The sequence below is a fragment of the Myotis daubentonii genome, chromosome 10 (genome assembly GCF_963259705.1).
Source record: "Myotis daubentonii chromosome 10, mMyoDau2.1, whole genome shotgun sequence".
NCBI lineage: Eukaryota > Metazoa > Chordata > Mammalia > Chiroptera > Vespertilionidae > Myotis > Myotis daubentonii.
Window position 1 is genome coordinate 42,164,049 of NC_081849.1, and position 288,358 is coordinate 42,452,406.

Here is a 288,358-nt window from a genome sequence, read left to right on the forward strand (position 1 = left end):
AGCAGAAGAGAGAGAGAGAGAGAGAGAGAGAGATGTGAGAAACATTTATCACTCCCATACACTCCTTAACAAGGGACTGAACCTGAAACCTGGGTTTGTGCCTTGACAGGGAACACATAAACCTGAAACCTTTAGGTGTATGGGATGAAGCTCCAACCAACTGGGCCACACCAACCAAGGTTATAAGTTTTATTTTGATTCCTCAAATTTTCTCCCAAAAGGAACAATATGGAGAGGGAAAGGAAAAAGAAAAAGTACCTTCATTGTGGAGAAACACTACCTAAACCAGATGATTGAGGTCAATATCAACAGTGATAAATCATATTGATAGTATGTGCATTTGATAGAATGTGATGATAATGGCACTTCATCTCTGTGGTTTTCCTCCCAAGAGTGTATATCCCCACTCAAACCACGGGGAAAGCACCAGATAAATTCCAATAGGGAGCATTTGAGAAAATACCTGACCTGTACTGTCAAAACTGTGAGAGGGTGCAGGCCAGGCTGAGGGACCCCCAAGTGCATGAATCTCGTGCCCCGGGCCTCTAGTACTACATAATTAATATTATTTGTTTAGTTAATAATAGTAGGTCAAAGGGATCTAAAATTATTCAAAAAATGTCTCCTTTAAAACAATGCTACATTTACTCCTTTGTAACAGTTCTGTCAAATAAAAATATAATGTAAATAATTTTCACAATTTTAAGTTTTCTGGAAATCACAATTTAAAAAGTAAAAAGAAATAGGGAGCCCTGGCCAGTAGCTCAGTTGGGTTGGATTGTCATCCTGTGCACCAAAAGGTGGCCAGTTTGATTCCTGGGCAGGAGATATATCTAGTTTGTGGGTTCAATCCCAGGTCAGGGTTGGTATGAGAGGCAGCCAATGAATCTTTCTCTTTAACATTGATGCTTCTCTCTCTAAAAAACAACAGCAATAATAAAACCATGTCCTCATGTGAAGATTAAAAACAAAAAAAAGAAAGAGCTGAAATTAATACTTTTTATTTTATGTAGCCCGATATATCCAAACTATTATCATTTTAACAAGTAATTGTATAAAATTATTAATAATGTATTACAATCGACTTTTGGTAGTGTGTTTATGTATAATACTAGAAATGACACAGGTGCTTGACAGAACTATAAGAACAACGCTGTGGACAACGCTACAAAGTGAAATCTCATCCCACCAAAACAAATCTGTGTTTAACAGGAAAAAGTATTTTACATTGCTTCAGCTTTTAAATAGAAATTAATTAGATTACATTAAATTCAAAATTTAGTTTCTCAGGCATCCTGGCTACATTTCAAGTGCTCAGCAGCTACCATGGCGAGTGGCTACTACATTGAACCACATAGCTCTACATGCTTTACTTGTTGCTTGTTTCCATTATCCACTGTATAACAAACTACTCTAAAAATTGCCTTTAAATAACAACAATTTATTATATCACAGAATACTTTGAGCTGCCCTTGTAGTCATTTTCTGGTTTCCTTTTATGTCTCTCATCCTGACTGTGGTAGAGAGTCACTGGGGCTGGAACATCCAAACAGCTTTATTATAAGTTGACTCCTTGGCTACGAGGGCTGGAAGGTTGGGCTGAGCTGGAATGCTGGGTTGACCAGGCCTCTCTCTTCTTCCCTGTAGTCTTAGGGCATCTCCTCTATACATGTCCCCTCCATGTGTTGTTTCTCCAGCAGGGTAGCCAGATTTGATGTGTGGTGGTTCAGGACTCCCAAAAGCTCAAAATTGGCAACTTCCAGGCTATCTTAGGATTCCATCTGAGACTTGCATATTGTCACTTCTGTGCTGTTAAATTTTGCTGTTGTTTAAAGTGAGTCAGAGCCAGGTCAGATTCAAGGTGGAAGAGGATGTACACAAGGGCCTAAGTCCCAGGAGGCACAGAGAACAGTGTTCTGGAGTGTTGGCTAAGTTTTCGACAAGTTTTCAATTCCCAAAGATTGTCACTGTTAACTCCCATAATTGTGTGCTGTTATTTCAAAGGAACAGAGAAACAGAGAGGTAAGACACATGCTCTAGCAAGGGTGCCTCAGGAAGTGGGGAACCTGAGCCTCAAACCCAGACAACTGCCCCGGTTCCTGAGCTCTGCCCTTTGTGGTAATTGTTTAAATGTTAAATTCGCTGATGTAAACAACTTTCAAGGAAGAGAGAGACAGAGAGACGGGTCTACCGAGCAATATTTTAAATCCCTGATGCTATGCTTATTACGCTTAAAGCTGTCAATAATCGAAACTTCTTACAGTCAGCATCATTTACATTTGCTGGGAAAAGATCTCTTTTTCTCCCTCTCAGTCTCGTTCCATCTGGCTCTTGCTCTTACTCCCTCTTTCTTTCTATGGGTAAGTTGTGATGGCTGGGTGGAAATTTCTGCCAGCTTTACACAACCTTTTCACTTAGAAGTCACCGTAAAACACATTTTTATCTAATCACCCACTATTCAGGGCTCTTTCTGCCGACCTTAAACTCTTCTCCTGCGTAATCACTGAGGATTCATCAGTGCCATTAGTAGTTCCGTGTAATAGGATATGTTTGCGTTCCATATTTTTTTCTAGGCGAAGAAATCAACTCTGACAAAGTAATGACCGCAACATAATTGTCATTAACAAAAAGGTTACAGTGTTCTCACCAGAACCATAGAGCTGGGAGTCATTCTTCTTTGTGACTCCACATCTTCCTTTGCTCTGAGCTCTTTAAACAAAATAAATAATCATGCCTTATTAAGCACCTGCTCAATGAAGTCGGAAAATCAGACGATGGCGACATTAAGTCCTGACCTTTGACTTCTTCTGTCAGATGTCAGAATGATTATTTCTACTGGGTCTTGGTTTGACATTGGGGAGCAATTGGCTAATCCTCAGATTCTCCAAACTTGCTCTCTGGTCTCTTGTTCTGTGTCTTAGATTTATTATGATTTATTCACCATGTGAGGTAACAGGATCTCCTTTCATCTTAAAGGGACAACGTCTATATGATTTTGAGTCCTAGTTCTCAAGGGAACTTGGGGAAAAAATGGAAAACTTAGAAATAGGCTGCTACCTCTTTTCCCTTTTGTCTTCTTTTTCTAATATAAAATTTGGACAAGTGTATAAGTGAAGAGAGAAGTGAAAGGCAAAGACACTGGACCTAATTAGTTGGAACTTCTCTTGTGATGGGAAAATAGTAGAATAACTCCACACCCAGTAGAAGAGCTATGGATTTGAATAGCTTTTCCCAACAGTCAGCCTAACATTTGGTTTGAAATGTAATCACTGGGCCTTTAGTATTTAAAGCATAGTTGGAGTTGGCATTGCCTTTATGTTACAAATATGATGAAGTCCAGAATTGTGAACAATATCAGCCCAGATTATACAAAGAATGAAGTTTGAGAAAAAGTATTTTAGCAGACTAGATGGGAGAAAGAAATCTTTTTTAACATTTTCTATTTCATACTGAAAAATAGAAAATGTTAAAAAAAGTGAAACATATTAATCAAACATCTATTATGTGTCAAGTATTGTGCTGGGCATGTCATACATACGTAGACAGGAAAGCTGAACAATAGAAGTAGCAGCCCAAGAAAAGGAGCCAGAACATAGGTAATAAAATAGAAAAAGGAGAACAGCACAAAAATAATAAATGAATGTAGCATTTACTAAAAAGATCCAGATCAGAATATAACATCTATTTCATAAAATCCAAAAACAGAGACCACAGAGCTCTATATCCAGTTATGAAAATTTAAGTGGAAACAGACAGCTTTTTCCTATTCCCCTGCAATCCACTAAGCTTTATTAATTTACTAAGCTCCCCAATTTTACTATTACAATCCACTCCTTACAATTCACTCATTCCTTCTTTGCTGAAGTTATCCACAGTGCTTCTCTTGTTTGTTTCTTGAGTGGATACTGGTTCACCATCACGATTTTAGAAATTTTGTGTTGTTGTTGATCCATGTGTCTTAATTTTGTTTTAGGAAATATGAGTTCTTTAAAGATTTGAGATAAAAGCTGCTAAATAAAGAGTCCAGGTTTAGTTCATAATAAAATCGATTGAGGGGAGGGAGGTAAACATAGAGGATAAGAATATTAAGATGGCTTTAATGCGGAGAGCGGGGCTTAATACCAGGGCATAGAATGAGAAATTAGCTAAAAAACGGGGTTTTAGAAGGAGAATGAAAGAAGTGTAATAGTGATGGTCAAAGAGGTAATGAAATCACTATTGTCTTTTTGTGTTGTCTGATATTGATTTTGTTTTATTTTCTTCCCTCCCCACCCACAAAGATTTAAGTCTGAATCTCAAATAAGAAATGTTTTAGTTGTATTCAGAGATTATAGGAGAAGTTGAAAAAAATAATTCAAAGTAAAAATTGAGAGTGGATGTCTATCCAGGCAGCCTAGTTGCTTGGACCATCATCCCATACACCTAAAGGTTGTAGATTCAATTCCTAGTCAGGGCATACACCTAGGTTGTGGGTTTGATTCCCAGTCAGAACACACATAGAAAGTAAACTGATCCATGTTTCTCTCTCACATCAATGTTCCCCCCCTCTCTGTCTCTTCTCTCCTTTCCTTTTCTCTAAAAATCAGTAAACATAAAACATATCCTCAGGTGAGGTTTTAAAAGAATTGAGAGTAGAATGGTTAAATTTCCAGGGGAAAAAAAAAGATGTGAAAATATTGAGTCTCATTCAAGGAATAAAGAAGAAAGAAATTTTTAAAAAGCTATTAAAAGTGTTTAAACCTAGGTGAATTTTTGCAATGGCCCCAGCAGAAGAACTGATTGCTTTAAACTTGACAAGGCTAACGAGTAGTAAGAAATTTACCAGAAATACTCAATATACAAATAGAATTGATCTAAGCTACACTTGTGAGACACACATCACCCACACATTTACCTTCCTTTTGTCTTACCCAAGACACACAACACACATTTACTTATATACATGTACTCACAGTGAGCATGTTATTATTACTACTATTATTATATCTCAAGCTAATAATGAAGACATTTGGAACTAGGTGATACTATTAAATAAGATGCCAGGGATTCCAAAGAAGAGTTGTATGGTAATAAGAGAAGGAGTAAAATTAGGAAGACATTTCAAAAGATATTGTAACAGAGAAATATGGGATGCATGCAGGGCTCCTGGCTGTTTTGTTCAGCTGCTCTCCAGAAGTAAACACTCCGTGGGAACTTAATAAATACTGGTTGACCACATAGTGACTTGTTCAAGGTCAGTGCTTCCACACCTTTTTCATGTCACAGCAGGCTTAGGAAATATATAGTAAATAAGGGTAAACAGATGTGGCTTCTTGCAGCTGGAGAGGATTGACGCCAAGGGTTCCAGCCTGCCCCAGGTTTTACAAAGGATGCGCAGTGGGGTTTCTGAGCGCCTGTACTTGCCGTAGCCCATAGCAGGGGACGCGCCAGTATAGTCTATGAAAACATCACTTGACTTATACTTTTCTTTAGGTCTGACATTAGCTTATTTTGACTTTTAAGTCTTCTGGACAGATAGTGCTGTGGGTGGGTGGGATAAAAATGTTCACTCTACATGGATTCCCACTTGGCATGACCTACACCATGGCACTAGATATGATGGGCTATTCAACTCCTGTTCACCCATCCACGGGGTATTCTTATATAATATATTCAATATACATTCTACTGTGGGTTTTTTTTTCTTTCACTCAATTAATTTTATGCAACCTCCAATCTAGTAGTAACTGACTACCTTATACTTTTAAATTTATCAATTTTGCTTCTTATCTCCATGAAATCTTCCCTTGGCTCAAATTTCTCTTCACTTAATTGTTTTCTCAAGTTTCAGAGTTCTATATTCTTTTGAATCTATTTGAAAAGAAAAAAAAATAGAAATCTAAAATCATATCTTCTTCATTATCTTTTGTGTTGTTGATTTTATTTTGCTTTTATTGAATTCATGTAGGCTCACATCTTCCTATGATTTGACATCAGAAAGAGTCCAGTAGGTCGATTTGCCTTGTTACTGACGTGTGGGTTATCTGGAGAAGTTTGGGAGAGGAGCTTATTATAGTATTTGGGGTTTGGACTGTGTGATTCCAGGAAGAGGTGGAGGAAGTGGATGCCTACTTTGGATTCAGTGTTATCAGGAAGCAGGGTAAGTTCAGTGACTGATTTCTTAGTCGTTTTTATCTAGAAGGTGAGAGGATTAAGGCCAAGCTAAAGTTGTCATTGATAAAGAAGTAGTTCTCTCCCATGTGAATCAGCAGAGAGGCTGTTCTTTTTGTGGCGTATCCTCATCTCTGTCTTGTTTCAGGCAGGGAGTAACTTGTCTGTCTTGTCCACCACAGTCACCAGGTGTCTAGGTCTGGGTATTGTTTATATTCTTCGAGAATTGTTTATGTTCAGTTGGGAACATTAGACCTAGCTACCAGGCCTCCAACTTTGTTAAAGCAAAATCTTTTTATTCATGTGTTTATTGTTCTCTATTTGCTTACACTCTCCCTGGAGATCTTTTTACTAGAGTGTATTGATTTATAACCAAGCAGAAGATGGGATAGATTCTGTCAGATAGTGGTGTGGTTCCCTTCCTGAAATCTTTGAATCTAAAAAAAAAAAACCCACAAAGAAAACACATCAAAAAACAAACAAACAAACAAACAGAGAGAAAGAGAAGGAAAATAGAGCTACTGTGAATATGCTTTGCAAATATCTCAGCCACCATCCTCAGAAAAGTCACAGCATGAAATTTTGCTCCTTTGAAGCCATCCTGTGGCATAAATGAGACTCACAGGTGTCTGCATTCTCCCTCACGTGGCCACACAATTCAAAGGATAGTTTCTCAAATATAGTATCTCATTTTTGGATAGATGATTCCACCTACTTTAACTTCCCCTTTGTGGTTTCCATTTTGTGTAAAAGATATTGCTAAGCTTTGTCAGAATTATTTCCAAAGTGCAATAATATATGAAAAATCCCAAATGTTTTTTCCCATGCTATTCCTTAAACTTATCCCATCTGTCTAGGTATAATAAAGACTGAAGTTTCTGGGAGGTCTTCTATTACTTTTACTTCTTTACTTTTCTTCTTTTATGTAGCTTTTTTTAAATTTTTATATCCTGTTAGTAATTTTGACGGGAACTGGCAGGGAAAGAAGCACAATTGGTTTGGGAGGTAATCATTTCACTCTCTTATCTGGAGAAATGTATGTGATTTATAAAAACTGAACGACAACAACAAAAATATATTTTCCACAAACAGCACTTAAATTTATATATGCAAATGATTGTAATCTCTGCAAAACGTCATCAACCCAAAATTTCAGATAAAACTCTTCCTCCCAAATGAGAGAGAAACAGACTATGTAGTAAATAGACTAAGAGGTGTTCTCAGTACACTTAGGTAAGGAAAGATCTGGTGTCCTGCAGCGTAGCCTGGCATTTCAAGCATAGATGTGTCTGAGAGATGACCACTTAGCCAGTTTACAAACTTGCTGACTTGTTTTTAGGAAGGATTTAGTCACCAGAAATTAATCCAATGTTGTACTTCCAACTGGCTTCCTCCTCTGACTCAGAAAATCCTCATCAGTGACTCTTGATCCCAATGATGGTGGAGTAAAGGAATGAAAGCTTTTTGATGTTGTGTTTAGAAAAATACAGCTTAGAAGTAAAACAGGAAGTCTGCACTTTCTGCATCCATCAGTGTCTGATAAAAGCAAAATAGCTTCATTTCTGCCATTGCTCACTGATTTAGATGAGATCAATAGAGATTAATTTCTTTATAACTGGTATGTTTTTCAATTGCTCTCAGAGATACAATCATGAACTTTCAAAAATAAGAAAGAATTTGGGAGTCCTCTAGTTCTATGACTAAAACTAATACAAAAAATTTGATCTGAGTTCAATTAATCTTATTAAGCACACTGTCCCCTCCCAAAGGTGAGCTACATTCTTAATTTATTTACTATTTCACTTATAAATAAGCACTGTGAATTTTCAAGGCAGGATATAAAAAAACAGTATTTCCCAAACATATGTGATCAATCAAACCCTTTTCAATGCCGTATCTGTTAAAATTTTCTAGAAGAATATTTCAAAGACCACAGTTTGGGAACATAGCTATTCCAACGTTTTCATTTTCATGAAAGAAACCTGGCAGACATAATCTAAGTGATATATCCATAATCTGTTAGTGTCAATTTCCAGTACCCATGTTTCATTGTCTAATGAATTTATAATCAAGTAAATAATCCCAATCTGCCAAAGCTGCTTTGTTTTGTTCTTTTCCTATGTGTCCATCTTGCCAAATACATATAGCTACTTTTAGGATAAATCAAATGATACAAGACTGGTAGGAATCAACATAAAATGGATATTTTTCTTTAAGTGTTTGATTATAGCCAACAAAATATAGTCAATCAGCTGAAGTTGGTCTACCATGTTCCTCTTCATTGCCACAACTACAAATTTAATCTGAATCTCATGTTTATGTGTCTATTGCATACTTAGAATAAAGCAGTGATTGAAACCTCTTTTATAAATAAGCAGCCTTGCTATTAGTCAAGTTTCACATTTTACTAATATACAAAATATATTAGTTTCTTGGAGGAGAGTATCAGTGGTAAAGCTATTTTGGGAGCACTTAGCTCAGTAAACAAAATGAGGGAAGGATTGTAACTGTTAAAGATTAAGTCAGGAGTAAAAATAATAGTCCTTTCATGTAAAGGCCTTTTGGAACTTTCCACAGGAGGGCTTTTAAACTATGTGGTAAACTAAATAGTAAGTATAGTTTTATCAAACTGGAGATAACTTAGAAAGTAAATATACCTAAAAATCTAAATTTGGCCATTTGTAAGAACTGTTATTTTTAAATATATTTTATTTTATTTTGCTTTATTGATTTTAGAGAGAGAGGAAGGAAAAGGGAGCAAGAGATAAAATCATAGATCAGCTGCCTCCTGCATGCCCCCTACTGGGGATCAATCCTGCAACCCAGGTATGTTCCCTGATGGAGAATCGAACCTGTGACCTATTGGTGCATGGGACTACAGTCAATCCACTGAGGCACACAGCTGGCAACAACTGTTATTTTAAACCAGGATATTTGAATTAATTTAATCATCTTATACAATAATTACATTGTTATCATGTTTCACAAGAAATATTTTCATGACTGCTTATTTTTTAAAATAATTTTTATTCTAGTGTAACAACCATTCTAGAAAAAAAGTTATCAAATTCTAACAGAGGGTTAGCTGTAGATGAAAGAAACGTATCTATTTTTCTTGTGATTCAGATGCATGGGTGTCTGGATCCTTAAGAAACGTTATAACATGTGGTATAAGAAATAGAACTTGCTTCTTCCATCTTTACCCAAATATGTTCCTTCTCTATACAGTGTGAAGATCTTTCTTTCTTTCTTTAAGTTTCTTACCTGGCCCACCTAAGTGCAACTTAAAAATGGCTCTAGCCTTAACATATACCCTTTCTCTGGAATCAGACTTTGGTTACTTAGCCCTATAAAGAATCCAACAGTGGCATATCACTATACACCTACCTGTTGTTGCCCTGAACACTAACAACAACAAATGCTAGTGAGAGTGTGGAGCAACAGGAACTCTCATTCATTGCTGGTGGGAATGGGAAATGGCATAGTCACTTTGGAAGATAATTTTTCAGTTTTTTACAAAACTGAATATACTTTTACCATATGATACAGTATGATACAGTAATTGTACAAATTGGCATTTACCAAAAGGAGTTGAAGAATTATGATCACACAAAACACCTGTATACAGTTCATATCAGCTGTATTCATAATTGCCAGAAATTGGGAACAACCAAGATGTTTTTTAGTAGGTGAATGGATACACAAGCTATGATACATGCGGACAATAGGATAATATTTAGTAATAAAAGTAAATTACCTATAAAGCCATGAAAAGACATGGGAAAATCTTAAGTGTATATTACTATGTGAAATAAGCCAACCCAAGAAGGCTACATATTGTATGATTCCAACTATATGACTTTATGGAAAAAGCAAAAAACTATGGGCACAATAAAAGGTCAGTGGTTGCCAGGTTTAGGGGGATAATGGAGAGGAGAGTAAAATAACTAGAGCACAGAGGGATATTTTAGGCCAACATATTTATAATATAACTAGAGGCCCAGTGCACAAAAATTTGTGCACTCAGGTGGGTCCCTTAGCCCAGCCTGTGCCCTCTCGCAGTCTGGGGCCCCTCAGGGGCCCCTTTCCTTGGCTGCTGGCACCAGGTGTCCTCCAGTGCCTGGAACCCAGGCCTTCACTCTTCGCCAGGAGGGGTCAGCGTGGTGGGCGAGGGGCTTAGCTCCTCATTTATCGCGCACGGGCCCCGGAGGTGTGGTGGAGGCCAGCGCTGCGGGCTTCCCTCTTTGCTCTTCACTCGCCACGCCGGCCTTCACTTGCTGCTCCTGCCCTGGGCCAGCCAGCTTCGTTCCGTTGCTTGGTGCCTACATATGCAAATTAACCGCCATCTTTCTTGGTGGTTAACTGCCATCTTTCTTGGTAGTTAATTTGCATATCGCCCTGATTAGCCAATGGGAAGCATAGCAAAGGTACGGTCAATTACCCTTTTTGTCTTTTATTAGATAGTATGATGCATATAAGTTATTATACATTTGTCCAAACACATAGAATGTACAACCCCCAACTGTGAACTATATGGTAAACTATGGACTTTGAGTGATGATGATGTGTCAATATAGGCTCATCCTTGGTGAAAAATGCACCATTCTATGAGTGATACTGATATGCATGTGTGGGGGCAGGACATATATGTGAAATTTCTATGTCACCCTTTACATTTTATTATAAACCTAAAACTGATCTTAAAAATTCTTCAGTTAAAAAAAGAGTCTGGCCCTAACTGGTTTGGCTCAGTGGATAGAGCGTCGGCCTGCGGACTGAAAGGTCCCAGGTTTGATTCCCATCAAGGGCATGTACCTTGGTTGCGGGCACAACCCCAGTAGGGGGTGTGCAGGAGGTAGCTGATTGATGTTTCTCTCTCATCGATGTTTCTAACTCTCTATCTCTCTCCCTTCCTCTCTGTAAAAAATAAATAAAATATATATTTTTTAAAAAAGAGTCTGTATAAGAAGTACCTATTGTTGTGAATTTCCAGCCTTCTATATGTAGTTATAAAAACAATTTGAAGTGCAAATTATTTTGGGATGTTTCACACAAATCCTTCAGGAATAGAGCAATATCAAATTCATCTTTGTGTCAAGAACAAAACAGTGCCATTCAAGTAATTATAGTTTTAATGAACAATAGGTGAAAACTAAAAGAAATAAACTGCTTTAATTTTCAAAATACGTTATGCTTCAAGATATAGGTGTGTGTAAACAGGATGGCCAACCATCTTAATTTGCCCCAAATGAAGGGGTTTTCTGGGAGGTAGGGCTTTCAGTGCTAACGCCAGGACAGGCTTAGGTGGACAGGGATGATTTGTCAACATATTTGTACATAGGAAATGGGAGACAGGAAAAGGAAGCTAGGGAAACCCCGATTCTAATTAGATCCCAAGGATCTAATGGCCTCCCATGTAACCTTTCTGTCCTTGGTCACTTTTTTTTTAAGGCTTTCCTTGCCCGGAGATTCTTGACTCAAACTTTTTCCTATCTCACTATTTATTTTGTTTCAGTTACCCTAGACCTCCTTCCAAGGCACAGCTATCAGGACAGCAGTACCCTAAGCAGCTCTGTCCTCAAATAATCCTTTTCTTCTTTCTGTTCATTGAAGTGCACCTAATTTATTCTATTTCTTCAGAGATTATACTCATACTACAATAAATTATGCTGCCATATATGCTAATTTCTACATACATATCTATTTGCTTGTTATTGCTTGAACAAATATATATTAGATACTGTGTCAAGGATAGTTCAAGACCTTTACCCCACAATAGAGAATATAAAAAGACACAGTAATAACCTTCAAGAAGATTATGTATGGACACTCTAACAAATAAATATATAGTTGATTCTAGTTTAGGACTGTAGTCACATTTTATAAAGTCACTGCAAACACTGAATTACAAACACTGCACCATTGCTTCTAGGGGAGACATATGGCTAAGTTCCTGCGAGTCTCTAGTCACATTTTCATCAACCAATTACCACATAACTTTGTTTTATGTTTCTGTTTAAAGACATCTTATTCAAATATACTGTTGATTCATTAACATTGTGCCCCAGGCCAACAGCATTACAACTCATGCCTGTAGAAAGCTTATCCACATGTCCACAAATGACTGCAAGTATACTGTAAGTATTGATTTTAGGGTTACAAATCAATTTCAGTGAGAAGGCAAGTTATCATATACAATCCTCAAGTAATAAAGATCAACTATAATTCAATGAATAGAGATATCTGGGGAGAAGAGAGCCCTCAAGGCTGATGGCCAGATACAGAGCATCAAGGTAGCACTGTTTAATCTTTGGCCCTAAAGATGCATGTTTGCTCAGTAGACACAGAAAAGGAGAAGACTAGATGGAGGGTACCAAGTATTTGGGCACACAGAAGGGAACCTGCATGTATTGCTCAAACATAAAGAAAGGGTAAGGGACTATGGGAATATGAGGTTGAAGGGTGGGAAGAAGCATACTCAGAAGGCTTTACTGAGACGTGAAAGGTTTGGAGATTGTGAATGATAGAGAAATATTGGTGATTCTTAGGGGAAGCAGTGGAGTTATCAGATTTCCCCTTCAGAGAAATTTCACTGGCACTTCTATGAAGGATGGATTGAAGAGGCATGAGGCAAGAGTCAGGGAACCCAGAGAGGAAGTGATAACAATTTGGCAGTCATTCAGCAGAGAAATGGAGGTGCCTATATTATGCCAAACATCATTGATAGAATGAGAAGTGTGGACATGAAAAGTGTTTAGGTTCTCTTTTGAGTTAATAAACAAGAGTTAACTAAAACAGATTAATGATAGCTGATGTCATTATCAAAATAAGGAGAGGAAAATTTTTGGATATTGCCATCTACTGAAATAAACAATATGAGGTCATCTGTTAAGATTTGGTTATTTTACTTTCAGATGACTAGCAAATCCAGAAAGTGATAGCTAATAGAGAGTTTATCATAAGAGTCTGGAGTTTAGAAGACTGTCAATACAAGATGCTTATTTAGGACTCTTTAGAATAGAAATGGAAGGCAGAGCTGAAGGCATGAAATATATTGTCTATGTCAAAAGTAGTTATAGCTAATGCTTACAATGCACATATTATGATATTGTTATCATCCCCAATTTACAGGTGGGGGACAGAAAGGATAAATTACTTTCTCCAAGCCCAATTGCTCTCATATAATAGAGCCTGGATTCCAACCAAAGGGACATGGCTTTAGATAACTTAGAATGTTCCCTGGAGTATGTCAAGATTTAAGAACTAGACAAGATAAAGAACCCACAAAAACACTCTTTACTCACCATAACTCCACTTCTCCCTATTTCTGTCTAAAATCCCAAATTCCCATCAATGTTCATATTACTTCCAAATCTGTCTAAGAATTTTAGTGCCACCTTTTGAGCCTTTTGTTTGCCCTTTTGTCAGGCCTTGCACTTGGCTTCTCATGCAGGTTTTATCCTTTGTTAATTTTCCAGCTGGAATTTCTACTACTGTTTGCCTTACGAGTTCAAACTTCCTTGTCCTCATCCACTTTCTCTGTTCACTAACCTTCACTTCTTCACCTCACTTCTTTTCATTCCTGATTTATCAAAATCTCCTAACACCTGTTAGATGTGGGTATGATGTGAGTGTGTGTGCTTGTGTGTGTAATATAGATAGATAGGTGATGGATATAGATAGATATAGATATAGATACAGATATAGATATAGATATATGGAGATATATAGATGTAGATAGATATAATAAATAACTAAACATGGGCTTGATACCTACTATTCAGTGCATGTGTTCATGTTTACCCAGGGTAGGAATGTATTAAGTCAAATGAGTGTGTAGTTGAACATTTGTGAGTGGTTAAACTATGGAGACATAGCTAGGAAGGATATTGTAGAGAGTTTTGCAGGCTAGAAGAAACTATGGAAATAAAAAGGGAGTTGATTTTAGGAAAAGCAAGCTATAAGCCACTATCGACCTCCTAGCTTACTAAGATATTCATAGAAAAACATTGAATTTTCCATGTACCTTTTTAAATATATTTTATTGATTTCAGAGAGGAAGGGAGAGGGATCCAGAGATAGAAACATCAATAATGAGAGAGAATCATTGACTGGCTCCCTCTTGCACAGCCCCCATTGGGGATTGAGTCCACAACCTGGGCATGGGCCCTGACCGGAAATGGAACTGTGACCTCCTGGGTGATAGGTTGAAGCTCAACCACTGAGCCATGCTGACCAGGCTGTAACTTTCATTTTTACTGTGCTCCATGGCTTGAAACTCAAATCACATTTTCCTCAAGAAGCTATATTTCAAATTGTGGCCTCTATCTTGGTAAAGCCCATGTAAGAATATTTCACTCAAAAATCGACTAAAATAAAAAGCAACATTCCAATGTAAAGATAGCAATCTAAGTACCCACTTAGGAAATCTGGACTATGGCCACCTTCACAGGAAGAAGCCCTCTTCTTGCAGTAATATCCATGGCGGGCTGTGTGTCCACGAAGGGGCAGATGTTCCTGTGGACCAGTAATTCAGTAGCTGTCCTTTCCTGTTGGTCTGTACAAACCCAATACTCTTTCTCCCTTCCCAACCTCAGCCTCAGAGGCTTGAGTTGATTATAGCCCAACAGTTTATCACACATTATTATCACTGGATGACCCAAATTCCCTACTTGTTTATGTTACCTCTATGTCTGGGCTAGCCCATTATATTTGCATGGCTAAGGAAAGAGTATAAGTGACTCACTCTCTCTGCTTCCTGAACTTCAAGGGGCCTCAAGCATATGCATGTGAACAGTCCAGGCCACACATCTGTATTCCATCCTCCACCGTAGACTACCCACCTTCTTGGACCAGCCACCTTCTTGGGCCTTCGGATGCCACACTGCACAGACTCTTTCCCTGACCAAACGTTAGTCAGGCCCTTCCATGGCCTCGTCTCAGCTAAGCTTTGGCCGTGGGCTTCAAAACTGTCCTTGTTGGGCTTGTGTCATGCAGTTCTGTAAGAATCCTGTCAAATTGGTTTAGCCAGAATCCCCAGCTTCAATATCTATCTGATCACCCTTAATATCTGATAAATTCTTCATTCCCCATCATCCCCTAAACGATATCTGATTACCCTAGCCTGATTTCAGCAAGAATTCTGTCAAGTTGGTCTAGCTAGAATCTGCTCTTCTTACTGATGTTTCCTTAGTAATTTTCCGTCTACTGAGTCCCACCATATATCTTAGCTATAAATCCTCACTTGTCCATGTTGAATTCAGAATTGAGCCAAGTTATTATTATTTTGAAAATTTCTATAGAGGCTGTCCTTAACTTCAGATATATATGCCTGAAAATTCACTGTTACTGATTCCTTACACATATTAGTATCTATATGTCCCCACCAGTAACACAAGATTTGAACACACTTTTACTTTCCTTTGGTCCCCCTCACCCCTCACACTGTTATATTGATTTTGAGAGAGATGAACTAGAACCTTACCCAATTTGCCATCTTGTCAAGAGATGCCACTAACCACTTCTCCATGTTAGTCACTCCTTTGGTGAGATAAAGTGGAAAATAAAGAAGAGTTATCTAAATATGTATGGTGTACAGTTCCTTCTTAGATTTCCTTTATAGATCTTTATCATATAGATCTCAAACAACTCTCTCCATACTTGAAAATAATTACTTTTATATTTGTGTTAATTAGATTATTTATGCACTTGATATGTAAAATGCTGCTATATAAATGCATTATGAATAGCTTTATTGACTATTAAGTGTCTGAAAGAGGGTTGTAGCTTCTTGCTTTTGGTTTTACATACTGGCAAAGAGAACAAATAGTTCCAACCTTTGCTAATGGTTAGGAATGTTCGTTTTTCTGGAGCAAAACCTTGAAGAGCTGATTTCTGCTTATCAAATTACACACATTATCCTTGGTTCAAATTAAATTAAAAATTCTCATGTGTAAGTATTTCACTTTTTAAAATATATAATGCATCTTAAATAATGCATGTTAATTGTTCTAACTCGGTGACAGAAATTAACTTTACTTTGGTATTTAATTGTTAAAATGTATAGATATAAAAAATAAAATAAAATAAATAAAATGTGTAGATGTAAACAACGCTTAATTAAACTATATTTTTGAAACAATAAACAGGGTGAAAAATGTATCAAGAAACTGTTATAACTTGTTTTGTTCTTATTTAGCACTGGACTTTAAAGGTATAGGTATACTGTATTTCCAAGAAGATTCCTTTTAAGACTTATGTATGTACACTTTAAATTGAATAGGGGAATATTGTAAGAAAAATTTTTTTTAAAATTAAAACATTGCCCTAACCGGTTTGGCTCTGAATAGAGCACTGGCCTGGGGACTGAAGGGTTCCAGGTTTGATTTTGGTCAAGGGCATGTACCTTGATTGAGGGCACATCCCAGTAGCGGGTGTGCAAGAGGCAGCGGATCCATGTTTCTCTCTCATTGATGCTTCTAATTATCTATCCCTCTCCCTTCCTCTCTGTAAAAAATCAATAAAATATATATTTTTAAAAACCACATTATTAACCAAAGCATATCTGTCAGAGAAATCTCTAGCCCTGACTGTGCTATGAATTTAAATCCTTAAAGTTTTCTTAAACGACCTTTACAAAGTCCTTGTGTTTAAACAAATCACCCATTACAAGTGATAGGAACCTTTCTACCAGTTTAAACCATGTATTTTATGGCATTGTGTCCACCTGAATCAAACAAAATACTCCAACAACACCAGTTTGTAACTGCTTTGTTTAAAACAGATGAACATTCAAAATAAAAATAGACCTTCATCAATTTACTAATTTGATTTAAAAAGAAGCACATGGGGTAGGAATTTTAGAAAATGCTTCTATTTGGTGGATTTTTTCTAAAAGTAATGAATCATAATAGTTTTGAGGAAAACTCTTTTGTTGTCTTACAACACTGGGTTAACTGTCATTTTTATTTGCTAGAGTTTAGACTGGACATTAATAATAAAAGACTTAGTCCTCAAGAAACAGCTTCTGGTGGAAGAAATACGGAAAAAAATCATAATTTTTAGGCTGTTTCATACTTTAGAGATATCTCATTGAGGTGCAAATAAATGAATGATAAAATACACCAGGATACACACTAATTAGGGTTCCATGTTGACCACCCAGGTCTGCTTATATGCAATGCATTCCCTACTGCATTGCTTCTGTCATCTGTACCAGTGATCAGAGCATGATTCCAGCTTTCATTTCTCTTGAGCACCAAACCCATGTGCCAGACTGCCTACCATACAGTCCTCAAATCATCTCAAACTCCCAGTATTCAATGCTGGAACAATGAGCTCCCCATTCTAACCTTTTATCCCTTTAAACTTTTTTTTTTTAACTGTCATCACTCAGTTGTAAAACATGAAAGTCAAGGGGTCATTTATCACTTCACATTTCTTTCTCATATGCAAATTTGATGAAAATCACATTATCATTTCCCTGCTTAAAAATACCAAAATGTCTCATCAACATGATTAAATCTCTATCTATTCTGAATCATAAATTTATGATGTAGAATCCTAATATTTAGACCCTGGCCTCCTTGTCCACTTTGTATAGTTTCCACACATGAATAAGGTATGGCAATTCTCATTCTTAACTTTGCCTGCGGACACTGACACTTAACACTACTTCCAAATATCCATAAAGACTAACTATAACACAAACTACCACAGGAGATTCTGATTTTTTATTTGTTTTTCAACAGTAAAAATGGTCTGTAGGAACAGGCTACAATTATAACACAATTCAATAATTAGAGATAATTACCCAAGAGTAATTTGTTTCAATATAGTAAAAACTTAGTGGGATATGGGCCATTAAACAATCTTTTTCCTAATTCCAAATGATAACTTCCCATCTGGTAAATTGGTTCATTTTCTTCTTACCCAAGTTTATGTACTTTAATGCTGTCTGAAGGTGCCCCCTTATACTCCTTCAAAATATATTTAAATAGACTAGCCTTTCACTAATGGGGCCCAATAAAACTGAGAATTTTCAAAAAAGCAAAATTTGGGGGCCAAGTTTTGGCTCACATAAACAAAAAACCCATAGTAAATTAGAGGAGTGAATTAAACTGATGGAGAAGCTGTCCTACAGAAAATAATAATTTGTGGGATCATTTAAAGGCATTTTATTAGATATACATATAATTCTCTTCCTACTTCAGGTTTCCTAAAGAGCTTGTATTGGTTTATAAGTTTGATATGTGAGCCAGAAAGAAATCTATATTTTAAATAGCAACCTGGAACAATGTTCAATCCAAGAAAGGCCAACTCAGCTGTTTAGAGCCTTTTGGCTATTAAGTACATCTCCTAAATGCTTTAGGCATTTCCATGACTATAAGGTGTTGCTTTGAAAACTAGGATCCCTGAGGCCAAACAAGGTTCTAGCTGTCATGTTTTAGAAATAATCAGGGTGCCCACGAAAGTCCATAATGTAAGAGTAACTGGACTAAAAGGCTGCATCTATGATGATGGCTGAATATCTAATATTTCTATTTGATAGTCTTTTCTCTCTTTTCCTTTTTTTCCCTTTCTCTTTTACTACCAAGTAATTTGTGTGTGTGTGTTTTATTTTTATTGAGATTTATATCATTAATATACTTTTTTATTTTGAAATAATTCAAGTACAAAGAATTATGTTGAGCCTAGCTGGTATGGCTCAGGGGTTGAGAGTTGACCTGTGAACCAGGAGGTCATGCTTCAATTCCCTGTCAGGGTACATGCCTGAGTCTCATGCTCCACCCCGAGTAGGTTGTGGTTCAGGAGGCAGCCAATCAATGATTCTCTCTCATCATTGATATTTCTATCTCTCTCTCCCTTCCTCTCTGAAATCAATGAAAATATATTAAAACAAACAAAATAAGTAGTTACTTGCAGTAATAATGTTCATCTCAGCCTGCCAAAGACTAAACTTAAACCACAGTAAAGCTTAATTACATAATTGTATTAATTGGGGAGAGCCACTTATTCTTTTACTTATTATTTTCATAAGGGAAATTATTTGTAAACTTACAGTGCAGAATATAGCTACTAATAATTGTCAGGAAATATTTCTTTGGTATTTGATTTTGTGCAATTTTATGGATAAAATTTGGGGTGTTTTCAGGGGTGTGAAAACAAAATTTGCACACAAACCCACATTCTGTTTTTCACCATAGAATACTAATGTTTGTGTTTTATTATAATACAACCAAAATATACATTTAACAAATTTTAATTATTTTAGATTACAAGACTATAATTCTCTCAAAATAGCAAAACTATAAATTCAAAATTGATTGCTAAGCACTTACAATACCAGAATTAAATTATACAATAAACTGATAGATTCTTACCCTTTTCCCCAAAAAAAGCATCTATTTAAAACTTACCATAAATATTTTATACAAAATATTTAAATGAGAGGTATAAGTCATGTACATGTTCCTGACTGTGTACTGTCAATGTGTAACATCTTGGAATTTTAGATATTTTTTAACCTCACATATAAGCTAATTTATTCAACTATTGTGGTCATCTGTTGGAAAAATATATCTTTCTATAAAAACATTAAATATCTCCCTTTTTTCTAAACTATCCATTCCCAATAAGGTGAATCAATCCCAACATACTGTCTTAGAGAAATGTAACATTCTCAATGAAAGCTATTTCAGTTTTTAATTTTATTTGTATTAATGATATCTGTGGAAAAAAATATATATATATATTTAAAGTATCAGTGTTAAATGAATGTTTTTGTTCAGTTTAATATTTAGTGGACATCTAGATATTAAATTGTCCTTAAAAACTTAATTTTGATAATGTTGAAAAGAAGACACTGCCCACTGTAAACTAATGTTTTTAGTTTAGACTGTACAATCCAGCAGGAACAAATCAATAGCATATGAAGAACCTATATATAGACCAAAGGCAAAATTCAAGAGTAAGATGATTTTACAGGCAGCATATTTTAAGTAAGCATTATTATTTAGTCAATAGATCGATGATATTTTGTGTCAATGATAGTTCCACTACTGGGGGGCTTTTGCATATTTCTAAATGTCTCTGTGACTGTTTTTTCTTCTCTTAAGTAATTTAGTTTGTTTTCAAAAATGTTTATTTAACAATGTGGATATAATGTTTAGAGCTCTTTGGGGAGGGGGTTCTACATAAATTACTCAACAATCCATTTTTTAAAAAAACAACTCTTTAAATTCTTAATAAACTTAATGTAAATGAATGCAGACAGGCAGGATTCCATATAGCAGCATAAACAGCCAGAATGAAATGCAGGTGAGAATAGGCAAATCAAAGACATATGTATTCAAAACAGGAGAGAAAAATATGAATCTAAGAATAAACAGATGTTTTAAGACCTCTCTCCCTGAAGAGCTGATTGCTAAGCAAATGTATTTGAAAGTATTAACTATAATTTTATTTTTCATTATTTCAAAAAGAATTTGGTAAAACCTTCAGTGGTAAAGAAGTATATATAATGTGTCTTGTCTTACATTTAATATATTCACCCTGTTCCTCAAATGTTCTAGGCAATCAAAAGGGTAAAAAATTAAATGTAGTTTAGATGTCCTCTATCTTTATAAATACACATAAGTCTTTGTCCATATGTTTTTATTATATGACATTTTATTTTACTAACAATATTTCAAGTGTATTTTAAGAGTTTATCATAAATTAATAGTTTTATATCCAAAGTAGCCAGAGTATTAGCTGTAAATCAAAATAGGTTTTCAAAATTTTGTCTGAATAACTATGATAAGAAAGAAGTAATTAAAAAATGGCTTAGACATTCATATTTGGATGAAAACCAAATTTATTTTCGCAAGTCAATCCTAACATTTGAGCTTCATGTAATTTTCTCAAAGTCATCCATAATTTGATCATTACTGTCTGACATACAAATACGTGGAAATCTTTAAAAAATGAAACATACTCCCACTTTATTTGCTTGGAGCTCACTATGAATTCCTGGAACATTTTAGCCTCGCAAATCAATAGTTACAAACACTCTTGTTCTGGTATTTAATTAGCACTCTGATCTACTACAACTATTCTTATGCATTAATTTTTAAGAGTGATTTGTTCTGGTTTGCTGTTTTTCAAACCGAAGTTTTAAATCCTTAAGTTTTTCTTATACAGAAACATCTATAAATATTTGAGTTTCATATCAAAAGGGGTACTTAATCTCATACATCAGAGTGACTACTTTGAAAGGTAAGAGATGCAAATAAAATGAATGTAAGATAGAATGCTTTGAACATAAAGCCAGTCACAGACATGATACTGAACATGGTAATAAGTTGCCCTCTAATCACACGGGTTCCCACAGGCTTCTCTTTCAAGACACATAGAATGCATGAGAAACTAGCAATGTCTGCTATTTAGTTTTCTGAAAGGCTGCCTTCCATTTGAGGAAGTGACTAATTTTTCATTTCACACTAAAAAGGGCTTGAAAAGGCAAAACAGAAGAAGGCTAAGGGTTTTGTGTTGAAGAAAGAAAGGTGAGTCCTGCGTAAATGGGCAGAAAACATACCATGCAGGTTCAGAGGTAAAGCCAAACTGGCAATATTTGAAAGTGCTAACAAAATACGAAGAATGTTTATGTTGTGAGTTTGTTTTCTTTACAGGCGGTAGGCTTATTTATTATTAAATTACTAAAACAATGCTACTTGAATAACAGCATATAATCTCAGAAATGCAAAAAGATTTGTCAAAAAAAAGATGTCAAAGAGTTAATTTAACCCTTTCCGTTGTCAAAAGTTTTGCATTTGTTCTGTTACTTAACAATATATCTTCCCGCTCCCCACCACTATTGTCTACCTAATTCTTTTGCTATGTATGTATATATTGTTCTTTTCTATTCACTCAAATAAAGTCCCACAATCCAATATTCAAGAGACTAAAGGCAGTAAATGAAAATAATTTATAGATTATGATGAATTTTTAGAAAAAGTACTGAAATCCCCTTGGTTGTAAATAAATTTGTGCTCATTCTTTCCATGATCCTTTAGAAAATTTACTTTTCCTCAGCCTTTTGCTAGCAGGCTTTTTTTAAATATAATCTAGAATTTTTTAGCAGATGTATTATAAATTGGCAGCTACTTATACTCTGGTGAATAAAACGACATTGCATTTCACCCACTTTATTTGTGACTGTTCTTCCTTTTTATGGGGCTATGAGTTTTCCCCAAAGCCAGAATTTATAGCTGTCTTTCCTTCTGTCTCTTAACAAATCCCATCTGCATGCCTTCCCATTAGGATGCAGTGCACATCATGATGTTCCCCTTACTTTATTTAAATGTTTTCTCATATCTTACTTAAATATTTATTAAGCATTCTGTCCCTGCAAAGCTCAGCATTTAATCTAAAAACACATAACTGAGCACCAATGTCGCTCTATGAACCGGTCTCTCCTGGTAAGTCATAAGGAATCCTGGAGGAACACTTATAACCTTCAGTAAATCAAGGCTTTCGTACACTAAATAATCCCTGTGGTCTGATAAAAATAATGCATCTCTCCAAACTCCTAAACCATGCACCAAGAGTGAGTGGCTCATTGGGAAAGTTCCTGTTGTTATATGCGTGGTCTGAATGTGTGTCTTCCCTCCACTTCTTACCAGAAAGTAGCCAGTTCTAGAGTGGAATGATAGATCTGTTCACACGCACAGAAAGCACAACAGCCTGGTAACCCCCATGCTTAATGGCCACGCAAGGGAAAAGAAGCACCTTAGTACTTTACCAAAGGTGCTGTTTGCTTAGCTCACTTATTTACATGACATCATAAATTCAAAAACTCAGAACACAAAACATTTACAAATGTGAAGTCCCTATTTTGAAGATAACTCTGATGCATTGCAGGTGCACGTTTAGTTCTTGGAAAACTGGTTCAGATGCCTTACTTGCCCTGCCTTTGCCATATCCACCACACATTGTCTTACTCGGATTGTTTTTCTCGTGCCTTAACAAAACACCACGGAAAACTCGTAGGAGTTAGCATCAAGGATGTACAAACAGGAGACAGTATTTTTGCGGGTCAAGGATTCTTTTCTTTAAATTAAATAGGAAACTACGTGGCCACCGCTCTCGGGAGCTCCTCTCCGTGATGTCTTCGATTCCGTTTCTTCTTCATTTCCTGCATGTGCTTCCACTTGGGGACGCCCTTGTTGCGCTGCCTCCGCTTCTCCCGGTGCCACATCTGTTCGCAGTACTGGTCGAGGCTGAAGTTCGGGCTGCTAAGGATTTGGATGTAGTCTTTGTATCTCAACCGTGACTCGGCCAGCAGATCCTTGACCTGCCCCTCCTCGTGCTCTGCCCTCTGGGTGTTTTCCATCTGTTCGTTCTCAATGACGTTCAAAGTCAGCTTCACTATGGTGTGGATAAACGTGTGCTCCTGCGCTTTGCAGGAATACATCCCAGAGTCCTTCTTCTGCAAACTGCGAATCAGTAGCCCGTATTCTGTTTTGATGATCCTTTCATCAGGTTTCAGCTGCAGAATGGGAAAAAAAAATGTAGGTAATAAATGAAAACCAGAGAGGCTATGAGCAAATGCAAACAGGCTACATCGTCTTACTTAGATGAACCTAAGATATGCTCCCTGTCTCTCTGTCATCAAGCATACTATCGTCAGCCATAGCCAAAGAGAGTGAAAACACTTCAAATGAGGTAATAGCCCCCCAAAATGCATGTTTGCATCTCACGATACCTAACTGAACCTTTGGGATAGGGTTAGTTTTCCTCCCAGTCTACGGAGAGGAATGAAAAGCTGTAAAAAGGAATGAAGTAAAACTGGAAACTATCAACTGACCACCTACACAGAGATTTCAGATGCCAATTGGTGTTCTAAGAATTGCAGAGCTAGAATGTGACATAGACAGTCATGTATAGAAAAATATGAGTAGCTTTAGTGCACGCTACCACCTTTAATGTAGACTAGAACAATGATTTCAAAAGGAATTTACTCTGTTTTCTAGATATCACCAAATAAATGATCTGACTAGCATATGGAAACTACTTGGTGACTTGTTAAAAGTCAGTGGAAAGGCGTGGATACAGCCTTTTGAATGTTAGAGCTAACCATTAAGCAGAGCCATATTCAGAAGGATAGCAACATTTAAAGCTGAATTTCCCTCTTTACTCTGGATTGAATTTTGATACTGTGTGTATATATGATACCTCAGACGATGTCATTTGTAGAAATATTTGCCATACCTCCATATACTACAACATGGTAATGTGATTTCGAGTGTGAGAACGCTCAAGGAACAAAAAGAAAGTCCCTGAAATGTGATGCTCTTTACCCTTTGAAGCGATACTACTGAAAGGCAATTCAAACCGTTTAGCTTGTCTGGCCCACAATCTGGTGTGAATAGCGAACCTATCTTCACTAAAACTAAAGGCATGTTTACTGACACAAGAGGCCTGTTTAATGTGGAGATTGTGAAGTGGCCGGCATTAAGCAGAATCACAACAACAACAAAGAAGTCTGGAAGACTTCCAGTTTACACATCTGCCCCTGTATTGTAGACTTTCAGATGATGGAAATCAAGGCGGCATAAAGACGGCTAAATTAAATTTATTCACAGTGGGTGGACTACGCTCTGCCTCTTTATGTGAAAAATATGTAGGAAAAATCCTTCAATTCTGGAAATATGAGAAAAGGAAAAGAAACATCTCTGGCTACCAGCCCAGCCAACTAACAAGTATATGGCCAACCACCCTCTGTGCCAGGGAAGTGCAGCTGGTGGGGTACCACACAAGGCCACAGGCAGGTCACCGAGCAGATCCCTGGTTAATGAGGCTGAATGGTCTCCAGCCCTGCCTTCGCTCTACACTGAAGCCACACCATTGGGGTTTTGGGTGTTTGTTTCCTTTACTTTGCCCATTTGGTGAGCTGGGTGTGTAACATTTTTCCTAAGGAATGTATTCAAAAGGACCGGACATTTTTTAGTGCTATTGTAACACAAACTAATCTTGAATTCACTTATATCTTCAGTAACCAGAGGAGTCTTGTCCCCTAAAATAAGTTGAATTGGTAGGGTTCTAAAAGGCCAGGCTGAAACAGAAACATCAATCTCAAATTTAACACACTGGAGATTATATATATGTGTATATATACATATATATATATATATATATATATATATATATATATATATATATATATAAATAATTTTACTGTAGAAATACTTTTTTTAAAATTTAAATACTCTTTAGAACACAAACACTGACTCCATAAGCCTAGGTTCTGGTCCCTATCTGTTAGGTGTCTGATGATAACTCATTTATCTTCCTTGCTTGGTCTCCCATTTATTAAGTTGGCGACATAGCATATGGTGGTGTGTGTTTTTTTTGTGTGTTTTTTTTTTGTGTGTGTGTGTGTGTGTGTATTTTTGGCGGGGGCTGGGAGGGTAAAGGTAAAGCTCTTTGAAGGTTAAAGTGTGAAGTATTATTAGCAACATTACATGTTGTTGGAGAAGTGACATTTTGAAACCTTTATTTCTGTAATTCTTTTAATAGAAAATGACCTGTGGTTATTAGCATGATAATCAAAGCAGGTAACTTTCTTTCCAGTTCATCTCTAGATTTCCTTTCATAGTTGGTATTCTTGCAAACGTTTAAACTGTTTAATGTGGTTTTAAAGATTGTCACAGCTGAGACTCACTACTTTTTATTGTTCTCTTTAATCTCCTGACAGGAAGAAATTACTACTTTGATTTCACACAAAATATGCAACACTTTGTCATTGCTTTTGCTGTTCTATTTTTGCATCCTGTTTACATTGCTGTGCTCTGAAGTCTAGTTCCCTTCCCTCCTTTCCATACTGTTTCCGCCCCCACAGGACTCAGAGTTTCATAGACACCTGGCATTTCATTACTCCATTGTGATCCTTCTTCACCTTTCCTTGCTTCCATGAAATGCTTAGTTTTACTTTGGCTTTTTACCTACAGATATAAAACTTATTTAATAAGCCTTAGCTGGTTTGGCTCAGTGGAGAGCATCAGCCTGCCGACTGAAGGGTCCCGGGTTCATTTCCAGTCAAGTTCATAGACCCGAGTTGTGGGCTCGATCCCCAGTAGGGGGCGGACAAGAAGCAGCCAATCAATGATTCTCTCTCATCATTGATGTTTCTATCTCTCTTTCCTTCTCCCTTCCTCTCTGAAATCCATAAAAATATATTAAAAGATAAATAAATAAACTAAATCTTAGGCTTCCTGGATTTATCTAATGTCTATTAGATTGTGTAAGTGATTTTTTCCTAAAATTTCAAAAATATGAAGTGGTATCTCTAACAAAATGTATTTTAAATGCCATATTTTCATAGGACTTTTGCAATCTAGAGATAGAAATCTGTGACCCAGAAATTAAGTGGTTGAATTAACATTTGCCTGCTTTGCATTCTCAGTCACTGTAATGCTTTCATTCCATGCTGGAACAGGATGCTTTATGCAGACTGTGTCTCGACAGTGAACTGTCAGCACAGTCAATTTAGAAGATTCAGCTCCTCTACAAAGAGATAATGTAATCTCTGGCCACTAATTTAAACTCATGGAATTTTCTCCGCTCTAAAGTGATAAGTAAAAACTGCTCAGCCTTACAAATCAAAACCATGCTTGAACTGGGGTTGACTATCCATTTGCCTAATGTGAACAGTGATAATATATTCAGCATTATTAAATGTAGATCTTCAATGAAGGGCAATTCATTTAAAATGAGAAGAGTCACATGGAAAGAGACAAAGGACATTTAGGTACTAAGCAGCAGGTAAAGGTCAGGGACTTTGTTCTCTGATAATAGCAGCCTAATGGTAATTCCTTTGCAGATAATTCACCTGTCATTTCTTTCATAGCTAAAGCATTGCACACGTCCTCAATGTGACTGGGGTTTCAGGAATATCTCCTTTTTTCAACATACAGAAGAAAGACATTTAAAAATAGTGCTGAGGCAACTGGCTCATAATTTAAAAGACAAAACCTGACTAACCTCTAGATTTATTTAATATCTTTGAGTAAATGTAAATATAAAATGTGAATTGTAATTTAAAAATAAAATCATAAAATAATTACAAAATATGTATTTTCCATTTCATCAAACAAGGAATTTTTAAGCATAAGTGAAAAATATATAGATATAAACCAATAGATTTATATAAATTATAAATATAAAGTATAAATCTTTTGCATGTTAGAAACAAAAACTTTCAGCAATAAAATAGTAAAAAGTTATTTCTAATATGCATAATATTAAAATGTTAATATCTAATATATATAAATGGCCGGATAAAATAATTTTTTAATAAATACATTGATGTAAACCAAGCAAATGTTAGGGCAATTTACCAGATACAACTGAAGCTAATAGCCAAGAAATGTGAGAAGGTAATTAATATCCAGTAATATTCAAAGAAATAGACATTAAAACAATATAATATTTTTTCATATCAAACTGGTAATGATTTCCTTAAATTATAATGTAAAATATCACCTCAGGAGTTCAGAAAAGGCACCCTTATGGTGATTTCAATGGAAAATTGGCAATATACACTTGTTTATCCCAAGCCACAAAGACAATAAAATCCTTTATCTTACTGATTTTTCTCTAAAGTATTTGTCTGAAGAAAATAGAAAAGTAGAGAAAGATTTATATATAGGAAAGTTGCTTACTCTTTTTTGAGAGAAAACATGAGCTATTTAAATAAAACATGGAACATTCATGATGACTGTGGCATCAGGACAGTGGGAGTAGGGACAGAAAAAAATGTGGTATTAAAATTGAATGACAAGGGAAACTGCTCCCAAAGTAATGGTTAGTGGGGAAAATGCCAGAATAGACATCAAAATACAGTATTTGTGCTTATCTATGCTTAGAGGCCTCATAGTTCTTTATATATCCCTATATTTTCAAAACCATTGCTATTACTTTTATAATTTAAAAAACACACAAAATAAAACAAAGACCTACAAAGGGAAAAACACAAATATTTGAAGATGCTTTATAAAATGTTTTTAAAATCCACAGAAAAAAACACTATTGTAACTAGCATTGTCTCTTCTATTCCTCAAGATCCCCAAAGTTCACAGAAGCTTGGGGACCTCCGATGAAGTTGCTCGTTATGGCACAAACATCATCCATTTCCAGCACAGCTCTACAAGGAAGTCAGCAGATAACTGACTCATGACCTTCCCAGCAGCACCCAACTGTGAAACAGCTCAGTGAGGAAATGTCCTCCCCTTGGCAGAGAAAAACCTGGTGACAGCCTCTGTGCCACAGGAGATCCTCGTCCCTCCCTCAGGCTGATTTTGAGGGGAGGAAAGATTCCAAACTGTGACCTCCCTGGTAAGGAGCAGAAGGTATCCTGCTGGGGAAAATGTTTCAAACCTAGTGTGGATCTGGCCCCTTTCCTCAGCTCAGGAAGCGGTATGGCAGAACCTGGACCAAGTGTGACTAGCTATTTACAAAGATAAATGAATATACCATTTGAAATATTACAGCTCAGATACTTTTAAGTAAAATTCAATAAATATACTATTTCTGCTCCATTGAAATTCATGGAGCATGGTACCACCATGACTGTATGATATACTGCTAAAAAGTAAATAAAGGAACACATAACATTTTCAGGAGGATGAAAGATGTGAATGCAAACATGCAGAGTCAAATGTAAGTCTATCACTGAAAAGAAATGATTAAACTTTATTAACTATAAAATTGAAAATAGTGATTTGGGACATTTAAAAATAAAATATTGCCATGTATCTAATAGGAAATCAGTATGTTAAAAAATTCAGATAACATTTTTCATATATACTAATATATGTTGTTAATCCTCACCTGAGAATATTTTTCCATTGATTTTTAGAGAGAGTGGAAGGGAGTTGGGAGAGACAGAGAGAGATAAACATCAATGTGAGAGAGACACATCAATTGGTTGCCTCCTGCATGTGTCCCAATTGAGTCTGCAATGGAGGTAAGTGCCCTTGACTGGAATCAAACCTGGGACTTTCAGTCTGCAGACTTACACCCTATCCACTGACCCAAACCAGCCAGGACTTCCAATATTTCTTGGATAAAAAGTAAATGTTTTATGTGTTGAAATAAAATAAACTTCTATGTCAGATAATATTTCAATATATATTGGTAAATTAGGATCATAAAAATAAACATTTAGTATGGATATGCCATAATTTTAGAATTTATAGATGTCAATAATAATGAAGAATCAAGTTTATATATATAATACCTTAATCAATAAAGAAAAAAAAAGAATCAAGTTTTACTGGGTCAATCTGACATAATAAGGATGAAGTTATTCCCTTGGTATTAACATGTTGTGTCATTATTTTGATATAACATTTTATTCTTAAAGATCGATGAAGAGAATGACACTAACTTTTTAATACAGGGTTGGGCAAAAGTAGGTTTACAGTTCTGAGTACACAAAACGAAGTTTATTCTTATATTATTATTTAGTCATTATTGTACTATTTTTTCCATACGAACAACTGTAAACCTACTTTTGCTCCACCCTGTATAATGGGGGAACATACCTTTGAACCAGTATCTTATGATAAAATTTGATTCTCTTACCCCAAGGTTTCTTAACTCAGCACTGAAATTGGGGCCAGATAATTCTTCATTGTGAGATTGTGCCTTGTGAGCTAATTAACACTGTCCCCAACCTCTGCTCTCTACCCACTAGCACCCTCCACCCCTCCCACCCAGGTTGTGACAACCAAAATGTTGCCAAATGTGAGCACTCTGAGAGCAAAGTCGCCTGCGGCTGACAACCACTGTTCCGTACTAATATTTAGTTGATTACATATACTATTTTAAATGTTTATAGACTTATCAAAGAGGCTGCTATTTCAGAGAACATTTGGTCACCTCCTTATATGACCGAGAAATGGAATCATCGAGAAGTTCCAACCTGCTCATAAATGCTCAGCAGTCAAGCTAAACACATAATCCGCGCTATTTCCTGTTTTACACATCCTCCCTGAGAGTATCTGCAATTTTATATGCGTACTTTACACTTGTGAGTAATCCTTTGCTTTGAAATTCACATTCTTATATGTATTTTCTCATTTTTATTTTCACAATAACTTTTGGATTTATTTTGTGATAAAATTCTGGCCCATTGGGGCTCAGTGATATGACCAAAGGAATTCTGAATCCTGCACTCATTCCATTATTCATTACAGTGTCTTAGTTTTAATATTGGGAATTTTAGAACTGTAGAGTGAGTGTCATCAGTTTTCTTTTAGGTACTGAAAGAATTCTGCCAGTTAACCTTTGTTTCATGACATTCAAAAAATATTAATACAAGATTTTTCAGACTACCCAACTTATCCCCTTAAGTTGACATCTTTAGACCTCATAAAATCTCATGATATGTTTCAATCACACATATGTGTTAGAATGACTGGACCAGAAAAAAGTCAAAAGATGAACAGAACATCCATATTACTTTTCCCTCTGTTGATTTAATTTTAATACAGGAGAGTGAAAATGTACATATGTCCAGATAAGTATCTATTCATAAGATATATATTTCTTCTGATATATATTTCATTTCTTTTTTATACATACTTGACATGTGTCATTTTATGATCTAAACTGAACACAATTTGAGCTAAAATTTAGTCCTTATGCTACAGTGAGGGGAAATATTGTGTTCTTGTTCTTGGTCAGGGAATTGTTCTAAAATACAGACATTCTATGAGAAATAAATTTTTTAAAAATACACAATTTCTTTTTAAACATTCAACCTTCTGTTAAATATATTATATTAATAAATTTTTTTTTATTAAATTGGGCTATTCTTATCTCAAAGGTGTTGTAACCTTTGGTGTTAATGGGTATAAGCTGTTATTTTCCTTTTTATCAAATAGCGACAAAAGCACCATACGGCACTAGAAGTTGAACATCTCTCACAAACAAAATCCGATTTAAGTTTTATACTATTTTCCTCAAGGTGAGCTTTTTTGATGGCAATGACTTACCTCCTCTCGGTGTTCCTCTCCAGCCCGCTGGATATACCACTTAATAGATGCTTGTTGGGATTTAGGTATACATTCTAGAAAAGTTGAATTAAATTCAATGCCAAAAATCACCTTTTCATCAGCAGTTTCATGAGTAATGCCTGGAAAGAAAACATGGAATAGGAGATTAACCTTGACCTGATTTTAAAAGCAATGGGAAAATAGACTAATTTAGAACAGATGCCATGGGGGAAGATTCATACACATTATTAAAGAGAAAGGAAATTCATGTTATAATATTATTACCTAAAAGTCAAATATTATCTAAGAGATTGATTTTTAAAGCTTTATCTCTTCCTTGCAATTTTCACTCTTTTATCAATACATAAACTATTTGCCATTGACATTTTAAAACAGTGGTTCTCAACCTTCTGGACCTTTAAATACATTCCCTCATGTTGTGACCCAACCATAAAATTATTTTTGTTGCTACTTCATAACTGTAATGTTGCTACTGTTATGAATCATAATGTAAATATCTGATATGCAGGATGGTCTTAGGTGACCCCTGTGAAAGGGTCGTTTGACCGCCAAAGGGGTTGCAAGCCACAGGTTGAGAACCGTTTTAAAATAAGAATTCACCAGGTCTAACTCTAAACATTGATTCTATTTCTCTGAGCTGAAATGGATGAACTATTAACATTTTTTAATGGTTTAACACCTTTAAATTTGTATAAAATATAACCAATTTTGTAGATAGTTCTGAAAGAGCAATTAACTTTACCTTTAAAGAGAAATTCTATCATAAATTGGTCCACAAAACTGACCACATAACATTAAGATATTTTGATGTTAGGAAAGTAAGAACAGTGGTCTATACTTGATGCAATTCTATAATGATAATAAGCTAGAGGCTCCCATGCGCAGAACCGGAACCTTATCTATACTACTTACCAAAATACAGGCTGGGGTAAAGGTCGGTTTCCAGTTGTGAGTACATGAGACAGAGTTTATTCTTGTTATTATGTACTAATTACTGTATTACCTTCCATACACACACCTGTATACCTACTTTGTCCCAGCCTGTATATTTTTTTATTCAAAGAAGGACACGTTAGCCCAGCATGCATTTACTATAAGATAGTTAATGGGATGCTCAAGGAGCAGTGTCTCAGACACCTTATTCCGTAAATCAACTGCACCATCTGAAATACATTCCATCCTGAGTAGCCAAAGGCTGTGTCCCATGTGTGATCTAAGATCTGTAGCTCAAATTTGATCAAATAAAAAAGGACAGCTGCTCAGCCTGGCCCAAACATGCACTTTTTCATCGTCTGTGCAGATGTCTCAATTCTGCAGATGGGCCTACTTAGCATTTTAGGCATAAACTAGAGTAAGGCTAAGGGACCTAAGTGAATCCTAAATCTATGCACAAAATTATCAGCAAATACCATGAATGTACATACGCCCATTGGTCAGGCTTCTTTTCAAGAAACCCCTTTTGAACTTACTCATGTTTTACCAGCCACGGTTAAGTGAAGTCTGCTGACACCATCATTATCTGTCTGTCTATAATCTAACCTTCAAAATGTGTGGATTCCATTTGGAATCTGTAATCTATCCACTATCTCTGCCAACTGAACAGATTATAACGATAATTTTCACAGATAATAAATTCCTAATGCACAGAAAGATCACCAGGGCCGATCTGGAAGAGAAAGACATGCATCATTTCCCACTAACAGATACCGTTTTCCTGAGCAAAGGGAGTTCATGAACAAAGCAGGGAGGATGCAGATTGATTATTAGTTGATTATTAGGTGATGGGCAAGAGCTCAAGAGGAACTCAGTTAGACTGATTCAACCAAAGAATTGTCTTTTAATAAAAGAAAAATTAGCAAAATCAACTAATAAAGTGAAATAGTGAGCAGACTGTATGAAATCCTTTTTCAAATCAGTAAAAACGGTAACCCTTGGACACAAAGTTGTTAATTTGACTGGAAATAATAATACAAGAAAAATAACTGGCTGCTTTTGACTCAAGCATTCGGGTGAACAGTGGTGCTATTTATTAATAGGAGAAATTCTGCTGAACAGGTAAGTTTTGGAGAAGTTAAGAATTCTTTCGCAGATCTAATTTCAGATGATTTTAGGCATCTAAGAGGGGTTCTTGAGTAGGCATAGGAACATACAAGTCGGGCATACAGAGAAAGTTCAGAACTAGATTGTGAATTTGTGAGTATGGTAGTATTGACATTGATGGTACTAGGGAGTGAATAGGCAGAGATTGAATATTCAGGTGCTGGGTTGAAAAAGAAAGCTAAGAACACTCAGATGGTGCCCTGACCAGTGTGGCTGAGTTGGTTGGGTGTCGCCCTGTGCACCATAAGGTTGCTGGTTTGATTCCCAGTCAGAGCACATACCAGGGTTGCAGGCTGCCTCAAATTACCAATGGTTTAAAACCAGCTCACAAATTTCCTAATCAACAATCAGTTCTCATGGGGCCATAAGAACCGGAATAGCACTGCATGAAGGTGTTTTAAGAAAGGAGTTAGAGATTAAATAAAAATGAAAACTAAAATTGACCATTGGATTGGCAAAGTAGAAATTGCTGGTGACCTTGAAAACAAATGGATTGGGTCACGTGCTGCTGCTGCTGCAGCTGAGAAAAGCCTGTGTGCAATGGGTTATAGCAAGAACGGGATCTGGTGAAGTGGAGACAATAATTGTAAGTGCCTTAGGCAACAATTGTGTTTTATAACTCTTCGTAATATGTATCATCATCTGACAGAGCATACGTATTATTTGTTTTTATGTTTATTGCCTATTACCTCCCCTAATACACACTTGAATATAAGTTCCGTGAATGCACAGATTTTCTTTTTGTGTTTTTATAATTAAATTTATTAGAGTGACATTGGTTAATAAAACTATATAGGTTTCAAGTGTACAATTCTATGATACATCATCTGAATATTGCATTAGTGTGCAGATTCTTTTCTTTTTGTTCACTGATATCTTCAATGACTCTAATATTTCCTGATAAACCTCATATGCACACATGGAAAACTGTACACTTAGCACCCAGTGATGGTTTTTAAAGAAAACACTAGATATGACTGTGAGTCATGTACAAATCAGAATGAGAACTCAAAATACAATCTAGGCCATAGCTTATTTTTCAGGAGAATGAAATTATGAATTATAAATAATTGTTTTATTTTTAAATTATAGAAACACTGCTGGATCATAAGTAATAGACTATAAAATTTGGGTTGTTTATTCAATTATAGGGTGGTTACTGACAATGTGATGAAGGGTAGGCAGTTCTTTTCTTCCTCCAGCTGTGTATGTGCACGTGCGTATGTGCGTGCATGCGCATGTGCACTTATATTTCCTATCTGATGGAAGAGCTGGATAGTGGAAAGTAACTAAAGCTCTAGAATATATAATTTTATAGATTTTTCTCTGTTTGCACAGTTATTCAACAAATCACTTCTCTATTCCCCACTCTGTACTTATCATATTCAGATATTCAACTTTCTATGAAATTTCCTCTAAACTATACAGCCTCTGGTGATCTCTCTTTTTGCTAAATTTCCTTATCATTAATTGTGCCTTATGTATCTCCCCAAAGAATTATAAGCTCTCTAAGGAGTTTCTTTGTCTCACAAAGTATAACTGAGGCAATTATTTGCACATGCAACTCACTAATAAGTATTTAGTGATTGAAGACCTGAATTAATAAGTGAATAGAAATAATGCACAAGCTACCTAATACTTCTTTCTAACAAGTGCCTAGCCTGCCCTGCTATCAGACTTTTCTGGCAGGGTTTCTGAGTTTTCTTTCAATGTCCATATGTTTTGGACTCTATCTTGTTTTATCTTTAATAGTAGTTCTCAAACTTTACAAAGATAGATAAGGCAGTAAAAAAAGAAAAAAAAATTGTATAGAAATGTTAAAGGACATATGAAACAATGATATAACAAAGGATTATTCACTTAGGCACATGGGCAGGGTGTTGATTTATAAAATCTCCCAATGCTTTCCCAGAATACAAGCATTTCGCAAAACGAGATCTTCCTGTATAATAGATGTTTTAAGTTATATAATGAAATGACACGCAAAGACTAGGCTTAAAGTTTTAAATGAGAGAAGAGCATATTAAACCTATACTTACTCTCTTCTATGTCCCAGCACTGGGTGATTGGGTCTCCATACTTAACATCTTGGCGTCTAGCTCGCCTATGGAGAAGGGATTTAACTGTTTAGAACTTCAAACAGGATAATTAAAATATAGAAAATTTACGGCTAACATTAATAACAGTGACAGAAGCAGAACTATGCTTATATTACTACCCAACTTAAATGTAAGTCAATATTCAAATTACTCTAACATTACATCAAATAGTAGTAGTAGTAGTAGTAGTAGTAGAGTCCTAATGGCATGAATCCTATTTGAGCAATAAGATGATCTGAATTTTACTAAACTACTACAGTGTTCTTTTTTTTTTTTAACATTTGACAACAAAATAGGCTGACTATAAATATAATCCAGGTTTTATATACATCAAATGGGAGTAATCACACCTACCCTTCCTTTTAAGGCAGCCATGGGAAAGTATTAAGGCACAAAGAACTTTAGTGGGTAGGAAAGTACACACACATACAAAACACCTTATCATATGATGATTCAGTCTTACATAGATTTGATTAAGCAACAAGGTAAATACTGTCACTTTAAATAGAAGTACAAGCTTGATATGGTGTGAATGGCAAGATGTTATTTGTATCTGCTGATATGTACTTCATGTTTTCTGACAGTAGAGTTGACAATGATGATGATAGTAATAATAAATAATAGTTTCTTGCATTATTGTCATGTATTTTCTCTAAGAGAAAATAGTGACTATTATATGAAAAAAGAAAAAAATGCTAAAGTTAAACAAGTATTACATAATTACAATATATCTTTGCTTTGGCTATTTTATATTGCCACTTCAGAGATCACAGAAGTCACAGCAAACCTTTGGCGATATCTAGAGTGTTCCTTAAGGGCAATGTTAACCCTGTGCAAGAGTCATCTATCGTATACATTTTTGGCTCATGTGGACACTGTGCTGGTAAGGGAGAACATCACAGTGGCATGTCTGCCAGTGACAGTACAGTCTTGGGAAGTACTAGAAAACTTACGATAGTATAAGGTACAGAGGTCAAGAATGTTTTTAAATCTTGACTTCTTAAGCAACAGGGCCAATTCATCAAACTGAAGGTTTATTACCAGCTAATGAGAATTCTTACTTTTTAGCTTGTAGAAAAGAAAAGTATTCCCCAAATACTCACTGTGCTGAGTATATCCCCGAACAAAATCTATAATAAAATGTTGGTGACTTTTTACTTTCAATTTGTAATAATCCCCACTCACACTTAATTCAGAGATTCCAAGGATTATAAAATACCTCCTAATTTTAATCAGTATCTGCTATTATACTATATCTTAAATTTGTGATCTCTGAAATTTGCATTTTGACAAATCAGAATAAACTTGAAAAGAAAAAGTGCATAGTCAGTAGTGGTACTAACTAGCTCTCCTGTTATCTTATTTTGTTAATAAAACCTAAAGATTAAAAAAAATACCATATACAATTCACTGACTTTTTACCTAGTGGAAAATGTACTTTGACAATATTTTAGAAAATAGTGCTACTACTATATTCCACATTTACAAAATTATATCATGATATATTTAGCCAGCTTCAGTCATACTGATGGGCAGTCAGGTTCTTGCCTTTAATTTTGCTGTTGAAAACAATGCTAAAATGGACATCTCTGAACATATAACTTTTACCTGTGTGTGTAGCATAACTCCCTAGCTGGGAATTACTGACTCAAAATAGCATTGTTTTTAAGACACGTAAAGCAATGAACTACAAATGGGAGGGCCCATTTTGATGTTGAAGTACATCTGAGTGGCAGAAATTGGTCAATTAGAGTTATTACTATAAACATAAAATTATACCAAGTCACTGGATATGCTATGGATTGTATGCAACCCACACTTTTACAAACATATATATCTACACATGATATGCAAAACAATGAGTACATACACATTTAGAAATACGAAGGGAAAGAGGAAGGAAGGTAGAAGGAGTAAAGGAATAGAAAGAAAAAAACTTTTAATTATGTTTAACATCAGTAAAGGAAAAGAATATAAACAATTTATCAAATTTTTTTTTTAAATTCCACATTTCAGAATTTCACATTCTTTCTACATCAAGAATCAGTGCTATGCTAAACTATAAAAGAAAGAATTTTAATATTCCTACTGTTGACCATGTTTTCTATATAATATTTTCTCTTTAAACTATAAGGCAAGGTATTCATGTGAAATATTCATTGCACAGAAAGGAAGGCGCCATATTAACTCCATGTGCATCTTACCTTTTTGAAGTGGGTGTATATCGAGAGCATGAAGTTCCATCCCAGGCACAGTAGGGGTCTCTGGCGAGACAACAGTCTGCACAAGCTTTCCCATAAGTGTCACATCTGTGCAGTGAGAGCTGAACCAATCCATCTCGGGAACCAATGTACAATTGTTGCTGCAAAGCAGGCAAAACAAATGAATTAGCAGCATCTTTCAAACTAGTCTTAAGAACTTCCCTTTCTTGAATACCACATCACAGATCTAAATCTGTCTCCTAGGGTGACCTGCCCATAATAAACACTTGTACAGACACATAACAAAGAGTAAGATAAGTCAATCACTTCTACCCTTGACAGGATGGTGATTTGAAGACCTTAGTACTAAAACGGACAGCATTCTATTGGGCTAGAGTAACCTTGGCAGTAATTGAAGAAAGTTAAAAACCAACTGCTAGACTGAGGAATTAAGATGTCAAATTCCTTCTCAATAGTTGAAAATATCCTTTGGTAGAGTATATCAAGCACACATACTATAGGCGATGCTGATGGTCTTCACCTGACACAGTTACTAGTGGAAGAGATGACTGAAAAGAGATTTAGGAAACTTTCCTGTGGTTTTAACTAAGCATTCCATTTGCTAATGAAGTATATACTGGCCCCTGAAGGACAATGGGTTATAAGTGGGAGAAAAAGTATTCGGCATCGCTATGAAGAAAGTATTAAGGAGACTTGAGGGATACCTTATCACAAATGAAAGGCTGCAGGATACTGAAAAACCCAGCAAATACAGTTACCTTTTGAGAATAAATTCTGAAAATAATGCCTGGCTCCCTATATGTATTCATTTGAGTGTATGTGGTGGTGGTGAGGGATTGGGGAAGTGGGGGGAGGGTGGTACAAGTGAATGAGCCATAGTCTGTGCCTTCAAGAACTCATGGCCAACTCAGGGGACCATGTGAAACTCTATGTGAAGAAAAATAATCTGAGAAAACAGATATTGGCACAAATAACATACATGTACTCAACCTACAGAAATTTTTTACCTATTAAACTGTCAGTTGAGACTTCCTGGTAAGTAAATACAATATACATTTTTTAGTATTTGTTTTACTTCAATTCTCCATAGTGTTTGACCTAAAGAGTTGAAACCTTCTTTACTTTCTCTGGTTCTTCCTCTTTATTTCTGCCTGACTTCTGTTTCCTTCGATGATTCCTTTCTTTGTTTTAATTGTTGGGTCTCTCTGTTTTCTGTTTTCATTCCTTTACCCTTATTACACAAAGACTAGAGGTATCTTGAAAACAAAAATGTAGACACACTGACTTCCCTAAATCTACACCTTGGCAAGAGGCACCGTCTTTAGCCACCCAAGACACAAATCTGGGAGTTGTCTTTAATCATCTTTCTCTCTCCTTTGGTCTGTCACCTTATCTTTTCCATTCTCATGTAGAACTCGCTAATCTATTTCCTCTTCTCCCTCTTCACCACCACTGTCTGTCTCGGTTCTTATCATTTCTTTCTTGGATTACTTGTAAGTGTCCTAATATTTCCACTGGCTTCAGCCTTGTTTTCCAACAACCCCCACCTCTAACCCAAAGGTCAATCAATCCATCTTAAGCACTGCCATACCAGACTGGTCTTTCTTTCCCTCCCTCCCTCCCATCATTCCTCCCTCCCTCCCTCCCTTCTTTCCTTCCTTCCTTCCTTCCTTCCTTCCTTCCTTCCTTCCTTCCTTCCTTCCTTCCTAAAAGGAAAATCTTATCACCACACCCTCCTGCTTAAGGATTTCATTGTCCTTAGACAAAACTGTTAAACTTTTTAGAAGGACATACAAAAATGTACCTAATCTGCTTTGGTCTTATTTTCCCAGACTCATTTCTAGTCCCTTGTCCCTGGAGCACAGATATGTCCTTTGCTCTAATTGTACAGAAACTTATTAGAATATACTATGGTCTCTTGCTCTTTACACCTTTTCAAACATTCTCCTCTTCTACTTGGCATATGCCTCCCCACCCATCTCCCGTTATATTTATCTGGTTAACTCCAACATTCTTGGTGGCTCAGGTTACATATCTCTGCTTTTAGCTATCTTCCCCTGCTCCCCTCATCTCCTTTCAGACGAGTCCCCGCCCCCCCCCCCCCGCCCCCGTCTCTCTAGTACATGCTTCCATTATTCTCTGCATTGTCAGCAGATCCTTTGGTTCCCAGATCCACCATGAGTTTCCAAAGACCAAGGGCTATGTCATTCATGCATTTCTGTACTCTCCAAGGACAGCAGTAGGCCTTCAAGTAATAAATATTGAGTGGATGAACAAATTAATGGAAAATATTGAAGAAGAAACTTATTTAGATCTTTTTTAATCATCCCTCTACCAAACTAGGTATAGCCGTGTAAGACAATTTTAGCAAAACTTTAATGTAGAACATATTAATATGTGACTTTCTTAAACTTTAGGGGTACATATAGAAATAGCAATGCAAGTCTTAATCTCTTGAATCAATTGGGACTTGGCATATCATATCAATAATTAAATATTATTGTTATTATTATTATTAGCTACTATTTACTTTACACTTAAAATGTACCAGCTCTCACTCCAAAAGTGTGCATTTGACATCCTATTTATTAGGAGGTGGATATTATTTTTTTTTAATTTTGCTGTTGAGGAAATTGATTGTGGGAATCAGATATTAAATTATAGGTGGGAGGTTAACTGTTGGGTTATTTGCCACCAAAGTTCAGAGTCTAACTCCTAGACTTCCTGATTAAAAACCATTTTTAATGATTAGTGCTGGTGTTCTACATGAGTTACTTTATGGCCTTGACAGAAAGACATCCTCATGAGGCTAGAAAAGTGAGTTCAATTTTCAAGAGCCAAAGGAAGGGGAGAATATGTTATTCAATGAATGAAATTTGGTTTCATTTATCCTAAGGCAAGACTGAAACAATAGTCTTTAACCAATTATAAAATAAACACATAATCTAAAGCTTTTTCTATTATTTATAATTTAACTTTCAATTTCAATGAATTTTCTCTAAATATAAACTTTAATTCCATCATCCTGTTGCTTTGTGGTTAATTTTTACACAAAAAAATTAAGAAAATACCTGTTTCTTCCCTAACCAGTTTGGCTCAGTGGATAGAGCATTGGCCTGCAGACTCAAGGGTCCCAGGTTCGATTCCAGTCAAGGGCATGTACCTTGGTTGCAGGCACATCCCCAGTGGGGAGTATGCAGGAGGCAGCTGATCAGTGTTTCTCTCTCATCGATGTTTCTAACTCTCTATCCCTCTCCCTTCCTCTCTGTAAAAAATCAATAAAATATATTTTTTTAAAAAAGAAAATACCTGTTTCAAAGACAATTCCATGTTCAAGATGATTGATGAATGCTGAAAAAGAAATTAAATATTAATGATCATTAAGAATCTTTTATAGTAGCCAGTAAGTTGTTTTATCTTGTACCAAAGATCCATGAAGTAAACTTCAAGGCTCTGTTATATAGGGGAGGAAAGGATCTTAATGTTTGCTGCTTCCTCCCTATGGGTTGTAATTCTACCTTAAAAAACCTTTTCAAAACAGTTATTTTAAAGCATTTTATTAAAGAATAATCACCTAACTATATGAGAAACACTACATTGAAAATCATTCCCAGGTACCCAAATGGTTTCTCCTTCTTCTGCTTATCTTAACTGCTTCCATGTAATTCAAACTAGTGTTGACAAGAACATCTCCATAATTATTTATTACCTTTTTCTGCTCTTACTTAGATCAGTAGTTGAAAAACTTGTGTTCAAGTGCGGAGTTCTGAAGAGTTATAGTGCTCCTTGTGGATGACCACATTCTTTATGGAACTCTGCAAAATGCTGGTGCACATGATGCCTTGATATAAACTAGGGCCAGTTTTGTAGAAAAGATGGTTCTATGTATGCAGTACAAAATCAGACGCCTGAACACAAAAAGCTTCCAAAGTAAAAAGATGGAATGTTTTAAATGTTTTCATCTATCTATTTATCTAAATTCATTTATTTCTCACCAGTCAATATTTACTAATTGAAAAACAATAGCAAATGTAAAAAGTTTACAAAAGCATATGAATAAAAAAATTTAAAGCAAGAAAGTCCTAGCCAATAACTTCTTGCTTTACATTTTATAAAACAGATTCGTTATTTAATTTTTTGTGTGGTTATTTAATCTTAACAGTGGAATCCAAACAGTTTTCTTGACCACTGACAGAAACTTATTCTAATGTACCTATCTGTGTTTGGGGCTTTATTTTTGGCCTCTGGATTCACATTTATATTTAAGATAGATTTTGTTTTTGGTAGATGCCAGATAGCAGGTCTTTTTTCTTGTTAACTCCTTGACCATTATTATCTTCACAATGTAAACAGGATTCAGTAGAACCCAGCCCAGCATGTTATTTAACTTGAGCCCCTCACAGTGGAAGGCTCTACTCTCTTGTAGGGCAAAACATGTTTACACGGAAACAGTCCATTTCAATAAAATGTTTCAACAAAAATGTTATAAAAGGCTTAGCATATTTTCAAAAGCTCTTCTAAGAAATGCAATTTTATTTCTAATGTTATTTTCAGAAAATAATTATATATTGAATTTCATTAAGGATCTACAAAGAATGCCACAACTCAGATTTACTGTGAAAAGTCAAAGCTGGAGAGCTATTATTTTAGGTATACTAACTCTTTCGGTGGGCAAGGGGAATTTAACAAATGTGAAAACTAACTTGCATGCAACCTTTTTTTTGTTTGTTTTAAATGTCCTTACAGAAAAGCAAGGGCACGTGAAAATACTCTTCCAGTTCTCTCAAATCCAAAGAAGAAAATTTTGAAAAGTAAAATTGATAAAGTAGAAAAGCATCTGGATAGTAAAAGAGACATAGGCTCTCATCTACTGTGGCAATTTGTCTGGCCATAGGCTCAGAGAATGCAGTAATGAGGGGCAACCCAGGAGCCCCGAATTCAGTGGTATTCTACAGGGGAAGGTGAATCCTCTTCTTAACTGTTTTAAACATTTTTTGCCATAGCTTAAGGAAAAGGAAAATAAAGAAGTTTTTTGCAAGCAATTCTCCCGGAAAAGTGATGATGTTAAAACACCCTATATCAAAGCCCATTCAGTTTCATCTCTTTTCCCAAAACTCTGGGTGGAGTCTTACCTTGAATATCTGCAACTCCTCCAGTACTACCTCTTCCATATTCCACTTCTCCTTTGAAATGCTGACAACTTTTAGGACCGTTCCAATGTCTGAAAAAAAAATACATTACCCATAATCCTGCTATTTCTCCTTCAATGTTCAGTTGTAAGCATATTCCTAGCAACCTTCAGATAACACCCCAATTTTTCTTTAAAAACCTTTCAATAAATCAGATTAAATAAAGCATGCAAGAAATAAAGCTTAATATATATTATTCTCCCTTCCCAAAACATTATAGCTTTTATCTCATAAAACACATCTTTATAAAGAAAATATTAAAAAACATATGTTTAAAAGAGAAATTATTGATGTTATATACATGGAGGAAACTGTAGCTCACTTATCAAATGTATTTTATATACATAAACATTATTAGTGGGCTAGAAATTGAAGTTTTTGTTTAAAATTATTTTATTTAAATTTAAGACTATTAAAAGGTTAATATTATAAACCAAAATCAACATTTTGAAAAGATGCCTTAATTAGGAATCTTATGTTGCTGTTCTGTAAGGTGACACACCATTACAGAAAGACAACCTAAGGAACATTTTAGAAGAAAAGAATCCCATTCGTAAATTAACTTATACAAAATAGATGCTTTTAAAGTTCTAAGCACTGGGGTTAGAGTGTATTAACATTTATGGTAATAATCCTATTTGCACAAATTAGTCTAGATTATTTTCTCTGTTTTTAAATAACTCTGGAATCTTTCAAAATATAAAATGTCCAAATGTCATGATTAAAAATCTATCTTAGCATCCCTATAATGTAATCAGTAAAAGTTAGGTAGTACCACCTAGTGGCAGAGTGGCATTTATGACACTGAAATGTTCAAAACCTAGGCATGAGCTTGGGGTAGGCAGTAGAAATTAAGTGGCAAACTCCTCAGAATCAGTGACAACCTAATTATTTCAAGTTTTGATGTTTCAGTAACAATCTGTGTGGCACTGGGAACATCACTTTTTTTCCTTGGCCTTGCTATTACCACTGCAACACAATCAGGTTTGACTGGTTTCTGGAGAGCAATGGAGTCTGTTACACACAGGATTCCTAGTAAACCCAACTTCTGTAGAACCTATATATTTTTTAGGATAAAATTATTCTAAAGTTGTTCTGTACTTCTATGTCCTACTCCAATAAAAAGTTCATTGCTTGAAAACCCATTCATTTCTATCATTATGCAATGCTTGATCCTTTATATTACATAGTAAGATGCAGTGCTTTTCTATTAATGATATATACTGAGTGGCCAGATTATTCTGACTGGCCAGATTATTATGACCACCCCATCAGTACAATGAAATGAATTAGTTATGCAAATAATAATAAAACCTTGAGAGTATTTGCTTAGGAAGTTTTCAATATTCAGTATTTTTGGAAGTGTCAATGAAGTACTGATGGGGTGGTCATAATAATCTGGCCGGTCATAATAATCTGGTCGCTCAGTGTATGTTTATTTACTGCCATTAGAATTCATATGACACTATTAGATAACACTTTTTTTGGAAAAATAGTTTATTTATTTTTTTGTGAGAGGGCAACATTGAAGGGCTGCCTCCTACATGCCCCCTACTGGGGATGGAGCCTGCAACCCTGGGCATGTGTCCTTGACTGGGAATCAAACCAGCAACCTCCTGGTGCAGGGGACAATGCCCAACCAACTGAGACACACTGGCCAGGGTGATAGTATTTTTATTTCTGAGATGTGCTAAATCAGCAATAGTTCTCTTTCTGGGAAAAAAATATTTTTCTCATTTTATAATTACTGAGTTAGCAGAAAAAATAATAAATACATAAAATAGGTTCAATAATGAAAGTGATACATAATCCACAAAATTCAAGGATAAGAAAAAATATCTTCAAGAAGTTTCTACTTAAAGAACTTTACAAAGCAATGCTTAACTATTTTGAAAAGTCATCTTAACTCATCTTAAGTCACTGATTCTCAAAACTGGGTGAAAGGATCCTTTGGGGTAGGGCTTATCAAATATCTCAGTAGGGAAAAGCAAATGTGATGTTTGAAGATAAAGAAACACTGCTTTGTCCTGCTTGCTTAATTTTAGTCCATAGTCATTCAACAAATAGACACTGAGAACCTACTCTACAGCAGGCACATTGCAGTCCTAATATACAAATATATTTTAAAATCTCAAATAAATACTAAAGGAGGCTGGAAGACATTTGTGATTCTCAATTAAAAGCACATGTTATGCAATTTTTATTTATTTCATATGGAAGGGAGAGGGAGAAAGAGATAGAAACATCAATGATGAGAAAGAATCATTGATCAGCTGCCTCCTGCACACCCCTACTGGGGTCGAGACCGGAATCGAACCTGGGGCCCTTCATTTCGCAGGCCGATGCTCTATCCACTGAGCCAAACCAGCTAGGGTGTGTTATGCAATTTTAAGAAATACCAACTAATGAGTGACCACCTGGAAAGAGACGCATCTATCTTGATCTGCAGAATTCCCCAGCAAGGTAATCTCCAAACTCCCTAGGTCCTTAAAACCCAAGAGAAGAACGAATGAGAAAAGAGGTAGGGATGGGTGTGCAGAGGGGTAAGTGATAATCTTCCTGTAAATGAAGACTGAGGCATTTGAACACAAGAAAAATTACTGACTAGATATTAACTAATAAGCACTCATTTTGGTTTTGATCAATAAATAATTTTGAAGTTTTGTTTTGTTTGTGTAATAATGAAAAATGCCTTGGAAGGAAAGCATAATCTTGTTCTAGGGTACCTGTTCCAAGGAACATTACATCATACTGGCCATCTTCTGCCACCACATGATCCACCACAATCTGCGTCAGTCTGTAATCCACATTGATTCGCTTGAATGTTGGTCCTCCCGCCACTGGATATACTGACTTATACATCACAGGGTGCCGCTTGATGAAACTGATGACGTCATCCGGAAAATCTCGGGTGGATTTGATCAGTGGGTCATAGGTTTTGCTCGGACACTGAAAAAAAAATGAGGGAGTATTGCTCATGCACCTGAGAAATTTCTACTTTGTTCTAATACAAAGGCTTATCACTGAAAATATTAAAGGGATGGTGAATGGGATCAATGTAGAATCACTTGTACTTAGAAATAAATGCAGTTTACCTCAGATATATCTAAATCCAATCTTCTCTCGCAAAAATATTGTTATACCCATTTATCTGTATTTTCTAAAGTTTCCAAGGCAAGCTTTGTTCCTATAAAATTTTTTATTTCTTGTAAAAATACATGAAATTTAAGTCAAATAATTTTTATAAAAGTAATCAGCAAACATGGGACTATGAAAGCCATTATTTTCCATTTCTTTTTAATTAATTTAAGATTTCATTTTTAAATTCAAACCATAACTATAACGTGTGAAAACTCAACAGCTCTTCCCCAAAGGATCTGTGGAACTTTCTCACTTCTGTCTAAAATTGCCTGAGTGCCTTTTAGTGTCCACAAATTCAATAGTTAGCATATCCTGCCCCCTGGTGGAAACGTGAGACATTCCTACCAGCAGAAATTCAATGATTTGCTATCTTTATTCAAAGAACATGAATAATTACTTTATAATTACTTTTTAAGTACTATACATATCTCCACTCCTATTTTCTAAATTTATTTTATTATTTCAATATATTATGATTTAGTAAGTTACTGCAGAATAATTCTGTTACCACATTTAAATTCTTACTGAGCTAATGCATTCTTTTGGAATGGAAAACTTTGGCTACATGACACAGGCATAGAGAAGAAAATGAGTGACATTGAGGAAAGCTTTTAAGAATGTGCTGCTTTTTCCATATTTTAGTTTTTTGACATTGGGAATAATTTCCACTGAACTGAACCATTTATACTAGGCATTAATTAGAATCCTGTCGAAAGCCCAAAATATATCATACTTCTTAGTCAAAGCATCAACAGGGTCATCCTCAGGGAATGAAAGATACTGAGATAGTTTTACAGTCACAATATATGACCCGGGACTAATATTATACCAATGGCTCACTAAATTAGAAAACTATCACAAAGCTATACAAAAATAAATCCGTTAATGATTTTTAAAATTAATTTGAAAATATCTTTATCTTTCACACACACACAAAAACAAACAAAAAAACCTTGTATAGCTTGTCTTAATAAACTGATGTTTTCTTGATATCTATTCTGTACCAAAGAGATTAGAAATATCCTAGAATATTAGTCATTTGGTTATTACTCAGTCATTTGGTCTTAACTGTATGTTGGTCTAAAGATCTAAGTTTGTGTCTGCAGTCACTGCTTCTAGCACTTAGCCTTAAGCCAAATGCAATGTCAACTCTATAATGGAAGGAACCCCATATTAAATAGATTAAGCTGCAACTCAGAATGGATATGGAGCTCAAGTGATTCAAAGCTCTTGCCCAATTAGAGGCTGCCTGTTTGAGGCTCAGTTAAAGGCAATTTATACTGGGCTTATAGCTTACAATGCCTGCGGTACAATCTGGTTGGTCTATCATTAAAATCAAAGCAAAAGCAAAATTTTGCCTGCATATTTTTGAAACAGCCCTCCAACTTAAGAAAAAAAAAGCTCTCTGGACTTTGTAGCTGTAGCTATGCAGTAGCCAAAATTTCAAAAGAAATAATATGATGATATTGATGCCACAGTTTTTGGTATCCCATTTTCAAATAATTCAAGTTGTTAATATGAAAAAGTAGAGATGGATAAAGATATGAACATTTAGTGATGAAACAAATATGACATTTTTCCTCGTTGCTCACCACAGACAAAAAGGTTGTAGTGTAATAAAATCTAGAAAAAAGAAGAAAAGAAGGGAAACCTGGTTTCTATTGACCACTATAAAATGATCTTTGAAAATGCATGTTTTTTGTTTTTTTTTATGGCAGCTTTTCCTCATGGCATGCTGCCAGTGTTTGCATAAGATCATTTTCGTCCAGGTTGCTATGTGCGATCTCTTAGGTCCACGTCTCCGCTGTGCTTTTACAAATGAAAGTGATTTGGTAGAGTTGCTCCCTGAGGTTTAAGATAGTACCATTTGAACCAAAGACTGTTATTACAGTACATTAAAAACCAGAGGAATTTCTCCTTTGATATCATATAGCTGTGTAGCACACAGATCTAAAAATAGCTTGAGATGACAACCAAATGATGCAGGTAAAAGTGAAATAGGAAAGAGAAACTCCATACAGAAAAAAGAGAAAGTGTGGGGAAATGGTCCATCTAAAGAAAAATTAGCATATTGAGGAGCTGTATTAAAGGGTCGCGGCATTAGGAAGGTTGAGAACCACTGCTATAAACTTTTCCTATTGCAGCTTTACATTCCAGTTATTAAAAATCAAGTGGATTTTTCTCCGTGTGTATATACACTTTTAAATTTTACGCATTAACATGGTCCATCTGAATATACTGTAGAGGTCCATTTATTTCTGCCGCCAGCTTTCTATCATTGGCCTGACTTCCGCTAATTTAGCTCCTATGACTGTACGAAATAAATCAAGGAGCTTATCTGTGTAAAACGAAAAGAGCAATTTACCAAAGTTTAGAATGTCATTATCTTGCTGGAAATAATACCGGCAAAAGAGTAGAAGAGAAAAAGAGACCTGCCTAGACAAACCGTGAGATGAAAGGGTAAACCCAACAGCCACAGGCCATGGTTCAGGGCCTATCTCTCATGGCTGGCGGCCACAGCTGGCTAGGTGTGATCATGTTATGCTTGGCAGATCTGTGTGTTTGTAGAGGGCCTATAGTCGTGCAGTGGGAAGCAATGGATAAGAGGAGAAAAAATGGTTTTTATCCAATGAGGGAACTTTGCCCCTTGGCCAAGCACCAGACAGCTGTTACAAGTTTTCTCCCCCTAATGCTTCAGGCTATTCTCTGCAGGTTGCAGTTTCCTTTTAAACACGTCAGAGGAATGACTAACGTGAGGGAAGAATTGGCACAAGGAAAAAACTAAACCAGGCTTTCATTTCTTGCAAACTGGGAAAAATAAACTACAATGCAAAAAAAGAATCTGATTTTTATTTATAAAGTAAAAAAAAAAAATGCAGATTTAATAGAGACCATCCTATTTCCAGCTTATTCATCTAAGAGTCAGTTTTTAATAACTATGGACAGGAAAGACCCTATAGTCAATAGCATAGACGGAAAGGCCAGGGGTACAAATAAAGAGGGAAATTTCCTCTCTCTCTCTCTCTCTCTTTCTCTCTCTCAAATATATTTTTATTGATTTAAGAGAGGAAGGGAGAGGGAGAGAGAGAGATAGAAAAATCAATGATGAGAGAGGATCATTCATGGGCTGCCTCCTGCAACCCCCGTACTGGGGTTCAAGCCTGCAACCCAAGCATGTGCCCTTGACCAGAATCACTCCAGGGATCCTTCAGTCCACAGGCCGACGCTCTACTCACTGAGACAAACCAGCTAGGGCTCTCTCTCTCTCTTTTTTAAGGTTCCCTTTCCTTTAGAGGAATTGCGACACCAGAAAAAGGAAAACATTGTTGAACACAGTAAGTAGTCTGGAGACCCTCATTGCAAAACTGAATGTTGGCTCTATGGAAAAGAAAGTTAAAATTAATTGCCTCTCATCATTTCCAAGAAACACAGCCTATATACACAGCTAAGGGAAATGAAAGTGATGCTTTGTCTTATGTCCTCTTCAATGTGACCTTGTTAAGAACTTGGAATCAGGAGGCCCAGATTCTAGTCCTGCCTCTGATTCCCCTTCTAGAATCAAAAACCTAAGAGGATTAGAATTAAAGATATCTTCAGTAATTTAGAGAAGTGATGACAAAGTAAAAGTTTGTCATTAAGTGGAAGGCCATGCAGTGAACAAATGTTGAGAAGAAAATGAAACTGTGAATGTTTACATGATAGAGAGGCATCTAGGAGCCAGGGATGTATAAAATGAGACTTCCCTGCAGTTCTCCAAAGATTTTACATTAATTGGGAAAGTTTTACTTAAAACAAAGCTGCCGGGAGCCGGTCCATCCTCGCTGTTTCAAGGGACCTGGCATATATAGCATACTGTTCTTAATATGTTTGCTCACCTTCTTGGCGCTGTGTTTTAACCAAGGTCACCTCTCTGAGAAAGGTTGTTTCCCCACGTAGGAATTTTTCCCTGAAGTCAGGGAGGGGATGAAACTCCTTAACTAAGTGCCAGGCGGGTAGTTAATCACTACAAACAATCATGCTTAAGCTACATAATCTTTACTCCCTGGAATGGAGATAAGAAACGCCCTAACCTTTGTAATAGAGATTGATAGGATTGAATCAACTGGTATAAATACAGATGTAACCAGACAAAGAGACAGAACTCAGAACACAGAACTTAGGAGACAGGGCTTGGAAGACAGGGCCAAGAGAGACAGAGCCTAGGCACAGAACCTACATAGAACGTTCTCTAGAGACAGAAGAACTTCGCTGGAGAGAGCATGCCGGAGGATCCTGGACAGGGACTGGCCTCGGAGCCTGGAGGCGGAGCCTGGTGAGAGAGCATGGCAGGGGATCCTGGACTGAACCTGACTGCAGAGGTTGGCAAGAGAGCCTGACTAGAACCTGGTGACTGAACCTGGCTGGAGAACCTGGACAGAACCTGGCTGGAGAACCTAGCGAGGGAACATGGCTACAGAAACTCGCTGGAGATCCAAAGCAGAGCCTCTCTGGAGATCAAGACCAGAACTTGGCTGGAGATCCTGGCTAGGCTGCTGATCAACTGAACGCTGTCTCCGTGTCATTCCTTCTTCGCCGACTCCGTCCACACCTTTGGGGACCCCTGGACCCGCTGGGGCTGGACCCCGGCACAAAGCAAAGCAAAGCAAACTACAAAATGTTAGCTATATTCCGCAGGTGCATAACTGAAAAGATAGCATGAGACACTGTGAGAAAATTCTTCCATATTTTTCAGTCCCTGTTGGTAAAATTATCACAGTATACCACTCCACAAGTTGAAAGGAAGTTTAGGAAACTTTTTAAAAATTACATATTTTTTTTCTTTAGTCAGGGACACCTATATTTGCAAGTCAACCTTCAAACATCTCTTAGCTAGAATACAATCAAGAAAACCCTTATTTCATGGGGCCAGTCTACAACTCAGATCTAATTTAGGGGATTAATGAAGACTTAAAATTCTGAGAATCATCAGGTCTCTAAGAACATGTCATTGTGCAAAAGCCAAATATTTTAGGAGGGTCAGGAGAGAAAACAGAGCACCCACAGAGTTCTGGGACTTGTGGGTTCCATGGTCATGTCAACCCCAGCCATTTCCAGGGTAAGTTGGAATTCCTCAGCAATCATTCTAGTTGTAGTTAAGCACCATTACTGATATCCAGTCTGCTAGACAGAGTGAGTTATCGACATTAGATATCATTATTCTGTGACACAAGCCCTCCAGGACTTGCTTTGTTGAAGCAAAGGTCATAAAGTGGATTCAGTTAAGGCAACGATGAATCAACATGTTAAAGTAAAAAAGAATGCCTTTCTAGAACAGGTGGGTATGCCAGCACCCAGAGTGGGTCCATAGTAGCAGATTTGGTATGATGAACTCTCCAGTGGACCTAGAGTAAAAAAACTTTGGATTTTTCAATGTCTTTTACAGTGTTAGAAAGTCTATGCCTGTGGTGGAAAATAGGACTATTATACATATCTACATCCACATCTTGAGTTTGGAAGATTTTATCTCATAGCAGAGGGACAATAGGGCCCTACTGTAAAGGGAGTAGAGTGTTTCTCCTTTAACTTTGATTTTCTCCAGAGAAAAACCCACGTGAAGAACTGTACTTCCTGTTTAGTGAAGATATGAAATGTTACACAGAGGGAGATAGTTCATTCTTTTAATTAGGTGGCAGCTGAAAAAAGTGACTTAAGATTGTTTTCGCAAGGGGTCAGTTAAATTAAATAGCTAATTGATTATGTAAATATGAATACAAAAAAAGTATTTTTAATTTTTCTAGATATCTGAATTCCTAAAATAGATTTGGAGAGGGGAAATGTTTATACAGGGGCTGTTTGATATTTAGCAATTCTTACTCAAGTTTTTTACAGGATGTTTTGGTATTGTATTCTTATTTTCCTACTAAAAAGACAAAGTTTTTCTGGGTTTAAGTTATTAGTAGGAATTACAATGTGTTACCATTCACCAATGTACACAAAGTAAAATCAATTAAATCAAATTGCAAAATTAAAAGATAGTATTTATAGCTATCTCACTTTGCTCCCTACCAACAATGGAGCCTCAGTTAGGAAATTCATATGTATTTGATCTTTAAAAATAAAAGTTTAAAAATTTAACAGTAAAAGTAATAACTATTTGGGGGGGGAATGGAATTTGTTATTTTTACAAAATTAGAGTTTTATACATTGTCAAAAACTGGCGCAATAATTCATAAGTAGTGAAACATATATTCCTTTAATATTTGAACTTCCAAAACAAGTACTTCCTACATTTTGGCTATTGTGAATGGTGTGGCAAGGAATAAGAGAGTGCTGATCTCTATTCAAGATTCTGATTTCAATTGTTTTGAATAAAAATACCCAGAAGTGGATGGCTGGATCATAAAATTTTATTCCTAAGTTTTTGAGGAATCTTCATACTGAATGCAGAAGCAGCCTAAATGTCCACTGATGTGTGACTAGATAAAAACACACACAATGTGATAGATTTATACATATTCAGCCATAAAAAGGAAGATCCTGCAATACATGACAGCAGAGATGAACTGGGACACTATGCTAAGTTCAATAAGTAAGTCACAGAATGACAAATATTGCATGATCCCACCCATATAAGTTACCTAAAGTAGTCAAACTCATGGAAGCAAAGAATAAAGTTGTGATTTTTTTCCTCCCCAGGATCAAAGAAGGGAATAAAATGGGAACTTATTAATCAATGGACATAAAATTTCAGTTATGCAAGATGAATAAGTTATAGAGATCTATTGTGCCTATAGATAACAATACTGTGTTGTGCACCTCAAAATCTGTTAAGATGGTAGGTCTCACATTAAATGTTTTTACCACAACCTCAAAATTTTAACTACTTTCTGCTCACCTTTTTGATAAGAGACTGGTTTAAGAACTGAAACTCACTTTTAAATAAACATTAAATACTTTGCATTTATGAATAAATCCTAAAAATTCCTTACCAAAACAGAATTAAATTACAGAGTATATCTTTTATAATAAATAAAATCTAAAAAAAAGAAATCTGCCTTTAAAAATCTTCCCCAAATAATGCATTATCTAGCATCATGTTATTTTTGTCATGATCTCAGTTTGATTTCCACATCTGACCTGTGTTATTCATTGTATGGCACATAATTCCGTATTTCATGTCACTTGGAGCTTCTCATTACAAAGACTCCCAGCACATTAATGCTTTACAAAGTCCATCAGAACAAAATATAGTTTGTTCAGACATGCTATTTGGACACCAGAGGGCAGAAGAATCCCTTGAAGTGAAGGAATTCTGTAAATATATCCTGTGCTTCAGTGTGTTTCCAGGCTATTTAATTAACACTGTAGGGTAATGTTATCATTGCAAGGCTAGGAGTTTAGGTTTGCCTTGTCACAGGAACTACATAGCTATGTCAGAAAAAAAAAAATAAAGTAGCTATGGCACCCTGAAAGTTGTAGTGTTTATTTGCTCGAGTGGTAATGTCAACAGAAGTCACTCCTGGGAGAACAAGCTACAACTCAACTTTGGCAGCAAAATGGATGCAGAGAATGTAAAAGCAAAGGTGGTTTGTAATAATCTTTTTAAAATTTTTAACTTGAGCAAAAAGTGGTTTTCAGGAAAGATTCTGACATTTCATAGAAAGCATATTATTCAGCAATATTTTTATTAAAGTGTGATATGTTCCCCTAATTACAAGTGCAATAAGGAATAAATAAAAGGAATGGCAAGGGCAAAAAATGGCTTCAAAAGTTCATGATTATTTGTGCAGAGAACAGACCATTTCTCCCTGGAGAAACAATGCATGGTTTTGTTTGGTTGTTTGCCTTTATCATTTTGAAGGTGGAATGGCATGGAGATAACAGCATTTGATTTGAAGTTCCATAGATCTAAGTTTAATCACAGTCTCATCGTTTCATAAACTATGAGACTTTGAGCTTCTTCTTAACCATAAAATATCTACATCATTTTGTTGTAAAGGTACTTATCACTGTGTCTGGATCATGTTTAAATATAGTTTTTGACTAAGTTTTTTGATCTGGAGATTTGTAGAAAATAAAAAAGATTCATAGTTTTACTGAAACAAAAATGATCTAGTGAGAACAGTTTATGTTTTGAGTTCTCAACCTGTGTCCCATCATGTGGTGCTTCTTTTCTCATCGGTGAAAATCCTCCTCACTGACGTGTACATTTCACTATGTGTGTGGGGGTCACATATTCATATTTCAGGGAAGTGGCTGTGTCCGGAGGAGGGGAGTAACATGGCATGTGAGGGGTCTTTATGCCTCCTGTGGCATTCATCGCTCTTTCAGGCAGGAGCAGGGAAGTGGTGACCATGACCCACCTCTGCAGCAACTCCAGCCCACACTATAACCAGAGCCTAATGTCATTGGGATGGTCATTTCAATTTCTTAATATCAAAAGAATCAACTGCTGTATATAAGTATGCAAATAATTGTCTTTAATTAATGTAAATGGTTTCAGTCTCAAATTCTTTTTCTTGTAACATCCAGATAATTAAAAATGCTTTTTCAAATGGCCTGAATGGTCATAGTCTTTTATTTAAAACAAATTCAGGTAGAAATAGCACTGAATGTGATAGTCTATGATACTTAACCCCAGAATCCTAGTATGATAAAACTTTCCCAGCCAGAGCTCTCTGAATTTTAATCCTCTTCCTTACTCCCCCCCCAATACATATAACATATTCATTATTTATTACTAGGGGCCCAGTGCACAAATTTGTGCACCTTGAAAGGAACTATGGGCAGCAAGGCTGCAGTAGGCACAGAGGTGGGTCTCAGCCCATCCTCCGTGACCCAGCCCGGCCCCTCCAGCCACAGTCCCCACAGTCCCCTGTCTGCTGGCAGCCCTGTTCCCACTGCTGCCAGTCCCATGCACTGATGGCACTGCCCCGCTCACACCCACTGAAGGTGTGGAGTGATTGGGGCCAGCGCCAGCAGCAGGTGTGAGCGGGACCCGGTGCTGTCAGCTGCCCCAATAGCCCCTCAGGAGCAGGGGGAGGTGGAGAAGCCATCAGGGGAAATCAGGGCCAACAGCTGCTGCTTGCACCTGCTGATGATATCAAGCAAACAGGACTGGCATCAGGCACTGGCCGCGGGTGCAAGTGGGGGTGGCACTGGCAGCAGGTGTGAGCGCCGTGCAGGACCTTGGCACACGGGAGCAAAGAATTTATAGTAACAAGCAGAGGCTCACCCCGATGGCAGCAACTGGCACCCCGCCTTAGTCTGGTGCCCCCGCTCACCTGCTCCACCATCCTGTCACAGCCGATGCCTGCCATGTTCTGTGAACGCCCCCTGGTGGCCAGTGCACATCATAGCGACCAGTTGTTTGGTTGTTCAGGTTGTTCTGCCTTTCGGTCTATTTGCATATTAGCATTTTATTATATAGGAGGATATATACAGGGTGTACCAAAAATGTATACACATTTTAACAGCTCAATTTTGAAAATAGAATGCATTTTAATAAACACTGCCTTTATAAGTATTCAAAGTATGCACATACATTTTTGGGGACACCCTATATGTGTGTTTATTCAGTAAAAGATCTTCCATGGAAAGGGAAAATAAATATATTTTAACATCAAAAGTTTCTCATCTAGTATCTTAGTACAGGACTAAGATGTCAGGCTCTGCCTCCTGAGTCTCTGGGTTTACAACCCTGCTGCACCACTCACTAGCTTTGTGACCTTGGGCAGGACACTGCACCTGTTTGTGTCTGAGACTCCTCATGTGTAAATTAGCATTAATGATAATAGCACTTACTTCATAGACTCATTATGAAAATTAAGATTTGTAAAACCTTTAGAAGAGTGCTAATGCCCTGTGTTACTGTTACATATAAAAATAAAACAAGCAAGTACAGCTTTGATATACAAAGAAAATAAAGGAAACCACGAATATAATAATAATATTATCTGCAAAAGAAAAGTTGTTTCTACAAAAGTTGTGATTACCTAATAATCAGTCCAGAAACATCCCTGCAACATATTTATATTGAAGGATTATGAAGGGGAAATAGACATGGTTGTAAAGTGTGTTTCCCAGATTTAATTAGGCTACATAACAGGAAGATGAAAAGAAAATTCAGAAAGCCTGGCTACCAGCTGTTTCCCCTTTAGGAATGAACATATGAAAAAGCAAAATTCTGTAGAATTAGACAGGGTAGGTCAACAATTTTTCTCAGAGATTTTGATGATGATTTTAGATCTCTTGGTAGGAATATTCATACTAAATCTTAAATGGAAAAAAAGGCATTTTTATTTATATCAGTTCAATATAATATTAAATATTCAATATATATTGAATTAAAACAATATAATATTGGTTCAATAACCAATCCTTAAATATTTAAATAACAAACTGTTTTAATCACATCAACAGTAAAACAGAAGCCATCCATTTATAATGCACATACTGATTTTAAACTGCAATGGTTTTTTAGACAGATGCATAAAGTCTAAAACACATTTCTTGTTTCATCTATGTTTTAAACACAATTTATAGTATTCGAATGGAATTTTGGACCCAGGATTCTCTAGGCCCTTTCCTATCTAACCTATGCATATTATTCCAAGGAGCGGCATTAAAAAAAATAATTAAATAAAAAAATAAAAAGAAAGAAAAGAAAAGAAAAAAAAGATCAATGCATAACAAAAAAGGAGATAATTTGAATAAATGTTTTTAATTGATGTAGTTGTTTAAATGGGGACTCTAGTTACATATCGTGCTTTAGCTGGGGAATAAATAATTATTTGGCATTTCCTACTAATTTAGAATATTTGTCATTCTAGATACTAAATCATTTTGATGATTCTGCAGACTCATTGAGTCTATGTAAGTACTGTACGTACTATGCAAGTACTATATAAGTACTACATTCTCAGCATAGTCTGCGCTTTAAGATAGAGTCCATTGTTTCCTATATTACTCAAAATTCTTACTCAGAAGAAAAATGTTAAATTCCAGTAAAGGCTGGAAATGTTAAAACCTCACGTAAATAAATAATACTTATTTTTTAAAAAACAACACAGTACTTATTGCTGTGGTGAAGGGTGTAGTTTATTACAACATATTTGAAAAGAGAATATGGGCTTAAGAAAGGTACTTCATTATTAAGTTGAATACATACAGTGCCAGGTCGGGGATAAGGAATTCTTCCATCATACTGCACCCAGCGGTGGTCTGCGCTTTCCTTATGAGCATATGGGCCATTAAACACCGCTCTGATGTCAGCCATGCTATACACACAAACAGCAGAGCCTTTGAAGATGGAGCTGAAAGAAAGCAACATGATTCAATCCACAGTTTCCTTCATTGGACACTCATTGAGCACAAATATGAGAGGTGCTGCAGACAAAATGTAGGTATGATCTCAAGGAATTTATAGCCTGAATAAAGTGTATTAACAGTCATATCATGGGTAATTGCTGTAATCTAAGCAGCACACAGATAGGTACTCAATACTGGGCTGTCTGGTAAGTTTTCATGGAGTAGGTGACACCTAAACCAACAATGCATAAATAAGAATTTCCTAGAAAAACTGGAGGATAGAAAGAAATATGTAGAAAAAAGTATTATGTTTATCTACATGCTCTTAAATTTTATTTGAGGTTATTTCAGCATAATGCCCTCTAAAGAATTTAAAATGAAAAGGTGCATTATTTACTTCTTTTTAAAAAAAGGAATAATCTAGACATGTAGTTAATAATGATGTGTCTGTTTTCTTAAGTTGAGTGAATGACCATAAATACTGGGTATTTAATGTTTAATTAATTTAAATATGTTGAAACTGGGTCAAATGGGAGATCCATTTTTAATTTTTTGAGGAAACTCCATACTGTTTTCCATGGTGGACACAGTGAGTAGGGGGAGTGAGGACATGTGCTGAGGGGGTGGGAGGAGCAGGAGCAAGCAGGAAGAGGTCAATGGGGGGAAAGGATTCATATGTAATACTTTAAACAATAAAGAATTTTTAAAAAATGTTGAAACAATCTTTTTTTCTCCTTCTTGTATTTAGTTTACATGTGAATCTTATCTGATCCTTAAAATTAAACTTAATTACACAGAGTTGGAGCACATGCAATTAAGAGGCAGAAAAGCTCCATGGAAATTTGACACAGTTTTGCCAACTAATGATGAAAACTGTTAACACGGCCATCAGATGTTCTGTTTTTGATTTATTTCTGGAAAATAAAGTACATTTTCTCTGAGTCTAAAACTTTCAATGATTGCTGTTCTAAAATACAACATCACCCTTTATGATCGAAGAGACATATCATCTCAGTGCTACAAAAATGAGCTAAGGATTCTCTGAGCAGGAAGAACTCACTCATTAATATTCTTGGAATGACATTAATGGGAAACATCGGGAGCTGACAGTAAACAGGCATCTGGGAGAAAACTAGTTGCTAAGAAGAGAGATGTTCCCATAAAAATCACATGACTAGCCTATGATATTTTAAAGGGATGATGCATCACGCTTAATGCCATTGCTACTGTTGCAGATTAATTACATCTTCTCATTGGACGAAGGCTGTGACATGCATCCCAATATGGCCACAGTCTTCAGGGTGGCATTAAAAATAAGATAATAAAGTGCACCAAGAACAAAGAGCTACCTTGTAAGTTTGCATTTAACTCTGGGTGGGCAGAACCTTGGTAGGAGGAAAAGAGAACTATCTTGGGGCTACACCACCCTGGCACATATCTATGCCTTGTGTGTGTAACACACAGCGACTTCAAAGGCAGTTCTGTGAATGAAGAGATGCCAAGAGCCTAAGGCTGAGATACTTAACTTGAGGAACTACAGGCACTTGCTCTTCTTGCACCTTGTAGTTCAGACATAAATTAGCAGGAAAATGGAGCAGAAAACAGCAGCTTCTTAGGATATCTTCTTTATTCTTACATTTAAATGTTTCACATGTTCTATCTTATAATGAACCAACAAGTATGTTTTCTGGTATATTCTGAACCAATAGTACATTTTAGTTTATACATAAGGTATAATGTATATGTAAATGAGAATAATGCCACAGAAATGAAATTATAATTTGCCTGCAAAATATCTTAATAATTTAATCAGAAGGAGGCAGTAAGACCATTTTTCTAATACCCATAGCAATACTGCCAATTTCTCCAATAATAATATCAATATACATTGATACAGATTGGTAGTGGAGCTGTGGAAAAAATGAAAAGTATTTCAAAGAATATACTGTAAACAGTAATATATGGTATAGTTTGAACATGGCCCAATGTAAGTTACTGAATTAAATACAATTAATACTCAATAAAATAAAGTAGTGTCCATATATTCTTTAAGAAAGCTTCATGGGTGCAAGGGAAACTTTTAAGGAAGTCACAAGATTCAATGACAAGTACCAGACAGTAGTATGCATAAAGAAGGAAATAATACAGGATGACAATTAGGAAATGACCTTTAGTTCTAGCCCCATTTTTACTACTAATTGGTTCCTCTTCTATGGCAAGTATACAAACTTCCGTTGCCTATATTAGTAGAGCAGTGATGATATGGTGATAATGGCAGCCAAACTCCCATCTTCCTAGGGTAATGGGGAGGTGCATATAAGATAGCATGTGATGACATTTTAAAGGTCAAGAGTGGCCCATCTCCTGTTTAGAGCTTAGCAACAAAACTGAGACATGTAGTTCTTTAGTATTACTACCTCTATGTCACACAACTTGAAATGTTTATTATGATTAGTATATGCATATGTCTTTGTATCCAGTCATTTTAGTCTGAGAATTTAGCTCACAGATATACCTGCTCACAGAGGAATTGGCATATGCACAAGTTTAGTCACTGAGGCATTATGCATACTAGCAAAGGACTGGAAACAATGGAACTATCTATGTACAGGGGACTGTTGAAATAAACTGTGACAAATGGCACAGAGGACACTCTACTGGGGTAAAAGAACAGAGAAACATTATATGTATTGACATTAAAATATTTATAGGAAACACAAGGTAAAAAGGAAAAGGAAAAAATGTGTATTTTTTCACACGAAAGGAAGGGACAAAACATATAACTGTACTTTTTTATTTATACGTAACAATTCTCTAGAAGAATTACAAGCATTTTTTAACTTACCTGGTTGTGGTAAAGACTCCATATACTACAGGGTTTCTTTCATCTCTTGTGGGGAGTAAGTATATGTCTTCTATTAATGGGAAAAAAATAATGATTCACTATATTTTTAGCTTTTGAGTTAACATGTTTGCTTTTTTCTTTAATAATACAATATTTATGAAACTCTAAACAGTATATAAAATGAAGGTAACAGTGAAAGTCAGTACATTACTACATGAGAAAGTAAGGATAAAAGACTGGTTTTCTTACTAGCTATGTGATGTGGAATCAGACATTTCACCTCTTAGGTGTTACTTCCATCACCTATAAATGGAATGATTTGCTTGATAATCTCCATCGCTATTTCCAATTAGGAGTATGTGATTTGACATAGAAATTAAAAACATAGGCTATTTTTATCCACCACTGTAAAAAGTGTTGTCCTGTAATTATGTCAACTTATTAGTGACTGATTTACCTATTTGGTAAATGTATGAAAATAGCCACACAAATTAATTGTGTGGTATTGCTTGTGTAATTACTTGTGCAACATTGATACTAAAGTATGTGTAAAAAATATTTTAAAATGTTATTTAAGATGTGAGCATGCTTATAGTCAACATTCGAGATCATCCATGAATACTGAATATATACTTTCATACTATAAAATACAATCCTAACAAAATCATCAGTGATGCCACCTTTTTTATATTGCCAACAAAGACAAATTCAAGAAGATAAAAGCTAATAATATTAAATTTATATAAAACTGAAAAAGCTCCTTCTTGTATTAGCGTTGAGAAGTGTAAAGAGGGAGAATGAAAGAAGCTGTCTAACGCTTCTCTGAGTATTATTATTATTATTTAATTTTTTAAAATGACCTTTATTATTGAAAGTATTACAGATGTTCCTCCCCCCACCCTTTTAAAACAAGTTATTATTTTTATTAACAAGTTGGAGGGACAGAGTTCAGCAAACCTCCTATGCTGTCCAGCAGGTGGCGTCCACAGAATAAGGAACCCAAGGTCCTTCTACCTAGTGGCTCCTTCCAAGTGAAAGACCACATGGATAGCGCATGGGCATCGTAGTCCCAGGGCGACACTGTCTCTTGCTGTAGTTTTGTTTCCCTCTGAACTTTGAGGAAGCATTTTTCATTACAGACCTAAAGCACGTCCGTGTTCTCTATATGTGCAAATTTGGTAAGAACCACTCCTTCAGGTTGTACTGGGCTATATAATCGGGCAGTTGGGGATAAAATAAAATAAATGCTGAATTAATTAGGCAATAAGACTTTTTTTTAAAGAAAAATGAAACATGTGACTTACGGAGCTCATCAAAATGAGTATCTGCCCCATCACTTCCAGGAATTGAGCAAATCAATCTGGCCTTAAGAAAAGTTGTCCACTTGTTTATCAAGCTGCGTTGTCCTCCTACATCATTCTGACAAAATAAATAAATAAATAAATAAATAAATAAATAAATAAATAAATAAATAAACAGAAGAAGAAGAAGAAGAAGAAGAAGAAGAAGAAGAAGAAGAAGAAGAAGAAGAAGAAGAAGAAGGAAATAAAGATACAGATTTACCATCATGAGTCTATCAACCAACTAAAAATGGTGGTGATGACAGGCAGTGTCTATTAATGTCATTGCTTATAAAGACAGAGAGCCTACATATTCCAGTCTTTGAACTTTCAAATGAGAGAAAAGAGAAGAGGTCAATGGGGGTGGGGGAAGGGTACATATGTAATACTTTCAACCATAAAAATTTAAAATAAATAAATAAATAAAAACTAAGAAAAAAGAAAAGACAGTTTTGTCCCCCAGCGTTAAATGCTTTTCTCATGGCTAAATGAATTCAATGTAAGCAGCACACCGCTACTGAATGAGTAGATAGATGCATGTAAGGCACAAGTAAATAAGGCAGGCTTGGAATCCACTCCCATCTCTGCCAATTCTTGCTCAATGACCTACTAAAAGCTGTTTTCTCATAGATAAAATTTAATTAATGCTTTGAGATAGGGTTATTTTGATAACTAAATGACAAATGTGTGAAGTGTTTACGTATGTTAAACTTGTATAAATGCTAGCACCGACTTGTATACGACTTGTATATTATATATATAATTTAGGTCAATATTTGCATCTTTAGAAATATGCTTCAGTATAGATTAAAAACAATCTTCTCCAAATTTACTGCCCTACTAATTAAACTCCAAGGCAACATAAACATATACATATTAAAGCAATCTTGATTTTCCATATTTTATTTTACTCTGGATTATTTCATTAAAATGCTTTTTAGACATTTAGTAAAATATAAGCATTTAAATCAATTAAATGGAATAAACAGGTGTATGTATGTTACATGCCATGAGTCAGCTCCAACTCCTGGTGGCCCTATGAGTGAGTGATGTCTACAACATCCTGTCCTTAGCAGCCCCGTCCAGCTCCTGTAGACTCGTGCCTATGGCTTCTTTTATGGAGTTAATCCATCTCCCATTTGGTCTTCCTCTTTTCCTGCTGCCTTCTACTTTCCCCAGTAATATTTTATTTTATTGTCTTTACTAAAGTACTCTGCTTCCTCATGGTGAGCCCAACATAGGGCAATGCCGTAGGACCCACTTGTTTATCTTTCTGGCATTTCAGGCTATCAGTAGAGCTCTCCTCCAACACCATATTTCAAATGAAGTTTGGTGTTTTTTTTCCTATTAGCTTTAAAATGGACCCTTGTCTGAAACCTTTGCCTATAGAAAACTATTTTCACTTTGAATTTTGTCCTGTCCACAGTGCAGGCTACACATCAGGATAATCAAATGCTGAGGCACACCCATTTCTTTGAGAGCATCCCATAGTTTCTCATGAGTCACACAGTCAAAGGCTTTACTGTAGTCTATAATGCACAGACCAATCTTCTTCTGAAATTCTTTGCAGCATTTCATATCTAAAAAATGCTTACAACTGGAGTACCCCTTCCTTTTCTGAATCCAGCTTGCATGGCTGGCATTTCTTGTTCCATATAAGGTAGAAGTTTTTGCTGCATCACCTTGAGGATCACTTTACTTGTGTAGGAAATTACAGTAATGGTCCTAAGAGTTACTAGACTCCTCGGCATCTCTTTTCTTCAAAATGGGGATATGTCTTGAATATTTCCAGTTCCTAGGCCATTGCTTTGTCTTCCACATTTCTGGACATTTTCTTGTTACGATTTTGACAAAGTGGCTTGAAATAATTGTTTTGGTATCCCCTATAATCCTGATGATTTACTTCTTCCCAATATTTTCAGGGCGGTTTTCACTTCTCTTTCTAGAATTATAGGTTCTTCCTCATAAAAATCTTCAGAGGTATGTGTCATCCTTTGTCTCTTCTGTAAGAATTTTCAGTGCACCTTCCACCTTCCCTTTATTTTCTCCTGGTCTGGCAATGCACTTTCTTGTGGGCATTTAGCACTCTCAGTTTAGGTTTGATTTTATTTTTCATTTCTTGAATCTTCTGATAGAGAGCTCTTATTTTTATTTTATTATTTTTTTGTTGTTTTCTTCTATCTCCTTGCATTGACTACTGTAATAGTTTCTTTATCTCTACATGATAGTAATTGAAAAACTGTGTTCAGAACTCTAAGACTGCTTATGTCACTTGTCACTCTTTTCTGGCTTTAATAAATTTTAGTGTTTATTCTGTCATCCAACCAAATACAATTAAACTATTGAGTGATCCACCACAAAAAGATATACTTACTATTTCTAATTTAATATGTCCTTATGAACACCAAATTAATATGATTTTTTTTGTTTGACTCAACTAGATCTGCTATGCTTATAATAAATAAAATGAGACTGTTTCACTGTTTAGATGCTAGTATATTAAGCACTGAATTATCATCTCCAAAAGTTACTTTTGGGGACACTATTTCCATTGATGTATTTACCTTTAAATATAAACTCTATAAAAAGGTTTACCCTTCATGTAATCTATGGTCTGTAAAGTTAATACAAGCTTCACTGTCAAATTTCTAGGCTGTACATTTAGGAGCTGCCTGCCCAATGTTTCTTTCATCTTTGAAAATTAAATTAAATTACAGAAAAGCATCTGAATAACTGCTTCAAACAGGAAAATTGAAACTCATATAAATAGCTGCTATTCTTGAAGAAAATGGGAGGAGGAGGGAGAGATCCCTTTTAGTATTAACGTGGGTAATATGAACATGCGATTTTTAAGATGATATAATGACAGTAACAAAGCAAATCTCAGAAACCTCTTAGGTTTGGGGGAAATCTAAGAAGGCAATTAAGATCCAGAGGACTGGAGACCCCATTTATCTTTATAGCTTTAGTACCTAACACCATGACACCCAGAGTTAATCACATTTTACATCCCTCTGAACAACAGAATCATTTAAAGCAATAGCTCTGTATAATTATTGCTTAACAATTACATTTTATTGAATTGTCCTTTAGGCTTATAACAAATAACTTAAAAAATGATAATTTTGAAATTTAAAGATGACCAAGTGAAATAAAGTATTTCATTCATGAACTAAAATTCACACTTAACAAACAAGATATCACACCTCACAGACTGCTCTATGTCTCACTGTTTTAAAATTTGAATGATTCCAAGTCATTAGGAACTTGCTTTTAGAACATGTGTGCAGCTGAGTTTATGTGTGTTGGAGGTTAACTATACAGATATGTGTACATATGCATAATAGAAACACGATGGTAAGCACAGCAGTTATTTAGATCTTGGACAAAAAAAAAAAAAAAAAAAAAAAAACACAAACCTTTTATGGCAGCTGTATTTTGACCTCGCTACTGTTTAGAATGGCTGACACATGATGGTAACAAAAAGAAAAATAGCATCTAGTTGGTTTTCTAATAATTTTTAATTCTCACCAGAAAATGTACTTTCTTATTCCTTTTACCCAACATCTACTCCAGATGTGCCACTAACACCCTGCTCTCCAGGTGTTTAATAAATATGCTTAATAATTAGTGAGTAAAAATACAAGATAAAATTGATGAAAGTCTTTAGGAAAGTGTAGAGAAAACTATAGATAAATGCCAAAGAATTTGAATCTCCTTTGAATCTTATTTTTAGTGGGAAATTGAGGACAGGCTTCATTGAAGAATTAGATGTAATACCGTCTTTAAAATGATAGGTAGGTTCAGACATGCAGAGATCAGTTCAGGCAATAGTCTAAGTGCTGGAAACTAGGGAGAAAGGACAATAGGTGGGATGATTCATAACATACATGGAGAACCAGGACAAGTTTAGTGTAGATGACGAATGGGATACATTGAAATAGTAAAGGACATGTTATAAAAGTAAATCGGGGTAAGATCAAGGAAGGCCTTCATACCAGGCAAAGCATCCATATGTTATTTAGTACACAATGAAGAATTACTAAAAGATTTGGTAATTAGCAGAGAAGTAAAATAAGGTGTTTTTTTTAAGAAAATAAATACAAAATATATTGTATATAATAACTTTCTCAAAATGTGTATAATTGCTCTTAAAATTATATTTTGTATAAGGTGTTTCTATTAATTATCATTGCTCAATAATAAAAATAATCTGTGTATCAGCTAGCTATTGGATGATGTTGTATGTCTGCAGATGTGAAGGCAGATTTATCTAGATATGATTGTTATTGTAAGTGCTAATATCCTCAGGGCATTTAATAAATATAAATCCAGATGTTAACATAAATGAGGAAATATTGATGCTTCCTCCTAACCTAATGTAATAACGAACCGTGTGTCAATGTATAGCAGTATTCCAGTGAGAAAATACATTATCTGGAATTATTCAAAAAGAAATGTATTTTTAAATGATTTTAAAAATACAAGGTAAGTTATCCCTTCATCTTTCACATGACCCTTGATTTATAACATTTTATTTTCACACACCAAGCCTTTATGTATATTTTTTTCAGCAGAGCCCTAGGTGTACTAAGCAGAACTCTAGTTACAACCTTTCTATTTTAATGTATTCTTCTTACATACTTAGATATTTATTAAATTTTCATTGCCTAATTGTATATTTTGAGAGAGTCAGCAATGAGTATCAAAAATAGTGTTGATTCAATTTATATATAAAGAAATATATAACTATCACAAATATAATTCCAGGAACTATGTTTGGCTTACTGCTTTACCACAGCACAGAGTGGTTCAAATTATTTTGCTAAATTAATAGATAGCTTGAATATTTGTTTGAGGACATTCCTTTAAAAGGTGTACATGTCACTACTTAATCATAAAAGGGAGCAGTCACATTCTTTCTTTTATTAGATAAAAGTGACAATGAAGGCCATTTTGTTCAATAAAAATGACAATAAAAGTCCATTTTCAAATACCGCCCCTCTTCTAACTGCAATTATCATCCATATTTAAGACAGACAGTGAAAAAATTCTAACTATTCTGCTAGCTCCAAATTTGTTGGACAGAAAAGGAATTTATACCATACTTGCATCGTTTTTAACCTGACAAATGGAAATTGTAATCCTTTAAACAAAAGAATCTTCAAATATCCTTGCCCTACCCATCAAGCCGCATTCCCTGGCCCCTCAGGAATAAAAGGATTTTAAAAAATCCAGGTCAAAGATGAAAGCCACCTGCTGTCAGCAAGGAAACAAGTATAGTTTCTGGGATAATAGCTCTCAGCAATGGATTATAAGCATTTAATGACTGGATAGTAATTCTTACAGACATCCAGAAGCCTGACCTGGATGGCAAAGTTCAATTCACAAGGAGTTGTATTTCTCCTGCAGGGAAGTGTCAGTGGCTGACTGTGTTGACCAGCTCTCAGTCCCTGGATTTGTTTGCAAATCCACACAATCCTCCTTGAGAACTTTAAGCCCACAAGAGGGCTGAAAGGGAGGCAACCGCTTTTGTATTAAAGTGTCACCTTCTTGCTTATTTGTGTGAAGTTCTAAAGAACACAACCTCTCACTAACACAATAGATTTATTATTGAGATGTCAGAATCAGCAGCTTTTAGTCACCCTTCACTCCTACATGTCTCCACTCTATTTATCACAGCTTCTTTGTGGTCTGATTGCCAAAGCCTTGACATCCTCTACACAAAGATGCAGATGAAAGTAACAAAGAAATTAAGTGTAAACAAGCCCGACCACATGGGTTCAGTCTGGGTGGTGAGTGCAGAGGGTCCTTGTTTTCTTATTCCCTATAGCTTCTGATATGCTTGCTATACATATATATATATATATTTAATTTTAAAGTGATTAATATAAAAGATAAGAAAAAAATTAAAATGAAACAAAACACAATCTACAATCTTTTAACAACTGTAAAATATAGTATTTCTGAGTCATTTGGGTGATGGCTGCCATGTTATGAAATACTATGATCTTGTAATCACAGTAACTGTTAAAGGGTAGAGCAGTCATGAGGCAGGTTGCTAGTGATTCCATTTTCCTTCCACTGTCCCAGCAAATGCATGTCCCTATAAATCTTACATAGCCATGTAGAGTAGCTACAAGCTGTCACACATGAACTCTTATTGAGTGTGTCTTTTGGCCTTAGGGTCACTATGCTGGGTTCATCTGCTAAACACGATTTTGTCTCTGTGCCCCATCCGCTTTGAGGATCTCTCAGCACTTTATAAATATTGTCATTTCCACCAGCATATTGGGAAACAGAAGCTTGTGGAAATGCAATGATGGACTATCAGCTCTAATGCTCTTAAATCCTGATGATTTTATAAATCAGTGAAATCTCCAAGATATTTGTGAACATGTATTTTATTAGAATATAGATGTGTATTCAGAAATTTGTAACCATTCTGATGAGTTATATTGAAGGATACCGGGCTTTTCTTATCAATAAACATTGGAGAATGACATACAGTAAGCACTTTTAAAAAATGGTTTGATGCTAGAGTCAGAGGTTATAAATTCTCCTTTGCTTAAAGTTTAGTTCTTTTGCCTAATGCTGCTCTTCTGCATCGTTGCGCAGGAATATCCTGGAACACTTTGAAAACCGTGCTCTTAGCATCTTTTGTGCACCTTCTCCCCAGTATAACACAACAATAATATTTAATATCAGAATATAACACATCAATAACATTTAATCTCAGAGATTTTAACTTCAATTAACTCTGCCCACCTTCTTTTGAAGTGTGACCTAAATACTAGAGTCATCTAAATCAATAAAATAGTGTTTGTTTTCATAACTGAAATAGTCACACTGAGGCAGACACACAATTGATCCTTTTAAAAATTCAACAAATAAGATTAGGGCGATTTAATACTCTTGTGTTTTCAATGTTATTATTTCACTACATCATTCATATGCTTATCTGATATGCCACTTATAATAACAGCTGTACCTGGCAGGTCTTAAATGGTCTTGTGTTGACATATGCCTTCAAATTGCCTAAAGACCCAGTTGCACCAGGAAATATTGGAGATGTGATCAAGCGACTGGCGTGTCAGAGCAATTGTCCAATTTACTTTTCTCTGTACTGCCTCAATCTTCATTGAGTTTTTTCTAGGGATATATCTTATAATCTTTGTAAACTTAATATGGATGGTCTACTAAATGGTATATGTAAATAAATAATAGCAATAATAATAACCTAAACACAGGATGGCCTATTTAGAAACTTGAAATTATGATCATGTGTGAGAGAAATCATAAGTAAAATCTGGAATGAAATCTCAAGAGCCTCATTAGAAGGGCATTCCATATACTACACTAAAATAGATGGTTATACTGAGAGGGAGAACTTAAATGAGGATATCTTAATATGTTTATTGAACTAATGAAAGATAGTGAATTACACCCACTGAATAAAATCACAGTCGAAAATGTTGCATTTCCCTTTTCAGCCTATGAGTCTTCTTTGCAATATGCTCTAATGGTATCATGTCACTGTTTCATTGAGATGCCAAAAAAAGTTCTGACCACTAAAATATAAAAGCAAAAATAAAAACATATATATAAATTCTTCTACTTTGTCTTCTAATAACCTTGAAATACCTTAATAGAAAAACACACACACAACTACACAAACTGAGACATCGCAGACAAAGGAGAGGAGAAGAAAAAGCACGCAAAAGACTTGTATGGCAGGTATTCAATGCAGTGGTTTTCAAAGCAATCAGCTCTGTGAAGGCTCTCAAAGCAAAAATACAGTTTTTCGCTTAAAAAAAGAACTCTAGTGTTTAGAGATGACTGTTTTTCATTTGTCATTAGAGAGATGAAATGGAGAACATGTTTTTCAAGCTACTTCCAAAACTTGTAAAAATTAGAAATGTAGGATTTGGATAATATACAATATTTTTTAAAAATCCCATTTCTAAGATTTAACAGATTAAAATGAGGTAAATCTAGACATAATAGGCAGTCTTTTTCAGGTAGGATGAGAGTTCATTAAATAATAAAAAGCTAGAGCCAGCCCCATAAACCCTCGCCTAGGAATTTCTGACAGGAAAACAGATGGTAGTGGAGCAAAAGCACATCTGTAACTCGTGGGCTCTAAATCTCTCATTTAGGTTGTAAGTGACATGCTGAAAGTAAGCAAAAAACCACAACCTGGCGGAGATCAATAAATACGGAAAGTGTCATCGGCCTAAAATCACAAATCTTCAAAGGTAGCAATTGTCCAAATAGGGCCATATATCAAAATAGACAATGGAAGGGGAATTGAGGCAAAGGGCTATTAATTAGCCCCCCACCCCCAGGCAAGTTATGTGAAAGGGCCATCCAAACTGAATTCCTGGCATGGACAAAGGAAATACTGCAGAACAAAAAAGAGAACTGGCATAACCTACCGCTGGAATCCGGTGTGGCTAGCATAAGTAAGCTTAATGGACAATGCTTCCAAAAATGAACAGAATCCAAAAATAATGCAAAACAGCCTTGAGGCGGAAAGTTGTAAGCAAACCTCACTGAAGTGACTGGAATTTCCACACATTAACTTACAGGGTGGTTCTTCAAGGGACACACACCCACAAATACACACACACACACACACACACACACACACACACACAGGGCAATGGACATCAGATAGACAGAAATAATAGTACCTAAAAGGACTAACTTGCAAAGTGAATAGAGAAATTTTTTTCAGCGGGTTTATTTCATGTTGTTTCACCTGTAGGTTCAGTCAGCATTTCTTACCTTACCAAGCAGATCTGTGTAATTTACCGCCTGTGAGAGCAGTCCAGGGTGTAAGGTGCCCCATTTAGTGCTTGAAAATATCGGCTGTTGTACAGAATTAACAAATCATAGAGCCTGGCAAGGACTTTAGAAATCATTCTAGGCTAAGTCCCATATCCTATATAATAAAAGCATAAAATACAAATTGACTGAACGGCCGAACAGCAGAACGACCATTGACCATCAGGACGACCATCCAGGACCACATTATGACACCCACTGGCGCCAGGCCAGCCAAGGCAGGTGCGGTGCGATGCAATAGGTTGGGGACCCTGCCTCCCTCTGTGAGAGAAGCCTGGGTTCGGGTGCCAGAGGGAAGCCAGGTGCTGGTAGCTGGGGGAAGGAAGGCCTACTCTTGCATGAATTTCATGCATCGGGCCTCTAGTTTTAAATATGAAACAACTGAGGACATAGTTTGACTGGATAGTATTGACACAACTGAAAGATAATTCATAAGTAAATGTGTTCTGCCATGTGCAATGATAAGCATATTGGATTTCAAAGAGATTCTGTGGATGATGAAAGTATTTGTTCTCCTGAGACTGTCATTGATCAACATACCCTATGAAATTATCTTCCAAGTCAATTTCTTTACTATTTAGTATCTCTCCCTGTCCATAGCTTTTGTCCAAAATTTGAAGTTCAAATTATTGATACAATTTCACCAGACATGTCTCCACATTCTTTTGACTATGTCCAGAAATAAGATCCAAATATTGCTAAAAATGAGGGCAAAGTAATGACAGTATATTCAGCCTTTAAAACTAATAATTAACTCTTCCAGTAACCTTTGTAACTAACCTGCCTCCAGCCTCCCAATACACATCTACTATCACTCTTCCTCTCCTTAAGCACAGTTAGTTGAACTGGCTCCAAAAATGTGCATGTATGACGTGTGTGTGTGTGTGTGTGTGTGTGTACATGATTTTTGACATTTAACTCGCTCTGGTATGGCCATGTACTTACATTATTTACAAGTCAGTCTCTTAGATTGTTAATTGCTTAAAAACAAACATCTAAGTCACCCTTCCTCAGTTTTCCAGTACCTTCCTCAATGTCTGTCAAATTCAAATTCATATGCTCTCACATAAGCCTTTCCTTTGTCTGGTAAAAGAGTAATGGGAGAGATGGGTGTCCTCATTTTCTAAGTTAAGAAACTGAGCTAGGAAGAAGTAGAGCAGAGATGTAAACCTAGATCTGATCTCAAGTTGAATATTCATATCACTTGGGCAAAAATTATCATCCTTACTGCCAAATATAACACCAATTTTAAATATATATCAACACTAATAAAAGAGAAAAATGGTAATTGGCGTATGAGCTACCCTTTTCATTGGCTAATCAGGGCTATATGCAAATTAACTGCCAACTAAGATTGGCAGTTAACTGCCAACAAGATGGCGGTTAATTTGCATATGTAGGCACAATGCAGGGAGGCAAAAGGGAAAGCAGGAAGAAGCCCCCTGCCACTGACAGTGATCGGAAACCCAGGGGGGAGCTAAGAGCTGGGGGGCAGGGCAAAGGCGGCCCTGGGGCCGCCTTTGCCCTGCCCCCCAGCCATGATCAGAGAATCAGGCGCCTTTTCCGCCCTGGCCAGTGATAGCAGGAAGTAGGGGTGGAGCCAGCGATGGGAGCTGGGCACGGTCGAAGCTGGCAGTCCCGGGAGCTAGGGGCCCCTTGCCTGGGCCTAAAGCGAAGCCCACGATCACGGGGCCGCTGCAGCTGCGGGTCCCTGCTGCCTGGGCCGGACGCCTCAGCCAGAGGCTTCCTGCAGGGGCAGGGGCGGAGCCCGCGCGATCGCAGCACCACCCGCTGCCACTGCAGGTCCCCGCTGCCTGGGCCGGATGCTTAAGCCAGAGGCGTCTGGCCTGGGCAAGGTGCCGATTCTGCGATTGGAGGGTGATGGGGGTCAACGCCTGAGGGCTCCCAGTATGTGAGACACTCCCCCCGCCCCACATCCAGTGCACGAATTTCGTGCACCGGGCCCCTAGTGTGTATATACATATTGATTTCAGAGAGGAAGGGAGGAAGGGAGAGGGAGAGGAAGAGAGAGACATCAATGATGAGAGAGAATTATTGATCGGTTGCCCCTCCTGCACACCCGCTACGGGGAAGCAAACCATGACCTCCTAGGTTCCTAGGTTGATGCTCAACCACTGAGCCACAATAGCTGGGCCTAACACCGATTTTCAATCATAGACTTCCCTGACTTCCTTTTGGTGTTGACATTACTGGCAACTGCTTTTTTCTTTAGAGTTTTTTCCTTCTTTTCTTTGACTTCTAACAATATTTGTGCCCAGTTCTCCAACTAGGTATCAAACTATTTTGTCTCAATTGTCTTTTCAGACATTTTCAGTTGTTATTTCTTAAATGTCATTGTCTTTCAGGTTTTGTCTTTTCTATTTAATCTTGCACTACACATTTTCTTGGGCAGTTTCAGACACTTTAATGACTTTAAGAACCACCGCTATACTGGTAATTTCCAAATTCATGAGTCTCTAGACCAAGCATGTCAAACTCACGGCCTGTGGGCCACATGCAGCCCACTACGAATATTTTTGCGGCCCAGCCAATATAACAGCATGTAAGAAGCGTTTTAATAAAAAATTCATAACTTAATTTTTACAATATCCTGTTATACATAATTTTTAATAACTAACTACAACATTCGCTAATGACTGATTATTATAATCGTGTTGCATTCATTTCCCTTACACGCCTTATGCTCAGGCACATGGTTCCTCTCCACTAATATTAGCAGTGAATATTTTAGCAGCCGATTGCCACGTCATTAGTCTTGGACTGACTTGTTTGGTGTGTGCAACAGGAAATATTTTGCTTTTGAAGGACAAGAAAAATAGGTTTATTTGTGTTATGTTTATTAATTTGTGCAGTTATTCAGTGTCTGGTAAGTTAATGTTCAAGACAGAATATTAATTTTTATTTAAAATGCTCTATTATTTTAAGTTAACAATTACTCATTTATTTCAGCCCTTTGTATTCAGCCTGTCTCTATCAAAATAATCCTATGTTTCTATGAAAATTGAAGCTTTTGTTTATTTGCGGCTCACATGAACTTAAACTTTGTTTACTTGGCCCGTGTTAGCCTTTGAGTTTGACATGCTTGGTCTAGAGCAGGGGTGGGCAAACTTTTTGACTTGAGGGCCACAATGGGTTCTTAAACTGGACCAGAGGGCCGGAACAAAAGCATGGATGGAGTGTTTGTGTGAACTAATATAAACTAGACACTACTGCTGGCTCTTATTTTTCAAGTGGACATTATGACAGCATATCCCAGAGCCACATCCAGTTCAACATGTCCAAATATGAAACCTATGCCCATAAAATTTTGGTGTCTCTTTCCCCAAATTTCAGAATGTATCTCTTTGCACATTTTCTTAATCTCTGCCTTATCTTCTGGAAACCACAAGTACTAAGAATATAGGAGACCTTGTCCATAGGGCAAGTACCAAAGTCTCTGGGAAAGGACTAAGGGAGAATTAAAGATCTAATGGGACAGGAACTTGTTGCAGACTTGCATATACTAGTACATGGTGGAGTCAATATCTGCAGTGTCAGTCAGTGTAATTTTTAAACAAGAAAGATAAGGCTTTTGGAGACTTTAGAAATTGCATGTATGTTTTAAAGGGAAAACAGTCACTATCATGATAATTTTCCACTTATTACAATCCAGTCACAGTGAATTTCTTTTAATTCCTTCAATGTTTTGGAAAACCCATTTCTGAGATTTCACATGTGCTTTATTTTCTGCCTAGAATATTCTTTTTTTAGTTTATTTTTATTGTTGAGGTTGTTACATATGTCTCCCATCCTCCCCCACCTTTGCTCCCCTCCACCCAGCTCCCATCCCACCCCTGGCCTTCTCAGCACTACTGTTTGTGTCCATTACACATTTATGCACATACATTTTTTGGTTAATCTCTTCTTGCCCCTCGCCCCCTTCCCTCTGAGATCTGTCAGTCTGTTGCATGCTTCCATGTCTCTGGACCTATTTGTTCATCAGTTTATTTTATTCTTTAGATTTCACATATGAGTGAGATCATGTGATACTTGTCTTTCTCTGACAGGCTTATTTCGCTTAGCATAATACTCTGCAGGTCCACCCATGCCGTCTCAAAGGGTAACAGATTCTTCTTTTTTACAGCTGCATAGTCACATAGTCCACCTGGAATATTCTTTTCCATATCTGCCATCATTGCCATATAATTTCCTAATCCTTTTCAACATTTGGTTCAAAAGCCACTTTTTCAGAGATACCTTCCACTCATTTTTCCTAACTGCACCCTGTGATTTATTTTATTATAGCATTTACCACACTTGCCAATTATATAGACATAATCTCTGTTTTCTTGTTTAATGCATATATTATCTACTAAGTTGTAAACTCAATGAGTACAAGTATAATGTCTTTTTTCAAAAAAAACTTCTATAAAACTATTGTCTAGCATAGTGTCATACACAGGTCAATTGTCAATAAATGTGTTAAGTAAATGAATGCGTTGGTAGTCTATACTCCTATTGTAGCCAGTAGCCACATGAGGCTATTAAAATTAAACAAGATTAAAATTCATTTCCTCAGTCGTACTAGTCATATGTCAACACGAACAGCCACATGCTACTGTGTTTTGGAGTACGGATGTAGAACATTCCCATCACCACAGAAAGTTCTACTGGACAGCACAAGCCTACAACAAACAATTAATAGAGCAGTGATAAATTAAGGACCTCTTAGACATCAATACCTAGATTCTATCTTAGAAATCTCTCTTGAACTTACCCATATATCTTCATTCCTACTATCTTTAGAAACCCACCTAACATGTCTCCCAGGCACAAATATTTCTCAACCCAGATGCATTCCTCAAATTATTGCTAAATATATACTACCTATCAAGTCACTTATCTGCTTAACACATTTACAACTTCTCATTGCCTACAGCATAGAGTTTAAACACCTTAACGTAGAAACAAATTTGCTTATCTTCCAACTAACCACCCCAAACTTAAATGGCATTGCTTCCATTTATACCCCTGAGTTCCACTTGCATGATTTCACTATTCTGGAAGCAAATTATACTCTGTGGCAATGATGCCTAAAATACCTGTTGCTTCCCCTTTAGGACACAATTTTTTAGCTTCACTGAATTGCACATAGATTTCTCAGCTCTAACCTCTACCATATTATATTGAGATTATCTTTTTATATCTGTTACCCTCACTGTACTATGAGGTTTTAAGGAAAAGGGATAGAAGCTTACTTACTTCCCAGTGCTTAGTGAACTGCATTTTGCATAGAACTTATATTTTATTGTTGTTGAAAAAATAAAATAATAAAATAGTGAATAAATGGGTTATGAAATTTAAAAACATTCCCCTTATTCTGTAAATGATTCTTTAGTCATTCCTGCATAATTTCAACTACTTTCGAAACCCCCTCCCCATCAATCACTATAGACTACTCCGTCTGAAAAGAAAATGTTTGACTAGTCAATAAACAACTTCTACTTTAGTTTAGGAGCTGAAAAAGTGGAGAGCTCTTAAACTGTCAATAGTTTTTCATTGGGCTGAAATTATCCATTAAAAATTAAAACAAACAACAATTACAGCAAGAACAAAAAACCTGAATATTTCCAAATAAGTATGTTCTATGGAAAAATCCTGGTGGGAAAATAATATAAAGAACTCCCAGGTTAGTGAAAAGCTCTGTACACTCAGTACAGTCTGCACAGTTATCTTAGTTCTCTCTAACATGATATCTTTGTTCTGAGATCTTTGCTTGTGTATATCAAACATAATTTTATTTCATAGCAAAGATGCATTCTGTTATTTATTATTTGTTGAAAAAAGAAAAGCAATCTTATACTATCAAATGGGGTAAAAAAACAATAAAGAGGAAGATATTCCAAATAATGTCAGAATAACAGTTCTTATATGAAAAACATGTAACAGCAACAATGATGATGCTGACTTTGTTCATAATTTAAATGGAATATCCCATGGCTGACAAAGTCTATATTATATTCTTATTAAATAATTTTATAAATAGCGCAACCAAATTTACTCTTAATATATTTTTCCACCTCGAAGGTTAGCTTACAGTATATTGACAGTAACAAAAACATTACTCAACATCATAAATTAATTTTTATCAACTAATTGGATTAAATCTATCAAGAAATAAGTATTGCGCTATTAAAATTAAACTTTTTGGCTTTTTGCAGGATGTGACATTTTAAAAAGATTTTTAATCTTGTCAGTGAAGTCTCCATTTAGAAATGCTCTCTTTTGGCCACACATTCATCTTAAGTTATTAAATAAAGTTGAAGCCAATGGCAGAGTGCATTACAATTGAGAAATTACAAAGAAAGCATCTAGAACGAAATATTGTAAACTTTGCGCAATAGATCGTATGTGAAGTGGGAAATTCAAAAGATGGTATTCAATTAAAACAGAGATTGAGTAGAGATACACTAATGTGAGAACCTCTATTATATCTTTTTTTTTGAAGAAAACTCATCCATCACATGTCCTTATTTGATCTCACAATTTGTTAGCTTTTTATCCAAAAACAATAGCATGACAAAATCTTGCTGTGTGGCCTCAGAGGTTTTGTGTTGGGAAGACTCAAGTATTAGAATTCTCTCTGCCTTTTCAGTTTTATAGGACTTTGTTCATAGTTTAAACAAAATATCCCATGGCTGACACTAAAAGTCTATACTATATTTTTAATAAAGAATTTTATATATAAATGGGGCAACTAAATTTCTTTTTAATCTATTTCTCTACCTCTAAGATTAACTTTCATTATATTGATAGTAGGAAAAACATTACTCAACATCCTAAATTAATGTCCATCAATTAATTGGATTAAATGTATCAAGAAATAAGTATTGCACTAGTTCATAGAACATACAGTTATTAAACGAGTTAATCAGAAAGTGACTCTTAAAATACATTTAATTGACTACAATTCTCATGACTTCTTTAACAGAGCTCACTTATACAAATGTTGTCAATCCACACCACAGCCTTTCAGGGTCAGGGTACTGCTGTTAAAAGGCATGCTTCAGCACACCAACACACTAGCAATGGCCATTCATCTCTAGTCAAGAGGCTTCAAGAGAAATTACTGTGAATTCTTAGACTCTGAAATAATAAGGATGTTTTTTAGAAAGCCTGTCCCCTGGGGGTAAAGGGATCAGTGGGAGACAGCAGTATGGACTAGGGCACTAGGTAAAGAATCACCTGTGCTCCCAGGTTGGCCTCACTCAGAAGTCATGTTTCCATTGGCACATTTAAGTGCAGTGGTGGTTTGTATTACTGTCCCTGGAAGTGTTCAAAAGCCTGAGGGCACAGCTTGAGACAAAAAGGTAATAGGCTCAGGTAGATGCAAGAAAACGAAAGGTTTGAAAGACCTAAGTAAGCTTCCCACTGAGAATATGTATTAGCTTAACAGCTCTTCCACTTAATAACTGAGTTAATACCGAAGGCCCATATCTATTTAAGAAAAGTGATTTTGCTCTGGCCTGGGGCAATTGGTTGGAGTTTTGTCCCATACACCAAGGGTTCTGGGTTTGATTCCCTGTCAGAGCATGTACCGTACTTAGGTAGGGGGATCAATCCCCAGTGGAAGTGAGGACAAGAGGAAACCGAAGGATGTTTCCCTCTCTTTTTCTCTTTTTTCCTCTCTCTCTAAAAATCAATATAAAGCATGTCCCTAGGTGAGGATTGAAAACAAGAAAGAAAAAAAGGAAAAGTTATTTTAGTAAAAATAAATCCAACTAAAAAAATAATACACTAAAGTCATAAGTAGATCCAGTAGCACTATTATTCCACAAAGCTTGTATTCACTCAAATGAGAGCATTTAAACATATATGTGTGTGTGTGTGTGTGTGTGTGTGTGTGTGTGTGTGTGTGTGTGTGTGTGTTTAATTGAAAGGGAAAGGGACAGAGAGATAGAAACATTGATGAGAGAGATACACTGATCAACTGCCCCTACCGGGGACTGAGCCCAAAACCTAGGCATGAGCCCTGCCAGGGAATCAAACCAGTGACCTCCTGGTTCATGGGTTGATGCTCAACCACTGCGCCATACTGGTTAGACCAAATGAGAGCTTTGATGCCACAAAATGGAAGTGTTTCATAGAGTCTCTGCATTTTCCTGTAATTTACATAAAACAGCAGTACTAAAAAAAACTAATTATGTTCTTCAAAATAATTATTGCATTTTGATTTGTTTGCTCTTTCTTCTCTTTATTTCATTTTCTTTCAGAAGCTAATCTAGATTAATGTTCTAATAAATTCATTATTATAATACTAGAACCACATTTTCAGCTTATTTGACCCAGGTAAAGATATATAATTTTAGATGTGTGATGAGATCTGTGTTTTGATAAAAATACACAATATGATTCTTTTAGTGTTTAACTTACTCTAGGGATTATTAAATTGCTTTCAATTTTTAAATGAGATTATTTAATGTATAAGAACATTTTAATCTCCACAAATTAGGACATGCAGTGACTTTACTGGAATATCAATAATTAGCAAAGTGATATAGCATAAGTGAAAGGAGTGAGGTGCCAAAGAGACTCACACCTGGGCAACAGCTCAGGCACTGGAAAAGGAAACTGTAACATTGGAAAGCTGAATCATTTTTTTTTCCTTTTCCTTTCAGATCTAAAAAATCATGCATGTAAGATAGTATGAATATATCTCACCAAGTATAAGTAGTGGACACTAACTTTTACTTCCCCATTACATGGGTAATTGTTCAGACACATACCCACATGCTTCAGTAAAATAAATATATCTTACCTTACAAACTCTTCCAACTCGAGAAAGAATTGTCTTATCCGAAGTACTGCCTTCTTGAGATGATTCACGAAAGAAGAAATATATCTTATCATCATCTGGATTATAGGTGTCTGGTATGGGGAAAGTCCCAATAAATTTGGCACCTGTTTGAAAGAAAAGAAGCTATAGATTAAAATACTGAAATAATTTAGCCACGACACTACTGGCATCTTTTGTATGTAAAACAATTAGCAGAATTTTTAAAAAATGAACCATGAGTGGAATGTGGGAAATGAGACAGAGAAAAAATAAAAATGATACCCATAGAAACATGTATTCGCATGAAGAGGTCCTGAACAAGTTATGGAGGAACTCTAGAGAGCAGGTGAGAACATGACTGGCTGATATTCACAATGTTTGCACCTCAACTAAATTACTTAACTTACCCTTTCACACCTGGAGATTCTATGACTTATATTCTTTTATATGATGGAGTCACTGCTTTTTAGATACTATATCTATTGTAAAAAGTTTAGGAAAATCTATAAACATACCCTAAATTGTGTTATATTAGGAAGTAATTTGCTGCATTTTGTGTAATTGCCAAAGGGGAAAAAAAGAAAAAAAACAACAACAAATAGTGCATGGATCAACTCCAGTATAGGCTTTGATGACATTTTCTCCAGGTTCATATCATGTCTTTGCCACCTACTGGAAAGGTGACCTTGGGCAAATTATTTATATTCTCCATCCCTCAAGTTACTCACACCTAATAGGAGGCTACCAATATCATCTACCTACTTGGATAACTGATACCATGAATTAATATATATACAAAGTACTTAGTATCTGACAGTGACTGACACATAAGTATTCAATAAATGTTTATTATTAAGATGATGATTCAATGATAATTATTGTTATTATGACCACAAACCAGAAAAATTGTGCACATACAAGCAATTATTAGTATAATATGTAGTGCCTAATAATGAAATAGTTCTAAAAGTGCTACGTGGAAAGATGTCCATAATACAGAGTAGGTAAAAAAAAAAAACAACAACAACAACAACAACAAACATTGGCAATACTTGAAACCCTTTGCTAGTTCAGAAATAATCCTTTTGACTAAGACAGTGGTTGAGAAATAAAGAAAGGACTTCAGCTAAATGGAAAATACTAGATACCTGGAAGGAAGCACAGAGCATTGTTCAGGGAATAGAAGAAGTAAACAAGAGAAGATAACCCTACACACACACACACACATATGTATATAATAAGAAATTAGGGGTAAGAAGGATCAACACTGCCTTCTCTAGAAATTTGCCCAGGGATCTAATTGTGGTGTACCCCATTCCCCCACAAATGCAGAGCAGTTCAACAGACAAAAGTTAATGTTTGATTCCAAGTGATGGGTAGTTCAGTCTTTATCACCCCAGATCTCTGGGTCAGCCTTGGTCGCCCATCCAACTGTTTCTCTGCTTAAATGAGAAGTGTTGAGAGGAAAAGGAGGGTGGGGAGGATGTGGGCACCAACTTTCTCCACTTTGTTTTTATTATTCCCTGTTCTGTTCCTGGAATTTAGAACTCCAATGGATTCCTATGCTCCTGATAATCTCACTTTCATGTGATCCTAGATTATATAAAAGTTTAATTTTAGAAAACTATGTTGGATGCTTTAAGTTTTCTTTTCTAATTAATCTTAAATTAGCAAGATCCATTAACAATTCCACTCAAGGTTTTATGACTTTTCCCCCTCCAGCCCGTCTTTTAAATTATTGATAAATTACAAACACTTGGTTTTGAATTCCTGAGTAAAGTAAAAGTTCTTTTGTTGTAACAAATGAACACTTCTCATTTTTTATTTAAATACATTATGTTTCTTTAAAAAAACAAAACTCTTTGTGGAAATAAATTTTCCTACAAATGCGGTATTAAGATTTCAGCAAATTCATGAAAGCAAAAAGTATTTTTAATCACTACTATGTTCAAACACTTAGAACAAGAAAACTGGTAGAATCAAAGAATGTAAAAATTAATAAAACTAACTCTTCACTTCAAACCAATTACAATCGAGATTAAGGAAATATTAACATACTAGAGGCCCGGTGCACAAAAATTTGTGCACTCGGGGGGGGGGGGGGCGGGAGAGGGGGTCCCTCAGCCCGGCCTGTGCCCTCTCACAGTCTGGGACCCCTCCGGAGATAACGACCTGCTGGCTTAGGCCTGCTTCGGGGTGGCAGAGGGCAGGCCCAATCCCTAGGTGCAGCCCCTGGTCGGGCTCAGAGCAGGGCCGATTGGGGAGTTGGGGCGCCGCCCCCTGTCATGCACAGAGCAGGGCAGATCTGGAGGTTGCGATGCCACACTCAGTCACGCTCAGGGTACAGCCGATTGGGGGGTTGGGGCACCGCCCTGTCACACTCAAGGCAGGGTCGATAGGGAAGTTGCGGCACCACCCCTGTCACGCACAGAGCAGGGCCAATCAGGGGGTTGGGGCGCTGCCCCCTGTCATGCACAGAGCAGGGCCCATCAGGGGGGTTGGGGCTCCGTATCCTGTCACACACAGAGCAGGGCGGATCAGGGGGTTGGGGCGCTGCCCTCTATCACCTACAGAGCAGGGCTGATCAGGGGGTTGGGGCACTGCCCCCTGTCATGCACAGAGCAGGGCCCATCAGTGGGGTTGGGGCTCCGTATCCTGTCACACACAGAGCAGGGTTGATCAGGGGGTTGGGGAGCTCACCCTGTCACACACAGAGCAGGGCTGATCAGGGGATTGAGGAGCTCCCTCCTGTCACTCACAGAGTAGGGCCAATAGGGGAGTTGGGGCACCGCCCCCTGTCACACACAGAGCAGGGCCCATCAGGGGGGTTGGGGCTCAGTACCCTGTCACACACAGAGCAGGGCTGATCAGGGGCTTGAGGAGCTCCCCACTGTCACTCACAGAGCAGGGCCCATCAGGGGGGTTGGGGCGCCGCCCTCTATCACCCTCAGAGCAGGGCCGATCAGGGGGTTGGGGTGCCGCCACTCTCATACTCAGGGCAGGGCCGATGGGGAGGTTATGGCTCTACCTCATCACACACAGAGAAGGGCCTGTGGCAGGGGGGGGAGGTTGGGGCCCCACCCTTTTTCACCCACAGAGCAGGGCCGATCAGGGGGTTGGGGCACTGCACCCTGTCACACACAGAGCAGGGCTGATCAGGGGGTTGGGGCACTGCACCCTGTCACACACAGAGCAGGGCCAATCAGGGGGTTGGGGCATTGCACCCTGTCACACACAGAGCAGGGCTGATCAGGGGGTTGGGGCGCTGCACCCTGTCACACACAGAGCCACAGGGCGATCAGGGGGTTTGGGTGCTGCCCCCTGTCACGCTGATCCCGGTGCCGGGAGACATATTACCCTTTTACTATATAGAATAGAGGCCTGATGCACGGGTGGGGGCTGGCTGGTTTGCCCTGAAGGGTGTCCTGGATCAGGGTGGGAGTCCCCACTGGGGTGCCTGGCCAGTCTGGCTGAGGGGCTGAGGTCCGTTTTCAGGCTGACGGGTAATTGAAGCTCCCAACCACTCCTTTTTTTCTTTTTCTTTTTTCTTTATTCTGGGCCAGCTTTAGCTCTGAGGCCTCGGCTGCTGAAAACAGGTTTCTGGCCTTCGTTTACCGTCTGTATTTGATACAATGTTGCGGTCTGGCTGGCTGAGTAAAGCAGGTTTCTGGGGGTTTTTTTAGCTTCTATATTTGCAACATAGTTGCCTAGAGTTGCAGCTGAGAGGCCAGCAAGTCAGGCGGGGAACGTTGGAGTCCTCCATTACTGAAGCAACAAGCCTCCCTGTTCGCATCAGCTGCCTGGCTGCCGGCCGCCAACTTGGCTGGCAGTTAATTTGCATATCTCCCTGATTAGCCAATGGGAAGGGTAGCAGTCGTACGCCAATTACCATGTTTCTCTTTTATTAGATAGGATGACCAAGATATATGGCTAAGAAAGCCCATCTTGATGTTTCCAATGACTTAAAAGGGGGTTGAGACAATATAGGTAGAGAAAAGACAACCAACTATGGGCTCCCATATACACAGACTGGACATTAATAATCATCTGTAGAATTTTTTTGAATTTTCAAATGTCTCAATTCAATGTCCGGGTCCTGAATGAAAATCTCGAGTTGCACTGGCATGTGTATTTTTAAAATTTAGTTATATACAAAGATAAATAAAACCTTATAGGTGATTCTTATAAGTATCTAAGATTAAGAGTCACGAATGTATATGTATGTGTGTATATATACATATACATATATATATATATAAAACAGATGGTCTTATTGTGTCTATTCAGTGACTTTTAGTTTTACTGGTTTTATTGAACTCTCTTTTGAATGTTGATTATTTTTCTTGTACTATAAGAAAATTATTTTGGAGTACTGTAAGAAAATTGAATGGTGGAAGTGTTTAAAGCCAAATGTTTACTAAATGAAGAAATCTAATTAGGGAAAAAGCGTATCAAATAGTACTCTATTCTGTGATTTAAACAATATGCATATTTATGAGTTAAAAGTACACACATGTTTCAAGAATAAGGAGTTTCTTTTTTGCAGATTCAATTGAGGTCCTGTCTTAGAACATTGATGTTAGTCTTTCTTGATAGAAACTTTCCTGACTTGCTGCCTAATTTAGGTAAAAATAGGTATCATGTAATCAGTATATGACATGCACTGTTGCTGAATTAACTAATATAAAATTATGCCAATAGACACCTGGGCTCTATTATACCACATTTTCCCCCTTTGGCATTTGAAACACATGTCCGAATAGGGGTGGAGTTCGTACTCATGCATTTTCACAAGTGAACTTTAGCATGACACCAAGAGTCACTGCCAAGTGAAGATGGAATAAATCCACAGGGCCTGCAGTACACATCGCTTTCATTTCTCCCTCTGAACCTCTCACCCAGATGAGCTCACCTACACAATGACAATGTATACTGACTTTCTTACTTTCTTTTACTTCTTGCAACACCTTTTTTCTAAAAAAAATGTTATTCTTTTGTGTGGAAGGAGAATTTATAGCCACAGAGTACTCCCAAAGAAGCTGCAAATAAAAAACTGCCTCCATATGTTAAAAATGAAAAATTAAAACAAAAGTTCTTCTTTACTTCATGGAAGGAAACAAAAACAGATGCAACTGAGGTGTCATCATTTGTTTTCATTTTCCATCCTTCAGTTTTTTCCTAAAATTCTCATAAAAACTCCCCTGTGTTTGAGTGACCACCCTGACTTGTATCTATATTCCTAGTTGTTGGTATGTTCTAAGGTAAAGTTGAGAGAGAGAGAAAAAAAATGTGGAATCATCTAAGTCTTCATCTAGAACTCCCCATAGTATTTCCATTTCACCTTTGTGATTTTTTATTCTCCTGTTAGGTATTTAATAGGCAGATTCGTTTCTCAAAGAAGGCATCAGGACCCATACTTAAGTCTTTGGGAACTGGATTAGAGAAATTCTGACAAGGATCCTTGGACTAGTAATGATACCATTATAAATAACCCACTTATGAATTTACTGGAAAGGAGCAAAGGGAAGGCCAAAGTTTATAGGCATGCCATTTGTGCAACTTTACCAGGAAGCTGCAAAGCCACTAGTCTGTTCCTGGAAGATCGCTGGGAGAAGAGACTGGATAGTAGATACACGCCAAGTAAGGTCTGGATGATATAGGGAGCAGATCAATGGCCAGAGTAGGTTTGGCCACTGCAAGCATGGAAAGATTTAAGATACATAAGCTCCTAAACCAAGTTCTCTCTCTTGAATGCTGGGCTCCTGGCTCTCTTGTTGTAGGGGCTGTGCCCCCTGTATTTGTCCACATGACTCAGGGCCATGTGGACCCCACACAACGGACTGATGGATTAGAACTAGCCTGATGCTGTGTAGAACCCAACTCTACATGGAACAGAAACTCTGGACTCTGGCTTTGCTTTTAGCTCTGCGGAATCCCCAGCTGCACCTCTTCCAGGACAAGTTTAAGGAAAATGGGACTTTGCAAACCAAGGGATTTAATTCCACGAAAATAAAGCTTTCTACCACACCTCATCCTCCCGGAGGGATCTCCAGAAATGCTTATTCCAGTGGTACCTGAAGAACCCCACTCCCACAAGCAACGGAGAAAGGCCATCCACACATTTCTCCACAAATAGTAAGTGCAGAGCTTAACTGCTATCACACTGGTTAATTCCAGGCAGGGCAAAGAACAAAATATGGCACACACATGCATCAAGGATTTTAAACTCCCTATAAGGTTCAGTAATAAAAATGGACTTATTACATATCCATTTAGTATCATATTTTTTAAAAGGTTAATTACTTAAAATCTGCATCTTAATAGCTAAAATACTCAATTGCAAATTTAATTTAATTCTTAAATTTCATTTCATCTTGACATAATATCAGTTTACCTTTACAAGAGTTTACATCATCCCAGACATGCAAAAAGTAGGATTTTAAATTGCAAATGAAAGTATGGAAGCAAAATTTAAGAGAAAATAATATCTTAAAGGGAAGTAGTACAATCTATAATAATAAAAGCGTAATATGCTAATTAGGCTGGATGTCCTTTCAGATGTCCATCCTTCCAGACAAAGCCACAGCAGGTGGGGCCGAGGCAAAGGCAGCAGAGGCTCCGGCCCTGGCGACAGTGGGCGGGGTTGCAGGCAGGGGCCGAGGCCAAGGCCCTTGCACGAATTTCGTGCACTGGGCCTCTAGTAATGTAATAATATATAAGAAGAAATACATTAGACATTGATCCTATTATTTGAAATATCAAATATCTGTCAGATCTTTCAACCTGGCAATAATTTTATTAGACCCAGGATTGAGTTTTACATCTAAATGCCAAATGAATAGTAAAGAAAATGTACACATATGTTGCATTATGCTACTGTGGGCTCTTGTACATCATTAATAAACAATATACTTTAGACCACAGCTGTTTAATAGAAATGTCCATGATGATGAAAATGTCTTATATCTGTGCTATCCAATAAGGTAGCCCCCTAGCCCATCTGATCATTGAGCACTTTATATATGACCAGTGTGACTAAGAAACCGAATTTTAAATTTATTTAATTTTAATTAATTTCACATGTGGCTAGTGTCTACCATATTGGTTAGTGTAGCTATAGAGTAATTAGGCTGTGTCATTAACTGTGTTAGGTCTAGTGCTAAGGAAAAAACTGAGCTTTTTGTAGCTCCATAACTGCTACCAAAATAGGAGTCAAGCTTCCAAAATCAGGAGACCTGATATGCCGCGCTTGTCAGAAGTTGGTATTGTAATGGAAGGATGGGTCTGGTACTTAGGAGACCTGGACATATCTATCCTTTCTTCACACTGAGTCTCAATTTGTGGAGCATGAGGTTGAATAAGATAATGTCTGAGATAACATTCATTCCCAATAATCAGCACAGCTCCTCGAACAATCACTGTGCTTTGTCCCCACCACTCCTGGCACTAGCTGATGAACCCACTGACCTGTCTTTGGACCCTAGGCTGACTACAACTGAAAAATGGCCACTTCTCAGAACTGAGGACAGAGACTCTCCCTAATCAAGCTGATCTTTTTAGCCTTAGCATGTCAGGTACTTCCTCATCATAAGAATTTCATAACGTTTGTGTAATTTCTCCCTTGCTCTGTCCTAGTTTCCATACCGAGAAGCTAACTGGGTCTCTTGAAGCACTCACTGTGCTCTTCTGATTCCAGCCTGCTTGTCCCTCAGCAAACCTCTGACTTAATGCTCACACTGACTAACTCCGGCTAGACCAAAATGATATAAAAAACAATAAAATAATGGCAACAAACCAGAGATAAGGTGATGGAGACCTATAGGAAGATGATGGCAATGGAAAAAACAAGGTCAATCGATATTTTGAAGGAAGTAAAGGTCCTTAGCAAAAGATTAGATAAAGGGTGAAGAAGAGGAAGGAATCAAAGATAATTTCAAGGTAACTGGGTGGGTGAAATTAAGAAAGTTAAGGCAGCTAAAAATCAGGAAACTGGAAGTGAAGGATAGGTTACAAAGGGAAAACATGACAATTTTAAAGTGAGACTCATAAAATTTTAGATTTTAGACACAATAGTCTCTTATATACCTATTTCTACATCTCCATCTATCTACCTATCTATATATATGAGGAAACTCAAAGGATCACTAAACAACTTGTAAAAGTTTCAAAGCACTTTTGTAGTATAATCAAGGCTAAGGCTTAGATATCTTTACTCTCATATTAAACAACCATTTCTTCTAATCTGAGATGAAAATATAAGATACCCAAATAAATGTGTTTAAGGGCACTCAGTTCTAAGAAAAGGCTGGAAATATAGTTTTAGGAAACACTAGAACACAAGAAACAATTTCACAGAATTCAGCACCCTGTGAATACTTTTATTATTCCAATTTTTCAGACAAAGAAAGATTTGACCATGGCCACACATAAGTGATGGTAAGTATTTAAACCTAGGCAACTAAATTACACATAAACAGAGCTATAATTTTTATCTAAACTGGGGCACATTTGAGAATTAAAGAACAGATTAAAACTGGAAACATCCAGGCAAATCAGGTCATATGGCACTCTTGTCACTAACCACTAAGCAATCTGCCATAAATGCTCTAGAACCATAAATGTTCTCCCTCAGTCTTAATCATTTGCCTACATTCAATCCACTGAGAACTTCTGCGGTATATATTTTCTCCTACCTTCAATTTCTTTCTTTCTGATGACTTCAATTGCAATTTTTTTACTTAAAATCTGCATCTTAATAGCTAAAATACTCAATTGCAAATTTAATTTAATTTATTCCTGTATATTCTCATGTCCACCTCCACTGCCACTACCTTTGTCCTATTTCATCCTTATTTTCTGCTTTTGTGCGATGGTCTCTTATCTTTCTCTGTCCTCATTCTCCTTTAGTCTTCCCCTCACGCTATTGTCAGTTACCTTCATCAAAAACAAAGATCTGATCCTCTAACTAACATCAGGGAATGGGGCAGCGGGGTCAAAAGAAACAACCTTCTAGTTAAAAATAAATGAGCTTTGGAGATGTAAAATATAGCATGGTGACTATAGTTAATAATATTGTACTACATATTTTAAAGTTGCTAAGAAAATACATCTTAAAGTTCCCATGACAAGAAAAAAAAAATTGTTAACTATGTCTGGTGATGGATGTTGCTACATTTACTGTGGTGATAAATTTACAATATATACAAATATAGAATCATTATGCTATATACTGCAACTAATATAATGTTACTTGTCAACTATCCCTCAAAAAGATAAAATATAAATTAAAAGATAGATAACTTCTCATCGGTTCCTGGATATTTACAGCTTTCTAGTTTCATATCCCACTCTCTTCTTATGCCTCAGGCATTTATCATGCATGAGGTTAGCAACCCTCCTGCATAATCTTTTCAGGCCCAGTGTACAGAATAGCCCATAGTATGCCATAGGCCCTCAAATGTTGTTTATTAAAAGAATGTTCAACCAACTCACTTGATCTTAGCCAAAAGGTCAAGAAGCGATAAAATGTTTAACCAACTCAAAGGCTTTCTACTTTTACCATGCTCTCCACATGGCCCGAAGAACAAATCTGCTAGGCAAATAATAGTTGAATAAATATTTTCTATATTTATTTTTCTAGCAGTATTCAGACTTCTTTATGGATTTGTCACAGTTAAGGAAAAGAATGGAATAATCTTTAAAATGGCAATATAATGATATTTGCCATCCCAAGACTGGAAAATACAATCTACATTTCACTTTAAAGCCTTAAGTATATCTTGTTACCAAGGAGATGACTAAATTTTCTTTTGGTAAAATCTATGGAGTTCCTCTCAATTAAGTATTTCCACAAAACATCACAAGGCTCAAGGAGACAGTCCTGCCTTGCATGAGTGTTAAGAAACCACTTAATTGGGGATATTCTAAATTTGTGTTACCTATTAATGGGTTCCATTTTGGTCAGTGAAATTGACATTGTTGTGTAAACAAATGGATCTGGAAGTTTTGACTAAAGAAATGTTTTTCCCTTTTGTTTATATTGTCATTCCTTAAATGACATGGACAGATAGAGAGATAGCCCCTAGGAAGTCTCTACCCTGGTCTCCTCCACTAAAACCCAATATTTATGGTGGGAATGAGAAATGCTGCTTGCCTGCTTAAATAGCAATGTTATGTTATTCTGCTATGCAGCGGAATAAAGTCCTACATTGATTAGAAAACATTAACGATAAATCCTGACTTGTTGCAAGGCAGTAGGAAAAAAAAATCCTTGCATTTTTCCTTGAATTAAATAAATATATTTAGTCTTTGTTTTGTTGTTGCTTTTTCTTTTCTTTTCTTTCTTTCTTTCTTTCTTTTTTTTTTTTTTTTTTGGAGGAGTTTGTTTGTCTTATTGAAAACTTGGAATACTGTATGACCCCCAAACAAAAAAGAAATCAAACTAATGTCAATATCAATATGCTTAAAATTTTGTAGGGAGATGTCTTATCCAAAACATAAATTATCTTTAAACAAAAGAAGTTAGCATTATAATCTAACCCCTTTCCAATTTGCTCATAGACAGAATTTGACTTAGTCATCAAAAGACTACAGGAAAAAGATTGCTATCTTGTAGCCTAGCTCTGCAGCTTACAAGTTGTAAGATCTTGACCAAATTATTCAACTTCTCTCTATCTCATCCTTAAAAATTTGTAATAATTAAATATACCTCATAGGTCATTAAGAATATTAAAAAATCAATTAGAACATAGAAATGTCAGGGACAGCAGCACATGCTCAATAAATGTCAGTTATTATTATTATTATATATATAACATGTATAACTTTGTGAGAATTTATTTCAAACTTATTTTAAAATGTTGAACTAAATTGCTTATCCCAAAACACATCTGAATGAATAATAATGACTTTCTTATCTTTCCAAAAGCAAGGCAAAACAATCAAAAGTGAGAAAATCACTAACCATTGAGCCAGTAGTGCTCTGAAATGTCAGTTCTGATGTAATGGTGGTCTTGAGTAGGCCCAAGGGACCTCGTGAATGCGGTATCTTTGCCAAGGAAATCAGAAGCTGTTCCAGAGTAGAGGTATTCATCTGGGTGGGAGAAAAGAATACTTAAGACTTCTAAGAGTTTACCAGCAGTACTATTTACAATATACTAAGTTCACAGCATGAAACCAAAGATGTTTATTGCTTAACATCAGAATATATTGAGGCTATAATTTATAAATTTCACATTCAGATTTTGAAAAATTTGCTTAAAGAAAAGATAACTCCATAAACGTTGGTAATCTGATGCTTTAAGAACTGTACATGTATTGGCTTCTCTTACAAATTAGCTCTTCCGTCCTTCTCACAAATAATTCAATGGTATATCATAATTAGGAGTTTCTCATTGTAACAACACAAAGAAATATTAAAAAGTAAATGCCATAATAAGGAATGGATTGCGTAATTAGTATTTACTTAACAGACACAACCTCATTGACCACAACTTTTCTTTGCCTAATCTCTGCTGAAAGGGAGCTTTCAGCACTGAAGTCATTCTTTGTAATTATAACATTTTACATTCCTTGTAGCTAGTCATGTCTCTAATAGTTCTGATAAACAGGAATTCCTGAAAGGGGAAAGAAGGGAATGATGTTGCTATTACTGCATACCAACTTCTTTGTCCTGTTATTTATGTAAAGAGAATATCCATGTTTTATGAGAGAGAGGAGAGGAGAGGAGAGTAGAGGAGAGGAGAGGGGAGGGGAGGGGAGGGGAGGGGAGGGGAGGGGAGGGGAAAGAGGAATGGGGCTAGCGAAGAAGAAAGAGGCTGAGAGGGGAAAGGTTGGTGGGAAGATAGAAGGAGGAAGAGGAAAAGGAGACAGGAAGGAGAGAAAAAGATGACAGGAAGGGGAAGAGAGTAAAGGGAGATGGGGTGGGGGGAGGTGTAAAGAAAAGGATTGGAGGGGAGAATAGAGGAGGGGCGTGGTCAAAGTTCCCCAATGATTATTATCACATTGTTGGGGTGGAGGAAGGTGGTAGAAAAAAATGCTATCCCTACAGTAGAATGTGTTGCCTTTTTGAGAGCTAAGCTACTGCAAGAAATCTTTATAGTCAACTACTTTGGGTTAACCTTAATAGAATTAAAAATGGCCAATCTCTACAGAAAATTTAGATTTTTTAAATGTCTAAATGAAAGAACAATAAAGACATTGTTTTATCACTGAAGACCAATTTTCCTCACATATATTCAAATTTTGCTTTTGTATAAGTGATTCAAATACCTTCTAAATCCTCTGATTACATCCATCTAAATGAGTTTTTACTAAGCTAATTGACACAACAGTCAACCTCAATTAAAAAAAAAGCACAAAATAGAGAAATCCAGTAAATAATGTAAATGTACAAAATGCACTGCTTCCATCTCTTAAAACATTCCCTTAAAATATGTGGTAAATGGAAACATTTCATTTGGGGAAAATTTTTTTAAAAACAAAAGTACAAAAAAACCAACATCAACAAAGTCATTGTGGAAAAAGTTTGGTAGGAGTAAAGGAAACAAATTATTACCTTCAAACAAAATTTTAACTATTTGAACATTTTTGTCAGAAAAAAAAAATTGTATGTTCCGACTCCAAAACTGAATCTGTAGATCCAGGCTTTAAAACTGTCTTCCTTGTATTTAAATTACTTAGAGATTCTTAAGAGGGGTCACCGATGCCTACCATCTATTGTTTTTTATTAAGGTTGTGTTAACCCTTCTTGACAGATTAGAATCACAAATCATCTATCTCATTTTTTTAGGATAATGACTGAACATTAGTCACGATTTTCAAAACACACAAAAACACAAGCTTTCACTTCAAAGGGAGTTCACCAGTTCTCACTAAGTGAAAATTAAAATGTCATGGTGCTTCACTCGCATAGACTATTCAAACATTTGATAGACAAGCTAAATAAAAAGAGAATAAAGTCACGAGCTAAACCAAGACAAAAGGAGTTCTTAAAATGGTTGAAATGTTGTGCCGACATTCCTCAGAGTAGTTTTCAGACCACACAGCACTGCGCTCTTTAAACAGAAGAGTCTTCTCATAAGAAAACTTAAGCTATATACAAAGCTAGAGAAGGCTGAACATGCTAGTAAAAATTAGTGAACATGTGAAATTTTTATTAGCACGTGAAATGGGAATAAAAGGTATCCTATTATCTGTACTCTATAATTTGATTAATTTATTTTATTAATTTATCCATTTATGTCTTATCATTAATCCTTCCACTTAAGTCTTAACATTTTCAACATATTATGTTTAAGGAATTGCTAAATTTATGGGTACACAGCTTAGCAAAGATAATCTGAGACATTTAAGTGTAAAATTTAAGAACAAGTGAGTGTGTGTGATTTGCATTAAAAAGAATTCAAGCAGAAGTTCATGTAAACATAACTGTGTAGACAGTAAGGATGGCTGAGACCTCACTTTATTGATAAGGATGCTAAATATAGAGAGATCTGGCACTAAAACACTATGGTCAGCGGAAGACTCCAAAATAATCTTTGACTCAATATAAAAATGTAGTTTAATCTACACATACCTTGTTAAAACACCTAAAGCAAGAACTGCCTGTCATTGATCTTACCTGTCATTACTGAAGCAAAAGGCTGTTGAGGATCAAAAGGACATTTCAGTCTGCCAGACTCCAAATTGTGTGTGTCTAGCTTGAACATAACTTCCTGTTATGAGAAATATTAACACAAGTGAGATTTCTTAAAATATCAGAATCAGCAAGAACCTAGGAGATAAGAACTAATATCCAACTCATTAATTCAACAAAAACTGATTGAGCATATACAGCATGTGCATCATGCTGTGCTCCTTAACTCTTTAACAAATGTTATTACTGGCAAGACTCCATCTCCCTGTTTTGGTCTCTGCTTGCCCAAAGTAATAATAATAATATGGAATTGATTTTTCTGTCAGAAGTACTAATATACTCATAAATTTATGTAGTCTGGACCACTATCATTATCAATATCACCATCAAACACACATATTTTTTAAGTCTAATAAGTAATTTGTTGAGCTTAGCAAGTCAATTTTCTCCACTATGAGATAAATTTACTATAATATTTACTTCCATAGCTATTATGGTCTATTTACCTAAGCATCTGCAACTATTCCAAATTACGTAAGCCTTGTTGTACTTTGTAATTTTAGTGACATAAAATGTTTTAAGGTAGGAAGTTCATTTTCATAGCTGTTGATGCATGTGGGCAAAAAATATCCTGTTACAGTATTTTCACTGTTATGAAAACACTGTACACATTAAAAGCCACATAGTTATTTTGGCTGAAACATCTATTTGTACAATAGTGGCCACAGACACTGAATGACATTGGCATATTTTAATATTCAGGAAAAAAAATAACATCTTAAGTTGGACTTTCCAAGAAAAATATGAATGTATAATGAATACGGTCCCATGAGCTTGAGTGGTTCATAACAATGACAACACTACCCTACAGCAAAAAGGCTGATGACTCAGCCTGCCTAGGCACTAGAGAAATCCGGCATTTCAGACATTCTCTCTAGATGGTGTAGCTACAGAGTTGTATCAGAGCACACATACATGTCATAAAAAAGGACCATTCAGTGCTACTTCTCTAGAAAGCAAGCAATGAAACAAAAGGGATAGAGGAACTGGATTATTTATTGTATTATCTGGCATGTCGGATGTTTTTCTTATGAACAAGACCAACAGTAGCTATTGCCTTTAAAAAAATAGCAATAGTAATTTAAATAGCATGATTAACAATTGTTATTCTACAGTTCCAAGTAAATGCATTTTAATACTAAATAGTAAGGTTCCTAACAGTCAGTAGGTACTAACCATGGGCCAGAAACTTTATGTACAGTGAGGCCTTGACTTACGAGTTTAATTCGTTCCGTGATGGAGCTCGTATCTCAAATTACTCGTATGTCAAATCAAAAAGTGAACGAGTGAGACATGTGATGCTGGGCTGATGTTGTGACATTCACTGTGACGTTTGATGCGCCAACTAGCGGTGGCGTATCTGAAGCTGGCTCATAACCTGAATTTTAGCTCGCAACTCAAAGCAAAATATCGGCTGAGAGACAGCTCATGTCTCAAAAAACTCGTTAGTCAGGACACTCGTAAGTCAAGGCCCCACTGTATGTTGTCTCAGTGAATCCATGCCATAAGCCTAATAATGAAGCTACTCTGAGAATTCCAACTTTACAAGAGAAATATTGAGGATAGAGGGATTAATTACCTTGTTCAGGATCACATAGCTAGTAAGAATTAAAGCAGTAGTTTGAACTCGCATTGTCTCCAAAGTTCATGCTTTTAACTAATGTAGTCTCAGAATTCAAACTCATGAACTTAAAATGTGTTGAAATCAATTTATAGTAGCCTCACAGTGACCATGTAACATGATCAAGCCCAAGTGTATTTAATTAGGACGGGTCAGCTAATGGCAAGCTATGAGAACGGAGACTAGGCATGAAAAAAAAGCCTAGCGCGAATACATTTAGGGCTGCTTTCCAACTGTGGATGAGGCTAAAGGTATGTCAGGAAAAACACACCTGTAGATAGTGGTTCTTAACTATATTTAAATATTGTTAAGGGAACATTATTCTTCACAGATCAAACAGAAGTGTTGACTCTAAAGCCTATAATAGGATATTGTAAAGGGGGAAAGTAAGCTGAATCCTGCTGTGGCAGAAGATCAGAGTGAAAAGCTAAAAAAAACTAAGAAAATATCTGAGAGAATGTCACAGTTGATGCAAAGTACTAAATACTCCCTTATAATTGTACAGACTTCTGTTTTCATAATGCAACATTTCATTAAATTCTCAAGATAAGCCCGTAAAATGGGTATTTGTGCAGGCTGAGGACAAGGCCTCCCTTATAATCTCCCGGAGAAAGGAGACAGTGGGGAAGCAAGTTTCCCTGGACCAGAGTCAAGGACACCAACATGAAGATGATGTAAAAAATAAAGGCTGATTAAATGGGCTGCCTCAGAAAAACTGACTACTTTACATGGCATTCTAACTTTTGAGACAGCTTCAACTTCATAAGATTTTTTTTCTCTATTTAATTCCTTAACCTAATTATTTTTGCAAAAAAGCATCTATTGAGGCTACACACTGAAATATTGTTGAAACAAAGCAAGAGTGATAGGAAATATTTAATCATCACAACTAGGCAAAGTTTTTATCAATACTCTTCTCATTTAAAGATGAGATTTGCATCAGGAGAAGGAAAATAGAATATACTTCCAATATAATTATTTAACAGCTATCAGGCACTCCAAGTTTTGAAGAATACATGTATATGTATATGTATATGTATATGTATATGTATATGTATATGTATATGTATATGTATGTATATGTATATGTGTATGTATATTATATATATAGCAGACATTAATACAATACTTTTGAAATCCTTGCTTTTGTACCTTTCTGTGCTTCTGTGGGCTATTATGGCTGAGTATTAAGTGGCTGGAATGAAGCAGGTGCTATGCCAAAGCCTATACTATAATTTTCTCATTTTGTCCTCAAAATTACTCTGTGAGGTAGTTAGTATTACTATCATTGTTTTGCTGAATAAACAGAAGCTTGGAAAGCTTATGCAGTGTGCACAAGACCATGGAGCTGGTAAGTGACTGCAGCCATAATTCAAACTCTGGCTCCTCGAGCTCCAATGATTAGTTGTTGACAGCAGCCCTGACTTCTGTCCTGAAATCCAGATCTAACTTCCCACTGGCATGACCTACTGACCATTTCTCAAATGCAGTACGTACAAAACTAACTCACCAGTCTCCCCACAAACTTGTTACTATTCTCACCTCAGTAAATAATACCACTCTCCAACTCACTGCCAAACGCAGAAATCTGGGATTCATTTGAGTGTTTTGACCCTTCTGTCCATTGCCCGAGCCGCACTGAACAGGAGTTCCCAGAAAGGGGATTTCCCATACTTCTCTTCTTCATCCCTGTTATATATTAGTTCCCTCTTCTCAGTCACCTCCAGAGCAACCTTGTCTATTTTGAAAATGGAAGAGCCTTGTAAATTCCCTCTGGAGGAAGAATGAATTCCTAGGACTAATAATTCATTCACAAAGTTAGCAATCTTCAAGCAGGGCTGACTACAATTACCTGTATTCTTGACCAGCAGCAAACTCACAGGGCTCCGTACGCCTGTGCACTCATAATTCTCTTATTCTCACAGAACTTGTAAATTTCACTGCCCCTGGGCTTCTTGACAGTCTGAAGCTAAATAATGAGCTCCATCTAAATTCCTTTTCAGCACTTGTGACTTTTAGGAGCTGAAGAACACTCTCTGCATCCCTCAGCAGGTTGTGAGCTTGGCCTTTAGCCTCGGGCCTCAAAACACATCCAAACTGTGGGGCTATCTCCTATAATCACACCCTGTGCTGTGAGCTACCATTACACACTACCCTTCATCAAAGCTGGCCAAGAGAGCATTACACAAGCAACACAGAATGATGGATTCAAGTTGCCACGTCTCCTAGTGGTTCAGAGATTTAACTATCAGGGTTGCTTTATTTTCAAACAGTTGAGTCTGGGCTGGTTAGACAAGTTGGTTAGAGAGGAAAGTTTATCCAGCCACAGTTGTGAATTTGATTTCTGCATGAATCAGTTAAATCATTATAAAGAAACCTGTTCCATAAACTCAGACTTTAATATCAATCATGAAGGCAATTCTGCAAGTATGCGTGGTTACTCAGAAGAAGTTTATACATAAACATAAGGATGACAGTGCAACCATCAACCTATACAAGGATACACTTTAGAGTACAGGTTCCAAAAGCACAGTTGTGCAAGCTTGGTCTAGAGCAGCCGTGGGCAAACTACGGCCCGCGGGCCGGATCCGGCCCGTTTGAAATGAATAAAACTAAAAAAAAAAAAAAGACCGTACCCTTTTATGTAATGATGTTTACTTTGAATTTATATTAGTTCACACAAACACTCCATCCATGCTTTTGTTCCGGCCCTCCAGTCCAGTTTAAGAACCCATTGTGGCCCTAGAGTCAAAAAGTTTGCCCACCCCTGGTCTAGAGACTAAGTGCTTTGGTTGAGGTCTTTGCTAGAGCATTTATTAGTTGGGTGATCTTGGCCATGTTATTTAATTCCATTGAGACTCAATGTTTCATAACTTATAATTAGAAGTGATAAATATACTAACTTCATTACGAGTGTTGTGAAATTCTAAGGAAACAATTCATGTAAAATGTGTGGTATAATCCATGACACACAAAAACCTTCTGATAGATTAGTTATTAATTACATTTCTGAAATCTGCATGTTTCTTATTTATTTAAATGCTCAGAGAGAGCTGCTATACATTACTCCTAATTAATATATACTTTATTTCCACTATGTCAATTTGGTCCAGCAGAAATAATGGGTTCAATGTGCTAATATGACTATCTATATACAGTTATTAGAAAACCATTACATTTTCTGTACTTAATGTCCGCCACTATAAACATAACAGGTCAAATTTGTTGGATGGGAAAAATGAAATTTCTTAAAAGATACAATTCCATTGCAAAGTCTTGTGGGAAATGGATTTTTACCAATAGCAACATAGAAAACAGATCTAGTTGTAAAAAAAAACCTCAAGAGAAAATGAAGACATACATAGAGCCCATAGAAAACATGCACTTTCAACATTTCACACTATTAATTTTGATCACCTCACTAAAAAAAACTTTTAATAAAACAATTTTTATTAGATAGATAAAGTATATAATCAAGATGGCAACCCATAAAGTGGTTGGGAACATGAGTTCTTATACCATACACAAATTATATGACTCCATGTTTCATAATAAAGTATTACAATAAATTGTTTTCAAGCAATTTCATTATATTACCTCCTTGTAGACTCCAAGATCAATATATCCACATATTGGATGGAATGCTCCAGTTCCGCACACATAAATGTGAGTTTTATTATAGGGTTGAAGGACTCGAATAAAATTTGCACATTCTGTCTATTGGGAATAAAAAAATAAAAGCATTAGCATACAATTCAAGTTTTTGAAAGATGATCATTCATGCCACCTGCTTTTCAAGTAGGTAAATCATCAAAAATAAGGGGAAATGAAAAAGATTTATGACAAACGTTTAGACACCTGACTTAGCAAGAAGGTAAAACAAATTAGAAACTGGCTTAAACGATTGACTTTGAAACTTTTTGAAATTTTAAAGGTTTGAAATTATCAGGGTTCCAGAATGCACATCTCTACAGTGATACTTAATGGGGTCTGTAGAATAAATATACATAGAATATTAATGAGGTATACATACTTTTTTTCAAGAATTACCTAGAGATCAAAACTCATCATGTTCTGATGTTCACCATATAGATTCTGCTGTTTGCAACGTAAACTGTCTCAGCTACACTGAACACAGATCTGTATTCCTATATATGTGTTCCATTTTTATTGGCTGGAATGCCCTACCATTTTATTTCCATTTATTTCCTTCATATATATATATATATATATATATATATATATATATATATATAGCCTATATAATAAAAGTCTAATATGCAAATCGACCAAACAGTGGAACAACTGATTGCTATGGCGCACACTGACTACCAGGGGGCAGACGCTCAATGCAGGAGCTGTCCCAGCCTGCAGGCCCCAGGCCAGCCAAGGTGGGTGCCAGTGGGGCCACCCGATCGCCCCGCCGGTTGCTCCGTAGAGGGAGGCAACCAGCGGTGGCGGCAGAACAGGGCTGGCAAGCAGGCGGTGCCATGCCGGCCAAGGCGGGTGCCTGCAGAGGCCCCACAATTGCCCCGCTGGTCACCCCACAGATCGGCCCTGATCGCCGGTCAGGCCTAGGGACCCTACTCGTGTGTAAATTTTGTGTACCGGGCCTCTAGTATAAATATATATATTACAGAGAGGAAGAGAGAAGGAGAAAGAGAGAGAGAGAAACATCAATGATGAGAGAGAACCACTGATCAGCTTCCTCCTGAATGACCCACAAAGGGAACCGAATCCACAACCCACATGTGCCCTGACTGGGAATCAAACCGGGACCTCCTGGTTCATAGGTCATAGCTCAACCACTGAGCCACACTGGCCAGACTATTTCCATTTATTTTCAATATTACAGAGCCTTCAAGAGTAAGACTAATTTCTGCTTATTCCAAGAATGTCTTCTATTTTTCCATGAATATTTTTATACAAAGTCCAAATTTTGAAGAAATTTTTACATTTCTAGCTATTTTGCATATGCTTAGACCCCAAAATATTTCTTTATATTTTTATTATCTTTATAACAATTATTTTCCATGCCCCTGTTACTTGTCAATACTCAATTTTTCAGTCATTTTTGTTATTATGTACAATTTTCAATTTATCTCCCAAAGTGACTTCTTATCATTACAAAATTACTGGAAACAATTTCTTCATTATGGCTTCATGATTCCTGGACCCAAAGAGAAAACACTGGGCTATAACATGCTTTTATTCTAGATTGACTCTATCCAAGAGATGGGCAAGAATTTACTAAGTGGGAAACCTATGGAAGCACAGAGGTTCATTATCCTTATCTGGATGGCCATGGGTTCTTTACCAGTCAGGCACTGGCTTATGGCACTGTTGTTTTGGGGGTTGGTAAGAAGAAATTAAAACACCCCCCCCCCACACACACACACAACTCACCAATGACCTCACTGGACTGGTAGGAAGATTTTTAGAATTAAATACATTTTTTAAAAGGCAAACAGCCGCTTATTAATAAAATTTTACATGGTTTAAATTAATAATATAATATTTAATAATTGCTTATTATTGCCCTATGTTAAATTTCAATATCCCGGTGGCTCTTTTGATTTTAGAGTGAATAGCTATGTCTGCAGGCTGTGATAGAGTTCCTAGTACCCATCCAGCTACCCTGGCAATTTTATGTCTCTAGAATTTGTAGATCCCAGTTAATAAAATCTGCACATTTTATCACAAAAGAATGTTACAGTGAACACACTGAGTCTTCTGTTATCTGCTTCCTTATAAACAACACAGTTGCTTAAGACTACATGAAAGGACAATAATAGTCCCTCAGCTACACAAGTAACGGGTGTTTGTTTCTTTATTGGGTAGGAAGAGTCAGCCTCTCTAATAGGAGGAGGATAACTGAATGTGGTTGCTTAGATTGCATACTGAAAAAAAAAAAATAAGAGAGAGAGAGAGAGAGAGAGAGAGAGAGAGAGAGAGAGAGAGAGATTACATCTAAGGATGTGCAAATAACACTATGGACATTTTCATTGTCTTGGATAATTTCATGTATTTAGTATATGTTCTCCTGTATTATTATATGTAGATTCCTAAAAACTGAACATTTTACATTCATTAAGACAATTTTCTGGCATATAGTCTTATTTAACAAAATCATGTCCTTTTTTCACCTTCGTGCCAAGGTGTCTGATGAGGAGAACTTATTTTCTATTTGCAAAAAGGCACCATAGGAAACCAGCTTCATGTTCCTTAGCATCATGTTAGGCAAGCTCAATTAAAAACCTAACTCAGAGAGCAAATATGCCATATGAATGGTTTGAACAAATAATGGGGACACAGTAATATGAGTAAATGTGTATGGATCATGAGATAAACTGAAATGTGGCTTCATTGTTAGGGTAAGAGGTTTTAATATAATATCTCTTTATTTTGTTCACTAATGCACACTGAAGGGACTGTTATCTCTTTGTCTTTACCCCTATAAAGAGATCCATGCAAGGGTGAGAGCTACACAAGGACTAGCACACAGGGAGGGCAAGAGTAGAATTATACGGCTGGAGTGAGGTAGGATTGACTCACTGCCAGTTATTCCATCTTTTTTTTTTCCCCCAAAAGCTCAATTTTACCAAATAATCCTACAGTTAAAAGGTAACTGTTATGGACTGAATATCTGTGTCCTCCAAAAATTCATAGGTTGAAACCCTAACTCCCCAGTGTGATGGTACAAGGACGTACCAGGAGATGGGGCCTTTGGGAGATAATCCATTTAAGATAATCCTCAATGACCTACTTTCATTGCCCTATCTTAAGTATCAATGTGCCAGTGGCCCTTTTGATTTTAGAGTGAATAGCTATGTCTGCTATTCATGAGAATAGGGTCCTCAGGATGGGATTAAGAAGAGACTGGGGCGCTTTCGTTCTCACTCTCTGCTTTGTGAAGATACAACAGGAAGATGGCCATCCGCAAGCAAGAAGAGACTTCACCCGGAGCCCAATCAGCCGGCACCTTCATCTTGACCTTCTCAGCCTCCAGAACTGGCAGAAATAAATGTCTGTTCTTTAAGCCGCCTAGTTTACAGTGTTTTGTTTTAGTAGCCTAAGATGAATAAAACATTACTTTTACAAGATTCTGAACTAAATATTTGTATAAATGAATAAAACAATTCCCTTTCTAGCTTATAAATTATGGAGTCAGAAAGATTAAGGACTCTGAGAGAGACAGCACTGTTTACAAAGGCAAATAAGGCCCAGAGTGAAGTTTTATACACATAAGAGATAAAATTTTAGCCCTGGCCAGTGTGGGTCAGTTGGTTGGGCATCTTTCCCTGCACCAGGAAGCTGCTGGTTACATCCTGGTCAAGGGCACATGTCCTGCATGCAGGCTCCACCCCCAGTAGGGGGCATGCAGGAGTCAGACTATTGATGTGCTCTCACATCCATGTTTCTCTCTCTCTCTCTCTCTCTCTCTCTCTCTCTCTCTCTCTCTCTCTCCCCCTCCCTCCCTCTAAAAATCAATAAACAATTCTTTTTTTAAAAAAAGAGAGATGGTTTTAGTGATTATAAAGGAAAAGCTCCAAATCACACCAAAAACACTTCACATCCTTTAACTTTTAAAAAATCTTTTTTTTTTTTTAATGCTTTCATGAGAGAGGAAAAGAGAGAAAGAGGACAAGAGAAACATCGATGTGAGAAATATCCATAGGTTTCCTCCTGAACACACCCCAATCAGGAATGGAAAATGAAGCCTGGGTATGTGCCCTGACCGGGAATCCAATCAGCATCCATCTGGTGCACAGAACTATCCCGACCAACTAAGTCCCATGGGCCAGGGCACATATTTTGACTTTTCCAGGAGTACTTTATTTAAATGCACTCAGCCCAGGAAATTAACCTATTATGCTAGTTTCTGACTTGGTAAACTATTAGCAAGGATTTATTTATGAGATGCCTCCCCTCTCTCAGACTGGGCTGATATGGAATAGGGCAATGTAAGGATGGGTCCTGTTTTACAGGACATAGTTTTACAGCTCTGCGCAAACGTTTTTGTACTGAAGTTGATTGAGGACGGTTCCCTAAGCAGCCTGGAGGCAATGAAAAGGAACTGGCTGCCAGAAGGCAAGAAACCTGGGAAACCGAGATCCTGAAAGATAAGGTTTTGTAATTCAAAATTGCCTGGGTGGACATTTCAGCCAAACCAGTGATGTGAGGCAAAAACTTTACAATGATTTCCCCTTTAATTTGTAACTTATTTTTCTGTTTCAAAGATTGTGTGTTTTTTTTTTTCTTTTTATGCACAGAGCTTCCAAAGTTTTGTTTAAATAGCACAAGCAATAATTAACTCGATTTAATTCACTTAGTGACTTGCAGCGTGGCTATTAATGGCAGCATAATTCTGTGAGGCATGAAGAAAGATAACTTTGAGAAGCAGCTTTTTCAACTTTCCCTGAAAGCTGGCTAACTTGTCAGCTATTGCCCACAATGGCAGGGATGCTGTATGTCACCAAACAATTCAATTCACTGAGTAATATACTCATCTTTGGGAATGTATTGAATTTCTCCTTCTTTCCCTCATTCCTTCTACCTACTCCCCTTTCTACCTCTTCCCCCCAGTGGAAGAGAGATGCAGAGAAAAAGAGAAAACAAGTTATCAACTTTTAAAAATTCTCTCGAGTAATATTTGTTTCAATATTTTACCTCTCACATATATCCACATGTTTATATAACTAATAATAAAACATTTTCTTAGGTGATTTCTAAAACAAATATAAAGCTGAGTTAGTAGTTGGAGAAAAGACAAATATGTTTTAGTTTATGTATTAACACTTGGAATTTTAGCCTCTGACTAGATAGCTGGAAAATGTAGGGTGTCCCAAAAAAGCACATACCCACACTTTGAATAATTATAAAGGCAGTGTTTATTAAAATACATTTCATTTTCAAAACTGAGCCAGCAGCTCTTAAAGTTTGTATACATATTTGGGGGGACACCCTGTATTAGTGAAACAGAAGTGCATGTAATTCTCTAGACTTAGATATAGTCCAATTAAATCCAATCCAACTTTATATGTAATTCTGATAAGTGACTTATAAATTGTTCATTTTAATTTATTTAGGTTATATAGGAGAAAACTCTCATGACTTAGGAATCTGGTCTGTTTCTGTTTTTAGTTTACTTTTCAGAATATTGTGGTCATCAAACCTTTTGTTGTTGTTGTTAATCCTCACCTAAGGATATTTTTCCATTGATTTATAGAGAGAGTGGAAGGGAGGAGAGACAGAGAGAGAAACATACATGTGAGAGAGACATATGGATTCATTGCCTCCCACATGGGCTCCTACCAGGGCCCAGGATCGAGCTTGTAACTGAGGTACGTGCCCTTGACAGGAATTGAACCCAGGACCCTTCCGTCTTCAGGCTGATGCTCTATCCACTGAGCCAAACTGGCTTGGACATCAAACATTTTTGATCATTCATCACATGCCTGTCACTGCTGCATGTTGGTTTTGTCTAGCAGACCTCGAGTAGAATCCAGTCTGCAGAGATATCTGTTTAGGACTTATAGCTTTGAAAATATTTTAACGCTTCAAAATAAATACATGAAAATCCAAATATCACATTTCTCTCTTAAAAATGGAAGATTTAACAGTGGAGACTTCTACACTGCTAAACCCAGTTGTGGTAGGAGGGCAAAGGTAAACATTTTAAAGAAAAAAAAAAAAGAGAGATGCTTACTTAAACATTTAAAAGACTATATCAAATAAAACAACTTGTAAAGAATATTTTTTACATGAGTAGATCAGTGTAATAATATATTTTTATTATAAATATAGTTATATATATCTGCAAATATTAAAAATCTGTAAATAATCAGTAAGGAAAAAAATGCTAAAATTAAAAAATGAACAAATTGTAGGGATATGCCATTCCAAAAAATAAAATATTTAGGTTTAATGGTAATAAAAAAATTCAAGCTGAAACAACAAAAATAGCTTTATGTTTTTTGGCAAATATTTAATGTGTTTATTTTATTCATTTACGTATCAGTATTAAATGTTAACTATATGTTGTATCCAATATTAACAGGGGTTTGGGAAATACACTCTCTCATGAGCATCACTGCTGGTTAAAGCACAAGAGGCAGAAACTTTCCGGAGGGCCATTTTGCAGAGTGTATAAAAAATTTTATATCCTTTCAGCAGTAATTCTACTCAATAGTCAAAGATGTTCACAATATTTTTATATGAGGTTTTTCCTGTGCAGCATCATTCACAATAATTAAAACTGGATTTATACCAAACTTCTAACAATAGGGGATTGATGAAATAATATATAGAGGAATGCGGTATAGCTATTAAAAGTAGTGTTATAAAAAGGAATTTAATGACATGGGAAAATGCTCGTGGCAGTCTGTGAAGTGGAAAAAAAAGTGTTTTAAGGGGCTATGTAAACAATGATTTCATTCTGAAATAGTAAATAGATAAGATAGAAGAATAAACATCAAAATGTCACCAGCTACCTCTGGGTAATGTTCATGGGGGAGGAACTATTTACAGATGATTTCTATATAATTTGCAAACTTCCTACAATGAACACTTTGTTTTACTTTTAGATGTTCTAAAAAAATTGTAATCACAGGACTGTAGAGAAGCAAGAGCCTTGAACTCTACGTCATGGCTCGATTGACAGGTTGTGTGTCTCCGCGGTGAACGGACTGAGGCCAGGCTGTCTGCACCCTGTGCATTCTTTGCCTGAGTGACCCGTTTACCCCACCCTTCATCATAAGGACTAAAGGCACTTCTTTAGTGACTATCTTTTGAAAAATATTCTAAGCAGAAACAAAGTATGACCAAACAGCTTCCTGTCATCCCTTTCCTTCCCTGGATTGATCTGGGAACTGTGTTCAAGAAAGTGAAATAGTTGTCTTTTGTTTCCTCATCTTCTACTCTGTCCCCACCCCAATTAGAGAACTCTCATTATGGTAAATAATTCACTGTTTTTCAGTTATATAGTACCTTTGTGTAAAGGTGTAGTCTTTCCAAACACTTGTTAATCCTAAACACACTCTGGGGAAGTAGGTAAAAATTACTAGAGAGAAGGGAAAAGAGAGGGCAATGCCAAAGGTAGTAAAAAATGTCAATAAAACCCCACACTTGTCTCAGTTTTCTGCTGGCAGACACCTCTGCAATGCTGAAGAATGAGGATCTATGTTATGGTGAAACTGAAGAGAGAAATGACTGGAGAGATAATACAGATTTCAGACCTCAGACATAAAGCGCAGACTTAATGCGTGGGATATAGTGTGGTGTAAAAACACAGACTGTGGGGGCCAGACTTCTGGATTCAATTCCTGGCTTCACTATTTACTAGATATGTGATACCGGGCAAGTCATTTAATTTTTCTGGCCTCAGTCTTCTCATCTAGAAAATGAGAAATAATAATAAAATCTAGCATACCATATAGTCATAAGGATTAAATGAGATTATAAATGTAAAGCATTAAAAACAACTCTCAGAACATGGTAAGTGCTATAAAAGTGTAAGCTATTCTTAGTAATTCTAATGTAATATTATTTTAAAGGGACAAATTGAAAAGGAAACAAAGGCTTGTATTATCCCTACATGATTCAACAGCAAACTTTATAGACTTCAGCAAAATGAGCAAAACTCCCCAAATCTCTAATCCTGGGTTGGCAGGAGGTGTGCTTAAAGGTTAGAGGTTATTACTAAGCCCCCGATACAACTGAAATGGAAGAGTGGTTTTCATATGCTGGGTCCTATGTGTTCTTGGATGCTACCTTCAGAAAAATTTATCACCATTTGCTTTAACTTAGTAATAGGGGCAACTGAGTTACTGTATAACTAGAATTGGTGAACATCCTGAAATGGGAACACGGTCACAATTAAAACCTTCACTGACTGTTTGACCTTGAGTGTTTATCCCTCATCTACTCCCCGGGAAAACTGACATTAGTTTATTGGAGTAAATTTCAAACACCCTTTCCCTATTTGCCTCCTTATCATACACTCAATACTGGTGAAACACAGAATGTTAAGGTGTTTGTACTGTTTATGCCAAGCTTTCACTGCAAATCAACAAAATAATTTGGAAACTCTCATAATCAAAGCATCTCCCCCCCCCCCCCCCCCCCACGAGGTCATAAAGCGTCGAATCTTTTGCAGACCTGGGCACTTGCTTGCAGTTGGGATGTTGAACAGGGTGGAGAGATAGAGACATGGGAGAAAGAGAAATATATTCTAGGACAGCTTTATCTCTTTCATATCTGATGAAATAAACACAAAAACTGTTCCCTATTGCATTTGATGCTAACACTCCCTGATGCATTTCTGCTAACATGTGTCTGAAAAGGTCACATTTAATACTGACTGAATACCTAGTCAGGCGTAATTAAACTTTGTTTAGTTTTGATAATTTTATTTTGCAGTACTGTGACAGTGTGTAATATCAGTTGAGTAATATCTGTATCCCTCACTATACTGAAAGCTCCATGAATGACAGCAGATCCTCTATCAGTTTCATACATCTATTTATGCACATATTCAGGCTCTTAATAAATATAAGTTGAATAAATGACTGTCCAAGTAAGTGAACAAATTTGTTGTCTCAGATTCTTAGTCTTCTAACCTTCCCCTCCATTCATTGGGCACCATGTGTCCTATTATATTACTTTTGTCACATTAATAAAGTGAGAGTTTTAAAATGTAATTATGCTTTCATAGAACACACACTATTTGTTATTAAATATTAAGACATTGCTCTGCTTAATACTCCTGTGTTATTGTGGTTACAGGCAACATTAGAGGATGTTGCAAAAGAAGCCTCAAGACGTCCATGTTTCTGACCAAAGTTAGAACCTCTTATCATCTTGAGTTACATTCAGGAAGTGATTTATTTGCCAAAAAAAAAGAGAGCAATTCTCCCTATCACCACAGTGCAAGAAGTCAGGGCAGAACACAGAGCATCTGGCCTGGATCAGAGCGCTCAGATGAGAAGAGGCAGCCAGAGCCACAGCGCTGCAGTCATCGCTGGAGATAAAACAGGCAACACAGTTTGGGGGAACATGCAGGACAACTTGGACAATGCAAAGGCAATCCAGAGAGGTCATCCCAAACATGCTTAGGTTAGTCACACTGATCTAAGGCTTTTCCCTGGTCCTTAAGGCAGCTAAGGCTAGAAGTTTATATTAGGACCCCACAATTTATCCTTAAAAGTTATTTTATATAATTGTGCCTTAGTAAATTTTAGAGTAAAATATTTCTAGTTTTCATTCCAGAATGTTGTCATTCATTTTCAACCAATCTTTCTTAATATCTCTATATGCCAAGTTTTGAAAGAATCCTGCTAGATTTTGTAAGTTTAATGTTAACCTAAATTAAATTATTAATTGCATGTCTGTAATGCTAAAGCTGAAGGCTTTGTGTACAGTCACAAAATGCATGCATGCAAATGAAAAATATATAATTCTAGAAATACAATCATTTCTGATGGTTTATTTTTGAATATTTTGATAGGGATCTGAGATTTTTTGTGTGAGAAAAATAACAATATTCAGAATTAACACTATAGAAAGTGTAGTAGTTCTAAATTTTTGAGGATAATATCATTCCTTTTGGCAAGGTAGAAATATTTTATACCAAAATCTTTACACAGAATAAGTTAGGGTAGCCTTAAAATAGGACACTAATATCATTAATTCATAAAACCCAATATAAATATTTGTTATCATATCAGTATCAGTTTAACAAAGATATTCTTTAAAATCTCATACTTACATTGGCATCTTTCCCAGCTAATTTACATAATTCCACCCGCTCCTTTGCAGCCGGCCAATAAATCTGAAAAACATTTTAAGTTTTGTTAGAATTGAATATCTAAGACACCCCACAATTCTAATTAGGGAAGTGAGCCTGTGAATTTAAATAATGAATACCAATCCAAGAACATATTGTTAGATATGATGTAAGAAGTTTGAAATTTAAATATTTTCCAAAGTCACCCTAAAAATTTCTCCAAATATATATATAGAGAGAGAGAGAGAGAGAGAGAGAGAGAACCATCACTCTTGTTTATTTTATTTTTACATGCACTTATTAATAGGTAAGTTATGTTGATAAAGCCATAAGTTCTTATTGCAGTGTCAACAGGATTTCAGATTAGCATTTGCTTAAGTAAGAGATTCTATTTTTTACCCCGTTTTTCTGTGTTTACTCAGAGCGGTGCATTATAAACATGTGCAATGAAGTGCGGGCACGAGCCCTTTGTCACAAGCATCCATTAGGACTCACTCCACATCAAAAACCAGTGTGAGTCTGTTGACAATACAGAGTGTGGCAAAGTCGATTTATAATTGTTTGTATGGAAAATAATAAAAAATTAATAGGTAATAATACAAGGAAAAAACTCTGTTTCGCATACTCACAACAATGAACCTACTTTTGCCCCACCCTACTTAACATGTATGGAGCTCAGATGCAACTGTCACTAAGTTAAGGATTTTATATGCATCATCTTATTTAAATATCACAATGACCCTATGAAACAGCTGTACTTGCTTTCCATTTTCAGGTCAGAAAACGAATTCATACAGCCACGAAATAACATGTCCAAGGCCACAAAACTAGTTCACCAGCAGAGCCAAAATATGACTCAAACTGTCTCCTGAACTTACAGGGGGAAGGGGTCCCAACCACTACATAATAAAAATCTGGGGGCAAGGCCTGCAGTGTGGCTCAGTTGGTTGGGATGTCTTCTGTGCACTGAAGGGTTGAGGGTTCAATTCCTGGTCAGGGCACATAAATATTATTGGGCAAATAAGAATAAGGGCAGCAAACTTCTTGCTTGGTAGCTTTTAATCATATTTTAACAGTCTTGAATGTATCAAAAGAGGTTTGTTTGTTTTTATTTTGTTTTATTTTAAAACAAACTGGAAATAATGTCAGGAAGTTCTTTTGCAAAATAATGTTTAAACAGACAGATAGAGTACTCCATTACCTTACAGAAAGAAAGGATCTGTGTTAAGCTATAGGCAAGAAGAAACAAGAAAAGCAAGCTCTGAATTGCTTTCAATGTTCCAAGAGTTCCTGACAAACCTTTATTATGTTTCTCACCAGTGTTAACAGAAAACATTTTAATAGATGAGGAAAAGGAAAATATCCCGAGGGAATGCCCTGAAAGAAACTTGTTAAACCTGGAATTAACAAATGATTTAGAAATCACTGATGTTTATATGATGTTATCTTCATAGTGAAATTTTAGGGTTTTATGTCTGAACAAGAAGGGCAGAGAATTATGCTCAAACTCTCTTAATAGCAATGAAATTATTGAGATTTTTAGATGAAGCAAGATTGTTCATTCAAAATACACCTTAACAACCTATAATCCAAAGGTGGACATAGGCAGGGTGGTTGAGCCAACAGTAGTCCAAATGACAAGCTAACTTTCAAATGGTTCACAATGAGGACCTAAAGAAGCTATTTATTCAGGAATGGCTTAAATGAGTGCAATTTTACTTTCACACAATTTTAAATAGTAGCCAGCAGCAAAACATGAATGCAAAGCAATAAGGATGGATTTTAACAATTCATTATTATGTAAAAAAACGTACTTCTTAAATTACAGTTTGTTCCCTAGAATAATGTGAAAAACAACTAAAATACACTTTTTAGGTGAGTATATATAGACACAAAATATATGTAAAGAGAAAAGAATGAGAATGATGAATGATTCAGATAGTTATACAAGATTGAAAAAAATTTTTTTTAAAAAAGGGGAGGGGCTGGTGCGGGCGGACCTAGCAGCCAGCGATTTCTCCCGCGGCGGCGGCGGCTGCTGCGCTCGCGGGGCGCGCTCTGACCCTTCCTCTCCGGGCAGGCTTGGGGGCACGCGCTGTCGGCGTCCTGGGACCTCGAACTCCAGGGCCTTGACTGGACAGGCCGCGGAGCTCCCACCCCTGCCCCGAGTGTGAGTCCGCCAAGACCGGGCCGCCGCCAAGCGCCGGTGCCCCAGCCTCAGAAGAACAGCCAAGCGGGGATGCTTTTTTAAGGAATTATTGAAGACAAAGTTTTTATTTTTGTTCTTAATGGCTTTACAAAATTTTAAACCGAATACAATTTGACATGACGGCAAAAAATGTTGGTTTGAGTTCCACAAATGCAGAATTAAGAGGATTTACAGATCAGAATCTCAGTCCGACAAAAGCAGATCCAAGCAACAGCAACCTCCTGAGCACCTCATCCTCTGCTGAGGAACAGCAGCTGTACGTGAAACCTCGCCCCACCAGCCGGAAGAGCCACCACAGCTGTGAACAGCACCCACCAGAGGAGCTGCTGCCAACTGAAGAGCAGCTGCTACCGCAACCGCCCGAAGAGCAACCACAGACCAAGGAGTCACTGCCACCAAGGGAGCAACCACTGAACAACTCAACGTCTAGATATGTCAGTGAGATCAAACATGGGTAGACAAAGAAACCCCCAAAGGAAAGAGAAGGAGGACTCTCCAGGAAAGCAGCTAAGTAATACAGAGGCATGCAACATGACAGATAAAGAATTCAGAATAAGGATCCTAGAGTGCATAAACCGGATGGAGGAAAAAATCGACAACCTCTGCAAGAAGCAAGAAGAAACAGATGAAAAAATCGATAACATATGGAAGAAGCTAGAAGAAACAGATGAAAAAATCGATAACATATGGAAGAAGCTAGAAGAAACAGATGAAAAAATCAACAACCTAAGTAAGACCCAAGAAGAAATGAAGAGTGATATAGCTACAATGAAAAACTCCATTGAAAGTATCAACAGTAGACTAGGAGAAGCGGAGGACCGAATTAGTGAATTAGAAGACAAGGAAGCAAAACACACCCAAAATGTACTGCAATTGGAGAAAAAAATTAAAAGACAGGAGGAGAGCCTAAGGGAGCTTTGGGACAACATGAAACGAAACAACATACGAATAATAGGAGTACCAGAACAACAGAAAGATGAACAAGGATTAGAAAACCTACTCGAAGAAATAATATCAGAAAACTTTCCTGAGGTGGGGAAGAAAAAAGTCACACAAGCCCAGAGAGTCCCAAACAAGGTGAACCCGAAAAGACCCACACCAAGACACATCATAATCACCATGGCAAATGTTCAGGACAAAGAGAGAATCTTACAGGCTGCAAGAGAGAGACGGAAAGTTACATACAAGGGATCTCCCATTAGATTGTCAAATGACTTCTCAACAGAAACACATCAGGCCAGAAAAGAATGGACTGAAATTTACAAAGTGATGCAAAGCAAAGGACTGAATCCAAGAATACTCTATCCAGCAAGGCTATCATTCAAACTTGAAGGGGAAATAAGAAGCTTCACAGACAAAAAAAGACTAAGGGAGTTTGTCACCACCAAGCCAGCAATGCAAGGAATGCTAAAGGGACTGGTATAAAAAGAAGAAATAAAAAGCTCAGAAAGAAAACAGCCACACACACACACAAAAAGAAATGGCTACAAACAAGTACCTTTCAATAATAACTTTAAACGTAAACGGACTAAATGCTCCAACCAAAAGACATTGAGTGGCTGAATGGATAAAAAAACATGACCCATACATCTGCTGTCTACAAGAAGCCCACCTCATTAGAAGGGACTCACACAGACTGAAAGTGAAAGGATGGAAAAATATCTTTCAGGCAAATGGAAAGGAAAAGAAAGCTGGGGTAGCAATACTTATATCGGACAAAATAGACCTCAAAGTGAAGGCCTTAACAAGAGATAAGGAAGGCCACTTCATAATACTAAAGGGATCAATACAACAAGAAGATATAACCCTGGTAAACATATATGCACCCAATGTAGGAGCACCCAAATTCATAAAAAAACTCCTGGAAGATATCAAAGGAGAGATCGACAACAATACAATCATAGTAGGGGACTTTAATACCCCATTGACAGCACTGGATAAGTCCTATAGACAAACAATCAGCAAAGATACAGCAATCCTAAATGACTCACTAGATCAGATGGACTTAATAGACATCTTCAGAACACTTCACCCCAAAGCCAGAGAATATACGTTCTTCTCAGGTGCTCATGGGACATATTCAAAAATAGACCACATATTGGGTCACAAGCAAAGTATCCCCAAATTCAAGAAGATTGAAATCATAAAAAGCGTCTTCGCAGACCACGATGGCATAATATTAGAAATAAACTACAATAAAAACAACCCAAAATACTCAAACACCTGGAAGCTGAATAGCATGCTATTAAATATTGATTGGGTTACCAATGAGATCAAAGAAGAAATTAAAAACATCCTGGAAACTAATGACAATGAAAACACAACAATCCAAAACCTATGGGACACATTGAAAGCAGTCCTGAGAGGGAAGTTTATAGCTCTACAGGCCTATCTCAAAAAACAAGAAAAAATGGTAGTAAATCATCTAACTCTACAACTCAAAGAATTAGAAAGAGAGCAACAAGAAAACCCCAGAGTGAGCAGAAGGAAGGAGATAATAAAGATTAGAGCAGAAATAAATGACATAGAGACCAAAAAAACAATACAGAAAATCAATGAAACCAAGAGCTGGTTCTTTGAAAGGATAAACAAGATTGATAAACCTCTAGCCAGACTCACCAAGAAGCAGAGAGAGAGGACCCAAATAAATAAAATCAGAAATGATAGAGGCGAAATAACAACAGACCCCACAGAAATACAAATGATTGTTAAAAAATACTATGGACAGCTTTACTCCAACAAACTAGACAACCTGGAGGAAATGGACAAATTCCTAGAAAAATACAGCATTCCAAAACTCAATCAGGAAGAATCTAAAAATCTCAACAGGCCAATAACTATGGAAGAAATTGAAGCAGTCATCAAAAAGCTTCCATCAAACAAAAGCCCAGGACCAGACGGCTTCACAGGGGAGTTTTACTAAACATTCAAGGAAGAAATAAAACCTATCCTCCTCAGACTACTACAAAAAATTCAAGAGGAAGGAATACTTCCAAGCTCATTCTATGAAGCCAGCATCACCCTAATACCAAAACTAGGTAAAGACAACACAATGAAAGAGAATTACAGGCCAATATCCCTCATGAACATAGATGCCAAAATCCTCAACAAAATCTTAGCAAATCGGATCCAGCAGTACATCAGAAAGATCATACACCATGACCAAGTAGGATTTATCCCAGGGATGCAAGGATGGTACAATATCCGCAAATCAATAAACGTGATACATCACATAAACAAATTGAAAGAAAAAAACCACATGGTCATATCAATTGATGCAGAAAAAGCATTTGACAAAATTCAACACCCATTTTTGATAAAAACTCTCAGCAAGGTGGGAGTAGAAGGATCATACCTCAACATAATAAAAGCCATATATGACAGGCCCACAGCCAACATCATACTCAACGGACAAAAACTAACACCATTTCCCCTAAGAACAGGAACAAGACAGGGATGCCCCCTCTCACCACTCCTGTTCAACATAGTACTGGAAGTGTTAGCCATTGCAATTCGTCAAGAAGAAGAAATAAAAGGCATCCAAATTGGAAAAGAGGAAGTAAAACTGTCCTTATTTGCAGACGACATGATATTATACATACAAAACCCTAGAGATTCCATCAAAAAGCTACTAGACTTAATACATGAATTTGGCAATGTAGCAGGATACAAAATTAACCCCAAGAAATCTGAGGCATTTCTATACACCAATAGTGAACTTTCAGAAAGAGAGATTATAAAAACAATCCCGTTTACCATTGCACCGAAAAAACTAAGCTACCTAGGAATAAACTTAACTAAAGAGGTAAAAGACCTCTACTCAGAAAACTACAGGATGTTGAAAAAAGACATAGAGGAAGACATAAACAGATGGGAGAACATACCGTGTTCATGGATTGGTAGAATCAACATCATTAAAATGTCCATACTACCCAAAGCAATCTATAAATTCAACGCACTTCCCATTAAAGTACCAACAGCATACTTCAGAGATCTAGAACGAACTTGCCAAAAATTCATCTGGAATGAAAAAAGACCCCAAATAGCTGCAGCAATCCTGAAAAAGAACAAAGTAGGTGGGATCTCAATACCAGATATCAAGTTGTATTACAAAGCCACTGTTCTCAAAACTGCCTGGTACTGGCACAAGAATAGGCATATAGATCAATGGAATAGAATAGAGAGCCCAGAAATCGGCCCGAACCAATATGCTCAATTAATATTTGACAAAGGAGGCAAGAACATACAATGGAGCCAAGATAGTCTCTTCAATAAATGGTGTTGGGAAAATTGGACAGATATATGCAAGAAAATGAAACTAGACCACCAACTTACACCATACACAAAAATAAACTCAAAATGGATAAAGGACTTAAATGTACGACAGGAAACCATAAAAATTCTCGAAGAATCCAAAGGCAAGAAAATCTCAGACATATGCCGAAGCAATTTCTTCACTGATACAGCTCCTAGGGCACTTGAAACTAAAGAAAAAATGAACAAATGGGACTACATCAAAATAAAAAGCTTCTGCACAGCAAAAGAAACCATCAACAAAACAACGAGAAAACCCACTGTGTGGGAAAACATATTTGCCAATGACATATCTGATAAGGGCCTAATCTTCAAAATTTATAGGGAACTCATACAACTTAACAAAAGGAAGATAAACAATCCAATCAAAAAATGGGCAAAGGTCCTAAATAGACACCTTTCAAAAGAGGACATTCAGAAAGCCAAGAGACATATGAAAACATGCTCAAAGTCACTAATCATCCGAGAGATGCAAATCAAAACAGCAATGAGGTACCATCTCACACCTGTCAGACTGGCTATCATCAACAAATCAACAAACGACAAGTGCTGGAGAGGATGTGGAGAAAAAGGAACACTTGTGCACTGCTGGTGGGAATGCAGACTGGTGCAGCCACTATGGAAAACAGTATGGAGTTTCCTTAAAAAACTGAAAATGGAACTCCCATTTGACCCTGTGATCCCACTTCTAGGAATATATCCCAAGAAACCAGAAACACCAATCAGAAAGGATATATGCACCCCTATGTTCATAGCAGCACAATTCACCATAGCTAAGATCTGGAAACAGCCTAAGTGCCCATCAGTAGATGAATGGATTAGAAAACTGTGGTACATCTACATGATGGAATACTATGCTGCTGTAAAAAGGAAGGAACTCTTACCATTTGCAACGTCATGGATGGAACTGGAGAGCATTATGCTAAGTGAAATAAGCCAGTCAATAAAGGAAAAATACCACATGATCTCGCTCATTCATGGACAATAGAGACCATTATAAACTTTTGAACAATAATAGATACAGAGGCAGAGCTGCCTCAAACAGATTGTCAAACTGCGGCGGGAAGGCCGGGGAGGGTTGGGGGGCAGGAGGTAGGGGGGTAAGAGATCAACTAAAGGACTTGTATGCATGCATATAAGCATAACCAATGGACATAAGACACAGGGTGATATGGGAGGCTAGGGGACTGTCTAGGGCGGGGGGATAAAATGGATACATATGTAATACCCTTTGTAATACTTTAAGCAATAAAAAAAAAAAAAAGAAAAAAAAAAAGGGAAAATTGGTGGTAAAAAATCAGTTATTTACCATCTCTTAGATTTTGCTCTGGATGACACATTTTCAGGTGTTTAATACATAATTAAAAACAACTAGGTAATGTAAGTTAGTAAATACATAAACCAAAGTAGTCCATGCAAAGGTCAAGGGACAATAGTCAGTCATCAACCTAGAATTATGAAGTCCTAAATAAATGAATAAATGAAAAGTAAAAATAAAACACTGCAACTGGCAGGAAATTTGAAAGTTTCCTCAAGTGTTTTTTTTCATTGTGCATGTTTTTTAAGCCACTAATTGGAAAAATATTGAACTGAGTGTTCTTTTTCTCTCTTTTAAAAATGGCACTTGGAATTTATTATATTTTTGCTTCATATTTGATATTATGAACTCAAGGTATCCTCTCACTTTTTTTTCTTGCTAATCTTTTAAAAATTTAATTGCGATGAAGCATACATAACAGAATTTGCCATCTTAGTCATTGTAAGCATAGAGTTCAGTATTAAGCATTTTCAGTTCGTGTAACCAATCTCCAGAATTCTTTCATTGTGCAAAACTGCAACTCTGTATTTATCAATTCTTTAGTATTATAGTGATTTTGCAAAAGACAGCTTTGTATCATTGGACTGAAGATAAATCATACAAAGAATGCATGTCCAGCATCTCTCAATTTTAATCTTTAGCTCATTTTTTTGACCTCTAGTCTAGATTAATATTTCTTTGAGTTCTTTAGATATGTTAGATCCTGTTTTTTTTTTATTTTATAAGATGTTCCAATTTAATCACTTTTCAGAAACAAATTTAGAACAAGTACTTATAGATTTAGTCAAACCTGAATATATTATTGATATTAATAGCATTGAAAGAAGTGTGGAACTCTTTCATATGAAGTAAATGAGACTTAAAGGATAGAAAGGTTATCCAGAAGTTATTTAAAGATTGACGAAGTGTGAAAATAATCTCTGTATCATTTTTGACACCCAAATGAAAGTTCCAAAGTTACCATAGAGTAGTTACTGATCATTCATCGTTTGTTCATTAGTCACATGCTTATGAAGGATATGTCGAGAAAGGTGTGGCATTGATGCGTTAAGATTTAAAAGGAAGACAGCTCTGTAAGTAGATGTAGGAACTGCATCCCCACAGGAGATAAAAGTGAGAAGAGAGCAGTGAGGACAGAGCCACTATGCTTGGGGAGCACCAAAAAACACTGAGTGTTAAATGAAAGCCTTGATCAGTCTTGGCATCTGAGCCAACATTTTTAATTACTTGCTCTTAATAGTTTCAACACTAATGTAATAGTTTAGTTCAATAGTTTAAACTCAAATTTTTTCTTAAGAACTTGACATTAAAATAGTGATTCTAGATTCTTTTTTTCTCTTTGCAAAGGAATAGAAATATCTAAAAGATATTTTAATAGTTTTGTAAATTTTCAGTTATTGATTATAAGTCAAGTAAATATAAATTGAATATGTCATCCTAGTTAATGAAGCAATAAAACTAAAATTACAAACTCCAGTGTGGCTCAGCTGGTTGGAGCATTATCCCATACACCAAAAGGTGGCAAGTTCACACCAGGTCAGGGCACATACCCAGGTTGTGAGTTTCTCTCTCTCTCTCTCTCTCTCTCTCTCTCTCTCTCTCTCTCTCTCTCTCTCTCATAAATTAAAAAAAAACACACACACACAAAAAACCCCAGATACACAGAAATGGGAATTTGTTGGACTCCAGAAACAAATTTTTTTTAAAAATCTTCTATTTCCTGTTTATGGAGCAGACTTTTTACCAAGATGTTACCTCATTTTTCATCATTTACCTTCAATCCATAAAGTCTAGCACCTGTTAAAAATATAAATTATCCTTGAAACATTATTATTATTATGCAGGAATTTTAAGATAGCACAAAGATAATTTTACTTCTTAAGGTAAAGATTAGTAGGGATTATATATTGGCTTATTTTGACACAATGTTGTCAAGAATTTAGAAATACAAATAAAATTACCTTAGTAACAACTACCTAGAAGATATCTGATTGTCTTCCAAACTCTAAACATTTACTTAAAAAGAAAAACCATTGTAGTTGTGCCAAAATTTAAAAGATATAATTTTAATTATGATTTATGTTGGAATTTTTTTTATTTGCCACCTAGTCATTAGAATAAAGGGTGTTTTGTGTGTTTTTTAAATATTCCTTTTGATTTATTTTTGACAAAAAAATTAAACAGAATTTTTCTTAATTCAATCTAAAAACAGAAGAAAATAAACCACACTCATATTTACATAAAGTTTGCAGAAATATGTTCAAGTAACATTTTTGTTTTCAATAATCTTGTAAAGTGATTATGTGACATACCTCTATCTCTATCTCTATCTCAAAGCATTCCACCACTTTTATGTTTTCCTAGTCAAAGTGTGTGTGTGTGTGTGTGTGTGTGTGTGTGTGTAGGGGAAAACACAATAGAGAAATAGACACAGAGATAGATCCCTAGGTGCCTAGAGGAAGAGATGGAGATGTTAACTCTGAATGGGTATAAGATAATATAGCTTCAAGTTGCAGCATCCCATATATAAAAGGCCAGCGATAATAACGACGGGAACGACCACTTGACCCATCGCTATGCGGTGCATTGACCACCTCTCAGTCCCTCCCTCTCCCCCCAGGGCCCACAGGCTCTGATGCAGCATGGCGAACAGGGAACCACGGGGAACCCGGTGGGTGGTGGTGGAGCCAGGCTGGGACTGGCAAGCAGGCTGAACGGCCGACCTCTTGGCCCCTCTCCCCCACCTGCAGGCTCTGATTGCAGCATGGTGAACAGGGAACCACGGGGAACCAGGGGGGTGGTGGTGGGGTGAAACTGGAGACTGGTGAGGTGGCAGAAGATAGCTCTGGTCACAGGCTAGGCCTAGGAACCCTACCCACGCACGATTTCGTGCACTGGGCCTCTAGTAATTAATATAAAAGTTCCAGAAGTACCTAATATCTTTAGATTGTTTCAATAGCCCAGTCAGTACACTTTGAGATTAGTTTATTCTCAGACAGAAACCACATCTCACACTTACTAGTAAAAATACAATGTTCACAACATCTATGAGTCTCTCTTGAACATTAAGTAAACAGTTTTGGGCAATGATTATCATTATTCTCATTACTTTCTGAATTTATCTGCAGTAAAATGACCTATACATTTTTTTGCCTTGTACAGCAATATCATGCCATATTAAAAGTTTCATGAAGCAGGACAAAACAAAGATGCATACCCCTCTCCCTAAAAGTTGATGAAGCCTTGCACAGTGGTAGTATTGAAAAGTCCATGCAGCTGTACCACGCCCTGGGAAATTACCCACAAATATTTTTCTTTCAGTTATCAAAGAAAGACATAGTAGGAGTAGAGATGTCACTTGCATAATTGCCATGTTTTAATCATCCTGAAACATTCCCACACAATTTAGGTGAGGAGCAATAGCTGGGACCTTGGAGCTTAGATAGCAAAAGTAAATCTGTAGAAAGCTTACTACTGCTCTCTCTGCCCACACGCAGGGCAGACATCAGAAATCAAGCAGAACTCCGTGGGTCCAGAAGAACCCAAGAATTCCATTCAATATAACTATCCAGAGTATAACCACTAATTTTACTACTACTAAGTAACTAAGGGGCTGCAAATTGGTTTTAATTTTAGTGCTAATCCTATAGAGCAAGTTGATATCAGAAAACTACTCTGGGAAATAGGTGTAAATAAATGTATAAGATTTCTCCACTTGGAAGTGATAATTTCTAGCATTAATATTTTAAAACAAGTATGTCTGTTAAGTCAGACCTCATATCCTATAATGTACTGACTTAACCTGTTGGTATGTGCATTTTCATAATATTTCTCAATATTATGATATTTTTGTGATATTTCACAATAATATTTCACATGAATTATTTCAAAAAATAATTTTTGCATTTACACTTGGTCGAATCAATTAAGAACTCTTTCTCTCTCTCTCTCTCTCTCTCTCTCTCTCTATATATATATATATATATATATATATATATATATATATATATATATATATATAGTGTTCTCTGCAGCAGCCCATATCGTACTAAAATTGGAACCATACACAGAAGATTAGCATTGCTTCTGAACAAAGATGACACACATATTCATGAAGCATTCCATATTTTTAAAAGAATTTAAGTAAAAATAAATATGTATATATTTTTTCTTTTAGAGTTATAGAAAATAGATTTACCAATATGAGGCAAATCACTGTAATAAAATTAAAAGTGTTTTCAGCCATTTTAAATATGTTTATTTGATTTAAAGTTTTATATTTTAAACAAGTTTTTGCAAAAGAGTTTTGATATTAATTTTCTAGTGGAAATATAGTGGGGGCTGCATGCTTTAAGATACAGTCTTTGATCTAGTTACCTTATATTGATTTTATTTGCTTATATTCATCCAGAATCCAAAATGGCTTCATTTCTGTTTGGTTTTTGAAGCTTTCTACTTCATTTTGAATACAAACAGGCAGGAGGGCTTCACAAGTAAAATGCTGCAATGTCCCTAACAATTATTGTTTCATTCATAATTTTTATAATTCATTAAACAGTTACCATTTGATAAGGTGAAAATGTTGGGCAATTTATTTTTAATTATTTAATTTTAGGCAAGTTACAAAAACATTCAAATAGTGATAAGGCCTCATAACAACATCCTAAGGAAATTCTAATTATATCTGGTCTTTGTTTCATCTTTGGAGAAGCGATTTAATTGACTCAAGTTCCCAAGTGCAAGGTCAGTCAAATTCTCTTTGGCGTAATTCAGAGATGCCAAAAAAACTGAATAGACTACAAAAGAGGAAGTTACAATTTGTTCATAAAACCTAATTAAACACACAAAAAAATCAGAGTCATAAAAAATGCAAAGGGCCATCTCTATCAAAGAACAGGATCCAAGTTGTTGAATGGTTGCAAAGAAGTGGGAAACATGTTGCTCTAAATACTAAATGGTTAAAGCATTTGAACAACCCAGGGAGCAATGATTACTCTAGGGTCCAAGTACAGAGAGGTAAGAGACCTGAGCTGAGACTGACTGCTGAAAAATAAGGTCAGGAAAACCAGAGGAAAAGCTTGCATAATTGAAACTGGCTGGCGTAGACATTCTTACAGATGGAAAGGTTAAATTCTCCAGGTTGGGGTCAAATCTGCCCATGTAGCTTTCTTCATGAAATCTTAGGTGAGAATAATCTTTTCCTTTCTTTCCTTAGGACTCGGCTCAACATTTCTTTTACATTTAGTTTTTCTCCCCCAACCATCTTGGAATTCTAATACACTTGTGTTTATCATATCTATTTGCCACTTTCTTTTTGCAATTCAATTTGGGATCTTTTCCTAGACATAAAGATCAATGAGCCCGGCCGGTGTGGCTCAGTGGTTGAGCGTCAACCTATGAGCCAGGAGGCAATGGTTCAATTCCTGGTCAGGACACATGCCCGGGTTGTGGGCTCGATCCCCAGTAGGGGGGTGTGCAGGAGGCAGCCGATCAATGATTCTTTCTTTTCATTGATGTTTCTATCTCTCTTTCCCTCTTCCTTCCTCTCTCAAATCAATAAAAATATATTTTTTAAAAAGATCAATGAAATGTAGTGGAATTCAAGTTCATGAGTTTGAGTCCCTACCATACTGCTCATTAGCAGCTCATGCTGCATTTTCAAATATTATCTCAGTGTTATCCTCAGGATGAGCTTGCTCTCTCTGGCATACATCTGAACTCCTCTGGATGGTCCCTTCCTGTAAGTGTCCATGTTTATATCACCTCTCCAGAAAGGCCTTCTCCGAAGACCAATCTAAAGTAGTTTCCCAAGATTATTATAGTTTTTAAAATAACACTTAACACTAAGTGGTATTTTCTTATTTGCTTCCTTTTCTCTTCTCCATCAACCTCTCTTCCCATTCCCTTCAAATTTAGAGGCACCATGAAAACAGAGGCCTAAATGGCTTTATTCTCCACTATCTTCCCAGCATCTAAAAGAATGCTAGGAACGTAGTAGGGAGTTCAATAAACATGTCTTGTAAGAAAGTCGGAGAAATGCTATTGTACCATACCAATTAAAATAAATTTTAAGGCATCCACAAATGGATTGGTAATTTTGAATTTGCGGTGCAATTTTATTTGTGGCTAGATTTCAAAATTCCGTAAGGAATACAGTTCACAGTCTCCATTACCACTAAAGGAAGATATGACTCATTGAAGTTCGGTGGTCACTGTTCTTGAGTGACAAGGGACGTTGCTTCTCCTTCCTACCGTCCTTAGCGCCGGGCACAGTATCACATGCATAATAAGTATTCATTCATTACTGCGGAGTGATCTGCACAGCTTCCCTTACAATGGAGACAGAGTTCTTGTCAGAGTCCTGGCAGACGCGTGAGCAGTCTGACAGCATCCTGACAGTCAGTTACAGTGACCAGATGGGACTGCACATCGGCACCCGCGCTGGGGAGCCCGCACATCCATGAACGAGGCGATTGTTTCACCTCTGTGATTTCAGGCAGCATGTGCTCCGCAGGCAGTAGGACGGATTAATCACCATGAAACTAAGCAGGGTGCCTTATACCAAAGTTAATTTATTGGGATGTCCGCATGGTTTCCAAGTGTTTACATTTTCTTAATGTCATGTGTTAATGAAGAATACAAAGAATGGCAATTTTCTTTTATCAATAACTTGATTTAAAATAAAATATTTATTCTGAATCTTTCCCCCTACATAATAGACTTACAGGGTAAGGCATTAGATGGGAATGTCACCATGAAGTGAGTTACTGATTTATAAAAGCATTTCCGCTTATACTCAATATAAAGAAAGCAAGTACAGGATCCTCGTGTATGAAAACCCTCTTGTCCTAGAGTTCCTTTAGGACCGGAAAATAACAAAGTCCTTTTCATGCTACACAGATATGGGTGTTTGAATAGTCCACTGAAATTTATTATATTTAAAATTATATACTAACTTAGTTTAGTTATTTTACTAATAAGAATGCCTTAAAATAAGCAAAGGTTGAGGAATTTCAAATAATCTGACTAATTTTTTATAATTACATACCTAGTTTTCACGTTAAATTAGAAGAAAAATAATAGAATAATTACATTTTGATTGCTAGGTAGAAGAAAAACACTTGTAAACGTAGAAATTACTTTTTTAAAAACATTCTGCTATATAAAAAAAGCCAGTCCTCTAAGTGCCCAAATTCATCTTTAAGTTTATCCAATGTTTCTTTTTAAATAATTCTGATTATTTTTTTGTTAAATAACCAACAGAGTGAAGTTCTTAAGCAAATGTGAAGAGCTAAATTTTAGCAAGGTGAAATTGTCTCGGGTTATTCCATAATAGTGGACTATATAAAGTACATATTGCTTTGGTACATTGTTTTCTAATTTTAAAACCATTAAGAAAACTTCCTTTCCACACACCCCTCACCCCTACACAAAATAAAATAAAATAAAATAAAATAAAATAAAATAAAATAAAATAAAATAAAATAAAATAAAATAAAAATATATATTTACTATTTTTTACATTAAAAATAAGTGTACATTACTTTAAATAGAAAAATTTTAAGTATTATACTGCTTTTGCCTTTAACACCACAAGTTTAGCTGGAATGTTTTCGTTGGGTGGGGCCCACTTAAAGATCTTTACATTTGCTTAGCTAACATAGCAATTCTTTGAATATTTTATGTGCAATATTCAATGTTGACAGTTGCAAACAAAAAAAAATTAAATTAACAAAATAAAAAGGAATAAAGATAACTAAGTATTATCTCAAAACGACAGTAAACTATTTAAAGATTAATTTTGAAGATTATTTAAAAATGGATCAATACATGTCCTACACTTTTTATCTAGACGCTTGGTTATAGCTCAGCTTTGCTGAAGACCCACAAAATAAAACTATTGAAAAGTATGGGAAACAAGATATAAAACAGCAAATGTTTGGATTGAAGTTATTAAAAGCCGAAGAGTAAACAATATAAATAAGAATATTGACATTCTCCCTTTGGTTACTCCTATGGCTCCACTGTGTACACTTCAGGAATGATATACAATGAGCTCACCCATTACATTTGGAGGTAGAGCAAACATTCTTTTGAGTGCTCATTTTATGGCTTTTATAGTATAGCAAGATTTTAAAAGAGATGTTTTAGCTGAGAAAAAAATTCAAAATGAGATGCAAGCTCAAGATACACAAATTTTCAAAGTAGGTGGCCAAGAATCACCCATGTTCAAACCATAAAATAGTTGGAAACTTGAGGAGGATATTTTATCTGAGACAGATGTATTATGTGTCCTACTATCCCTACGGGGAGAAGTAGGTGACAGGGAAGGGGCTTTGGTGGGAACTTAAGAAGCACTTGATGCTGCACATGTAGTTCCTGGGACATTGTGGACTAATGGTCTAAAGGATGAGAGACTGACAAGCTACAGTGAAAACAAAGAAAAGGCTCAATGGCTATAATGGTTATCAGCCTGAACTTCCAGAGTGCCCAGGAAAATGCATGTGACATGTCCTATGGAACAGATGGGAGCCATGCTCACTTAAAAATTGGATGGCATGAGATCACCTTAGGTCCTACTGAAGAGTATTGAGAAAAGCTTTTAGAAGTTAACACCTGGAAAAATTGCAATCTGCTGTAGGAGAACGAAGAGAACATACCAGTCAGAGGAGAAATGCAGTCACCCTTATCCAGAGAACAGCAAGGAATAGAACTCCAAGAAGTGTAAATTCCAAAAACTCACAAAGGTGCCTGTGAAAGAAGTTACCCTTAAACATCTGCCAAGGCCAGAAAGTTGAGAGGTCCCTGAGACAATGACAGTAGACACTCCTCAGAACCCTCTCCCCTTCCCTTGTCCTGATTTGACTCCAGAGGGATCATGCACTGTGGTTAACAAGCTTCGGGAAAAGGAGGAGCGTTCGGTAGAAGAAGAAGCCTCTGAACGTTCCCCTGAGCTGGGACCCTCCCTCACATGGCGTGCCCAAGGGGGGACAGGTAGAGGGAGAGGAGGTTCAATTTTAAATGAGGTTGGAATTTTTATTACATTAGACTGGACCTTTTAATTGATGAATAACAATTGCCTGTACTACTAAACAGTGACCTCAAAAGCCAAGGGCATGCCCTGGCCAGTGTGGCCCAGTTGGTTAAGCTTTGTCTTGTGCACTGAAAGGTCATTGATTTGATTTCCAGTCAGGGCACATACCCACGTGCAGGTTTAATACAAAATCAGGGTGTGTAGGGGAGGCAACTGATCAATGGTTTTCTCTCACATTGGTGTTTCTCTCTCTCTCTCTCTCTCTCTCTCTCTCTCTCTCTCTCTCTCTCTCTCTCTAATAAAAACATACTTATACATTTTTTCAAAAAGCCACAGGCCAGCTGAAGATATAGAACTGGCCCAGGAGAAGAATGGAAAGGGATTACAGGAAGTAAAGTTGTTTATTATTACTCTGAGTTCACATACCAGTTGTGATTAGATTAGTAGGTGAAATAAATAATAACTGCAGTCTCAGAGTTGGTTTATTTCTCATTGGTCTACTCATCTGCCTCTATAGCCCACTTGAAAAAGAGAGAAGAAAAGAGAAAGAAAACCAAGAAACAAATGTTTGAATGAAATAGATACAAAAGCAGTGCTTCATTTAATACATCATCCCCTTTGTGACCCGTTTGCTTACATCCTGGTTCAGCAACTCTTTCCACCCATGCATGAACTGGCTCCAAAGTGAGTAACATTTTCAGATGGAAAGATCCCAACAATTCATTAACTCAGAAGCTCAACTAAGTAACATAACCTAACAGAGAATGCTGGACTTTTTTTTCTTTTTTATTGTCAATTGTGACTTCATTAAAAAAAAGAGGGAGAGACTTTCAACTTGTATATATTACTCCTGAAGTTTACATAGAGAGGGCCTTGAATTTTATATGAATTATTGCTAGGACTACTTAAGTCTGGCTGAAGTGGAGAACGTCCACTTGTAGTCACAGGGACAGATGGCATGTAGTTTAAAAGCATTTGTTAAGAAATCATTGGTCCTTAAATCATATTGTACAAATGTCAAATACTTTCATTATTATGATGTCTGCCTTGAACAGGTTTCTAATGCATCACTTATAAGTGAATGACAAATGGACGTAAATGTCCATCTACCATTAAACTTTTTCAAGGACTATTAAAATGCTTTTTATATATACTCCCTCTGACCTTAGAGACAGGGTAGGATATTGAAGGCAACAGCAGGGAAATCTAGTTTCTTTAACTTAAACCAGCACATTTCAACTGTCATGTCTCAAGAATTTTTAAAATACACAATGCCTGACTGGTCAGGGGCACTGGCCTCTTTTCCCTTAGGTTGTCAAATAAAAAAATGACAACAGCCAACACAACAATAGCCATCCATGAGAAGAAATCAAAAGTATACCTATATTTTTTGTGAGATTGCCAAAAGCTACAGGATATCAGTACATTTGAAGAGATCTGCAGCACACAAATAACAGAGAACTTTTATTGAGCAAATAAACTTACATAAGCAAGAGAAGTATTTGTCAAGGTTAGCAGATTTTCCAATTTTTACCATGTAGGGTAGAGAAAAATAAATTATTTCAAAGATTTTTACTTGCACTGAATACTTTCCAAGATTGTCTCCTGAAAGAAAAATAAATTCTTACAGATAATTTCCTTATAGTACCAACGAATTTTGATAATTCTCTTCAAATAGACAATACACACTCTTCTTTTTGATTGGCTGAGAAAACTTTCATGTTTGCCTCAGGTAACCTACATTAATGAGAAAAAATTAGTCCCCTAAACAAATTATATTTTTCAGAAAGCTTGCTTTCTATTTCCTCTCACTAAGGATAGTGCTCAATGTGACTGCTTTCCTGAACATTTTTCCCACCTTGTAATCACCAACCCCTCTTTTGAGTTTAAGGGCTTGAATTGATGTGCTTCTAGTCAATAAGATGTGAGGGAGGGTTTTTCAAAAGATTCCTAAAAAAGAGATATAATAAGTGATGGTCTCTTATTCCTTGCATTTCCTTGTTTGCATGTGATCCATGAAACTGTTCCAGGCATCTTGATACCAACCTAAGGATAATGCCAACACCAAGAATGGCAACAGAAGAAAAAGAAAGAACTGGGTCCTTGATAACATCAAGCAGATGATATTTCCATCTCTATAAAGTATGAGTGAGGGAACAATGAAGAGTGGATAAAAATATAGGGTGCAAATGTGTTGGGAAGAGCCTTAGAAGGCAATAGAAATTTGGAGTTCATTCAAGTTCCTCAGAAATCAAGAACTGCCAGAAGTGTGTAATCCGGTAAGAAATATGATAAGAGTTTTATTTTTCAAAGAGATAACATTGATGGTCATTGTGAATAGATTAGATAAAGAGAAAATAGAGATTCTCTTGTATCAGATAAACCCAGCAAAATAATGGTATTATCACTTACTCTAGAGGAAAATATTGAAATGTTTGCTACCTTATCAGCTTGGCCTGTCAACTGAAGCTTTTGTTGGAATTGCATCAGAGCTCAGCCTCCCTTTGTCTAATGCGATTTCCTTAGCGACCCTCTCACATGTGTTGATTCCAAGAACACAACTTTAAAAATATCCTATAAGCTAGTCTTCATCTCATAGTTAGCTGCTGGGGGAACTCAACTTATAACAAAATAGTCAGGAGTGGTAAATACAGCTCCAGACCCATGTCTTTCCCTTGGAATGGGGTCGCTAATGGCTCCAGAGTGGTCTAATGTTGGGGAAGGTTATGTCAAATAAATGTCCATATTTGTCCCACCAAACCTTTCCTAGAGAGGAAACCACAGGGCATCCCTTAACTAAGAGAGGCCTTACAGAACAAATTTAGAAAAGCTGCTTAAATTGTAAGGTATCACATTTCAATAGGTACAGTCTTGTCTGAACAAAAACTTTAAGTAAACATATATCCTGAATTTTGATACTTCAATTGAAAATAATCTATCTATCTATCTATCTATCTATCTATCTATCTATCTATCTATCTATGTATAGGTATATGTATATACATACATATTAGTATTTTTATTGATTTCAGGAAGGGAGAGGGGAGAGAGAGAGAGAAACATCAATGATGAGAGAGAATCATTGGTTGCCTCCTCCAGGCTCCACACTGGGGATCAAGCTCACAACCCAGGCATGTGCCCTGACCTGGAATCAAACCGTGACCTCCTGGTTCATAGGTCGACGCTCAACCACTGAGCCATGCTGGCTGGGCCTAAATATAATATATATTAATTTCCCAGAGGATCATCCTGAAAAACCAACTGAAGGCTAGCTGACGAGAAGTCTTATAACCAAGAATTTACAGAAGAAGCCACACGGAGACTGGTAGAAAGGGCGAAGACTTGAAAAGGGCTGTTCCCAGCCCCATGGATGGATAGTGGCTAAGTTTCTGGAGCGATATTTCAGCTACGGAGGGATCCCCCTGAGAAGCATGGAGTCTCAACCCCAAGGCAGGCTTGCCAGCCCAGAGCACCAGAGCGGGGAAGAGGCAGCATTATTTGCAATAGCCAAGATTTGGAGAGGCCCAAGTGCCCATCAGTAGATGAGCAGATAAAAAAGCTGTGGTACATTTACACAATGGGATACTAGTCAGTTGCAAAGGGGAAGGAAATCTTACCTTTTGGACAGCATTGATGGAACAGGTGAGCATTATGCTAAGTGAAATAAGCCAGTCACAGAAAGATAAATACTATATGATTTCACTCAAATGTGGAATCTAATAAATAGAATGAATTAATAAACAAAATAGAAACATATTTATAGATAGAGAAGAAACTAACAGCTATCAGAGGCGAGAAGGTTGAAGGGCTGGGTGAAAAAGGTGAATGGTGTAATCAAAAAGAAAAGAAAAACCTCATAGACACAGACAACAGTGTGGTGATTTCCAGAGGAAAAGGGGGTGGGGAGAGGTAGAAAAAGGTATAAGGGGGATAAATGGTGAGGGAAGGAAACTTGACTTGGGGTAGCGAACACACAATACAATATACAGATGATGTATTATAGAATTGTACACCTGAAACCTATATAATTTTATTAACCAGTCACCCCCAAAATTCAATAAAAATGTAAAAATATTAAAAATTATGAATTTCCCAGTGGAAAATATTCCCAACTAGTCACTCCTAATTAAATTATGTGTCGTATATCGCTTCCACTCTAAGGAGTACAAAGAACATCTTTCAGCCCCACAGAGTCCCAACTTGTGTGGTTTCTTCTGCAGAGTAGTTTGGATTTTTGCCGAGCGGCACTGAGCCAATGCAAACCGTGTAGGTCTAAACACTGCTGAAGTACTACATCTTGACACTTACTTGCTGCTGTGGAGTACCTTTTAACACTGGAGTGATTTATATAAATGTTAAAGGTGGGTACCTACATAAACAATTCGTACGTTCCATGCATAACCCCTTTATGAATTATACATGTTATAGAAATATCAAAAAAATATCAGTTAGGCCAAAAATCTCTAGCACAGACCCTAATTTTATAATGTGTTCAAATAATCATTTATTTCAATAACATCATAAGGGAAGTCAATATTTCATAAATATTTATTTTATTAAATATTAGCATATTTCAAACATGGAATATGGCCAAAGAGCAATTTGCTTAAAATAGTCACAGAAGGAAATTGTGCTATCACAATTTATTTTAAGCAATGATCTAATACACTCAGTTCAGATAAATGGACTTTTTCTTCCAATCCCTAAAGGCAGAGAATAGCACAAGAATAAATTCCCTTAAAAGTATGAATTGCTTTATTGCTATTATACTGAGACATATTTGGAAAAATGCTGTTAGCTATTTACTATCTCTTAAAGCAATATAACAAAGTAGACTAAGATTTTTCTCTGGCCTCTTTTAAAAAAGATTCATCCTCTAAGATATTTACTGATGACTGAGACATAGCTAATACCATTTATAGGCTCTCCTAAAAGTATAAGTCCTTAAAAATGTCCTAAAGAAAAGAAAGCATACCCTTAAAAATAAATGGAATAGAGAATAATGGCAAGCTTTTTGAATTCCAGAACATAAGTAACTGCTCATTTCACTTTATTGTAAACAATATCCAGGCTATAGAATAATATATTTTTAAATAAGGTAACCTTATATGCTTACAAGTGTGTTTGTATTAAAACAAGTCCAAACTAACTACTGGCAATATTTTAGCTCTCACACTTTCTTCTAGAAATACAGATTACGTGAAATGCATGCATATACATTTGCATGCAAAGACTATTTCTTTATCAAATCTGAGCGTTCATAGGAAATAATTCCCTTTCCTTCAGTGAATCTCACTCAGAAATCTGTGGAAAAGTTAAAATTTAAAATGATTAAAAATAAAGCCATTATTTCTAATGCAGATTAATTAATCAATGTTAATACATATGGAGATAAATCTTTTCCCTGGGTAGACTAAAGCCCTGAATGCTAATAATATTCAAATAACTAAGCAACTAATATTTAATTATTAAAATCATCTCAAAATTATAGAGTTGAGTTAAAGTGGTCACTGTAGGTGCATTCTAATGAGGCCACAAAATCCTCACATACCTATCAACAACTTTTTTTGAATGGAAGGAAGTCTCTATTAACCTGAAACTTTGTGATGACTCCTAGTATTTTTCTTCTTCTTCTTAATTTATCTTTATTGTTGAAAGTATTACAGATGGCCCCTCACCCTCACCCCCCATTGACTCCCCTCAACCTCACTCTCACCCCCTCCCTAAGCCTAGTACTTCTTTTGGAATACTTCCAGAAAAGAAGAAAAATAACAAAGATCCTTCATAGATGCAGAATAGGCCATGTAGTATGTCTCCTCATCAGCCATTCCATCCCTTCTAGTCTTGGTATCTATCTTTGCTTGCATAGATATTGATATTTGCTAAAGTACTAGCTAATAATAATTACAAGGCCTAAGGTATGGTACCCTTTGCTTTGGGTATCACAGTACTAGTTGAAAAGTAGGATATAGCAGCAATTGCCTATTGTGTTTGTAATAAGTAGTATATATTTCCTTAAGATTGTTCTTAATGAGCCCATAGTTAAGACATCATTAATTTTCACTATCTGAGTGTGACTGGGCCATAGGAAGAACCTGTTCAAATATAAAATGGGAGTATGGGGAAAAAGTGTGGTGTTAAATTGCTATCACAGTCACACTATCAATTTAAAGTTTGCTTATTTACAAAAATTTCTATGGATATAAATGCTAATATTTGATGAATACCTCATTTGCTAGCTTTACAATCCAAAACTTTTCATTCATACTGTATAATGTAGTACTATACAGTTATTACATTTTCATGCATTCCATTCATATTTTCAAAGGTTATGGTATTATATTCATTCTTTTTAAAAAATATATTTTTATTTATTTCAGAGAGGAAGGGAGAGAGAGAGAAACATCAACGATGAGAGAGAATTATTGATCAACTGCCTCCTGCACACCCCCCACCAGGGATCAAGCCTACAACCCAGGCACATGCCCTGACTGGGAATCAAACCATGACCTACTGGTTCATAGGTTGATACTCAACCACTGAGCCAGGCTCATTCATTCTTAACAAAAACATATATATCTACTTAAAGCCATAAAAATCTAAAATGTATACAAAGACAGTATGTTCTTTTTGACATGTAAATGACCTACTGCACTTGACACCAGGACATTTGAAACAACGCAGAGAGGGAGAAAGAAATCGATGAAAATAAATGCATCCAGGCAAATATATATAAGTAAACTGACCTTCTTGAAATTTTTGTTTAAGTCAACCAGACTGAGCAAGAAGATGTGGTCCTTGGCTCCCAGCAGCAGCCTGCCCCTCTCCTCATCTAACAGAATTGTTTGGAAATCCAGTCCTTCTGATGAACCCAGAAAGGGAATGCAGCTATTTGAAAGCAGCAAGTCTGTGGGAAAGTGAAAGAAGAACAGAATGAAATAAAAAATTATTAGTAAGCACAATATTTATGTACCTCAATACAGATATTGTCCCACGTTGTAAATGTATGAACATAGCATGAAAACTTCAATTTAGATAAATGCAAAGAAGATACACTTTTTAGCAACATAATTATTTAGAAATAGGTATAATTATTGTATTTTTATTTTATTGATACATTTATCTTAACTTATGAAAAATGGATATTACATAAATATAAAATATGTTGATGCAAAAGAAATTAAATGTAAAATATTTCACAACCCTGTATTCACCTTCTTAAATTATAAATGAACTACTTAAGTCATAAAATAATGACAGTAATATTAGCACACTGATTTAATTAATCAATATATGCAAAGTAGGAAGATGGTGGTGTAGGTAAATGCCTATACTCGCGACCTCCAACAACCACATCACACTTACAACTAAAATACAGAATCCAGAACCGCTGGAAAGCTGGTTGAATGGAAATCCTACAACTAGAGAAGTAAAGAAGAAAGCACACTGAGACTGGTAGGAGATCAGGAGGCGCAAGACAGGCTGGTCCCGCACCCACATGGGCTGCTTTTTTAATCAGGAGGGAGATCGTCTCAGCAGAGGCTGCCTGGAGGAGCAAGGGGTCCCAACCCCACATCAGAACCCCAGCCCAGAGTCCCAGAGCTGGGAAAAGAAGTCCCTATGGGCAATAAGAATTACGGGCTATAAAAACCAGTGCAGATTGGGGCTCAGTGACATGGAGACTGCTGGAGACCCAGCTGTTCCTCTTAAAAGGCCAGCACCATGAACTGAACTTACAAGCTCCTGCTTCCTCTGAGCTCCAGCACCAGGGCAAGGCTTTGGAGGACACAGACATATAGAAGGAGGAACTGGATTGTCTGGCATTGGGGCAGGAACTCAGGGGCAGCTGTCTTCCAGATGGAGGTGCTCGCAGGGATCATTGTTCCTATGTTGGGACCTCCCCAGTCACAGGCTGACTGGCAGCCATTTCTGCTTGCTCCATCCTGGTGATTCCCTGACACCCAGCCTCATCCAATTTACAAACGCACCAAAGCTGTGTGCAGCAGCTTTTGCATATGAATGGCCTGTCCTTGCTCAGGCTAAAATCTCAAACAAGCTGCAGCTGGGTCAGGGAGACTATCAATAAAAGGCCCAAGAGCAGGCACCAGCAGCAGCCTGCTTTGCTTCACAGCCTGGCCTCACCTGAGCACTTCCAAACCTGAGTCAAAGAGGATGAATCTTCAGATCTCTCTGTAGCCCCTGCTTGGTGGCCCCCGGCAATGGCTGACTTTACACCTCCTGAAGACCCAATAGCCAGTATACCCAGTGGTTAGTGTCAGACCATACCAGATTAGACCTCTACACATCCATAAGCAACACTTTCAAAGGGGAAAACTCAGTGAACACCAAAGCCCACTGAAGCCAGCCCTGCTCCATAGGGGTATCTCCTGCATAGCAGCTCTCCCACTGTAGTCGCAGCTGGTTCTCATAGCCAATTGTCCTAGAGGTCAATTGCTCCCAGTAACACCAACAGTAATCAAGTCTCAACTACAACAAGACTGTGCTCACAGCCCATAAGGGGTGCACCTAGAGCTCCCAGCTCAGGTGATTGGGGAGGCTAAGCCACTGGGCCCTACAGAACACCTACTACACAAGGCCATTCTACCAACTCAAGGAGACATAACAGCTCTACCCAATACATAGAAATAGTAGCGTGGAGAATTCTGAGAATCAAATCAATGATTTTAAATATGTGGAAGCAAAAAACACCCAACCAGAAGAGCAAAAAGAAAAAAGAATCCAAAAGACATGAAGGTAAGGTAAAGAGCCTCTGGGACAACTTCAAGTGTACCAACAGTTACATTATGGAGGGTGCCAGAAGATAAGAGAGAGAAGATATTGAAAACCTATTTGAAGAAATAATGGCCGAAAACTTCCCCTACCTGGTGAAAGAAATAGACTTACAAGTTGAGGAAGCACAAAAAGTCCCAAACAAGAGGAACCCAAAGAGGACCACATCAAGGCACATCATAATTAAAATTCCAAGGACTAAACACAAAGAGAGAATCTTAAAAGCAGCAAGAGAAAAGCATTTAGTTACCTACAAAGGAGCACCCATATGACTGTCAGCTAATTTCTCAACAGAAACTATTCAGGTCAGAAGGGAGTGGCAAGAAATATTCAAAGTGATGAATAGCAAGGACCTACAACCAAGATTACTCTACTCAGCAAAGCTATCATTTAAAATTGAAGATCAGATAAAGAACTTCACAGACAAGAAAAAGCAAAAGGCATTCATCACCATCAAATCAGTATTATATGAAAGGTTGAAGGCTATTCTTTAAGAAAAGGAAGAAGAGAAAAGAAAAATATAAAAAAAATATCAATAACAAAATGGCAACAAATACGTACCTATCAACAATTGAATCTAAAAATCAAAATAAACAAATAAGAAATCTAATGAATAGTATAAACTGGTGAATAAAATATAATCAGAGGCATGGAATGGAACAGACTGATGATTCTCAGAGGAAGGGGGTGGGAGGGTGGGAAGAGATTAAACAATGATCTTACATACATATATGCATTACCTATGGACACAGATAATAGGGTGGCAAAGGCCTGGGGTGGGGCAGGAACCAGATAGAGGGGGAAATGGGGGGGGGGGCAGAGGGATATCTGTAATAATCTCAACAATAAAGATTAATAAAAAATTAAAAATATATATAGATGCAAAGTAAACTTCAAACTAAGTGTGGTTACTGATAGCATTCCTTCCCCTCCTACATTTAGATTGATGCCCACATTTGCAGGGTTACACTGTGCCTATTTTATATATTCAGGAAGACATAAACAAAGAAGCCAAATTAAAAAAAAAAAAAAGAATTCTGAAAGAGATATGATCCTGAACCAGTAATGGAAGCAGAACTGTAAAAGGGGAAGGAACTTGAAAGTCAATTCATGTGAATTCTTTGATTTTATAAATGAAAGTATTTCCTTCCAGCAAAGTTAATTGCATGCCCTAGAAAATTATGTGGTGGCAAAGCTGATTATATAATCTCAGTCTCCATTTATCTTCAACACTTGCCTATTGGTCCTAATCTTTATTTTATTTATAATTGTGATATGGACAGACTCTTACTTAAGTTTAGGTCTGAGTTTATAGGAACCCAAATCTTTTCAGATTTTACCCAAGTACTTACCACACTTCTCTCATTTTCTACAATTCTAGAGTATGAAATACCAATAAGGTAATAATATCTTTTATCACTTATTAAAGTCCATCATATGTTACTAGACTTCATAGCAAATCATTATTTTCAAGTAAAAGTAATTCATTATTAATTGATGAGAAAGATAAAAAGATAATGTCTCAGGGGCTCTGGCTGGGTACTCAATGGGTTAAAGAGTTGTCCCAATATGCCAAGGTTCTGGGTTCAATGTATGGTCAGGGCACATACAAGAATCAACCAATGAATGCATAAATAAATGAATCAACAACTTGATGGCTCTCTCTCTCTCTTATCAGTAAAGTTAAAAAAAATTTAAAAAGATAATGTCTCAGAAACAGGCATCTATACTTTTAGGATGTATCATAGCAGTTTCAAACTCTGTAAAATAGAAATGTAAGTCCCTTAAATTTAAAGCTGATACATTCCATCCATCAACTGTGGGCTTCATTATTATTTCATAGTTTTGAGAATTCCCTTCACTCTCTTTTCTAATTTACAATGATTAAATGTTATTTCCCTTAGTCACTAAGATAGATTTTTGTGTTAGTTTTGAGAAGCAGAAAAGCTATATGCTGAAGAAGATGTGATGCTATGTGAATTCTCAAGTGAGTGTAGCTTCACCAAGTATAAATATCTTATTAATATTTATTAATCATGATTTGTGTACATTGGATGAAGTTTGAACTCTATACTAATTATATTTCTATTTAGCTACATAGATCTTTAGTAGGTTTTTTAGAACAGAGATGCAATGGAATAATATATTTTAGCATCTCTAAATGCAGTAAACCTATTTTTGCAGGGCTAATATCCAAAAAACAGTCCATGCTTATTGTTAAGTAGAACTGAGGAGAGAAGCATGAAATTGAGAGAATAGTTAAGACACACATTACACACAAACCTTCCTTTAATCAGACAATTCTGTATCTTCCAAGGGATTTCCTTTTGTTTCACAAAGAATGGAATGGGCTAAATGGAAAGTATGTATGGGATTTCCAAGAGTATATACTATATATACTATCCCAATTAGTAGAGAAAAATAGATTATATGATATAAACCCTTATTACTTCAAGTGTCCATGGACAATAATCAACAATTTTGAACCATACATTGCAATGTTAATTACAAAATGAAACATGGTTAGCCTAATGAGTAAGAGTGGGAGCTTGAGGTCTAGACCAAGAACAGTCTTGAAAGACAGATAAAAGCCTTACAGGAAAGATGTAAAGAAAACCATATTCTAGGCAGAACAACACTAGAATGTACAAAGGCATATGTCAGCATATGTTGCAGTTACATCCTATATTTTTAATATTTTTCCTACTCTGGAGTGTGAGCTTTGGGGCAAAGACCATCTCATAAACTTACCTTTGAATCCCTAGCACCTAGCTCAGGGTCTGAGGCAAGTCAAGTACTTGATAAATATATGTGGAATTGAAGTAGCTGAGTGTGCTGGCACAGAGAATAAGTGGGCACAGTGAGATGTAAGGCTGGACATAAGGCAGCCTCCAGATAATCAGGGCCTCAGACGGCAGGCTGGGGAGTTGGTTATTATGTAGGTAATGGAAGCCACTAAAATATTTTATGCAGAAAAGTGACAAATACTCCAATTGAGTGTCAGAGAACAACTCTGGTGACAGCGTTCAGGATGGATGAGAATCAGGAAAGGTGGGGGCAGGGAAACTACCCAGAAGTTTCTGAAAGATGGTAAGTCCTGAATTATGGCAGTGCCAGTTGGAGGAGGGAGATGTTTAAGAATCTTGAAACTCATGTTCTGTTTCTACTTATACAATGAGGAAAAGAAATATAAAGTTGACGTCGTCTTTTGCTTTATTTTCTTTTACCATAACGAATTCTATTGGGTTCAGTTTCAAACAAATTTGACAAAGGAAAACAGCTGCAAAAATAGTGACTAACCTGATGTATTATCATTTCAACATGATTTAATGCTGCCTTGTGACAATGTTAGCATCAAAACGATTAAAGCCTGCTTCGCCAATCCTTTGTAGCCAAACTAAATAATTAGACTTAGGCATTACATATGAAAATTTCTCAGGCTGACGCACACATTTTGAAAAGACCTTGGGACAGGGATTGGAACAGGTTCCCTCTTCCCCAAGCAGCTTATCTTTCCTGCATTTCTGCCAAACTAAGCAAAGTCCTTTCTGTTTCCACGGGATCATCAACTAAAACCAAGAGGGAGAAAAAAAGGAAACAAAGGTTAAGTCCAGAGCCTGCATCTTAACACCTAGAGCTAATAGACTCCATGGATTTCAGGAATCAGAAATGGATGCTGGCTCTGCGAGCTGCAAACTCGTGAAAGTTAAACACCAGTAATTTGGCAATACATTTCTGAGCTTTATCTCTTTTCTTCTCCTAAACTGGCAACTGTCAGGCGTGTGGTTTTTAGGATTGTCCAGGGTTTATCATCCTTTTAAATAGGAACTCTATTGTTCCTCCCGCCTTGGGTGGTGGGGTGAACGTGTTGCTTCTCCCATGCCTTTCAGAGGAGGGCTGCTCTGCTCTTTTTTTTTTAATATATATTTTATTGATTATTTACAGAGAGGAAGGGAGAGGGATAGAAAGTTAGAAACATCAATGAGAGAGAACATCGATCAGCTGCCTCCTGCACACTCCCCACTGGGGATGTGCCTGCAACCAAGGTACATCACCTTGACCGGGAATCGAACCTGGGACCCTTGAGTCCGCAGGCTGAGGCTCTATCCACTGAGCCAAACCAGTTAGGGCTCTGCTCTTATTTAACCAGTGCCCCCTTTCCTTGGATGACAGCAGCAGTTAACTCCGCCATAAATGCTTTCTTTGTTCTATCCACCTAAACCTTTGACTCAATCCACCATAATCACTCCTTCTACTGTTCATTTAGCAATTCATTGTCCTATGACCTTGCTCTCAGTGTCTAAACTCATGCAATCATCCACACCCTCAAATTCCCACTCTGGGAAAACCTACAAACTGATTCTTTCTGAAATTAACAAAGCAAAGTTATGATCATTCATTTATTCTACTAGTTTAAATCTGGGAATTCATGTGCATAATGGCTTTTAATGGAATGATGACAGACAAGTTGTTCATGATCCATCATCAATAAACCATTCAGAGCAACAGAACGGTTCTGAGCATCTGAAACCCTACAAACAACATTTTCATATATTTGTATGTGTGTGTGCATTTTTCTGAAGAGTATGTTCAGAGTCTTTGTCAACAACTCCTGATATGCAGGGGTGGGGAATTTCAGGCCTGTGGGCCATATAAGGCCCTCAAAATTATTTGGTCGGGCCCTGCCAAGGCATTAAGGGTGAGTTAATTAAATGTGTGATCAAATATATCAGGCTAATTTTTAAGTTGAAATTTTGAATGACCTGACAATGTTATAACTATTCAAATGGCCCTTGGCAGAAAAAAAAAAAAAAAAGATTCCTCACCCCTGCTACAGAAAAAAAAAAAAAAAAGTCACAGGAAAAATTGCATATTTCCCACATATAGTTAATAATTTTATTTAGAATAATTTCTCATTTTTAGCACAAGAAAGTGAGTCACTACCCTCAGAAAGTTTGAGTTTTGAAGGCAAACGGCTGGCTCAGCTAAGATCACCAGGTACTCTGCACTTGCCACAAAGACTGATAAGTTCTACTTGCATTGATCTTACAGCCTAGTGTAAAGGAAATGCTCATACACAACAAAAATGAAAAGACACTGCTGACAAAGGAGAATAGTCCTGAAAATAGCAGACTGCTAAATATCTTTATTAGTAAAATGGAAAGAACTTCCTAACTGTATTTCCTTTAGCAAGTCCAATAATGCTACTTCACTTCTCTCAGCAATACCTGTGAGCAGAAAAAACAAATGATCACTAAACCCCTTTCAGCATTGGAGCTCTATGGCATTAGAACCTTATGTTTAACTCTGTTAAAACTGAGGATGTGTCTAGTCACAAACTGTCATTCACCTACCTATGGCCATTGCTTTGTTCCAGGGAGCAGATAGTCACTAACCTTTCCGAAAAACAGAAATTCAGTACAAAGTAGAGCTAAAGGAAGGTCTTGTCAATATCCTCTTTGACTCCCATGTTTCCAATTCAGTGAAGTCCAGAACAGTTAAGTAGGCTTCACAAAACCAATTTGCTCTTTCTTGGTGGTAGAGCGTGGTGACAATAAATCCCCTCACTCACAGCCGGATGCCGCCCATGTGAGGGGAAGGCTGAAGATCCCATAATCCCTGCTCCTACTTCAAATAAATGTTTGGGCTAAAAAAAAAAAAAAATTCTTTGTATCCCCCTTTCAGTGTCCCTCAATACAATTGTTCATGTGACCCGAAGCAACATTTGACCTGATGGTCTACATTCTTCCTCTTCACCGCAGAGAGGAAGGGAGTGGTGAGTCACATTGAACCTAATAAATTTAGGATTAAGCAACAAAGACTTCCTCAATGTTTGACTGTTAAATGAACACGATCTCATACCCTTGAAACCCTGCATTTATTGCCAGAAATCCTGAACTGGGTGGAGTTGACAGTTCTCTCATGAGAAGGTCATGTAGCTAAAAAATGGCTTCACATAGTCTTTAAGCACACACACACACACACACACAACAAAATAAAACAAAAACAACAAAAAAACACATAACAGGAAGCTTTTTTCATTATTTTCTTTTTTAAGAAGAAAATTGAGGTAATTAAAGACAGAACTTCATGGGGTAAGAAGAAAATCACCATTGAGGAAAGTCAATTTCCAGTCTACTAGGTCTAGGGAGAGAACGCTTCCTCAGCAGAGTTTACAACCCAAATTGAATCCAGATCCAAACCTAGTCACCTTTTGCTACCATCTCAGGATATTCAACACAAAATCTTGTCCCACCCACTCCTCTTTTCCCTCAAGGAAATAACTATTATATCAGTCGGGCGGTTCTGAGGTTTCTTAAATACAACCACATCTCCAGTGCGTTCTCTGCAAAGTTGTCTAAATAAAAAAATAAAGATATTTCTATTCCTTCCTTCACCATAAATCCAGGTTCCCTCCTTGATCTTTGAATTCTCAGGATTTTCATGCTGTCTGTTAGTATCCAAAGATTCCTTCTATGAAATTCCTTCTTCCCGTAGTTTCCAGAAATGCTTTGGCTACCAAAGCACTCCTCTACTGCTGGACACACGCACACACACACACACACAAAAGGTCTATTCTCCGTTTGGATCAGGAATTGAGTAAAGGAAGCAAACTGTTATTCCGAAAGGAAAATCAGGAATGCTGTGGCTCACTGAGTCCCTTTGGCTCTCTGTGAACTTGTATTTGCTTCTCCAACTTTTGGTTCAAGGCAAAGCATGAATTCTTTCTTGGATTCAGCCTTTGGAAAATTAATTCATTTTCTATTGGACCCACCACTTCCAATTGATTTTCTGAGGCTTGAGATCATATGAAAAGATTTTGGTTACCTCCACCTATCAGAAATACCAATTAACCTCTAGCTACATACATTTACCCTTCAGAGCTAACAACTAAAAAAATGATCAAGTATAGAAAGACAGAATATTAGTTAAACCTAAAATCTTTACAAAAGACTACTTCAAAACTGTGGGTGCATATCATTATTCCTTCTTGGTGAGAAGTCCAGCTATGTTTTCTTCCTGCAAATGCAAGTCCCAATCAGAAAATAAAATAAGATAAAATAAAGTTCTCATTTAATCTTCTGCAACGGAATGTTGGAAACCATTCAGTTTGTTAGGCCTTGGACAGATCATTATCTATGTCAATAATAAATCAGATGATACCACACAGGGAAGCATAAATTACAAACAAATAGAGCTTATTATATCATCAGAGCTCTGTTCTTGCCAGGACAGGATGTGGAGTAGGAGTGTGGCAATTTTACACTGTCACATTTCCATCTACATCCATGCTTTTAAATCACAGGTTTATTCGTATTTGGCTAGCTTTCAACAGTAGATGTTTTATATAATCCATCACATATGAGATTCATAATTTATGATGATGAGACCTTTTAAATTTTTACTTTGAATAAGAATTAGGCCTTTTAAATTCTTAAAAGCTTTACTATGATAATTTTTCTTATTGCACTATAAAAAAAGGTTAGCATTGTCCTAGTAGCTCAGTTGGTTAGACTAGCATTCAGCTACTCCAATGTTGCAGATTCAATCTCCGGTCAGGGCACATACAAGAACAACCAATGGATGCATAAATAAGTGCAACAACAAATCTCTCTCCCCCCCCGCCCTTACTCTCTCTCTATAAAATGAATTTAAATTTTTTTTTAAAGTTAGCATTATAAAAAATACCTAGTAAATTTCCAGAAGAACAATGTGCTAATAAAATAAACTTCCTCAGAAATAGCTGAGAGGATAATTCAGAGGAAGATTTATTGTACTTTGACAATTATTTTTGAACTCCATCCAAAGTATTGAAAATTTCTTTCTTTTCAGATTTTAAGATATGTTTAAAATCAAAACATCATGTCACAAATCAATGTGGATTTGTTTTTAAACAAGTGTGTGAATTTAACTTTTAAAAACTCAGAAAGTCATACTTTAATGTTCCATCTTTTATTGATAGTTGAGCCAGCTACAGATTTCTGGGTTGGACAGGGTTCATCCTCAGAGCTCTGAGGCATTTAGACACTATCTTCCAGTTTCTAAAGTCATGACTGAGAAGGCTGATGCTATACGTATCCCACGCCTTTGAATGTGTCTTCTATTTTTCTTGGGGTTATTTGAATCACCGCCTCACTGTGGCTATTATGGAATTTAGAGTAATTGGCCTGAATATGTCTCAGTTTTGTTTTTGTTGCTGGTTTTCATTTGTTTGTTTTCATTCATTATTCTGGGTACTCAGTGTGAAGCCTGATCTGAAATTTAATTTCCATAGATTCAGAAAAATTTCAGTTTGGCTATTCATTCAGAATAAACAGATGTCAATTATCTGTAGAACATTTCTCACGTTTTCTCCAGAAAGGAACCCCTGGTCAACTGCCCAAGGAGGGTAGTCCTGGTGTAAGTGTGCAGTGAATTTGCATCGGAACATGTACACAGACTTCCAAGAGGGAGATTGAAAATACATTATAAAACAATGTTCTCCTGAAATTCAGGCAATATTTATAGGGTATGAGAAATGACATAATGTTCCCATAAGCTGTTTCTCCGTCAGAAATCATTAGTTCTCTAATGATGACCTCAAAACAGACAAACCTAAAGCCCAATGCCAATTTGTACTTCTTAATCCCTCCTCCTTTTTCGCCCAGCCTCCCCACCTCCCTCCCATCTGGTCTCTTCTCTGTCTCTATGAGTTTGTTAATTTATTTTGTTTTTTACATTCTGCATGTATTTGTCTTTCTCTGACTTACTTTACTTACATAATACCCTCTAGGTCTATCCATGTTGTTGCAAATGGCAAGATAATCAAAGGCTTATTTATACCAATTAACCTCAAAAAAGATAACTCATCTATGGGGGTCCAGAAAATGGAGGTTCCGTCACGACCTAAACCTGCACCCATCAGGCCGGCCTTAGAGGGAGCAGCTGTGCAGCCCCCGGCTCAGCTGCAGGCGGTTGACCTGAGCCGGACGCAGGCCTCCAGCCAATCCCGCTCGTTTCCCGGGGTCTCCTCCGCCCCGCACGGGTCTCCCTCCCCCAGCATCCCGGGAACGGGGCTCCACGGCCTGCGGGCTCCGGCTCCCCCGTTCCTGGCCGCTTTCTCCGGAATAAAGGACATCGCACTTGTCACTAAACTGTTTTAGTTTTGTCCATTGGAAGCTTTGGCGACAAGATGGGCGGGAAGGCAGGTGCGGAGGATTCGGCCGGAGACGCAGGGGAGGACCGCTGCCCGCAGCTCGCCTCTCGGTAAGTTTCCCTCGGACTGAGCTCCGCTTGTGGTGCGTCCTGAGCTCTTGGAGTTTGTTGGTCCTAAAACTCTGTCTGTCCTAAGCCGGTGGAAGCCTGCGGTGTGAGAGCCCAGAGGTCTCATGGGGAGGCCCAGTGGGCCACACATGTGGGGTGTAGCCGCCCTCAGCCACAGGGTGCTGACGCGAACCAGGAGGATTTCTAGGAGGGAAAACAGTGGGTACCCCTCCATCTAAGAAAGCGAGAGAGCAGCCCCCAGGGGACTCCCTGAAACCTCCTGCTAACTCAGCATAAACTGCGGGGGGACGGGGAAGTAAATGAAGAAATCAGACTGCTGATCAGAGACACATCAGCACTGAAGTAGGCAGGCCTGGCTGTGGCGCAGTTGGTTAGAGCGCCCTCCAGCCACACCAAGGTTGTGGGTTCTCCCTGGTCAGGGAACAGACAAGAATCAGTCAACGAGGCATATCAGTGGAACAACAAATTGATAGTTCACGCTCTCTCACTCTCTCAAATAAATCAATAAAATTTAAAAAAGAAATTGAAATAGGCACAAGTCAGTCTGCTTTTTTTTTCTTTCCTTTTTTAAAATCCTCACCTGAGGATATTTTTCTATTGATTTTTAGAGAGAGTGGAAGAGAGAGGGAAGGACAGAAATATCGAAGTGTCTCACATCGATTGGTTGCCTCCTACATGCGCCCTGACCAGGGTCCAGCTAGGGAGGAGCCTGCAACCGAGGTACCTGCCCTTGACTGGTATCTTATGGGGACCCTTCGGTCTGCAGGCCGACGCTCTATCCACTGAGCAAAACTGGTTAGAGTGTGGCATTAATCTTTTTGCAGTTACTTTGCCCTTAAAAATACTGAAAGCCCTTATCCTATATAATGAAAGGCTAACATGCAAATCAACCAATCGATCCGTGGAACGACCGGTCGCTGTGACACACATTGACCACTAGGGGGCAGATGCTCGACACAGGAGCTGCCCCCTGGTGGTCAGTACGCTCCCACAGGAGGGAGCACTGCTCAGCCAGAAGCTAGGCTCATGGCTGGTGAGTGCTGCGGAGGTGGTGGGAGCCTCTCTCTCCTCTGCAGCAGTTGGGCATCCCCCGAGGGCACAGGCCACAGGCCCAGCTGAGGGTTCCTCCCCCTGCCCCCCCCAAGCGCACAAATTTCATGTGCTGGGCCTCTGGTAGATAAGAATAATGTCTAAATTACTGTTGTAATTTATGATCACTTCTTGCACATAAGTATAGTAAATTTTTAAGTAATGAATTTTCAAACTAGTGATTCTGGTTTGCATTATTTTATCTACCTTCTTTCTAAATCAGGATTTATCTTAGGCTTATTAATAATTTAGAGAGGTTAATGTGCCATTTGAAGATCCAATTGTGGCTCAAATGCTTTACAATCATAAGAGGTTCCTGATGTGATTTCCAAATGCTCATGTGTGGGTGGGGAGGGGAGGGGTTCTGAAACAATACAAGCAGTGCTTCTCAGCATTAAATAAGCATTCAGATCAGCTGGGATTCTTGTTAAAATAAGATTCTCATTTAGAAGTTTGGGAGGGGGTCTGAGATTCTGCATTTCTAACAAGCTCCCAGATTATGCTGATGCTACAGGTCCTTGAACCACAGCTGGAATACAAAAGCTAAAGAACACTGTGACCCATTGCACTCCTTCCTTCTTCACGTGAGAATTTCTCTCAAACCTTTAATGATGGCATGTAGTAATGTATGCAAGGTGACCAAGTTATTATTTTCCCCCCTTTACAATTCTACTTTGGTCAAGTCTGTACATCTCTCACTTAATTAACTTAAATGATAATGAACTTAATTGCTATAAGTGGTAAATGACCTGCTTAGTTGAAACCCATGATGTATGTAAACTTCTACCTGCCCCTATTTTCTTATATAAAGGAGGAAAGTACATTCATTTAATATGCATTAACCTGGAAGGAAGATGCAAAGATGACAACTTATGATTTATTATTGACTCTTAAGTAAATTTCCTGTTACTTGTGGCAGCAGAAATTCTACCCAGGATGTCTGAATATAATTATATTTTTAAAGACCTTAAGTTGTCTTCATGTCTTCAATTGATTCGATAATATATGTTGCTCTCTCTCTTTGAAGCTTGGCATAATATCCATTTTGTGCTTTATAACATCCAAGGAGCCTTCCCTATATTATTTAATGTCCAATGAGAAAACCTAGACTTGGTGCAAATAATTATTCTAATGCAGCATGGAAAAACCAGAGGAAGAGCTAAAACCTATCTCTGCCTTCTATCTCTAACCCCATTAGCCACTACCGCTATAATTTATGTTTTAAGATTTAGCATTACTTAGAAAAACAAGGTTCTTTTTAAAAACAACTCTACTTACATTTATGGAATATACCCACAGACAAGTTCACTCCTATTGCTTCTTCCATTTCACCATTCCATTGGGATTACTGAAATATTTATCTTATTTTTTCTACTGTGTCTAGCACACTGTGGCTTTAGACAAATAAACCTCTTTATGAGTAGCTTTCTTTCTAAGTAACAAGCACTTTAGTTCTAATGTATGCCTCTTTTGGATTAATAGAATTAAATCAACATGTTTAATGGACTCTTACAAAAATACAAAATGTATATTACTAGTTCTTAAAAAACAGAGACATTTATCAAATTTTCTGTTAAAAAAGACCCAATAACGTCCATTTTTAAAATGTCCATAAATTTATATTTTACACATGTATTGAAAGAACTTTACTGTTAAAAAAATCCCTATAATAAGACCGAAGGAATGAGAGCCAAATTTTAGGTAAGTGAAATCATAAAACAAGCAGTTGCATATACAACTTTTTATCTACTCAATAATTTGTAGAATAGTAAACCAACTACATGTAAGATCTGTTCAAAGAAAACATTTCTTAACCAAAAAAAAAAATGTTGACTGGGTGTAACCCCTCAAAATATTGCCTTTACTTAAGCTATGGCCCTTCTAAAGTCCCTTCCCCATTTATGTATAACCAAAGACACAACCAAAGTGTCTCATGACATGGGTCTCGTTGACCCTGCCAGAAGGACATCACTAACCCTGCCACAAGATCTCAGTGATTTTTGTGGATCTTCTTGATTCCAGGAACACATTTTGTAATGATATTTGTACGGCAAAATGGCAGCATCTGTTAACCTCATATTATTATGTAACTTCCACCACTTTGTGAACCTCCACAGATCAATAATGTTTAGAACAGAGCTCCACATACACTAAAATAGATTTTAATTATTATTAAAGTCTCATAGGTTTAAAAAAATTTCATAGGCTAACTTCCAAATCCATATCTTCAATTGACATCTCCCATAAATTCCGGAAGTTATATTCTCAGATGCCTTCTTGACATCTCACTTAGACATCTAATAGCCTTCTCAAGCAAATATGTCCACTCCATCTCCCCAACCCAACTTCTTTTAGCATCTTTTCCATCTCAATTAATAGTAACTCCATCCTTAAACCAAAAACAAACAAATGAAAACACCCATGGAGTCAGATTTTATATCTCTACCTCTTATTTCATATCCAGTCCATCAACACATGTTGTGGGCTCTATCTTTATCCTCCTCTTCTTCCTGGAACAGTAACTCCAAACTTGATTCCCTATTTCCCTGCTCTTTCCCTTTCAGTGTATTCACAACACAGAAACCAGACTGAATCTACAACAAGAGTCAGATCATGTTCCCTCTGTGCTCAAAATTCTCCAGTAAAATCCCATAACACAGATGAAAAATCAATGTTTTAATAATGGCAGCAGTGGAAGGACTAATCTTCTATTAACTCTCTAATTTTCAGCCTTTTTTCAAGCAGCCCACTGTGGTTTACCCATACTGTCTTCCTTAGGATCCTTGAACATACCAGATACCTTTTTACCTCAGGACCTTTGCATGTGCTGTTCCTTTCCCAATTATCTGTAGGACTTTAGACTGTTCTTTAAATATTTGCAAAAATATCGCTCTCTAGTGAGATCTTCCCTGACTGTTACACCTCACCACTCTTTAGCAAACATTCCTCATTCATTTTTTCTATACCATAGCAATTATCATCTCCTATCTTGCTAAGTAATGTACTTATGTATAGTCTGCCTTTCATATCTATAACGATAGAAGTGTAATATGCTAATCAGACCGGGAGACCTACCAGGCAAAGCCGGGGCTGCGAGGGAAGCCCTCTTCTGTTTACTGATATATCCTCTTGTTGACAGAACAAGGCCGGAAACATAGTGAACATTCAGAATCTATTGTTATGAACCGTTGACAGTTGAATATCAAAAGTGTACACAGTAAAATTATCCTTGAACTCTTAAACCTAAGGAGGACGCCCAACTGCACAGCCTCAGTTGAGAGAAAATATGTCTGGGTAAACAAGTGAGTCCATTCAAATATGGCACATCCACCAAAATTAACCATCAATGCCTTACTTTATAATTATGTATATATATGGGAATTCTTACCATAAGATTGATAATACTTCTTCACTAAGTACTTTAAGGGAACAATTTCATAGCAAGCCATCATCTTTTACCACTATTAAAAAAACACAACACCCAGACTACATGTCTGACCTCATGAATTATTTTATGATTCATTTTAACCAACTCTGAGGGCTACCAACCACTCAAAGACACTAATCAAGGTCAACAATGACCTTTTTAACTGTAGGAGCTTGTTAACAACTAGAAGACCACAAGGTAAAAATCCTGGAAAGTGCCTAAATAAATTCACAATCTGTGGGTGGTGCTTGACTGAGGGAAACTAACTCTAGTAGAAAATGCTTTGGGAGCAAAAGCAATTTTAATACATGTTGTAAACCCCAAGAGAAAACTATATAATATTTTTCAAATTTATTTACATAGGGGAAACTCTAGTCTGGAAACAACCATTAACATCTATCATGATAATATTTCACAAAAAAATAATAATTGACAACGTATTAAATGCTTACTATGCCAAACACTGTTTTAGGCGCTTTACATGGATCAACCTTCACAAACAACCTTATTAGAATTAAATTAATGCATTTAGATTTACTGTTAGATTTACACTGTTATGGATAAGAAAACTGCAGCACAGAAAATAAGTGTCCAAATCTACCACAGCTAGTAACAGCAGTTAATACCTAGCGGTTTGGCTGCAGCGCCTGCTTTCATCCCCTGCTATTCCAAATTGAGATCATTGAACTAACATTGGGTTAGTCAAATCAGACAAGTTAGATGAGTCAAATAGCCATGAATCTCTACTGAAGATATATCCTGCACTTCACAGCTAAAGAGTCATTTTTTTAAGTGAAGAAAGATATGTAGACATATCCACTCCTTTATCACAAAACTGCAACAAAGCCAAAAACCCTTCTATCAAATACATTAATGTTTAGTTATACAACAGCAGATAAAATTTTTAAAGGTGATTTCTAGTTGTTGTTGTTTTTTTCCTAGAAAATACATGTAAGTTTTGAGGAGCAAAAAATAATTATTACTAATGATAGTTATTGAAAAGAACATACTGCCAAAGGAGTAAGGATAAAACCTTGTATTTTTTTTATATCATGATATTTGTGTTCTCTCAAGGGCACACAAGGTGGCACGAGCATGAGCTTGAACTAGAAAGACGAAAACACATAAGTTAGTTCTGCCATTTAATGGCTTTTTGCTTTGGGGCAAGGCCTTAAGACTCTGAGCCTCAGGTTTCTTATCTACAAAATGGGTATAAAGAAGATGGTTTTCAGGGAGTCATAAAACTTCAACATGATATATCTTGGTAGGGCTCCTGAACCCAGTCACTCTCTTCTTCATATTCTTCATAGCACTTCCACTATTTTAAATAATATTCATTTGTTTGATTACCTGTTCACTGTCTGTCTCTCTATCTGAAAAAGAAATTAAAAGGACAGTGACTTTTCTCTGACATAGGACAGTGTGAGGTACAGTGATTGCTCAATACGTATTTGTAGACTGGGTGAATATATGGTAACTATTAAGTGGGTTAGTTTCCTTTCTGATGTTTTGTACGTGTGGGTTCAGTGTTTGCTAGCTGGTGCTTTGTAGATTTACTGTAATTCTTTGAGCTAGCAAGACTTTTGTGGGGAAAATATTGAAATGGAATTGATACCTGAATGCTTATTATGCCAGGTTCTAAAGAATGTAGTTAGAAAACAGATTATATAAACTTGGGATAGTGAACACACAATACAATATACAGATGATGTATTATAGAATTGTATACCTGAAACCTATGTAATTTTATTTACCAATTTTATCCCAATAAATTCAATAACAATAGAAAAACAGTCTTTCTCTCTCTCTCTCTCTCTCCCTCCCTCCCTCCCTCCCTCCCTCCATATATACATATATATAATATGTGTGTATGTATATATATATGTATATATGTATATGACAGATTTATATCTCTATTATAAGCCATTAAATGTAAGTCAATTCTAAAATTTAAAATAGTAAAATAAAGGCTAGAGAGAAGATGTAAAAAAAGGGAAAAGAAACATGAATGAATCTTTAAGAGATGAATCTTTATAAATTGATTAATTTTCATTTTATCTTCCTTTTAGAGTTTTTGTCCATTTTCTCTTTAGCTATGTTACTTATCTCATCTTCTGGGATTTTTCAAACAAATAACATTGAAGATACTAGTCATTCTATGTATAAATATCCTTAAGCCATATGAGTTCCTTCATGATGACTGTGAGATAGAAAATGTTTACACTGTCACAAGATTGAAGTAGGTTATCTCTCAAAAATTATTTTTACTTCATTTGTAGTATAAACTGTACAAGTCACTGTGAGAAGCCCACCTTATAGGAATATGTGTGTGTGTGTGTGTGTGTGTGTGTGTGTATATATATATATATATATATATATATATGAATGATAAAATATACATATCTTATAACACAAAATCCAGAAATATAGAACACCCTGACTCAGGGCTCCTGACTCATTACTCAAGAAACAGAATTAGCATGAGCAAATGTGCAAGAATTCAAAATATGCAACTGAATAGAAATCTCTTTATACAACAATAGAACCAAACAAGCTCCTGTGGATTTAGAGGTTCAAAGCTAAGTCTTTATCAAAAAACATTCTTTGGATAAAATGGTTATTATATTTCTGTTGGCCTTTAGGAAATTCCTCAAAATAATCTTCCAGATGTTTGAAATAGCTAATTCCAATGACACTGGCTGCATCTCTGAGCAGCACATAAGGAAGCATTAATTATGGAAAGCAAAGAAAACAAAGCTGATTTTGTGCCCATAAAAATTAGTTTTTAAACCCAACTTAATTTTTAATTTTGGATTATTTTTCTAACCTCACATTCTATTCTGCCTGTGCTTTAGTGCCCAAGTATGAACTTTTACACTCTGCTCAAACTGTTTAAGCAATGGGTGGTACTAGTTGATCTCAATTCATTAGTCAGAATCATAAGAGAAAGAGAGAAAATGCCAAGGGAGAGTTGTGATTATTATCATAAATGTAGAAAGTGCTATATAAGCAATCTTCTCACCATAACACTAAATTAACAATTTTTTATGTCATAAGATTGTATATTCAGGAATAATCTGGTTTTAAAAAGCAGCATGTCAGGATTTGAACTTCTTTCCTTCTAAACTCTCAGATATGGTACAGAAGAGGTGGATAAGGAAACTGTTGACTGCATAGTGCTGCAGGATGATTTCCAAAGAGGGGACCTACATTCTTTACAGTGGAAAGATTAGTAAGAGTGGTCAATAATTCTCCTAGCCAAGGTGACTACTCTATTATTAGTATACTAGTGGCCCGGTGCATGAATTTGTGCACATTGAAAGGAAATTGATTAGAAGAAATATTTTAATATTGTTATTTGCCCTTTCTCTATAATAGAAGTGTCAACCAAATTCATGACCAACAATGACAGATCGAAACACACATGGGCAATTGGCGCCAGTGAGAGCTTTATATATATAGATAAACTTGCTTAATTAGACCTGCTTTCTGATTTAGCTAAACTTTTTCCAGCCCAGTGAAGCACCCATCTTCTCTTTCAGGTAATTGTCAGCAACACAGCAGTAAATATTAACACAAAGCAGATTATTATTGTAGATCACCCAGGGAGAACAAAGGGTAAAATATTTAACTACAGCAGTGTTTGACTATATTCTGCACAGTGAGAAAACCTGGAGTCACTTTCAAGGTCCACCATTTCTTTTCAGTTGGGTCAAGTTTCTAAGCATTCTAAATCTCCATTTTCTGGCTAATGAAAAGAAAATAGGATCCCACTAAGTCTCCTATCTACCTATTCCAGGACTTCTGCAAGGATCATATGAGATGAGGCATGGGAAAACACTTCACAGACATTTGGTTAAAGTGTAAAATGTTTGCACCTGGGTATAAAGCAAGTTGTGTTCCTGGGCTGAAGAAACTCCAAGGAGGCTAGTCACTAGGGAGGGGAAGCCAGGCATTGCTACGTGACATCATTACTGGGCGCCCACAGCCACCGTTCCAGGCTGGGCTGGGCTGTGGGCCACGTTTTGCACTATGGGGTCTCGGCAGTGTTGGCTGCAATTTGGTGGGGTGTCACTCCGGGGTGGTGGCAGGGCCTGTGTCCCACGTGGGGGAAGCCAAGTATTACTTTGTAGGTGCCAGATCCATGGTACTATTTCTCTGTGAATGGCCAGTGGACTTCACAGCAGCTCCTGTGTTGAGCATCTGCCCCCTGGTGGTCAGTGTGCATCATAGTGACCGGTCACTTAGCATATTAGCCATATATATAATCTGGAAATTAATGGCTAATAGCAGCTACTGGAAGCCAGCTAGAATGTGCCTATGCCTGTGTATCACTATTGAGGTTAAGTTGGGAGGTGATTTCTATAATTCCTACCCTGCATTCAATCTTTGCTACTGTTTAGCAGCATTTGATATGTAGATAACTTACCTACATGTAGATCAAAACCTAAAAATTACAACATTCTGTAAGTATCTTAATATAATAAAAGAGAAACATGCAAATTGACCATACCGCCACTACACTCATAAGTCACGCCCACCAGCCACACCCACAGGGCAAGCAGAGCAACTATATGCAAATTAACCCAGGAGGCTTGGTTGTACTGGTGATGGAGGAAGCCAAGCTTCCTGCCTGCCCTGGCTGGCTGTGGCCTCCGCTCAAGGCAACGAAGTTTCAATTATAGAAGATAAGTCCCAGATACCTGCTTCCAACCAGCCTTCACTGGGAGCTTGGGTAGCTAGGGGCTGTGGCCAGCCTGGAAACAGCCATCAGCCACTCACCCAGGCTGGCCAGGCACCCCAGCAGGTCCCCCCTCCCTGAAGGGGGTGTGGCCAGCCTGAAAACAGCCCTCAGCCCCTCACCCAGGCTGACCAGGCACTCCAGCAAGGACCCCCACCCTGGTCCGGGACACCCTTCAGGGCAAACCAGCCAGCCCCCACCCATGCACCAGGCCTCTATCCTATATAATAAAAGGGTAATATGCAAATTGACCCTAACAGTAGAATGACTGGGAATGACTGGTCACTATGACACACACTGACCACCAGGGGGCAGACGCTCAATGCAGGAGCTGCCCCCTGGTGGTCAGTGCACTCCCAAATGGGGAGTTCAATTCAGCCACAAGCCAGACTGATGGCTGCCAGTACAGCAGTGGTGGTGGGAGCCTCTCCTGCCTCCTCAGCAGCGCTAAGGATGTCTGACTGCAGCTTAGTCCTGCACCCCGCTGGCAAGTGGACATCCCCCAGGGGTCCCAGGCTGCGAGAGGGCACAGGCCGGGCTGAGGGATCCCGCCTTCCCCCCGAGTGCACAAATTTTTGTGCACCGGGCCTCTAGTACTGACTATAAAAACCATAAAAAGACTAGTTATTAATGTCTAATCAATCCAACACTTATACCAGGCTCTCCTTATATATAAGCACTAGGTGCTGAGGGTTCTGAGAATCTGTAAGAGATATATAAAAAATTATTTTAAAGTCTTATAAGGTTGATTCCATGTTCAAAAACATTTATTAATATAAAAAAATACCCTCTAACTAGGGAAAAATTAATTAATGCTTTTCTATTTTTAATTATTTATTTTAAATGATCAGCTTGTTGCATTTGAGTAATCACTTGAATAAAAATTTGATTATGAACACAAGTTACATAATGACAATCAACTTATCTTTTTTTCATAAATTTATCAAAGGGCATAGAATCCTACAAATCTGTACATCTATTTTGGCCAAAAAGAGCATGTGGTCTTCTTCAACTCCATTCAGTTTTAACAATTGAAACTCATATAATCAGTTAGTTAAATATCAGCATGATGCTTCTTTCAATTTTAAAGTTCATTCTGGGAGGCAAGTGCCTCCAGGAAGAACTACTGATGTCTAGAGTCTGAGAAACAGGATTAAGCATCCAGGTCCTATGAAGTATGGATTTGATGCAGGAGCTGAACCATGAACTAATTTGAGACATTGGCAAATTTCTCAACTTCTCAGCACTTCTGTAACTTTAATATAGTAAAGGGAATGATAATAATCCCCACCTCATAGGATGGTAGTAAGAATGAAAATGATATAATTCACACGCAGTCCTTATACCAATACTTTGCTCCTAATGAATCCACAGTTACTGATTATTAACTACTAATAAGTTTTTCGCAAGCCTGATTTATTTTACATTATTCACCATGTCAATGCAACATTCTTGTGTTATTCACTAACATAGAATCAGATAACATTTCCTTTTTTCCCTTAATATCTTTGTTTTCAAACTTTCCATATAGTTTTAATATTTATTTTCTGTTCTTTTCTTAAAGTGATTTTAAGTACAGGCAAATAAACAAATCGGACATGTGCAATATGAAGGGTTGTAAAATGTCATATATACTTCAGTGATTGATATGTTTATCAGGATAGAGAACATTTCCATAATCTCAGAAAGTTTCCTCTCTTATCCATTTCCAATCAATCTTCCTTTGACCACAAAAAGGCTATGGTCTAATTTTTTAACCATAGATTAGTTTTATCTGTTCTAGAAATTCAGTAAGACTATAAAACTAAAAAAAAATAAATGGTATGTTGCCTTAACTCTTTAATTCATGATTTAAGTTCCAAACAAATATCATCATATAAAAATGTGTAATGTGTATAATATGCTAATTCCACTAACACTTATATTTGACTTCAAATTAGCTTTTATAATTGATATTTAATTTAAGCTAAAAATAAACTGCTTTGAAGATTAGAGGATATTAAAACCGCCAGTATAATCTTTTACCTGCCAACTTCAGAATAGAGAAGTCTGAGCCCCCTACATTCCTTTCATTAGTTAAGGTATTAAAGAAGCCAAGGGTATATCATAGAAAAGAGAACAAAAGAAAGAAATGTTTGAGCATAAAACTTGACACTCTCAGTCTTCTCTCTCACATATAAGTATATACATATACCTTTTACACATACATATACCTAAGATGATTAAATATAACTTAACATAAACTTTGCTTTTATATTAATTTAAATATTAAAAATAATTAGCTTAGCATATTTCATTTCTGAAATAGTTCTCTCATCCTTTTAAGCCTTTCATACTACCTTCAAATAAAATATGTATTTGATTGAGATGTTAAAGGTATATTAGTGTGTTAATTTTTTTGATGATATCTTACAGTTTTAAAAAAGAAAATATTGCCGAAACCGGTTTGGCTCAGTGGATAGAGCGTCAGCCTGCGGACTGAAAGGTCCCGGGTTCGATTTCAGTCAAGGGCATGTACCTGGGTTGCGGGCACATCCCCAGTAGGAGGTGTGCAGGAGGCAGCTGATCGATGTTTCTCTCTCATTGATGTTTCTAGCTCTCTATCTCTCTCCCTTCTCTGTAAAAAAATTAATAAAATAGATTTAAAAAAAATACCCTCTAGTGATACACTAATTGGTAGTGCTATACGAAATATATTTTTTTCCCTTTTTAGGGATTGATTTGTTTTAATACAAAACTGATTACAACTTGCAGACCAAAATTTCCTAATTATACTCATAAATAGTTTATCATTGTAATAAATGGAATGAAAATAGCATCTATACATACAGTTTAGGTATCTATTTTCCTCACAAAAATAATAAATAATTGGCCGTTGTGTTCTATACTATTTTTATTAACTGATATCAGTACAATAAACATGTCAGTGAAGTCAGCATGCATTTCTAAATAAAAAATTACAGTGATTAAAAAGAAAATCTGAAAACATTTACACATTTACCTTTGTAGGTTAGCTTGAGCCGTGGAATATTTTGCTTAGAAGTTCCAATGACCGGAAGAAACAGTGTGGTCATGCTTAGCATCATCAAGGCATGAAAAAAGTAAAAATAGTAGCTTTTGGACTTTGGTCTCTCATCTTTATTAGCATTCATGATGAAAACAATGTTCTCTTTGAAACAGTGGAAACAAGCTAAAAATAAGAAAAGAACTATTATTAATACAGCATTTTGCAGATTTTCCAAGACTTAGTCATAAATTTATGAGTGTATATAGATATAAAAACAACTGCTCCTTCTCTCTTGTTTTGCTCTTACAAATTTTTGCCAGGGAAATGAATCAGAAATTAATAATAAAATTCAGGTCTGGCTTTACTCAGTTGTGGAAATGAGTGTATAACTTAAAATCAACAATTTATGCTAATTAGCCTATCTTCTTCTAAAGTTATTTATGCAAATGTAGAAGGAGTCAATTCTTTCTGTAACTTGAATTCTTTAATCAGATAAAAACACTAGTAGAAGCCTACTCTTTTCCCATATCATTCCCAAAGGAAGACATCCCCCAAGCAAAAAGAAATAAAAGCTGTCATCTTGAAGGAGTTCTCCTCTTGCTTCTGACTTCAAAGGTATTTACAAAGTCTACCTAAAATAGGGAAAATTAGAGATGATCAGATCAGGGCCACCAGTACAATTTTAGGCCTGGGGCAATGTAATCTTAGTTGCACCATATAAAGTTCTACACAGGAGAGCACTCACATATTTTAAACTAATCCTAATACTAATAATTACAAATTACATTCATTGAGCATTTATATATACTAGTTTTTTTAAATTGCTTTACACAAATTAAATGACTTAATGCTAGTAAATTAATTAAAGAAGGAGGTCATTAGATTGGCGTGGCTTTAATGTCATGGTGGCAAGTAAACCTAAATCTAAGCCTATGAATGACTCAAAGTTATGAACTCAAAACACTAAAGACAACCAATGACAAACATCCAACTAAACTTTAAAAATACAGCCAATGAAGTAATTTACTTTCTGCCCAGCCATTTTGGCTCAGTAGTTGAGCATCCACCCTGAGCCAAGAGGCTACTAGTTCTATTCCTAGTCAGGGCACATGCCCGCGTTGTGGGCTCTATTCCCCAATAAGGGACATGCAGGAGGCAGCCAATCGATGTGCTTCTCTTTTATGGATGTTTCTATTTCTCTCTCCCTCTCCCTTCTTTTCTCTCTAAAATAAATAAATACATATTTTAAAATAATAATTTCCTTTCTTTGCTTCTGCATTTTCTCTATATGTCTTTTCCCTGACTCCTGCTGGTAGAGTGCGCCTAGCCATTTCCGGTTTGGAGCTCCTGAAATTAATTTTTGCTCAAATAAACATTTATATCTATATCTATATCTATATCTAGACCTATATCTATATCTAGATCTAGATCTATATCTAGATCTAGATATAGATATAGGTCTAGATATAGATATAGATATAGATATAGATATAAATATATAGATATAGATATATCTCTCTCTATATATAGATATACCTATATATCTATCTATATCTATATATATAATTAAACCATAGCTAAAGTTCAAGTATTTATTAAAGTGAGAATAAAGATAAGATTATTTTCTGAAAAGAGTGGTTGATTATATACAAATAGTTAAAGTACCATGGAGTAATTCCTAAAATTGGGATATTTATGGAATGTTAGGGACGACATCTCGAAAGAGTATCACATAGGTTTAAGCAAGACAAGGACAGTTTCATGGAGGGCAGATAAAGGTGAATGGAATACAAAAAGAGACAGTTGAAGAGAACAGAGAAACCTATTTAAGGGTTCATGAAAAGCCAGAAGCATGAGAGACAGTTAAATTGCTGAGGAGAAGGCAGAGACCGTAGCATAGTCCAGTGGGGCAGAAAAGAAAGGACACCAAAGAGGAACTTGAGCTAACTCTTCAATGTGTCTCATGCCTGTCCTGGTACCTAATATATTATGATGCAAACTATGCTGTTACTCCACACTGCCTTTGATATTACATCATATGAGCTGCTTCTATCCATATTCATCAGGTTTCTCTAATCCCATTTGTCTGTTCCTTTCACTTTTCCCTATACCCGCTTGTTAGCAGAACATAGGTATCTGATTGCAGCAGATCCACAGCCTTGGCATACAAACATGCATTCCTCCACCTAGGCATACCCTTTGAAAAAGAAGTGAAAGGCAAATTGAATGTAGAATTTAAGTAGGCATTAAATTTCTCATTAGGCTTAGTTTTTTCTGAGCCTCTGGACATGTGAAATACTACTTTTTTTCATGACATGCAACAAAGCATGTAATGTGAATGTATGTTTATGCAGAGGCAAAAGAGAGGAAATTTTCCATGTGTGCATTTTATTAGCAATAATGACTTCAGTACAGGACATTTCCTGGGAATTAATGGCCAGTTGGGGTTAATGGCCCTTGGCTATGTATTGAGATATCTACTCCTCCAACTGGTCATTAATCGCTATGACATGCCCTGTGCCTCCAACACTATAAGTTAAGAAGATTGATGTTTTGGTTTTCAATGAACAGTAGTCATACTGTTCCTTGTAACCCAACTCATTAATATTGTTAAATAAGTTAAATATCAAAGCACTGCTTCCCTTACTTCTATGACATTCCGATAAGTACCTACACGTGCTGAAACATATGCTAAGGGTGAGGGACAAAATAAAACACAAATCCTGAACCTGCTGGAACTTTTTATTTGACTTTAAATATTTTTTCTACTATAAAACCGTCAACTTTCTAAAATCTGCTGCTCCTAATTCTTTGTTTTTCATCTCAACAATCTTTTGAATTCAATTGTTAATCTTTTAACTGAAATAATTTATGGGTAAAATGTATTGCCAACAACCTCTCCACTAATCTATTAATATTGTGCTATCTTCCAGTTCATGTTTGTGTGTGTCTGTGTGTGTGTGTGCATTTTGTGTTTGCACACATATGTGTGCCCTGCATCTGGGAGGAATTATAGAGAGAAGTAGGTGCGATTTAACCTCAAGTGGGTGGATTTAGGGAATTGCATAGGTTATACTGCATGCTACTGTCTGTAACAAGCTCGACCTGGAGCCAATTAACTGCATGTAATCTATTCCAGATGTTCACTGGGACAAATAGCACTCTTGGGGATCTTCAGATGTGAAGCCAATAGGGAGTGTTCTGATTATGAGAGGTTTTTACACTGTTCCACTAAATCAGAGATCCAAATGCATAATCTAACACTCAAGAAGGCCTTGTACCATTTTATAAAAGAATGCCGAGTCCAGAACTTATTACATGGATGGTAACTCCTCAAAAATATTATTTGAGGAGTAAGGATATACAATTTCATATGTAAACTTCATTTATTTGCCTTATTTAGTTATATTCATTTGTTCCAAAAATCATTAAGGCAAGATAATGTATAATTATGGTGAAAAAGTAGATTCAATACATAGGACAAGAATTAAAATACATAATAAGTCTTCACACATGAAAACCTTAAACACTTAGATTTTGGATTCTTTCTCAGGGATATGTGTGTGTGTGTGTGTGTGTGTGTGTGTGTGTGTGTGTGTGTGTAGGTAGGTAGGGGAAGGGAGTAAAGCAATCCTTGTGTGTGTGGTTTTATTTTATTTTTTTAATTTATAAAGAGCTACTTGTTCTTCACATCTTTGTAGTGCACATAGGGTCACCTGAGAATACTTTTTAAACTCAGGAGACATGAGAAGCTATGACCACACCCCCCCAAAAGTAGAAACTCACTTTGGCCTACTTGTAGCTCATATTTTTTAGTTATTGCTTGATTAGATGGTTTTCCTATAGGGTACACAGATTGAATGATTAGAAGCATTGCTTCAAGGCAAAAATATGGACAAGAAACCAAATAGAAATTATAGAAGAAACTTATGAGCCAAAGAGACAGTATAGGTGGACAGAAAGAAGCTTTATGTTAGCAGAGAGATATTTTATATTCCAGTGATATCCAAGAAGGCAAGTGGTATGTATAAAGATCCACTGGAATAGAGATTGGAATGCTAACAGTTTCATATGCATTTATTTTAATTCATCCTCTCTAAATTTATTTGTGTGTTTTCTAATATACCATAGCATGCCACTACTTTATTACAATCAGGGGTATGCAATCACTACTGAAGTGTACAGCACTTTTACCGATGAATAGAATTTATAGGGCAGCAGCTTTTGGTTGAATAATTTTAACTGTCCATTAGTGGACTTTATTGTCTTCAGATCTCACAAGTTCCTCATCAATTGGTACATTCCCATAGAGTCTGGAAGACCATCTGATTTTTCAGATATCATGTAGAAGACACTTAAATTAATTAAATGTTAATCTACTTCCTAACATCCTTATGATAATAGTCAGTGATATTTCACCACCTATCAAACTAAGTATGAATTACTAAGTATTACATTTCAGTAATCAGTCGTCAGTAACTTGTCAGTAAAGATAAATCAAACTAGTTTACTTTTCTAAAATATGCTGAAAGTATATTGTTGTGTAAATACCTGCTCAACAAAACACCATTGTTACATGTTGCTTGGGTTTGTGTGCCTTCCAGCTTTGTACTTACTCTACTAAATCCGTCTCAACAGAAAATAACATAATAGTGAGATTTCAGAACATACCTGTGCAACCTGTTAGATTTAATATTGCAGATTGCAATTTTTCCTGAACATAGCAGTAACAACAAAATAACTCTTATGTTGTAAAAAGGTCCTAAAGAAACCAGAATCCCCAAGGTCCAAACGGCTCAAATAATTAGCACATTAACATAAAGATAATAAAATGCTACCATAAATGATCTTATTGCTAATCATCTTCCTTATCCTAAATATCTTTTCAACTTGCTACTCAAAGCAGAGCACTGAGAGTTACCAATTGGCAGGTCAGAGAAAGAAAAAACAACACAATTAAAGTTGGTCTCCCTTAAAATTTAATTAATCCACAACTCAAAGATTTAAGATTTTCCTTTTCACATTCTCACTCTAGAGAGCATTTTAATCCATGCACCTTTTCATGACTAAGATAATCTTACCCCTCACCCTTTGGTATTCTGATATGCTTTTTGAGAATTGTAGAATGTTTATAGATATTTTATGGAAATATTTGTATAAATTATAGGAAAATCATCAAATTTTAATGTCTGCCTTTGTGTGGACAACATAAATGTTTATCATTAAAACTGATTGTTTTGTTAAAACTTAATACCCTCCACCTCAAATATTCTGATATGTGCTGCCTACTCTTTAAAGGAATTTATTTTATAAGTAGAATAAAATGGATTAGAAATTACTTCAATTAAGGAGGCAAGACTAGTACATTCTCTTGAAATAATAAAACAGCTATGTATTTATTATTGAGATGTTCCTCTAATTTATTTTATACTTCATATCTACTAGGAATCTCGTTATTATCAAACTAAGTGATATTTCAATAAAGACTCCAAAATTTTAACTTTCCTGAAATACACATTTATTTTTAATTTAGACATTGACTTAAATGTTCAAAAAGGTTTTTCCAGATTCTGTAGTGCTTATCTAACATTTCTGCTAATGTGGGCAATAAATGGATTTAAAATCTTTGGGGGAAAAAATAAAATGACTCCTCAAAGTCAAAATGTACAAAATGGTCTATATGCAAACTAACTTAGTGGCCCCATGGTTTCTGTGTCAGCAGAAAGAACTATGCACTTGGACACCTGTCTTTCAAAGCAGCATAGATGTTTTATTTTTTTGGTTAGTGCTCACCTGATTATTGGAGAGAGTGGAAGGGAGGGGGAGAGACAAGAGAGAAAGAAACATCAATGTGAGAGAGACATATGGATTGGTTGCCTCCTGCCCAGGCCCTACAGGAATCAAACCCAGGACTCTTCAGTCCCCAGTCCAAAGTTATATTCCCTGACTCAAACCGGCTAGAGCTAGTCTTGGTTTTTTTTTAAAGGTAAAATATGTGCTAAACATAGTAACAGTAATTTGTTTCTTTCCTCAATATTTATTGAAACACCTCAGGGAAATAAGCATTTCTTATTAGGCAAGGCATTCCATCTGTATAGGAAGAAGAGTTTAAATAATTCACTATCTGGGATTAAAGTAGGTAGTGTATGAAAGGAACTTAGTTTCATATGTAGAATTTAGGAACTCAGTCTTCATATCAGATTTGAATTTCATCCAACTCAGCTACTAAACATTAAGTAAATAAAAATAGCAATGTAATGTTATTAAATGTAAATCTAATTAATGTTATTTTATATTTTTAACATATTGAATTCAACAACCAATGAATATGAGCAAGGCAGACTTTTTTCAACAAATAAAAAAATTGTCCAGCATTTTTTAGCAGTAATAGTTCTTTAATGATTGTTGTTTATATTTCTAGTGATAAGGACATATAGTAATGGTTTCCATTTTGATTCTATTCTAAAGCTCCACACCACACCCAGTACACAGTAAATAATCAAGGAGTATTAACCATTTTTAAAATTAATGTATTCAATTTGTTCTAGTTTTCTTTTAAAATTATTTTAAGTAAAAAGAGCAAGTTATGGTGTTGTGTTTTTTTAATCTCTGTTGTTGAAAGTATTGTATATGTCCTCTTTTTCCCCATTGACCTCTCCCAGCCTGCCCTTGCCCCCCACCCCAGGCCTTCACCCTTTTATTATCTGTGTCCATGGGCTATGCATATATGCATATAAGTTCATTGATTGAACTCTTTCCCATCCACCCTCCCCTGCCTTCCCTCTGAGGTTTGGCAGTCCGTTAAATACTCTACTTTTGTTCAACAGCTTATGTTCATTATATTCCACATATGAGTGAGATCATGTGATACTTATCTTTCTCTGACTGGCTTATTTTACTTAGCATAATGCTTTGGTTTTAAAGACACTTAATAATGACCTGAACATATGCCTACAGTTTATAAGTCCTGTAAAATAAAGAGATTCCAGGAGCACATTATGTAACCTCAAGAGTATGAACCCAAATGAAGAATATCATTACAGGATACCACCAAGACAAACAAATGAACATGCAAGCAGATAAACTCCATTTCTATGGCTTATGAGGAGATAGTCAGTGATAGTTTGAATACACTTATGAAGGATGGGACATAATTGTAACTGGAGTGCTTCCAATGCTATTCTTCTAATTTGAATCATGTAATTTTTCAAGAAAGGAAAGATAAGTAGATACCAAATAAAATAAATAATGTAAAATCTTAAAGTAAAAATATAATAAACATTGTTCAATATGTATAATACTTGACTTGAAGATTTTCACTTGTATTAAAAAGATTAACAGAATTAGGCTTCTTTTCTAGACAGGATACTAACCTTAAAGGAGGAAAAGTATGAATTTAAATAACCTTCTGGGCTATGCAAAATTGAAGGATTTGGTATATTCAGTAATATATTGAAAGTAAGCAATAGCTTATGTCTATAATTTAATATATTCTTTATATTAAATGTTATATATATATAAATGTTAAATGTTTTAAAAATTTTCAATTATAGTTCATATTCAATATTATTTTTATTGGTTTCAGGTGTACAGCTTAGTGGTTAGATAATCATATATTTTACAAAGCTTTCTCCCTGGTATTTCTTATACCAAACTGGCATCATACGTAGCTCCTATGCTGCACTTTACATTCCCATGATAATTTTGTAACTACCAAATGCCAACCCCTTCACCTTTTTCACCCAGTCCTCCAATCTCCCTCCACTGTATATACTTTTTAATTTTTATAAATCTATCCACCTATCCTATTTAATTCAGTGTAGTACTATTTTCCATTCCCACCCCTCACCTTTATGTCCATAGATAGAGCACCAGCCTTCTGACCTAAGGGTCCTGGGTTCGATTTTGATCAAAGCCAGTACCTTGGTTGCAGGCTCCTCACCACCTCGGGTCCTGGTTGGGGCTCATGCAGAAGGCAACCAATCAATGTGTTTCTCTCACATTGATGTTTCTCTCTGTCTTCCCCTCTATCTTCCTCTCTCTCTCAAAAAAAATCAATGGAAAAATATCCTCAGGTGAGGATTAAAAAAAAATAAATGGGCATAAAAATCTTTCATGAAATCTTTTAAAGTTCTTTTTCTTTCTCACTTTCTTTAAACAAATTATTATGACTAATTATGATGGCACTTAAGTTTACATAGCTTAATAAGTTGCTGACATCCTTTGAGATATGTATAGGATTATTTTAATTTTTATAAATATATTTATTGATTTTTAGAGAGAAAGGAAGGGAGATAAAGCATAGATGTTAGAGCAGAACATCCATTGGCTGCCTCCTGCTGGCTCCCTATTGGGGAGGGAGCCAAAAACCTGGGTATGTGCCCTGACAGGAAATCAAACAGACAACCTTTTGGTGCACAGTACAATGCCCAACTAACTGAGCCACACTGGCCTGAGCAATAGGATTATTTTAAATAGTTAATTAAAATAATTTTCCTGCATGAAAAATTATCATGTTTAAAGACAGTTATATTTATCCAAGATCTATTTTTACAAGTAATTTTACTTATATTAAAATTATCATTTTTTATAAAGTATATTTTGAAATTAATATGAGCTTATAAAACATGGTTGATCTAATTTCATTATTAACACCCTATAATTGTATATATAACATAACAAAACTTTGTTTAATGTATAGCAGGAACTCAAAAATAATTTTTAATTTATTGGCTATAATAACCCAGAAAACATAGAAGCAGTACCTCCTGACTGAAAGTAGGAAAAAATTAGATATTATGTTACTATTCAATTAGGTTTAGGTATGTTTAAAAGAAACAAAAGACTTTCAATTGCATTTTAAACCATTCCAGATCTGTAAACATGCCAAGTATTATTTATTGATAGATTTCAAGATTGCTGTATTTATAGCATTTGAGGTTGTCTCTCCCCCAGATTCAAAAGGCTATTGTACTTATTGGAACATCTTATATCTGCTTGGCCTGAGATGGTATATAAATAGCACATATTATACATATTACAAATTCCTTCCATATTCAATAATTACTCAAGTAACATTTGCAAAAGAATTTACTGTTTGTATAACATGACCTTCATTCTCAAAATGCATATTTCAAATTAATATTATTCAGAAACAAAACTCAAAAAAATGTGACCATTGTATAATAGCAAATAGCATTACTATAAAATGATTAAATGATTAAATATGATTAATACAAGTTTTAAACTATATATAGTTTAAATAGTATATAATATATATATATATATATATATATATATAGTATATATATTAGGAGCCCAGCCCACGATTTGAAATCACAGTGCCGCTCTGGCTTGAGACCTGAATCTCTCCATGCAGAGCTCCAGGGCGCCTGGCGGAGCCCCCAAATCCTCTGGCCTTCTCTGGCCACTTCAAGCCCCGCCCTCAGTCCCTGAGTCGCCTAGGGCTGGTCCCGCCTTCTCTGGGCACCTCCCCTCTTCCGGCCCCTCTCCATCTCTGGAGCAACGCAACAGCTCAGCCCCATCATGGCACTGGAGGAGAGCATGGAAGCCTCCCGCCTGCTGGCTGTGCTCCTTCCCCTGGCAGGTGGGCCGAGGGGCACTGAGAGTGCCAGCGGTGGGTGGCGAAGGACTGGTGAGGGGGGTGCTATGCGCTCTCACCCCTGCCCTCCCTGGCAGGGGATGGTCCGGCCTCCTCCCGGCGTCTCCCTGCTTCCCCCCCATCTCTGGAGCAACACCCCAGCTAATAAGCTAATGACCTGGTCATTACCATTAGGGTGTATCAACCATTAGCATATTAGCTCTTATTAGTATAGATATACCATAATAAAGCATAACTCTACAATATTTTCTTTCAGAAAAACTATTAGGTTCACGGAATATGCAATATGGAAGCACAGTATAAACCTTGTTAAAAAGTTAATTCATTAAAGCTGAATTAATCCCTTTTACCTACATTCTCTAAATACATACAAGGAACTCATGTTTTTATTTTAAATAGAACTTGCAATTAGTGCATGAGCAGTATGCCTATTTAAACAGATTGGGGTGCAAACATTTATTGTACAAAAATGTGTGAAATTGTACAGAAATTTCAACTTATCAGGCAGCCCATATTTCTAAATACCCTCTGGTCTTCCTTATGTAAATATGTCTTGCCTATGTTTCTTTCTTTCTTTCTTTCTTTTTTTCTTGCACGATTGTTCTGCTGAGGCCATATGCAATTTGCCCTTCCACCCTCATCATCATCCTTATCTAGTTCCCTATATATTAGTATCAGTTTCTTTTTCTTGAGATATAATTGATATATAACATTGTGTATATTTAATATCAGTTTCTGAACTGTGTTTAATCCCATCCTTACATTCTCAGCCATATCTGGAAAACTGGATTTAAATGTCCACCCCATATCTTTCTGCCTGGCTTAGATAAGCAGGGGATTCCTGAGTTGAGCACACAGCTCTCGGTGATGTTTCCCCATTTCTATTTTTTATGTACTTTTCTCTTCTACTGCATAACTTCTGAAGTTGACTCAGAAGTGAAACTAGCACTGTAGTCTAGATTAAAATATAGAACTCACCATAAATAATCTCTCAAAATCCTCAGTAACTGAACTCATTTATTTTTACTATGTGTTATATAGCAACTGGGATAAAATTCTTAATTCTCTCAGGGGCAACAGAGGCTAAGAAGAGCTCAGGCCCTGGCTTTGCTATGGTTTGCATTGTAATCCTTGTTTTGCTACTTATCAGCTTTACACTCTGAGAGAATTCACTTAATTCTCTAAATCCAGTTTACAAAATAGGATTATCAGTTCTTATGCGATGATTGTTGCCAGAATAACCCATGGAAAGCACTTAGTATCTTGTCTGGCACATAGCTGGCTCATGAAAAAAACTTATCTTAAAGGTCTTCCATTTTTGTATGGACTGTGATAGTAACTATTTTTTCCAAAGATATTAAGTGAATATGAAACTTAAAAGGAAATATGGGAACCCCATGTTCTCCTATCCAGCTTGCAAATGTGTGTGTATGATTTGGCATGAGAGTTCCCAACCTGCATTCCATAATGTAATTTTTTCAATGTGCAATTAGATAAGATTCCTATTACAATAATAATAATACATTATTTTCTCTGAACTTCCAATTCGTTGAGCCCATATGCACTGCCAAAATGAAATCCTAAACAAAAGAACACATTTAATTGCTTTAATGGATATGGAAATTGTTAGAAAATAAAAATGAAGGAAGAATGAAAAAGAAATGTTTTTATTTTAAATGATTCCATTTAGAGTTACAAAATATGTTTGAACAAAAGTCCATAAAGGATATCTTAGAACTGAGATTAATATTTATAAACAGTTTTGACAATAAGCCAACCTAAAGCTACTTCTGAAAGCTTATTTGGATATATGAGCCAAAAGAGTTTATATACATAAATAATTTTAGCTTTAATTATAATTGTATTTTTTCAGAGTATTCAAAATGAAAAACTATTATAGTACAGTTTAAAAAAACCTCTTCCAAATAATTTTTAGGCCTTTGCCTACATCTCATGATTTGCATTTGTACCTTCCAGAACAAATGTGATCTCCCTCTATGGACATAACATGTACTTCTTTTAAGCCACAGAAAGGCAAGGGCATCAACCACATTCACCATTGTATCCCCAAACACGAACAAGGTGACTAGCGCAGAGTAGGAGATGAGCATATATTTGTTAAATAAATGACAGAAGTAGCCATTCTCCTCTTCATTCCATTACCAGCTCACCTAATAGTGTATGGCAATGAAGTAGCTAAAATCTCTATATTTTATCCCTGTGTGTGTCATCATGAATCATGAAGACATAAACAACTTGTATTGCCTGAAGAGTACCAGAAACATATGGGAACTTTGGGATCAAAATGAAATGACTCATGGCCACTTCAAAGATTCATAATCCCCCCAAAATAGAAGAAATAACCGAGTGGGTCGACATTCCTCGTATCCCTAGGTATTTTTTTCCAAGACTTTTCTCTAACCTTACTTGAGAGTATTCCAGAAAACCCTCTCTGTAAAAAGGGGTCATGAAATACTGAAAAATTTGAAATTTGGAGTCAGGGGAACTTAGGTATGTATTTCAGTTTTAGCACTTTTTGAACAAGTATTTATTCAAAACTTGGGAAATAATGGCAACTTTATTGTTATTCAATTTGAAATAATATAGCAGTAAAACCCCTATAAGCACATGGTAAGTGTAAAATAAATATGGTCATTGTGATGATTATTCCTTATTACAAATTAGGATAGCCTCATTCCCCGTCCTCACCCCACCCCCTCACACACACACACACACACACACACACACACACACACACACACACACACGGTATAGTCTGCCAAAGAATCCTATTGGTACCTATGGTTTGGAAGTGAGCAAATGCTCATTAGCAATTCGGAAAATTCTGTTAAGTTTTTCCAGCCCTCCTAACTCCATGATCTCAGTAGAGAAAGTTTTATGATAAGAACATTATTTTTTAAAATGTATTTTTTTTGATTTCAGAGAGAAAGGGGGAGGAAGAGAGAAAGAGATCGAACCATCAATGATGAGAGAGAATCAATGACCAGATACCTCCTGCACACCCCACACTGGGGATCGAGCCCACAATTTCTTTTTTTTAATGTATTTTATTGATTTTTTACAGAGAAGAAGGGAGATGGAGAGGGATAGAGCGTTAGAAACATCGATGAGAGAGAAACATCGATCAGCTGCCTCCTGCACACCCCCTACTGGGGATGTGCCTGCAACCAAGCCTACAATTTCTTTTTATTAAATAGAGATATAACATATATACCAAAAGAAAGAGTAAGGGAATATCTGTTCTTTAACTACCAAGCAAGATTGTCAATGGTGTCAATGATGTCTCTGAATAATGTGAATGTCATATTATCTCTATAATTTGTTTTTCTCTACTCCATCTTCAAACCCATTAATGGAGCCCTGAGTTGCTATGACTGTATGCCTGGGTTACTGCCATTGTTATTCTGGACTCTTCCGGCTAAACACCAATTCTGGGAGTGCCTGGTGTTTCCGGATTTTTTTTTTTTTAAAGCATTTGCTTTCAAAATGCCATATCTGGTTTAAAATATAAACTTCCTGCTTGGCATGTTCCTTCTTTAAATAAATTACTTTCTCTGTTCCTCAATGTGCACTCCTTGTTCCAGTCAAGATGGTCAAGGACCACTTACCATCTAAGTCATGTTCATTTCCTTCTTCTTGTGCCAATGCCCTGCCTTCTCAGATCCAAGCTTATCCAAATAGCATCTGGATAAATTCCAGGTCAAAACATTCACTCTCTATCAGGATCACAACAGCACATTTTTCTCTACCACGTTGACTTACATTTAAGTTATCTTGTATATGGTCTGAATTGTGTGCCCTTCTTACCTCTCTAAAAATATTGAAAGATGCTTCAACACAGAAAATGTATAGTCTTTTAAATCCACCTCAAATGGCCCGTAGAAGCTGAATAGACTCAGAGTAAAAGCCTAATAAATGTTTATCAGATAGAAATAAACCAATTAGAAAGGGAAAATATAACAAAAATATCTGCTCTTCTGACTTCAACATTAAATGAATTTGAGGAATACAAGATTCTATAAATTTCCTAAAAGACATAAATGACATTATTTAATAGTCTGGAAATCACATGTAAATTTGTGATAAAAAACCTGACAAATAGAATGATTATTTTAAGGAATTTGAATGATAGTAGGTGATGCTTTATGAATAAAAGAAAACATTCAAGTGTGGATGCAGAAATATTACACTCTCAGTTATCTGGGTGTAGCTGAACCATTCTTTAATTCTCGTAGTATCCATTTGTATAAAATGGTTAGCAACAATGGGATGGTTTTATTTTAAAACAAACTCATAAATTTATTTAGCAAAAAACTTCCAATGAGTTTATGTGGTCTAAAAAAATCACATTTCAGACAAAATATCCAAAGTTATGGTTATGACCTTCATGCATATACACAAAACAACTACTGTAAATTTCTAAGGTCTGATTTGATTGAAACTTTACAATGAAATCATAATAAAAGACAAAAAATAACTTTTAACATTACAAATGCTGTTTTCCTTGAAAAAAGAAGTGTACTTTTAAAAATTTTTATCTTATGATGGGCATGGGTATATGGGTATGGCAGGAAATACTAACTGTCCCCCAATACCAATACCTATACTTTGTGTTAGGAATAAAAATGGATCAGCCTTGAATGTGAGCAAGACACATGGTAGGAACTATACCCCATCCTTTCTCACAGCTGGAGAAACAGAGTCAATGTATTTTCACTAGTTAATTCAAAGTGATGTGTATAGTGCACGTCATGCTTCTTTGAAGTAAGTTTCTTACCTCCATTCCCTCTCATTTCCTATTCAAACTAGGCTAGATGTGAGCAAGGTGCTTGTAAGCCAGCTGTTGGGACAGTGCAGCTGAGGGCAACACTTTGAGGACCGCACGGCAAAGAGACAAAGTATCTGAGGGCAGAACAGAGCCACTTACCAACCCTGAACCCTTGACTATGTCAGCCCTTCTGCACAGTACAGAAACAAGCCACTATCTTATTTGAGCAGTTATTTTGGGATCTTCACGTAACAGAAAACAACCAATGTTCATTTTATTAACTGTCTTACATTTGGTTTTATAGGTAAGTCTAAAACTTATAGATATAAAACCTTTGATAGGTTTCTAGCATCTATTATTTGTAATATATTTCATAATAAAATTATTTTTAAAACAGTACAAATGTAGAATGACATTAGGAAGCAAAGTTTTAATACTTATTGCATGTGATCAGAGGATAAGAATTAGCAGATTAGATTCTCTTTCATCTTTATAACATTCCAGCTCTCCTGGCCAAACATATTTTGGCAATACGATCAATAGCCTACTGTGTTTTTGTCTTACTTTCAGCATACAGATGCTATTCCTTCTCTATTTATCTTTGCTATGGAATTTCACAGGCATGTCCGATAACAGTAAATATAAAGCTAATGCTACTGCTGAAGTACTAGATAATAAACTGTTAAAAAGTGGGTCAAAAGTCTGCTAATGATAATCAACTGGGAATTGATTAAAAATTTAAAAAGAAGAGGCAAATATAAAAAAATGACTTCATTCCATGGCTGACAGAAAATGTATGTTTTATTAGCAAACATGATCAATGCATGGGGGAAAGGAGAGTATGGAATTGTTTTATGAATTAACCTGGAACAACATTACTAATGTTAAAAAAATAGATATTATCAGACTAGAATTTAACACTTAAATTTTTGTAATAACTCCATCACTTTAAACTTATTTAGTATAATCAGAATAGTCCTCACAGAGAGTGCCAAGTCAAATTTAGTTTCACCGCCTTAGAATTTTTCATTATTTTTAACAGCCATCATAACAGCAATCATTACATCTTTTTATAATGATGGAATGGTCTTTAATGGAAAATATTATATAACCAAACATCTGACTATCAGTCTGAAGAAAGCTGTATCATCATGGGTTCTCAACATTAATTTGAGGTCAGGTTCTGCCACCAGCAAGCTTTTGCTCCTCAGTTAATTTATATGACCTGCTGTAGTCTGAAAGTTTGTACCCCCCTCCAAAAATTCATATGTTGAAATCTTAACCCTCAAATGTGATGGAATTAGTAAATGGAGCCTGCTTAAATCAAGAGGTGGAACCCCCATGAGCGAGATTAGTGCCTTATAGAAAGAGGCACAAGCATCCTTAGCTGCTTCAGGTGAAACACAGTGAAAAGGTGCCACCTATGAACCAGGACAAGGGTCCTCACTGAACAGCAACCATGCTGGACCCTTGATCTTGGACTCCAGCCTCCATAACTGTGAGCAATAAATTGTACTTATTTATAAACTAACCAGTTGATAGAATTTTGTTATAGCAGCCTAAACAGAGTTAGACCTATTGGAACATTAAGATCTTTTCTAAATCTAAAATTCTAGTATGGCAGATCGAGTCATATTGAAGTGCCCCAATTTCCCAAAATAAAATAAAAACAAAACAAAACAAAACATACAGACATTCTGAAAGAAAATTTTATTGGTGACAAGCATTCTAACATTTATTTTAATCTTCAGAATATTATGTTCATCAGAGATGATTTGTAAGAAATGATAGCATTTTTAAAAATACACTTGTTAACATAAAGGGAAAAATATTCTATTTTACCACTCATTGCTCCTCTCTGATATAATAAGTTGGATCGTAAAAGAATTCAAATGCATTTTCATGAAATGGTTAAAAACCATAATATCCCAGTTGACATGAAAATTGAAAAGAGAAACACAAAGCAAGTTTTTGCAGAACCTAGCAAAGAGTTGTTTATTTTTGAAATTCAAATTATTACTCATATTCACTCAATTTTGAGATGAGTAATAAGGAACTATTTGGACTTGAATTCTTAGAAGAGTAACATATACTCTGAATATGAGAACTAATTACATTAAATAGTATTATATAATGGGCTAAGTAAGCTTATAACATCAATGGAAATGAACTAATTAATGTGTTTAAGATTACTAGTCTTGAATTTTTAGAGGGAGATATTTGATCATATGAGAGAAATCAGCTTAGTATGAAGTTTTCACTTTAATATGAGTTTCTGTAAAGCATATTGATTTAATAAATAACACTTCTGCATTTCCTTGTCCTAAAATATGGAAAAAATTTTAGTGCAGAGTGAAATGCACAGTATTAGAATAGATCATGTAAGTTAAATTCTGGTTTAAACTCTGCCAACAAATAGTGTGACTGTTAGCAAATTAACTCTATGAATCACAGTTTCCTCATTCTTAAATGAAAGGACTAGTGAAGATGCTCTTTAAGGTGTCTGACTGTTCAAATGTGTGCAGGATCACTGACATTAAAAAAAAAGTTAAGACATTCTTCATCTGTCACTTCAAACATCACCACACAATTTGGTTGAACCTATTACAGCTGAGTTTTTATTTCTTACTAGAGGCCCAGTGCACGGATTCATGTACCAGTGGGGTCCCTGGGCCGAACCTGCACCCTCTCGCAATCCAGGACCCCTCGAGGGATGTTGGAGAGCCGGTTTTGGTCAGATCCCTGCAGACCAGGCTGAGGGACCCCACTGGTGCACAAATTTGTGCACTGGGCCTCTACTATGCATATAAGATCTTTGGTTAATCTCTTCCTGCCCTTCCCCCTCCCCACTTCCCTCTGAGATTCATCAGTCTGTTCCATATTTCCATGCCTGTGGTTTTCCTCCTGCATTGAGCCTCTGCCCCCTGGTGGTCAGTGTGTGTCATAGCTACCAGCCAGTTGGCCGGTCACTTAGGCTTTTATATATTTAGATTTCTGGACAGAATCTATTACTTATTTTCTAGAATCAATAGTCTACAACTTGCAATACATGATTATCTATATATATACATAAAAGGCTAAGTGACCAGCTGACTTGCTGGTAGGTATGACGTGCATTAAACACCAGGGTACAGATGCTCAACGCAGGAGTTGCCCAGTGACAGCAACTCTCGCACTCCAGGACCCCCCAGGGGATATAAGAGTCAGTTTCGGCCCAATCCCCACAGGCCCCACAGGCCAGGCCAATGGACCCCACCTGCCGGAGGGCCCCCGCTCACGCCACAGATGCCCTTTGAGCCATGGCTCCGCCCCATGTGCGGCTGGCCAAGGAGGGACCATGGGAAGTTGGCTCCAGGGTGTGTCCGGCCCATCTCTCCCAGTCCCACCCCGCCAGCCACCTTCTAATTAATTTCCTTTCAATGTGCACGAATCTGTGCACTGGGACACTAGTCTATAATAATAAAAGTGTCATATGCTAATTAGACTGGACGTCCTTCCAGACAGCCTTCCAGATGAAGCTGGGGCTGCAAGGGAAGCCTGGGTCCCGGGTGCCAGAAGGAAGCCGATGCCGGCAGCCAGGGGAAGGAAGGCCTACTACTCTTGCATGAATTTCATGCATTGGGCCTCTAGTTATTAATAATGTTATTAACACTTTCTGATTACTGCAGAGTCCCTAATAAGAGCCAAATCTATTTCATCAAGTTTCAAAAAGGTTCCCTGAGGGAATGGCCTAATGCTGAAAGAATGAATGTATAATATGACTAGGAATGGAAATAAAAGGAGTTTAAAAATTCATATTTATAGCTAGGTTTTTTATTTTGTTACCCTAAAAAAATTAAAAAAATTAAAAATGGATTTAGAATTCTCCCCTTAAGAAAAAATCTGTGTTTTTCTTCTTTTTGGTAGAGAAAGAGACCTGAAATTTCTTAGCAAAGTCTGAGTGGTATCAAGAAAAACCAATTTCATAGCATTAAAAAAAATCTATGAGATTCTACACAATAAAATAAAGACCTTACCTACTACACTGACTAAAGACTACAGGTTCTTTATATTATTTCACAATATCCATATCTTAGTGTAAAAACCAAAGTAAATTTTACTACTGGCTAATTATTTTGTTAATAATAGATTTTAATTATCAACAAAAGTAGTATGCTTGCACTCTACACAGTTAAACCACAGATAAGCAAAATAAACAAACAAAAACTTTAAATTGCTATCCATGTCCACTCAGAAATCATCACTGTTAAAATCTTCATCTTTCCATATTTTTCTATGCATATATAAATATATTTTATTATGAATTTATAATACATATTATGCAACCTATTTGTAACTTAATTATTTCTATTTTGCCTGTCAATAACTGTGTTTTTTAAATTATCCAGTCCATATAAAAATTTTCAGGATTGTCCCCAAAGTGCTCTTGACAGCTGGTTTGTCCAACTCAGGATTTAATTGTGTGACACACTGTACCTAGTTGCGTCTCTATCATTTTTAATCTAGCAAAGTATCCCTCCTTTTCTTTTTCAGGCCATGAACTTGTTGGCAAGAGATAGGTTCAAGTTATCCTTTAAAAAATGCTTTCATCTCTTCATAACTTCAATGTTATCAAGAATTATAAGTTATTTGAAAACCATGTGTTACTAACTGCGGAGTATGCCTATTTCTCAAAGCTTCTGTTGAAATCCTGGGAAAATTAATCATGTTGTTTTCAGGGGTTCTGTGCTGATTTTAAAAAGATTGAGTGTCCTCTTGATCTCTCTCCACTGGGAGAAGGACATGATGCATGCTGCCCTGGCACAGGATCACGGCTCTTCATGAATGAGCATGAAGGTGTTCTAAGGACAGAGTCTCAGCTATTATTTAAATGGACCTTCTCTGTGGTCTCTGGAAAGCAAGCCCCTGCCCCCAGTGCATTCTTTCACCCATCAGACTGAAACCTAAATAAAGGTGTATTAATGTTGGGCTGAGTACTACCAGTTTACCTACATTCATGTTTACTTAGTATCTAATAATGTTTTCTAAAGAGGGAAGCTGAGCTCTGTTTTCTCAAGGTTTTTGCCAGGTCTCATAAATCTGGAAAAAGCAGTCAGTGTAACCCCTACTAATAACCAAAGTGGCCACACGCAGAATAAACAAGGACCGAGTTTATGAAGTCGGCACTGAGAGACCCTATTGGGGTAAATTTGGATTGTTCAGTATTAATTTATGATGTGTGCAATGCACTTTGCACTCAAAGAAAGAGAACAAACAGAATTTTAAAATATGCATTTAAACAAAGCCTTAATACACTAATGTACAATTTAAATTTTAACAGCTACCTCCCAAAAGTAATAAATAAGAGAAGAAAAAAAATATGGTTCTATAAATTATATGGACATTGGCAAAGCATTTTGGTTTGTTTGGGTGTGTAAGAATTTCTAAGCAACAATATATCAATATCACTAACAGAGATAATTTGGTGTTTCTCTCCCAATTTTTAAATTATTTAATTGTTTACTTAAATCTTGAGGAGTTATTTCTTTATCAAAATAACAGATTTTTAATAAAAAAAACCTAGTAAAATGTTGAGAAAATGCTTGGTTTTATCTACAACTTTAGTATCAGCTAGAGTTAATTCTATATGAATTTGATTGTTTTAAAAGTCAAAATTTATTTCTCTAGATATGAAATTACAACCTTACTTAAAACTCCATAATAAAAACTTTCGGAGGATATCATGCTTTATTGATTAAAGACACAGACTACATCAGGGAAATAAGGAATCTAGCTATCTAATGGTTGTCCTGTTTTTATTTAATCATTCTCCATGGTAATAAGGTATTTCCCCTAATTTGCATATATCATGGATCTCAGAAAGCAGGATGTAGACAAGGTTTAGAAAGAAGAATAAAGGGTTTTGATATTTGTTTGGTTTCTGAAATCTCAGAAAGAGGTTCTTCATAAGAAAGGAAAGTGGCCCCCGTTGGTGTGGCTCAGTGAATAGGGCATCGGCCTGAGGACTGAAAGGTCCCAGGTTTGATTCAGGTCGAGGGTTCATGCCTGGGTTGTGGGCTCCATCCCCAGTGTAGGATCAGTGGCAGCCGATCAGTGATTCTCTCTCATCATTGATGTTTCTCTTTCTCCCTCGCCCTTCCTCTCTGAGCTCAATAATTTATATATATATATAAATAAAAAGAAAGTGAAATGTCATTTTCAGTGCCTGAAAACCTGTCAATATTTTCTTTAACTTTATAGCTTCTTTTGCTTTCTCACTAGAAAGATTACCAGACAAGCAACATGATGTGGATGTAATAACCTTTTCTTTTCCTCTCTTTCCTTCCTTTTCCTCTCTTTCCTTCCTTTTCCTTCCTTTTCTTTTCTTTTCTTTTCTTTTTTTCTCTTCTCTTTTCTTTCTTCTTCTTTTCTTTACTTTTTGGCTGAATGATATTTTCTCAAAATAAATATAACCCATCTTATACATTTGTCCTGATTTTTTTTTTCTCTTGAGCTATATTATGAATTCTCAGGTAATGCCAAATGCTAAGACAGTGTCACCTTAATTAGAAAAAATAACATCAAAAGCCAGTCTAGCCCAGCCAGCATGGCTCAGTGGTTGAGCATGGACCTATGAACCAGGAGGTCACAGCTGAATTCCAGGTCAGAGCACATACCCAGGTTGCTGGCTCGGTCCCCAGTGGGGGATGTGCAGCAGGCAGCTGATTGATGATTCTCTCTCATCATTGATGTTTCTATCTCTCTCTCCCTTCCTCTTTGAAATCAGTGAAAATATATTTAAAATATATATTAATAAGAAGCAAGTCTACTTCAGATAATTTGCTAAACTTCTCCTCTTTTCAATAATAACTGTCACTCAGACCTTACCCATTAGGCAAAATTTACTTCCAAAAAGATCATCTTAAAAATGAATCATTCACAAGAATGATAATGAGCACCTACTGATACCTGTCATGATGCTACATGCAATTAGGTGTAAAACTGAGATGATACGGAGCACTCATATAGTCAGACTATAAAGTGATTAGCAGAGTGCCTAAAATATAAGCTTTAAAATAAAGGTTAATGATTTTATTACTAAAGTTATTTCAAGATTATTTAAAAATATAACATAAAATAGAATTCGTATGTAATATAATCCAGTTCTAAAATATATCCAAGTGCTGTCTAACAAAAATATGTGATACATATTATAACTTAAAAATAATTTTTGTAGCTACATATGAAAAGTAAAAAGTAATATATTTTAATTAATCCAGTATATTAAAATATCATCATTCTAACATCTAATCAATAGAAAAAGTATAAATCAAATACTTTTATTCCTAGTAAGTGTCCTAAAGCAGCTGTGCATTTTACACTTTCGGCATTCCCCAATTTGATTTCTAAATTTTCATTACAAATGCTTGTTCTGTATTCAGATTTAATAAAATCTATAAAAAAAGGGGAATTGAATGGACCATAGCTGTTTCAAACAAACTTAAGTTTCCTAATAACTGAACCTAGTATCACTTTTTATATTTACTTTAAAAGTGACTAAAGTAAATGAAATAAAAAGCGAATTGAAAGCTAACTTTAAAATTTAGGTAGGATGTCAAAATCTGCACCCTTCATTCTTGTCCCAGAGCTAGAAAACATATCTTGATGTGCGGTAGAGAGGAAGGGATTGCCAGGGTAGAGATACATATTTTTTGCCTTAGACTTCACATGAAAGAAAAATGAACAATTTATACGATCAGAATATCTGTATCTTTAGCAAGGTAGTCAAGCATTTACACACAGAATTTTTTCAAGAACTAACATTTTTAAGACAGTCTGGAGCCCAAAATTAAAGCTGCATTTTTTTCTTACCTGCCCTGTGCCCTTCACCATTACTTTGAAACACTAGATTCATGTAAAGCAGGTACTCATATCTCATAGGATATTATTGGGATTTACCATGGATTCCTACTTTAATGTCAATCATTGATTAACATTTCAAAGATGGAAGAAGCTGCCATTACAAATCAACCTGGCTTTGGCAGCCAGTGGACTTCTGTAAGGAGAAGAAGTAAGTTTTGGAGAGAAATTAGAGCAGCTGGAAAATATACAAAGTCCTAGCTTGGCTTTTATTAGTGTTTAGTTTGGTTTAATTTATTTGTTTATAAGGCAAGAAGGAAAAATATAATCCTTGAAACCTCATTAGGTGTGTTTCAGTGCTCTGCGTTGTTGACTATAAATGACAAAATCATGACAATCTATCTTCCAAATTTTTAACCTCTTCCTGGAATGGTCCATTTCAGTACAGAAATTATGAGATAGAGACTTCTACTCCTACTTTTTATCCCTTATCTTACTTCCCAGTATGGTATAATGCTTGGTATATAAGAGACATTCAATAAATTTATTATATAGAATGAAAAAAAGAATGAGTAAATGAATGAATTGAGTCAAATATAATTGTAAAGTCTTGACACAGATGTGATGGTCTGAATAACATATGAGAGGTGCCTTTAAAGTTTTATTGTTTTGGTAGGATATAGACAAAAATACAGTCCTTAAATAAAACAACAATATAAGCAGAATATATTGATAAATTTGTATTCTATTCCTGTTGTTGATTTTTCATACTAAAAGTATTTAAGAACTATGTGACAAATTAGGAAACTTGGTATTTCAAAGGCTGCCTTATTGAAAACTTGGGGTTTTGAAAATACAACTCATAAGAAAGAACTCTCATAAAAGGAACAGAAAATTATCAGGAGACAACCTTCTTACTGAGCAAGATAGTGGACTGTGTTTAATACCAAAAATAAGCAGAAACTATCTGGTAGGGAAAAGGATCTATACTGAGGAAAAATTATAATGTATTTGCAAAAATAACTTATTTTTGATGACACAAATACAAAACTTTGAGAGATTCAAAACATGTATACATTAAGAAAAGCTAGTTGGTATAACTATACAATTCAATGTATTTATATAGAACTATTCATATAATACTTAATAGTTTCATTACAGCCACATAAAATCACATTTCACATATCATATTTAAAATATTTTACTTAATTCTACATTTAAGAAAGTATGGTATTGGTAGAAATTAGATCTTTTAAAAAAACTAGCATGTTGGCAGTCATCATAGGTAAATGAAATGGAGTAGTATACAACAACCAACTTTCTCAGGTCTACAAATATGTGTTGATGGAGAAATACATCACAAAATTTCCAGATACTTCTGGTAACATGGTAGTGACTTTTGAAGCAGGCTACAAAAGGAAGTTGCAAATCTGTGTGGGTGCTCACAGGATTTGAAAAGTCATAGGAACAAGTCATGGAAAGAGCCTCAGGAATAGAATATCCAAACGAAGGCACTTTGGTGTAGTATTAGGATTAAATGAATAAACCAGGAAAATGCTACTTATTTGTCTAGGGAAGGGGCTCACAGTGCTGCAAATCACAATTTTAACATTATTCCCTCACGATTCTAGTCACAGGGCTAGAATTTGTGTCCATTTCTCTAATTACCCCTATCTTTATCTATAAATGTATCTCTATCTATAGGCCTGCTACTAGCTACCTAGACAGAAAGCAATCCAAAACCAACCATGAAAACTATAATGACACAATCAATTTAGAGGAAAAAATCTGGGAACACACACATGCATATGTCGATCTATATATGTATATGCATTAGGCACACACACTCGTTTCTGACATTTAGTTGGGATTTTGTGAAATGAAAAAAAAAACTATTTTTTTTCTTCTCATACCTTATTACTTGCATATTATTTTTTCTCCTAATGTTTCACCTACCTATACATTGCAGATCAAAATATAAGCTAATTTATTGCTTTCTGCTCTTGTAGTTGCATATGAAATAACCAGTCAGCTCTGTTCATATATCATAAGTGAAGTGCCCTTCCCCCAAGCTGCCTTCATAGGGCTAACTCCATGCTAAGTCTCCCTGTTGAGTTTTAGGAGTCTTTCAGCTGAGAGAATCCACAATGTCCCAGGCAAACCAGCCTGCCCAACTATTTGTGGGTTTCATTCCCTCAAACACCTATTGTCTAGTTAGTAAATGACAAATGTAAAAATTAAACAAATTGTCCCTGCTACTAAAGCCAGCTAATTTGTTACCACAACCAAATGTTATGATGACTTAATCTACGTAATGGTATGGGGCATTTATTGACATAGTTGATGGTAGGAAATTAAGAATAAAAATGAGCAGATGGGAAGAATGAATAACTCAAAATTTGAATTCAAAGTCATGAACATGGCAGTGGCAGGATCTAAGTACCAATATTAATAATCAGCATTAGCCCTACCTGAGCTATGTAAGAAGAGCTCTATGCTGTTATGTTTCCTGTTTTTCTTTTTACTTAAAAAATATATATAGCTTACTTTAGTTTTCTGTACTGAGCCTTTGCTTGGGGGCAGTCATAGCTCTTGTGATTTATCGTGCAGAAAACGTATATGATTTAGTTTAAAATAATCATACTTGATTTCTTCTAATAATCCACATAAGATCCACTGAGCTCCTTAGCTGAACATAAGTATACATTTCTGTATACTTATTTAAATAATGTTTATACAATTAACTGGATTACTGAAATACAAAAATGAGATAAAATGGAAAATTAGTTCAAATCATCAGGCTCAGAGCACCCCAAGGTTTATTTGCAGTTAGGATACACACATGAGAAGACAGAAAGTCTCCTCTCAGTACAATGTATTTCATGGGGACTTAAAAAGTAGCTCTTCCGAGGTGGAAAAGTATAGTTAGAAACTTTGGAAAATATTTAGTCCAACTCTTAAAATGTCATGTCAAAATTAAAAATATTCTAACAGACACTGATAATGTTTTCGTAAAAAATATAGAAGAGCCCCAGATGGTTTTTGCTCAGTGGATAGAGCCTCAGCCTGCGGACCGAGGGGTCCCAGGTTCCATTCCTGTCAAGGGTAAATACTTTGGCTGCAGGCTCCTCCCTGGCCCAAGCCCTGGTCCGAGTGCATGCATTAGACAACCAATTGATGTGCTTCTCTCACATCAATATTTCTCTCTGTCTTTCCCTCTTTCTCCCACTCTCTCTAAAAATCAACAGAAAAATATCCTCAGATGAGGCTTAAATAAAAAATATCCCAACCATCGTGGTTCAGTGGACCTATGAACCAGGAGGTCACGGTTCCATTTCTGATCAGGGCACATGCCCAGGTTGTAGGCTTGATCCCCAGTGTGGGGTGTGTAGGAGGCAGCCAATCAATAATTCTCCCTCATCATTGATGTTTCTATCTCTCTCTCCCTCTCCCATCCTCTCTGAAATCAATAAAAATACATATATATATATATATATATATATATATATATATATATATATATATATATATAGAACACTTGCCTTAAGCAAAGATAATGGGACCATGTACAGCCACCATGTATGCTAACATCGAATTTCTAAAGCCACAGAAAATTACCCTGTGATTCCTGAGAAATATCTGCTGTAACCAAGAAAAGGAGAAAATACGGAGATCAAAGACTAAGAAATGAGGTTTTAAAGCATCATTACAGTGTTTTTCATTCACTTTCACTGTGGCAGAGGCTTTTTGACTACTCAGTTTTAAGATTTAGGGGTTATGATTCACATTGGCATTCAATCAATAGCTTAAATTCGGGATTCCAAACCTGTGTGCCAGGACACCCTGGAATGCTAAGTGAATTCACAGGGCCTGCCGTGGGATATTTTAATATTTCAAGGTAAATACAACAGCATTCAGCATCTGTCAGACACTGAAATTCAGCAGTAGTTGCCAAACTATTAATCAGGGTTTTTCACAGTTTCAACATTAGAAAGTGCAACATTCCTTCTGAGGGCATCAGAGATGTGTGCAGCTGGGTTTTCAGCAGGTGATGAGATAAAAAGCCATTACGTGCTGAAAATCCAGGGGGAACAGGTAATAAAATTGGTGGCATTCAATCTGTCTCCAAGATCTGAAAAGGTGTTCAGTGCCCAGCAGGCACATACACACAGACACGGAGACACATGCACACACTCACACACACATTTTAATTTTACACTTTTCTTTCAATTTAGGTTATCAGGACATGAATATGTATTAAGTTGTTTGGCTGTAACTAATACGTTATCTCTCTGTAACTATGTAATAAACAGAGTTCTTGGTTTTCGTTTGTTTTTCTGCCTAAATGGTGCAAAGACAATAATACTGAGTTGCTAAAGGACTATGATCCAAAAAACTTTGGGAGCTGCCATTCTAAATGCTTTTCTAGAAAATTTGAAAATGTATCACTGCAAGTAAGATCACCCATCAAATCATATCTGAAGGAGAATTTGTCTACACAACATACTAATTAATTGACCACTTAATCTTCAAGCTTCATTTTGATACCACCTTTAGTCTTCCATATTTTCCAGCTTTTGCTAGATTTATAACCAGAAAATCATAGCCATTGAAGCTTTTCTATGTTGCTGTTTTCTGAGTCTAAGTTCACCAGGTGGGAGAAGCCTTGTGTAGCAATGTCCTTACTGTAGTACAATTAAGCCCCACTGGAAAGAGTCCAAAGCTGGCTTTCTTCACCCTGACTTCCCCCTGTGGTGTGGTGTTATTGTGTGTTTCCTGTGAATGTCTTTCATTGCACATGTGAGATAAACAAAATATTTCAAAACAATGTTTCTAAAGGTTTTAAAATAATTTAACCCAAATATAATATTTAAAATACACCTTAAACTTTCTTCAAATGCTAAGCAATATAAATATTTAAATAGCACTGTTGCCTGCAACAAAGCAATACACATGAACATCTATAGAATTAGAGAGGTCATCTGACATTACTGAGACTAAAAGCTATCTAGAGCCACATGAAAAGAAAATTGCCACAGAAATCCTATGTAAAAATTAAATAGAGAAAATAAAGTGTTGGTATTAATAAAGTTTGTTCATTTTCTCATTCCTTCTTTTGTTCCTGCATAATCTGTATTCTTTCCTTCATTCTTTACTTTGGAAATCTTCAATAAAACAATGCAAACTTCTCCACATTTACACATATATAAATAATTTCTGGAAATCCATTCCTATCTCAAATTAAGACAAAACGAACACACAAACAAAAACCAGTGTACTGTTCTTAACAAACAGCATTTATGTTCAAAATCAATTCCAGAAAGTATATAGTTCTTCACCAAACAAGCTAATAATTAGACAAGAATATATTTCTATATTGGTCAAAATGGCAGTCCATAATCAATGCATGTATATTACATGTGTGATGATCATTCAGGCATGTAGTTTTTAATTTAATTCCAGTTTACTTGAATACTAATCTTTCTGCATTCTGTACAACTTTTTTTTGCATTAACATTTCATAGTCAATTCATTATGTTGAATTGAAGGGTCATCTAAGCTTTTATATTAAACTTTCCCTAAAAGATGTTAAATAATTAACTTTTTTATTTTATTTCATATTATAAATTCACAAATTTTAGATTTCCTATAAAACAAATGAAAAGTTTTCTGAGCTTACTTTGATCAAAATAATGAATAAGTCCTTAGCACTAATTTTCAGAGAAAACTTCTTACATGTGTTACATACTCTAAGTAGCTTTCTTTCTAATTATAATAACTGTTCATTTTCATATGGTTGTGATGGCCTGATAGTAAAATACAGGGATATTTTATCATCACTGTACAATTTTCTGCTTCCCTTTGATTATTAACCATTTATTATCACTTTGATCTCTTCCTTGTTCTGTTTTATTTTACACCTACACTTATGTGTAGGAAAGTATTTGTTTATCCAAAGAGGGTGTTTTTTGATCTTATTTTTTGATTATTTCAACCACCAGTTGGACAAATTTTACTGAAATGTGCAAATAAATAATTACTGAATTCACCTCTTACTGATTATTAGGCTCAACCAAAGCTGCATGGGGAAGGATCATTGTTAGTCATGAGCAAGGGAAAGAGATATCAATATTTGCAACTAAATGTGATCTAATACGAACCAATTAAACAATTTTGCAGCCAAAAACATCCCTATTCTTGCCTAATAAGAAATAGTTTATAATATGAGGACAACATAACTCATGTAGAACTTGTAAAGACAAGTGGCAAAGATAGGAATGATGTGAGGCTGAGTAAGTGTGTGAAAGGTTAATCATATATTATAGTCAAAGAAAAGTGAGAGGCATTGATGAGGCTTGGAAAACAGTGAAACAACAGAATATTAATAGAGCGTACAATAGCTAGTAATAATCTTATATAATAAAAGGCTAATATACAAATCAACAGAAAGGTGGAATGACCGGTGGCTATGATGCACACTTACCACCAGGGGGCAGGTACTCAATGCAGGAGCTTCCCCCTGGTGGTCAGTGCGCTCCCCCTGTGGGAGCACAGTAGGTCTAAGGACACCTCAGGGGATGTCCGACTGCAGGGAGCGGGCCTAAGCTGACAGTCGGACATCCCCCGAGGGGTACCGGACTGCAAGAGGGCACATGCCGGGCTGAGGGACTCCCCCCTCCACCCAGTGCATGAATGTCATGCACCTGGCCTCTAGTTTAATAATAAAAGAACATTGCTAAGATTATGCACCAGTGACAGACCTTCAAATGTATACTGATAATCTCATTATCAAAATAATTAATATTGGTATATTTAGAAAAAAGTTGATCAATTGATTGTCATTCACATGGTAAATTTTGTTATTCTATAAAAATAAGACAGTAAAAAAATCATAGCATCAGTTTGCTCTGTTGCCTATGCAAACCAAAGTCAATTAGCTTCAGTAACTGGAACACTTGCACTTGTTCATATTGGGTAATTATCAGAAAGCTATGGCTGCTAATTCTGAGAGAGGTAAGTATTTTCATGAATTCCAACCTAGTAGCATCATTAGAAAGTATAAGTAGAACACACCAGGCAACGTAATGACTTTACACTGTATCTGTTTCAATGGAAAATATAAGTTCCATAGTAGAAACCTATTAATCACCATTTATAGTCCAAGATCCTTTTGAATTTATCACCTCTATTAAGTATATTGCATATGGTATGGCGACAGATTAGCCAAAAACTACTAGACTTGGCAAACTATCCTTCTGTCACCTCAGACCAGAGACCCTTCTCGACTTCCTCTTTTTCAGTACACAGTGCCCACTGCTTACTCCTGACTACCCGTTCTCCAGGCTGCTATCTCCCCAGTGCCTGCTGAACTGAGAAATGTTCAGATGTTACAGACATTAGAGACTTTCTAAGTTCCAAACTCTCTCTATGCCTCATTTTCTTAGCACTGTCTAGGATATACGTTTATCACAGCTAAGATATTAATAACTCATAGTGTTAGGTAAAGGGTCTCAAGTCTGGACCATTCTTACTGAATGCTGTTCCTATTAAATGTTAAAACATAGCACAGTCCTGTATCCATTTTGAGTTTATTTTTGTGTATGGTGTAAGTTGGTGGTCTAGTTTAATTTTTTGCATGTATCTGTCCAATTTTCCCAACACCATATATTGAAGAGACTGTCTTGACTCCATTGTATGTTCATGCCGCCTTTGCGAATATTAATTGAGCATAGTGGTTTGGGTTGATTTCTGGGTTTTCTGTTCTATTCCATTGGTCTATATGTCTGTTCTTCTGCCAGTACCAGGCTGTTTTGAGAACAGTGGCTTTGTAATACAGCTTGATATCTGGTATTGAGACCCCTCCTACTTTGTTCTTCTTTCTCAGGATCACTGCAGCTATTCGGGGTCTTCTTTTATTCCAGATTAATTTTTGGAAAGTTCGTTCTAGGTCTGTGAAATATGCTGTTGGTATTTTAATGGGGAGTGCATTGAATCTATAGATTGCTTTGGGTGGTATGGACATTTTAATGATGATTTTACCAACCCATGAACATGGTATGTTCTTCCATCTGTTTATGTCTTCCTCTATCTCTTTTTTTCAGTGTCCTGTAGTTTTCTGAGTAGAGGTCTTTTACCTCCTTAGTTAAGTTTATTCCTAGGTATCTTAATTTTTTTGGTGCCATGGTAAATGGGATTGCTTTTTTTTCTCTTTCTATAAGTTCACTATTGGTGTATAGATATGCCATAGATTTCTTGGTGTTAATTTTGTATCCTGCTACATTGCCAAATTCAGTTATTAAGTCTAATAATTTTTTGATGAAGTCTTTAGGGTTTTCTATGTACAGTATGATGTCATCTGTGAATAATGACAGTTTTACTTCTTCTTTTCCAATTTTTAATGCCTTTTATTTCTTCTTCTTGTCTGATTGCAATGGATAGTACTTCCAGTACTATGTCGAACAGGAGTGGTGAGAGTGGGCATCCCTATCTTGTTCCTGTTCTTAGGGGAAATAATTTTAGTTTTTGCCCCATTGAGTATTATGTAGGCTGTGGGTTTATCATATATGGCTTTTATTATATGAGGTATGAGAGTTTTTATCAAGAAAGAATGTTAAACATAAGACAGGAAACCATAAAAATATGAGAGGAATCCACAGACAGCAAAATCTCAGACACATGCCGAAGCAATTTCTTCACTGATACCACTCCTAGGGCAATGGAAACTAAAGATAAAATAAACAAATGGGACTACATCAAAATAAAAAGCTTTTGCAGAGCAAAAGAAACCATCAACAAAACAACAAAGCCCACTGCATGGGAGAACATATTTGCCAATGTTATCACCCATAAAGGTTTAATCTCCAACATTTACAGGGAACTCATACAACTTAACAAAAGGAAGATAAACAACCCAATCAAAAAATGGGCAACAGACATAAATAAATACTTTTCAAAGGAAGACAGAAGGCCAAGAGACATATGAAAACATGCTCAAAGTCACTAATTATCCGAGAGATGCAAATCAAAATGACAATGCTATACCATCTCACACCTGTCAGAATGCTGTCAACAAATCAACAAATGACAAGTGCTGGTGAGGATGTGGAGAAAAAGGAACCCTTGTGCACTGCTGGTGGGAATGCAGACTGGTGCAGCCACTGTGGAGAACAGTATGGAGTTTCCTCATAAAACTGAAAATGGAACTCCCATTTGACCGAGTGATCCCACTTCTAGGAATATATCCCAAGAAATTAGAAACACCAATCAGAAAGGATATATGCACCCCTGTGCTCATAGAGGCACAATTCACCATAGCTAAGATTTGGAAATAGCCTAAGTGCCCATCAGCAGATGAGTGGATTAAAAAACTGTGGTACATCTACACAATAGAATACTATGCTGCTATAAAAAAGAAGGAGTTCTTACCATTTGCAACAGCATGGATGGAACTGGAGAGCATTATGCCTAAGCGAAATAAGCCAGTCAGAGAAAGATAAATATCACATGATCTCACTCATTTATGGAATATAATGAACAACATAAGCTGATGAACAAAAACAGATCCAGAGACAGAGAAGCATTGATCAGACTGTCAAACCTCAGAGGGAAGGTAGGGGAGGGTGGGGGTAAGAGGGAGAGATCAACCAAAGGACTTATATGCAAGCATATAGTCCTAACCAATGGACATGGACAACAGGGGGGGGGGTGAGGGATGAGTGGTGGTTGGGGGGGATAATGGAGGGATAAGGACACATATTTAATACCTTAATCAATAAAGAAATTTTAAAAATAAAAAAATATATTAAAACAAACAAACAAAAAAAACCCATAGCACAGTATTTTGAAGATGAAGCTATAAACAGGACGAGCTTGACAGGAACCCAACCAAGAAAGTGTAGTCGACTGCAAAGAAAAATCAACATGTAATAGACTGAATAGTGTATATAAGCAATGGCTAAGCTTCCCTTGGAGGTGACAGAGCGTGGGATGTGAATCCTGTCTCCTTTACTTGCTGAAGTAAATAAAACTATCTTGCAACAACCACGTCTCCTTCCTGACTAGAGCAACCAATGGACCAACACCCCAAATGGAATAACAGTAGGGGGTGATAACATTTATCTTTTAATACACTCCTTAAATATTTTATTCTTAAAAAGATGGAATGAAACTAATAGATAAGTAATATAAGAACTAATAAAAGAGAGGGGTGTGGGCAGAGAAGTATATTCTTGGTAACCCAAGAAATCTAAGACAAATCCCACCATGTGTGGGGTCTGCTGGCTTCCTCTATGCCAAGGCTAACCAGACATTTACTTATTAACACTTCAGAAATGAGCATGTATGAACTACACTTGCCCAGTTTATTTGTGCTTTTTATTGCCAATGGAGTAATGGCTGGGATGGCAATGATTTGAAATACAGTAGTACAGATTGTTTCCTTGTTTATAGAGAACTAGAAGTGCAGTATAAAGTGCACTTTGTAAATGGACCAGAGAGAATCATAAAACTGAATAAGCCCATTGACGAGAATACAACTCAAGGTGATAACTTTAGGTTAGTGCTAAATAATAGGCAGCCATAAAAAATAATTAGGTTTAAACACATAATCTAGAGAAAAGAGTAAAATCTTTCTTTAAAAAAATAACATAACTCTGAAAGGAATTTTGTTCAAGTTCAGATTTACTTTAAAAATATACTTTACATTTTAAAATATGGCATAGCTTTTCTTTCTACTTATTAGGAATTGTGTCATGTTATTATTGGCACCTACTTTCTTGTTTTATCACATTGATTGTTTTCCAAAATTATACAACAGTATAAGTTCAAATGTTTTTACAAAATATTATTATTAAACTATTCAAATATACATAAAGCATAAGTATACAGCACACATCCATACACTTATACCTGGATTCTACAATTAACATTTTTTTCTATATGCATTTGCTTGTCACATATCTATCCATTTGTCAATGAAATGAAGATATCAGTACACTTCACCTCCAAACATTTTAGCATGATACATTTACATTTTCTCTTGCTATGTAAGATATGTTGCTAAAAAATAATAATAATTAGCACAATACATTTCATACTGTGCACTAAATCACTCAGGGGCTATTTAACTTGTCCATTAGAATTTAGTTCTTATGAGGCTCTGGTTTAGTTTTTAATCTCCCTGATGGGTCAATAAGTTATTTTCTTTTCCATGGGTACATATTAAACCCCTAATAACACTGAGTCAGAGTGAAACTTAATATGTTTGCAACAAGGTAACCTGCAAGTATACACAAATCTTCAGTTAGAGGCAAATCAGTGAGTAGCCCCTGCTGATGGTGTTCATGAAATACATTTTGTGAATGATTAATTTACATAATTAGTTGACTGTGAGACAGATTTATTGTTTGAAGAGGTATAATAAAACAATCACAGCCTATTTATCTTCTAGGTATCATATTTATAGAAATGAATGTTTTATCTTAGGTATTTCTGTATTTCTAATGCAGATTAGCTCTTCAAACAGAATGCAATTTATTAAAGAGCCTAATATTACAGGGTGATGTTTGCACCTACCATAGAACAAGTAAACAATCCTTGGTTGTTCGTTAGAAAAATAAACAACAATTTAATGCTGATATGTTGAAAATAGAAGTGAACAATATGACTCATTGCACTTATAAGTCCTTTTATTTTACCTGATATATAGTACTTTAAAATCCAAATTTAGCTGATTTTGATTTTTCTTCTGAAGAATCGGTAGCTTTTATCATCTATTTTTGATATATATTTTAGCTTCTTAGAAATGCTACATGTAAACAAAATAAAGTGTTAATATATTTATATCTCATGCTATAAGTATGTCTTAATATAATAAATCAGCCTCTAACATTTATTAGTTTGTAGAATGCTAGAGCTTGATTCTATCAACTTAAGCAAGAGTATAAAGTTCCAAAATTCTATCTTGAAAAAAACAACTCTCTCTTTCAGGCTTATGGTCTTGACAATACTCTAAGTCAATACTGAAAAATTTTAAGATGCTTACCAGCTTATAAGCATACTCTGTCCCTTATGTGTTGTTTACATTTCTTGGCAAAGCTATTACCTGTACGTCGTCCATATTTATTCAGTATGGAGGATACAAAAAAAGATAGCTAACAAAGGTGACGAAAATGACACATCTTTATAAAATGACCAACCTGTCAACCAAGAAAATCATTAGCATAACAGATAGTAACAAGAAAATATTTATATCATATAAATATCTTATTGACTACAAGCCATTCATGGAAATTTCAAGAAACCTATAACCAGAAGTAAGGGTTCTAACACATTTTGTTTGGAATGATGATGTCATTAACACTTGGCTCTACAATTCCCAACTGGAAGTGAGTTTGCATAATCGTTTACTCTTTATGAAGATAAACACAGGAAGTCATTGTGCACAGAGGCTGACTGGCTTCAGAAATAAATGGCACTTTGAAATATAGAAAGTGTCATGACCCTTAATACAAGTCTCCCTTTTAAGCAGATTTTTTAAAAATCTTGGTTTTGATTATATTTCTTCATTTTATAAGAACAAAAGATTCATCCTTATTTGCTTAGATGAATAAAGAATGTCCATACTGAAAGTCTGGCAGTATCTAAGTAATGCTAGAATCAAATAAGGTAACAATTTTGATGTTAAAATACTGATGTAGTATAAAATAATTCAAATGAAAGATTTCATTTTCAAAATATTAACAAAGAGAATTTTAATTAATTTCTCCAAGTGAGACTAAGTTCCTAAAAATATGCTTTCATATAAATAGGTTAATTTGGTAACCCTAAAACAGCTCTCCACCACACAATTTATGTGTCTGTTCTCCACTGTGTGACCCTTGCCCAAACCCTGTGCATATCTAAATGCTCACTCATATTCTCATGTCTGAGTTTTTTGCACTGTGCCCTAATATGATCTGCCTTTCATGTTTTCTTTTTTCTTTCCAATAATTTATTAGTAAATGAACAACATCAATTTACAGCTGTACATGTATCACTATTATTTAGTAAAAACAAAATAAAACAAAAAATCTCTGCTGGCCAGTGTAGTTCCTTTCCCCAACAGCTTTTCACTTTAATCACCCAGAAAACATTGATATTTGCAACATTACTCAGAAGTGTTCTTATTCCACTAAAAAACAAAAGCCCAGATTCCTAGGTCTCTTACAAATTCCTTTAACTTCTTCCACCCAATTCCCAGCAACTGTTTGCTCTGTTAATTACATCACTCCCTCACTGCAGCCACTGTTTTCCTTTTCCCCTCAGTGACTCTGGAAGCTTAGTCCATTAACTCCCTTTGGCTATCCCTTCTTTTTCTACTAACACTTGACCCTAAGATTAACTTATTTTGACAATGACTGCTCTTTCACCTGAAAATACTGTAACCAGTTTCAAGCATATGAATCAATTGAGGGAATAGTAATAATTATAATTCTCATACCCTGGACTCCAAATATTCTATTTCAGCAATCACAGAAGATTGTTCAGGAGCCTGGATTAACCATGAAAACACTTCAGACTGTAAGACTTAAGCCAACACTCTTGACTGGCCATTGATTTTAAAATTGGTTCCCACATCCATAGTACCAGACTCAAATTTTCTTCCAAGCTCTCATCCTTATCTGTCTGAATTCTCTAATTCCTAGACCATTTTAATATTTTCCTAGCTCCTTTTATAGTCTCTCTCACTTCAATTCTCCATTCATACACAAACCATATTAATACTTTGGAGGTTTTTATAAAATTCATTCACCAGAAAACATGGGGTGAGGGGTTTTTATTGTTTTATACACATTTCAAGTTTTCAAGGTCCTCCTAAATCTGATCTAAAACTTTATTTGGGATTTATCTCTCACTGTTTCTATAACTGTAGTAAAATGCTGTCTTATTCTCAGTCATCATAGTTTTTTAAAATGCATCCTTATTGTTGAAAGTATTACAGATGTCCGTCCCCCTTTTCCCCCATTGACCCCCTCCACCCCAAACCTGCATGCCATCTACCAGGCCTTCATCATATTTTTTAACTCCACTCTTGTTATGTATATGACACAAGTTACGGAATGTAAGTGATTTGATGTAGCTGCACAGTTAATTATTTTTAAATCAGAGCCTACGATGTAGGTGCTACATTCTCTCCCTCACACTATCCTGCAGATGGTAGGATTTCAGTAACCATTGTGGGATTGGAGGAAGAAAGCAAGAAAGAGAGGAAAGAATAGCATGAAAAAAGAAGAAAGAAAGAAAGAAAGAAAGAAAGAAAGAAAGAAAGAAAGAAAGAAAGAACTAACTAGTATTTAAGCCATAATTTACATTGTAATGATTTCAGAAATGTAATACCTATTTTATCTTTCCCCAAATATATATAATCTGTCAATAAAAATTAAATTAAATGTTATTTTATTTAGTTGCAAACAATAGTTTTAAAAATAATTGATGGCTCAATTCTCTGGACAACTGTGATAAAATTAATCTTTCAAGCTCAACAGAATGATGCCAAACTATCCTATATAATAAAGAGCTAATATGCTAATTAGACCAGAAGGCAGAATGACCTTCCAGAACGACCAGTGGGTGGGGCCGCAGGGCCACGAGGCAGCCACACTGCAAGGGCCGAGCCCCTTGCATGAATTTCATGCACCGGGCCTCTAGTTGATATGATAAAAAAAGAAAAGGTACTGTTGGCAGCAAAAATGGCACCAGCTGTAGAGTCAGACTGGCCCTCGGTTCAGCAACCCTGGTACTTAAGTTCTGTCCAAGAAATAATCAGAGTCAAAACTAAAACTATAAGAGAACGTTTATTTTAAAAACAGGGTCAAAAGAAGGGCCCTTGGAGCTTAGAAAGAGAGAGACAAGGAAAACAAGCCTGAGGGGAGGGGGTGGTAAGGCAAGGGCATGCTCCATATAGGGAGCTGTACTGGGTCCTTAGTCTTGAGGGCTTTGAGCTGCAGTGTCAGGGGAGGATCTCCATAGAATAGTCATCAGCCTTCCAGGTGTCCTCATGGTCTCCCCTGATTGGTTGGGGCCAGGACAGGGGGTCATCACTCAATGCATCTGGTCCTGATGTCAGCCTTGACATCATTTGTCTGGTTTTGCTGCTTTTCTGGGCCTGAAGCTGATACACAACTGAGGCCTAGATGTGTTTACTGTGGTCAGAACCTCATTATCCTGGGGACTTGATGCTTAAGAGCTATTCCCTGGCCCTTTTATTTATTCCCCCTCTAAGGGGGTCTAAACCACATGACTAGCAACATGACCAGTGATATGAAAGGCCAGAGGGTCTAAACTGCATGACCAGCTTTACCCTAGGGAATGAAAAGTCACCCGAGGGGTGAGGTCCCAGCCCAGTTTTGCCCATTGCTAGGGACCCGGGGCCTTCCATACCTGGCCCATGGTCCCTGCTTTGCTTATGCCTGTCAACCTGCCTACTACAGTAAGACATTAGTAGGGAACAAGTGTATCGTTCCCCATGGAGGTGTAAAAGAAGTTGATATGCACATGCAGAGTGGCAGAAATTGCTAATTAGCACCAACTATAAAAATGTAGAACTGGTAAGATATTGGGTTAGAATAAGAGAGAAATAGAGAAATAAAAAACAGATAAATTAGATTATGAGTCAGGCAGGAAGAGTAAGATAAAAACAGTAAAGAACAGAGAGAGAATTATAGTAAGAACTGGAGGAGAAATAGGGAAAGAGAGAAAAGTTGAGATCTTTACTCTGGAAAAAGCATTAGGCAGAAGGGAGTGGCAGAATGAGGGAGAGGCAGCCAGGCTTGACTCTGCCTGTAAAGACAGGCAGCTGCCTCTCTAATGTACCTCGAGGAACAACGAGGCCCGCTAGCAGTGCTGGGGGCCTGAGCCCTCTTAGACAGAACTGGTGGGACGGCACCTGGTGTTCAGACGCAGGCATCTCATTATCCAAAGGTTCAGATAAGCTGGAAGGAGTTCAGAGACATGATGGAAGAATGATTAAGATGTAGAGAAAATGATCTGTGATGAAAGATCAAAGCACTAAACAAGCACAGCTTGACTGAGCAACAAGTTAATGGGCAAAGTAGCTATCTGCAAACAGGCAAAAGGACTGAATAATCTAGAGGGAAAGCATTACTTAACCTGGGACCAGGAGGAGAGGTTTATGGAGAATAAATATAATATGGCAGAAAAGAAAGCAACCTTCAAATTAGGAAAGGAAGTAGAATCAATAGATCTGATGGGGTGTTAGGGAGCCAAGGCACTGTCCTTGGAAACAGCTGATATCGGACTATAAGATATAAGCAACCTGACCATGCGGACAGTTACTATGATTCTAGAAGACACTCAGTCAGCAGAATTAAATGCTGGAATCATATTAACCATTCAAGTTCCGTTTTCAAAGGATAGAAAAATGTAGCTTTACCCTCTATATGTTGTTCATACAAGGGTCTTCATTAATTAATGATTTGAATAGTAAAGTAATTCAGCAGTTTCCAGAAGAGAATAAAATAATACCTCCTTTTAATATTGTTTCCAGTGATTTCTATGTGTTGGTTTGCAATATGGTGTTTTTAAAGATTAAAGCATAAATCAATCACTTATGTAATAGACATGTAGGTAGATATGAGACAGTGAAATCACCATTCCTGTGGGAGGGTGATAGCTCTTCCCTGAAGGAGGCAAAGGATTCTCAGGTTGAACTTGGTCTTTAACAGCACATGCCGCTGCATGTCCACGTAGGCCATCTGTGCTTTCCCATGAATCACACTGGAATACCCCTCCTATCAGAGGAAGAAATTATGAACTGCCCACACATGGGTTATTTTGACATATGATATTTGGGTCAGCAAAACTGGTATGTTATCCACCTACCTCACACACTCAAATATTCACCGGACTACCTAGAAGTTTTATTCTCATTTTTTTTTAAATGTGTTTTTATAGATTTTTAGAGAAGGAGGAAAGGAGAGGGAAGGAGAGAGAGAAAGAAGTACCAATGTGGGAGAGAAACATTGATTGATTGCCTGCCGTACGTACCAAACCAGAAACCTGGGCATGTGTCCTGACCAGGAATCAAACTGGCGACCTTTTGGTGCATGGGTGGATATTCAACCAACTGAGCTACACTGGCCAGGGCTAGAAATATTCTTTTACTAAATAAAACCCAGGGTGGTCCAGGCTGGGTGAGGACTAAAACAAACAAAATCCCGGGTGTAGATTTCAGTATTTTAAGAAAAGTCTGATACTCAATTGAAAACTGAATAAAATTCTTACACTGCTCTGGCAATATTTTCTATTGTTTTTATTTAAATTTATATGTGCTTGACCCACTTTTCATCTCTGTGCTTGGAGGTCAATATAACAATAATCTGCACCTATTATGGAGCTATTTCCAATTTGTAAAAAAAGTGTGCTTTTTATGTCATTTGAACCACACCTTTGGAGGTAGGTGTTATTAATCCTCCACTTTACAATAACAAAGCTGGGAATCAAAGAAGTTACTGAGAAGCCAAAATCAAGGTGGCAAGGAGAAGAACCACCAACAGCAAAGGCCAGCATCTTCGGAGGCAGGCCCTGTGGTCTGTCCACTGCTCTGTATTCCTTACATGATTCATATCCTCAATCACAGCACCAATAAGCACTGAGAATTCCCATACCAGTGATTGCTGTGTAAAGCCACATCATGAGTTTCTTGGGAGTCGTTAAAGCTCAATTTTTATATAAGAGGAATGAAAACAGCAGATGAAGTAGAGCAGGTAAAAAAAGAAAAAAAAAGAACAAAACTTAGTTGTTTAAGTTTCCAGAATGTGTAGCCATTTGTTTTCACAGAATGACATGTCATACCTAGTTCATTAAAATACAACTCGTGGATGGTTCGGGCGGATTTAAGCAATCAGGACAAGAGGCTATTCCGAGGTGAAGCGGGGTGGGGAGGAAACGACATGGCAGAGGTGTGCTGGGAGAGGGAGGTGAAACCTGAGGATGAAGAATGTGGAGAAAGAGTGGAAGCTCCGTCAAGTTTGCAGGAACTGAAAAACACGCATTCCCACGAAAAGAAACTTGGCAACTTCTTCCCCACGGCACCAAGGAGCAATCTGCAAAACAGAAGTTTCCAGTAGCCTAGAGAAAATACACTTAGCAGAGGCAAGCATCATCTTGGAACTGAATGAAAGGAAAATAACGTTTAAAATGTTCAGACTCCTTGGAAGAAGTAAAGGAACTGAGTCAGCGACTGAATGTCACAGGGCAGGAGACATCCCAAGGAGTGAGCTAATGAGCTTGCGGGAGGATGGAGCTGTGGTATGGAAGGCAAGGGAGAGAAAAGGGGAAAGCAGGATACTTAAAAATATACTTTACATGGTGAAGGGAAGAGGAAAATTTATAAAAGAAATGTGCAGGAGCATAAAATGGATAGAGAATAAAAGAAAGAAAAAGGAGGGCAGCCTCTGAAAATCCCTCTCTAAGAAAGGGAGTGAATATCTCCGGAGCACGTGAGAGCCTGAGCTCTGGAATGGAAGTTCCTGGCCCGCATGGCATCCTCAGCACCTGGTAGGAGAGAACCTGTGCAAGGTGTTCAATCTCTCTGTGCCTCAGTTTCCTGACTTGTGAAAGGTACAGCATAGTATCACTCACCACACAACAGAATCATGATAATTTAGTCAGAACATTCTTGCAAAGCAAAGAACACTTTGTGAGAGTGAACCGTAAAGTACTGCTACATTCTCCCAAAATTCATAAGGGTATTTATTTGAAAAAAATAAGAAATGGAATTCTTAAAAAACAAAGGCTATAAAAATGGTAAATCTAATAGGAAAATAAACAAGAAAAGAAAGAATCGAGTGTCCAACAGAAAGTATGTAAGAAGAGTAAGAAAGATTAAAATTATCTAAGACTGCATTTTTTTTTGTAAAGTAAGGAAAAAATGAGAGATGTTACTTAAAATGTATCCGATCCAAGGCAATTTACTATGAAAAAATAAAAATTCATGGAAAATGGGCAGAGTAGCCCCTTCTTTCTGAAAGACCCGATTCAGAAATCCAGCTTCAATCATTCAGAGAGGCGCCCTTCTCATTCCCAGAGCTGCTTCAACTGGCCAAGTGTTTCATTCTGATTCAAGTAAATAATTAAGTATTTCGTGCCTGAATGCCTTTTCAAAAACAGCAAAGAAAAGTAATTCCTGCCTATCTTCCAAATATGAAGTGAACAAAGAAGCCTTAAACTTACGCTAGAAGTTATAAATATTTATTTTTAAATGGAACCATCCATAATAAAAACAATAACCAATGTTTTTTTTGAGCGCTTACCATGTACTAAACTTAACATATATCATTTCAAGCTCTTTCCATCTGGTTTTTTAAAATCCCAATTAATTTTTGATGAAATTTATGCTCAGGGAAGCTAGCATTTTAGGTCATATAGCCAGTCAGTATGAGAGCATGGATTTGAAGGAAGGTCTATCTGAGTAAAAGTCTGCTTTTTAAAACAATGCTTTTATATTGAAGTTTTCCTTGAATAATAACTTGAATTGAACCCTTATGTCATATAATGCCAGTCATCCTGGGTTTAAACTGGTTCTTTAAGCTAGTATTTTAAAAGTCATATTTAATTTTGATTTAAAAAATTTAGCATGGTATTTACCACCTTAACCATTTTAAGTGTACAATTCGATATTGTTATGAATATTCACATTGTTGTGCAACATCTCCAAAACTATTTCATCTTACAAAACTGAAACTCTATGCCCACTGAACAATTCCCTTTTGCCCCCTCCTTCCAGCCCCTGACACCACCATTCTACTTCCTATGAATTTGATTAGATTTTTCTATAAGTGGAATAATATAGTCTTTGTCTTTTGTGACTGGATTATTTCACTTAGCATAATGACCTCAAGGTTTACCCATATTGTAGTATGTGACAGTATTTAATTCTTTTTTTTAAGACTCAGTACTTTTCCATTGTATATGCACATCACATTTTATCCATTTATCTATTGATGGACTGTTGGACTGTTCCTACTTCTTGGTTATTATGAATAATTCTGCAGTGAACATGGGCATGCAAATATCTCTTCGAGATCTGCTTTTAAGTTTTTTAAATATATTTTTATTGGTTTCAAGAGGAAGGGAGAGGGAGAGAGAGATAGAAACATCAATGATGAGAGAGCATCATTGATCAGCTGCCTCTTGCATGCCTCCTTATCCTCTGGGGATTGAGCCCACAACCCAGGCATGTGCCCTGATGGGTAATCAAACTGTGACCTCCTAGTTCATAGGTCAATGCACAACCACTTAGCCACACCACCAGTCCTGTTTTCAAGTCTTTTGAATAAACAGTAGTCCCCCCTTATCCATAGGGGATATATTTCATGATACCCAGTGGATGCCTGAAACTGTAAATAGTACTGAAGCCTGTATATATACTATGTTTTTGTTCCTATACATACATACCTTTTCACTTAAAGAAAGTACTGTATGATTTCTCTTTAAGTATATCCAAAGTGTCAGCATCACAACTCTCGCACTTTGGGGACATTATTATGTAAAATAAAGGTTATTTGAACACAAGCACTGCAATGCCTTGACAGGTAATCTGATAACGAACAGCTACTAAGTGACAAACAGGTGGGTAGTATAAGTATACACAGTGTGGATATACTAGGTGATTCACATCTGGGCAGGCGATATGAAGCAGGAAGCACAGGGTTCCATCATGCTTCTCTGAACAGTGCACAATCGAAAAACTTATGAAATGTTTATTTCTGGAATTTTACATTCAGTATTTTCAGACCACAGTTGACCTTGGGTAACTGTGAAACCATGGATAAGGAGGAACTACTGTGTACCCAAAAGTGGGCTTGCTGAATCATATGGTATTTATATTTTCAATTTTCTTATAAAAATTCTGTACTGTTTTCCTAAGAAGCTGGATCATTTCACATTCCCACCAACAGTGCACAAGAGTTCCCATTTCTCCACATCTTCATCAATCCTTTTTATTTTGTGGCTTTGCACAGTTGCCATTTTAATAAGGTGCTATCTCACTGTAGTTTTGGTTTGTATCCCTTTAATGAATAGTGATATTAAGCATCTTTTCCTATGCTTTATAACCATTTATATATCTTCTTTGAAGAAATGTGTATTCAAGTTCTTTGCTTATTTTTCATTAGTTTTTTTGTTGTTATTGGGATGTAGGAGTTCTTCATATACAGGGTGTCCCAAAAAGTTATACACACTTTAACAGCTAATAGCTCAATTTTGAAAATGAAATGTATTTTAATAAACACTGACTTTATAATTATTCAAATTGTGTGTATACATTTTTTGAGACAGCCTATATTCTAAATAGTAACCCTTTTCAGATATATGATTTGCCAATATTCTCTCCCATTCTAAATGTTGCCTTATCACTTTGTTGTTTCCTTTGATGCACAGAAGTTTTAAAGTTTGATACAGTCCCCCAAACTCGTATATTGTACCCAAACCTCTATTATCTATCTATCTATCTACCTACCTATCATCTATCATCTATCACCTTTTATCTATCTACCCAAACTCATGAATGTGGACAACCAAATTTCATGAAAATCAAGAAGACAGACAGAATTTTTGAACTACTGAGCTTTTTAAAAACAGTTTTAAGGAGGAAAAATTCACTTAGTCATTTTCAGTTCTCATGGTCTGGGCATCTCACCAAGCTGTTTTTGATTATCATGTATAAAGATGCATGGAGTTTTTCATGCAACACAGCCTCTAAAAACAAGCCAATTACTTCATCTGTGCTGAAGTGAAGAATCAGTGACTTAATCCAATGCAGAAGAAAAACTTTCAATGTTATATATTCTTGAGAGACTGAATGTCAATATAGCACATAAATGCTGTAACACGTTTTATGTATTATTTAGCAACTTTCCAGGATAATATTGACAGTATGCAATTTAACTTTAAATATTGGCTTAGAACTTAGAACATGTATGAGATTCCACTCCACTGTATTTTGTTTGTAGCTGGTCCATAAGATGTGCTCCTTTACTAATGGAGATACCAATATACTTTAAAAAATGTGTATACAAATAGCTATCATTTAGGCAGAATGTGATCCAAAGGAGATACAAAATATGAATTCAACAGTTTAAAAATTACTTCTTGATTGAGATGGAAGGGGAATGAAGTGGACTCAATGAAAATTTCCTAGCAGGGATGTTGTTTAATATGGAATTAGAAAGTAGGTATTATTTCAAGAGACACATAGGTATGGCATGAGGAAAGAGGTGATGTCATAGTTTCATGTGCCTAAGAGAAGTGTGATCTAAGCAGCAAAGTTAGATTACAGCTAAATCATGCCTATGTAAGGCATTTAAATGAGATTCTGACATTACTTAGGGCAGAGAGAATAACTGTGGCAACCAAATATAGTTGGTAATAAGGGGAACACATTATCAAGGGAAAATCATGTCTTACCTACAATGGTTTTATTACTTGTGATTTTTCAACAACTTGATGCATATTGATTTTTAAAAATTACAGCATTTGCCAAAGCCGGTTTGGCTCAGTGGATAGAGCGTCAGCCTGCGGACTGAAGGGTCCCAGGTTCGATTCCGGTCAAGGGCATGTACCTGGGTTGCGGGCACATCCCCAGTAGGAGATGTGCTGGAGGCAGCTGATTGATGTTTCTCTCTCATCGATGTTTCTAACTCTCTATCTCTCTCCCTTCCTCTCTGTAAAAAATCAATAAAATATATTAAAAAAATTACAGCATTTAAGTTTACATCAGGTCCCCCCTTTAAACAAATGAAGAGCACCAACCAATTTTGATCCCTCTCATATAAAATAGGAACAAGTTGTGTGGTGTAAGAAACAAAGGACATATGGTCTCCATAATATAAAATCATATGAGTATACACCTGAGCATATTGCATGCTTCAGTAGTTTTTTAATGAACTGAAGAATGTGCCAAGAATATGGTTAACATGAGCAGGTTTAATAACCCTAAGTATCTAATTTGGTTAGAATACGGTTGCTTTCCCTTTTACTATTTCATCCACATGCACACATATACATATTCATACACACATAGTACTTATATAATTTTTAGTTTTGTTTATATATTTTTCTATCAGACCTTGATCTTAACCAAATACAGTGTTCATGATTAAGATAAAGGTTGTATAATGCAATATCCCAAATTGGTTAGGGCTTATAATTTAATGAGAAAAGGAATATGAGTTAGGAGAATATTAAATAATTCAGGCAAAAGATTATGAAGTTTTGGATCATGGTGCTGGCAGTGAGAATGGAAATAAGGGGATTTAAAAAAAAATGGCTGAACTAACTGGAAATAGCACAGGAAAGTGATAATAATAGCAGCTGACATTTATCTAGGGATAACTAAGGTACAGACATTGTTCTAAGTTGTGAACCCATATTGACTTATTTAATCCCCTCAGTAACCTATTAAATATTCTTATTACTTCATTTTACAGATGTGGAAACTAAAATATAGTGATATAATAAGATGTCCAAAGCTAACTAGCCAATGAATGGGAACCCAAAATGACTAAGCCTAAAACACATGGTCTACATTGCATTAGAGAGAACCACTGTATAAAATTCAGATTACTAGTTGGATAGTGGTAATAGAAACAAAGAAAAGAGGTTAAGAAGTACAGTAAAGAAAATAAAATGTTCTAAGTCCCTGTTTTGCTTTACACATTCTGTATTTCAAGGCCAGGAAGATATAAAGTTAGATAAGAAAACATGAGTTAGAGGTTTTGCACTAGACAGTATAACAGGCTATGGCCAAAGAAACGCATCATACCATTGTTTGAATGACAGCATATAGGTGTGGCAAATGAGTATTAATTATCAAGTTTGTCAAAAGATGGCTGAATGGTGTATCGAAACCATCAGAAATGAATTGGCCCTAAAGAAATATCCAAAGACCTTGAGAGCTTGTTTGGAGGTTTTAGTAGGGGAGCGCAGCTACATACCCTTGACCAAAGACCGGTCCTCTCCTCCGGTGGGAAGGTCGTCCTCTTTGACCTAGCGTGCAGCTTCAGGAGGGACGCACATGAATCAGTGAGGGAGGAGGGGGACACCCGCCTAGCCAGCCAGATCAGCCAAATCAACCGTGGCGATCAATGGGGTGAACTGGAGAGCATTATGCTAAGTGAAATAAGCCAGTCAATGAAGGAAAAATACCATATGATCTCACTCATTCGGGGATAATAATGACCATTATAAACTTATGAACAATAATAGATACAGAGTCAGAGCTGCCTCAAACTGATTGTCAAACTGCAGCAGGAAGGCCTGGGAGGGTTGGGGGACAGGAGGGAGGGGGGTAAGAGATCAACCGAAGGACTTGTATGCATGCATATAAGCATAACCAATGGACATAAGACACTGGGGGGTAGAGGAGGCCAGGGGATTGTCAAAGGGGTGGGGGGGAAGGACATATATGTAATACCCTTTGTAATACTTTAAGCAATAAAACAATAAAAAAAAATTTAAAACAAGAAATGTCCACCAGCAAGTGTGGCTAGTGAACCAGCAGGTATTTCATTAGACAAAGGTGAATAGAAATCCACAAGGAGACAATAGATCTCAAATCAGATTAGGCATCATTGTGTAAGAAACTATATCAACTGTATCAAAGCATCAGCATATGAAATGTTATAATAGGCTAAAAATTTTTATTAGGCTGGATACATGGAGACGTGAAGCCAAGAGTTTCTGGAAGTATGGAGGGAAGTCAAGGGTGGAGATGCTCTGATGTAGACATAAATCATTTCAGCAAGCATGAAAAAAAATAATGAAAACGCTAGAATGACAGGAGGTTGAGTTATTACAAATATTCACATTTACATGATATAATTTTCTATGAATCTGATACTCTTGTTGGAGATCCATTTGTTTACAATTCAATAGGAATATGATTCTTTCCCCTCCCCTGAAATTCACTAGATATTTTTATGATACCCCAGAAATAACCTCAGTAAGAGTTATAAGCACCCAAGTTCTACCTATATAGAGATACAATCAAAAGGCCAATACACATAAGAAGGGAGAGTGTATTTTTACATCAACTCACCAGTTTTAAAAAAATACATATAAAACTTTGGGAATTATTATTCCAGGAAGGATGGAATTTCCCTCTGCAGGAAAATATCCACAATTGAAAGATGTAATGCAATAAATAAATACATGAGTAAGATAAAAATAAGAGTGCACATCTGCTTCCTGGTAGCATTATGATAAATACTTTGGGAAATGTTTCTTTTGGTTTCTATTATTAAAAGTGATCACATCAAGAATGCATGAGTGACATTATTATCTCTTTTTGTCCATGCCCAGATGATGAGTGGAAAGTGGCAACATTTTAGATAAGTCTATACCTTCTATAAACAAAGAATTATAAACAACAAACCAAAAGCTGCATTGTATACTTGTTAACATGAATATTTTTTATGTGAATATTTATTTTGGATGGAAATCCACACTATAATTGAATGACCTGACAGCGTTTTGAACCAGAGTTGTTAAAAAATGTGGAAAAAGGACCCATCTCTGCCCATATATTTATCCATTACTTAGCATTTTGAGGGGGCAGAGGTGCAGTTGTGCGCCAATCCCAAGAGAGCTTCATTCTTTCCAAAAACTATGCAGAATGAAGGATACAGGAATGATTAACAGAAAATATATCTTAACAACTTTGTCAATGGTTAAGTATGGTCTCGTTGTATTATTTTGTTTTTATTTTGAGTAACTGAGTTACTACCAAAAGCCTCTCTTTACAAATGAATTACAGAATGCGCATGAGGGCAATTGCCTTCAATCTTTCTCTGGCTTAGGATTCTTGAATGATAAAGTCATCCTAAAATCAATGGATAACAACCTAAGTCAGATGATAAACTCAAATAAGAAAGAGAAAGCAAATCAAAGATTTCACAGCTGCCAAATTGTCTGGAAGAACCTTCCTTAATGTCCTAAACGAGTGAGAGTATCACAAAGGACTCTTCACAGACACATTCATTTTATTTAAGAATCACCCATTCCTTTAATAGTTATTATTGATCATCTACCATGTAGTTATTAGTGCAGGGGTGATAACATGGTGATCAAGATAGACATATTCCAGTTTTCATAAAGCTTACATTATAACAGAGAACACAGACTAGAAAACAGGCAATTTCAAGGGATAGTGGGAAAGGAGAGTTGATTCCTTTTGTGCTTTCATGTCATTTACTATTATTATAAAAACTATTTCACTCAAGACTGTAGGTTTTCCCTCCATTGCCCCCATGTTGCCATAGTAACTAACTAGCTAATATTAAAGTAGGAAGAAAGCAAAGGGAAAGCCAGACATTATAAGCATGGCCATCTGGGCAGCCTCACCAGGAAGCTACAGTTTCACACTCCCCACAGGGAATCCCAGCCCATTCCCTGCAGATCACTGGGGGAAAAGAGAAGATGGGTACATGCACAGTGAAGTCCTGGTGACATAGGTGAGGTGCTTGTCTGTCGGTCTGACCTGGAAACAAAGATAATTTGCTAGCGGGGCAGGGCCACTGCAAGTGCAGAAAATCCTGAAGGCTCAGTTGGTTATGTTCCTAGTTAAAATCCCCAAGCCCGGCTGGGATGGCTCAGTGGTTGAGCATTGACCTATGAACCAGGAGGTCATGGTTCAATTCCTGGTCAGGGCACATGCCCAAGTTGTGCTCAATCCCCAGTGTGGGGTGTGCAGGAGGCAGCCGATCAATGATTCTCATCATTGATGTTTCTATCTCTCTCCCTCTCCCTTCCTCTCAGAAATAAATAAATAAAATCCCCAAAGACAAAGGAATTATCTCTCTTTTGTTCCTCTTGATTCACTCCTGCTTTCTTGTACTTGCCATGCTCACCCCATAGCCATGTTGGTTATCTGATTAAAAAAAAAAAAAAGTTAATTTGTCCTTTCAGAAGAGTCATCATTATGTCACTAGTAGTTGTCACCTTACCTGGGTCTGACTCAACAATTCCAGTAGGACCCATCAGATTTTTTTTCTAAATAATCTGTCAACATCAGTGTAAACCAAAATTAATTTTCAACTATAATAAAAAATAAACAGCATCTTTGAACAGAAAGGAACCACAGCCTGGGAGACACAAATTCAGGTAGCAACCTAAACTGTGTTCCATGGACTCAAAGGGGAGGCCCTCTGTATTGTAATAGCAAAAGTTCCCACCCAGATTATCAATTAGGTCAGTTTTACGTAAACAAAGTATCCAAACTGTGCATTCTCATTGGACAGAGGAGACCTCAGGCCATTGGTAGAAAGAAGAAATCAGGACTTCCCTGTAGTGTTTGACCCAGGCAGCATAAACAAATAGGGCACAGTGCAGGAAGCTGAGAGTTCAGTCTGAGGCCCTTCCTGTTAGAACATATAAGGAGCCCCTATCAGAAATGGCCGCTGGGCTCTTATTATTTATAAAATGTGAGCCCTTCGTTGACCATGGCAAGTTCATCCCAGCAGATCAATTCTTTCTCCGGGATCCCATCAAATGAATCTTTCTTGTTGGGGTCTACAGCAATAAGAAGTAGGATGTCTGTCCTTACAGGAGTAAAGAGACTTCAATTATAATCTCAGCTTTGTGTTTATTCAGTTGTGTGCCTCCACACACACTACAAGCAGTGTCTTATAAACAGGGCTTATGAATTACTCAAGTGCGGGGCCATTCCTCTCCAAACAGTCAGCCCCCATCTTAGAATATAGATGTTCTTTCATGTTTAAGGAAGGAAATAGGGAAAAAAGGAAGAACAGAGTAAAGTAAAGAGGAGGAGAGATAATTCACATTATTTCATCTACAATTGTCTCTGTAAAATAAAAAAACAAATAGGACCAGACATTCTCTCAGGTGCTTTGTTGTTGTTGTTTTTTAATTCTGAAATATTTTGAGTCTATGAGACAAACTAGATAAAAATTATTTTACTAATTACTATTTCTTAATTAGAAGTATTTCCAAATAGACATCTGAGACTAACAGTTTATCAGGCTTACACCCTGATTATTTCCAAGGCTGGAATAAAACAAAACAAACAAACAAAAACCTTACTAGTTCTGTTAAAGTTTTAACAAAATACACCATGTTGAAAAAATTCCAAAATTCTTTATTGGAGAATGCACAAATTCAATATATAGGATGTCCCAAAAATGTATATACACTTTAAATAATTATTAATTCCAATGGATTAAGTCTGAAAAGAAAGAAACATCAATTGAGCTATCAGAAAAAAAAAGTATGTATACATTTTTTTGGGACACCCTATATTTAAACTGTAAAATTGAACTTTAGAAATATTATTTTCTGAACACTAACAGATTGTCTGCTACTTTCACAATCTATGTTTTTGTTCTTAACATTGATTTGAATGAAGATAAGCTAAAGTCTACTATCTGTAATACGTTAAGCAATAAAATAAAATTTACAAAAGAAAATATTTAATATTTCTAGAATGCACATTGCAGAGTAGTAGGCTTTTTGATTATTTAGAAAATATTTCAAGTAAACCTTATTGGTCTTATTAAACATATTTCACCTTCTATGAAATAGAAATAGAGTTTTATAAATTGTTATTAATATAAAATAAGTATAAAGTATATAATTAATTTAGGATATATACATAACAAATTATGAGTAATACAAGGTATATTGATGAATAGTCATATGCAAAAGTAACAATTATGGGAATAGACTAATCTGAAACAATACCAAGAAAGGCATTCAGAAAGTATTTTCCCATTAAATAACTAGAACATTATTCAGTTTCACTTCCACATGCTCAGAAGCTGAAATGACCTTTAAGTTCAATTTCTGGAAAATATCATTGATTAACATACTTGCTGCTTCTATTAGCTAGTTAAAGTCTAGAGAACTGCCGGGCAGATGAGGTGGCATGGGACAAAGATGCTCTTTGCATATTAGATAGCTCACACCTAGAAGCAGGAGTTACCATTTATCTCTGCGCTCTTCTTAAATGTCCCCCTTGACAGATGAGGGCTTCGCTTCCTTAGCCAACTTGATTCCACACGTTTTGTAGTGAAAGATTCTACAAGTTCCCTTGAAGTCCCAAATTTAGGGAGTAAGGAATCTTTGTTCTCTTAGCAGCTAAAGAGCTCCCATAGGAAAAGGTCAGCACTTGTAAATTGTCTAGAAAAAGTCTAGTCCCTGGGGAGGAGACGGTACTACAGGAAAATGTTACTGGGCGTTTTCTGTGTCCTCAAGTGGTGGACAGTGAGTTAGGTCATTCGTTTCTCTAGATTTTCTTGTAAAGAGGATTACAACAGAGTATTCTGAAACCAAAGAATAGAGCATTAAATGAGAGCTGTCAAGAACAATACCTGGTTAGGAGAGTTATAGGGACAAGATAGTGTCCAAACAGTGGAAGTAGGCTGTAGATAAGAGGATCGAAATGACAGCAGGCCCATGTTGAAGGGTTAAAAAATATCTATTCATTGGGTTAAGGAAAAATAAGTGTGTGTGGAGGAGGCTGTTGAACAAATCTGTACTGCTTATTTAGGGTTGGGGCACTTCAGCAAGGACACATGCGATGTTGCAAATCCAGTAGTAGATAGCTAAAGAACGTTGGGATGCCAAGAAATGAGGCTGGACATTTAGATGTGGCTCCTAAGAATTGTATGACTTGATATTTAGCCTCCATAACTAGATGCGCTTCTGTGATAACTAGCAATGAAGGGTTCCTTTAACCTGGATTCTCCCTCATACCCCTATATATCATGGTCCGTGGCAGTGTTCTCCAAATTATGTCTCTTTAAGCCAGCGGTAATCAACCTGTGGGTCGCAACCCCCTTGGCAGTTGAACAACCCTTTCACAGGGGTCACCTAAGACCATCCTTCATATCAGATATTTACATTACGATTCATAACAGTAGCAACATTACAGTTATGAAGTAGCAACGAAAATAATTTTATGGTTGGGTCACAACATGAGGAACTGTATTTAAAGGGCCAGAAGGTTGAGAACCACTGCTTTAAGCACACTTGTGTGCAAAAAAAGGAGGTGGTAATGGTCAATTCTAAAATGGCATTCTCTTCTCCAGGAATATACCTGAGGGAGGTCACCAGAGGACTGTTCTTTGCATGAGGTGAACAGAACTCAGCATATAAAAAACCAGAAGGCCGTAGAGCAGTGCGTAGATGGCATGAGAATCTGATCTATGTGCAATATGAATAATCTATGTGAGGATAAAGAAAAGATGATACATACATACGTGCCATACAGCGTTTGAGTTTCTTATATTAACCACTTAGTCCTCACAATAATCCTGTGAGGTTAGGACTTTCATGAATCCCCAGTAATCTGATGGGAAACATGCAGAAAGGTCAAGTAATTTGCTTGAATCACACAGCGAAGAGGTGACACAGGCAGGAGCTGAACCTGGGCTGTCTGTCTGCTCACATGGTGTTAGCATTGCACCATGTTCCCTCCCACACTTTAAAGCCCCAGTTTAAAGTCACATGAAGACTCTGAGACTTTCAGTTACCAGAGTGACCTCCATACAGAGCAGTGGTTCCCCACCTATTTTTAGCCATGCCCCATCTAAGCATCTCCAAAATCCTGATGCCCCCCCCCATACCATATAATTCTAATTATTCAAAAAGTGAACTCCTATCCACATGGAGGAAGCCTAAAAGGCCATTAACTTGGTCTAAACAAGCTGCCAGAGAACATGACATCCATGAAAAAGAAAAAGAATGAAAGGACAGCTGACATACTGAGGAAGAAATTGTTTTAAAAAATAGTAATAATATGAAGTGACATGAAAAAATAGCAAATAAAGTTTTAAAACATAATAGAGAACTGAAATGTATAAATATGTCACAATATATTTATATACTGTTATATACTGTATATGAGGCCCCTAGAACCATAAGAAATGCAAAAAATTCACTGTTAATAACTCATTCTTGAATTGCCCCCCTTAAAAATCAAATTTCCCCCCTGTGGAGTGTGTGCCCCACATTGGGAACCACTGATATAGAGTATTCAGCAATAAGGTCTAATCCACCAGTGTAATGTATGCTAAAATAAATAAGACCTGAGAGAGAAGTTGGGGTTGGAGATAATACTCTGGGCATCATCTCTACATAGATACCAGCAGAGTTTGAAAAGAAGATGACATAATTAAAGGAAATACTGTAGGGAGAAAAGACCAAGATTATGAAAAAGACCTTGTGTTTAGATTTAATATCACAAGGAGATTAACTTGAGCCATGATGATAATGAATTATTTTGTAATTGTCTACTTCAGGATAGCAACCAGGTTTTTTATCTGTATTTCATCAGAGACTTTTAGAGGGCCCAGCACAGGGCAGCACTCTGTAAGTACTTCTTGAATTAAATAAAAGATAAAAAGGGAATTAGAGATACACGGGCATCAAGAGTAATATGAGCCCTAACTGGTTTAGTTCAGTGGATAGAGCATCGGCTTGGGGACTGAAAGGTCCCAGGTTCGATTCCGGTCAAGGGCATGTATCTTGGTTGCGGGCACATCCCCAGTAGGAGGTGTGCAGGAGGCAGCTGATCGATGTTTCTCTCTCATCGATGTTTCTAACTCTCTATCCCTCTCCCTTCCTCTCTGTAAAAAATCAATAAAATATATTTTTTTAAAAAAACAAGAGTAATATAAATATGTGTGAAATAACCTTTATGATGAGGAATATATGTGTGAAATAAACCTGTGATGAATTTCATATCCAAAGTAGTCACAAGAGGAAAAAACAGAGGCAATGGACTCCAAATGGATTAATTTCAATTAAAACACTAGAAAATGCATATTAATTATTATAAGAGTTTTGCCATATGCTATAAGAATATGGAGAAAGATGTGGAAGTAACCATTTGGTCCTTATTTTTCAGAACCTTAAATCTTGTGATGCTAGAAGAAAAAGCATAACAGTTATTAGGGACTGTAAAAGATATTAAGGACAGGTGAATAAAATTTTTGAGTGAAAAGCATTTTTCAAAGCAAGATGTAGTGAACATGTGTGAGGTTGGCATGCAGAGTTGGCATCATTTGGGGGCCAGGAAGGGCGGTGGCAATGAAAGACAAAATTATTCCAAATGAAGGGAGAAACATAGCCAATGCCCCAGGAGGAAAGAACACAGAGATTATTGGCTCATGTGGTTGACATTGGTTTGTCCTTTAATAATTGACTAGAGGTCTAGTGCATGAAAAGACCTAGTTTATTTCACACATATATTCCTCATAAAGGTTATTTCACACATATTCATGCACTGGAGGAGGGGTCTCTCAGTCCAGCCTGCCCCCTCTCACAGTCCGGGAGCCCTCAGGGGCGGGAGGTGACCCGGCAATCAGGGGAAGGCGATGCCCTATCACACCTCTGCTGCTGCCACTACCAGCAGAGCAAGCCTCGGCCGGCCCTGGTTACCTGAGCCTCGGGCAGCCCTGGGCAGCTGGGGGGCAGAGGGGACTGGTAGACTCCGTAGGCAGGCGTGCAGTGGGGCTGAGGAGACTGGGCGCCACCATCTTGTGGCTGTGGGTGCTGCCATCTTTGAGGGTGGGGTAGTCAATTAGCATATTCCCTCCTTATTGGCTGTGGGTGCCTCCATCTTTGCGATGGCGTGAGGGTCAATTAGCATATTCCCTCTTTATTAGATAGGGTTTGAGTAATTTACTAGACTTACAAAAACACATTTCAACTCTGTGTATAGGAAAAAAGGGGAACCTCTAAATGTTTATTTCTGATGATTAGAACTAACCAAGAGTGACAAATATATAAAAGGGGTGATTATTGGCTGTCATGCAGGTGATGGCTACATGACTGATAAACACCAGCAGAAAGCAGATCTGAATGCAATTGTTATTTTAAATAAATCTCAAGTGAAATCATTTCACAGGATATGAAATGATTACTCACTGCACTCATAACTTTTGCAAGATGAATCAAAAGTATCATTTCCGGAATATGAACAGGCCTATGCGATAGTGACACGACAAAAGAAGAGTTCTAAATAGTCCACATCCAGAGACAGGGGAGGTGGAGGGAGACTTCCGTAGGATCTCAGCCTGAGCTTTCTGAACGGTTTATTGAGCCCACATGTGTAAGCATAGCATTCCTTCTCCATGCAAGTTATTGCTGCCAAAAACTTGCCCTTTTTAAAACCTGAACAATGAGCATTCTCTGCCAAACCTCATCACAGTGCAGTCTAAGACAACAATCCCCATGGCTCTATGAAACGTGAATCAAGCCAAACAGGGAAATGTTATTCTCTCATCTATATATCCAGTAGAAATGCTTTTGAACAGCTGCTTCCCAGGTGATAAAAGTCTTAACTTCAAAAGGTGATAAGATAATCTTGACTTGAATGAACTTCCCATTATAAAATTACAAATGACTCATTGGACATCATTTCATTATGCAAATACTTTGCAAACAGAATAGTCTGGCTACTTAACCTCTACCAACCTGCTCAGGAGCAATGTTTAACACACTAACTAGCCTACTATATGAAAATATAAGACAGAAGATAATGTGGCCAAAAGAGTGAATTTTCAATGAGAAGATATATCAAGGATAAAATTCATAAGCATACAATTGCTCTACTATTTAAAGAATTTGTCCTCTATTGTGAGAAGTTAAACCTCAAAATTGGTAAGATTTGAGATGATGATTTTCATTAACAAAGACATTTTTTTCAAAATAGCCCTCTAGTTGTAATTATGATTTCACTAGCAATCAATTACCTAAAAAAAATATTGATAGGAAATAAAACAAGAGAACTGGTACTTAAAAATTTATTAAGAGGAAGTAAAAAATGCAACAGTGAAAATGGTACCTATCTTTGTTATAAAATCTAACTATACACTTTAAAAGTTTTTGGTCAGAATATTCTATTTTTTCATTCCTCTTTTTAATTAGGTTAAGTTGCTGTAGGCACACAATCTCTTTTACTAAAAAAAAGTTGTTAAATTGTTTTATGTAAAAAAAAAGAAAACCCTGAACCTAAGATTCCAGTGAGAGTCCAGAGCATATTAATCTTGTTGATTTGAGTCTTTTTCAGACATTTTCATTTTTTCAGAAAATTCGGTGGGATATCACCAAAAAAAAAAGTATTTTAGTCACACATTCTGGAATCAGGTTCCATAACTTTTCCCGAACAAGTCCTTGAAATGTTTTATGCCATGACTCATACAAACTAAAAACAAAACAAACAACATTTTTTTTAAAGCATGCCTAAATTTCTCAACAATTGCCACAGTAAAACACAAATTCAGCAGATACTGTAGTTAACTGTAGAGTATAGAATCTGGTAATCATTAAATAACTAGAGGCCCAGTGCATGAAATTTTATCAGGGGGGGTGTCCCCCTCAGCCCAGCCTGCACCCTCTTCAATCTGGGACCCCTAGGGGGGATGTCTGACTGCCGGGGGATCGGGCCTAAACCAGCAGTCAGAAATCCTTCTCATAATCCAGAACCGCTGGCTCCTAATTGCTCACCTGCCTGCCTGCCTTATCACCCCTAACTGCCCCTCCCCTGCCAGCCTGATCACCCCTAACCCCCTCTGCCTGCCAACCTGGTTGCCCCCAACTGCCCCCCCCCTCCCGTGGCCTGGTCGCCCCGCACAGCCTGCTGTTCAGTCGCCCCACACAGCCTGCCGTTCACTAACCCCCCTGCCAGCCTTGTCACCACACCAGGCAGCCTGCTGTTCGGTCTTTACTGTGATGGAGTCTGGGACAATTTGCATATTCCTCTATTATTAGTACACATTATAAATATGAGATAACAAAAAGTAAGATATCATATTTGAAAGCTTAGATAAAAACAGTAAAATTACAAGACTTTTGGTCCAATAGTAAGAAGAGCTTACTAAAAGAGAGTAAACCACAAATTTTTAAAAACAATGTTGCAACAATTTGAGACAAGAAAGAGAAGGAATAGAAAGAGAAGGAATAAACAGGAAAGAGAAGGATTTATATATACATATGTACATACACACAGAGAAAGTGTCTTTGGAGAGTGAGGGAAAGCTTTGAGAAAATATATATAATAGGTAGAAAGGGAAATGGCAGCCCTTATTTCCTGCCCACCCTACATTGGCTGGGACATACATTAATCTCACCTTCTAGAAATGTTGGAGGAGATAGAGGACAAATAGGTATACTTTTAATTATCAACATAACAATGATTTGTTTATTATACATATAATATTTCATAGGAAATAATCTTTAACATACTTAACATAGTAGATTCCTTGAGGTTCAAAGATGAGAATAAAGAGTCACGGAGACATTTTGGCAAGAATTTTGGAAACATAATCATCATCTATACCTGAAGACATCTGGCACTGATGATAGATCTTGGCAATATCAATAAAATAGCAAAGAAAGAAGTAGGAAAAAAAGTTTGCCTTCCCTTTTAATATTGAATATTGATTTATAGGACACAACTAATACATACCTTTCTTTGCACAAAAACCTATAATGGGGATCTGGAAATTTTCAGTAATCCAAAAAATACATTTAAAATTTTTTTTATTGATTTTAGTGAGAGAGGTAGGGAGAGGGAGAGAGAGAGAAGAACATCAATGAGAGAGAAACATCAATCGGCTGCCTCCGCACACTCCCACCAGGGATCCAGCCCCAAACCAGGGCATGTGCCGCCACTGGGAATTGAACCAAAGACTTCTCATGCACAGGATGATGCTCAACCAACTTAGCCACACTGGCCAGGGCCATATAACACATTTTATTTAGAAAAATAAGTAATTATGAGAATAATTAATTACAAATATGAGTTTATGGTTATTATATTTTGCATTAACAGTATAAAAATGGCAGAATATTAGTACCTTGAAGTAGGGAAATAAAGTAAGCATTTAATTGAATGACATTAACCTTGTTAACCAGAGAAATATTCACCTTTTATAAAATTTTTCACCATGGTTAATCAATGTTTTGAAATCTCACTTTTAAAATATAAACTTTATTTTTTCAGAATAGTGTTAGAATTATAAAAACATTGAGAAAATATTACAGAGAGTTCCCCTATAACCCTTACCTAGTTTCCCCTATTATTTTTACAAGAGACCCAGTGCACAAAATTCTGCACCAGTAGGGTCCCTGGCAGCTGCTGGCTGCTGGCTGGGACCTCTCTTCCTCTGGCCGCCAGCCCTGCTGCCAGCTGGGGGTGGGGCTGGCCAGAGGGAGGGGCCATGGGCAGTTGGCTGGCCAGCCCCACCCCCTGGTCAAACTCCTGGTTGAGGGGACAATTTGCATATTAGGGTTTGGCCAGGAAGTTCTTTCAGTTGGTTCCTATGCCTCTTTCACATACCTCTATCAGTGTGTGTATGTGGTGATGGTGGTCACGGTGGTCACGGTGGTGGTGTGTATGTGTGTTTTCTGGACATTCATTTTTTGGCACTACAAGATGACCCAGGCTCACCTTGCATAGTTCCTACCCCAGTCCTAGAGTCAGCCATTTCTCCAAGAATCCCTAGTTTGGTATTAGAAATGAAGATCTAGGCACAAAGTGTCACATATAAAATTCATTTTTAAAATAAATACTTTATGCTTATCAGCATTTTCTGGTTTTTCAATGATGTTCATAAACTATATCTGTAATGAAAATCATTACTATAATAACAAAAGATCTATAAAAAATACACACCCATTTCAATAAGAAAAATCACATTAATATGAACTTCTATTGACCCTGTATTTAATATTATAAGTAAATTGAGTGTTCTGAATATGCCAAATATTTATCTTTGAAATGAAGTGTTACATTTGAAAATTGAAAGAGTTCCTCCAAATATGAGTAGTAGTCATTTTCACTTTAGGCAACACTTCTTTCTTTCATAGAATAATCACTTCAGATATGAAGAGAAAATATTTATCTAAAAGCACCACCAACAACAAATACCAACATCCAAGAATGCCTGAATTTCACCTATAAGGACTGATCTTTATAATAAAGATTAAAAACACACACAAAAAGGGAGTGAAAGCCTAACACCTTGTGTATACATTCATCAAAGAAAAACCAGATTATTTGGACATAATTTGAAATTATTACATCATTAGGCATGGGCCCAGCTCTCAATATAAGATGTGAAAAAAAAGACTCCCATTGGCCTATTTAAGCACATTAGGAGGGTACTTTATTTTCTGGACAATGTTTTTAAGCAGTGATAATAAATGTACCTATTATTAGGTATGGGTCATACAGGCTCATTTCTGGAATAAATATGGCATAATTCTTAAAGCTGTTTAAGCTATGTAAGATATTGGCTAAGTAGAAGACCCAGTCAAGCAAGTAATTAATATAGGAAAAATCAATTGAACATTTATCTGATGGTAGATTAATAATCTTCATATACCTATACCATTTTGCTTATTTTCCAAGAAAGCAATAGTACTGTATTTCTCTTCAGATGCTCAGTAATTTATACTTCTTTTGCTTATTTGATTGATTTTGTTCTCAGTACTAATAGTCCCAGTTAATGATGCTTAATTCTATTTAATTAGAAAAATATAGCAAATATTCCATCTTTTCTGTGATTTGCTAGTAAAACTAAGAGGACACACTATTAACCAACAGTTTTAAAAACATAACATGTTGAAGTTATGTTAACTGCTTTATTTGAAAAAACAAGGGATGTAAAGTAAGTCCTAATGTCTGAAGCAGAAGACACCACATCTTTAAGGGGATGATAGATTCAGATTCAGAAAGACACAGACTATTCTATGAACTTTGGTCACTTAATTCTCAGTTTATTTTATACATTTATATGGAAGGGTAATATTTATAGTTTACATAACTTTGCCAAAGAATGAACAAACTGTCTAAATTTACCAGTGGAAGATTAGCAAGCTGGTTAATGATGTCCTGATTCATTACTTTAGAAATAATTAATTATTAACATAGAGATAAAGGGTCAAATATTGAGGAAGATAGACTGAAAGTCATCAAAATAATTTCAAATCTAAGTATGAACAGTATACTTCATGATATATTCCAGCTTTTTATAGCACTTAACTATCAGTTTTTTAATAATTTGTATTTATACATGTCTAATAATTTAAGTATAGCTCATTATTACTTAAGTTTTGAAATAATTTAAAAGGCGTTGCATTGCTTATCAGTGTGTTTCAGTTTATAAGAATTTTGCTTTAGCTATACCCTTCCTTCTAATTATTATTTAGGTAGGTGTTATTTAGTTAAGGTTAATTAACATGGACATTGATGATACAGATTCTCATTTGTCAATTAGGTACTTGAAAAATACAAGCAATTAAAAATAAAATAACACTTTATAGCATCATAAAAAATATTCAGCATCACACCACTTTTCTCTGTGAAAGGGTAAAACTCAGATCTAAGAGAAAATTATCCTTCCTAAAATCTCAGAGAAAGTAAAATATAACACCCAAGATCTTTAATCTGATTTTCTATAGGCAATAGATTCAAATTCATCCTATTAATTGCTTATGTTATTAAACGTCAACATGTGTTGGGTATCTAGAATATGTTTAGCACTGTAGTAACCTGAAGATATAAAAAGTTAGAGAAGACAAATTCCTTCCTTCAAGGTTCTTATGATCTAATGAGGGATCATAAACAACAATAAAACAGTGGTTCTCACCTTGGCTGCACATTAGAATTACCTGGGAATCTTTTTAAAATCATGATTTCTGGGCTTCATCCTCCGGAAATTCTGTTTCTTTGTTACTAATGTTGTGGCCCCATCCTATAACAAAGAAACAGAATTTCCGGAGGATGAGGCCCAGAAATCAGGATTTTAAGAAGACTCCCAGGTGATTCTAATTTGCAGCCAAGGTCGAGAACCACTGCAATAAGAGTAAAGAAAAAGACTGAAAAATTAGAATATTAGCTTGACAGGCATAATGAAGATATAAAAATAAAAAGGGATTTGGGACAAGGTTTCCCGGAGTAAGGTAGTATTTTTTAACCTAGGTTATGAAGTAAAAAAGAATGTGATTAACAAATTTTGCCCATGATCAGTCATTATGATTATTGTTATTACTGTTTATTGTACAAATGTGGATATTTATTTTCTCTTTCAAGGAATATGTTTTTGAGTGTTGCAATACTTACTATTTTACTTGGGTAATCTATATAACTCCATGTACTTATGTTAAGAATAATAGTTTTTCAAAATAGAGCTATGGTTACTCTTATTTATGAAATAAATCATTAATTGACAAGAACGCTTCCCTAGGAACATGTGTCATCAAAACATTATAATTCCAACACAAAACAGTAAAATTCAGTCACATTTTTTCCGCAAAATAATGAGGCTATAGCAATCTGAAGATATACTAATATCCATTCAACCGGCACCAACCGAAATGTTTTCCCTTGCGACTACGAGGTTGATATTCCAACCGCTTCGTAAAAATGTAGGTGACAACCCAGTAACTTTGTACACAAACACCAGGCTGCAGAAATACCTGCCAGTTCCAGAGCCATCTTCAGAGATGCTTTAAGGTCTGTGATAACCTTTTGATAGTTACCAAATGTTCATGTAATGGAATAAGAATATTTTATGAAGAATAAGAAAAGGCACCAGGAAACTCCCTGTCTTAATTTAACTCCAACCCAAAGCAATATATTTTTTAGTATTCAGAATAATTCAGCTCAATGACTCAAGTTTAAACATGTAGTTGACTTGTTAGCCTGTCATCGTAAACACTACAAGTACTTCCTCTGCCTTTGTAATTGCTTATATTCTAGACCTTCCCTGCTACCAAAAATAATTCCCACGTCCACCCATACCCACACATAAAATAAATAGATTAAAATTTCAGTTTCTCTTTGTACATTTTTCCCATGCAAAAACATAACGCAAGCTCATCAACTAAGACATAACTATAAAGGCAATTCTGTAAGAAGGCAAAAGAAAAGCCACATAATTATGTCTCTACCTTTTACTTTTAGTTTCTGTTGTGTGGATTATAGTTTTCTGATAATTCCAAAACATTTTGCATTGCTAGACATTTTCCCTTAACCTCTCCCTCTCTCTCAGAAAGTCAGCAGGAAGGTAACAGAAGTCAAATCATCACTCCACCCAAGTGAATTGGCAACAGATTCTTAACAAAGTTGAACCAGTGGTGCTGAAATATGAAGCAAGGTTTTAGGTATTCAGGTCATGAAGGCAAGAAGAAGACTAAGGAAAACTTCATTAATCTCAGAAATTTTCTCAACAGGGGCATGGGTTACTATTTGACAAAAAAAAAAAAAAAATATATATATATATATATATATATATATATATATATATATATATATATTTTTTTTTTATTTTATCCTCTGCTAACATTATTAAAGCCACTAATAATTCATATAAGCTACAATAAGATCTGGGTAAATTACTAGTGGCCCGATGCATGAAATTCGTGCATGGGTAGGGTCCCTAGTCCTGGCCAGCGATCAGGACCGATCTGTGGGGCGGCCAGCGGGGCGATCGGGGGGTTGGCCCCCCTGGTACCCGCCTTGGCCAGCCTGGTGCCACCTGCTTGCCAGCCCCTCCCCCTGCTGCTGCCGCCGCTGGTCATCTCCCTCAGCGGGGTGATGGGGAAGGGATGGGGCCCGCTGGCACCTGCCTTGGCTGGCCTGGGGCCTGCAGGCTGGGGCAGCTCCTGTATTGAGCGTCTGCCCCCTGGTGGTCAGTGCCTGTCATAGCAACCAGTTGTTCTGCCTTTCGGTCAATTTGCATATTAGGCTTTTATTATATAAGATTAATATCATGTACCTATGATTCTCGGCCTATAGACTTGATGTGGCCGCTACACATTCTCAACCATGGATTCCATTACTTGGAATGTTCTTTCCTTATAAATTATAATACAGAGTTGCAGAGGCAAACTGATCTTAGAAAGGCTCTTCCTTTAAGTGGGGTTATGGAAAGATGCCTGAAGGTGACCCACACCCAGGTAAACAATTCAAGACTCAGCTCAGCCCCTCAGCTTATATTTGAACACATCAATTAACACCTTTATATCTCATTATTCTTATTTCTAAAACGAGAATAACTGCTTTGTCTAGTCCCCTAACCTTCAACACCATTTTTGAGAATTGTGATTCTTTAAGATTCAAAAAGCCAAAATGGGACACTACCCATTTTTAACCCTGTGTCTCTACTTTTCTCTTTAAAAAAATGACATTTTCTGTAGTATTGGTAGTAATAATAATCGTGATAATGTACAAAGCACCTGGGATGCCATGTGTTTGATAAACGTCCCTTTGCTTCTCCACTAATTTTCCATTTCATAAATGGGCAAATTCCATTTGAAATGTTGCCAGTTCAGATCAGAACCGTTGTATTGTCTCTCAGTTACCTCTTGACCCCATTCTTATCTCTTCCCACATCACCTTCCGGTATTTCCTGGCCTTTCTCTTCCAAGGACCAAGGTCTTTTCTCATCTTCCTGACCTGGACCAACACTTTGCAGTCTGTCAGCGATGGCTCCCCTGGCCAGCTTTAGCTGCTGGGATGAGCCTCATGGATTCCAAGGCTGGACACAGTTAAAGGAACTCCCTCCTGGGGCTGCTCCCTTCCAAGCCCTGCCCTTCCTACTCATCCTCCTTGGTGTCTGGCCTAGGAGCCACGAGAGGAGCAAGGCATCACTGGAGTGATGACATGTGGCTCTCTCCCTTCCCCACCCTTCACATTTTTCTTTCCACGTGCGGAACCCGGAAGGCTATGACCGCTCTTGTCTTGGCGGTTGCCAAGGTTACACAATAGCAGCACCCGACCCAGGAGGGTCCCATCTCCTCTGCCTCCCCCATACCTCCTGAAACAAACACACACACACACACACACACACACACACACACACACACACACACACCCGGAGAACCCTTTCCTGCTAAACTGGATACTTTCAATCCCTCCACTCCTGCTCTCTTCTTGTGCAAAGAGCACTTTGTAGCTAAGAAAAATGGGAGGGGTTCGCTGGAGAAAGAGGAGTCCTCCTAGGGACACTTGCTTTTATTTAGGGGGCTAAGTGGTGAAAAGTTGACGCGTTCAACTCCGATCTCTGTAACGGGATTCGGGGTCTCAGTGACCTCAGCTGTTGGGGTGCAGCCCCTGTCCGGTCCCCTAGACTCCAGCCTGCCGGCAAGAGCTCGGCGTCTCCTCCTATCAGCTCCCCTCCGCGCGCGCGCGCGCGCGCGCGGGACCCAAGCTGCGCCTTCAGCGCGCGAGGTTGAACAGAAGTCAAGAATGAAGGGGAATCGGCCCGGCCAGTGTTGGAAATGGCCCCAGCGCTGCCAGGGCAGCCCATTAAGGCGTCAACTCGGGCCGGGCCGGGCCGGGAGGAACACCCGGAGGAGAGGGGATAACTCGCTGGGTTACATTCCCAGCCGGAGTCAACTCGGGACCTTTCAAGAGCGAGCCCAGCCGAGGGTTACCCCGGGCTGTCGCACTCCAGCAGAAGTGCGTTTGCAGCAACCCCATTCCCCAGACAGCCAGCTCTGTGGCGGGGCTCTGACTCCAGTTTCCCCGCGGGGTCCCGAAGGGTGCCGGCTTCCTGCTGGCGGAGCATCGCGACTCTCTCGCAGGCAAAAAGGCATCGCCATCCCTCCGCAAAAGCACCACAACAAAAACAATCACCAGGGTCTCCCCTCCGCTCCCCCAGCCCCATGGGGAAAGGAGTGAGCGAGGCTCCGATGCCCGCGGTCCAGTCCTCCCCAGATGGTCCCCACCAAGGCGTCTCCGAAAGAACCTGCAGCCGGTGGAAGCCCGGGGCACGTTCCAACGCGCCGCTGGCCTGGGACGGGGCGGGGGAGGCAGCCAGGGAGAAGGCACGAAGTTTCTGGGCGCATCTGGAGAGGACAACTTGGCTGGGTGCTGGGTGCTGGCCGCCGCCGATGGAAGCTCCGGCTGCGGAGGCTGCGGCCACGGCGGCGGGGAGATGGGACGCGCCCGGCTGCCACGCTGTCCCCGGCGCCCGCAGCACCGTGCACCGACTCGCCGTCCTTCCGTCTGCTCCCCGCGCACCAGCTCCCTGGCCGCTCCGAGCGCCTTTTCTGTCCCGGGACAGTTCCTCCTCTCCTGGCCACTCCGCATCCTCACTTCGGACCCACGGCCACCTACTCCCAAATCAAGTCCCCCGCCGTTGAACTCCGCCGTCCCTAGCGAGCCCTCCCGGGAGGGTAGCAGGTGACCCGAAACCGGCCTTACCTGCCGCGAACGCTGCTCGCCCTCTCTCTTCGGCTGATGTCCCCCCAGGGGCAGAGGGAAGGGATGCTGGCTGCGGGCGGGCGAGGCGGCGACCCGGGTCGGCGCGAGCTCCTGGGAGCCTGGGAGCGGCAGCCCTGGCTGAGCCGCGGAGCCGCGGGCGGCCCTGGCGGAGCGCGGAGGCTGCGGCCGCAGAGGACCGGCCGGGAGGCAGGGGGCGCTGCTGGCCCCGAGCAACGCGCCCGCACCGGCCGAGAGCCAGGCACCAGCTGGGACCTTGGGGAGGCGAGGGTGGCGAGGAAAGGCACGCTCCGAGCGGGAGGACGGCTTTTAAGTTTGTGGTGTGACCGCAGCAGCTGTCCTGGGAGAGACTCAGTCTTTCTAAAAAGGGGATGCTCAAGCGCCGGGGATTACCTCTCCCCTTCCGATCTCCTCCCCCAGCCCTCGGCCCCCCCTCCCTCCGCGCGCGCCAGGCCTCCCCAGCAGCAGAAGTCCATCCCTGCCCGCACGCAGGCTGTCAGCAGCGCGGGTTCAATGGAGCCCTGGCCTGGCTGAGAGATGTAATTCCGGACCTGGCACTCTGTTAAAGCAGCCTCTGACGTCGGAGCCCGCGCTCAGGCGTGACTTATTCTACACCATAAAGTCTCTAAGGACCCCCTGGGGAAGAAATAGGACAAAGGCTGCCCTTTAAAATTCTAAGCCTCGCAAAGAGTACCTGTGTTCCAGTCTGTAAAACCCGGTCCACTGTCGCTGGCCTTGAAAGAGCAGGCAAGGGGGATAAGCGTCAGAGATCAACCCCCCCCCCCCCCCCCCATTAGAGGGCTGGCATCAGGAAAGACCAAGATGAAACAAACACAGAGATGTAGGTCTTCTTCCCCTTTACCTCACACCAGGCCAGCAGGGATGCGTCACCTGTTCCTGTTTTAGGAGGTTTCCTTTGCAGATTGGTACACACCTTAGTCGTGAAATCGGAAAGTTGGAAGTATATGGGGACGAGGAGTGGGTCCGCATTTTCAGGAGCCTGGAACTTAAACGATTTGGAGGTGGGAGCCATTTTAAGAAAAAATGATGCAGAAATAGTTTAATCCTACAAATTGTGCAATAACATATGATCGCGTTTATCCTTGGGCTGCCCTCAGGAATATGGAAAGGGCCTGTGTCAGTGATGAGTCCTCAAGCCTGGGCCTTGCTAACTGCATTGTGAGTCCTTCTGTGATTGGAACTAGGTCTATTGTCACATACCTTGCACTTATTAGTCCCAACATAAAGCTGACTTGGGATAGAGCTGTTGAGGGGGGGGGGGGGTTGGGGGGGGGGGGTGGACAACAGCAATCATGGGATCCTGCCTTTGTCAGCTTGATTTAAGAGCACAGCTTGTATGGGCCCCTGAGCTCCCTTGGCAATGACAAGGCGTGTTCTGGTTTGTGGGTAGTGAGCAGACAATGGCAACAATGGAAGAACTGAAAAGGGGGGAGGAGACTCTTCATTCAATGTCCCCTCAACAGCAGAGAGCTTTGGGCCACAGAAACAGAAGTCACTTTAAGTTACAGATGGTTGGTGGCTGAGCCAGCCTTAGAAGGGACTCAAGTTGCCTAACTCTGACCAAGGTTCTTTCCTGTATCTCATGCTGCCCCATCTCTATAACCTTGGTTTTGACTGTCAACCAGCCAACCCCATAATATCCCTCTTTGTATACAGGAGAAGTTGTTTCTATAGACTATTTCAATCTATAGCAACGTTTGTTCTGAATGCTCTATATTAAAAGTTACGCCACTCATTTTGGTGTGTTTGTTGCCTTGCCTATATTTTTTATAAACGCCATTGCACCAGATTCAAATTTCAAGTTCACTGTGAGGACAAAATATCTCCTTTGTCTCTCATAGAATTGCTTAGGGTTTTGCACATGGTGGGTTCATACATTGTTGTTTTTATTTTTTAAAAAAAAGCTCTATTTTTTAACTTTCTAATATATGTGTCAACTTTATTGGCCAGAAAATCACATTTAAGTAGAAGTGTGGTTAAGTCTGGATTTCCCCTCCTGCCTAAATTCTAGCTTAATATACTCAAACCAAATGATATCTCCCTTTTGCTACTATTTTAACCTTTTTCACAGGCCCCTACAGAATTAAACACCCCCTCCTATGTTCCCAAAGCACTATGATTTCACTACTATTATAAGCTCTTTTCATATTATAGCATATAGTCATGCATGTGTCGGCATCTCATACAAGAGTATGGGATATTTTGTGTCTTTGTTTTTCCTGCCCCTAAAACATTGCTATGAATTTGAATTGAACTGATTTAGCTTGAACTACCCTGACTTCACATTTAGACTGTCGTTCCGTAGGCATCCTGAACATACCATGAGAAGAAAACATCTGGAAACTGGGTTCTGTGCTTCCCATCCTTTTCATTACTCTGGGCACGCAGCAGACAGAATGAACTGCACAGCCCAGAGTTGGGATGAATGGTCTCAGCTGTGTCCATGGCTTTGCAATCCTCAGGGTACTTCTTGAATACAGGGAGTGTCTTGAATACAATAGGTGTTTAAGAAGTACTTGAGGATTAAATGGGTTAGTGAAAACAGTGGATATGATGGTGATAATTAGTATCTGAATTTATTTTTGCTTCTGTATTAACTATCCTGGATCCCACCAGCATGGTCTTACCACCCCTTCTAAGCATTTAAGATTGTCACCAAAAGCAATTGGTAATCTCTTCTGTAGAGCTAATATCCTATCTGAGTCCTTGCAATAACATCCAGTGAGAAAAATCTGTTTTAAAGTAAGTTTTGTTAAAATGTAAGGTATGTCATACAGTTTAGTTTATCTTCAAGGTTGACAATTCAAGATTCAACAAGTGATCCTTAATTATATTGAAAGAGGTATGTATTACACCAGGACGACTTAATGCTGCTATGCTGTTTTAATCTGAGGGGAGGAGGGGGGGAGAGAAAGGCAAGAAAGAAAGGAAATAAAATATAAATCAAAGTACTTTCTAGGTGCTTGGAATAATTGTTGAAGAAGTAAACTTGTCTTAGGGTCCAGGCTTCCTCTGTGACAAACCACCTCTCACCCATCTCCTTTAGGACTCACAGATAGACTATGAGCAAGTTATTCTTATTGTATGTAATAGATATGTGGTAGATAAGGTGAAATACACAATTTCTCAAAGCATTCCATTTTAATACTGAAGGAAGCCAAATAATAAAGTTTGAATTGTAGAATTTCAAGAATCAATCTAGCCCTAACCTGTTTGGATCAGTGGATAGAGTATCAGCCGGAGGATTGAAGGGTTTGATTCTGGTCAAGGTCATGTGACTTGGTTGCAGGCTCCATCCCTAGCCCTAGTTGGGGTGCATGCGGGAAGCAACCAATCAATGTGTCTCTCTCACATTGATGTTTTTCTCTCTCTGTTTCTCCCCCTCAATTCCACTCTCTCTAAAAATCAATGGAAAAATATCCTCAGGTGAGGATTAACAAAACAAACAAACAAAAAAGAATCTATATTGGGAGTCAGAGGGGAAGGCAGCAGAGATAGGTAAGAGTAGAATGGCTATAATCTAGGCTTCTTTAATTCCACACATAGCTACCTCTGCCTGCAAACAGAAGAAAGATAATTACTGTGTCCAGAATTTAAATCTAGCAAAATGTCAGAGGATTTGGCTGTACTTTCTACAGAAGGTACTAGCCTGTAGTTCTCTTTCAACAGAATCTGCAGTTCAACTTCTCTCTGTACAGACTTCTATTCACAAAACAAATGGAAATTTGGTGTATTTAAAGGGGAAAAAAATGGGTAAGTAAAAGAGATTGCAAAGTTTTATGCACACACACAAGGAAATGGAGCTAAAATCCAAACCATTTAGTGTTCCCGTCTGTAAAATTAGTCATACCTTAGTCATATATAAAACCTCCCTGCCTTATAATAAATACTCTTTATGAATGTGTTCCCACATATTAACATATCAATACTGACAGACAAATGTTATAGTCATATGAGAAAACTGAGATATATGTTACTTTATGTCTATTTGGAACAAGTGATGGCATGAGGTAAAAGCAACTTACCTAATCTTTTATCAGGTATTTTCCCCTCAGAAACAAGGTATTTTTTCCATCTGTTTCATTTGATCATGGCAATCCTCTCATCACTGGATCATTAGGTGGTTGCATGTTAAGATCATTAGATCATTTTTAGCGATGAAAAAACACATCTGACTTTTGTTTTTATTTCAATATTAATTATACCTATATAGAACTCTCAGAAGTACATGTATCTCTGTTTCTTATCATCAGATAAAGACAGGCAATAGTTTATGGCTAGTTAAGTGAAATGTAAAACTGTCAGGACTTTACTTAATATCTTTGAGTTTTAAGCTTTTATAACATCATAAATAACCATAAACATTCAGAACTAGGAGAAGCCCTGAACCTTCTAGCGCTCATGCTATACATAAGGACACCAAGGCCAAGAAGATGACCACCCGGCTCCATCTTCCTCCTGCCTCAGTGTACCCCATAGTGCAGCGCCCAGCTATAGAACCTTTTCTTGGGGGGAAAAAGTCAGCTATTTTTCTAAACCTTTCCAAGCCAGAATCTTAAGGTTATATTTACTTAGCTGGGTTGGGGTGTGGTGAATAATTAAATTCAGCAGGAATGCACTTCAAAATAAAAATAAAAACACAACCCAACCCCTCTGGCCCAAGTCCTGAGACCTCAGAAAAGAAAACCTCCTTGTCTATGAACATTCACTTGAGGTTGGAAAGGCTTTCTGTTCCTGATATAGGAGTCCACATAGCTATTGCAGAATGGGGAGTTTAAAGTCAAATGAATGGCTCTTTAAAAAAAAAATGTTCTTATATCAATAAACAATCCCCATGGAAGTACTTTAAGGAAAAACAAACAACTTTCCTATGCATCGCATAAGAAAAAAAAAATATATCATTTTTAAGTTTGCTTTTCTTAATACCACATACCAACAGCACTCCACCCAGAGAGCGCACTTTAGATCCAGTGTATTCTTCTAAGAAAATGGGGGAGGGGGGGATTCCTGTGATACTAGGAGGCAAACCTTATTTGTACAAGGGTGATGAAACCAAGAAAAATACTATGCCCTCTTGTGGCTTATTTGTTCTAGTTCACAACTGATCAACAGTACTCTATTATTTCCTGAAACTCAAACATACCTATATTCCAAGTGGAATTCAACTATTCCTTTGTGTAGTAACCGGAGAGAGCAGGTCCTGCAGACAGCAGGAAGGCATTCCAAGACCTCTCCTTTGTTCAAGGTCACAAGCAGCTGCTTAGCCACAGTGAAAGCAGTATCCCTGAAAGCAGGGGGAGATTATCCAAAATATCCCACAGATTCTTACAGATATCATAAAAATACCTTCCAAAGAAATGCATTAGCTAGAATTTCTTTCCTAAATAGTGAGGTTTGTTTTGGACAGACTTAAACCATCCGTTTCCACAAATAGGAGAAAATTCATGATTTCCTTTCCTACTGTATTTGTATCTCTGCTATTTCTTTAACTGTGGGTGATGCTTATTTTTCCATTAATATATATGTACTAAAGCAGTTAAGGGAATATTGGTTTTCATACTGTGCATATTTTTTCTCTTCTTTCCCCCTACTTTACTCAAAATGAAGATATAATAAATATGTTAGATTCTATGATTTGCAGATATAATTACTTTTATGGTACCACAAGAAATGACCATGTTGTCCTGAAACAGCAAAGTGGCAATGAGATGGGTTTAGTAGACAATGACCTCTGCTGATCATGAGAAAGATGTTCAGGTAACTATGATTTCAATAACTTAGTAACTAAGTGAATGTCAAAGGTTTAAAACAGGAAAATTTTGCTAAATCTGTCCAAACCTATTATATTAATAATTATTATGAGTAATATTATTATTCTTTCACATATAAAACAGCTTAAAGTTAAGTGACTTAAGTCATATCTTTTTCATTTGACTGGATCTGCTTGTGCATTAAGTGGGTCAAGGTGCATTTCCTAATCTGCACCTTTACTTTAGCAAGTTGCTGCTGAAATAGACCAAATTGTCTCCTACTTATCTGAAAACATAAATACAATTTTTCAAAATGCCCAATTCAATACAGGGAACCGTTGTTTTTTGAAGTTACAAGCTACAATAGAGCCTGTTTGGAAATGATTCTTTTAAGTTGATCTAGGTCAATGATCATTCTCCCCGTGAAGCACAGATATACTTTCATTAGAATTATCATTTGTAAAGAGCATTCATAAAAAAGTTCAAGATTTTTAGTTTTACTTACTATAAATTTAGGGAATAATAATGAATCACTATACTATAATACTATTAACAAATGACATTCTCTTTTTACTTTATGTTTCTATAAAATTATCTTTCCCTATGTCAAGCAAAGTTTTACTTCCCAAATTTTATTCATGTGTTTGCCAAGAGAATAACCACATTAAATGTCTATGTTAATGCATATATTTTTAAAATTATCTCTAACTTTACTATATTTAAAACTTCTAATTCAAGAATGGAGACAATTTTTAAGATACCAACATGACCACTTAAAAAGAATGTATTAAGAAATTAAATTAACATTTCACTAATTAAGAATAAAGACAAGTTATCCATAATAATGAAAGTCATTATTGTAAGTATGATATTTTTTATGGCATGCCCAATGTTAAAATGGAGATCTGCCAATATGAGCTATGAAAACATTACAAATGTATGATATTAAAACAAAGATGCACTGGTTAGTGAATAGATAACCAAATAATTAAAATAAATTAGAAGTCACAATACAGACTTAGATAACATATTATAGCTTACTTATGCAATGGAAATTTTGTTTTCTGGCTCCAAACTTGAGTGGACAATGAATGCCTTCTTTTCTAAAAAATTATTTTTATGTAGCATTTGAAATACAAAAAGGTAGCATACACACACACACTAAAATAGAACTCACACTCAAGAATACACCACCCAACTTAAAAATTAGAACATTTTGAATATTTTTCAAGTTATTTTTTGGTTCCTCCTTGACTCTACCCTTTTGCTTACCACGTAGAAGTGAAAAATATTTTCAAGTTAGTGCTTATTTTCTCTCCCTTTTATCCCCACCTATGTATATGGCTCTAAACAGTATATTGCATGATGTGTTGTTGTTATTAGTTTTATATAAATAATATCAGCTTCATTAAAATGATAATTTTCTGTGATTTTCTTATTCAGCCTTCACATTAATTTCTCTATTGTGTATGCTGTTGTTTTGTTCAGTTTGGTTGCTTTTAATCATTATTATGCATTCTCAGAATGATGGCTAGTTGAGTTGTTTCCAATATTTCTCTATTGTAAATAATGCTGCATGAGCGTGCTTGCATATGGCACCTTATTTTTCCATTACTCAACTCAATGTCTGTGTATAGGGAATTAGATGAAGAGATGTTAAATGGAACAACAAAAGAGGGAGAGGGTATCGGAGAGAGTAACAGGAAAGAAAGAATGATACTCAGAGATTAGATGCCACTGATGCTCCCAGGCAGGAAGTCTCTCAGTCCACCAGCTGCTCACCGCTGGGCATGCTGCTCCAGTGCATGTTGGTTTATTAGGATGTGCTATCTTGACCAGGACTGGGCTGTGGAAAGCTGTTATCTCTGTGATGCTGGAGTTAGAAGCACCTTGACCCCATTACCTACCCTCCTGCCACTACCAGGAACTACCAGAGCCTGCTTCATTCTTAGAGGCAGAAGCATTTGTTTCTCTTGACTACTGACCTCCTGCAAATTTCCACTCATTTTGTTTTCTTGCTTTTGTTAATCTTCACCCAAAGGATATATTATTTTTATGCATTTTTTATTGATTAAGGTATTAAAAATGTATCCTTATCCCCCCATTGCCCCCTCAAGCATTATGCTAAGTGAAATAAGTCAGTCAGAGAAAGATAAATATTACATGATTTCACTCATTTGTGGATTATAATGAACAACATAAACCGATGAACAAAAACAGGTCTAGAGACAGAGAAGCATGGATCAGATGCTCAAACCAAGGATATTTTTCTATTGATTTTCAGGGAGAGTGGAAGAGAGAGGGAAAGACAGGGAGAAACATCAATGTGAGAGAAACACATCGATTAGTTGCCTCCTGTAGGAGCCCCAACCAAGGACCCAGCCACAGAGGAGCCTGCAACCAAGGAATTGAACCCAGGACTCTTTGGTCTGCAGGCCTACAATATATCCATTGAGTCAAACTGGTTAGGGTCAAATTTCCACTATTGACTAAATCTATCCAATGGCTAGATGACAAAGCAGTACAAAAATGTACTTTTCAGATTCCCAGGCCCAGACAGAGTATAGAAAACAGATGTGGGGTTGACAGATAACAGGTAAATAAGCAACACAAGCTCTCATTTCTACCTGAAGGCAGAAAGTTTAAATTAGTTGCTTTCAGGTAAACTCAGTAAATTGGTTATTTCTCAAACATTTAAAATTCTCTATATATTTTTGTCATATGTTTTGAAGACATAAAGTGCATTTTAAAAATGACTAAACAGCCTGGTCTGTGTGGTTCAGTGGTTTGGCGTCAACCTATGAACCAGGAGGACTTGGTGTGATTCCCTGTCAGGGCATATGGCTGGGTTGCGGGCTCAATTCCCAGTAGGGGGCATGCAGGAGGCAGCTGATCAATGATTCTCTCTCATCATTGATGTTTCTATCTCTCTCTCCCTCTCCCTTCCTCTCTGAAATAAAAAAAATATATATTAAAGAATGACTAAACATAACATTTTATTGGAGTTCAGAGGAAAAAAGATATAACCTAAGGTTGTGCAGAAAGATTATTAAGTATATGAATAAACTATGGTTACAGTGGCTTTTGGACAAATTCCAGCAGATTGTGCACCTGGGGGTTGAGTGGAGAGGCTTCAGGGTGAGGCTTTTTCTGAGAAAACCATGGGAATGAAGTGCTGATGTGGGGATGTGGCCGCTGTGTTAAGGAGGATATGAAAAGATCCAGTTTTTCAGAAATGAAGATCTATGAAAGTAAAGGGTAGGAAATGAAACTGGAAAAGTAGATGTGCAAGATATCATGGCAGATTTCGGTTGCCTAACTAAGAAGCTAGGACTTTACAAACTGACCAAGAGAGATTAAACAAAACAAAACAGATAAACCCAACCTTGAACATTATAGAGATAGAAAGATATATGATTCACTTTAAGCCTAGCCTGCCAATAGCACATATTAGAAGAAAGAGAACTTAGAAGCAAGAAGTCCTTCTAAGAGATTGTTACAATATTCTTGGGTAATAAAAATCTAAACTCCTGAAATGACCCACAGATTTGGAAATATCCAGGTGTCAGAAATAGCTGAAAATTAGACATCCTATAATAATAAGATTAAAGAGAGAAAGTAGTTTTAAAAATAAATCCTTCTTTTTGTATAACAAATTCGTAATGAAAAACAGTTTTTAAAACCTTTGAGCTTTAAAAAACATAATTTGGCACTGACAGGGAAGAGGCTTGGTAAACTAGAATAGATGATTACTTAATTGGCCTTTTCCACTTTAGTCGTCTGAGAGCAGTGGCTTTTCCAGCTTGCTTAAAAAGTTGGAAAGTGACTCAGCATTACTCCACAGCACTTGAATGAATAGATCTTTCAAAGAGCAGCTATTGCTTTAACATGGTAAAAACAGGCTGTCTACCACATAAAAATAGCCTTCCGAAGTCATTCATTGATTTGGTTACACTTAGAAGTTAATTCTTCCTAGAAACAGCACCCAGAGCTACGCCAGTGCAATGCAGCCTAGATGACTCTGTAATGCATTTCATTGGTTCTTCCAATGTGGGATGATGAGACGACTCCTAGTAGTGGTGGGTATGAGTACTTGCTCCCTTCCATGTTGTTGATTGTTAGTATGATCAGGGAGAAGAGGCTTCTTGCATAGCAGTAAGGCTGAGAGGAGTCTGAGTGTCCTGAATAGAAGCTTTTGGTCGTAAGATCACTGGAACCAGTGTTAGTTTTCCCGTCTCTCTCAGTATTTTCTTCCGCTAGCCTTAGGGATTGACTCTCTTGCATCCTTTTTTCCTATCAACATTTCTGGGTTCATTCTGTCCCAATCCAGGAAGAACTACAGCACTCTGTAACTTGTTTCTCTTGGTACTCTTTAGACTCTGAAATAACTTCAAAGATATTTTGAAATTTTCTAATGAATTGTAAGATCAGTAATCAGGGAAATTAAAACAAACAAAATATGTTTAAAAAATTTTTTTCTTACCCATCTCTTTCACCTTCCTTACCCCTGTTCTCCTTTTCCTACACTTAGCTAAAATCAATAATTTAAACTTTCCTTTAAAGTTATTTTCCATTTCTTTCAGATAAAAAAAAAAATGATCAAACTCAAATACAATTGGTCTCTCCCTTTGCTTCCTTCCCTAAAATCAAGGCATGGTGCTTGTGTGGCCTCACAGCAGCAGGGAAGTGTCGCAGCCCCGAAGCACGGTGTCTTTGGCTTTCTTCTGTCCTCGGGAACATATCCCTTACCCATGAGGCTGATGCTTGCCCTTTGGCTTCTTCTGCAAAGTCCATGATTGTGGCAACTAGTGATCTCTTCATTTCATCCGGCCCAGTGGCATTTCATGACTGTCTCAGGCTTTCCTCAGCGCTCACTGGTTCTAGAGAACACTCTTGAGATCTGCCTTCTGTGCCCATGTGGCCGCGGCTCAAACCATCTTCGCAGCAGCAAACAATGCAGAACTCTTTGCTATGACATCTTCACCCTCCTCTCAGTCTCTCCAGGCCCTTAGTTCTGTCACTTTAGCTTTAGGGTCTAAAGATTAAAGGGAGAAACTCATATGCTTAAAATAATATCACCAGTTTGGGAGAAAATAGCCAACAGATCATCCAGATGGCATTTCCTCACACAAATGTGGGTGAGTCTTAACTCTGGCCTCAGTTGGGGAGGGAAAGACTGCGTACAATATGGTTACTGTTTGTTTTTTAACATATTTTTTTATTGATTTCAAAGAGGAAGGGAGAGGAAGAGAGAGATAGAGACATCAATAATGAGACAGAATCAATGATTGGTCACCTTCTGCACGCCCCACACTAGGGATCAAGCCTGCAACTGGGCCTGTGCCCTGACTGGAATCAAACCGTGACCTCCTGGTTCATAGGTCAATGCTCAACCATTGAGCCATGCCGGGCTGTACAAAATGTTGTTAAAGTTTAGCTTCAGACTCACACTTGACTCAAACATGCTATTTGCCACATACCTACTTTCACACTTTATTTTGTTGTGTCGGGAATTTTGTAGGATCAATGATTCTATGATTAGTAGCTTGTCATCATGTCAAATAAATTCTGTTTCTGCTTTACTTTCTTACCAACAGCTTTTTTGATCTCACAAAAGTAACAATACTTATAGTGTGGAAATTGAGTACTTTTTATATAATTATCATGGATAATAGAAAAGACACTGTGAAGGTTATGATTAAGAAATCACAATATTAAAATGTTTTTTATACTCTTTAGTTAAGTGTTTCAAAAGGGGTTAAAGTGACATGTGACAGAAATACTGGTCATAAGCAGAAAGAAAATGGGGAGTTTTCATCATCCTCCTTCAGCCAAACTCCATAAAAGAGGAGAGGTTTTATAACTGCCTTGGTATTTATTTATTCAAGATGTTCCAACAAGGTAGAATAGCAGCTCTCATGTTGAAAACGAAGTTTCAACAAATGTCTTAATACAGGACTTTTCAGATAAAATATACTTAATAACATTCAATGGTTGCTTGCAGAGACAGTAGTTTGCCAAAACCAGCTGTAGAAGGAATCCAAATGATATTCTTTCAGAGTGCAAGTGTTTCTTATGTTGCCTGCTGTGAAGACTCTACTAATCATTCTTCTCCAGGGAAGATGTTGAAAATAGTGTATATTCAATGAAAGTGAAGATCCAGGCAGAAATTCAGAAATGTTATTTAGTTTTATTTTGCATGCCAATTACATTGATCTGTTGTCACACATCTATATCCAAGGATTAAGAATTTTTAAAGTGATTTTGTGAAGCATTGGAGACATGCAAATATAAATAAAAATATAAGTTAGGAAAATCATATTAACTTTGTGAAAACATTCAGTAAGTGTTTTCTTTAATCATTAAAAAATATTTAATTTGTTTTGCCTCAATAAAATTTTATCTTTACCAGTCTTTAAGTTCTGGAGCTAACAGAGAGATAGGTCTTAATCTTGGTAGAACTATCTACTATAGAAAGAAAAATAGTTTAATAAATTAGTGATAGCATCACTGTCTACAATGTCCACTGACAGTTAGATGAAAATATCTTCTTTGACTAATCTCAGGAGAGAGCAAGCATCTATCTTCCAAAATTTAAATTTCATTTATTTAAATAATATGCTAAACAAATCCTAATTTACTCAGATTCAATTTTCAAACTTGCATACACTAATCTATAAAAGAAAGTTCGGTAACTATTAATTACAAAATATTATACACATTTTATTTATGTAAATTGCATTTGCCAAGTAACTACATCAGTTGTAAAGCATTGCTTCTTTTTTCTTTTTATGGAATCTCTTAGGGTGACACTGCTTAACAAAAGTATACAGGTTTTAGGTGTATAATTCTACAACACATCATCTGTACACTGTATTGTGTGTTCACCACCCCAAGTCCATCCATCACCATTTATCCCCCTTATACCTTTCTCCATCTTCCTCCACTTCTCCTCCTCCAGTAATGTCAAAACAAGTTGAGACACTTCCTGCCTTAATCATTGTATTCTGATTATCATAGCAACCCAAATATTATATTTGAAGCATTATATGTTACTAGAGGCTCGATGCACAAAATTCGTGCAAGGGCCTTGGCCCCGACCACTGCACTGGCTGCCTCTTCCTCGGTCCCCGCCCACCACAGCTATGTCCCAAAGGAAGGACGTCAGAAGGACGTCAGAAGGACATCTGGTCTAATTAGCATATTACGCTTTTATTATTATAGATTGTTAATGTGCAGTAGTGTAATGGCATGAACAAAGAAGCTATAGACAGTGCTGAGAAATTAGTGTATGTTAATTCCTAACTCTTAAAAATTAACTATTCAAGTTTTTTGTAAAATACTTTTTAAATAGTGGTGTTTTTTTTAATTCTTCTTCTTCTTACTTTCTATGAGTTTATTCTATGATGGTGAGATTTGGATTTGTCTCAGGTTAGACCTAATTTTTATTTTTCTACTTGGGCATTTCGCATTTTCCAAAACATAAATTTAGGTTATTCTTTGTACAAAATTTTAAAACATTGGCGGAATATTGGTAACTTTGAGCCTGAAGGAGCAATACTGGTAACTTTGAGAAGATGAGAAGCTTCCCTTACTGTGGCCTACTTCATTAGGTCACACCCTACACCACCAGAGGGAAATGTGAGAAAAGAATGGTGATAAAGAAAGTAAGCCAAGGCACTTATAAGCAATATCCTTCTGTGACATACATTTGTATGTAGCTTCAAACAGCAATGAAAATCCACACATCATCTAAGTATATAAAACCCTAATATGCAAATAAACCGAATGGTGGAACAATCGAAAAACCGAACTCGTCACTATGATGTGTACTGACCACCAGGCAGCGCATGCGGAACACAGCAGGTGTCAGCAGCAAGTGGCAGAGTGTGGAATGTGGTGGGCGTCGGCTGCAGAGGGATGGTGGAGCAGGTGAGTGGGGGTGCCAGACCAAGGCAGGGCACCGGTTGCTGTCATCGGGGCGAGCCTCTGGTGGTTACTGAAAATTCTTTGCTCCTACACATCGTGGTCCCGCCTGGCACTCACACCCCGTTGCCAGTGCCAGAGCTGCCACTCGCATCTGCTGCCAGCACCCAGCACTGGCCCTGATTGCTTGGCAGTGTCAGTGGGTGCAAGCAATGGCTGCCGGCCCCGATCGCCCCTGAGGGCTTCTCCAACTCCCCTTGCTCATGAGGGGTGATCGGGGGAGCAGCCGCTGCTCACACCTGCTGACGGCACTGGCCCCACATGCTTTGTGCCATCAGTGGGTGCAAGCAGGGCCAACGCCATCAGTGCATGGGAGTGGCGGCAGCGGGAGTGGGGCTGCTGGCAGACAGGGGACCAGGGGCTGTGGCAGGTCGGGCTGGGAAGGAGCACAGAGGATGGGCCGAGATCCACCCCTGTGCCCACCTCAGCCTCACGGCCCACAGTTCCTTTCAAGGTGCACGAATTTGTGCACTGGGCCCCTAGTTACAAATATTCTAGATATGTTAGTTGGAAGAGGGAAATTCTGTTTCAGACTTGGAGAGATTGGTAGCTCTGAGGAAAGACAAGTGTGAGATATGTGCCTATCCTAATTGAAAGTAGTCAAGGACAATTGCTTCTTTTATACCCCACTAGCCTTATTTAACTCCATCATACTAAATTACACCCCTTTAGTCTTATTTAACCTCGGGTCAACACTCCGTATGGTTAACTTTTCAATTTAATAAGTAGTAATAATGAAATATATTCATTAAAATATAGTATAGAATATTCAGCACATGAAATTGGTTTAATAGAACAAACTCAAACTATATCTATTGACATGATTGATGGAAAAACTGAATCTTTGAGAAGACCACTCATTTTTGTAGTATATAAAAGTGTAGTTGCCGAAACCGGTTTGGCTCAGTGGATAGAGCGTCGGCCTGCGGACTGAAGGGTCCCAGGTTCGATTCTGGTCAAGGGCATGTACCTGGGTTGCGGGCACATCCCCAGTGGGAGGTGTGCAGGAGGCAGCTGGTCGATGTTTCTCTCTCATCGATGTTTCTGACTCTCTATCTCTCTCCCTTCCTCTCTGTAAAAAATCAATAAAATATATTTTTTAAAAAAGTGTAGAATTTAGATATAATCTATTCTATACACACAAACAAGTACAACTGGTACAACAGTGCTAAAGCTTTGTGCAAATTATAGTCATCACAGTTTACACAATCTGGTCCCCTGGGTGGGCACTAGTTAGACATTGTTGAGTCAGGAGGATGCCTCCAAAAGGATGAGGGAGGGAGAACAGGGAGAGAGGAACATATCACAGTGCATACCCACTGAGTAGAGGCTGTTTCTTACCAACCAATTCTCTAAACACTTTCAAGAGTAAAGTGATTGCTCTTTATTGATCATCTCCCTTTCTTCCCACTTTATGCCCCCCATTCTCCACTTTTTCTTTGACATTTTCTAATGTTCTATTCCTTCTTTTCCTCCCAAATACATTTTCATGTCAAACTACCAACCAGTAAAATCTCTTAACACTCAAGCTGTTGAACTCAACTTATCAAGATTTTTAATAATAGATGACCAATTAGTTTTTAAGCTCTCAGGCTCTAAACATTTTACATGTAGTGTCTACATAGTCTTATCAAAATCAACTAAAATATGTTTGTTTTTAAAAAAACAGCAACTCAAAACTACTTTTTTTCTGCAATTCTCAATCTTTGTCTTGGTTATTATTAAACCTGACAAACTATTCACAGTGTATGCAAATTCTTCCTTCAAAAATTTGCAACAACATCAGAACTGGAATGATAACCCCTGGGGCTATGATAGAAAATTGTAGAACTTTAGGTTTAGAATTCTTTGCTCCAACCTGCTCATTTACAGATGAGTCAACTGGGAGTCAGAATGCTTTGCCCGATGTCACACCATTAGCTAATTGGGAGATCCTGAACTAGGATCAATTTTGTGTTTATTCTATTAGATCCCACTGTGTCTCTTAGCAGAAGCAAACTAAGTAATATCATCACAATCCTTCCTTTCTATAACAAAACATACATTTCTACACCTGGGAAGGTAACCTAGTGATTATTCTTGCCTTTTTTCCTATCAAAACATTGGTTCATCATTATGTAGTCAAAACACAAATGTTTTCTTTTTAAATGAAAAGTTCTTTTTAAACTACTTCATCTATACAAAATAGACTTACTTTTTAATTTCATGTTTTTAGTGATTTTATCAGATCATAATCATTTGACACTCCAAAGTTAATTAGAAATCATCATTTGCACATAAACATTTCAGGATCATTAGACATTCACATAATAAAGGCACAATGATGAAAGATTCCAGGTAAATAGGTTTGAAATGAAGAAAATTATATCATGGATTATACTTTCTTTTACATTAGTAACCAGTTCAAAGAGTTAATGAACACATTCAAAATAGATAGAAAAATAAACATCCAATAGGATTAAAGATTGTTTTGAAAGAGACCATTTTAGAGATGGAAACTTTTATCTATTCTAGAGCAAAAGAGGGCAAAAAAAACCCCAAAAGCTGCTATGGTACTTATGGCAAGCATTATTCCATCTAATTTGTTTGATGTGCAAATATTGTGAGATATAAATCAATATAAGCTCTGATGAGCTATTAAGCTTATTGTTTACTATAGTCTTCAGTAGGATCAGGACAAAGGATTTTGTTATAGGTAACTCTGCTTTTATTTATTTATTCTTTCATCAGATGTATTGAATGCCCACTATGCGTCAGACACTGCTGCAGATGCTCAGCATAAATGGTGAATGAAAACAGTCTCTCAGCTACTATAGGATACTGTCAAATCAGCTCTCAGATAAATGTGAAGTTGGAACTGTGATAAGTTGATGAGCAAGGTTCACCGTGCTATGAAAGATTAAGTAGGGGTTCCTTGATTATCTACTGCTTTCAACTCAGTGTTTCACACAATAGCGATCACTATTGTTTAACCAAGGAAATGGAGTAGGCTTTAAAGCAAGTTTAAGGAATTTCTGAAAAAGTGAACCACTAAGATGAGTTCCTAAAAATATAGAGAGAAATGGGATCCAATTCTAAACATGTGTTAACTCTGTTACTATTTAATTCTCCTCTGCAATTTGCTAATCTCTGCTGAAGGCCTTTTCCAGATTGAATTCCCAATTTTCCCTCTGTCTTTTTTTTTTTTTTTTTGCTGATATCTTCTGAAAGAGAATTAATGCAGCTGACATCTTCAGATAAAGATAGAGGGCCTGAGCATTTTCTTTCATATGATACTTTGATTCTTTACATCAAAGCACTTCAACAGACCAAAACTTGTGTTTTCTGCAGAATTCCCAGCCTCAGGACAGCAGTGTGTGCCTAAAAAACCAGTGTTTTTTCCTGAAGCCAACTTCAAGGCTAGTCTGTTCTTATGAGAAATATGGTACCTGTGAGGTCTCTTCCACTTTTCAGCTTTGATATAGGCTTAGGTTTAATAAAAAAAAAAATCTGTTTATGAATTGTGTGTGCATGCATGTATGCGTGTACATGTGTTTTTGTAATTAGAACTTAAAATATTTTTCCTTTTAATATCAAAATTTTATACAGTTGGAATAAATTAACCTTCATTTAATGATTTATCACAGATAACTTTTTTTAATATTAAAACTTAACTTTGCACCATGGCTGGGTGGCTCAGTTGGTTGGAGCATTGTCCCACACACCAAAAGGTTGCAAGATCTACTCCTGGTCAGGGCATATACTATACCTGGGCTGCTGGTTTGATCCCCTGTTGGGGGCATGTACTGGAGGCAACAGATCTCTCACATCTCTCTTTCTCTCTTTCTCTCTCTCTGTCTCTCTCTCTCTCAAATCAATACACATATTCTCAAGTGAAGATATAAAAAAAAGTGTAAATAAAACACAAAACAAAACTTTAGCTATAGTAACAAGGTTTTCTTTCAAAATCTAATTTATAAATTTATATTTTCATTTTCAAAACATGTACTATTTATTATTTATTTTTATTTCCACTCAATTTATAGCAAATTTATACCATGTGATTGCATTTCAGGCAACATATCTGTTAAATGAAACCTCATGTATAATGTTTCTACAGTGCATTAGACAGAATCATAGACTTGCCTAAATTTTATCCAATAAGAAGGCTTATTTTGTTAAATATTAAAAGAATTTGTTTTCTATTCTTGTGGATTTATTCTAGAATTTATGAATCATCAGCGTATAACAAAACATATTATAATGCATTTAGTGATTTTAATATTAGTGTTATTACAAGTTCAGTTTTTCCAGATGTTAAGCAATGTATAGTACTGATTTTAAAAATACACAAATGGCTTATGTTGGACACACCAGTCATTGACTATCTTGCAACATATTATATCAGTAAATAGTTAACTAATAAATATACTGTGCTTAGTTTATAAACATACATATAAAGAATTAAAAATTACTTCATTTGTATGTTTTATTTAACTTCATTTATATGCTATCAGGCTAGCTAAATGTTAATTTTACGAAAAACCCCTTTCCAATAAGTTTCAGTTAAGAGCTTTTGCTATGATTGTAATCCTAAAGCATGTCTTTGTTTTTTAAATAGTCACCCTTTAAATTCTGTGTCTCAGGGGAACTGTTGTCTAATTATTGAGTGTATTGATGGTTCTCTGCATCTGCCACAGCCTGTATTTCCTCACAGATGGATACAGGGTATTCTATTTAGTGCTGTGTGACCTATTAAGAAGCCAAGAGGGGACAGTATTCTGAATGCAGAAGTTGTTCTCCCTTTGTCATTTGCTATAAGTGCATGATGTCTTTAACCTTTATGACCCACAGTATTTGATGAGTACTTAAAGTGTATTTAAGACATGTGCTTTCATTTTTAATTTTCATGTTGTTTGCACAACATTATGCTAAACTTAATTTCGTTTACATCAGCAACATTTCTAGATGTGGCTCTCTTTGGCTGCCTTTCAGTCTCATGGGCTATATAAAAAATACATAAATTATTAAGTTTAGCATCATTGAAAACATGTGCATCTATCTAAAAATGTCATACATTCAGTGGCTCCCATCTGTGGCTGTGGTAATATAAACCCGTAAACGTGCACAGTCCTGTATATTGATTCAAATAAACAAAATCCAGTTGGACATATAATCTGATATTGTGGTTTGGGTAGGTACCATTTTATTTTGTGAAACATTAAATGGGAAGAGTAATAGATTATACATATTGTTTTGGTTAGTTGGTACTTTCTTCCTCTAACAAATGTTATGCATTCTTTAGAGTAAAATCACTAATTCAGTGTTCGGATTGATAGCGACAGGATTGCTTCCACATTCCAACATCGGGCATCATCAGCAAATATGCTTAAGTTGTATATATTTTACAATAAAATATTTTCAATTTTATTCATTGTATTTAGGGTGACTTCTCTAGTTTCATTTGTTAGGAAAAGGAAGAAACAAATGTCAAATAAAGAGAAAGGTGTTTTATTTAATTTCAGTCTTGTGAGAGTGAGAGGATTGTTCCTCTAATTAATGCTATTGATTAAACATCTATCTTTTATAATGATGGTTTAAGTGGACATATATAAACCCCTAATCAAACATTATAAGGACTAGTCCAACTATGTAAATTAGTTTTCCTATGATTTATAATTCTTTTGGCCTGTATCATAACAATTTTGTAATATTTTTTTCCTACAGAAAGAATAAGGGAAAAATCAGTCTTTCCTCTATCAATGTAATTTAAAATGTGTGTTTTATCACTGATAGTTTAGAAAAGGTCCTATTGGCTTTATAACTGTTATAGTCAAGGTCATATAAAAATTTAGGATTGCTATCTAATTTTCCAGAAATTCTAATATATATATATATATTGGAAGCCCAGTACACAAAAATCCATGCAAGAGTAGGCCTTCCTTACCCAGGCTGCTGGCACTGGCTTCCCTCTGGCACCTGGGACCTGGGCTTCCCTCTTCTAGCTGCAGGCAGGCATCCAGGACCTGGACTGGCTTCCCTACGGCTGCCCGCAGGCACCCGGGACTTCGGCTGGCTTCCTTCCAGCTGTGGCTTCGTCAGGAAGGACGTCTGGTCTAATTAGCATATCATGCTTTATATATATATGGATATATATTCTACTATATATACAAGCTGTAAAGTTTCAGGACATTTCAGATTTTCTTTAACAGTAAACAGTAACTGTTCCCAATTATTCTATACTCCTCAACTAGAGCCTTGAAAGGTGCCTGTGAAAATCACAGGCCTTGAAGCATAAGCATTTTAGTTTCATGTGACGTCTACTTCTGCAAAGGACCCTGTGAAACAGGAGTTATTGTTACTCACATACTAGAAATAAGAACATCAAGACTTAGAAGCATAAAGAAATTGCCCACTAATATCACCAAGTGAGTGATCTGGAGCATCTTCTATTCAGGACCAATTTGTTTGATCTGACATGTACCTTTTTGTTCTCCTCCAGTTATCTATACTTCTTTAGCTATAGTGCTGTGAGTCCTACTTACTTAGAGGCTTTCAAAACTTAGGTCAAACTAGTATTTATTTTTACTCTGTCTAGATACCAGTAGGTGATAGTTGCCTGTGCCTGTTATCAAGCCAGACTAATATATTTAGTCATTCATTCATCAAATATTTATTCAGTACCTACTATATGTTTACATACTCCTAGACTCTGGAAAGATAAAGATGAGTGAGAGAGATATGGTCCTTGCTTTCACAGATCTCCTAGTCTAGTGAAAATAATGTTGGGGGATTTCAGACAAATAATTAAATGAGAAATTAAGGTACGTGTTCTGGGACACTAATTCAATAGATAAGGAAGACTGATAAGTGGGGAAAAGTCAATACCATAAAGAAGTGTAATACTTAGCAAGTAAAATAAAGGATAGATGAATGAGAGTGTTCTAACTTCCAGGAACCAACATATGAGAACTCTTTTGTTGTGGTATTTTTTTCCCCAGGAATGTACTTTGCCAAGTTCTGCCTAAGCAAACACCTTTTATTTGTCAAGAACCAGTAAAAATGTTATCTCTTATGCAGCTTGTTATGACTTTGTCCAGAAATTAGAGTTTTTTTAAAAATAGAAGTGTTTCCTCATTCATACATGGAAATAAGTGCTTTAGATGAACTTTTAGCACAGTGCTTGCCATAAAGCTGTAATTATATTACTATTGTTATCATTTACTAGAAAAAGAAAGAAATCTAGCAGTCCTGGGGGCATGAAGAGGCTCCTACTATGGAAAAACAGAATTGGTTATGTTGGCTTCTCTGACAAGGACTTCAATGAATTAGACCTCAGCGTGGACACTGATCATATTTTAATCATTTTTGTATTTCAAGTACTTAATTCATACCTGCTACATATTAATAGTCCACTAATATATGATGGAGGACATTGTGGTTTGCTTAGTCATACATGAGCAATTCTATAGTTATTTTCGATCATATTGTAATTACATGTGAGTTTACTTTATAGATGCAATATATCTAGTACCTTAATTAGATAGCTAGGTTAAAATATGTTTTTAAAGATGATTCCCAACAGGAGTATACAGAGTCAACACATGCACCCACACACATGCATGCACTCACAGGGACACTATTCCAGCTGTAGAAATCTTTCGTTGATGTTAGTATGATAAAGGTATATGCATAACATTGGTGAGATAATGATACTGGTGGAAGATTTTGATAATTCTATACTTATGCATGCAAAGTATTATACCTAGCAATATATTTAATCATTTCAAAGGACATTTATGAAATAAAAATAAATAAAAATTACTGTAAAGTACTTTGAATGATAAATTATCTATATAAAAATAAAGAACACACTTGTCCCCCACAATTGCCTCATAGGACTTTTTTCATTAATATTATTCCAACTTGTCAATAAGAAATTTCAAATCAGTAAGGCTTTCATATGTTATCTGATAAGTCATTAGCAAATTATCAGTAACCACCCCAATATATTTTGTGCTTCTTCTATGATAAGAGGTCAGTACTTTTATTTTTTGAATATGCTCTATGTTATCACATTCTTTCAGGCGTTAGTTATAGTCTTTATATTAACAATTGTTAATATACTCAAGCTCTTCTGAGCCAGATCTGGACACCATGTGTTGTAGCCATGTAGCCAAACAATTCACTCTTTTAGTGACACTTTGGTTTCTTGGGCTATATCAACAAGTCAGCCTAGAAACATTTCAATAAAAAATACATAAGGGTGGCACAGTTTCAGGGCTCATTTTTTCCCCCCTCTCTCTCCAAGCAAAGTTCTATTCATAAATTTCCATTCAATTTATCATTGTTATTTCTGGCCACACTCTTCCCCTAAAGAGAAACAAAAAAATGTTTATTGGTACTCTGCCCTACCTCATTTTGATTCACACTTTATAAATGGCTCACGTCAGTAATTTTTGGTGGAGGGAGAAAAAGAAGGCTTCTGATTCAAAAAGCCTGAGATTATATCTCAGTTCTGTGCCTTGCTTCCTGTGTAACTTTGGGCAACACATTTAACCTCTCTGAGTTTTAGCTTTCTTGTATATAGCGTTAGGTAAAAGTCATACCTACCTGATCTGTGTTATCTTATTGCTAGGAGGAATTAAAAAGATAATAGGTAAGTATGGACTTTGTAACATCTAAAGAAGACTGCAGATTTAAAATTACACTTTTGTCTGATAAAGAGACAGTGCTATTTGAAAGACAACTATTGAAATGGTGTTGACAGAGAATGAAAGGAGCTCTCTGCTTCTTTGATCCAACCAGAGTGATCACTTAAACCCATGGTACAATCAGTTGGTTCAGGGCAGAAGGGCCAGGCCCCGATTACAGAGAGAATCATTTTGCACAAACTGTAGAACAAAGAATTCAACAGAAAACGAGATCGGAGTGGTAAAGTCAGAGCAGCGAACTGCACTTTTATTTTATAAGGGTCGGGGTCAGGTAGAAAAGCAATGAGGGAGTCCAGAGGGCCTTGGCCTCAGATTATTTCAAGCAGACCTGCGCTCTCATATCATGACCTCGGCAGAGTAACAGACAAAACTAGCATGAATCCCAGTGAACCGTAGAGCAGGAATGGTGGGTCCATGTCTAAACTGGCCATTGTTCAGCCAGGCAATTTCACTTTGGGCGGTAGATGCCCATGTGAGGGAGAAAGGAACATAGGAGTAAAAAATCAACTCAGAAAAGCCTATGATTAAAATGCAAACTAAAATGCAAAAGGAATAAAATGGAAATTCGGTGAACACTCTATTGTTTGAAGTAGAAGCTGCATCATTTTCCAGGTTAAGACTCCAACATACCCTCACTTTAAAGCTGAGAAAATGAAGACTTAGAGGACAGATCACGTGCCAAAGTGCACATATTGACCAGGATCTGAACATAGTTTCATCTGGTGTTCTTGATGTCCTCACTCAGTGGCAGTCCCCAACACGTTTATTATGCTTAGTGCTCTCAAAATATAAGTAAATATAATACAGGGAGCTATGTATGTAGTAGCTCAATTTCTCTTACTTCGGCCACTCACATGAAATGTAGACTCAAACATATAGACAAATAAGATGTCTCATGCAAACTGTCAAGTAATGTTATGGGTAGCCTTAGGAGTAAGGAGGGAAAATCTATTTTAAAGTAAAGTTAGCAATCAATGTCATAAATAGCACACCAAGTAAAGAAATAATAACATTGACTGGATGTCATATACTCCTTTTATAAAAGCCACAAGCACAATTATAGAATTTCAGCCGACATTATTTTATGCCATCAGATCCATCACATGTAGGTTAATAGCTATCAAACAAGTCTCTTCTGAAGGCAAGACGCAGGGGCAAACATGGTAATCACTGCAGAAAATAAAAGTGCTAAAGCTTGGAGTGAGGTCTAGAAATCCCTAATCAAATTTAGCTGTTTGTTCTCAAAATGTGTACATTACCAGTCCAATTATCCTAATACGTATTCTCATTTATAGAATACACACCCTTAAAACAAACCAAAAAAAAAGACATCTGAAAGTCTTTATCTCTCAAATTTATTTTGCTACCACTTTCACCCCGTGAGAAGCTAAACATTTCGTTGTGTTTATACTTTTGACAGTGAGTTGACATTTTATTTAAACAAAGCTCTTTTCTAAGTAGCCAAAGATAAAATTGGAATTTTGTATTTAAATTCTAAATTACTTTAATGGGAAAAAATTACCTAAAGGTGGGTGTTTGGAGATAGGTAGAAACTAACATTTCTAATGCAATGCCTATATTATTAATAATAATAATAATAATAATAATAATAATAATAGACTCACTCTCTCCTCTTCACACACATACATACACACACATGTGTATTATGACAGGTTAAACTGACCTGTCATCATTTTCCCTTTTTTTTCCTTTTACACTGACTTTTGTTTTTTTAAGATAAATCCAGGCGATTCACTTTTCTGTGTGTATGGAGGATCTGAGCTCTTATAAAGATATTGACAGAATCAATTGATGCTTTCAAAGCTTAATGTGAGAAAAGGTCCCCTTTCCTCTCCTTGACTGGACATGGCATAAGCCACCCTCCTCTGCCTCACAGAAAGGAAGGTGTTGCATCGCGCTGCGTTTTAGGCTGTGGTGGAGCGCCTGCGTGGAGGACATCACCAATGAGGAATGTGACCCTGGCCTAGGGGCGAGCAGCAGCTATAAATTTGCTCTTCTGCTGCCTCTGCCATGCTGCTCAGGGAGCGTTTCCTATGCTACAATGATAAGTCAGGAAAGGGCTGGGGGAAATGTCAAGGTCTCTTAAAAATTATGTACGGGTCAACAGATTTTGGCCGAACTTCTTTTCCCTAACTTCTTGATAGCACTACACAAAGAAAGCTATGTCTTTTATTTAACAGAAGCCCACTAGTGGTATTCCCTTTGATTTCCATAAAAAGTACAAAAACTGGACTATTTGTAGTACTGCTGACTACTAGGGCTTAAAGGAAACCTAGAGATGATTTTATCTTTATTTTTACCAAAGTCCAGAGAATTTAAAAAACTTTTCTAAATACCTGCAGCCATCTAGAGGTAAAGAAAACCCTGGAATGCTGGGAGGTGACTCCCAGTGCTGTGTTTCTTTATGGCACAATTCTTCTCCAATCGCTTCATGTATTAGTGGAAATATGGGATGGAATGTTCTAGGTAAAAGTAATTACCTAGAAAAGTAATTAGTTCATCTAGTAAAGTAAGAGTTCATCTACTGGAATTTCTTTTTTTTTTTCAAGTAAGAAAACTGAGGCCCAGAAAATCTGTGGAAAGTAACAGTGAAGTTGCCTAAATTAGCAGTGATGGGTGTGGAACCAGAATGAGCCTATTTGAACTGCTAGCCCAGTGTTAGCTATATCATGTTTAGTGTATCATTTTGTTTGCACATGAACAAACACCCAGTCACATCTATGCTTATCCCTTCTCCTTATTTTTCTTGTACTCTGCCTTTTCCACTGCCCCAAATCATTATTTGAATATTATAGAGAATTGTATTATTCGAGTAATGGTAATTTCTTAAATAATCCCCACATTTCCATTCCTTAATACAATTAATTATCCACCCATATTATAACCAGCCTGGTATAGTTGTTCCTGGTCCATGGAGACATTTAGGGAATCTGGCTTCTTTCTTGTGACTCCTTCACCCTGAAGCCTGGAGTTCTATGCATCCAGCTGGCAGAGGGAAAGAAAAAGTGGGGATGACACTCACCTTTTAAATGCTTTGACCCCTAAGTAGCACACATCGATTCTGCTTGTGTTCATTAGGACAAAGTATCACATATCCCCTCTAGATACAAAAAGGGCTGGGCTGTACTCTCCAGTGACCACTCTGCATGGCAAATGAAGGAACACAGATTTTTTTTTTTTAATTAAATCTTTATTGTTCAGATTATTACATTTGTTCCTCTTTTTTTTTCCCCCCATAACTCCCCTCCTCCCAGTTCCCGCCCCACCCTCCGCCCTCACTCCCCACCCACTGTCCTCATCCATAGGTGCACGATTTTTGTCCAGTCTCTTCCCACATCTCCCACACCCTTTTCCCCCCCAAGAATAGTCAGTCCATTCCCTTTCTATGTCCCTGATTCTATTATAATCAACAGTTCATTCTGTTCATCAGATTATTAATTCACTTGATTCTTAGATTCATTTGTTGATAGATGCATATTTGTTGTTCATAATGTGTATCTTTACCTTTTTCTTCCTCTTCCTCTTCTCAAAGGATACCTTTCAGCATTTCATATAATCCTGGTTTGGTGGTGATGAACTCCTTTAGCTTTTCCTTATCTGTGAAGCTCTTTATCTGACCTTCAATTCTGAATGATAGCTTTGCTGGATAAAGTAATCTTGGTTGTAGGTTCTTGGTATTCATCACTTTGAATATTTCTTGCCACTCCCTTCTGGCCTGCAAAGTTTCTGTTGAGAAATCAGCTGACAGTCGTATGGGTATTCCATTGTAGGTAACTGAGTTTCTTTCTCTTTCTGTTTTTAAGATTCTCTGTTTATCTTTTGCTCTTGGCATTTTAATTATGATGTGTCTTGGTGTGGTCCTCTTTGGATTCCTTGTTTGGGGTTCTCCACGCTTCTTGGACCTGTAAGTCCATTTCTTTGACCAGGTGGGGGAAGTTTTCTGTCATTATTTCTTCAAATAGGTTTTCAATATCTTGCTCTCTCTCATCTTCTGGCACCCCTATAATTCTGATGTTGGTATGCTTGAAGCTGTCCCAGAGGCTCCTTACACTATCCTCGCATTTTTGGATTCTTTTTTCATTTTGCTTTTCCGGTTGGATGTTTTTTGCTTCCTCGCATTTCAAATCATTGACTTGATTCTTGCGCTCCTCTGGTCTGCTGTCGGGCGTCTGTATAATATTCGTTATTTCAGTCCGTGTATGCTTAATTTCTCGTTGGTTCCCCAATATAAGATCGAGGGTCTTATTAGTTTTCGTGTAGATCTCATTAAGTTTATCGACAGCTTCTAAACAGTTCTTGAGAGACCTTAAAAGTGTGGTTCTGAACTCTATATCTTCCATTGACAATTTTGTCCTGTTTCTTTGTCTCCGCATTTTGTTATGCTTCCTTGGTGTACCCCCTAGTGGTCTTTGTTCGAAGTCTTATAGTTAAATCTTGATTGTTGTAGCTAATTCCAGGGAGGGTTTGACCTCCAGGCCAAGTGACTATGAGAATCAGCTGTGTCAGCAGTGAGAGAACTTCTGTCCTCTAGGGAGGTGCTAATCTAGCCTTTGCCTGAGGCTATCCGGCAAATGCCTCTGTGCAGGGCTTGGGCGGGGCGGGTCGCACAGGATCAACAGGGTGGGCCGGAGAGAGCAGTTATGGCGGCTCTCAGTCCTGTCCCCAGGGGCTCTGCCTCTCTGGGTCCCAGCACCCGCTGCAAAGCTGGGAGAGAAAGCTGCACTCGCTCTGACCGAAGCCAGACAGTCCCGCTTCTCCCGTTTGAGTCTGGGTCCCTAAAGACTCGCCCGGATCTGGTGCTCAGAATCTGCGACTCCCTTCCGATTGAAAACGCCAACCGCGCCCTCCTCCGCCAGCCCGCTCCACGCACTCCGCACCTCAGAATTTGACTTCACCCCTGCGCCTCCTCTGAGTGTCCGTGTGCGTTTCTCTTTCCTCCTAGTTGTAGGACTTCCACTCAGCCAGCGTTCCTGTGGTTCTGGGTGATGTCCGTTCCGTGTTTTAGTTTCACTTTTGAAGTAGTTGTTCAAAGCAGCAAACTCCGGCGTTAACCTATGCCGCCATCTTGGTTCTCCCTTATAAAATATGAATATTTTAATGTAGACTCTCAATAGTTCAGAACACAGATTTTGATCGACCCTTAGCCACCCCTACTGCAAGACTGCATAAGAACAGTGCTCCAATATTCTTGGGTTTTGACTTCGCCTGCTAATGAGTCATTCCAAGAACTCTCTCCTAAGGGATACATAACAGACTGTGGGCTCTTATTCAGGCTTTGGGCCTTCTAACATAAATGTCTACAATAGTTCTGCTTTCTCTTGCTTTTGTTTCAGTATAATAAGAACATAAATGAAATGAAATTCATTATTTTGAATTAAAAGTAATCGATATCTACCTATAACTAGCAATGGATATGACCGCCCCCTCATTATACCTCACAACTGTGATATTTTACATAACATCTTACTAAATACTCAAACTCACATTTTCAACCACAGCTTAAAAAAAAGGCCCTTCGAACTAATAAATGTAGAACATGAGTTTCTATGTTTTTATAATCTGAAGGGAAAACAACCTTATACAGGCATCTGCTTCTTTTTTTTAACATCATATAAAGGATGGAACTAAACTGACTTTATCTCCACTTTGCATATGCACCGTTGCACAAGGGAAAACAACAAACAATGAAAATAAAACCAGTGCTAACTCATAGTTCATAATAGTATTTTTATCTATACCCAATAAGAGCTTTTTATATATATACTAGGGGCCCGGTGCACGAAATTCGTGCACTGGGTGTGTGTGGGGGGGAGTGTCCCTCAGCCCAGCCTGTCCCCTCTCACATACTGGGAGCCCTCAGGCGTTGACCCCCATCACCCTCCAATCGCAGGATCGGCCCCTTGCCCAGGCCTGACGCCTCTGGCCTAGGCGTCCGGCCCGGGCAGCAGGGACCCGCAGCTGCAGCGGCCCCACGATCGTGGGCTTTGCTTTAGGCCCAGGCAAGGGACCCCTAGCTCCCAGGACTGCCAGTTTCGACTGTGCCCAGCTCCTATCGCTGGCTCCACCCCTACTTCCTGCTCTCACTGGCCAGGGTGGAAAAGGCGCCTGATTCTCCGATCATGGCTGGGGGGCAGGGCAAAGGCGGCCCCAGGGCTGCCTTTGCCCTGCCCCCCAGCTCTTAGCTCTCCCCTGGGTTTCCGATCACTGTCAGTGGCAGGGGGCTTCTTCCTGCTTTCCCTTTCGCCTCCCTGCATTGTGCCTACATATGCAAATTAACCGCCATCTTGTTGGCAGTTAATTTGCATATAGCCCTGATTAGCCAATGAAAAGGGTAGCTCGTACGCCAATTACCATTTTTCTCTTTTATTAGTGTTGATATATATATATATACACACATACATAGAAATATGTTTTTAATATAAAGTTATGTTCTGGTATATGCTAGCTTTTCATTCAGAAACATATAAATCAGTTGTTCCCTAATTAAAGTATACTTCAAATTGGTATTAGAACTACATGATATCTCATTTTATGGCTGTAAAATAATTATTCATCTACAGGAGTGCATGAATAATTAGTAGCAGCAGCAATACCTGCATTTGTATCTGAATCTGCATAAGTCAAACTGCTATAGGTAATGAGAAAGGAGGTTGAAAAAGGCTCTAGTACCCTCTTTAGATGGGAGGGTGAATTGTGACCGCTTGCAGTGACTGAACTGTATTACAGAGAGTAGCATAATAGGATAGCACCTTAATATTACTCTTGACGGGAAGATAACACAAATAGACCTCATGGTTTTACGTTAGAGAAAGGCACAGCATAATAATCTTAACCCATTACATATCCTATATATTAAAAGGCTAATGTGCAAATTGTCCTCTCGACCAGGAGTTTGACTGGAAGTTCAACCATGCGTTCAACCAGGGGATGGGGCCAACCGGCCAATTGCCCACGGCCCCTCCCCATGGCCGGCCCAGCCCAATTGGCCCCATCAGGGTGGGCCAGCAGGACCCCACCCATGCAGGAGTTCGTGCACCGGGCTTCTAGTACTTGCAAGTATATAAAATGAGTTAGAATTTAATGGAATTCAGGATTTCTTGGTATTGAATTAAGGATCATCTGTCTTTCATGCTAATAAATATTGAGTTGAATAAAGCCAATAAGACAGGTTCTGTAGTCTCCCTTGTCTGAGGTTTCAGTTACCCTCAGTCAACTGCAGCCTGAAAACATTAAATGGAAAACTCCAGATATAAACAATTCGTAAGTTTTAAATTGCACACCATTCTGAGGAATGTGAAGAAATCTCATGATGTCTATACACAGAGTGAATCCTCCCTTTGTCCAGTGTCTCCACACTGCATACTCTTCCCACCCAATATTCACTTAGTCATATTGGTATCAGATCTACTGCCTTGGTATCCAGTGCTTGTGTTCAAGCAACCCTTAATTTACTTAATGGTGCCCCAAAAGTGCAAGAATAATGATGCTGGCAATTCGGATATATCAGAGAACCTGTGAAGTGCTTGTTAAGTATTGTCAGCAGGTCAATAGCAGCCTAATGCTATGTCACATAACCTTCATCATTCACCTCACGGCACCTCCTCAGGTAGGCTTTGTATCATCTCACATCATCACAAGAAGGGTGACTATAGTATAGTAAGTGATTTGAGAGACAAAAAGAGGCCATGATCACATAACAGTTACTACAGTTTATTGTTATAATTGTTCTATTTTATTACTGGTGTTGTTAATCTCTTACTGTGCCTAATTTATAAATTAAACTTTATCATATGCATGTAGGCATAGGAAAACATAATATATCTAGGGTTCAATATTATCTGAGGTTCCAAGAATTCATTGGAGGTCTTGGAATATATCCCTTGCAGATAAGGGGGGACTACCATAGTCCCTAAAAGCTGAGATGCCTATCCTCTATGGCAATATTTTAAAACCCATTATTCATCTTGATAATACAAAAATTTCACTTCCTTTCATCCTCACCACGAGATCCTATTCTTAGCCAAGAAGATTTTGTCCAGCTTCATTTTGAGTAGTTTGTATTATGAAACAATATATTTGTTTCCTATTCCAAATACAAAATTATATATTGGCTATGCTTTTCAAACCACAGAATCTGTGGCATTTCCTTCTTGAGAATTACTGTTTTTGATTTTTCGGTGGAATAAGAGCAAGCTGTGATTGTTATTTATGAATCTTCCTCTTTCCTTTTCTTCTTTTTCCTCGCCTTTTCTCTTCCTCTTCCTGAGCTATGGAGCCCCACAGCCTTCAGGTGGGACAGAGCACAGTAAGCCAGGTATGAGCTTACTGGTGAGGGATGTTAAGAGCCGAAGCAGAATAGGAAGTCATCCGTATGGAGGGGGTGGGCTGGACTGCCGAGGGACATCAGAGCCCACGTAGAAGCCAAGAACATCTCTCTAGAGGTTTCAGAGCCCAAGTAAGTTGGGAGGATGCCAATCTATGGGGTAAATGAGTGTGGGATTTTAAAAACTGAACGGGTGAAGATGGTGTTTATCACAGTGCAGGAGTTGGTGAGCATGGTTCCCATGCAGGAATGGGCAGTTATGGTCGTGAGGATTGGTTAGTATATAGGTGAATCAAATATGTTAATAAATTAAGAATACTAATGAGATCCAGGTTTCCTACTGTCAGAGAAGAAGATTATAATTATAGAAATTGAGAAAACTAGAATGAACCTGTGATGTGATTCAAAGTAGGGTGTGAATTCAACAATTTTTAAAACAATATAGAAATAGATTTAAATGTAATCCTATCTAATAATAGACAAACATGGTAATTAAACATACCTCCGACACACTTCCCATTGGCTAATCAGGGAGATATGCAAATTAACTGCCAACCAAGATGGCAGCTGGCAGCTAGGCAGCTGAAGCAAACAGGAGGCTTGCTTGCTCCAGTGATGGAGGAAGCCAAGGTTCCCCGCCTGCCACCGCTGACCTCTGAGCTGCACTCTAAGAAACAATGTTGCAATTATAGAAGCTAAACAAACCCCAGAAACCTGCTTTCAGCCAGCCGGGCCTCAGAGCTGGAGCTGCAACAGTGTTTCAATTATAGAAGCCAAATAAACCCAGATACCTACTTTCAGCAGCCGAGGTCTCAGAGCTGGAGCCGAGCCTCAGAGCTAAAGCCGGCTCTCAGTTCTAGTGACAGCCATAGAAGGTAAATAAATCCCAGAATAAAAAACAAACAAACAAACAAACAAAAAAACCAGAGAGGTTGGGAGCTTCAGTCACCTGCCAGCCTGAAAACGGCCCTCAGCCCCTCACCCAGACTGGCCAGGCAACCCAGTGGGGACCCCCACCCTGAAAGGGGTGCGACCAGATGCAAACAGCCATCATCCCCTCATCCAGGCTGGCCAGGCACCCAAGCGGGACCTCCACCCTGATCCAGGACACCCTTCAGGGCAAACCAGCCGGCCCCCACCCGTGCACCAGGCCTCTATCCTATTTAGTAAAAGGGTAATATGCCTCCCAGCACCGGGATGAGTGGAGCCGCGAGGCCTCCTGGCACCAGGATCAGCAGAGCAGCGAGGCCTCCTAGCACCAGGATCAGCAGAGCCGCGAGACCTCCTGGCCTGGGATCAGCGGAGCCTACCAGCACCAGGATCAGTGGAGCAGGGAGGCCTCCCAGCACCAGGATCTGCAGAGCAGCGAGGCCTCCTAGCACCGGGATCAGCTGAGCAGCGAGGCCTCCTGGCCCCTGGAGCAGCGTGACAGGGGGCAGCGCCCAAACCCCCTGATCGTCCTGCGGCTCTGTGTGTGACAGGGGGTGGGGCCACAACCTCCCTATCTGCCCTGCTCTGTTCGTGACAGGGGAAGGCACCCCAAACCCCTGATCGGCCCTGTTCTGTGCCCGATAGGGGGGAGCTCCCCAACCCCCTGATTGGCCCTGCTCTGTGTGTGACAGGGTACGGAGCCCCAATCCCCCTGATGGGCCCTGCTCTGTATGTGACAGGGGAAGGAAGGCGCCACAACCCCCTGATCCGCCCTGCTCTGTGCATGACAGGGTTGGCGCCCCAACCCCCCAATCGGCCCTACCCTGAGCATGACTAGGGGTGGCATTGCAAACTCCTGATCCGCCCTGCTCTGTGCATGACAGGGGGCGGCGCCCCAACTCCCCAATCGGCCCTGCTCTGAGCCCTACCAGGGGCTGCGGGGCAGACACCTAGGGATTGGGCCTGCCCTCTGCCACCTGGGAGTAGGCCTAAGCCAGCAGGTTGTTATCTCCTGAGGGGTCCCAGACTGTGAGAGGGCACAAGTGGGGCTGAGGGACACCCCCCCTGCCAGTGCACAAATTTTTGTGCACCGGGCCTCTAGTATATATATAAATACCAATGTAATTATAGATATAGAAATGAATATGAATGCAAATATGTAAATATCTATGTAATTAATATGTATGCACCTATGTTTATTTTGGAGAAGTGAACTAGCCTCTATCTTTTATGTTACTGAAAACTAAAGTCTAACAAGGACTATTTTAGAATTCTCATTCCCTTGATCAGGATAATTCTCATGGCTCCTTTAATGCTAGTCCAAGCATCACCTTCTCTGGGAGTCTTCTTTGACATTCTCCTGACTGAGTCAGCAGCCTATTTCAGGCTCCCTGGGCCTGCCTCTATCAGAGCATTTATAACCCTGCTTACACCATCCATTTGCTTCTCTGATTTCACACCACAGTGTTCCTCTCTCACTGATTTTCTCACATGTGCTAACATAGAATGGATGCTCATTAGAGATAACACAACACATATTTGAAGGCGCATGAAACAAAGAGTAGAGTGCACTGCTGGAGAAAGCACCCAAGCTTTGATACTCATGAAATCTTGTTTCATATCTTTATGCTATAACTTCCTGGTTTTGAGACTTTGGATGCAGTTACTAACTTTCCTGCGCCTGAGTTTCTTCATCTGTACATTTGCAGTGGTAACACTTCTCCAGTCTTACAGTGTGTAATTTTTATTTTGGGGGTGGAAAAAGAGTAAGAATATAATGAATAGATACATGAATTTTATTTCAAAAATGGTAAATGTTATGTGAGTAATGATTCCTGTTCCAAACACATGCTGGGATATAATTTGCTTAGGAATAGAAATGCAATGAAATGTGTATGTGACTATGGAAATATATATATATATATATATATATATATATATATATATATATATATATATATATATATATATATATATATTAGTGGCCCGGTGCACAAATTCGTGCACAGGGGAGGGTGTATTCCTCAGCCTGGCTTGCATCCTCTCCAATTTGGGACCCCTCGAAAAATGTCCTGCCAGTTTACAGGGATCAGGCCTAAATCAGCAGTCGGACATCCCTCTCGTAATCCAGGACTATTGGCTCCTAACTGCTCACCTGCCTGCCTGCCTGCCTGCCTGATTGCCTCTAACCACTCCGCCTGCTGGACTGCTCGCCCCTACTTTCCTTCCCCACTGGCCTGCTCATCCCCAACCATCACCCTGCTGGCCTACTCACTCCAAACTGCCCCCCTGCTATCCTGATCACCTCCAACTGACCCCCACTAATGGCACTAATGGCCTGCTTGCCCCCAACTGCCACCCCTGCTGGTCTGCTTACCCCCAATGGCCCCACCCCCCACCAGCCTAATCACCCACAACTGCCCTCCCCTCTTGACCTCTAACTGCCTCTACCTCCACCATGCCCTGCCACCATGGCTTTGTCCAGAAGAACATCTGGAAGGTCTCCTGGAAGGTCTTCCAGTCTAATTAGCATATTACTCTTTTATTAGTATAGATACATTTGCCTGTAAATATGATTATGATTACAGGTATGAGTAGGACCAGGTAAAATTTTATAGAATGGGCCTTTTATTACAGATGGTTTGCCATGTATGCATTTTTTTTCTAAAGAAGTAAAAATTACTTTAAAAAATGTTTCAGGAAGACTTTGAGAAATTTACAGTATCTGCTTTTCTTCCAAGAAATTTGTCACTTTTATGCCAGAGTGAGAATTATTTGTATGCTTTGTATGTCAGCACTGGGCCACTGTGAGTGGGGGGCACTTAGCTTGACTTGAGAGTAATTATTTTGCTCACTGGCTGGGAGGGAGGGTGTGTGGCAGAGGAGATAAATACTCAGTTCTGGATTATTCATAGATTGCTGACTTTCTGGATTGATTGTGCAAGCCCTCCTTTTATTGATGTTCACCTTCTGTTGACAGACATCTACCCTGGGAGAGAAATGAGATGAAACTCTCTCTTTCTTGTCATTGTAAAAAGCATTTGAATTCCTAAGGTGTGATAAGGCCACCCAGCCATCCACAGTCAAGGTACACATTTTCATGGAGGATGTTCCCACTCTTAAATAAATTAAAACAATTTTTTTCTTTTAATTTAAACTTTCTTCTATAACTGTTTTCTTGTTACTTAAAAGCTAGTTGGTTTTTTTTTTTTTTGAAACTGCTTCCAAAGCTTTTCAAGCTATATATGTCCTTGGAATTAATTTATAAATAAGAATTAAGCCCGGCGGGTGTGACTCAGTGTTTTAGCATTGACCTATGAACCTGAAGTCACAGTTTGATTCCAGGTCAGGCCACATGCCCAGGTTGTGGGCTTGATACCCAATACAGGGGCGTGTAGGAGGCAGCCAATCAATGATTCTCTTTCATCATTGATGTTTCTATCTCTCTCCCTCTCCCTTCCTCTCTGAATCAGTAAGAATATATTTTAAAGAGAGAGAGAAGAGTATATATGTTTGTACATAAGAAAACATGTATTTGATGATCTTAGAAAGTCTTATTTTCTTTCATTAAAACTTGTGCAGTATAGGGAACTCCATAGGTTCTCTTAATTTGAAAAAAGTTAGAGGGAAAGGTACTAATTCAGAGTTCCTTGGGAAAATGTGTCACTTATATATTTTTTATGTTTATTTTTTTAAAATAAAAAACTGAAATATTTTCTATTCAGAAAATATATTTGGATCTAAATATCTTCTATAATTTTAAACCTAAAATATCAATTTAAATATTTTAAAAATGGTTTGGATGTTTGCTTTTTAAATAAGTTAGGTTACTGGAGTTCTACATGTTACTGGATCACCTGGGGTAATTTTCTGATTGGAAAATTAAGAATTATAGTCAGAGGGGAGGACATGAGAATTTTTAAAGAGCATATTCAATTTACTTTAGAAGCTGAACCTCTCTTATCATGTGACTTGTTTTGTATATTTGTTAAACTATATTATCACATAAGCATTGGTGCTATTGGGACAAACAGTGACAGCTGATTCGGGTCATCTGAATGTCCACTGTCTGTTTTAATTTGTATGTTCGTTTTGACTCTGTCATATGCTCAATCTTCAGTGGAAGTCATGAGAACATATTATTTTTGCCTGCTCCCTACTTTACGTTGGAAATATTCTTTTTTACCCAGACGGACCTTAACTTTGATGTAAGGGATTGTTTCCATTGCCAAATTTTTTCTTCCTTCCCAAGTAAGGGAGCTGTGAACTCTTCAGTGATGCCTTCCCCTGGATATTTGCAGATGTGGTTGGGAAAAGTCATTTCATCCCCGACCTTTGCATGTCAGGTGCTGGGGTGCCCGGGCTCCAGCTTGCCCCCATCGCTGCGGGGATCACGCAGAGGGCCTGCCTCCAGGCTCCCTTTCGCGGGATGCCTTGGGGATCACACAGGGTTCCTGCTCACCCCGATTGCCACGGGGATTACGCCAGGCTCCCGCAGCCAGCCTGCGCCCAGGCTCCTGCTCGCCCCCATCGCTGCAGGGATCACGCAGCCGGCCTGCACCCGGACTCCCACTCACCCCATTGCTGCAGGGATGACATGGCCTGCGCCCAGGCTCCCGCTAGCCCCATCGCCGCGGGGATCACAAGGCCTGTGCCCGGGCTCCTGCCCGCTGAGGGGATCACGCAGTCGGCCTGCGCCTGGGCTCCTGCTCACCCCAGTCGCTGTGGGGATCATGAGGCCACAGGCCAGCCCGGCTTTCTGATGGCCGCCTTTGCCCGCCCCCATCTCTTGCCTGCCGCCTGGGTTTAAGATCACCATTTTTCCATTCTTCCCCTTTCGCCTCCCATCATTGCAGGATATGCAAATTAGCCGCCATCTTTGTTGGTGGTTAATTGCCATCTTGGCTGGCAGTTAATTTGCATATAGCCCTGATTAGCCAATGGGAAGGGTAGCGGTCGTATGCTAATTACCATGTTTTTCTTTTATTAGATAGGACATATATATACATAAATATATATATATACATATATATATAAAATTCTTCCTTTATATATGGTTTTATTTAATTTTTTCATGTTTTGAAAATCCATCATTTCTTTGTTTTTATATACACTGTTTTAATTTGGATATGGGGATTTTCTAAAACAACAAATGTTTTCTAAGAAAAAAAAAGAAACATATGTTGTGAATTACATTTCCTGAAACATGGATGTTTTCCACTCTTTATCTCTTCATTATGTGTATATTTACAGTTTGCACTTAAACATCCATTGAATTGGCTATTAACAAGTCATATCTAGCCAGATTGATAGTTTAAAAGTTTCTCTAGATAACTATCAGCAAATTTTATTTAAGTAATTACTCTATCTAGTTGACAGAAAAAAAAAATGTGACATCAATAGGCAGTCTGCTTGGGCTGCATAATAAAATACACAGATTGGGTGGCTTAAACAACAGAAATTTATTTTTTTCACAGTTCTGGAGGCTAGAAGTCTGAGATTAAGATGTCAGAGGGGTTGATTTCTGGTGAAGGCACTCTTGGCTTGTAGACAGCTGCCTTCTCCCTATGTCCACATTATGGCCTTTCCTCTGTGTGTGTGTGGAGACGAGTTGGGGCTGGGGAGGCGGAGCAGCGGGAAGATAGTGAGTGAGCTCTCTGGTGTCTCTTCTTATAAGGACAGTAATCCTATTGGAATAGAGTCTCCCCTTATGACCTCACTTAACTAATTACTTCCTTAGAGGCCCCATCTCCAAGTATAGACTGTTTAAGTCTTCACTATATGAATTTTGGAGGGAGATACAAACATTCAGTTCATAACATCAATATTAATAGGAAATAATTACTCTTCTAGTTGTTTTTTTAAACTATCACTTGGATAAATTTTCAGACAATGGATTAAATAAATCTGATTTGCAGATATCATTAATAAAATCTATCTTTATAATCAACACTGGTCAAAAATTTTATTTCTTTTTTTAAAATATATTTTTATTGATTTGAGAGAGAGAGATGGAGAAAGACACAGAAACATCAATGATAAGAGGGAATCATTGACCTGCTGCCTCTTGCATACCCCTGACTAGGGATTATTGAGTTCGTAACCAGGGCATATGCCCTGACGGGGAATTAAACTGTGACCATTCATAGGACGATGCTCAACTAGTGAGCCACACCACAGGTGAAACGATTTTATTTTTGAAAATTTCCCCTACTACTATAGTTTAATAAGTTATAATTATATATGTGTTCTAAGATTTTTATTTCAGCATTAAAGTTATAAGAAAAAAACTGGAAACAAATTAAAGGTCCATGTCTAAGTGAATGATTACATACATTTTAATCTATCAATTAGTAAAATAGTATGTAGATGTTCACAAGAATTTGAGAGATCTATGAGTACTGATATAGAAATATGGCTAGTCTAGAGTTTTATTACAAACAACATGGATGGGGAGGGTCATGTATATATATGTAGTTGCAGTACTAAAGCTATGCAAGGAAACATGTAAATCTTATGTACATTTTAGAAAGAGACTCTGTGGAGTTAAGCAGGAGACATTTTGCTTTTTAGGTATGTTCTAATTTTAAATTATGTTTACTTGAATATACATTATCTTTTGAATACTTTTTCAAAAGATTTTCTAAAACTAGTAGGATCAGTAAATAGAATGGAGTGGACGCCATGATTACCACAAAGCCTACTGTAGTCTGAGGCTTAGATTTAACACACAGACTTATTGTTACACACATTTAAAAAAATGAATTTACCTTGACTTTGTCTGAAATTTATAACTGTGAAGTTATCATACACATCTTGAAATACATGAGATAAACAAAAGTGCTGCTAAAGACACAGAGAAGCATCAGCAATCAATACATTTATGCTACTTCCAAATTTGTTTCTCACTGTAGTTTTTTCCTTGAATTTTCTTAAGTATGTTCTATTGGCATATTTTAAGCCTTTGGTGTTAGTATACATTTTTAAACAAGCAAAAATTAATTTCATGATTGGACACTGCAAACAAGTTTTAAGAAAGATATTAACTATATTGTTTTGAAAGTTTAACTTACTATATTATACAAACACAATACAAATATAAAACTATACAAGAGGACTGTGAAGCTTTCAAATTGTACTAATTTTGATTTAAAAACAATAAGAAATTTCTTTTTATATTTATGGTTTCTCATTCACAAATTCATCATAAAATTGTCAAAATTATCATTTAGCTCTTCCCATTACATTTCTGTGGTTTTTCTATTAATGCAATATCAATACATTTCTTTACAAGATTAAGTCTGTTTAAAATTCCATGGCTTCCACATTTTATTCACTTTCTCTGCTGTAAACATCCTTTACCAGCTTGAATTTATGACAGTATATTAAACATAAAGCTTTTTTTTTTCTAGAAGTAGGCTCAAAGAGTACAGTTTCAAAAAACCCATTCTATTTTATTTTTTAGGTTCGACAAATTAAAATGGTAACTTCATGTTTCAGGTGAACATTGTAATAACTTAGAAGGTTTTTTAAAAAAACTTCAACCCAGAGACAATTCAGTAGCTATATTTTCTATAAAACTATTTCACATTCTTTTTAAATGATACACTTATTGTATAGTTGGTGACCTCTCTTTCTTCACATATATATACATTAAAATATAAATGATAGTAAATATTCCTTCCATTTCTGTGGCTGTGGAACAAACCCAAATAGTATATTTACAGGTTTTTATGGTACTTGTGGCATCAAAAGGATTTTGAAGTCATAGTTTTCTTTGATGACATGATTACCTAAAGTAAAGGCAGTTTTCCAGTTTCAACACTGAAAGCCTGAGATACTGATTATTTTTTCTGTTCATATCCAAGAAAAATCTTTATACCCTAAGCTGAAAATTGCGTCAAATTAATAAGTACTGTTTAAAGTGAAGGTTAAACGTGGTCTCCTTTTTGGTATAGAAATATAGATGGTAAGGGCAGATGTTTTCAAAGTACATGCCATGTAGCCTTTTATTGAGTTTATATTGTGGAAATTTATGGTACTGGAAAGCTTTATCTAGACATCAGTGGACAATATGGCAAATGAAAAAAACCTTGTGATTCCTTATAAGGAGTGTGCATTAAACATAATGATCTTTGTGCTCTTTCAAATAAAATAAAATCATAAAAAACAATGATTGCAATACTTTTCTACATTTTATATTTTGGAAAATGATATTGAGTTAATTGAGTCTTTTTATCCTTTGTATTTATATCTTTCACTGCAAAGTTCTGCTGGAAAATATTTCTTTAAAATTATAAATGTTTTGTCTATGAAGAATAAGGAGTAGGGCTTAAAATGTTTGAACAAAATAAAAATATCTGGATAAGATTTTTTGAAACTATCTTTGAAACATTTTTATTTATATGACACTTAATTTAAAACCTATGTAATATATACTGTATATGAATATGTGTAATATAAAGTCTACAGATAAAATCTTTGAATTCCTTTAGTGGAAAATAAATATATGAAGTCTCATAAATTATATAAATTAAAGTTCTGATTACCATTTTGTGAAGAAAATTTTAAAAACCCTATTACTTATAAATTCAATTTCTCTCAGATTCTTTGTACAATAAATCAAGTCATTCATTTGCTTGTGATCAACATTATGTTTTTCTAAGACAAATCACATTAAAAACAAAGATTAACATTGACAATAAATATATGAATCAAACAATTTATAAATTAAGATATTGTTCTTGTCTTTCTCATTAAATTTCATAGTAACTAAGTCATAGAGACATAGGCAAACATTTGTTTCTAATATTTTTATTATAATGTATTAAATTGGTCATAGGGATGATATTAGGTTATACTTTTTATAAATTTTCTATGGGACAGCAACACATATTTCACTGGGGCTACTTACTTTTTTATGTGGGTTTGAGCTTTTGATATTATTGTCATGCTGATTGATATTTTGGGATTTTTATTTTTGTTTTTCTTGTCAAACATTTGCTCATGAAAAGTCAGTACTTACCCTGCATAATACAAAGTTGTAGCTAAATAATTTCAACATGTTTGAATTAAAAAAAAAGGAATCATTCATATATTCTTCTACACTGAATATCAGTTTTCTGAAAGAAAAATTTTCCATTTTTTGATCAGGTATTTGTCATAAAATAGGCAGTATGGCCTGGCCAGTGTGGCTAAGTGGCTGAGCTTTCACCCATGAACCAGGAGGTCACAGTTCAATTCCCGGTCAGGGTACATGCCCAGGTTGCGAGCTCGATCCCCAGTAGGAAACATGCAGGAGGCAACCAATCAATGACTCTCATTATTGATGTTTCTAGCTCTCTCTTCCACTCCTTTCCTCTCTCTGAAATAAAAAAAAAAAAAAGCAGTATGTTTTTTTTTAAAAAAATGGGTCAAACCAGAGATCTATCATCTATCTATCTGTGTATCTATCTATCTATCTATCTATCTATCTATCTATCTATCTATCTATCTATCTATCATCTATCTACCTATCTATCATCTATCTATCTATCTATCTATCTATCTATCTATCTATCTATCATCTACCATGTATTTGCTTCTATATTGATGGAGAGACATGTATGACTTGATAAAAATCTTCTGGTACAAAATGGTCTATTATTTAGTTCCAGTGTAAGATCTGGACATCTCATCAGATAACCTGAGCTGATGCCTTCCAGGCTGTAGAGTTGAATTTTTTTTTTCTCTCTTTATGCAGTCTCTTGATTCTGTTCTTTCTTTGATCACCCACTCATTTTGGAAAGTTGTTTTTCAAAGGGCTGTAGTGATCCTTAATTCTTCTGATTTTTCATTTTACTTCCTCTATTTTTCTTCTTATTTTTTGCTGACTGAAACACTGCCATTTTTATGATTTCTTTCCTCTTTTTTTTTTTTAAATGAAATTGGAGATGGAAGAATTATAAGAAGGGTGAAAAGAAAGTCATATGTCTACTTTTAACTCATTGTTCTAGGGCTAGGCTAAGAGGCAAACAACAAACTTACCCTAGTCAGAGTCTTGTGACCTGTTTGTTTACCATGTTGATAATTCTAGAGGACAACGGTGTTATCCAGTTTATACAAAGCCTCACTTAGTACAGCTTATTGGCCACAATGTACTCTGTAAGGTTTCCATAAAGTAAAAAAAAAAGGAAGCCCTATATTTGTTCCAATGTTTTTTTGACTTAAGTTTGCTTCTGAAATAAAATAAAAATTCAACTTTTCTTTGAAAACTGTATTTCTTATTTCCACTGTATTTTTTCTTATACAAATATTATTCACCTATAAGAGGATATGTGCAGTTATAAAATAGAGCTTTTCCATGTTTAATATAAAAAATATGTCACTATATTTCATAAATCTTGAAATTACAAAAAATTTTAAACATTCAGAAGATATTTTGCCATTTAACTTTCAGAATATGCGAAATACTTTTCAAATATATTTAAATGCTGTATTATTAAATAAGTGTCTTGATTCATTGCTAGTTTTCATAATGCTCTCCACATAACAATATTTTGTTTCAATAAAATTCATATAAAATATTTTTCATACTCAACAAGAATATTCATTGGGAGTAGGATCTCCTCCATGGGATCATATCCACAAAATGGTCATTATTTTTACTACAATTATTTTTAATAAAAGTTTTATGGCTAAACTTTAAATATACTTATTCTGTTTCGCAGTGTGTTTAATTTTAATATGAGTATACCTTTGATTGTCTTTAATGAAAAAATCAAAATAAAATGAGTAGAATTTTATAGTCCCATTTTATTTTGCTAGCATTTCAAATGGAAACTGGATATGATTAAATATACTCTCCCAATAAAAATTTTTTTAGATATTTAGAACTTTCCCCTCTACTGAATTAACATGTCTGATCCAGCTTATTTCTAAATCCCTATTCCTCTTGATCATTTTTTTTCCCCCAACTACCTACTTTGCCAGTTTACTACTTACTTTCTACCCCATACTTTGGGATCTGGTTTTAAATGTAAGCAAGCTCCAGTATACGTCTCCTTTAAAAAATAATAGTCTTGTTACTGCTTTAAATAAGGCCTAATGGAAACACTGACATCTTCTGTTTCTATAGTTCATTTATTGACATTAAATCAGTATATCTCGCTCTTTCCACCACCACTTCCAGATCATTGCACAGCAAAACAGCTTTGACTACCCATCTGTTTCTCTGCATCTTAATCAATGTCCTCCTTTTTACATTCCTCACTCCCTCCATTCTCTGGAATCTGGTTTGTGCCACTATGTGGCTCCTCTGTGTCTCATTTAGCCTCTCTTCCACTAAGTTTTCTAGAGCTCTTACAAAATCACATGCCTCTATTACAATCACCTTTTACAACAATGGAATTTATTGAACCTTAAGAATTTCTTATTTTCTTCACACTTTACCAAAATCAAAACCTTGAGCATTTCTGTACTGTTAATTTTGGGCTGTCCTGGCTGCTCTTTGGGTACACTGCATATGAAAGGAAACAATCCTCCGAAAGTCTTCAATGTTGATAATTAAAGAATTATCAAAAGTGTTTCAGATCATTTTTATCTTCACAATTATACCCTACCCTTGCTAAAGCAGTCCACACATCTCATTTTATGCACTGTAGAAATTTAAGTCACCCAATGATTTAATAGCTCTCTTCTTCACCTCAATACCCATTTTTTTTAGCTTTTCCTATTAAGATTAAAAGCTTATTAATGTGCTGAGGCCCCCCTTGCTCATTTAATTTGAATTTAACTCATTAATGATTACACTTCTTTCATGATCTTCAAATCTCTTCTCTTCCTTGGCTGTTTGCTCACCACATTTCATGTATGCTTAATTGGCCCCTACATCAAAATGCTTTCCCTCAAAACTTCTACTTCCTCACGTAGTCAATAACTTCTCTCCTTCCTCTCAATGTCAAAGGGCACAAAGGAGTAATCTCTATTGCCTCTTGAATGTTCTTCTTCCCACTTAGCTTTCCTTTCATCTCCTGTTGCCCATTGCAACAAACTCAACAAGAATACCAGCTTCCCTCTAATAGTGTGCTTTGGTCCCAGCCCTCAAACACATTGAGCTCAGTTCCTGTGATATTTTACACCTTCTCTTCTTTTAGGAGTATTTCTTCTTTGATATATTGATTGTTGTTCTTATAAATCTTTTCTAGTTCACTCACTCTGCCTTTTTGCATTAGTGTCTTCATAGGTGTCTTTCCTTTCTCTGCCCTAAATGTAGACACTCTTAAGCTTCTATCCTTGGCTTTATCTTCTTTTTTCCCCCACCCCATTTACTATGTTAAAGTATATATCCCATTGTCTGTATCTAACACCTTTGTGTTGTTTTGTTCCAAATGCATTCCCAGGCCAATGACTCTTCTAAATTCTAGAAACCTATTTCCAAACAGCTGAGAATCAACCTCTGCAATTCCAAACAAATCATTAATTTCTCTATTTTTTAAAATAATGTAAGTTAAATATTTGAGTTAAAATAGCTAAATTATCATTGAATTATTTTAACCTTCACATTAAAACCAGCAATAAAGTGCTTTAGTATCAATTTTTAGTGAGTTTTTTATATAGCACGATAAGATGTTGAATTTTCAGTCTTTGCATTTTTTATTTTATTATTTTATTACATACTAGAGGCCTGGTGCACAGATTCGTGTACTGGTGGGTCACTCAGGCTGGCCTGTGGGGATTGGGCTGAAACCAGCTCTCTGACATCCTGTGAAGGGTCCTGGATTGCAAGAGAGCTCAGGTCAGGCCAAGGGACCCCATTGGTGCACGATCGGGCCAGGGAGGGACCATGGGAGGGCTTCAGGGCTTATCTGGCATGTCTCACCCAGTTCTGATTGGCCGGACCCCAGGAGCAAGCTAACCTACCAGTCAAAGCATCTGCCCCCTGGGGTCTGTGCATGTCATAGCGACTGGTCAAACGGTCAAATGAATGGTCAGACACAGCATATTAGGCTTTTATTATATAGGATGATATTTTTTCAAATTATTTAGGGCCTTCATATTGACTGAGTGAAAAGTGGCACTATTATAGGTAGAAAAAAAGAGGAAAAGCAAAGTTTTTTTTTTTCTTAAAAAATTAAGTTTCTGCATATCAAAGGAAGGGTAAAAGAAAGCAGGAAATAGAGTTTATAAAAATAGTCAAATTAGAAAGAAAATGAAGAAGATTCATCCACTCTACTTGATCGCCTCAGAGATCATTGGAGATTACCTGAGTTGGGACAGGAGAGAAAAGTAAAGATGAGAACATGACCTTAATGGAAGAGTGCTAGGGACAAGAGAGGGTTGCAGCCCTAGCTGGGTAGCTCAGCTGGTTAGAGCATCATCCAATATGCCAAGATTGCTGGTTCCATATAGAAACAGGACACAAATAAGAATTAACCCATGAATGCATAATTCAGTGGAACAACAAATCAATATTTCTCTTTCTCTCTCAAATCAATAAATATTTTTTTTAAAAAAAGAGAGAGAGGGGGGTTGCAGTAGGCATTGTGAAGAGTAGGTTGGCATCAGACATTGTCCCTTAGACTTTAGTACTGGGAATTCACAAGAAAGCTAGGCAAAGATCTGCAGACCATATATCATTGCTTGTAACCTTTGCAAGACTAATTGTTGTGGGGTGTGAGCTCATGACTTCAAATCACCATTACATCATCCAGAAGAACAACCACCCAAACTCAAACACTTGGCTAACCCTCATCTGAATTGTTCTTGTTTTTCTAATGACTCAGGACATTTGTAAGAACTTCTAACAAAGATGATAGACTTTACACCCAAAGGAGTGGTGGCAGTGAGGGAAAGAAAAACTTGGCGTCTGTACTTGGGTAATGTGGGACAACACCCTCCTATATATGTGCCGTGATACAAGAACTATTAACTAATGGTCTCATGCCACTTAAGTTGCCTCCCTTGAAAATTTTTAACAGAAGGCAAAGAGAAAGTGTACACATATATGATTAGGTCAGATAATCTGGTGAGAACACACAGTATTATTAGATAAGTAGTCTAGAACTAGGTTAAATCTGTGCTCCATAAATGTTGACCTAGACAAAGAACCACAACCCCCACTTCCCACTACATGCAACCTTTCCCCTAACAAACTTTGTTCAGTTATTGATATTGATATGGTAAAGGAAAAGGGGGAAGATATTTATAATAACATTGGATAGGGTGGGAGTGGGAATGGGGGTTGATGGCTGATGTAGAGGAAGTGATGTTAATGGCAACAATAGGAATAAAGGAAATAATAATAAAAGCTTCTATTTCTGCAAAAAAAAGTAGGCCTGTACTTCACAAATATCGTGGCTGTGAAAGACAAAGGAAGGCGGTAGAACTCTTCCAGATTAAAAGGACCTAAAACAACGTAGCCATCAAAGGTGTTGAAAGAGCCTGAACTGGATCTTGATCAGGGGGGAAATGTCTTGAATGATGTTATTGGGACAGCTGTCAAAAACTGAATGAAAAAAGTATTTTAGATAATATTTTATCAATATCCAATTTCCTTAATTTGATAATTGTACATTAGTAAGAGAACATTGTTCTATGAAGTTCTATAAGCTGAATTTTTTAGAGGTAAAGGAAAATGCTGTCTACAACTTTTAAGAATCGTTAAAAGGAAGCTTTTCAGGCCTCTGGGAGTAGAGTGGGTGGTTTCTGAGAGACCCTGAAGGGCCACCTGCCAAGATGAAGGATTTAGTATCTAACCCTTATCTGTCATCTTGGTAATGGCCCAGGGAACACACTGAGGATGGTGATAAGGAAGAGAAAGCTGGAAGCTTCAGTAAAGTGTTGGGAAAGGGCAAGAGATATAAGCCCAAACCTTCCCTGAGATGAACCAGAATAGGTTTCTATCATGCTGTCCACCAGAATATTTTTCTCCAGGGCTGCTGGGGTCCCAAAGGAGGCAGATGTGAAGCAGAAACCAGTGGAAGATAAACTGGAGACTGTGCAGAGATCAGTGGTCCTATTGCAAGTGACCAAACATTGGAATTGCCCACTGACAAACATTTGAGCCATTGCTAATGACAGTTGCGTGAAGGCTGCACCTATGTAGCTTAAGCCTAGAAAAGCTTATGGAAAGCTCAGAAAAACTCTAGAGGGGCTTATGAACTTTTTAAAAAAATTCTCTCTTAATCATATATAGGGAGAGAAATAGATATCCAACATAAAAAATTTATTTTCAGAGAAGTTACGTTAAAAAATATAAAATGGCTGCTTTTAAAAAACTAAAATGATTTTAACAGTTCTAAGAATTAATGAAGTAAATCACTCTCTCTCTTTTAGAATTTATAGCTTGGCAAAGCAAAGTCTGAAAAATAGGGGAGGGGAGGAGGAGCCCTTTGCACCACTGCTTGGTTCTCTATCATAATTCTGTTTGGGCAAAGAGGCTCCCTCACCAGTGCTGGCCAGCAGCCCTCGGAGGCTCAGATAAACACTGATTCCTAAGGAATTTATCAGCTGCTTAGGGAGTGAGCTGAGCTTGATGGGACCTGGCACAGGCGTGGGTATCATTAACTTCAGTAAGGTCTTTAGACAGACAGGACGTAAGTGCTCCAAGGCTGTTCAGTAGCACCAATGGGCATCTGAAGAAAAGGGAAATAGTAGTGGTGGACAGTATTACTTTTCCTTCTCTAGAAAAATGTCCTGTCTCAGTTCCTTTCAATTCTGCTACTGTTGGGGGCGGGAACGGGGAGAGGTTACTTATTGTTGTGAGTTCTTTTGGATATATGAAAACTATCCTTTTCTGTAAAAATATATTTTATTGAATTCAGAGAGGAAGGGAGAGGGAGAGAGAGAGATAGAAACACCAATGATGAGAGAATCATTGATCAGCTGCTTCTTGCACACCCCACACTGGGGATCGAGCTCACAGCCCAGGCATGTGCCCTTGACAAGGAATCGAACTGCGACCTCCAGGTTCATAGGTAGATGCTCAACCACTGAGCCAAGCCAGCCGGGCTGAAAAATATTCTTAATAGCAGAATTTAAGTGTTCTACTATATGTGTTAGGAAAGCATATTTTATAAACAAATGATTGAGTGTTCCTGTCTTACCATTTAAAAATTCATTTTTTTTTCTGAAAACAAATCTTAATAACTCATGAGTGGACATTATTAAAAAGGAATGTCTGCTAATTGTACCATATACCCAGAACATCTCAATTTTATGCCCATTTCTTATAAAGCAAAGGAAGGTAATGTTTAGGAAATGTTATGTGTTCAAGGCAAGTATTTTTGCTTTTTGATGGAAGAGATCTGAGCAGGCATCAGCCATGGGCAGGGGTCAATTGAAAGGGTTAGATAGATGATGTTGGTGAAAGGGAAAATAATCATATTAATAGGAAAAAAAATCCAGAAGAAATACAGTTCATAATTTTGAAGCACGCGTGGAGGAATTAGCCAAGAATAATGAGAGACACTTTGAATTGTGTTCCACAAGATGGACATGGTGACCACGTAGGCACAGTTTTCTGTAGACGTCTGTGTTCTCTGTGACTAAGAGGGAGTGCTGCTGCAGACAGTGAAGCCAGTGTGAGGAGTGCCGCACGTAGCAGGTGAGGGGAATGGGAGAGGTGGCTGGTCCAGTTAAATATTGGCATTTTGTTAAAGGGACATTGTAATTTATTTAATCTCTAAACTTTAAAACAACCAATGCTCCTTAGAAAAACTTAGATTATGAGTTTCCTTTGTACAACTAAGATTTTGTAAGTTTCCCCCCACCTTTTAGACTTTATGCCATTCTACAATACTTTCCCCAAATGTTTATACCTGGCTCAGACACCCCATTTTTTTTTGTAGTTGCACACTGACACCTCTAATTGGCTTTCACATACCAAATTCAAGCTAACGCAAGTTATTTCCTGGTGCCACTTTCTGCAATCCAAGAGCTCCTTTTTACAGTGTCATCATCTCTATCAGATCATTTATAGTTTTTGGCTTAATGATTTAAATATTTTCACGGTTAGTGCTGTTTTTGAATTTTTATAAAATGAATGGACTATAGAAAAATAAGTGAGTTCACTAGTCTTAAAAGTAATAATTCTCATTAAATGACTACAATGAAATAAAGTGGAAAAAGTTAGTTTTTTTTTTAAGTGAAACTTTGACCATCAATTGCATTTAATTTGACTTCAGCCAGTCAACTTATTAATTTTGAGTAAATTAATAAGATGAAGTACAGGCACAAAATATTAGAGATATATAATCAAAAATTGTGTCTTAAGAAGGAGGTAGAGTTAATGGATTTTTATTTTGAGGTAATTTTATATTTACATGCAGTTGCAAGAAGTAGTACAAAGAAATCCAGTGCATTTTTTTTTACCAAGTTTCCCATAATAATAACATTTTGCTCTTTTCTACAAAATTTAACCAGTAAATGGACAGTGGTACAATCCACTGGCATTATTCAAATGTCACTAGTCCTCATAGTTAATGGATTTTATAATCCTTTTTAAAAAACTATCTAAAAATGAACTATTGCAAATGTAACATAAGCTATGGAAAGTTTTGATGTTTTCCTTTATCTCTTCAAATGCAGTTTTGAAAGAGTATGAAATGACTTGATCTTGAATTTTTTCTAACATCCTTCCAACTGAACACTTTGCCATTTCAGAATTTATTTTGTAAATTACACCTATGCATTTCTGTATTGGAAATAAGAATAGTCAGCAAGATTAATGTTACTTAAAGGTGTTGCCTTCAAGAAAGTAATTTATTAATAAGTTATGGGGATAGGATAAACTTAGAGTAGCATATCATTTGTTTAATTATTTAACATACTTAATGTATAGTTTATCCATTCTTTGTGATAACTTTGTGTATCTGTTTATATTTGTAAAACGTGATTTTTTGTTTCATTGTACTAGGATGGAATGGGACACCTCAGTAGCTGCTGAAGCTAATACGTTTCTATCACCACAGTTACTTTAGCAAACCTGGTTCCCCTGACACCTGCAACATAATGCAGAGTTAGTCATCAGTGTGTGCTAGAAAACATTATTTACTTTGGTACAAGCCATATGTAAATGGATATAAAATAAACTACAAAACACCAGATTGAAATAGTGTGGGGAGCCTTGGCCAGTATGACCTCGGTTGGTTGAACATTGTGCACCAAAATGTCGCTAGTTCAATTCCAGTCAGAGCATAGTTGAAGTGTGTATGGGAGGCAACTGATTATAAATGTTTCTCTCTCCCTAACCCTCTTCCTTCCTTCCTTTCTCTCTAAAATGAATTAAAAATAAAAATAGTGTGGGGAGATATTTGGCAGTCTGAAATAGTAAGTAACATACGATGAGGGGGGTGGAGGAGTACAATTCAGGTAACAATCAAACCCAAATTATTCTTTTTCCAGGAGAAATCCTGAGTCATCATTACAATCTATTGTAATTCTGAACTGAAGCACTAAGAGAAAAGACTTCATTTTAAAGGAATGTAGCAGCAATTTACAATTTACAGAGTATGTTGAAAATGCATGTATGGTAGATGGAGATACTGAGCCTAAAGTGTGAACTTGGGAAAAATATGAAACCCTGACACAAAATCCTTATGATTCAAATGCACAAGGCTGGACTATGGAATGATATGTAGTCATAAGAGGATCATTGGACAACACAGAACCAGATGACTATAGAACAAGCAGATGTGCTGAGGCAAGAATAGAGATTCAGTGCCTACATTGTGACATACAAAGAAAGAAAAATCTCTAACAGAATAGTGCTTGAATAAGGACTGATGGAAATGTAATTATAGGTTTCTAAGCAGAGCATTATGCTGTCAATTCAGATATCAGCATGCCTATATTCAAGAAAAACACCAAGAAAGAAAATATCCTAAAAGCTTTCATCAGCTATAATCTTGACTTTTTCAAAGGGAAAAAAAAAAGAACCTATTTTCTCAATACTGGTATAATCCTTCTTCATTTTTGTATTTACTTCATATTTAATCAAATTGAAGTTGCTGAAACCTTTGGTTTCCCATATTCAGTACACAAATTAAAAAATTGTCTTACTTAGGAAACAGTTAATCTTCAAATGACCTAGAGCTAAAAAAGATAAGCTAATTTAATATGTGAGAAATTATCTTATGTGTAATATGTTTTACCTTTATAAGAGGTAAATGAGTAAAACACAAATATTTTTAAAAGCTAGAGATTACCTTTCATTATGTCTTCTCTTAAATTCCTTTACTAGTTATAAATAAGTATGTCTCACATAATAACAAAACATGTATACACTGTCTAAACTTTTTATCTTGCCTCTAGTCATGTCATAATTTGAAACAACTGGGTGAGGTTGGAAGCACAGAAGATTAACCAGTAAATCTGGAAACTAGGATTTGGTAACATAATAGAAATGACATAAAAATCTAAAATATAGAATGGTTGGATAAAAACAAGTGAAGTTGGAGTAGATGATATTAAATAATTTTAATCTTTATCCACAACAACATGTAAGATTCAGTGTCAACTTTATGTTATAAATACATTCATTTGTACTATGCCATTTTGGTTTTGGTCATCAAAACTTTATGCAGGAGCCTTATTCACATTTCTTTTTTTAAATTTATTTTGTGTTTTAAAGTTTTATCCTTGTTGTTGACAATATTACAGATGTTCTTCCCCTTTTCCCCCCAATGACCCCCCTCCTCCCCTCTCTCACCCCTTCCCCTGTGGGATCAGATTTTCCAATAATATATTTTTTTATCACAGCAAAGGTAAGATTATTCAAGGGAGATTGAATTACACTTCGTTAAGATGAGTTGTAATGTTCAACAAGTAAGAGCAGGAATGCATTTGGAAATATTTCACATAACAGAGCTGTACAATTTTCCTCGTAATTTTACAAAAGGTTAAGGGGGCCTCCAGGAACTTCACCCTCCTTCAGTTTTTCTCACAGAAGAATGTGAACTGATTTATTCCACTGATAATGTAAATGTAGCATTGCAATAAGTAAAGATCTCCTCACTGGTGAAAAACAAATGACACACAAATACATGAAAATATATGACACCTGATTAGTAATTAAGAAAATAAAAAATTAAAACAACAAGGAGATACATCTTAATAGATATGCATCTTCCAGTTAGTGCAAATTAAAAGTCTGAAAATACCAACATGGTTTAAAATATGTGGAAATGCTCATAAAATGAAGATGAGTGAGTGTTTTGTTACAAGCACTATAGGGAAAAAAATCTGATAATACCTAGTATTTTGAAGATTAGATTTCCCTGTGGACTTAGGTAGATACATCCATCAATGTGCCAATAATGTTAGAACCTTAACAAGCCAAATGATGGCAAGTATGAAGAGCAAGTATATTATTATATACTACTGTTCTTATAAAACATAAATTTATACAACTACTCTGGAAAAAAGGTAGCAAAGATAAAAATGCAGATATTCTGTGATCCAGATGGTTATATTTTTATATATAGGGTGGGACAAAAGTAGGCTTATAGTTTTTCTTAGGGAAAATAAATAATAATCAATAAATAATAATACAAGAATTAACTGTGTTTTACATACAACTGTAAACCTACTTTTTTCTATCCTGTATATTTGTTGGGAGAAAAAGAATCACGGCTTTAGTAAATTAAAAAATACTGAATCCCCCAAGGTGTTATATAAGGAAAAAAGGACTAATTCAGTTGAAGTCTAGTGAACTTAGTTAACTCTCCCTCAAAGTTATAACTTTTTTACATAACTTTATAGTTGCGTATAAAAGCCAGAGGCAAAAGTAATTTCCAAGATTAATGAACTTGTGATTGAATAACTTAATGCTGTCATGTGTACCTCTAGGTGTCTCAGAGGCCAATGTAGGCTTTCATATCAGAGGATGGCAAGCTCCTATAGCACAGAGTAGGAATGGAACTCATCTTGACTTGAAGCTACTTAGGTTTAGGTAGTATTGTTATAGTTGAGCTTATAGGAATTTTACATTGGTAAGTAGAGTGAAAATCAATTTATATTATATTTTCTCCCACCTCCTTTGTGGTTATATCTTCACCTTAGATGTAAAAAGCTAAGAGGAAACTAGGAAAGGCTAGTTGATTATCTCACCAACCCTTTTTACTTTTAAATACAATATGGATAGCTTCTTCAATGGGCCTAAGCATTGATTTTTCTAAATTAATAAACTTTATTCTTTTTAAAAATATTTTTTATTAATTTCAGAGAAGGGAGAGGGAGAGGTAGAAATATCAATGATGAGAGAGAATCATTGATCAGCTGCCTCCTGCAGGCCCCCTACTGTGGATTGAACCCACAACCCGGGCATGTGCCCTGACCAGGAATTGAACCGGTGACCTCTTGGTTCCTGGGTTGATGCTCAACTGCTGAGCCACACCCGGCTGGGCAGTGAACTTTATCCTTTAGAGCAGTTTTCGGTTAACAGCAAACTGTGAAGAAAGTACAGAGAGTTCCCATTTATCAGCTGTCCCCTACTCATGCACAAACTCGCCCACTATCAACAGCCTGCATCAGAGTGCTGCATTTTTTACAATTGATGAATCTACATTGCCATATCATTAACAATCAACCAAATTCCATAGTTTATAATCAAGGTTCTCTTGGTGCCATATATCTTATGGGTTTGACAAATGTATCCACCATTATAGGATTATACAGAATAACTTCACTGTCCTAAAAATCCCCTGTGCTCTCCCTTTTCATTGCTCTCTCCCCTCTAACTCTTGGCAACTATTGATCATTTACTGTGTCCATAGTTTTGTCTTTTCCAGAAAGTTGGAATCAGTGTGTAAGACTTTTTAGATTAGCTTCTTTCATTTAGTTATATGCATTTGTTTCCTCCGTGTCTTCATGGCTTGGTATGATAATTTTATATATATATATGGAAAAACAATATGTAATATGAGAGAGAAATAAGGTAAAATAATGCAGTTTACAACTTTTACCCCAAACTGTCTGCACTTTGTCATAGAATCTGCAGTGATAACACCTTAGTTGTTCTTCCTCTCTGTAGTGAAGAAAACCTTTCCATCTTTTTTTTCATCTTTGACATTGCTTCTAAAATTAGCTAGATAAAAAAGGAAGTCAATATTGTCAGTAACATGAAGAAAATACTTCAAGTACTTAATGTGATGTACAATGTTCCTAATGATTTGACTGTTTGCCCTTCACCTAACATTCACGCTGCCTGTCGTCCTTAGAGTATTTGATGGCCCTTTCATATCCCTTATGTTTACAATGTGAACTTTGTTTCCTTTATCTACTTAGTGAATTAGAATTTATAAAAATACATTCACTCGATTAGTCAACTAATATTGAAAACTTATTCTGTGCCAACCATGGTTCTCACTCTGGGACTATTAATATAAAATAAAATAGATAACACAGGGTAGGAAATAAAAACATTAAAATCACAGTGCTGACATTCTAGTGTGGGAAGAAATAACAAAGGTAAAATAATCACATAATAATATTGTTTAATTTAGAAAGGAAAGTCACTGCACCCTATTAGAGAATATCCGTTGGCCACTGGGGTGGTGTCTATATTTGATAGGATGGTTGGGGGAAAGCTTGATTTTAATTGACCTTAGGATAAAAAAAGACAGCCATGCAGATTTGAGGAACAAGCCATCCAGAAAGACAGAAACATAGCGAGCAGCAACACATAGATCCTGAGGCAGGAGGGGCTCTAGCTGGTACGAGGAACTGGTGGTAGGCTGGTGTGTCTGTGCAGTGCCTGAGAGGGAGTGGCAAGGGATGAGGCTATGAAGAGAACCAAGAGACAGCCCCCAAAACCTTTTGCTTCATAATAGGGAATTCACTTTTACTCCAAGTGCAGATGGAAGCCTTTGCAGGTTCATATGGACAGTATTTGCTTAGTTACATGTTAGTGAAAATTCTAATTGCTGGATGAAGAATGGATGGGAAGGGAGGAAACATAGAAGATGAGAACTCAGTTTGAAAGTGATTAAAACTCATCTAGTCAAGGGATAGAAATGGCTGGAGATAATCTAGTAGCAGGGAAGATAGGAATATATAGATACAAAATCTACACTAATAAAAGAGAAAAATGGTAATTGGCGTACGGCGATACCCTTTTCATTGGCTAATCAGGGCTATATGCAAATTAACTGCCAACTAAGATTGGCAGTTAACTGCCAACAAGATGGCGGTTAATTTGCATATGTAGGCACAATGCAGGGAGGCGAAAGGGAAAGCAGGAAGAAGCCCCCTGCCACTGACAGTGATCGGAAACCCAGGGGGGAGCTAAGAGCTGGGGGGCAGGGCAAAGGTGGCCCTGGGGCCGCCTTTGCCCTGCCCCCCAGCCATGATTGGAGAATCAGGTGCCTTTTCTGCCCTGGCCAGTGATAGCAGGAAGTAGGGGTGGAGCCAGCGATGGGAGCTGGGCACGGTCGAAGCTGGCAGTCCCAGGAGCTAGGGGTCCCTTGCCTGGGCCTAAAGCAGAGCCCACGATCACGGGGCTGCTGCAGCTGCGGGTCCCCGCTGCCCGGGCCGGACGCCTAGGCCAGAGGCGTTAGGCCTGGGCAGGGGTGGAGCCTGCAACCGCGGGGAGCTGGGGGTCCCCTGCCCAGGCCTGACACCTCTGCCGGAGGCCTCAGGCCTGGTCATGGGGCCGATCCGGTGATTGGTGATCGGAGGGTGATGAGGGTTAACTCCTCTGGTGGAGGCGTCAGGCCTGGGCAAGGGGCAGAGCCAGCAATCAGAGGGGTCTGGGGGTCCCCTGCCCAGGCCTGATGCCTGGGCCAGAGGCATCAGGCCTGGGCTGGGGGCAGAACCAGTGATGGGGGGAAATGAGGGTCCCCTGCCCAGGCCTGACGCCTCTGTCAGAGGCGTCAGGCCTGGGCAAAGGGCCGATCCTGCGATTGGAGGGTGTTGGGGGTCAACGCCTGAGGGCTCCCAGTATGTGAGAGGGGGCAGGCTGGGCTGAGGGACACTCTCCCCCCCACACACACACATCCAGTGCACGAATTTCGTGCACCGGGCCCCTAGTATATTATAAAGGTAGAGGCTAAAACTCCTTATGGTGCCATGACTGTGGGAAATAAAAGAGGAGAGGAGGTATGTGATGGGAAAAGAAGAAATAAGCCAAAAATAACTCTCAGTTTGGGGGATATTTCCAGTAGGTGGACTGAACACCAGTTACTAAGATGAGGAAGTAGCAGATTGAGGTCTAATCAGCAGTTTTGTTTTGAATAATTTAACTTTGAGTTTCCCTTAAGGTAACCCACTTCAAAGTATCAAAGTAGCAGTGAGTTATTTAAATTTTGATCTCTCCTGTGAGGTCTTCATCAGAGAAGTAAAATTGTAACTTACCAGCCTGTAGCTATTATTTCAAGCTATGGCAACAGTCATCTCCCAGGTAGAGAATGTAAACAGACATGACACTGTGAGGGGCTCCAGTGTGTAATTTGAGAAAAGGACATGAAGTCAGCAAATGAGCATCTTGGGAAGTTGGAAGCAAACCTGAGGACTGCAATATTAGAGAAAAGAGAATTTCTAGGAGGAGCAAAAGGCCAAACTGCTCTACAGAAGTTGGCAAAAGTACGTTTACAGTTGTGAGTATGAGAAACACAGAGTTTATTCTTGTATTATTACTAATTACTAGATTATTACTAATAAAATAATGAAAATTATTACTAATTTTCATCCTTCATGGATGAAAATTCATGTAAAAGTAGGACTTCCTTCCCCTGGCTGCCGGCTCCAGCTTCCCTCCAGCACCTGGGACCAGCTGGCTTCCTGCTGGGATGGAGGAGACAGGACAGCAAAGGTCTGTCCGGAGTTCATGCAAGAGATCCGGAAGGGACTGTGCAGTCCCTGGAAGGCTGGGGGAGGGAAGGGTGGTGAGGCAGGGGTGTTGACCAGGAAGCAGAATGCCCTCAGGGCAAGTGCTGCACACACACACACACACACACACACAATCACCCCACACTTCTGGGAGGAGCAGCTGTGGCCCATTGTACAGGGGAGGCTACTGCAGCACAGAGAGGGTGAGTGACTTCCTCGAGGGCACACAGCAATTAAAGGGCAGAGCTAAAAATAGAACCCTGGGCTGCCCACAGACTGTGCCTCCTTTACCTGTGACCTCTGGGTAGGCGGCCCTTCTCTTTAGGGCCATTTGCTCTGATGGGCTTGCCCCTTCCAACCACACCCCTCCTCCAGCCCCAGAGGACAGGGGCCCGTCATTACCCCAGGGCCTCTGGGTGGCTGCTCTCTTTGTCCCAGGGTCCCTCACAGCTGGTAACCTTTGTGGAGCCCCCTGCCTGGAGGCAAGGGCCAGGTGAGGAGAACACCCCTCTTCTCCTCACCTTCTGTGGCTTAGATTACAAAGCACCTTTATTTTTCCTTTGGCTTCAGCCGCCTCCCTCCCCTGGCAGATTATGTTTTACCTCGAAAAGAAATTGATTTGGGGTCTTCAAACCATCTGGCTTCACAGTGATCTCCTGGCGCTGCCTGCCTGTTCACAGGCCCACCTCCGCACCATCAGGAGACCCCACCCTTGTTCACCTGTGCCCCTCTGGGTTGACACATGGTTCTGCCCCCTTGATCACCTGCCCCACCCCCCCTGTTCACGTGCCCACTTCTGGTGGTTCATGTGGCCCCTCCCCCTGTTCACATGCACAGTCTAATTAGCATATTACCCTTTTATTATTATAGATTGTATTTTTATTGTATAACAACTGTAAACCTACTTTTGCCCAGCCCTGTACATTCCCAGGAGTAAAGTATCATGGAAACCAAATAATGTTCTTAAAATGTAGCAATGTGTATGGAGGTCATTGAAGGCTGTGACCTCAGTGGCATTGTAAAACTGAAGTTAAACTGGGTTTTGTTAAAGAACAGGTAAGAAGTTGTTAAATCGGTTAAACAAAAAATGAGAAGTTAAGTGGAGTCAATATGTATAAATCATTTTTAAGAGAAATTTTTTTGAGAAAGAGAGCAGAAAAATTGAGCAGTATCTTGAGAATGATACAGAGAGGACGCTTTATGGCGTGCACCAGAACTGATAGAGTATGCTAATGATGATACCCATTAGAACCAATGAATTTGACGATTATAAGAAGTGTTTTAACATATCTCTGGAAAGTGCAGAGGATGGACTCTAGAAGAACGCATGGTCTGGACTTTCCTTTGATAGATAAAGGGATGTTTTCTCTTGGAAAACCTGGGTAGCTATAGGTTGATGTACTAGAAAAGATGAAGGAATTTATCTTGGAAGTATGACACTATCAGGCACAAGGGTGGGTGAGGAAAGTGGGTATTAGAAGTTGGGGAACATCGTTTCATTGTGAATGAAACCGTTGAAATGATTTGGGGTGGTGCTCCTGAGGGTACAAGCAGTTTGAGGGAAGAAGTATAACCATTCACTTTGGAGCCTGGGAATGTGAAACCTTATGAAGAGAATATAGTAAGTCTCTGGCTGGCATTGTTTTTCTGTAGGACATTTATGATATAATGAATTTAAAGTGAAGTCAGTCATCTCAGTTTCTTATTGTTTTCTCTAGAAACATTTAAAGGCTAAGGTGTAGGCCCAGAGTAGATGGGTATTGTGTTCAGGCATAGATGGATTTTTGTTATATAATTATGGTACAATTAGAGAAGATAAGAGTGCTAAGATTATGTTAAATGTGGTGATTATATTAACAGATCATAGAATTCTAAGGTAACAAGAAAAAGAGAGGAGGAAGCTAAGGGTTAGTGAAACTAAAAAGGTGAGTTCAAGGTCATAAATAATCTGAAAATCTGTAGTTGTGGGGGATACTAGAGAAAGTGAACCACAAAAATAAAATTAGTAGGTGAGAGAATAGGATGAACAATTTGGGATTATAGATATAATCTCTGATAATAATGGTTCTATTGGATATGGTGATAATGGGATTGAGTGGTTATAACAGAGAAGGTAATATAACCCCCCATTATCAATTCTCTATCATTCTTTTTGATCATAAAACTCTCATGATTCTTCAGAAAGATGGCAGACCTGTTTCTCTGCCTCTCTTTTATCTTATGTTGGTTTTGAGAGTAAATTTGACCAAGGGACTATGCATAGAATTTATGTGGACAACTTCAGTGCCATACTTACAAAAACAACATTTTCTGACCTCTACTTTCTTTGTGGATTAATATGGAGACAAAGTGCTAGTGAGTATACATTGCCCATGCCCAGGAAGGTAAGACCTAGGGCATGGAAGAACAAAATTCAGAGAAATTGCATCCACATCTGAAATTAGGAAATTGAGCCATAGCATCAGCTGTGACTATTAATGTGGGGAGAAAAATAATAAGCTTCTGTCTTCTTTGAGCTGCTATGGAGTATGGAGGACTGAGGTAGCTTACTCATTCAGGCTTTACAGTTTGAAAGTAGCATCTTGAAGCAGCAGCCCTATTGGGCCTTGCCTGGTAAATTCTGCTCAAAAATCTCCACCCACCTCTACCCACTGCAAACCAATTCAAGGCTACTTCTTTTTTGCCTTGGTAGCCCCTCCAACATTACAGGTATCAAGAGGAGTAATTACGTGTTTGCTTGTTTGCACAGCAACGCTGTGTGCCATTTGCGGGCAGCAGCTGTGCCTGTTTTCCATCTTGGTAACCTCAATGTCTAGCAAATGAAAGGAGTGATTTAATATTTTTTGAGTACCAAAAAGAACATAAAACTGTCTAATTGTTGCAAGAAACATGAATGAGACACTTTCTATGCTCACAGACATTACAGTGCAACCACAAAACCATAAGAGGAAGGGCAGCCAGAAAAATGACGACGAGGACCAGCTTAGAAAAGGCTTATAATTCTGCATGATGCAAGAGAGAAGCAGATATTAATACTGAGGGACCCTGAGATCCAGACCCACAAAAACCACTGCCTAATATTATCTGTAATTGAAGTTCCCGTGGCACCTCACAGGCAACACGCCACTTCTAGTACAGTATCCCCTGTTATGGACAGTGTTTTCATCATCCAATTGTCTGCAACAATAAGGACATGGCAATCACCCTGGATTCCTCCAATTCTCATTTGTAGCCATCCAATTGGTTACTGAGTTCTGTGGATCAGACCTTACATGTATTGTATATACCTGTCTCTTTGCTCTCTATCTGAAATACCATTTGTTTAGTTCAGTCCCCTAATCTTTCTCCTGTAAATTATTTCATTTCTTCAATTTCCCAGCCTCTGTTTTTTTTCCTTCAAACAACTCCCCAAATTAATTTCTCACACTATATCCCAGAGTGTCATATCTAAAATGTAACTAAGGCTGGCTGGTGTGGCTCAGTGGTTGAGCATTGACCTATGAATCTGGAGGTCATGGTTCGATTCCCTGTCAGGGCACATGCCTGAGTTTCGGGCTCGATCCCCAGTGGGGGGCATGCAGGAGGCAGCCAATCAATGATTCTCTTTCATCATTGATGTTTCTCTCTTTCCCTCTCCCTTCCTCTCTGAAATAAATAAAAATATATTAAAATGTAAATAAAATTGTGTTTTTTTCTTTGCTTTATAACTATCACCAGTACTTGGTCATGTTGACATAATGACATATAAGACCCTCTGTGATTTAGCCCCTGAATTCAGTGTCATCTACCCGAAGTGTCCGTGTCCAATTTTTACATGACTGTATTATTGAGCTGCCGCTAATTGCCCATCATTATGTTGTGCAATTGTTCTTTTTGTTCTGACTCTACCCGAAACTCTTTCTAGCCCACATCTGGCATCCCTACCACACCCATTCTTGGCCTGCCTTACTCCTAACTAAGTATCTCATCTTCCTGAAAGAATTCTATGTGTGTCCATGCTATCCTTTGTATCTCAGTACTTACTAAATTGTACCTGAAATGATTTGATTATCTGTATGCCTTCTCTTCTAGCTAAGCTCTTCAAAGCATGTACCAAGTCTATTCATTATTTAAATATTCCAAATAAGGCTAATAATGGGTGTTCAAATATTTGCCAAACTGTAATAAAGGTTTATAGTCATTCATGATAAACAAGAGATCTGCTAACCAAAAATTTTCTTCTAGAACAAGTCTTTATGAAACAATACTGATTAATAATGAGATGTTTTCTGGCTACATCAAATATTCAAATTTACACTAAAAATGTTATCCCACAGCCACAATTTTAACTTTAAATCCAATTAGCCATGGAAAATACATGTGATAAAGAGCAAAGACAATACAACTCCACCTATAAATTTAAATGTTCTCTCAGTGGATTTACTGGTGCCCTCTTTAGTCATGAAGAATTGCCTTTTGCATTTACCATATGAAGAAAACCTCTTCAGACAACCTGCAGGATTATGGTAAAGTTGAAGAGATGAGTGGCATAAACATACATAGATAACTTAGGAAAAGATGTGAACTAAGCAAACTTTTATTAGTCTCATTTCATCTTTGCATCACTCTTTTCTTCTTCACTGGGGTTTTGGTCTCCACTTATCCTCAAACCATGAATGTCTCTTAGCATAATATGGGGTCCTATGATTCTTTCTTCATGCCTTTCCAATTAAAAGGATTTTCCTCAGTCTTTCAGAGTTTTGTGAAGTGATTGCAGAATTAGGCTCTGATAAACTACTATCTTAATACTTTAAAATTTAAAAAATTTAAATGTTGACTCTTAATTGTGAAATTATCTCAATCAATAGTAGAAGTGTACTTTTCAGAGAGTGATGATAGATGCAGACAAACTTGGAAGATTTTTCAAGTCAATCACTTGGATTTATGTTTCTATCCACCTAACACAAATAAAAGGCTTATGGATTATAATGGATAATTATACCAATTATTTTAAAACACTGCATAATCTTAAAAACGCAGAAGAGAAAACCAGGGTCAAAATATTCTACCATAAAATAAAATAGAGAGACAAAAAAGTATCAAGAGGGTAAAATATAAAAAGTTTTAATTCTCATGCTTTCAAAATGACTTATACTCTCCAGTAATTGAATGAAAATATTTAAAAGTTCTTTATATGAGGGGAATTTTCATGAATTTATCATATCTGTGTGAATTCTCCATGTACATGTATTAAACTTTGATTTTCTCCTGTTAAAAATGAATAAAAAGATAAATAAATAAATAAATAAATGTTCTTTATATTAAAATAGAAATATTTTGAAATTACGAATTACAACAGTAGTTGTTTATTTGTGTAAGCTAGTTATAAGGTATTATCTAATTAGACTTTAAAATAACTTGTTAGGAATATTTCTAGACATGTTGTTTTCATTAAGTTCAACATTAGGTCAGAATTTTTTTAGACTCTTTAATCATATAGTTTTATAATACTAGAAGGAAAGAATGTTACACTATGATTTGTAACATAAAATTCCCAAAGAACTTCTGTAACTATTCTAGGAAATTTTTGTTGAAAATATGTGTGTCTAGGTTTACTGGATGGATAAAGTAGCCAATACAATTACTGAGCAGAGGTAAACTTAAAGGTCATTATGTTAAACGAAGCAGCATAATCCAAAATAACATATTTTCCCCATATGTGTAATGTGGGAGGGGGTGAGCTAAGACTTTCACGGGATGGGACCTACTCAGGACTACACCCTGCATACCAGAAATTATTGTACCACTGAATCTTTATTCATGATTCACCCTTAGCAGTATAAAATCCTCTGTACTTTTGGGGTGCAGAATGACATGAGAGCAGAGACTGTATGACACCATTAAAAACACATTAATAGAACAAGTTGTTGCATGTTATGCAAATAAACAACAACTTGGAGCATGATGATTAAATGTTATATTTTTCTTTCAGATTTCTTGCCACCTAACACACCCTTTTCTAAAATATGCCACAACGTAACCAACACTCCCTAGCTTCAACAGCCTACTTGTGTCTCTCTTAAAGGGGAGTATAACCCTTTGTCCTTAATGTCAGAGAGTCAGCAATGTTCTTTCCTGCTAAAGATGCTAACCTTTATCACTGACAGGCCCATGTTTCTTCTTACAAACCTAACTCCTTCAAAGTTAAATATGACAGTATGTGCACAATCTTCTGCCTATCTTGCATGCCTGTGGTGTGGAGCTTTCTTTATTTGAAACAAATTAAAATATGAAACCAAGTGGAAAGAACTATGCTCACATAAGTGCTATGTATTTTTATATAATTACTAATTTTCAATGATTAAAATTGAAATGGAATGATCATTTATTTCCTATTGACTAGGGAAGTCTCTATGAATATTTATGGAGACTGGGAATACCATTGAGAGGGTCACCTAATGATTTGAGACAATTGTTTTGCCTCTTGAATCTTTAAGTCCCCCCACATCAGTCCAGGGACTCCTTAGATAAATGGGACAGGTTATAAAAGCAATGATTCACAAAAAAGAGAAAACAGTCAGTAACAAATAGTGAAAATAAGGGGAGAAAGTGGTTCCTCAGAAATACCCAAAACAGTGCTAATTAAAACAACCATGAATTATCATTTTTTCATTAATTAGGTTGTTAAGGAAAATGAAGTTCCATATTGTTGATGGGAGTGTAATTGGCCAGCCTTTTTAGAAAGCCATTTTCTAATGTGAAACATGAAATATAAAACTACTCATACCCTCTATCATGTGAGTCCAAAAGTATTATATATATCCTAAGCAATTATGAAAAAAATACTATTGTATGTTTATAATAATAATTTTTTAAAATATATATTTTTATTGATTTTTTTTGGAGGGGGAGAGAGGGGCGGGGGAGAGAGAAACATTGATCAGCTGCCGCCTTCATGGCCCCCCCACCCAGGATTGACCACAACCTAGGCATGTGCCCTGACCAAGAATCAAACCGGTGACCTCTTGGTGCATGGGTCTATGCTCAACCACTGAGCCATACCAGCTGGACTACAACACTAACTATTAAACAAAGACAATGGAAATTAGTTTTAATCTCCAAAATTGGTGCTGGCTAAATAAATTTTGTGAGATCTTATACATGACAGAATATTAAATCACCACTAAATATTATGGGTATTATTTCTACTTTTATAGCATGAAAATATTTATATGTAGTTTTAAGTGAGAGAGTAACATTCTAAAAACTCACATGTTAAATTGTGAGCTACACACACAGACATGCTGAGGACAAGCCAGTGGGAAGTAAACTGATATAGTATGAAAGTATATTACAGTGTGATAATTTCAATTACTCTCCTCTATTTTTCCAAAGGTAAGACAGGTTGTTATGATACTTGTATAACAATAAGACAATAATTAAACAAATGAAAAAATATATAAACATAGTAATCAGATTCCAAATTTAAGAAAGAATTCACTAACACAGTGTTGAAAAAGTTTAATTGGGTGAAATCAATGAATAATAATGACTGATTGATTAGAACATCTCTATAGTAATTTGATAGCACTTACTTGATTTTTATTTTTTGTTGATTTGAGAGAGAGAAGGAAAGGGAGAGCAAGAGAGAGAGAGAGAGAGAGAGAGAGAGAGAGAGAGAGAGAGAGAGAGAAACATTGATTTGTTGTCCCACTTATTCATGCACTCATTGGCTCTTTCTTGTAAGTGTTCTGACTATCAGGACATGCTCTAACCAACTGAGCTACCCAACCAGAGCCTGACTTGATAGGATTTAATCATTAGATATTTGGCTTAACATATTCTGTTATTTCTTAGACTGCTATAAAAAGCTAATTTAAAAATGCATCATTTGCTTTGAATTAAATAGAAAGGATAGAATTAAGTAAACTTAATTACTGACTTATAAATAATATACTTTCATTTTTTTCTTCATTCTACTGGACCTTTCACTTTCCTTCCTCTTCCTTCACTCTTCCCTCCCCTGTAGCCCCTACTATGCTTTTTAAAGTCTGTAAATTTCAAACTATACAGGCCAAAGAAATTTGTATTACACTTTTGGTAAGAATGCCACCAAATATTGCCAATACAATTAATTAAAAATGTTTATTATAAAGTGTATTTTTATTCTTTTGTTTTTAAAATCACTGTAGTTTAGCTGAAAATTTTGGCTTCTTACAAGAGTTGGAATGATAGTAACCAAAGACTTCCTGTACTAAACTATAATTATCATGTGTTAAGTTCTCTATTACATTTTTCACATACAGGGCTAGGCATCAGGCAAACATGCATAAGAAAATGTTTCTTTCAGAAATGCTTGCTTTATAAATATCTTCTGGAAATTATAATAAGGAACTACCTCTATTATTAATTTCTATATTTTAATATCATGTATGTCCATAAGAATTATAGTTTTCATATATTCTAAAGTAAGGAATGGGAATTCCTCGAAAGAGAAAAAACAGCTAAAATCAGATAATGTCAATTGTGTTTGTATTCACTAATTTCAAGATATCTAACTACACTCTAACTACACTTACTCCAGAAAGGTCACAGTTTTGCTGTTCTGAAGTGTGGCAGGCCACTCAGTTGATAAGGACCCAGATAGACATCAGGGATTTACTCCTAATTTCAGGGTGGAAATTCCATGACCTGGTTCCCCAAGCTCAGCCACTCTGGATCACAAGTCAAAGTATCAGGGGGTGCGTTTCAGTTTCTAAATATCTCTGGAAAATATTTTTATTTTTGAGACTGGCTCCCAGTGGGTCATTATCTTCATGAATTTAAAAAATGTAGGAGTTGGAGATTATTTAGTTCTAATCTCTCCTTTCACAGACAAGAACATTAAAACTCAGAAGGAGTGAAGCTTGCTATATTTAATGAAAAGCTATGAATTTTTATTTGAAAGTGGACAATTTCTCATTTTACAAATAGATGAATCGGTATTTTTCTTTGAATACTTCCCCTGCACTCCATCCCCCAAAAATGTAGCACCAGGATCAATCATCTATTTTCTGAGTTCTCCAGCTGAATGGCTAAATGCCCTGATGGCTGTAGTCAGTTGGCTTCTGTCAGGGTTTTTGCTTTTTTGTCTACCCACTATTCACGCCCAGACTTTTTCATTCTACTTAGACTCAGCCTTGACACGATGAACCAAAGCACTCTTCTTTATCCTGGTCAACAGAGATTGTCATCTGTATAAAGCAAAGTCAATTAGACTCTCTTTGGAATGTGGTTCTGGAACAGAGTGCCTGGAGAAAAGAAAACACTTGGAGAAGATTTGCTCAGAGGGTGGTGGTGTGATGACATGGCATTTTAAATCAGGAGAGAGTCCCGGGGTTTGAATACTTTGGGGCGGCTCATGGTCAGCCTGTTTACACTCTAGTAAAGTCTTGTTACTGTAAGTTAGCCTGAATTAGTTTCTGTTACTTACAGTCAAAGACTGCTTTATAATTCATTTTCATTCATCCTTCTCAATTTCTCAGGACTATTTGAAGTATTGTACAGGCATGGCTAACAAACTTCCTTGCTCTTACCTGAGATAATTAGAAAGAAGTATAAATTAGAGAAAATGTATAGCAACCATAAATTAAGTGCTATAGACTAAAATTGTGTCTTTCCCTCTCTGAATTTCCTGTATGTTGAAACCTGACTCTCAGAGTGATGGTATTTGGAAGTGGGACCTTCAGGTGGTGATTAGGTCAGGAGGGCAGAGCCCTCATGAATGGGACTGGTGCCCTTATAAAAGCAGCTCATATTGTTCCCTGGATTTTTCTGCCATGTGAGGACATACCTAAAAGACAGCCATCTATGAACCTGAAAAGAGGCCTGCACCAGAGCTGAATCTGCCAGTGCCTTGATCTTGAACTTCCCAGCCTCCAGGACTGTTACAAATAAATGTTGGTTGTTTATAAGCAACCCAGCATTTGGTATTTTATTATAGCAGCTGGAATGGGCTAAAACAATAAGTATTTATTGATATACTAGAGGCCCGGTGCACTAAAATTTGTGCACTCAGTGGGGGAGGTCCCTCAGCCCAGCCTGTGCCCTCTCGCAGTCTGGGACCCCTCGGGAGATGACCACCTGCTGGCTTAGGCCTGCTCCCTGGGGAATTGGGCCTAAGCTGGCAATCAGACATCCCTCTGGCAGCCCGGCAGCCCTCAGGGGATGTCCACTTGCCAGCAGGGAGCAGACCTAAGCTGCAGTCGGACATCCTTAGCGCTGCTGAGGAGGCAGGAGAGGCTCCCACCACCACCACTGTACTGGTAGCCATCAGCCTGGCTTGTGGTTGAGCAGAGCTCCCCCTGTGGGAACGCACCGACCACCAGAGGGCAGCTCCTGCATTGAACGTCTGCCCCCTGGTGGTCAGTGTGTGTCATAGTGACCAGTCATTCCCAGTCGTTCTGCTGTTAGGGTCAGTTTGTATATTACCCTTTTACTATATAGGATAGAGGCCTGGTGCACGGGTGGGGGCCGGCTGGTTTGCCCTGAAGGGTGTCCTGGATCAGGGTGGAGGTCCCCACTGGGGTGCCTGGCCAGTCTGGATGAGGGGCTGAGGGTTTTCAGGCTGGTCAAGCCCACTGGAGACTGAAGCTCCCAGCCTCTCCTTTTTTTCTTTTTTCTTTTATTCTGGGATTTATTTACCTTCTATAATTGAAACTTTGTTGCCGCTCCAGCTCCGAGGCCATGGCCTGCTGAAAGCAGGTAACTGGGGTTTGTTTAGCTTCTATAACTGCAACTTTGTTGCTTAGAGTGGAGCTCAGAGCCCGGCCGCAGCAGGGGGGAACCTTGGCTTCCTCTATCACTGGAGCAAGCAAGCCTCCTGCTCGCTTCAGCTGCCTGGCTGCCGGCCGCCATCTTTGTTGGCAGTTAATTTGCAT

General features: G+C 37.1%; 1 protein-coding gene and 2 non-coding genes across 3 annotated transcripts; 1 reads left to right on the forward strand and 2 right to left on the reverse strand.

Annotated features, from left to right (window-relative positions):
• Window positions 1-20,375: 20,375 nt before the first annotated feature.
• On the reverse strand, window positions 20,376-221,292 carry SEMA3D (semaphorin 3D). Its single transcript, XM_059712177.1, has 18 exons — window positions 220,912-221,292; window positions 155,416-155,604; window positions 131,850-132,010; window positions 108,211-108,273; window positions 98,040-98,159; window positions 92,747-92,840; window positions 90,089-90,217; window positions 79,108-79,250; window positions 61,404-61,518; window positions 60,100-60,169; window positions 57,115-57,259; window positions 45,551-45,773; window positions 42,768-42,856; window positions 40,945-40,986; window positions 37,618-37,775; window positions 35,354-35,418; window positions 31,194-31,333; window positions 20,376-23,680 (listed from the first exon to the last, which is right to left on the reverse strand). The coding sequence occupies exons 2-18, from the start codon at window positions 155,564-155,566 to the stop codon at window positions 23,261-23,263; spliced, it is 2,328 nt and encodes a 775-aa protein (XP_059568160.1). The 5' UTR covers window positions 155,567-155,604; window positions 220,912-221,292; the 3' UTR covers window positions 20,376-23,260.
• Window positions 120,097-120,200, forward strand: LOC132211565 (U6 spliceosomal RNA). Its single transcript, XR_009447481.1, has one exon. It is a non-coding gene; the product is annotated as a U6 spliceosomal RNA (small nuclear RNA).
• Window positions 221,293-270,538: 49,246 nt separating the features above from the next.
• On the reverse strand, window positions 270,539-270,672 carry LOC132211595 (small nucleolar RNA SNORA66). Its single transcript, XR_009447503.1, has one exon. It is a non-coding gene; the product is annotated as a small nucleolar RNA SNORA66 (small nucleolar RNA).
• Window positions 270,673-288,358: the final 17,686 nt, after the last annotated feature.

Bases quoted from the DNA above. Each gene is read 5' to 3' on its own strand.
- SEMA3D (XM_059712177.1), bottom strand. From the start codon at position 155,566: ATGAATGCTAATAAAGATGAGAGACCAAAGTCCAAAAGCTACTATTTT. The intron at 98,160-108,210 runs GTAAGTATGAGA...TATTCCCAATAG, and splicing joins TAGCTGGGAAAGATGCCAAT to ACAGAATGTGCAAATTTTAT. The intron at 37,776-40,944 runs GTATTTTCTTTT...CCTGCTTTGCAG, and splicing joins TGGAATTGTCTTTGAAACAG to CAACAATTGTACATTGGTTC.